The sequence below is a fragment of the Marmota monax genome, unplaced genomic scaffold (assembly GCF_021218885.2).
Source record: "Marmota monax isolate L192 unplaced genomic scaffold, Marmota_monax_Labrador192_F-V1.1 WCK01_AAM20220418_F8-fsc00251, whole genome shotgun sequence".
NCBI classification, from domain to species: Eukaryota; Metazoa; Chordata; class Mammalia; order Rodentia; family Sciuridae; genus Marmota; species Marmota monax.
In genome coordinates, this window is record NW_026694546.1 from 511,866 (window position 1) to 800,223 (window position 288,358).

At 39.5% G+C, this 288,358-nt stretch overlaps 3 protein-coding genes and 1 long non-coding RNA gene across 4 annotated transcripts; 2 read left to right on the forward strand and 2 right to left on the reverse strand.

The window, feature by feature from the left end:
• Nucleotides 1–13,798: 13,798 nt before the first annotated feature.
• On the reverse strand, nt 13,799–15,047 carry LOC124076642 (uncharacterized protein C12orf71 homolog). The gene is made up of 2 exons (XM_046420698.1): nt 14,397–15,047; nt 13,799–14,005 (listed from the first exon to the last, which is right to left on the reverse strand). Exons 1-2 carry the CDS (start codon nt 15,045–15,047, stop codon nt 13,799–13,801), a joined length of 858 nt encoding a protein of 285 aa, XP_046276654.1.
• A 32,232-nt stretch (nt 15,048–47,279) lies between these two features.
• LOC124076661 (uncharacterized) lies at nt 47,280–52,049 on the reverse strand. Its single transcript, XR_009224584.1, has 4 exons — nt 51,821–52,049; nt 50,858–51,202; nt 49,646–49,803; nt 47,280–47,762 (listed from the first exon to the last, which is right to left on the reverse strand). It is a non-coding gene; the product is annotated as an uncharacterized LOC124076661 (long non-coding RNA).
• On the forward strand, nt 52,043–173,939 carry LOC124076660 (protoheme IX farnesyltransferase, mitochondrial). The gene is made up of 7 exons (XM_046420708.2): nt 52,043–52,197; nt 56,229–56,362; nt 57,289–57,601; nt 82,786–82,910; nt 138,065–138,135; nt 156,983–157,215; nt 172,041–173,939. Exons 1-7 carry the CDS (start codon nt 52,155–52,157, stop codon nt 172,445–172,447), a joined length of 1,326 nt encoding a protein of 441 aa, XP_046276664.1. The 5' UTR covers nt 52,043–52,154; the 3' UTR covers nt 172,448–173,939.
• A 42,051-nt stretch (nt 173,940–215,990) lies between these two features.
• Hs3st3b1 (heparan sulfate-glucosamine 3-sulfotransferase 3B1) lies at nt 215,991–257,592 on the forward strand. The gene is made up of 2 exons (XM_046420707.2): nt 215,991–217,025; nt 253,751–257,592. The coding sequence occupies exons 1-2, from the start codon at nt 216,472–216,474 to the stop codon at nt 254,367–254,369; spliced, it is 1,173 nt and encodes a 390-aa protein (XP_046276663.1). The 5' UTR covers nt 215,991–216,471; the 3' UTR covers nt 254,370–257,592.
• The last annotated feature ends 30,766 nt before the right edge of the window (nt 257,593–288,358 follow it).

Consider the following 288,358-nt stretch of genomic DNA (forward strand, 5'->3'; position numbering starts at 1 on the left):
TCACAAGTTCAAAGCCAGCCACAACAAAAGCGAGTTACTAAGCAATTCAGTGAGACCTAGTCTCTAAATAAAAAATAGGGCTGGGGAACTGGTTTAGTGGTCGAGTGCCCCTGAGTTCAATCCTTAGTACTCCCTATGCACAAAAAAAGAGTATATTACAGATAAAACTTGGGCCCTTGATCTCCTCCTTTGCTGTTCTATTTGTTTCCCACTTTCTCCATGAGCACCATTCTTATTTTGATGTTTCCATTATACGTGTTTTAATGCTATTTCATATTAATATATTGCTTTACTCTGAGGATAAAACATATGGAGGTAGGAATATACTCAAGACTTACAAATTGTATGCATAACAATGCTTAAACTGGTAAACTTTATATGTATTTTAATAAAAAAACGGAAAAACATGAATTTTAATGGACTTCATGTGATACTTTTTATGAAAATGTTCCCATTCAACCCCCTCAGGCATAATTATTCTTTCTTTAGCGCCCTTTGTATACCTGTACAGACTACTCTCATCCACAGCCCTATATGTGCATTTGTCTTTAACTCTTGAATGAGGAAATGCGGGACCCCAAAAATCCAAACATCTGTTTTTGGTATATTAAACAATGTGCTCACTGTCTATGGAAGAGAGGAGGGAGATAAGGAGGTTGAAATTGAGGAAAGGAAGATTCTAAAACTTAACACTCATAGACTTCTCAAAATGTAAACAATGAAGACCACACAGGGTGGTATTAAAAGCTAGAGGAGAAGGACCTTTGAGGGAATCTGTGGATGAGTGAGGAGGATGAGGGGGACCCTGGAGGTGATTTGGCAACATAGGAACACACACTAGCAGGAGGATGAGTCCAGTCAGCCTCAAAGAAGTTGACCTGTAGGGACAATTTTAATGGCACTTGCAAAGGAAATTTAGAGAGCACGGTGCATGGGTTGAGAAGACTTGGTTAAATCAACATCTACTGAAAACTGTAAGTCTGGGTAAAATGTCTTAAGTGCAGGAATAGCTCCATGAGAGTTGACTCCAAGTGGCTCCCCCCTTAGATATCACTTAAATGACTTGTGATGGGAAGATCCTCAGGAACATGGCCACCCCACCAGCCACAGTACTTATCAAGGGCTTGCTTTATGTCATTCATTCTAGAACAACCCTGTGAGTTCTGTAATGGAGCATTTCCCTCAAATTATGAATAAAGACAGCCAGGCTTAGTGTGGTTAAGTGACATGCCCAGCCTTCACCTCCCCACCCTCCATGTTGCCCCTTACGCCAGCCGACTTCCTAGAACCAGCCACCATGCCAGACATTTTATACTAATATGCAAGAACCACCTGGTCCCCAGGGTCATGAGAACAGCTTTCTGACTGTCTAACACTACTGACTGACATGGCCTTCCCAGTGACTCAGTACCCTCTGCCACTCACTCCAGACCCACAAGTTCCCCCCAAAACCATCCTGCTAAGTGGGAGTCACAGGGATCCTGCAGCCTCTGACACTGCAGATAGGAGTTAATGATAACAGAGGTTAAAATGTGTGAAATAATAGAGAAAATAGGGGGAAATACCGTAAGAAGGGGCCTAGGGAGAGAGAAATGAAGGCCTTCTGTTTAGGAGGCAGGATACTCCCTGTGATGTCCTCAGAGTCAACCTCAGTCTTCTGGTCAACAAACCTACTTTCAACCTGGGCACAGATGTTATGATGGAAGAGGAGGAAGACATGGAAGATGAGGACTTTATTAGGAAAACACAAAACCATGCTAACTCTACAACATGGGCTGGGGAATCAATTAAAATTCTGGGTGCGTACGGTTCTTCACTAGAGGGATTCTTGAGGTTGGAGCCTGTGGTCTCCAACCAAATGCCTTCTCTTTAGTGGGAGCAGAATGGCACCTTGCTGGCCCTCTCACCGCGCTTTCTCCCTGGCAGAGAGGACACCACTCTCTTCCTGAGCCAGTGAAAGAAGCCCCGGAAATTCATACGGGAAGTGCCTTCCTTGTCTGAAGGCATGTCCCCCTCCTCTGACTGCAATGCTGAGACTGGAGAGCTCTTTGCAGTGCCAGGCTCCTGGCTTTCCAACTGCCAAGACAAAGAGGAGGAGTTAGAGACATTCAGGGTCAGCAGCAATGGGGCCAATATTACTCATTTATGGATTACCAATTTATGTTTTTAACCTAAATGAGCCAACTGTCAATGCAAAGTTTCAGGACTCACTTACATTAAAGCCACACACAGGCACACACACTGGTCTGTACAGTGCTTCTCTCTGTCCTCCCCTATCTCTCTCTCTCAGTGCTCCCTGGCATTTCCCCAACACCTCTTCCCTGACCCCTTTCCTGGCTGTGGACCTTCTCCCATTGCTCATCTGCTCAGACACTGGGGTCCTCCTCTGCTTCACAGCAGGTACAAGGACTCCATGCTGTCCCACCTGGCACCCCTACTGGGCCTGTCCCTTCCTCTGCAGGGGGGCAGCTCTGTGCTCACCTCAACAATTTCATCCTCCTCAAGCCCAGGACACTGCTTGGTGTCTCCATTTTCTGCTCGTTGACACTTGGGCAAGTCCTGACAAGCCTCGAGTTCTTCAGGACTGACCTACCTGATCCATATGGGAAGAGACACTGCTCGATGGCTGGACATCCTCCTCCTCCCGAGGAGGATCAGTGAACAGAGAGTCATCACCTTCGACCTTCTTGGACTTGTCTAGACCTAAGGCAACAATTTTCAACAAAGAAATCAGTTCCCAGACGCCCAAACATCCTGTCTCCTCTTCCCAATTGTACATACTCTCGTCATCATCTTCGTCCCATTCAGCCCATTTCATTTGTGAGTAGTCGAAGAGGCTGCACACATCGCCATTCATGGGGTCATCCATGTCTTCTTCGCCAAGCTCCTCTGGCTTCTCCTGAATTTCATTTCTTCTTCCCATGGGTCCCGTTACACTGTTGGTTCCCCATGGCCCTTGGACAGGAGGGAGGGAGGAAGGACCCTCAGAGGTCAAGTCTTCACAGGCTATGAAACCTCACAGTCAGGCCTGTCCTCTGAGGGGAAAGGGACTACAGAGAGGCTCTGGTTAGATTTGGATTGCAAAATACAGTGCTCCATGGTGGAGCAGCTGATGCCAGAGGATGAGTCGCCCATAGGGGCCAAGGGCTCAAAAACCCAGGCTCCTTGGACACTGGACATTTCAAAAGAAAAACATTAATTCATGATAGGGGGAAGGGACTCATGTACTTTTCCAAATGATGCCCATTCCTTTATCCATTCCAAGCTATCCCACTCAGGCAGAAGTGCATCCTGTATTTGCACTCTCCAGTCAAGGGCCCAAGAGCAGTTCTTTCTCTTGGAAAACTCATTTTATTGAATAATGACCCTCTGCCCTGAGCATCTCCACCTGATACCTCTCATGCTTTGTCTTATCACTACAGTTGGAAGAACTGCCTGCCATAAAAGATAGTTGTATAAATTTGAAAGCTACAGGAAAGTCAAAGATGTAAAGAAATACCCATATCCCACCATCCAAGGGGAATGACAATCCTCAGAGAAAGAGTTTGGTGCATTCCTTTATAGTCTTATTTCCCTCTTATCTACATACATGTATGGATTGTACTCCTGTGCACATATGTGGATGTCACATCAAAGAAATTGAGATTATTAAATTTTGTGGCATAACCTACAGGAAACACATTATATTATAAAATTATGACAATTGATATTAAATTAATTTCTAGAAAGAATACATCTAATTAAATGCCCATCCTGACATCATCGGATGGTATCTTTAGTCCAGCATTTCCCGTGATGCTTCAGCAAGTCATGGGGGAAGAGAAAACAAACATTGGCTTTCCCTTGAGATATCTCTCTCTCTATCTATCTATCTATCTATCTGTCTCTCTGTCTATCTCTATTTCTATCTTCTGTTCTCGCACACACACATTCATGTACCTGTAGACTCTGTCAAAACTGGCTCTAGTGACTTCCTGCAGAAAAACGATGCTACCAACTCCTGAAGCAGACCCAGGCTACCTGAAGTCCTTCAGGTACTGAATCCAGTAACTGAGAAGTTCAAAGGTCAGAATCCTTTGTTCTGAGAACCTTGGCTGCCATGGCAACAGAGGAACACAGGAGAGTCACAAGTGTGGAAGAACAAATGGGGATAGAATACCACAGGACACATCCCCTTGCTTTAGTCATTTGTTTCTTTCATTGTGACCAAAGTATATGACAAGAACAATTGACAGCCAGGAAAGTATTTTGTAACCTCACATTGCAGAAGTCATAGATCACTGGCTCCCTTGCTCTGGGTCCTTAGTGCACCAGCCCATCATGGGGGGAGGGCCCAGTGGAGGAAATGTATCAACAGATGGGGGTCAGAAAACTGAGACAGGAAAGGGCCACAGGAAGAACACCTCCAGGACCAACTCACTATGGCTCACCTCCTCCAAGCATGTCCTACCACCTACCATTTCTAACCACAAAGTTCATTCAAACTAGGATAAATTCATTAGGTTTCAGTTGTCACTAACTGCTCATCTGGGGTCTCCATCACAGCTTCACTTTACCTACAACTTCATGCATTGGTCTCTCAGGGGCGACTACAGGGACTTTGATCCAGCAACATTTTGCCTGGCTTCCAGGTCTTTCTTTGAAATCTTGGTGGAAATTTCATGGCCCCTTATGTATTTGTCAAAAAAAAAAAAAAGAGAGACATGGGTTTAAGAACACCTGAGGAAAATACACATGTGTGGCACACACACACACACACACACACACACACACATACACACACTTTACGGAATAGTAATCAAAGCTAAGAAATAGCTATTGGACCTAAAAGAACGTCAACTCATTGGGCTCTGTCAATTTCATAAGAGCTTTCCCAAATATTTGTCTCTATTTCCATTCAATAAGATAGTATTTACAGTGTGCCATAACTGTCTTCCATTTTTTACTATTGACTGGACTTAAATATCTAGGTTCTCTTCTTGAAGTTTGTAGTAGTTCTCTCTTCCAGAGTTTTGATGGCATGATGCAATGAATAGGCAGAGCTGGGGTTGGCGAGAAACACCTACTATTCAATAGATGCAGCCTGGAAAATGTCCCAGGCTGCCCCAGCTGCCATGAGTGACCATGGCCTCCCTGAGTATATGCAGGGTCTTGTGCTCATGTACACATGCCCCCTTTCTGGGTGTTAGCTCCTTTTAGGCTCAAAGAAGCCTATGAGCTAAGTCTCATTGGTTGCCTGCTTCACAGAAGAACATGTAACATGCACAGTCAGGTAACTGGCTCACATTCCCAAGTCATAAGTACAAGCACCAGGATTCAGAGGCAATCTGCCTTCAGAGCCCCCACCCCTTAATCTCCACACGCCCTCATCTCTAGGGACCTGAGCACCCACTTCCTCCTGGAAGACTGCGGGGAGAGCTGACCCAGTCCACAGGCAAACCCATAGGCTGTTCCTCTGTAGAAACTCCCCTGTGCAGAACGTGATGCTCCATGGGACAAGCAATAGGAATAGGCGTTCCATACAGCTGGCCCTGAACAATGGGGTCCACATGTGGAGCAGGGGGGAAGGGAAGTCGTGAAATAAGTATTAAGCTTCCTCTTTGACATAAGGAGATCTAAAATGCTCTGCTTTGGCTTTTGATGAAAACTTTAAGCCTGCCTTCCAGAGCACTGTGTCCTTGAAGAGAATTCACCTGGATCTCTCCTTCTGTGCAGGGGAAGTGGAGCTGTACATTGAGGTTCCAAAATACTTTCCTGAAATGGAGCTTTTTGACCAGAATATAAACCCTTGAGAAGGAAAGAAGGATTTCCACCCTAGACCACTGAAGTACAGAGTGATCCTGAAGCCAAGGGACCTTCAAAAGGAGACAACCAAGGGAAGGGAGAGGAGAGGGGAACAGGAAAGGAGGTAGAATGAGTCAGACATAAGGTTTTACATTCATATAGGAATACACCCCAGTGAAGCTCACATCATGTACAACCACTCGAATGAGACCCTAAGTTATCCTCCAGGTATGAATAATATGTCAAAATACACTCTCCTAACATGTGTATCTAAAAAGAGCAAATTAAAAAATAACAACAACAACAACAACAATAGTCCTTTTAACAACTGTTGCCTGGGCAGCCGGACAGCCTCATGCCAAACGATGAAGGTGAAGTGCTTCACACACGTGAGCAAGATTGAACTCTGTGACCCACAGACCAAATAAGGACAGCCCCAGGACACTCGGAAGGAAACATCAGAGTAAATCTTTGCAATCTCACGTTACGGAAAGCCTTCTGAGATATAGCATCAGAATCACAAGCAAAACAACTAGGTAAATGAGATTTCATCAAAATTAAAACTTTTGCTGCAAAAACCAGCATCAGTAATATTTAAACTCAATAATAAAAAGACAACCCCATTGAAAATGGGCTAAGATTTAGAAGAGAAAATTCTGCAAAGAAGACACCCAAAGGGCCATCAAATCCATGAAACGATGGTCCACATCATTAGCCATCAAAGGCAAATCAAGGATGGAATGAAGGGGCTGGGGCTCTAGGTCAGTTGTAGAACGTGTGGTTCGCCCATGTGAGGCACTGACTGGATTTGATCCTCAGCACCACATAAAAATAAATAAAAAAAGATATTGTGTCCATCTATAACTAAAAATAATTTTAAGAAAAGGATGTAATGAGATCCCACCTTATAACCACTAGGATTGCCTCATCAAATGGATAAATAATAGCAAGTATTAACCACTAGCCCTAACATTAGTTGCTAAATGAACTCTTATATTTTTATTTGTGCATTTTAGATATACATGACAGTACAGTGTATGCTGACATATTATATACCCATGGAATATACCTCAGGTTCTCATTCTTGTGGTTGTACATGATGTGACTTCACTGGGGGTGGATTCTTTTTTTATATATATATATATATATATATATATATAATTTTATTATTATTAGTTGTTCAAAACATTACAAATCTCTTGACATATCATATTTCATACATTTGATTCAAAAGGATTATGAACTCCCATTTTTACCCCATATACATATTGCAGATTCACATCGGTTACACATCCACTTTTTTACATACTGCTCTACTAGTGTCTGTTGTATTCTGCTTCCTTTCCTATTTTCTACTATCCCCCCTCCCATCCCTTCCCCTCCACTCCCATCTTCTCTCTCCATGGGGGTTGATTCTGATATGAACATAGGAAACTTATGTCCGATTTGTTCCACCCACATTCCTGATCCCATCTCCACTCCCTTCGCATGGTTGTCTCCTTTTAAAACTCCCTTCTTGAGAGCTTGTTTGGAGGTTCTAGCAGGGGAGCGCAGCTACTCGTATACCCTTGACTGAAGAAGGGTCCTCCCCTATTGGGGAAGGTTGTCCTCTTCGACCGAGCGCGCAGCTTCGGGAGGGACGCACATGGAGCGGTGAGGGAGGAAGGGGACACCCGCCTAGCCAGCCAGATCAGCAGAATCAACCCTGGCGATCAATGGGGTGACAGATGTCGCAGCCAGATCGCCCTCATAACCCCTTGAAGCAAAGTGTGAAAGATGATATATCAAGAACTATGTAATGTTTTGAACAATCAACAATAAAAAAAAGTTAAAAAAAAAAAGACTGTTGGTGAAAAAAAATAATTATAAGGCCACTATCAAAAGAATACTAAAAAATCAGGTAAAGGAAATATTTCTGATATGTTTAGTACTTTCAACATGTAAAATTTCCAATAATATGGAATACTCCACAAGTTTTGTTAGAGGTATTTACTTTTATAAAAAAAAAATGAATTTTATACATCTGAGCTTCATTCATTTAACAAAAGAATAAAATACACTGTGGCATATGATTCATCTGGTTGATTACAAAGAAAAAAAAACATATGAAAAGTTAAAATTTTAGCAAAGATATGTTTTTTCTTAATAAGCAAAATTTTTGATGACTTTTTGTCTTCTAGGAAGTTTTATTTTAATTTCTAAGCTTTGAAATGGCCTTGGCATTATTATGATATTGCTTAATCTAGCATGAAATGTCACAATAAATAATATAATATCCACTGCTCCCCCCACAAAAAAAAATAAAAATAAATAAAATAAATAAAATAAAACTCCCTTCTCTTCAGGATCACTCTGCATTTTAGTGGTCTAGGATGGAAAACTTCTTTCCTTCTCAAGTGTTCATATTCTGATCAAAGTGCTCCATTTTATGGGTGATAATACAACACACAGCTCCACTTCAGCTGCACAGAAGGAGAGATACTGACGAATTCTCTTCAAACCCCAAGGATGTGTAGAACCCAAATCCTTGTTGCATGCCAGTGGGGACAGAGAATGGTGCACCCACATGCAAAGACATTGGCAGTCCCTCAGACAGCATGACCCAACTACGTCCCTCCTAAGCCTGCACTCTAGAGAATTGCAGAGTTATGTCTCCACAGAAACCTGGACATGAATGTTAAATGAAATGTTACTCATAATTTTCCCAAAGTGGAGTCAACCCAAATGTCCATCAGTAGAGGAGATCTACACAGTGAAACATTACTCAGTTATGAAAAGGAATGGAGTACTGATTTATGCCACAACGTCTGTGAACCTGGAAAACAGGATCTCAGTGAAAGAAGCCAGTCACAAGACTCACATATCATCTGCTTCCTCTAATAACAAACATTCAGAATATGCAAATATAGAGAGAAAAAAGTGGATGAGGAGCTGTTGGGGAAATGCAGATCCCTTCCTAATCTGTCCAAAGGTTCTTTCTATGTTGATGAAAATATTCTAGAGTTACACAGGGGTGATGGTTTCAAAACCATGTGAATATATAAGAAACCACTTAACTGTAATGTATAGACCTTGGTATGTGAAGTGCATGTCAGTAATGCTGCTTAAGAGGGGAAAATAAAACCCAGCTCTTGGAAATAAAAAAACGACACAGAGAGAACCTAAAAAAAAATTGCACTTTTATTTATTTTTACAATTTCTCTCAAATGCATTTTTGTGTTACTCTCTGCTGACAAAGAAAACACACACACACACACACACACACACACACTTTTGTCCCCATTGGAAATGTGCAACTCAGCTAATGAATGTCCCAGACACTCATACCCTTTCCTGCCCCAGGAAGAAAACAATACTTACTATTTGTAGTTTAATATGTTTTTTTTTTAATTTATTTATTTAGAAACTTTTCCTAAAGCATCATAGAAATAGCAATGACACACATCCCCCTTGGTGGCCATGCTGAGGAGTGCAGTAACTTCCAAATGAAAACTGATCTTTACATCTCCTAACAGATTAGGGGACTTGGGGTCCTTCTTCACAATACCTCCAATGTTCCTCTCCTTCTAGGGCCTTAATCAGACTTGCTGGCCTTGCTCTTTTGGCATTAACTGCCTTCTCATGAAGCAAGATCACAATAAATCTTCTTCAGGTATCAAAAATGATACTAAGTTGTGGATCTATGCTTTAGATGTAAAGTCAGTACCCAGAGTGACATTAAGAGATGGGACACTTCCTGAAATCCATTTGACTCAATGAGACTTCGAACCTAAATACCTACAGGAAGTTTCTTGTTTATCAGTTAAGCTAATATAATGGTTAATTTTATGTGTCAACTCGATGGACTATAGGGTTTCCAGATACTTTTTGGTTAAGCATCATTCTGGGTGTGTCTGTGAGGATGTGTCTGGATGAGATTAATATTTGCTCCACTAAGCCAGGTAGGGTGGTGCAAGCCTGGAATCCTAGTAGCTTGGGAGACTGAGGCAGGAGGATTGTGATTTCAAAGCCAGCCTTGGCATCTTAGCAAGGCCCTAAGCAACTCAGTGAGACGGTCTCTAAATAAAACAGGAAAAAGGCTGGAGGTGTTGCTCACTGGAGAAGTGCCTCTGGGTTCATCATCCAGTACCTAAACAAACAAACGAAGAAACAAAGAACATTGACCCAGTGAAGCAGACTAGCTGCCCCAGTGTGTGTGGGCCACTTTCAAATTCATTCCAGGTCTGCATAAAACAAAAGACTGCTCTGCCCAACTGTCTTGGAGCTTAGACATCAGTCCTTCCTGCCTCTGGACTTGGACTGGACTTGTCCCATCAGCCCTCCTGCTTCTCCAGCCTTCAGACTCAGACTAGACCATTACCACTGGCACTCCTGGGTCTCCAGCTGGCAGATGGCAGGTCCTGGACTTCTCACCCACCATAAGTCCATGGGTCCACACCTTGGAAAATATTCTCTCTTTATGGGTACAACCTTCTATGTGTTTCATTTTTGTTATTATTTTTCTTTGTACAAGGAATTGAACCCAGCAGTGATTAACCTCTCAACCAAATCCTCAGACCTTTTTTAAAAAATATATATTTTATTTAGAGACAGTCGTCTTGCTGAGTTACTTAGGAGGGCCTTGCTAAGTAGCTGAGCTGGCCCTGCCTCAGCCTCCTGAGCCACTGGGATCACAGGCAGGCACCAAAACACACAGGCTACAATCTCCTACTCATTCTTTTTCTAGAGATTCCAGATCACATACTAGACTCCTCCTTCCCTCCCTCCCTCCCTCCCTTCCTTCCTTATTTCCTTCCTTCTTTCCATCCTTCTTTCCTTCCTACCTTATTTCCTTCCTTCTTACTTTTCTGTCTTTCTTCCTTCCTTTCCAGTGCCAGGGATCAAACCCTGAGCCTTGTACACACTTAACAGCTCTCTACCACTGAATGACACTCACAACCCTTTTTATTATTTTATTTTGTGACAGGGTCTTTACACATTGCCCAGGATGACCTTGAATGTATGATCCTTCTTCTTCAGTCACCAGAGTAGCTGGGGTGACAGGATGCACCACTTCACCTGGCTTCCATTTTTTAAATTATGATGTAATTTAAAAGTATAAAAAGAGGCATTCTGAACCTGTGATAGGACACACGGAACCCTCAACAAAGCCTCTGTGGATTCTTGCCCACATGCATCACCTTACTACAGTTATGATAAAGTGATAGAAAACTCCAGCTGTGGGACATGTGAGAAAATATCTGATCATTGTCAGGTCATGAAAGGTAAAGGAAGAATGAGGACCTGTCACACACTGCAGCCGAATCATGGGTATGTACATTTAAATACAACTTGTGTTTCTAAAGATCTCATAGAGTAGGAAAAGGACCTTAGTGGAAGAACTGGGGCAGCTCCAGGGCTGTCTCTGTGCTAGTCAATGGTATTGCACCAAAGTTCCCACCGTGGTCTGCTCACTGTGGTACCCGTGTAAGATGTCACCCTTGGAGCAGTGGGCTGAGGGACATATGGATGCCCTTCAGTATGCTTGCACCTTCTCTGGAAGTGCACACTGAGGCCAAGATGAAAAGGTCAAAGACAAATACATTAAAGTAGGAAAACTTATTAAGAAAACAACCAACTATTTGTTACAACGAAGTTTGTCAGGCCTTGACAGTTTGCCATATTCGATTCATTACTTACTAGTAAAAATATATGATAGCTGGGCTGAGGGTCCACGCCTGTATTCCTAGGAGCTCCAGAGGTTGAGGCAGGAGGATCACAAGTTCAAAGACAGCCTCAGCAAAAGCAAGGCGCTAATCAACTCAATGAGAATCTGTGTCTAAATAAAACACAAAATAGGGCAGGGGATATGGCTCAGTGGTCAAAGGTCCCTGAGTTCAATTCCTGAATCCCCTCCCCCCAAAAGAATATATTATAGATAAGACTTAGGTCCCTCATCTCCCCCTCGGCTGTTCTGTTTGCTCCCACTTCCCTCATGAACAATATTCTCATCTTGATGTTTACTTTGTGCATGTTTTAATGCTATTTCATATTAATATATTGCTTTATTTGGGGGATAAAACATATGGAGGTAGAATATACTCAAAACATCTGAGTTGTATGCATAAGAGCAGTTAAACTAGTATACTTTATATGTATTTTACCAATTAAAAAACAGGGGGAAATACCATGTAAATGGACATTCTGTGATACTTTATGAAAACTTCCACATTCAACTGTCTCTTTGTATCACTGCTACAGACTACTCTCACCCACAGACCTTTATGTTCGCATGTTTCCTGGCTTTAACTCCTCAACAAATAGCCCCTTGACCCCAAAGATCCAGACACCTTTTTTGGTATGTTAAGCTAGTGAGTTTTCCATGTGCCCAATGTCTGTGTAAGGGAGGAGGGAGATAAGGAGGTTGAAACAGAGGAAAGGAAGACTCTAAGACTAAATCTCATAGGCTTCTCAAAATATGAACTGCCGCAGTCTGGCTGGGCACAATTCAGGAGCCACTTGTCAAAAGAAACGAACTTCATTTTTAGAACCACACAAACCAAACCACACAGCTCCTCAGGAAAAACCTTCAGAGCCCAACTGCCACCACCGGCTTCCCACAAGCCTCTCCACCTCCCCATCTCCTCCTGCTCTTGAGGCCGATTGGCTGGGCCCTCTGGGCGGAGCCAAAAAAAGTCGCCCAATGAGCAGCTCCATGGTCTGAAAGGGCGGGAAAACAGCCCAATGAGCATCACAGAAGAGGAGCCAATCAGTTGGCAGCTAGAAATTTGCTGGGGCCACTGTGAGCCAATCATCAGCTGGCAGCTGGAAGTTTGCTGGCAACTAGAAGTTTGCTGGGGCCCCTTCGGCTGTGGCTCTCAACAGTGAACAATGAAAGTCACACAGGGTGGTAGTTAAAGGAGGAGAAACGCCTTTGAGAGAACCTATGGATGAGTGAGGAGGATAATAATAGTCCTGGGAGGTGAATTGGCAACATAGGAACTATCAACAAGAAGTATGGATAAGCCCAGCCATCCCCAAAGAAGTTGAGCTGGAGGAATAATTTTAATGACACTTGCAAAGGAATTTCAGAGAGTACAGTATACTGGCTTGAGAGGACTTCTTAAATCAAGAGCTGGAGAGCACTTTAAGATTTGGTAAAATAGCTTCAGTGCTGGAAATAGCTCCATGAGAGTTGACTCCAAGTGGCTCTCTTAGATATACCTTTAATGAAGTGTGTTGGGAAGATCCTCAGGAACATGGCCACCACCAGAAGCCACAGTACTTATCAGGGCTTGCTTTATCTCATTTATTCTGGAACAACCCTGTGAGGTCTGTAAGAACATCTGCCTCAACTTATGAATGAAGACACCAGGCTTAGTGTGGTTAAGTGGCATTCCCAGCCCCCACCTTCCCCCCCTCCATGTTGCCCCTTATGCCAATAGACTTGCTAGAACCAGCCACCATGCCAGGATGTTTTAGAATAACATGCTAGAACCACCTGGTCCCCAGGGTCATCAGAACAGCTTTCTGACTGTCTAACACTACTGACTGACATGGCCTTCCCAGTGACTCACTGCCCTCTGCCACTCACTCCAGACCCAGAAGTTCCCCCAAAACCATCCTGCCACGTGGGAGTCACAGGGGTCCTTCTGCCTCTGACACTGCAGATAGGAGTTAATGATAAAAGATGTTGAAATACATTAAATAAGAAATAAATAGGGGAAATACAGTAAGAAGGGGCCTAGGGAGAGAGAAACGAAGGACTTCTGTTTAGGAGGCAGAATACTCCCTGTGGTGTCCTCAGGGTCAACCTCAGTCTTCTGGTCAGCATACCTACTTTCAACCTGGCCCAGATGTTATGATGGAAGAGGAGGAAGACATGGAAAAAAAGAACATTTATTAGGAAAACACAAAACCATGCTAACTCTACAACACGGGCTGGGGAATCAATTAAAATTCTGGGTGCACAGGGTTCCTAACTGGAGGGATTCTTGAGGTTGGAACCTGTGGTCTCCAACCAAATGTCTTCTCTTTAGCGCCAGCAGGATGAGACCTTCTTGGCCTTCTCACGGCGCTTTCTCCCTGGCAGGGAGGACACCACTCTCTTCCTGAGCCAGTGAAAGAAGCGCCGGAAATTCATACAGGAAGTGCCTTCCTTGTCTGAAGGCAGGTCCCCCTCCTCTGACTGCTCTGATGACCCTAGGGAGCTCTTTGCTGTGCCAGGCTCCTGGCTTTCCATCTGCCAAGACAAAGAGGAGGAGTTAGAGACATTCAGGGTCAGCAGCAATGAGGCCAATATTACTCATTTATGGATTTCCAATTTACTTTTTTACCAAAATGTGCCAACTGTCAATGCAAAGTTTCAGGACTCACATTAAAGCCACACACAGGCACACACACTGGTCTGTACAGTGCTTCTCTCTGTCCTCCCCTATCTCTCTCTCTCAGTGCTCCCTGGCATTTCCCCAACACCTCTTCCCTGACCCCTTTCCTGGCTGAGGACCTTCTCATCTGCTCAGACACTGGGGTCCTCCTCTGCTTCACAGCAGGTACAAGGACTCCATGCTGTCCCACCTGGCACCCCCACTGGGCCTGTCCCTTCCTCTGCAGGGGGGCAGCTCTGTGCTCACCTCAACAATTTCATCCTTCTCAAGGCCAGAACACTGCTTGGTGTCTCCATTTTCTGCTCGTTGACACTTGGGCAAGTCCTGACAAGCCTCGAGTTCTTCAGGACTGACCTGATCCATATGGGAAGAGACACTGCTCGATGGCTGGACATCTTCCTCCTTTTGAGGAGGATCACTGAACAGAGAGTCGTCACCTTTGACCTTCTTGAACTTGCCTATACCTCCCGAAACAATTTTCACTAAAAAAAGAAGTTCCCAGACGCCCCGGCATCTTGTCTCCTCATCCGAATCGTACATACTCTCGTCATCATCTTCCTCCCATTCAGCCCATTTCATTTTTGAGTAGTCGAAGAGGCTGCACACCTCGCCATTTATGGGCTCATCCATGTTTTCTTCGCCAAGCTCCTCTGGCTTCTCCTGAATTTCATTTCTTCTGCCCATGGGTCCCCTTACATCATTGGTTCCCCATGCCCCTTGGACAGGAGGGAGGGAGGAAGGACCCTCAGAGGTCAGTTCTTCACAGGCTACGACAGCCTCACAGTCAGGCCTCTCCTCTGAGGGGAAAGGGACTACAGAGAGGCTCTGGTTCGATTTGGATTGCGAAATACAGTGCTCCATGTCAGGGCAGCTGATGCCAGAGGATGAGTCACTCATAGGGTCCAAGGGCCCAAAAGCCCAGGATCCTTGGACAATGGAAATTTCAAAAGAAAAGCATTAATTCATTTACTTTTCCAAATGATGCCCATTCCTTTATCCATTCCCAGCTATCCCACTCAGGCAGAAGTGCATCCTGTATTTGCACTCTCCAGTCAAGGGCCCAAGAGCAGTTCTTTCTCTTGGAAAACTCATTTTTATTGAATAATGACCCTCTGCCCTGAGCATCTCCACCTGATACCTCTCATGCTTTGTCTTATCACTACAGTTGGAAGAACTGCCAGCCATAAAAGATAGTTGTATAAATTTGAAAGCTACAGGAAAGTCAAAGATGTAAAGAAATACCCATATCCCACCATCCAAGGGGAATGACAATCCTCAGGGAAAGAGTTTGGTGCATTCCTTTATAGTCTTATTTCCCTCTTATCTACATACATGTATGGATTGTACTCGTGTGCACATATGTGGATGTCACATCAAAGAAATTGAGATTATTAAATTTTGTGGCACAACCTACAGGAAACACATTATATTATAAAATTATGATAATTGATATTAAATTAATTTCTAGAAAGAATACATCTAATTAAATGCCCATCCTGACATCATCGGATGGTATCTTTAGTCCAGCATTTCCCGTGATGCTTCAGCAAGTCATGGGGGAAGAGAAAACAAACATTGGCTTTCCCTTGAGATATCTCTCTCTCTACCTATCTATCTATCTATCTGTCTCTCTGTCTATCTCTATTTCTATCTTCTGTTCTTGCACACACACATTCATGTACCTGTAGACTCTGTCAAAACTGGCTCTAGTGACTTCCTGCAGAAAAACGATGCTACCAACTCCTGAAGCAGACCCAGGCTACCTGAAGTCCTTCAGGTACTGAATCCAGTAACTGAGAAGTTCAAAGGTCAGAATCCTTTGTTCTGAGAACCTTGGCTGCCATGGCAACAGAGGAACACAGGAGAGTCACAAGTGTGGAAGAACAAATGGGGATAGAATACCACAGGACACATCCCCTTGCTTTAGTCATTTGTTTCTTTCATTGTGACCAAAGTATATGACAAGAACAATTGACAGCCAGGAAAGTATTTTGTAACCTCACATTGCAGAAGTCATAGATCACTGGCTCCCTTGCTCTGGGTCCTTAGTGCACCAGCCCATCATGGGGGGAGGGCCCAGTGGAGGAAATGTATCAACAGATGGGGGTCAGAAAACTGAGACAGGAAAGGGCCACAGGAAGAACACCTCCAGGACCAACTCACTATGGCTCACCTCCTCCAAGCATGTCCTACCACCTACCATTTCTAACCACAAAGTTCATTCAAACTAGGATAAATTCATTAGGTTTCAGTTGTCACTAACTGCTCATCTGGGGTCTCCATCACAGCTTCACTTTACCTACAACTTCATGCATTGGTCTCTCAGGGGCGCCTACAGGGACTTTGATCCAGCAACATTTTGCCTGGCTTCCAGGTCTTTCTTTGAAATCTTGGTGGAAATTTCATGGCCCCTTATGTATTTGTCAAAAAAAAAAAAAAAGAGACATGGGTTTAAGAACACCTGAGGAAAATACACATGTGTGGCACACACACACACACACACACACACACACATACACACACTTTACGGAATAGTAATCAAAGCTAAGAAATAGCTATTGGACCTAAAAGAACGTCAACTCATTGGGCTCTGTCAATTTCATAAGAGCTTTCCCAAATATTTGTCTCTATTTCCATTCAATAAGATAGTATTTACAGTGTGCCATAACTGTCTTCCATTTTTTACTATTGACTGGACTTAAATATCTAGGTTCTCTTCTTGAAGTTTGTAGTAGTTCTCTCTTCCAGAGTTTTGATGGCATGATGCAATGAATAGGCAGAGCTGGGGTTGGCGAGAAACACCTACTATTCAATAGATGCAGCCTGGAAAATGTCCCAGGCTGCCCCAGCTGCCATGAGTGACCATGGCCTCCCTGAGTATATGCAGGGTCTTGTGCTCATGTACACATGCCCCCTTTCTGGGTGTTAGCTCCTTTTAGGCTCAAAGAAGCCTATGAGCTAAGTCTCATTGGTTGCCTGCTTCACAGAAGAACATGTAACATGCACAGTCAGGTAACTGGCTCACATTCCCAAGTCATAAGTACAAGCACCAGGATTCAGAGGCAATCTGCCTTCAGAGCCCCCACCCCTTAATCTCCACACGCCCTCATCTCTAGGGACCTGAGCACCCACTTCCTCCTGGAAGACTGCGGGGAGAGCTGACCCAGTCCACAGGCAAACCCATAGGCTGTTCCTCTGTAGAAACTCCCCTGTGCAGAACGTGATGCTCCATGGGACAAGCAATAGGAATAGGCGTTCCATACAGCTGGCCCTGAACAATGGGGTCCACATGTGGAGCAGGGGGGAAGGGAAGTCGTGAAATAAGTATTAAGCTTCCTCTTTGACATAAGGAGATCTAAAATGCTCTGCTTTGGCTTTTGATGAAAACTTTAAGCCTGCCTTCCAGAGCACTGTGTCCTTGAAGAGAATTCACCTGGATCTCTCCTTCTGTGCAGGGGAAGTGGAGCTGTACATTGAGGTTCCAAAATACTTTCCTGAAATGGAGCTTTTTGACCAGAATATAAACCCTTGAGAAGGAAAGAAGGATTTCCACCCTAGACCACTGAAGTACAGAGTGATCTTGAAGCCAAGGGACCTTCAAAAGGAGACAACCAAGGGAAGGGAGAGGAGAGGGGAACAGGAAAGGAGGTAGAATGAGTCAGACATAAGGTTTTACATTCATATAGGAATACACCCCAGTGAAGCTCACATCATGTACAACCACTCGAATGAGACCCTAAGTTATCCTCCAGGTATGAATAATATGTCAAAATACACTCTCCTAACATGTGTATCTAAAAAGAGCAAATTAAAAAATAACAACAACAACAACAACAATAGTCCTTTTAACAACTGTTGCCTGGGCAGCCGGACAGCCTCATGCCAAACGATGAAGGTGAAGTGCTTCACACACGTGAGCAAGATTGAACTCTGTGACCCACAGACCAAATAAGGACAGCCCCAGGACACTCGGAAGGAAACATCAGAGTAAATCTTTGCAATCTCACGTTACGGAAAGCCTTCTGAGATATAGCATCAGAATCACAAGCAAAACAACTAGGTAAATGAGATTTCATCAAAATTAAAACTTTTGCTGCAAAAACCAGCATCAGTAATATTTAAACTCAATAATAAAAAGACAACCCCATTGAAAATGGGCTAAGATTTAGAAGAGAAAATTCTGCAAAGAAGACACCCAAAGGGCCATCAAATCCATGAAACGATGGTCCACATCATTAGCCATCAAAGGCAAATCAAGGATGGAATGAAGGGGCTGGGGCTCTAGGTCAGTTGTAGAACGTGTGGTTCGCCCATGTGAGGCACTGACTGGATTTGATCCTCAGCACCACATAAAAATAAATAAAAAAAGATATTGTGTCCATCTATAACTAAAAATAATTTTAAGAAAAGGATGTAATGAGATCCCACCTTATAACCACTAGGATTGCCTCATCAAATGGATAAATAATAGCAAGTATTAACCACTAGCCCTAACATTAGTTGCTAAATGAACTCTTATATTTTTATTTGTGCATTTTAGATATACATGACAGTACAGTGTATGCTGACATATTATATACCCATGGAATATACCTCAGGTTCTCATTCTTGTGGTTGTACATGATGTGACTTCACTGGGGGTGGATTCTTTTTATATATATATATATATATATATATATATATATATATATAATTTTATTATTTTTTTATTATTAGTTGTTCGAAACATTACAAATCTCTTGACATATCATATTTCATACATTTGATTCAAAAGGATTATGAACTCCCATTTTTACCCCATATACATATTGCAGATTCACATCGGTTACACATCCACTTTTTTACATACTGCTCTACTAGTGTCTGTTGTATTCTGCTTCCTTTCCTATCTTCTACTATCCCCCCTCCCGTCCCTTCCCCTCCACTCCTATCTTCTCTCTCTATGGGGGTTGATTCTGATATGAACATAGGAAAATTATGTCCGATTTGTTCCACCCACATTCCTGATCAAAAGCCCCGGCTCCCTGGGCTCTGGAAATTTCAAAAGAAAAACATTACTTCATGATGGGGGAAGGGACTCATGTACTTTTCCAAATGATGCCCATTCCTTTATCCATTCCCATCTATCCCACTCAGGCAGAAGTGCATCCTGTATTTGCACTCTCCAGTCAAGGGCACAAGAGGCAGTTCTTTCTCTTGGAAAACTCATTTTTATTGAATAATGACCCTCTGCCCTGAGCATCTCCACCTGATACCTCTCATGCTTTGTCTTATCACTACAGTTGGAAGAACTGCCAGCCATAAAAGATAGTTGTATAAATTTGAAAGCTACAGAAAAGTCAAAGATGTAAAGAAATACCCATATCCCACCATCCAAGGGGAATGACAATCCTCAGGGAAAGAGTTTGGTGCATTCCTTTATAGTCTTATTTCCCTCTTATCTACATACATGTATGGATTGTACTCGTGTGCACATATGTGGATGTCACATCAAAGAAATTGAGATTATTAAATTTTGTGGCACAACCTACAGGAAACACATTATATTATAAAATTATGATAATTGATATTAAATTAATTTCTAGAAAGAATACATCTAATTAAATGCCCATCCTGACATCATCGGATGGTATCTTTAGTCCAGCATTTCCCGTGATGCTTCAGCAAGTCATGGGGGAAGAGAAAACAAACATTGGCTTTCCCTTGAGATATCTCTCTCTCTATCTATCTATCTATCTATCTGTCTCTCTGTCTATCTCTATTTCTATCTTCTGTTCTCGCACACACACATTCATGTACCTGTAGACTCTGTCAAAACTGGCTCTAGTGACTTCCTGCAGAAAAACGATGCTACCAACTCCTGAAGCAGACCCAGGCTACCTGAAGTCCTTCAGGTACTGAATCCAGTAACTGAGAAGTTCAAAGGTCAGAATCCTTTGTTCTGAGAACCTTGGCTGCCATGGCAACAGAGGAACACAGGAGAGTCACAAGTGTGGAAGAACAAATGGGGATAGAATACCACAGGACACATCCCCTTGCTTTAGTCATTTGTTTCTTTCATTGTGACCAAAGTATATGACAAGAACAATTGACAGCCAGGAAAGTATTTTGTAACCTCACATTGCAGAAGTCATAGATCACTGGCTCCCTTGCTCTGGGTCCTTAGTGCACCAGCCCATCATGGGGGGAGGGCCCAGTGGAGGAAATGTATCAACAGATGGGGGTCAGAAAACTGAGACAGGAAAGGGCCACAGGAAGAACACCTCCAGGACCAACTCACTATGGCTCACCTCCTCCAAGCATGTCCTACCACCTACCATTTCTAACCACAAAGTTCATTCAAACTAGGATAAATTCATTAGGTTTCAGTTGTCACTAACTGCTCATCTGGGGTCTCCATCACAGCTTCACTTTACCTACAACTTCATGCATTGGTCTCTCAGGGGCGCCTACAGGGACTTTGATCCAGCAACATTTTGCCTGGCTTCCAGGTCTTTCTTTGAAATCTTGGTGGAAATTTCATGGCCCCTTATGTATTTGTCAAAAAAAAAAAAAAGAGACATGGGTTTAAGAACACCTGAGGAAAATACACATGTGTGGCACACACACACACACACACACACACACATACACACACTTTACGGAATAGTAATCAAAGCTAAGAAATAGCTATTGGACCTAAAAGAACGTCAACTCATTGGGCTCTGTCAATTTCATAAGAGCTTTCCCAAATATTTGTCTCTATTTCCATTCAATAAGATAGTATTTACAGTGTGCCATAACTGTCTTCCATTTTTTACTATTGACTGGACTTAAATATCTAGGTTCTCTTCTTGAAGTTTGTAGTAGTTCTCTCTTCCAGAGTTTTGATGGCATGATGCAATGAATAGGCAGAGCTGGGGTTGGCGAGAAACACCTACTATTCAATAGATGCAGCCTGGAAAATGTCCCAGGCTGCCCCAGCTGCCATGAGTGACCATGGCCTCCCTGAGTATATGCAGGGTCTTGTGCTCATGTACACATGCCCCCTTTCTGGGTGTTAGCTCCTTTTAGGCTCAAAGAAGCCTATGAGCTAAGTCTCATTGGTTGCCTGCTTCACAGAAGAACATGTAACATGCACAGTCAGGTAACTGGCTCACATTCCCAAGTCATAAGTACAAGCACCAGGATTCAGAGGCAATCTGCCTTCAGAGCCCCCACCCCTTAATCTCCACACGCCCTCATCTCTAGGGACCTGAGCACCCACTTCCTCCTGGAAGACTGCGGGGAGAGCTGACCCAGTCCACAGGCAAACCCATAGGCTGTTCCTCTGTAGAAACTCCCCTGTGCAGAACGTGATGCTCCATGGGACAAGCAATAGGAATAGGCGTTCCATACAGCTGGCCCTGAACAATGGGGTCCACATGTGGAGCAGGGGGGAAGGGAAGTCGTGAAATAAGTATTAAGCTTCCTCTTTGACATAAGGAGATCTAAAATGCTCTGCTTTGGCTTTTGATGAAAACTTTAAGCCTGCCTTCCAGAGCACTGTGTCCTTGAAGAGAATTCACCTGGATCTCTCCTTCTGTGCAGGGGAAGTGGAGCTGTACATTGAGGTTCCAAAATACTTTCCTGAAATGGAGCTTTTTGACCAGAATATAAACCCTTGAGAAGGAAAGAAGGATTTCCACCCTAGACCACTGAAGTACAGAGTGATCCTGAAGCCAAGGGACCTTCAAAAGGAGACAACCAAGGGAAGGGAGAGGAGAGGGGAACAGGAAAGGAGGTAGAATGAGTCAGACATAAGGTTTTACATTCATATAGGAATACACCCCAGTGAAGCTCACATCATGTACAACCACTCGAATGAGACCCTAAGTTATCCTCCAGGTATGAATAATATGTCAAAATACACTCTCCTAACATGTGTATCTAAAAAGAGCAAATTAAAAAATAACAACAACAACAACAACAATAGTCCTTTTAACAACTGTTGCCTGGGCAGCCGGACAGCCTCATGCCAAACGATGAAGGTGAAGTGCTTCACACACGTGAGCAAGATTGAACTCTGTGACCCACAGACCAAATAAGGACAGCCCCAGGACACTCGGAAGGAAACATCAGAGTAAATCTTTGCAATCTCACGTTACGGAAAGCCTTCTGAGATATAGCATCAGAATCACAAGCAAAACAACTAGGTAAATGAGATTTCATCAAAATTAAAACTTTTGCTGCAAAAACCAGCATCAGTAATATTTAAACTCAATAATAAAAAGACAACCCCATTGAAAATGGGCTAAGATTTAGAAGAGAAAATTCTGCAAAGAAGACACCCAAAGGGCCATCAAATCCATGAAACGATGGTCCACATCATTAGCCATCAAAGGCAAATCAAGGATGGAATGAAGGGGCTGGGGCTCTAGGTCAGTTGTAGAACGTGTGGTTCGCCCATGTGAGGCACTGACTGGATTTGATCCTCAGCACCACATAAAAATAAATAAAAAAAGATATTGTGTCCATCTATAACTAAAAATAATTTTAAGAAAAGGATGTAATGAGATCCCACCTTATAACCACTAGGATTGCCTCATCAAATGGATAAATAATAGCAAGTATTAACCACTAGCCCTAACATTAGTTGCTAAATGAACTCTTATATTTTTATTTGTGCATTTTAGATATACATGACAGTACAGTGTATGCTGACATATTATATACCCATGGAATATACCTCAGGTTCTCATTCTTGTGGTTGTACATGATGTGACTTCACTGGGGGTGGATTCTTTTATATATATATATATATATATATATATATATATATATATATAATTTTATTATTTTTTTATTATTAGTTGTTCGAAACATTACAAATCTCTTGACATATCATATTTCATACATTTGATTCAAAAGGATTATGAACTCCCATTTTTACCCCATATACATATTGCAGATTCACATCGGTTACACATCCACTTTTTTACATACTGCTCTACTAGTGTCTGTTGTATTCTGCTTCCTTTCCTATCTTCTACTATCCCCCCTCCCGTCCCTTCCCCTCCACTCCTATCTTCTCTCTCTATGGGGGTTGATTCTGATATGAACATAGGAAAATTATGTCCGATTTGTTCCACCCACATTCCTGATCAAAAGCCCCGGCTCCCTGGGCTCTGGAAATTTCAAAAGAAAAACATTACTTCATGATGGGGGAAGGGACTCATGTACTTTTCCAAATGATGCCCATTCCTTTATCCATTCCCATCTATCCCACTCAGGCAGAAGTGCATCCTGTATTTGCACTCTCCAGTCAAGGGCACAAGAGGCAGTTCTTTCTCCTGGAAAACTCATTTTTATTGAATAATGACCCTCTGCCCTGAGCATCTCCACCTGATACCTCTCATGCTTTGTCTTATCACTACAGTTGGAAGAACTGCCAGCCATAAAAGATAGTTGTATAAATTTGAAAGCTACAGAAAAGTCAAAGATGTAAAGAAATACCCATATCCCACCATCCAAGGGGAATGACAATCCTCAGGGAAAGAGTTTGGTGCATTCCTTTATAGTCTTATTTCCCTCTTATCTACATACATGTATGGATTGTACTCGTGTGCACATATGTGGATGTCACATCAAAGAAATTGAGATTATTAAATTTTGTGGCACAACCTACAGGAAACACATTATATTATAAAATTATGATAATTGATATTAAATTAATTTCTAGAAAGAATACATCTAATTAAATGCCCATCCTGACATCATCGGATGGTATCTTTAGTCCAGCATTTCCCGTGATGCTTCAGCAAGTCATGGGGGAAGAGAAAACAAACATTGGCTTTCCCTTGAGATATCTCTCTATCTATCTACCTATCTATCTATCTGTCTCTCTGTCTATCTCTATTTCTATCTTCTGTTCTCGCACACACACATTCATGTACCTGTAGACTCTGTCAAAACTGGCTCTAGTGACTTCCTGCAGAAAAACGATGCTACCAACTCCTGAAGCAGACCCAGGCTACCTGAAGTCCTTCAGGTACTGAATCCAGTAACTGAGAAGTTCAAAGGTCAGAATCCTTTGTTCTGAGAACCTTGGCTGCCATGGCAACAGAGGAACACAGGAGAGTCACAAGTGTGGAAGAACAAATGGGGATAGAATACCACAGGACACATCCCCTTGCTTTAGTCATTTGTTTCTTTCATTGTGACCAAAGTATATGACAAGAACAATTGACAGCCAGGAAAGTATTTTGTAACCTCACATTGCAGAAGTCATAGATCACTGGCTCCCTTGCTCTGGGTCCTTAGTGCACCAGCCCATCATGGGGGGAGGGCCCAGTGGAGGAAATGTATCAACAGATGGGGGTCAGAAAACTGAGACAGGAAAGGGCCACAGGAAGAACACCTCCAGGACCAACTCACTATGGCTCACCTCCTCCAAGCATGTCCTACCACCTACCATTTCTAACCACAAAGTTCATTCAAACTAGGATAAATTCATTAGGTTTCAGTTGTCACTAACTGCTCATCTGGGGTCTCCATCACAGCTTCACTTTACCTACAACTTCATGCATTGGTCTCTCAGGGGCGCCTACAGGGACTTTGATCCAGCAACATTTTGCCTGGCTTCCAGGTCTTTCTTTGAAATCTTGGTGGAAATTTCATGGCCTGCTTCACAGAAGAACATGTAACATGCACAGTCAGGTAACTGGCTCACATTCCCAAGTCATAACTACAAGCACCAGGATTCAGAGGCAATCTGCATTCAGAGCCCCAACCCCTTAATCTCCACATGCCCTCATCTCTAGGGACCTGAGCACCCACTTCCTCCTGGAAGACTGTGGGAGAGCTGACCCAGTCCACAGGCGAACCCATATGCTGTTCCTTGGAAAAATTTCCCCCTTTGGGGAACTTCATACTCCATGGGACAAGCAAGAGAAGTAGGTGGTCCATGGGACTGGCCCTGAAAAATGGGTTCCACATTAGGAGCTGGGGGAAAGGAAGTTTTAAAGTAAGTATTTTGCTTCCTCTTGTTCATCATGATATATGAAAACCTCTTCTTTGGCTTCTCATGAAACTTTTGAACTTGCCTTTCCGAACCCTGTGGCCTTGAAGAGACTTCATCAGTGTCTCTCCTTCTATGTAGTTGGAGTGGCCCTCTTACCTGCTTAAACCCTACTTGTGTTTGAATTTCCCCCCTACATTCCTCCAGTGCCCTTCACTGTACCCCTGAAGAACTGTGTCACTTAATTCTTCTGTATGGTCTCTTTGCACCTGGATTTAGCCCTGTCATCATGCTGCTTGCATCTCACAACATGGTGTTCTCCTTAAGAGCAGGAAGGATATTATATGCCTTTCACACACTGGGTATCTCACAAAGATCCAAGACATAAGAAACATTTAATTAATCAATTGGCTAAATTGATAATGGAGTGTGATGGTTAATTTTATATGTCAGCTAGGTCATAGGACACCCAAGTAACTGGTAAATCATTATTTCTGGGTCTATTAGAGTGTCTCTGAAAGAAATTAATATTTGAGTCAGTAGACTGAATGAAGAAGATCTGCCAATTCAATTCAAACCACTGTGGGCCTGGATATAACAAATTGGCTGGGGAAGAGCAAATCCATTCAGATTTACATCTTTCTTGCTATTGGACATCAGAGCTCTAGATTCTTGGGCCTTCAGACTCTGGAACTTAAACTAGCAACTCCCCACTCACAGCTCAGTTCTTTGGCCTTGGACTAAGAGTTTTAGTATTGGTTTCCCTTGTTCTCAGGCCTTCAAACTCACATTAAATTACTCCACTGGCTTTCATGGTCCTTCAGCTTGTAAATGACGTGTGTGTGTGTGTGTGTGTGTGTGTGTGTGTGTTTGTTGTTATTTGTCTTAAAAATTTGGAATAATACTAAGAGTAAGAAAATGAATATATGAAATACTGACTTAATCAGTGAGTGCAAATGTTCATAGAAAGTCAACCTAGGTCTTCACAGACCAAAGGTAAGGTAGATCATTTTGATTGTAAAACCATCTATCCGCAGAGGTTTTCTATCTTTTAATAGAAATTACTTAGGATCCTCAAATAGTCAATCTATTATTTACTTATTCTTGCTTGACAAGGCTCCCTTTAATGTTTCCAAGGAAAATGATGTTCAAAACATTTCCCAGACAACTGATGAAGTTGTAACATAGTACATAAAATTTTATGATAAAGTTATTGGTTAACATGTTTCTAATATTTGATAACTCTTTTGCAAATAAAGGAGATTAAAGATTATTTTAGACTTTCTAGAAATAGTTTCTGTTTAAAAAAAAGACAGATACAATGTATTTTTTCTTTCAAAAACACTGAAAGTGTGTAATGGTCTTCATTTTTTGTAGGATATCCTTATTAATACAAAGTTTCCATGGCTATTTATAATGTATTTCTTTGATAAAAGGAAAATCTGATATGACTATTTTTTGAAAGCAGTAGTTAGTACAATTTTTTAAATATTTCCATTACAAAAAAAAAAAAAAAAGAGTCCATATTGCTAATGCCTATAGATGGGCTTTGATCTATGTTTGACTCAGTAGTAAGGTAACTAACGTTCTGGCTGCTTTTGTTGATTTTCTGGAAATGATAATTCTCCCACCACCCTCAGTGTGATCTCTCTGGGCTTGCTATAATATAGACACCAGCCTGATCTGCAGAACTAAAAAATTAATACTGACAACATTGTCATTATAGATGATGGTGAGATAATGATGTGAATTTTTGAACCCAGCTCTAAGGAATGAACATCAAAGGTTTATGTGGGTTAGTTAGTCTCAACAAAAAGAAACAGGCCCTACTGACCCCATCCAACTTGTTCCCCTTTCCTTAACTGAATCATATGTTCATAAGAACACTACCAAGGGAACTAAGAGAAGCAAGCCTGCTATGGGTTAAGCATGGCGTGCTCCCACCAAGATTCATGTGGAGGCTTAATTCCTCAATGTGCCAATGTCAGAGACTTTAAAAGATAATTAGGTCATGAAGGATCCATGTTCCTGAATGGATTAATGCTGTCTTTAAGGAGTTGTGGCTCTCCTGGGATGTGATCAGTATCCCCAAGAGTTGGTTGATAAATGCTAGCCTACTATCTCCCCTGAATATCTCTTCTTCACTAGCCTGTTCATGGTATTCCACCATGTGATACTATCCTAAATGTTGTGACACAGCTTGGTACCATGCTGTTTGGACTTTCTAGCCACAGAATCATTAGCTGAATAAAACTCTTTTCTTTGTTTATAACCCAACATCCGGTATTCTATTATAGCAACAACAACAAAAAAAATGGACTAAAGCAACACGAACCAGGCAAATTTCTTCCAGTAATTTCTTCTTAGTAATAATGAAAATAGTCATAAACATTCTAGTAAAGTTTAATATCAGTGAGGAAAAACTATTCAGCAATGACTCGTTCTCATTAGACATTGTTAAATAGACAATAAGTTATCCTAAAATGAGTTGAATCAAAAATTTAGTTATTATTATCATTGTACTTAAGGTACTTAATTTATCTTTAAGAGCAGTTTAATCTATATCCTATTAATTGTAATATATAATTTTTCAAGTTTTATTGAATTTTGTGCCTGTTCTAATAATTCATATCTAATAATTCATAACAAGTTTGGAGACTTATTGAAATATTTGTAGCCACTAATGATGACTATGTGTAAATGTTTCATGACATGAAGTCTCTTTCAAGAATTAGTTTTCTTGCCAGATACAGTGATGCACATCTGTAATTCCAGTGCCTTGGGAGGCTGAGGCAGGAGGATCATAAGTTCAAAGCCAGCCTCAGCAAGTTAGTGAGGCCCTAAGCAACTTAGCAAGATCTTGTCTCAAACTAAAAAATGAAAATAAATAAATAAATAAAAATAAAAAAAGAAAGGCTGGGGAATGTAACTCATTGGCTAAGCCCCTGGGTTTAATCCCTGTTTAAAAAACAAAAATTACTTTTCTTTTTTACATCGCTTCTTGACCACAGTAATAATGATTACGTTTTACCTTTACTTACTTTTTTTTTAGCTTTCCTAAGACATCACCATTTATTTTATGGAATATTTTTTCTATTTTTGAATTCTTTTTGTTATAATTTATTTTTAGTGAGCAGGAAATTTTCAGATAAATATTCGGGATTGGCATGTGTGTAACAATTCATCACCAAACTCAAGGTCTTCTGAATCTTTTCCTGTGTTATCTTCTAGGAGTTTTGAAGTTTTGCATTTTATGCTTAGGCCTATGATGTGTTTTGAGCTAATTTTCATGAAAGGTGTAAAGTCTGTGTCTAGAGCCATTTTTTCCTCTTTTCTCCTTCCTTTTTTAACATGTGGATGACCAGTTATTGTGTTTTCTAGTAATTTCCATCAAGTTCCAGTCTCTCAGTTCTAGAAGAACTTACTCAATTTTTCCCTGTAAGTTGCTGATTTGCTTTCCTGTACTATCCAGACTTCTGTTCTACTAAACTTTTTATTGTTTTTAATTCACTAATTGCTGTATACCCAATTCCCTGTGCCCCCCAGGTTGTTTTTGATGAATAAACAATGACCTCTTCAATTTTTTTGAAAATATGAACCAAAGATTTTTAGCTGAAATATGTAAAAATAAATTATGGGAATATACATTCTATTCAGAGCATCTATTTATACTTGTTATCCCATCAGATTTATTGATAGCTAAATACAGAATATTTAATGCTCAAAAGCGTTCTGATCTGGACAATAAATTAAATGGTCATTCTTCGTAAGCTTATTTTTATAAGATTCACTTAGGCCTGGTTTTCCTTTGAGATTTGTCTTTCTTTTTCCCTCCCTCCATCCCTCCCTCCCTCCCTCCCTCCCTTCCTTCCTTCCTTCCTTCCATCCATCCTTTCTGTCTTTCTTTTCTATTCAGCATTAGGGATTGAACTCAGGGTATTCTAACACTGCACTATAGCCCCAGCCTTTTTATGTTTTTTGTTTTGTTTTGTTTTGTTTTAGTTTGGGGCAGGGTCCTGCTATATTTCCCAGGCTGGCCTCAAACTTGTGATTCTCCTGCCTCAGTCTCCCAAGTAGCTGGGATTACTGTCATGTATCATTGCGCTCAGCCTCTTCAGAGTCTAAAATAGCTAAAAATACACTGTTACCTTTTTTTCTTCTTCATTCCGTGTCCTGCACACCAGCTCATCTCATTTCGCACATGATGTCACTCAACACTCCTGACATTACAACTCCACAAGTTAGAATTATCATTATCTCTACTTTGCTAATGAGAAAATTGATTCCCAGAGTTTGGGCATAGGCACAGGGAAGCATTCTGTGCTTTTCTTACCTTTCATTCCTTGGAGGTAGGAGAAGACAGATGTTTTGTTTCTTTGCTGATTTGTTTTATTGTGGGTGGAGAGGGGAACCCTTTGACCCAGCTGGTACTTTCTTGAAGCTCCCTGCTTCCTGTATCTCTATATAGATTATCCAGCATGGAGCTTCCCAACTGTGGATACAGAGGGTGAGAGTGGGGGTAATGAATGTGAGCAGAGGCAGAATCTGCATTTGAAGCTGAGGATGACTCCTTTTATAGACTGATTAGTAATCAGGCTACAAAACTACCAGCCTCACCAAACTCTTCCAAAGCATGCTCCTAGGTTATAGTTCTGACTTTCGGTGTTGCCTGAAGGGCCTTTTTCAGACCTATGACATGGTGCAGGAAAAATACAAAGGCCAAAATCTTGACCACTGTGGATAGACTGACCACTCTGTGCATGCTGTTGGTCCAGACTTGTTGAACTTGCAATAGAGTGAGAGGCTGGACACGATGACCAACCCACACACATGGACTTAACCACAGGGTGGTCCAGCCCAGGCATATTTTAGATATGATAACCCAAACTGAGGACTTTAGGAAATAATTGCCCTGAACACACCAAGTTCCCCAATTTACATCATGCCTGACACGAAAGCTACTTCGTAATTCACCAGATGGTGTTGATATACCATCCCAGGCCCACTACTCAACCATTCCATAATGACAACCTGAGACCCACAGGTTCCCTCCTGGCAGCAGGGGAGGCCTACTCCCTGGGTCTGAGGGGTTGGGGGAAGATGGAGAAGAAGGCCCACCCCAAGTGACCTGCAGTCCCTAGCACAGCACCTTTGATTCTCAACTAGACCCATAGAACCCTGCCATTCAGTGTGGCCCATGGATAAGGGCCTTGGCATTTCCTAGAAGTCTTTTAGAGATGCAAACACTTGGCCTCGCCCCAGACCTACTAAATCAGAATTTTTGCATTTAATGGGTTCTCCAGGCAATTTATGTGTACTTTAAAGAATGAGAAACACCGATCCAGACACTTAAATATTCTTGTGGAAGTTTAAAATGGGCATAGTTTTTATAGGACCACCCTAGCCAAAGAAGACATAAGCATCCATCCCTCATGGGAAAACTTGCCTGTTAACTTCTAAATGTTGTTATGGACAGATAACATAACAAGTGGGTAGTATTGATTTATAGGTACAGTAATATATATTTATTTTCTTAATCTTTTTTAAAAAATTTTAGGATACCTACACACTCGTTTGAACCTAATCCAGTGCCAAAAATGTATTTATAAAATCCATGTGTGCTTTTGAGTCTATTATAAGGACCCACACTTGGCAGAAACTGCCTACTCTCCTTGAATTCTGGTATATCACAGTCAGGTACTCCCTCTCACTGGACTCATTAATTGTAATTTCTGAGAAGGGCAACATTGTTTATCTTGTTTATAACAAAAGATATAAAAACATAATGAAATGTGCTATAATTTTGTGAACCACTCCCATAAGCTGTTAGAATGGCTTAGGTTTCCAGGTCTATCTCATTTCTCACAGTTACCCCTTTCCAAGAGGAAATGTCTGTGCTGACAGTTTAATTTGGTTCCCTAAATTTGAACTATTGAGTGTATATGTGCAGCCTTTTCTCTGTTTGCACTTCTGGTCACAGGGAGAATCTGTGTTTGTCTTGTATTGAAAGTTGAGCTGGGTTCTGCTTGGATTGTTTGCATTGCCTCTCAAACTTTTCAATCCCAGATGAAAGGAGAAGGGTAAAGTTTATATTTGTGTCGTTTTCCTTTGTCTGATTAGAATTCCAACCCCCTCTCAGGACTAGGACATAAGCAGTAATCCCCTTCTACCCTCCCCTTCCTCCTGTGATAACATGTATATTAAGGCAGTAACCGACTGGCAACGTCAGGGTGTTTGCTTCAGAGAGGTGAAGAATTAGCAAGAAAGGAAAGAAAAAGGAATCCCTTTCTAGGTATTGAGTCTCTAATGCCTGTATTCCCAAAAATATGTGTTTGGGAGAAATGTTTCCTCCCTGGGATTAAAGAAAAAATGTGATTTGAGGTGAGGGATGCCAATTCTAACCCCCAACCTCAGCACCACTGTCGTAACCAAGAAAAGGGGGCCTTTTCCTTGGCACTGAGGTATTTCTGCTCATCAGCCTGCCAGCCTGGATGACTATATCCTTTCACAGGGACAGAGGATTCCAGATGGATCATCCTGATCTAGAGCACAAAAGCACCATGAGTGCTTACAGAGACCTGTGCAAGAATTCCAAAGAAAAGGACCAATTAGGCCCCAGGGAAGTAAGGGGATATGGCAGATTTGTGTGATAGGGACCTCATTTCCCACATAGATTCCCGAGAAGACCTGAAGACCCCAGAGAAGCAGTTACAGGACATGGTTAGGCAGAGGGGACCTCAACCTCAAGCAGGTTTTTATGCTCAAACAAAGAATAGACAGCAGAGAAACGGCAGCAACAGAGTCTTACCAAAGGGACAAAGGACAAATGAGCTATGATCTTCAAGGACAATAAAATGGAGGGAGGAGGAGTGAATAAAGGAGAATAGCTGAGGAAAATAAATGATAACCCAAATCAAGCACCAATACAAATTACTCCCTGACCGGCCCCGCCCACTGACAAATGAACATGTTACTACAGAAGCCCACCAGAATTGGGGGAATGGACTAGACCATGCAAAGAGGTTGACCAAGTTAAATTTCCTCCAACACTATAGAAAAGAAGCTTGAAATACATATGTGTTGTCATAAGGTGGGAGGGAAAAATACATTTCTTGCTTCTTGACCTTGCTGGCCTGAGAATCATGCCTATAACACTGTCTTCTTCTGTCCAAGTTATACCACTGTTTATTTTTGAGACATGGATCTCTGATCTCATTTAGCATGATTTTTTTTTTCTTTTTCTCTTTTGTGTGCTGGGGATTGAACTCAGCACCTCACATATGCTAAGCAGGCCCTTTGTTTCTGAGTTACATCCCCAACTTTAACATCATGTTTTTCACCAGGTAGCAGCTCTTATGTTGTATTTAACTTTGCTAACAATGTAGTTCATTAGGAAAAAAAAAGAAAGAAAGAAAAAGAAAAAAAGAGTGTTTTTATCCTTTTATTTTATTTTATTTACTCTTTGTAGTGCTGGGAATTGAACCAGGGCCTCACACATGCCAGGCAAATGTTCTACCACGGACCCAGATCCCCAGCCCTTAATTTTTTTTTAATGTTATAGTTCTCAAAACTCAACCTTTAAGGAATTCTTTAAAAAATTCTAGCTTTTCTGATACTAAAAAATGGAAACATTCTGTATTTTCACATGCTGAACAGATAAAACTTTCTAATAGGAAATCCTTTCATAAATTTATTGGTAAAATAATGGTGAGTATTAAATTACTAAATTTTGTTGTTGTTAGTGTTTTAAATTCATTATCTAAAGCTCAGTGGGTTTGTTTTCCCATCTTTAATGACAAATTTGTTTGTGATCCAAATAAAAAGGTATGTTAAAGTTGTATAAAAAAAAAGTTAAAACAAAACAGGACATTTTGAGCCATTTCAAAAACAGCTTTCTGGTAAATAAACACAGTCTTGGTAAATAAAGGACTCTGACTATCTTCTCTATGAAGCAATGGTTGGAAGAGATGAATGAAAATAAATTTTGGGGGGACAGTTATTTTCCTGTTTGGCTCTTTCTAAGCTTTTTTTTTCTCCCTCTGTAGTATTTTTATCATATTTTTCCTAGTTATTATTTGAAAAAGATGGACTTGAAGCATAAAGACAGGTTATAAAGGTGTTTCCAAATTAGAATATACTTTACTTTTTCTAATAAAGATTAGTTCTCTGTGCTTAGAAGACTCTGACTATATTTATGACATTTATACCAAAAGAAAGAAAGAAGACATCTTTCTTGTTTATAAGTAAAAACCAAAGAAAATGCACATTAATTTTTTTCACAAAAATACACATCTTGAACACACATGGATTCAGACATCTCCCCTGAAATACAAAGCACTCAAGTGAAACAAGTCACTGATCATTGTCATTAGCTGTAGTAATTAGCACCAATTTATAACTTCAAGTCTGAATCATTTTATTTTTTTTTTTCTTAGTGTACCTGCCACCCACCATTCCCCATATTCTTATAATTCCCTACATCTTTTTTACTCTACTGCACCCTTCCCTTGAAATCAGAGTTGTAAAGTGAATGCTTTTCTCGGTGCATAGAAAACTTTCCTCCGTATGAAGTGTAGTCGTCCACCCTTCTCCATAGTTTTGCTTTCTGCTGCCTCATTTATCCTCAGTCAACCAGGGTGTAGAAATATTAAATGGAAAATTCCAGAAATAAACAATTCTTAAGTTTTAAATTACAGACTCTTTTGGCAGATGTGATCTCAGGCCACCCTGCCCTATCCCTCCTGGGATGTGAATCATTCCTTTGACACAGTATCTACACTGTATACGCCACCCGACTGTTAGTTACTTAGTAATTGTCTTGGCTATCAGATCAACTGTCACAGTATCTCAGTGCTTTTGTTCAAGTAACTCTTATATTTTACTTAATAATGCCCAAAGCACAGAAGTAGTGATACAAAGGAGGCACCAGGGCATTCAACATGAAAGGACAGAATAACTCTTGATACTTTGTGGCATATAGGAAAACACATAGTATATATAGGGTTTGGTATTATCTGTGGTTTGAAGGCATCCACTGGAGAATCATAGCATGATCATATTTCTAGTCATCCATACCATCATAAGACATTTAATTTCAATTGCCCCCTTATATGGAATCCAGGGGGGGACCTGCTATTCCACCACATTCGAGTGCAGGCTCCTTAAGGGTACAGACACAGTTTGGACCTCAGGACTTCTTTTTGTTTCCTGAGTCTAGGGCTACACACCCTTCTCTGCTCTAGTAGAGTTGAATATTTATCTTCCCAACATTAATTTCTCCTTTTCTTTATAAGAGAACCCTGAGAACGAACCGACTAAAATAATTCACTTCTCAGCTTCTTTTGAGAATAAGGGAGGAAAAGAGGGTTGTAAACAAGTGCTGTGAGGGGCTTTGGGGAAAGTTCCTTTTTGACCTTTCCCCTCCCGTCTTCTTTTCTCCCTGAACTTGAAGTGATGAGGCAAGTGTGAAGGCTTTACCTCATGACCTTGTGGAAGCAAACCCATGCAGTAAAGAAGGCTGAACAGAGATGGGGTGGGGGGAGGGAATAAGTCCTTTATGCTATCGAGGACCCTCATTCTAATGTTGGACTGTCTGCATGGACGTATTCGTTAAGGATCCATCAGAGAAGCAGAATCCCGCCCCCAACCCCCCAACCCCATGTGGTGTGTGTGTGTGTGTGTGTGTGTGTGTGTATTTTCTCTGTTACAGGAACTGGACCTGAAGCAATTGTGGGAACTGATTAAGCAGTACCTGTAGAGCTGCCACCTTTGTGTCTGATGCCAGAGGCTGCAAACGTCTGGATGGATACAAGGTACCGGAGAAGAACAAGCCAGCACCACAAGCACAATCCAGAGTCCATGAGTTCAGACTGAAATCTGTGTCGGGTCCTGTTGACTCTGACCTTGCAGCTGTGAAAATCCTGTAGAAGCCTTCATCACAGAGCAGATCACACACACCTGGCTCAGGAGTCAGAGAGGCTGATGAAGGATCCTAGAAAAGGAGCTAAAGTGGATAATGAATATGTTATGTTCTGTGGATCCAGATAAATGTAACACAGAGACAGTTCTTGTCTTGTTGATAGAACTTTTTAAGAACATTTTTTTTTAAACTTTCAAGAAAAGCATACTTTGATAAAAGTTAAAAGATCAAGGAATTAGTAGGAAATTATAGAATGAAAGAACGCTACTTTTTATTCCAGAAAGAAGAGAAGGAAAGGGTACAATATTAGGGATTGCCTCACACCAAAGAGGTGAGGCAGCACCTAAGTGGTAACATATGTGAGCCATACAATGGCGGCTGTACTTATGCCTTCCAAACCTCCCCATGAATCTCTTTGTGACCTACTAACTAGAAACACATAAGAAAGGGCATTCTGGGGTATGTAGTTTAACAGTACATTAAATGAATGTTGATTAATACCTGAACTGGATAATGAATATGCTCTCCATATCCAGATAATTTAAACAGAGACTTTTCTTGTCTTGTTGGTAGGGAAAATATGACTTTTTAAAAATCTTTTTTTGTTGAGAGCTTTCAAGAAAAGCACACTTTAAGAAAGAAAAGTTAAAAGATAAGAAATCAATAGTGAATTATAAAATAAAGGGACTGTATTCATTATTCCAGAATGAAGACTGGGAAAGGATATATATTAATTGTCTGTTAGATCACGAAAGGCCTGGCTAAGGGAAATACGACTTTGTAGATACAATTCTGAAAATTCAGGATAAAAGAATAGTATTTGCAATACGAAGTCAATTTTAAAATGTGGTTGATTTGTGAATTGGATAAACTTTTGCACTTTAAGCAGCCATGCTTTAGGTACTGATCCTTGCAATTTTTGAAATGCTATCATAAGCAGGTGTTGCTACCACAAGTGTCAACTGGGCCCTCTGGGACAGAGTTAGGATAGCAAACAGGTTATTGGAAGTGGGTGGGATGCTTGTGAACAATGAAACAGTGAGAGAGCTTTCAGACTATAATTGTGATGTTAATCTGACACTCATGAAGGAAAGGGAAGGAAGGAAGAAAACAGGGTTTGGCAAGGAGAGCCTCATATTGTGATGGGGGTCTGACAAGGTTTAAGCTAATCCACAGGGAACCCAAGAGCAAATATGACCCATTAGAGGAACTACAGAATGGGAAGATATGGCCAGGTCTCTAGGATCCGAGTTATGCTCAATTATTGTGTGACCTTAGCTCAGAAACTGAATTGCATTCAGAGGCTGGAGCTGGGGGCTGTCTGCTAACTACACTCCTTACAGTGAAACAATCGGTTCTCTCCTGGCAGAAAGCTGAACAGCACTTCTGTGACTGCTGCGAGCACAGTTAATAAGAGATGTGCTTTTTTCCACATGATAGGTAAACCCACTTCCCAAAGCCAAGTTCATAAGAAGAATCCTTATTAGGGAAAAGTGATTTGTCCCAGGTCAGAAATTAACTAGGAAGCTTGATTAAAAAATTGAGGGAGGGATGAGACAGATGTTGGTTAAAGAGCACAGAATTCTAGTTGGGAGGAATAAATTCAAGAGATCTATTGCACAACATGGTGGGTGTAATTAACATATATTGTATACTTAAAAATTGCTAACAGTAGATTTAAGTGTCCTTGCCATAAATAAATGATAAGTTGGGGCAGTTCAAATGTTAATTTGCTTGATCTAGCCATTCTACATTGTATGCAACATGATGTTGTAGACCATAAGTATATACCATTTTTATCTATCAATTTAAAAAAAAATAACAAAAGGGAAATCAATTGACTCCTTCAAAACTATATTACTCTTCTGTTTTTGAGCTGGAAAGCATCACTGAGTCTACACAGACCCCAATCCAGATGAGAACACATGTTGACATTTATTCAGTGTTCCTTGATCTCAGGCTCAGCAACTGCTTCCTATTCAGTACACACTATCCCAAAGAATCATGCTCTCAGATGGTCCCAGGGCTACTCGACAATCCACCATCCTACACCCCGACCCACCTCATTTCCTTTTGTAGGTCAAACCACCCCAAGAAGCAGCTCTTCAAGCTTTCTCTCTTCCTGAATATCTTTGCTTCCCATCTGTTTTCTATTTCCTTCTTTGTAAATGGATGACAAGTTGGGCTGAACAGCTAATTGGCATGGATTGAGAAGAGCTAAAGGATCACCTGATTTGCATCTACAGAATTTAACCTAAATAAGGGACTGGCCAATGGGGGAGTTTGTAAACAATCAGTATTGACCAAAGCTGACAGAATTTTGGGCAGAAGGATATGTATTTATCCTTTATGCTGGTAAGGCAACAACCTCACCCTGTAGATAATGTAAATACAGTTGCTGAATTCACTCAAAATAGGCACTTACTCCTGAGCAATGACCTCAGCAAATGGGCAACACATACTTATCAGTTTATATGGAGATGTTCTGGAGAACTTGGTCTTTCTATACTTTAGATTTTCTGCTCTGGACAAAGGAGCAGTAATAGTAGAAAAATAACAATAATTAAGTTCCTGCTGGATAGAAAGAATGACACTTGGTACTTTAAGAGTACCAGGGTTTAATTGAGTTGTTCTATGAGTTACCTCCTGTAATTCCATTTTACAGATGAGGCTCAGAAATGTTACATAGCCTAAAATTAATCAACTTGCAAACAGTGATAGTCAAGCATGATTTAAGGCAGAACTATCTCTCTAATCTTTTGCTCTATTCTTTCCATCTCACAAGTCACCATTAAATGTCAAGGTTTAAGACTTTCAACTTGAACTCCACATCTGCTGGCATTCGTAGTATCTAATAGTGGCATGGGAAAGTGTTTGGAATTATAAAGAAAATAAAATTGGCCATGAGTTGATAATTGTGCAGTAATTATACCTCCACATATGGGAAAGGAGTCATACTAATTTCTCTACTTTTTATATGTTTGAAATTTTCCATAATAAACAGAGGTTTATAGAAATTTTCGTATTCCATAAAAGTATTGAATGGTTACAAATGCACCTAGCCGGGACATTAGGGAAGTCCTGCCTCAACCCAGCTGACCTCACACACACAAACACACATACATGCACACACACACACACACACACACACACTACACACAGAATCATATAGTTTAAAACATCTTTTAGCATAACCAATGCAGATACAGTATCAATTAACCACGAAGATGTAAAACAGAAATCTAGAAATCTTAGGGTTTCTGACACATATTAGCATAAACAAATGTTCGCCTTCTGTGTATGAATCACAGCATTCAGTTCCATTCACTGTCTTACGTTCCTTTTCATTTGCTCAAGTCCAGCCAAATGAAACCAGGGATCAACAGTGGAGAAAACTGGAAATGTTTGCAAATGGTGAGCAAATTAGGAGAGAGTCCTAGACTCAGGGAGACATGAATTATTGTGTGCAGATATAAATAAACATTGTTCTTAGCTCAGGTTCTGTCAACACCTTAGCACTCCACACAAATTCATCCAAAGATGAATGAGTTAGTGTTACTCAGACCTGATGAGCTCCCAAAACCACCTGAGGGGGCACACGCTGTACTTTGCTAACCTTGTTTGCAAGACTCAGCCCTTGGAATACAAAGATACCACAAAGTTCGCAGCCAGCTCTGAAATATGTGTGTGTGTGTTTAGGCAGCCATCAGGGCAGAACCTGCATTCCCTTCTATTGATCCATGCCTCAACTCCTAGGCAGTGGATATCCCAGGATTCCCATACTTTCCTTCATTTCTCTCTCTTCATTTTTTTTTAAATCAGGTGAGATGTGATTATTTTATGATGTTTCTAAAAATACAACCAAGATTTACAGCAGTCTTAATTCTACAAAACGCTGTTAATTTTGAAGATGTGCCTCTAGAATTTTTGATGTACATATAGACTCTTCAAAATTTAAATAGGACCATACAACCGGGGGTGGTGGCGCATGCCTCTCATCCCAGCAGCTCTGGAGGCTGAGGCAGGAGGATGGTGAGTTCAAAGCCATCCTCAGCAAATTAGCTAGGCCCTAAGCAACTCAGTGAGGCCCTGTCTCTATAAATAAAATACAAAAAAAAAAAAAAGGTGGAGGTGCTGGGGATGCGGCTCAGCCCCTGAGTTCAATCCCTGATACCAAAAAAAAAAAAAGAAATAAAAATAGGGCCATACTATAGGTAAATTGTTTTGTTCATTCAAATATAACCTATGCACTTTTTAATGCCTATGAACAATCTTCACAACAATATTTACAATGTTTGCATGTCCTTATGTATAAAGGATATAAAGGCTATCAAACAATTTATTCAGTCAGGACATGTTATTTTGGCATTTGCCAAAAATTATTATTGGACTTTTAGATTATTTTCCAAATTTTTGCTCCTAAATCCGAGGTTGTGTGAACATTTTTATATAACCATCTCTGTAAATACATTATTATTTTCTTAGGATAAAGTTTTAGAAATAGAATGCTCAAATATGAGTCTTTGGATACTTTTAGTAAAAATTGCCTCCTAGAGTATATAGTTTTACACTCATAATCATTCCTCACCAGAAGAGCACTGAGTGATTATCATTTCTTTTTATGTTTGCCAATTCAATAAAAAGACTACATCATTTTATTAGAATTTGTATTTCTTTTATTATAAATATTGACAATATTTATGTTAATTTTCTGTGTTAGATTTCTGTCACTATAACAAATACCAGAGATGATAAACTTATAAAGAAAAAGATTTATATTTTGGTTTATGGCTTCAGAGGTTTCCAGTTCATGATTAGTCGGCCACATGGCCTTGGGCAGTTTATCATAGCTGGAACTTGTGGTGGAGAAAAATTGTTCACATCATGACAACCTACAGAGAGGAAGGTCTGGTATTTCACTATCTCCTTCAAGGACATGCCTCCAGTGACCTAAAAGTTCTCAGTGGGCCCCACCTCTTGAAGGTTCCACCATTTCTCACCCAATAGCACTTACCTGAGGATTAATTCTTTAATCCACAGGCATTGAGGAGTCATTCCAGATCCAAATGATGGCAATATTGAAGTTTTTATTGTGCTTATTGAAACAACACATACCTTTCTGTTTATGTAACATTATATATTTATTATTTATCTGTAAGACTGCTGACATTATTAACAGTGGTAGCCCTCTGTTATGTAAAATGCAATTTCCTTTCAAGTTTTGATTGCCTTTTAACTTGATTTGCTGTTTGGGACTCATAAAAGTTTTAAACTTTTAGTTTAAAAAACGTATGCAGTTTTATCTTCATGGATTCCCATGTCATATTTAGCCTGTCCTTCCTCAACTGGTATTTTCTTCTGTTAACTAATGAGAAAATTTTAATCCATCTGAAATAAGTGTTGGAATATGACACAAAACTCAGACATGACATTTTCCCTCCTAAATAATCATGCTGTGTTTACTATGTTGTTTTTAATATAAGCACTTTTTCGTCATAGATTTAACAGGCCACCAATATCATATGCTAAATATTTATATATCTCTTCTTGGGTGTTTGTGGGGATCTGGCTCCCGGACACCCTACAGATACCCTAATGTGAAGGTGCTCAAGTTCCTTATATGAAATGGCATAGTCTTTGTGTATATATGCATATCCTCTTGTATACTTTAAATAATTACTAGATGACTTATCGTATCTAATACAATGTAAATGTTATGTAAAGTTGTTATACTATGTTGTTTATGGAACGAGGATAAAAAAAAAAAAGGTCTGTTCAGTATAATTTTTTTTTTCCAAAAGTTTTTCAGTCTCTGATTGGTTGAATTTGCAGATACTGATAGGTGACTGTATATTCTTTGGCCTGTTCTTAAGACTTTTCATTCTGTTTTAAGGATCTACTCTTTGATAGGTACCACCAAGTTATTTTAATGTTTATACCACACTTTAATACATTAGTGGATTCTTGTCTTATCCCACTTTATCTTTTAACTTTTCTTGGCTATTCTTGCTCATTTGTTCTTCCCCCAAAACTTTGGAATCAGGCTGGGGATTTTACTTAGTGATAGAGTACTTACAGAGCACAGATAAAGTCCTGGGTTCAGTCCCCAGCACTGCAAAATTCAGGGTCATTTTATTGGTACTATGTATATCTGGGATAATGCTACAGCCACAGATTATATTGGAGAGAATTAACATAATAAAAGCTTTACTCCCACTAATAAAGGCATACACAGTATGCCTTGTCTTTCACTCAGATTTTTTTTTTGTCCCTGTAGCAGAGAAGTACTCAATGCTTAGTACTCTACTGCTCACCTACATTTTCCCAGATGCCCTTGCTTTGCAGTTATATTGGGGTCATGTGGTTGGTTATGACCAATGGGCTGTGAATATAAAGGCTGTCTCATCAGAGAGAATCAATAAAACGTGAATTCTTCACACTCTCTATTCCCTGAAGGTGGTGACCATAAAGGCCACATTTGGAGGATGGTGGAATCACAAGATGGAAATAGACTAGATCTTTGTTACTGCTTGTAAGGTGAAAGTCTTGAGGGCTCAGTCTACATAGTGCTTTAGAATTTTAATTGTGTTAAGACATTGAAATTTGTGGACTTATTTGTTATCATAGTATAGTTCTTTGATATAGGATGCAAATTGCTTATTTTTGGATTATTTCTAAATATTGATATTTTGGTTGTTATTGTGACCGTGAAGCTTCTCACTAGTTTCAAATTAATTATTACTGGTAAAAGAAAAGGATATTTGAATTTAGAAATTTTACATAAACACACATGTATCTACAAGTGTATACACAGATGTTTGTTTTTTTCCTATTTATGATTGAACTTCTGTGACAAAGATATTTATTGTGATTCCTCAGATTGGTCCTCTTTTTCAAAAGTACTTAATCATTTTAGTTTGACTTTTCATACCAGCATTAAAGAATAAGAGAGGATGTATGTTTATCAAGCTGAGGTTGTTGAGATTAAGTCTGTGTGACTTGACTTTCTGTTACTGTAACAAAATACCTGAGATAGTCAACTGAAAATGAGAAAAGTTTTATTTTGGCTCATGGATTTGGAAGTTTCAGCCCAGGGTAAGTTGCCTCTAGTTTGGGGGCCTGGGGTAAGGCAGCACATCATGGTGGGAGCATATGGCAGAGGAAAGTGTGCATCTCATGGTAGCAGGAAAGCAAAGATTGAGACTGAGGGTATCTGGGATTCCAATATTGCCTGAAAGGGCATGTTTCTAGTGACTGGAAAACCTCCCACTTGGCCCATTTCTTAAAGATAGCATCACCTCTTGATAGCACTATAGGTTGGGAACTAAACTTTTAAGATGTGGGCCTTTGGAGGATTCTTGTCCAAACCATAGCAAATGCTTTCTCAGATTTAAGTCTGTACTGGAATCTTTCTCAGATTTAGGGATAAAGGGCTTTAAACAATATAGTGATGTATATGTAGGCTCTGTGACAGACAAGTTAATGGTCCCTGAAAGAGGTTCATGTCCTATTTCCAGGAACAAGTGAATGTGATTGGTTAAATAACAAAGGGGAATTAAGGTTGCTGATCGTCTGACTTTAAAATAGGGAGATTAACCTAGATCATCCAAGTGGGACCAGTATAATCCTTAAAAGTAAGAAAGGAAGGCAGAGCAGTCAGTTTCAGAGGGATGTATCTGTAAGAGCAACTTGCTCAAGCCATTGCTGGGTTTGAATATGGACAAAGGGGGCCACAAGCCAAGGAATGTGTGTGGCAGCCTCTAAAAACTGGAAAAGACAGAGACACAAATTCTCCCTTAGAGCTTCCAGAAGGAACACAGCCAACATCCTGAGTTTAGTCCAATGAGATCTATTTATTACTTCTGACCCCCAGGAACTATAAATAAATAAATAAATAAATAAATAAATAAATAAATAAATAAATAAATTCTGTTGTTTTAAGCACCAACTTCCAGGAAAAATGACTAATTTTAAATCGGATTTGGCTTCAAAACTCTAATCTACCACTTAATTTTTGAAATTAAACATCCTTTTAAAAACATTCTGAACTTTGGTTTCATTGTCTATAAAATGGGCATAATAAAATCTACTTCAGAGTAGATGTTGGCAATAATATTGGTAATAACAATATTACCAATTATTGTGTTGCATGGACAGTACCTTCTGATTACGGTATTAAGTACATGATTTGCTTGATTTACTTAACTCATCAATTTTTCATTAACTCACCAACCCTCAGAACTTGAAACAAACAAGCCAACCCTTTGTTATGGTTTAGATGAAGTGTATATGAGAAAATTCAAGGCTTTTCAGAGTTGAAAATATTAGATTAAGAGTGGTATAACTTAACCTGTGGATTAATCCACTGATATGTTTTAACTGGTAACTATAGACAGGTAGGGGGAGGTAGGGGAGACAGCACGTCACTGGGGTCATGCCTTTGGGTTTATATTTTGTCCACAGTGCGCAGACTTCTCTCTCTCTTTCTCTCTCTCTCTCTCTCTCTCTCTCTCTCTCTCTCTCTCTCTCTCTCCCCACTCCCTGGTTGCTATATCCTGAGCTGCTGTCCTCCACCATGCCCTTCCACCTTAATTTTCTGTTTTACCTAAGGCTCAGAGCAAGGAGTCTGCCATTTATAGACTGAGACCTCTGAAACTGTGAGCCCCAGATAAATTTTCCCTCCTCTATATCCCTTGATGTAATACTGTTGTGGTCTCTGCTAAAAGATGAGTTAGTTGAAGTAGTTAGTTGAAGCACCAAAGGGATTGCCAATATTAGTTACAGAGCTAGTCAATAGAGGAGCTTGGGTTTAAATCTAGGCGAAGTTCAGAGACCTTGCTCTTAAATGGAGACTATCACGTTTTGATTTATCATATTATTACATCATAACAGATAGGAAGTCCATTAACTTAGGAGGTGAGAGTGAGAAGGTTTGGGGTAAGAAATTTATTGCTGTCCCTGACTGCGGCTATTCCTGTTTATAATTATAGCTCTTGATTGGTTAGGTTCCAGGGCAATGCTTCAGGGAAGATCTCTCCAATTGCCACTGGGTTCCTTAGTTTTAAGCCAGTTTTGCAAAGTACCCTGTTTTTCTCAGCTAGAGAATTCATTCACCCCATAGTCTCTGTGCATTCATCTCCAGATTCTGGTTGTCTTAACTCCCAGTCCCTTTTGCACTAAGATCCTGGAGGAAGGTATTGATTGAATTTTGCTTAATGATCTTTCATCTTTTTTTATAGATAGATCTCACCCATTATACATGTCATGAATCACAGACGGATGGAACTTTTCTTGATTTAATCTCACCCATACTCTAATTTATAGAAATTCCTAGAAATTGCAGACAAATAGAGAGTGCCCAGTTTCAAATGCAGATGTGCTCTTTTCATAAAGAACTTGGGAAAATTAATTAAATATGTGAGTCCACATCATCACTTTAAACATGGGTTCCTTTCATAGAAAATTTCATAAGCATTTGGAAAACACTAACTAGAAACCCAGATGTGGGTTGAGGGAACAAGTTATCTTCTCTTGACTCTCCACCATCCTCTGTATGTGGGAGTAGCACTGCAAAGATTTATTTCCCCACTGAAACTTTTCTTAGAAAATGGAAATGATTACAGTCAGTTTCAAATAATATTTTTCCTTCAGTTGCATAAATCACGGAGTGCTAGCCAAAGCTCATTTTCAATTCGTGTCCTTCTTTGTGCTCCTGTCAGTTCTGGGATTTCAAAACACCCATTCATGGATAAGATCTTATCTATGGAAGAAGTTCTTTAATACTCTGGGGCAAACTGATATTAAATAATGGTATCTTTTTATAAAGCTAAATTATTCAATTAAATAGCTATCAGATTATATTCTTTTAATAATTTTTGGCATTAAAGTGATATTTTACAAAATGATTACAACATTAGATGGTACTTTCATTTGCTTTAAACACTCTTATAATGCTCAAAGTTGGCAACCCTATGCTGGTTACCAAATTATTTTTGAGATTTTTTCTGGTCTATATAATCCCAAACCCCATAAACCACCGGAATGTATCTTCAAATAGTTTTTCAATTAGTGGAATATTTTCTGAGCCCTTGCATTTCTGGGAATGCCTGCCCATCCCACTGAAAGACAAATTGCTGGTTGTAATGGTCTTAGCTCATAACCCCCTACCCAAGCAGGGAGAAATGGGGAAGAAAAACAACCTGGGGGATCGTTTAGCACCTAATGGTTGCAGAGCAAATGTCTGAGACCAACCCAAAGGTTTTTTTTTTTCTCTCCTAAATTTTTGCTAAATAATTGAGTTTTTTCCCCACTTACTACACTTTCACTTTTCTCAAGACATTATGTCTCCTCCAAGCACATGCCACTGACAGAACATGTGGTGGCTTATGCCCAATAGGCCCAACTCTAACATCTAGTTTCTAGTTTTCTCAGCCACTGTTTCTTTAGGCAGATGCAAGTTGAACCATTTCCCCAAAAGATATGTTAAGTTCTAACACTAAGTAACCCGTGAATGTGATCTTGCTTGGAAGTAGGGTGTTCGTGGATGTAATCAAATAAAGGTAAGGTTGTAAGGAGTGAATAACACAATGTGACTGGCATTTGTTTTTATTTTTATTTTTTCAGTGTTGGGGCTAGAACCAAGGGCCTTGTGCATGCTAGGCAAGCACACCACCACTGAGCTACATCCCAAATTCCAAACTTCTTGAAGAATAAATGAGCAAGGAATGCCTGGGGACTTTCAGAAGATGGGAGGGGAAAGTAAGGATCCTTCTGTAGAGGCTGCTAAGACAGCAGACCATTTCTAGCTTCCTTAATAGTAAGATAATATACATGCTGTTTTAAGTCACTGTTTGCCATACTTCATTATAGCAGACCTAGGGAACCAAGATAAAAAAGTTCTCAAGCACTTGGAACTTTGATTACTTTACCTATAAAATTACTTTAAAAAACTATTTGTAATTTTTTAAAAAAATGTTGTCTAAGATTCTTGTGAAGATTAAATATGAGTAAACAGAAGAAGATATGTAGATTTGCACATTCTAATAAAGAAGGGGTTATCATCCTTACCATCACTGCTACTACTTCTATCACCTTCCTTGGATAGCTCTCTCCTGGAAATACTTCCTTTTTTGGAATTTTTGAATAAAGTTTGATGTGAATAAAGCAATGAAGTTATTTCTCTTAACTTTGGATTATCAGGCCCACCACTAAAGATTTTCAATTTAGTAGGTCTTGGGTAGGCCTCTGAAGTGGTATTGTTTGAAGGTGTCCAGTTATGGACTCTCATGATTAAGTACTGAAAGTACAATGTAATTTAGGTGGTAGACCTGGTATTAGTATCCCTGTTTTATACCTATGGAAACTGGATCAAAGGGAAGTGAACAAAGTGAGGGGAAAAAAAAAAAAGTTGTTTTTTTTTTTTTGAGGCTGAACTTCAACAACTTCACTGATTTGATGAAATGGGAAATTCTATACTAGCATGAAAAAAATTGATAATGAGGAATTTGTAATACATAAAACAAGAGAAATTTTAGATGTGGAACTTTTTATCTATGTGAACTTGGGGAAATTATTCAATCTTTTAAGGCCTCCAGCTAATCTGAAAATAGTAGATATTGGGGTTCTTCCACAGTGAATGAGTTGTCATGATAAAGTACTATTGTTAGTACAGTACCAGAGAAATGGTGCATTTTTGCAATTATACATTAACAATTAAAAAAAATCATCTTCTGTTGCTAATTTGTGTTAAAGGTACAGATGTAGACAGAATGTCCATAGATAAGAACCGATTTCAGAAGTGATGTTCATGCTTTCCTAGTAGCTTAATGATTGTTGCTGAAAATATAATGTACCTGAGATTATTAATTTGCCTTTAGCAAAACTTGTAGTTTGAAATTCTCTTTTTTCATAATATTCAAAGGTCACTTACCAGAATACATAAGAACCATTTTGTAAGAGGTCCTCACAAACAACAACAAAAAAACCATAACAAATATGCACCCGAACTTTAAAAAAAAAGAGTTCCTTACAGCTAATAGAAAATTTATCTCTAAGTGTGGTTTATAACTTTTTTCAATCAGTAGTATTTAAAAATTTTCCATATTCTACTCTAGGCCTCAAGATGCTGAGAGAGAACAAAAGATACCTTCCTGATGTGGGAAACTGGGCATTCTGACATCACCAAGGAAATTGTGCACACAGTAAATAGGAAGAAACAAGACAGGAACAAATATGCACAGAATGGCTTTTATTTTTGAGTTAAGCAATTATGGATTCATGCCATATTAGTATTCCAAAATACAGCCTAAATCCATGACAACAACTAGCCACCATGTTCAAATTCACTTTATTTTTGTTAAACATGATATCCTTTTTTGGATAGCTGACTGAATTATAGTTGTTTTTCCGTGTTATCTGCTGAATAAGATTTGATGCCTTGTTGCTCAACTCCTTGTGCCATTCATGGAACTATCATATCATCCAAGATGCAACGATCGGAACATCAAATAGTAGCTTATCCATCACAATATGCTATAGCAATACACCTAAAGATATATGTTCTTGACTTGGTGCAATGGCTCAGCAATTTCCTCAAGAAACTAGGCTGTTTTTTCCACTCTGCCTTCCTCAGCATATTTTCTGTCTTCATGATCGTTACCGAATAGTTGGAAGAAGGCTGTCTCAGCTCCAGGAATTGCATTCTCAGCTTTTCTTCCTGAGAAAAGAAGAGGAAAGTCAGAGAAAGTACCTCCCTTCATAGTCCAGTTCTTTCAGTGATAAACAAAACCATTGCCTAAAACTTCTCCAGCAGGCTTTTCTCTCTCAAGACAGAATGGAGTAATATAACCAGCCCTACTATAAGAACTCTGGGAAAGTGTGTAGGCAGGTAAATTAGAATGAGATTGTGCTGATTGACCTAAAGCAGCATGATTCATCTCCCAGGATCGGGTATTTTGTTTCCCTTAACAAGGTCTGTTTATTGAAAAGGCAGAAAACTATGGTAGTGAATAGAACTTGCTAGAGTGCATTTTCTTTTTTTTTTTATATTTTATCTTTTATTTCTTATTACATTTATTTTGTTTAAGCACTAGTATGTAATTACAAACTTTCAAGCCTTCATAATATATTATATACATTTCAAATTTTATGTTTGATTTATTTCCAATAAATAGTTGTAGTTTCATGGATAATTTAAGGTATAAAACTGTAGAAATTTATTCAAATTTGCTTTAGAAGTTAGAGATTTTAAGTCTCATAAGATAAAAATACATTTTTTTATTACCTCTATGGTGATTTTTAAAAATAATCTTGGTCAAGATTTCTGCAAAACACCAAATCAAGCACATAGCAATTTTTTTAGTAGGCAAAGAAAGTTGAAATATTAGCATTTGCCAGTCTTACTTTCAATGATGTTTCTTATGATCATGAATTATAAATAAATAACAATGAAAGTATATTTAGTCATTGTGTGTGTGTAGCTAGAGTGCATTTTCTTGTTGCCATTTCTTTTTCTGTATTCTGAACTGTACTTCTCACTTTTGGCATCTCAAGACTCATGTATGGAATTGAGCTCTGGAGAGTAACAATGGAAAATGGCAGCTGGAGGAGACAGCAGAGGTATAATAATGCCTGAAGTGACCTTGGACTAGGATTCTATCCTGATGTTATCAGTCACTTCCAAGGAACTATTAGGAGATCTGAGGAACTGACTTACATTACTCAAATTCACAGAACACTGACTGCAAAATCTAATCTGTACACTTAAGGTGGAACATCTATTCAAGAAGAATTCACATTAGTTATCTCCCCGGCCTTCAAGTCTGCCCTCTGATGCTGTACTTGGACTTGGGAGTGTACAAGCCATTGTGCTGCAGCCTTACTGGCTGGCAATGCCAATCAGGGTTGTGATACTGCAATATGAGGACAGGGGCAAGGGACTTTTCCACCTGTTTCCCATCTGCCTGTAAATTCTGTGAGAACTATTCCAATACTTCTTTGCTCTCTACCAGCAGAAAGCCCTGCTTATAGCAGTCATAGAATCAACATGATTAGTTCTCATTAATATCTTTGTTCCTAACTTTTTACTATTATATTTCTCTTTGGGAAAGAGGGACATCCTTATCCTAGAGAAACTTAAGTAGAGTATGATGAACAATTGTAGTGAATAATGAGGATAAGGGGAGTTAGGTGATCTTTAAAAATTATTTCTATGAAATACAATGATTGCTGTTTTCCACATCAGATTTTGTGTGATCCCCTCATCCCTAAATAGCATAGGAGGGACCTACAAAGCCATTTAAAAAAAATATTTTTTTTGTTGCACATGGACACAATGCCTTTATTTTGTTTAATTATTTTTATGTGGTGCTGAGGTTTGAACCCAGTGCCTCACACATGCCAGGCAAGTGCTCTACCACTGAGCCAAAACCCCAGCCCACAAAGCCATTTTTAAAAGCTATGAGTTAACCACATTAACTCATTTAACTTTGCTGTTCATCTATATTTACATTAATAGTATACTGGTGTAGATTAAATAGTACTGCAAGTGACAAAAAACCCCAATTACTCTGTATTAGTTAGAAATTATTTCTCCTTCACCTAACCAACCCAAGGCTCATATGGCAGCTTCATAAGTTGTTGTTCTCCAGGCTCTGCACATCTTCTTGCTTTGCTGAACCTCCTCATGGTACAAGATGTTGTTCAAAATCGAGCCACTTCATCTGCATGCCAGCCAGCATGGAAGGACTTGCACTTTCCTATCAAGAACAAACAGAAGTCAAAACACATCTCTTCTAATTGTATCCCATTGTTCAGAATTAGTCACAACGTCAAATCAGGCTGCAAGGTAGGCTGAGGAGTCTTTATTCAGGACAATCCAGTCATGTCTTCTAATCTGCATAAGGGATGAATAGTTATTGGTAGAGGATAAACAGGTTGTTCAACAGAATTGTCACCTCGTTTTTCCTTACTTCTTTCTTAGATTTGTTTTTGTTTTTAAAATAATAGCATTAATGAGAAAGTTCACACTCTACACAATTTACCTATTAAAAGTGCATAACTCAACGTTTTTAGTACATTCAGTTATATAACCATCATACCATCAATTTAGGAACATTTTCATCCTCTTCCTTAGCAATTATTCCTCTTTTCCCTCTACTATTTCTTTTGGCCCTAGACAATCATTAATCTGTCTTTATGAATTTGAGTATTATGGACATTTCGTATAAATTGACCCCTCCAATATATGGTCTTTTGTGACTGTCTTTTTTCACTTAGTATAGTTTTCACAGTTCACTAATTTTGTAGCAAGTATTAGTATTTTATCTTCACTTTAATAGCAGGCCATCATATGGATATACCACATTTTATAAATGAAGGAGGAATTAGCTGATGGACACTTGCATTGTGTGCACTTTGAGGATATTATGAATAACAATGCTATGAAATCTATACCCAAATTTTTGCGTGGATACATGTATTCATTCTTCTTGGGCACATTCCTGGGACAGGAATTGCTGGGTCACATGGTTACCCTATGACTAACCTATTGAGGATCAGCAAAATTGTTTTCTAAAATGGCTACATCATTTTATATTCCCATCAGCAATATGTGAGGGTTCCAATTTCTTCACATCCTTACCAACAATTGTTATTTTTTCACTTTTTTGGTTCTAGTCATCCTAGTGGTGTAAAGTGGTATCACTAGGTTCTTATGTTTTATAACACAAAATCTAAGAAAATATGAGATGGGGAAAACATTGACCTATATGTTTAGAGTCCCAATTCCCTTGCTTAGAGTGAATCACTTACCCTTTCTCAACCTCAGTTTCTTCTATGAAAACGTCAAGCTGCATGGATATCTGAGATCTATCTGCAAAAATTTTATTCATCTAGGATGACTGAAGGACAGACTTAACTACAGCATTTTCTAAGAAAACTTTCCAGGAAATGTAGGTTTAATTAAGCAAAAAAAAAAAAAAAAAAACTGGTTCATTTTAGAATAAGAAAAAATTATCAATATGAACATATTTCAATCCTCAAGATTATTTGTACACAGTTGGGCATGGTGGCACATGCCTGTAATCCTGACTGCCTGGGAGGCTGAGGCAGAAGGACTGGAAGTTCAAGGACAATCTCAGCAACTCAGTGGAGACCCTGTGTCAAGATAAAAAAGAAAAAGGGTTGGGGATGTAGCTCAGTGGTAGAAAACTTCCAGGTTCAATTCCAAGTCAAAAGAAAAAGTATATATACTTTTATAAAGCTCAGTTATCTATTTCTCTCTTGCTTTACAAGAACTGACTTAGGTACTTTTACTTATGAAACCCCAACATGATAAACCTATGGGGGGCTGCTGCAAAATTTGATTGAGCAAATCACAATACTTAAGATAATAACAATTTATGAGTGTCTGTGAGCAATAGGAGCCTGGGTACCCGTATGAAAGACACTGTGTAATTCTCTGGAACACCTGACAAGTGTGTATATAATATATATATATATATATATATATATATATATATATATATATATATATATATATATTATATATATATATATATAGTGATGATTCAGTTCCCTTAATGTGAACCTCGAGTGCATCCGGCCTCACATCTGACAGCGAACGTGGTACAGCTGTCTGAAACCCAGCAGACAGGAAGGCGGAGGCGTCGCCGCACGAACTTGTATTCGCGGCGCCCGGGTCCACAGGAAGTGTCCTAACCATACATTTAAACTGCCTTCGAGGAGGCCGCGGACAAGCCCTGCCCATCGCACCTGGTCACCGAGGGTAACCTCAGGTCGCGGGATGCCTGCTAGATTCCGGCATGGAGCCGCTGTCCGCTGCTTTTACTGGATAAGCGATGCAGGCTGCTTCTCGCATTTCCCGAATGCATCTCGGGCACTCGACCCTTCATCCCTGCCGGGGTCCAGATCACCAGCCCAGATCACCCCCGCAGCTACCAAGCTTTACCCGCAGAGCCCGCCCGCCGGAAGTGACGAGCCGGAAGTCCCTGCTCCCACAGGGGGCGGGCAAACAAGATGGCGGCGCCCAGCAGCCGGTGAGGAGAGAGGACACGGGGATCCCGGGGAGCGGCCAGAATCGTGCGTTATGGCCGCATCCCCGCACGCTTTCTCCTCATGCCTCCTGACAGGTAGTATACCCCACCTTGGGAAAATTCTCTCTTTTCTTTTTAATTTTGCCCACGTGCGAGGCTGTAGCTCTGGCCGGCTGCAACCTTGGGAGCCCTTGGCTAAGTCGGCTGGTTCACTGTGAGGAGGAAGTGACCTTGGGAATAGCCTAGCATGAAGAGGTCACAGACCTGTGAACCAGCCTGGCGCTGTGGCCCCAGTGGTCCACACCGTGTGCTCCATCCTCCTCTCCTGGATGTGAGGGCAGAGTTAAATCTTAGGGTTCCACAAACCTCTTAGCATGCCAGAGCCTCAGGTCCCAGCTATAGGCTTGAAATGAGAAGGAAAGCACTTTGCTCCCACTCAGAAGCCCTGTTGTAACTTAAAGGGTCATGGTGATATCTGCAGACAGCAGGCCATAATCCCCTGGGACTTTTGGCTTTCTGCCCTCAGCGTGTCCCTCGTGTGATCAACCACTTTGAAAGACGTGTGACGAATGATGAAGTTTCAGTGCACTTTCCTCACTCTTTGCTAAGTTCTCTTCTCAAATGTCACCTTTTCAGAGAAGCCTGCCCTGACCATCCTATCTAAAATAGGGAATTCTGCCCTTCCTTTCTCATAACATCCTATTTATTTCATTATGGTTAACACAGTCCATAATTGCTTATATATAAGCTTATTTGCTGTTTCTCTCAACTAGATTATGAACTTCATTAAGATAGGAGGATGGGGACAGTGTATATCTGGTTCACTATGTGCTCAGAATAGTAGCTTGTGCTTTCAGAATCATTTGTGAATGAATGACATTTGCCCAGATGGAGAGTATAAAGAAAAGATTGGGGATTGTTTTGCCCACAGTGTTTTAGGATGATAACTATTGACTGTGTGGAGTGTGTGACCTGTGGTTCATATTAGAGACCAGATACTAGAAGCCAGGAATGGCCTGTTTGGGTTTTTTTGTTTTGTTTTGGTTTGGTTTTTTTGTAGTTATAGAGACTGGATGCCTTTATTTTATTTGTTTATTTTTATGTGGTGCTAAGGATCGAACCCAGTGCCTCACATGTGCTAGAGAAGCACTTTGCCACTGAGCTACAGCCCCAGCCCCAGGAATGGCCTTTTGGTCACTCTTCAGAAACTTTTCAGGTCTCACCTAGCACACACAAACTGTCTGAGTTGTTTTGTGACTCAGTGAAATTCCTTTCTTCTTTTTTATAATGTAATTTTATGGGTCTCTTCTAATTTGTGTGATCTCTGAGCAAGTCATTGGACTTTTCTGGAATTGAGTTTGCTCAGTTTATAAAATGAAATAATTGAACTAGATGATCTCAAAAGTTGCTTCTGGCTCATAAAGAGAGGACAGAGTAGAAAGGTGTGTAGATGAAAGAAAGTTGTCCAGAGTTTAATTGTTGAAAGCTGGGGTATAAGTAATGGATGGAGGTGTGGGGGTGTGGTCATTGAACTCTTCTACTTATGACTACCGTTTTCCATAATGAAAAGTTTTGTGTTTTTAAAGCACTATATTTCTTTTTAAAATCATGTATTTATTACTTCTACCACCTCTGATTGTGAGTGTTCTTTAATTCTAACCTGGGTAGTCATTCTTGGAAATCTCATCCCTAGTTAGTACTTGAGTTATCCCCTGTGTGGAGGATTCTCCAATGTCATACCTCAGACTAGCTGTTTTTCTGCCTTTCCTGTAGAGCAGTTCCACTTAATTGCCTACAACTTCCCACCCCTGTCCCAGTCCAGTGAATGGACTGCATGTGGCCCACATAGTTTGTTGCCAGATCAGTCTTTCGATGGTGTTGGTGTAGAAGGAATTAATAGCTTACTTTCTGAAACTGAATGTGTGACCAATAAATCTAATAGTAAGTGGTCTCCATGACTTACTGTGATCCACTTGGAAGAGACCTTGATGGGAAGAGGTGGCAGAGAAAGTAAACTAGGACTGTTTTAGATACCTAGTAATCCAATAGTTGTGTCTGATTTTGCTTATAAATTTCAAAGTATTTTATAACTATTAAAAATATTTTAGGGTCTTTTAGCTGTTGTCTTATCTAGTTTTAAAAGCTCTACAAATATGATTCAGTGTTGATGGTAAATAGTGGTTATGGTCACATATTTCCAGTCCTGTGTATTTTAAAACCTACTTTAGCTTACCCAAAGGCTGAAATATTTATTTTCTAGGTACTGATTCAGAGAAATTAACATATTTTGCCTAAAGAAATTGTTTTCATTATTTATAAGTATAGTTTCCTAGCTGTTTTTTCTTCTTATTCTGTAAAATCTCAGCTTGGCCCACTTACTCTTGAAAGATATTTTTCAAAGGTGGTTCCAAACATATTTCTGTGTGTAGAAAATATGCATGTCATAATTAACTACAGTTTGAGAATATGATTTTAGTGAATAAGTGACTAACCTCTAGTCTAAGATAATTGCCATGTATTTCAAGGGTAGTGTTAGTTCTCCTTCCCACAATATAGGAAGGTCATGTGGGCTATCAAGTCATCTGCAGAGAGCAATTGCAAGCAAGGAAACAATATAAAGTTGAACAAATGCTAAAGTGTGTGTGTTTAGTGAAAGGTCATGAGACAACAACATTACTTTGGTGAGTTGTCTATACAGATTTGGGTGAGTAATATGTATTATCGGCTTCAGGAAGAAAACTTCAGTTTTATGGAACATGGAGGCAGGATGACTGGCTTGACTCCTATTACCATTACTATGGTTCATATGTGAGATTATAGTGATCTATATCAGTAGGAGTGAAAAGGAGTGGATAGATTTTACCTATATTTCAGAGCTGAATGTACTTGATGATTACTAGATGATAAAGGAAGAGTTAAGGAGATCCTAAAATCTTAAATAGCTAATGGTTTTCTCTGCAGTACAGAATAGAGTTAAAAAGGGTGAGAATAAAGTATTCTCAAAGATATATTGTTATCCATCCATATGGAGATACCAAGAGCAGTTGAATATAGACCTAATGACTCTAGAAATGGGTTGAAAGTGAACAATTACCCATTTGCTTAGGGATCATATTTATTGTTCAGAACAATGGGAACACAACTCCTTTAAAGCGTTAGACCCAAAAAGAGGAGACACCTAAGAAACTATGAAGCAGAAAGCAGAAGACCAAGAACCTTTGGTGTCATGGAAGTCATTGAAGGAGAGACTGAAAAAGAAAGAGAAAAACTGTGGTGTTGTACAGATTGTTAAGATTGTACAGATTGAATGGAATGAGGCCTAAGCCAGAAGTATCACATTTGTTGATTTGAGAGGAGATGGAGTAGAATGATTAAAAGCCAAGTTCAGATATAACCAGAATAGTTTATTCCTAACTCCATAGATAGAGTCCTATTTTATTGAGAACTATTTCTTCTTCCTAGAGGAAGAAATAGAAGAAGAAATAGTTCACTTACCTTAAGTGAACAAAATATTAACCTGAAATATGTATGTTCCAACTTATTGTCATTTATTGAGAAAAATAGTGTTATTCATTTTCTACTTTTTTTTTTAAATGGTTGTATTGGTTGTTTTATTTTTTTATTTTTGGGGGTACTGGGGGTTGAACTCAGGGCCACTCAACCACTGAGCCACATCTCCAACCCTTTTTTGCATTAATTAGAGACAGGGTCTTGTTGAGTTGCTAAGTGCCTCACTAAGTTGCTGAGACTGGCTTTGAACTCGAGATCCTCCTGTCTCAGCCTCCTGAGCCATTGGGATTACACGCATGCATCACCATGCCTGGATGGTTGTTCTATATTCTTCAAAAGATCTATAGTGGCCATTTTAGCATTTACTATAATAAAAGCATAATGATTCGAATATGAAAAATTTCCCAGGTTCTCCTGATGAATTATGTTGACTTAAACCACTAGAAGGCTAATAAATTACATTCATTCACAACTCCGGATTAGAAAATTTCAGAGCTCTGACCTGTCATATAGTAAGCACTTACTTTGACTTGCTTTGCTATTGGGCAGGTGTAGTTATCATTTGGTGAGAAATATTAATCATGCTACCATTTCTTCTTCCTCTTTCTCTATTTTAGGTTGGGTAGGAGGATGTGTCTGGTATCTAGAAAGAAAAGCTGTGCAAGAATCCCCTCACAAGTTTATGCGCCTTTTCAGGAATGTCAATAAGCAGTGGATTACATTTCAGCACTTTAACTTCCTCAGACGCATGGTATGTTTCTCAGTCTAGTGCTTTCTGCCTATATACTTTTTTCTGTATGAGGGAATTTCAGAAATTCCTATTATAAGAAAAGTTTTAGAAGTACTGTTTGAAAAAGACTTTTATTTAGTGTCCTCTTAAGTTTATCCAAAACTTTAATCTCTTGTTTTGATTATTCTTAACTGAAACCAGAATAACTCTGGCATTTGAGGTTAAAAGTATGATCTTGAACTTATTGATTAAGTTTGGAGAAAGATTGAAAACTTCTGGCATATTTCGACTGGGCTAAAATTAGGAAAAGCTGAACTTTTATGATCTATCTTTTTAAATTCTTTGAAGTTCTGTAAGTACATAAGTAATACAGAAATGATTATTTTAACAACATGGTCTTCTTATTTTCTTAAATCAGCAGTGCATTTGAAAGTCTTTTTAACACATAGATTTCTGAATAGACTCAAATAAATTTTGTAATTTGTGGGGCATTTTATAATGGGCAATGATAACTTATCTCAATCCTCTTGTATTCAAATATATATAATGCCTAAAAAAACAACTCTGAATTCACTCATCAGTTGTAGGTCATATCTAAGGCTGACATTTGTAATTTCAAGTCATTCTGACATAATGAAAAAGACATTTAACTAGTTACCCTCTGAGGTAGTTCCTCATCCCAGAGCTACTTATATCTGGTTATTAGCTCTTGGTTTTGTCAATTTCAGAACCTTAGTGTCCTCATATGTAAATTAAAAAGAGAGATTAATATAATTAATCTTCTTTAGCAACTTTTAAGAAGATTAAATGAGATATGTGAACTATGGAGCACCTCACAAATTTAGTTTTAAACTACTGATGGAAGATGCTAGTAAACAACCATTTAAAAGTATTATAAGGCTTAGTTTTAGAGTAACATATGAGTTTGTTTGTTTCTTTTGGTTTAGTATGTGACGCAGCTGAATAGAAGCCTCAACCAGCAAGTAAAACCTAAGCCAGAACCAGTAGCATCTCCTTTCCTTGAAAAAATATCGTCAGGTCAAGCCAAAGCAGAAATATATGAGATGAGATCTCTTTCAACCCCCAGCCTGCCTTTGTCTAGAAACCCAAGTGAAAAGCAACTAATAGAACTAGAGTCTGCCTCCATCGTTGAAAGCCCAACAGATGTGGGAAAAGAGGAAAAGCAGTGGAAAGAGATGAAACTGCATGTGGATGATTTGCCAGGGATTTTGGCTCGCCTCTCCAAGATCAAACTCACAGGTACTTGGTTTTTCTGATGTGAACACCTACTTGCAGCTTTATTTTAATTAAAGAGCTAATTTATTTATTGTTCCCAAGTAGCTTGAAACTGTAAATCCTTTATTAGTATTTTTCTTCTCTTCAACTTTATTAGGATTCAGAATCATTGTTTTTTGCATTCTGTTTACACAGAATTGTAAATAGTATCACACTAGAATTGTTGTATTAAAACTAATCTTTCATTTATAATTAGAATGTTTACCTGCTTTTTCTTTGCCTTTAATGTTTGTATACCTACCACATTTTTAAAATGCAGTATTTGAGTTCTAGAATAAAAAAAAAAAAATTGAGTTGCTGGGCTTCGTGTGAATCCACAATGGCTACCTGGACTCCCAGATCACTTCTATGTTTTGCTCCTTGGAGTGCCCCTGAGACTGTCCCATGGGCACAGGGGTAGGGACTGCTTTGCTGAAAGGAGGTTGGGAACCACTGGTTTGTTTATTTGTTTGGCTCATGCTAACACATTGAACCAATTTTTTTTTTTTGTCTATAGTTGGATATTAACCCATAATTATGTCCTTTGGATGTGACAACAACCTTGTGAATCAGGACAAGCATTATTATTCTCATTTTATAGCTCACCTTTTACATTACCTATTTGTGCTAACCCTGTTTGGGTAGTATGTCCTGAATCACTCTCAGATGATGAGGTTAAACCAAGTACTATTGAAGGACAGAAAGTGCTAAGTGATGTTATGGAGTCAGATGAACCGATGAGACAGGGAAGCTTTTGAAAGTAGAGAAGTATCAGGGAAAGATTGATGTTGTTCACTTGTCTTTGAAAATTCAGAGTGAAAAGAGGTAAGCCAGACAATTTCCTCCAAGAGTACCCAACTTCGCTTAATGAAAATATTTTTGGAGCGATGATAAATAGACATAGGGGGAGTTTGATGAAGGAGCTGAAGAATTTAGTAACTCTAAAGAGACTTGCATAGTGTAACTCTAGAGAGACTGATTCTACAGGTATCCTTGAAAACATATCTTTGTGCTTTATGCTAACTAGGCAAGAAATCACATTTCTAAAGAAGTTAATTTTTTGTTATTACACAAGTGGTCGGGGTGTCATGTTGTTAACATATTAAGAATGACCAGAGATATGGTCATATGGATGTCACTCAAGAAATGAGGCCTCTCAGTCTAATCCTTTGCTCTAGTCAAACATCTGTTACCAAGAGAATCTTTTGTAATACGTATAAGATTTGCTTTCTTATCTTCATTTCCTAAGCCATCATTCCTAGTTCAAGTCCCAAAGAAATGGAGACATTGTTTTTTTGCAGTAGCTCCTAACTGTCCTCTCTACTTTTATTCCCTGCTTCCCTCTCCCCAATGTGGCAGTTCATGCTACTCAGAGCTGCCAGACTAGCTTTGCCAAAATATTGCTTTCAGTTTTCCTGACTTCCACTCATCTACTCTTTTTCCATATTGCCTCCTGCCTCAGCTGCCTGGTTTTAAAGGAACATTGTAATCTGGAATGGTTAAACTCTTCCCCACAATCATACCTTTCCCTTTCTCCATCTTCTACCCTGTGACTAGGGTCAATCCTTTCACCTATACTTGTTCTCCCTGTCTGTGGAAGACTGGCTTGCCTGTCTTATATCCAGTCAGATCCTCTCAACCTCTTCAGTAAACTGGTTTTGGGCCTCAGTCTTGAGTTCTGATCCTGGCTGTGATATTTACTAGTCAGTGAGACTTTGGGCAGTTCCTTAACTTTATTGATACTATTTCCACATCTGTATATTAGGAATGATAACAGTGGTTTAGGAATGAAATCACATAATGCATCTAAACTCCCAACAGCATGCCTGAAGCGAGGGAGCCACTGAAAGGTTAATTGGCAGATGATTACAGATGTCTGTTTGATTGTTTAAGATACATCGTTTCTACCTGTACAGGGGCTTGAGGGAAATGAGCATTACCTAGGAAGGGAAATTAAGGAGGGGAATTTTAAGCAGTGACTGAAGCCTTTATAAAGGCAAAGAAGCCAGTTCATCCTGGCATGTTTAGGGAATAGCAGTATGACTTTGAGTAACATAGTATGGCTTAAGTGTCACACAGGAGAGGTACTTACTGAGATTGAAGAGTTAGGCAGAGGTCATGTTGAGAGTTGGGCTATTATACCACAGCAGTGGAAAGTTCTGGAAGGTTTTTTTTTTTTTTTTTTTTTTTTTTGAGGAATATGATCACTTTATGGTTTTCCTTATTTATATTTTAAGTGTCTTAATTACTGTTAAATTAATATAGGTATGTTATTTTAAAAAAAGTTTAAATATACATCTTAAACTGAAAAAGTGCCTTTTCTGAAAAACTACTTGAAATATAGCCTTTTCTTTATATATACAGATATAGATATAATTGTTTTCTTTAACAGAAATAGTAGGATCATTTGCTTTCTCTCCCTTTTTCCATATATTTACATATAGTTGTGTAACTTGCAATTATCTTGTAAACATAGCTTTCACTGACAGTATTCACCTCACAGCATACTGTTCCTTTAATGGATCTGCCACTCTTTAAGTATTCCTTTACAGGTAAGTATTTAGGTTATTGCTAACTTTTTGCAATTAAAAACAATTATTTGATTAACTGTGTTCCCATAAGTCTCTGCATGAGTACATGACATTATCTGTAAGATAAGTGTGTAAGAATACAGTGGCTAACTTTAAACATTTTAATTTTTGATGTCAACCAATTTGTTTCTGTCTCACTCTACTCCTACATGTAGTCTTTACCATTTTTGCCAGTTTGTTCATTGAAAGATTTTTGTAAATTTTCATTGAGTAGGTTTTTGTGGGATTTATCATCTTTTTCTCTTATTTTGATCAGGTATATTTTTTTCTTCTGTTGTTTGCCTCTTGTATCTTTGATATCCCTTATATTCTTAATTATTTCTAATAATTAAATCAATAATAAATTTAAAACACCCAACACCATGCCTAACAGCATGGGAGGCACTGATAGGTTCATTTCCAACTAATTGCAAGTAAATAAAGAAAATTAACATTTTATCCATCACATTCATTAAAAATATTCCTTTTATACCATTTTCTTTTTCTTTAGTTGTGGTATTTTGTTGTTTTATTTTACTTCCCCACTGATTTTTTAACTTTTATGTATTCAAATTCATTGAGTCTTTTCATGCTGAGAAAATTTTACTATTGTGTAGTTACAAAAGCCTTCATTCATGTCTTCTTGTGCAATATTTGTATTTGTATATTCTCTAAGGTTTTGGGGCCATCTGGAATTTATTTCAGTAGAAGAAAGATGAAAACTTTTATATTAGTGCTATTGACCAAAGATCACCTATTTTATAAGTAAAGTTTTATTGGAACACAGGTATACCCACTCATACTATGCTGATACATGCTACTTTGACAGAATTGAGTGCTTGGGATAGAAACCTTATTACCTAGGAAGCCTGATGGATGGAGCAGTAAATTGTCCTAGGAGCCAGAGTTCCTGTGCTAGCTGAGTGACATTGAACAAGTTCTATGATCTCTTTGTGTCTTAGTTTACCTCTGTATAAAATAGGCATAATAGTAGTACTTACTTTGAAGTGTTGCTCTGAATATTAATTGAGTTCACATTTGCAAATTACATGCTTGGTGTATTAAGAGCTATACATACATTTCTTAAAAAATAAATGTGGTATTTGGTTGCCCCCATAAACATGTGAGTTTGCTTCCCCTCCTCTAGGAAAAAAAGTCTAGGCTTCTGGTATGGAAAACTTGGTGAATGGTGGTGTTGAGACTTAAGAATGTGACTATAGAAAGAAGAAACAGGTTTGAGGAAAAGATGATGGTTTCAATTGTGCGCAAGTGGAATTTGAGTTGCCACTGGCATATCTAGTGGGCAGGTTACTATGATGAACAGGAACTTGGGTAGAGCACTGGCCTGGGGGAACCAGGGATCATCAAATGGGGTTGGCAGTGAAGCCATGGGAGTGAATAAGGTTACTGAAGTGTGTACAGTATAGGTCAACATGTAGAGTTGAGGAGAGCAATGTATCAAAGGGCTTGTGTGTGTTCCTCTCTTAAGGTTTGGGTAAGGCTTATAAGGGAATCTGCAAAGAAATGAGTGGTCAGAGGAAAGAAAACAGGAAAGAGTCCTGCCACAGAAGCCATAAGAGTAGAACCTGAACTTAATAAAGGAAGTAATCTGCACTGTCAAATGCTAGAGGTCTGTTGAGAAGCCCAACTAGAAAATTACCACAGCTGACAATTAGGAAGTCAGTGTTGACTGATTGCCAAGTTAGGAAATAATTGTCACTCTTCTTTGAGTCATATGTGAGCTGCTTTAAATAGTTCACTTAATAATTAAAGTCTATTCCCATTTTGTTTATTTCATTAAGAACAGAAGAAAGTGTGAACTGATTTAAGATCAATGTTTCTTTTGGCCACATCTTGCTTTATACTTTTTGTTTTAGTCAGTTTTTTTGTTGCTGTGACCAAAACACTGGACAAGAGCAATGTAGAGGAGGAAAAGTTTAGTTTAGTTTACAGTTTCAGAGGTTCAGTGCAACTTCATAGCTCTGGGTCCAAGATGAGGCAGAAAATGATGGTGGAAGGGTATTGGAGAGGAAGGCAGCTCAGGACATGGCAACCAGAGAGCTCCTGCTCACCAAGGACAAAATATATACTCTAGATACACGCCCTGTGAACTACGTACTCTAGCCACCGTACCGGACCATATCCTTGGATTAATCCACTATTAAAGTTGTCATAATCTAATCATTTACCTCTGAACTTTCTTGCATTGTCTCACATGTAAGCTTTAGGAGGAATACCTCATATCTAAACTGTAACACTGGCTTTGGTTGTATGGTTGTTGTTTTTTTTTTTTTTTAAGTTTTCTTTTTTAAAATATTTTTTAGTTGTAGATGGACAATACCTTTATTTATTTATCTTTATGTGGTGCTGAGGATCAAACCAAGTGCCTCACCTGTGCTATGCGAGTGCTTTTTCCACTGAGCCACAACTCCAGCCCCTATTGTTTTTCCTTTTATGTGGTTTATATGGTTGAATATCTGAATTGGCATTTCAGTTTTTGATTTGTAAAATATGGTTTCAGAGGTTGGTGGAATGAGATATACCCTATATATGTATGATTATACTACCTGTATGATTCTGTACCACGTACAGCCAGAGAAAGGAAAAGTTTCCATTTGTGTACAGATTGTTAAAATGCATTCTACTGTCAGTATAACTAGAACAAATTTTAAAAACATGGTGTCAGAAATCTCAAGCAGTTATGAAGTTAATCATTTAATAATCTTACTGTTGCTGGGTGCAGTGGCTCATGCCTGTAATCCCAGTGGCTCAGGAGGCTGAGGCAGGAGGATCATGAGCTCAGAGCCAGCCTCAGTAACGACAAGGTGCTAAGCAAATCAGGGAGACCCTGTCTCTAAATAAAAACAAAATAGGGGTGGTGTTGTGGCTCAGTGGTTGAGTTCAATCCCTTGTAACCTCCTCCCCACCCAAATAGTAATCATACTGTTTTGTATAGTGTGTATTAACTCATTGGTTCCCAAATGTTAGTGCAGAAAGGAGCACTTGTGGTGTGCTTGTTAAAATGGTGATTCTGGCCACTATCCCCAAAATTCACCTAGGGCAGGCTAGGACCCAGAGATCTGCATGTTTGACAGAATACAAAATGATTCTGATGTTTGTGGTCCCAGACACTTCCAAAAACTGAAGGAGGCATGATAGGCAGTCAATAGCAGTCCCAGACCCAGTCATCTGTCTGGATTGGAGAAAACTCACCTAGTGAGAGCAGCAGTAGTTGGTTAGTCCAGCTGGAAGTAGGAAAAGGCAGCTGGGCAGAATATGAACCACATAACAGGCATACAAAAGCAAGATACAGCCAGAGAAAAAGGGAACCACAGCTTTACCTGCATCCACAGATGGAACAGTCCCAAGGCAGTAAATTTACCCTTGTATGATTTTATATATTCCATGCCCCAGGTTTCTAAATGTACTAATTGAATTAAAGTCATTTCCTTCTGCTTATTCCATTTGAAGAAGCAGCACCCTTTGGGTGACCCCTACCCACTTCTCTGACCTTTTTCCTCCCTATTAATTTATTACTTGAATTCACATGTCTTGGTGTCAGCAGGATTTTTTCTTTAAGAAAATCCCTGATATCCATGAATTGATTTCTTTTGGACTCTTAACATCTTGGGCAATTCATTTAGAGCTAATGATAGCCAGGACAGAAATATCTGAGAGTCAGTGATCACTTTTATAGAACTAGTCTCTCCTTGCTCCTTTTGTTTATAGCAGTAATATACCAAGGATAATTAAATGTAGAATAAGGAAGGGCCATATAGTGATCATCCTTACATTTCCTTTGTAAGATAGCTGGGGAGCAGCTGCCTGAAGCCTTGGCACTTAGGCCAGGATACCAGCCAAACATTTGCTGGTGTGAATGTCATTTAAAGATTTTTTTTTCTATGAAAGGAAGTAAGACTGAGTTTATAAAGAAGGAATAATATGTCTCCCTTGAGTTTCTCTTGCCAATTGAGTTATTTACAATCTGCTTTTGGAGTTTGTTGCATGGACCACACTAGGGTAAGGAAATTTTATTTGGATTAGGATCATAAGAGGCTTTGGTGACTCAACAGAGTTCATACTTAATATAGGTCAATAAAAAGCAGAACATTTTTCCTGACTAACATCTGTGCTGAAAAGTTACAACACATTTCCTGAGACCAGAACACTAAAATAGATGTTTATTGGAACCAATAGATTATACTGTTGATGGAACTGGTATAAACTGTAGTGTATGCATGTATAGATCTTTTTTTTCTCCTAGAATCTAGAATACTGTCCTTTATTAAAAGAAAAAGATCAAGAAGAAAGGGTGCAAGATTTATTTTAGGTTGCTGGCTTAATTTTTAAAAGCCATGTCACTGTAATATTCATTTATTATGTAGTTGTATCAAGGGCTTTTGCACATTTTATAAAAGTATTAATTGAATAGAATTATGATGATTTCTTGAAGTTTATATTTGGAAATAATTACCTTAATGATATCTTACAAAATATTATAGTATAATTATATATCTATTAGTCTTTTTATTTTATTTTATTTTTAGTTATTTTTAATTGGTGCTTAATAGATACGCATAATGGTGCAATTCACTGTGGTATATTTATACATGCACTCAGTGTAATTTTGTCAGATTCATTCTGCATTTCCTCCCCTTCCCTGTCTGTCCTCTCAATCTCCTTCTGCTCCATTGATCTTGCCTCTCTTTATATTTGACCCCCTTTTTTTCTTTATTTTGCTCTAGCTTCTGCATATGAGAGAAAATACTTGACATTTTCTATTGTCTGAAACTTTAAAATCATGTCTATTATTTATTTTTGTGAATAAAATGAAAAATAGAAACAAAGAGAAGATTAAGAGCCCCGCTTAATTTCACCATGTCAAAATAATAACCATTTTTGAAAATTTGAATACATTTATTTAGTTTGTGGATTTTCTTCTATGCATATCATATTTTGTTTTTTAAATATGTGTAAGATAGTATAAATATTTTCTGTAACTTTTAAAAAGTAATGCTCTTTAATATGTTTTTGTAACTGTTAATTTTTTTAGTCAATGAGTCTATCCTATCTTGGGTGATTTTTTTTTTTTTTTTAATTTAAAGCAATATTTTTCTGAGGACAAAACCATAAAATAATGTACAAGAAGTCCCCAGTAGTTCATATAGTAACTAGACATTTTGCGTACAGTATTTCAGCTGTGCAGTCTGTGTTTTAATGTTAGTAGCACAGCCTTTGGGGTTAGACTGGCCGGGTTGGAATCTCTAGTATACAGTTTATTGACTTTATGATCACAGGCACATTTTTTCCCATGTCTCAAAGCCTCAGTGTCTTCATCAGTAAAGTGGGGATAATCCTACCTGAAAGAATTATTTTGAGAATTATAAGGAATAATTCAAGTAAATAATTTAGTACCATATCTAGTAAATTTTCAAGAAAGGTTAATCGTAATTATTATTAGATTATATTGTGCTATGTAACTGCAAATATAGTATCTTTTGTTTGATTTATAAAAAGGGGGTCATATTACAATCTGTTCACTTATTTGCCTTATTCCCTAAATAGTATACCAGAGACATATTTTATCAGTACAATTAAATATACTTTCTTTTTTTAAGGCAATAGTATTCCTTGTGTTAATTGTATTGAATTTATTGAACTGTTTCCCTTTGAATGGATATTCAAATAGTCTCTAATTTCTTGTTATTAAAAATAATATTTGTTAATATCATTATGCATGTATCTTTGTAAGTATTTCAAAGGCATAGAAGTGTGCCTTTGTTTATAATGATATATGGCATACATCTGCATAGTTATACCATAATTTATTTACTTCTATTGAGGTAGTTTTCATTTTATTATTACTTTTATAAATGGTGCTGTAATGAATATCTTTGAAGCAAATTTATGATGATTTTCCTAGGATAAGGACATACAAGTACCTTGCTGGGTCAGAGGATATCCCATGCTTTTTAAAGCTTTTCACTTTCATTGAGAGATTTCCCTCAATAAAGGTTTACCAGTTGTTGCTGCTACCAAAGCTTACCCACCATACCTATATCAGTGGATGCTAGATAATAGTGTATTTTTCTAAGTAACTACCAATTTGATATGTAAAAGTGATATTTTTCACATATCAACTTATTATTATTAATTTTATGTTTAAAAATATCTGTGAGGTTTTATATTATTTATCTGTTAATTATTTGTATTTCTTTTATGAATAGACTCTTTGCCTTCCAGACTTCTTCTCTGTTTGTCTTTCTGTCTTTATTGTTTATAAGGGTTTTTTGTTTTGTTTTGTTTTTCAGTCCTAGGGATTGAACTCAGGGCCCTATACATGCTTGACAAGTGCTCTACCACTGAGCTACATCCCAGCCCTTTTTATTTTTTATTTTGAAAGGGTCTTCCTAAATGGCCTGGAACTCCTACCCCAGCCTCCTGAGTAACTGGGATAATAGGCATGTGATACCACATGTAGCTGAGGGTTCTTTATATATTAAAGACTTGATTTTATTTATTTAATTTGTTGCATATGTCCTGTGTCTGATTTTTTGTTTGGTTCTTTTCATTTATCAGTGTTTTGAGGTGCAAAAGTTAATTTTACGTAACCAAATTTTGTTAATGTTTTTCCTTGGGTTTCTGATTTTTGTTGCATGCTTAGACTTTTCTACATGTGTATTTTATAATTAAATATCTATCTGTTTGTTAATCTGACATTTCTATGATTTCAAATTTGATGTTAAAATTATTTATAGAACGTATATTTTGGTTAGTAGTATAAAGTAGACATTGAACCACTTTTTACTAAGTTCTTAACTAGTGTTTGAGTATCCTGTTCACAAGTTTAAGAATTTATGAAGCTTTATCCCTGTAATTACCTCCTTTCCTAGCCAACCCCAAAGTATTCTGCTAGTATATTAATAGGAATTTCAGTGTTTACATACTGATGTGGGAATGATCTGAGCCTTTACCATATTATATCATGTTCATTTATTCAGATCATCTTTTATGCCCCTGAAGTTTTATAGTTTTCTTTAAATAGAAAAGTACATTTGCAAATAAATTGATTTGGGGAAAATTCAAAAAAAAAAATTTGTTTATTATTTGTTGAATTTTTCCTTTTTTTCCCCCCCTGAAATAATGATAAGGTTATCGCCCCCTGCCTTTTTTTTTTTGTTTTTTTTTTTGTATTAACACTAATTATTTCATTTTCTGGTAATTGCCTCTTTGTTACACTCTCTCTGCTTGCTTTCCTCTGTATAATTTTCCACTTCATTTGGAAAGGTCCTCTGAGATGTGTTATGTACAGCACTGATTTGATTTTTTGCTGTCTCCTTTTTATTACATCTCATGACTTTTAACATTCTACTAAGGCAGTTTTTCTTTCTTTACATTTTTCTTAAACAGATAAAGATCTGTTTTATATGGTTTGTTTTTTCTAGAGTGTAAAAATTTACTTTTTCTTATTCACCTGATACTCCCCGAGTGCCTGCTGTGTTTCAGTTATATTTCTAAGGTTGTGAACAGAATGAAGGGTGTATGGCTGATGTAAGCCACCTGCATGGATCTTTCTCTTCTGAGGAGATCTAGCAGTTTTATGGTGTATCATTTTCAAAAATACATTGAAACTTTTGCTTCCATACTCCTTTTTTTATTAATATTGTAAAATCTTGTATGTGAGTTTGCATTGATCCATTTTGCCTCTCATCTTTATCCATTCTTGAATGAAGGCAAGACTATTCCAGAAGGTAGTTAGACCCCCAGATGAATATAAGCCCCATGGAAATGGGGTATTTGGTGTGCTTGCATTGTTATGTTCTTCCTGCCTGTACCAGCTCCTGCACATAGTAGGAGTTCATTATACATAAATTGTGTGAATGCCTAGCAGTTTCACTTGGTGTCATTGGACTTTTCTCACATTTTAAGCTAAAAGAACAACCAGCAATGGAACTTTTTCTCAAAAAGATTTTTTCATCACATTTCTGAAACCACAGTGCCAGTATTCTTCTTCATTTGTTTTGTTGCCACTGTTTTTTGGTGGTTTGTTGCCACTGTTTTTTGGTGGGGCAGTGGTGGGATAGAACCCAAGCCCTCACACATTCTAGGTAGGTACTCTAGGCAAGTGCTGGGCTACACCCCAGACCCCAAGCCTCTGCCTCTACTCTGGGCATATGGAGTATCTGTGTCAACCTCTTCTCTGATGCCACTGCTTGCTGAGTTGGAAGAGTACCCCCACATGCCAAAGCCTGGTGCTAGTGTGTGTCCTGCTACATTGGATGAAGTACTCAGAAAAATGTTCTTCATTGTCTCAGTAAGAATTATGGCAAGGGGGGCCCTGTTTTCTTTTTAGTGTGACCACAGTAGCCCTTTCTAGTTGTGATGCAGATGTCTTTGAGTATTCCTGTACTGTGATGGCGGAAGGTCTTCTAATGGAGTCTCCCCCGCCCAGCCCATGGTCCATCCTCCCTCTGGCCTTGCTCCTCATCAGGAAGGAGAAAGGGGTATCATCAGGATAGCCTTTATTTACCATATTTATTCATTTCTTTATCAGTGGGTATTTAGTTAGTCTAATTTTTTGCTTTTCAAATAATGAAAGTAATGAGTCAGCTGTCTTATTTAAATCTCAATTGTACTAAATTTAACAACTGTTTCTTGAGGTTTTGAGTATACTCTCTTTATTCAGTTTATTGCTGATGCAGGTTTTTTCTCTTTACTTAATTTATTACTAATATAGGTTTTTCTCTGATTTTTGTTTTTATTCCACTATTTCAGTTAGTTTCTGGAAGGACTGAGGTTGTGGAGATGAATTAGCCAATGTTCCAACTTGATGAAAGATATATTTAGTTAGGCTGGTCTGTTTTCTGATCATTTAATTATTAATCATTTTCTTAAATTAATTGAACTAATGGTAAGTAGGGTAGTGTGATAGATGCTAGGGAAAGGTAACTATAAACTTCTCCTGAGAATGAGAAGTGTTTCGAACAAATTTTTGCATCATTAAAAAAGAGAGAGAGAAAAACTGGCTCAGTTTCATATGTAAGTGAAAACTTGAAAAACAGTAAACAGTAAATAGAGTTAATTTTTCTCACTGATTAAGTATTCTGAAGTTAAGAGTCTAGAGCTAGTACTTAAGGATGTCACCAGTGTACCTGGTACTTTCTTTCTCTCTGTCATCATGAGCTTGTGGTTTTTGTCCTTTAGACCACAAGATGGATTACCTACCTGCCCCCTGCCCCGCCCCACCATCCTAATGTTCTGTTACAGGCAGAAAGAAGGAAAGAGAAAAGAATGTGGAAAGGCAGGGACTTCCTTACACAAAAGAGAAGGGAAGCTTTTAATAGAAACTTCTCCAGAACTCTGCAGCTTGGCAACGTCCAGCTGCAAGCAAAGTTGTAAAGTATAGCATAATTCCTATATCCATCATTTGAAAAGCCAAAACATCTAAAACCCAGCCTAGTCAACTCTGACAGTAGCCAACTTCTGTTTCCTCATAACCATCCCTGGGCTGCCTCATTATGCAACAACATATCTTCTTCCTGGAAAGGGGCCTGAAGCTGCCTGTTTCTCCCCTTCATGGTTTTTTCCAGAGGAAAATGAAACACCACCCTTTAGTCTGTAACTACCACTAACATGTGCATTTCATATGTGATATATTTAAATGAAGACTGATTTGCCAACTCAACTTCTCTAGTAGCGTGTATAAATGTGTCCTGATCTGTCAGCATTTTTCCCCCATCATCTTAATAATCAGATACACATTTTGAGACTTATCATTTGTGTTGAGGTTCAGTCTGTATGACACTGTGCAAGAGAGGAAGGCCAACTAGCCCAAGTGTGCATTGTCTTTGAAAAGGTCCAGGTCAGTGTTGGAACTTCAGCTATAGATGGAAATGAGCCACATGAGAGAGCTGTTGGCGAACATTTATCTGAACCATGAAAGCCTCTCACTTTTTTGTTGCATTGAGTGCATTGGCTTCTTGCTCAGTTTTCTTTTCACCCAAAAGTCTACTGTCAACCTAAAGGACTTCACTGTCCAGTGGTTCTCTAGCTTCATTTGCCTCCTGAGACACTTGGGATGCTTATTTTGATACATTTAGTGCTCTAAATTTTTCCCCTAAATTCCTTTTCTCTGGGTCTGGGTTGAGAATTAGGAATCCGTATTTTATCTGATGACCCTAATACTTATGGTTTCCATAACACTGAGGAAACACTTTTCGGATCTGGAAAGCCCATCCAGCAACCTCTCCTCTAGTCTCTCTTCACTCTCCACAAACTACTTTGCTTCCAAATTTCACATGAGAAAATACAGGTCTAGTTTCCATCTAGTGGGAATTCTCCAATAGCATACTAACCCAGTTTAATAGAATTCTCACCTGTTGTGGCCTTTCCTCCTCTCTGCCTGTTCTTCCCTCTTGTGAGTAGCATCATCAACTTGAATCTTCACCAGGGTAGAAGCCCCAGGAGAATAGGGACCTTCTCTATCTTATTTATTGTCACATTCCCTTTGTTGAGCCCAGTGCTTTGCACATAATAAGTGCTAAAAAAAAAAAAACCCAGTAGCTTACTGGGAGAAGAAAAAAATGTATAGTAAACTCTGTGGACATCATTTGCAGAATTTTGAACAGCTTAGCCTTTTAATTACAGGTAATCTATTGTAGTCACACATCACTTAATGGCAAAACCATGTTCAGAGAAATGCACTGTCAGGAGCTTTCATTGTGTGAACATCATAGACAGTTAATTACACAAACTAAAATGTGCTAGTGTCACTAGGCAATATATATCTTCCAGGACTGCTGTTGTTTATGTGATGCCTTGTTGGCTAGAATGTCATGTGCAGCACATGACTATATTTTACTGTACTGTAGTAGTTCATCACTTAGCTATAGCTGAAAAGCATTCTATCTAAACCAGTGACTTTGGGCTACTGTGTTTTTGTAGATCTCAGTCTGTTTTTTATTACATGTCTTTCACCAGCTGTCATTATGTCCTGAAGTTTATAATTTGCTGCCATATTTTGTGTAGAGCATAACGAGGGGATTGAAGATAGCCCCGCACCATGTTGCTCTTAAAGTTCATCAAACTGTGAAAACTGTACTCCTTTGGAGTTTAGAGGGATCCTCAAATACTTCACTTTGCTTATTTCTAAATGATGCAGACTACAGCTTAGAGTTTTATTTCTTTTCTTTTCCCTCTAGATAAGTAGTAAACATGAATGTAGTCTATGAATTACTTTTAGACTTGGGAAATGACTATTGATTTTCACATTCACTTAAAGGAATAATAGAACCAATAGCAGAATTCTTTTATTTGTTTGAAATATAAAACTTATTTCTAAAAGATCCTTCTTGCTAGAAAGTTCTCTTGAATACTTTACCTATGTACTCAACACTGTTACATAATGATTTCCTTACTGGAAGTAAATAAAAATTCTCAGTGAAAAAGACAATAATGAAACTTTGTGTATGCATTTGTGTACAGATGAACAAGTGAGTAGGTCCATTTTATTGACCTGTTACACGTTTTGTGAAAAATAATCAAATGTAGTTGATTCTTAATTATTTTAAATGTTTTTCTTATATAATATCTACTCTCTGGACAATCAAGCTTATAATTTTGATAAGAGACTGAGATAAAGCTTTACCATTTGAGTGAAAAGCTGCTCCAGTATCAATTCCTTCTTATCAACTTCATTTACATAGACACGTTTCCACTTTTTAAACCTTTCAATTTTAGGCATCAGTTTTATGGAAAAGTATTTCAAAAAAAGTAGAAGAGCTCTTTGTTTCAAGGAAAAACTGTAATTGAAAGAACAGTCTTAGAATCTCAGTGTTGTATAACTTGCTTAATATTGAACAACTCTTATTTAAGTATTTATCAGACTTGAGGGATACTTCATTTTCCTTTTTCTGACTGCTAAATGCAAACCAAATGCATCCTGGTGAATTGCCCTGGTGACCATACTTAAATGTTTCATTTTGGTAATAGTGTTTTTCAGTAAGTTTGAAGTTGAGAGATTCAGTTTTATTCTGAGACTTTCCACTAGCCTTGATCATTAAGTATATGGGGGTGGCGGGGGACAGGAAGCCCTACCTAATAAGTTCTTAGTTTTGCAGCTGTGTTACTTTAAATCTCTATAAAAAGTCTTGTCTTTCATCCAGAAGTGGTTATGGTTTGTAATCAGTTACCTCTGATTGATATCCTTTAATGTGTCTGAGAATAAAATACTCTGCCTCTCATCATCATCTGAACTTAACAATAAGAATTACTACCTCCTTTGATATGTGTGTTGGTAAGATGACTGTATTAGGAAGTTCACAGAATGCTGCCAACCTGTGATGCTTACAGCATTCACTTAAATTAGAAATTCAACCATTTGAAGCTTAAGGTGTTAATAGAAATGGAAATCATAGGAACAGCTCTTCAATCAAAAATATGTTCTCATTCGAAAATCAGAAGAGACTTTAACTCCTGCCTTTGAATTAAGTTATATTATTTTGTACTTTGAGATCTGCTAATAAAAACTTATTCCATGCTTGGACCCATGCATGAACAAAACCACATGGAAATTCATTAACTTCCTTCTCTTGGTCAACTTTCTAATTAAAGACAATACATCTTAGGTTTGTGGAATTTGGATTACAATATTACGAGGTATCTGCTATGGAGGATAATGAGATATAATAGATCATAAGGATAATTTGAAATCTATAGAGAACCTCAAAATCTCATTTAGCCAGTGGTTTTAATCTTTCTACCAATCTTTTATCAGAATTGATAATTATCAAGATTGATTTATTGGAATGTTGTTTTTTTACTTAATTCTTTTGGGGTGAGTGCTTTAAAAATGGGGCAATAAGAGACAGAGATAATAAAGCAGGATGTAGATCACCAGTTTTTAAATATAATCCTTATGATTACTTTTAATTGATGATCTTAGAAAGGAAATGAAGTGCATCCATTATGCTTATGTTCAGAGACCAATAATTCTCAAACTAGTGAACTTTAAAAAAAAATCTTGATAAAATTGCTTCTTTAAGAAAACCTTTTGCAAAACCTTCCAAGTGCTTAATTGATGCTCTGAGAAGTATTCTGTGAGGCTAGGACTAGGGAGGCTGGCTAAATTTGCACTGCAGGCCCTATAAAGCTGCCGCAGTCTGGCTGGGCACAAATCAGGAACCACTCAAGGAGGAACAAACTTTATTTCCGAACTCCCCCCCCCCCAAGTCCACCCACGCGGCCCTCTCAGGGACACCACCACACACACACACACACACACACACACACACACCGGAACTCTCTCCACGGGAACTTCACCAACCAACCTAACCCTAACCCTAACTCTCCAGGAATTCCCGGGAGAACTCCTAAGTAGAGGGTGCCGAGGCAGCAGGAGCGGCCTATTGTCGGACAGCAGGGGTCTATATACAATTGAATACACAGCCTGTTTCAATCCAGCATCATCCAGTCACAGCAGCTTAACTTAATTATCATCATCTTAATGGCTCACCTCTCAACCATTACTTCTGGCAAAATGCCAGGGGTCATTGGCCGTGGCTCTCAAGGTAAAGCCTTGGTTTACAGGTGATAAATAAAGCCCCCTCTTTTTGCGGAAGTAACTATGTACAGTAGGGCTCCTCTTATCCACCCCCAATAGGAGATCCCTCCTCTCTGACTCTTTGAAGTTCCCCTTAAAACTTGAATGTAAGAGTTTATCATGGATCCTCTCCCAGGGATACAGTGTTAAAGCTTGACTTGCTGGTTTGAGGTTTTGTACTCCACTAGGCAGTTGCGTGAGTGTGCATTTTCACCTAATTTAGTGGGATTTTCTTGTGTAGATTAATCTTTGGAGTATTTATTAAAGAAGATCCCATAAAGCAGAGAGCCAAATATTATACATAAACTGATTTACAGTTCTCCATGTGTAAAAAAATCAGACATTAGTAACTAGCATTGCTTGCGTTGTTGTTTGTTTTAGAATAGGGTTCTCCAAAGTTTGTTAGTGATGTGTTTCGGTGGTTAAAAAAAATAAAGTAAAAAACAAGTGTACTTAAATATTTATGAAATTTATGCTATTATATATAAATATATAAATGTATAGTTACTTAAAAGTAAAATACATGAACCCATACACAGTATATTCATTTTAATACACACCAAATACAGGTTTTAAAAGAATTAGAACTGAGTATCTAGTTTGGTAGTAGAGCACTTGCTATCCCTAACACACTACACACACACACACACAATTAAAAAATTAAATAAAAGTGAGGCTTCTCTTATTTTCTTACCATGTCCCTAAGGTATTCACTCCCTACTTTTGAAATGCATTGCTTTTGAGAATTAAGAAACAGGGCTAGGGTTGTGGCTCAGTGGTAGAGTGCTTGCCTAGCATGTGTGGAGCACTGGGTTTGATCCTCAGCACACATTAAAAAAAAAAAAAAGTGAACTAATAAAGTTTTTAAAAAAAGGTAAAAACACTTTGCATTATAAAGTTCTTCAGAAACAAAAGTTTTGTTTTTATCGTTGTCATTTATAGACTACATTTCTTAAAGGATTGCTATCTGGTCACTCACCTAGAAGAAGAGAGATGAGGTTTAATGTCCGAGCATGTGGAGCTTGATGTGTGTAAATTCCTTTAAGCACAACTTTTACATGTAATGTCCAAGTTTAGTGGCCAGAAAAGTATTTAATCTAGAATTCTAGGAATTACATTTTAATAATTACTAAGAATGTACTTTTTAAACCCTTGTTATTACCAGGTTCTGTGCTAAGTACTTTTGAAATAGTGAAAAACAACAGTGTTTCTAGAAAGTATGAACAGAAAGTCAGGTGAGATTGGTTTCCGGGATATTTCACTTGCAGAAGCAGAGACTGTGGGGTTAGTTGCGTTTGGGTAATTTAAGCGTTGTGTCAAAAAAGTAAAAATTAATTCATTATTGCTCAAAAAGACATAAATTGCATCCATTGGTAGGTATTTCAAGGAAGTTGGTTTTGACTTGATTGGCAAGATAATGTTGGAGTAGCTAGATCTCTTCTGAGCAGGAAACATTGCTCAGGGAGCAATAACTTCCTGGCACCAAATTTGGAGATAGCATACACTGGAATATTGTAGAAGGGATGATTATACTAGGAGAAAGGTTAGGCTAGTTGACTCTCTTTTATCTTTTAACATTTCATTTATTCTTTGAGTTACTGAATTATTTAGCTCTTATTATAACTGTTCATATTTATTCAGTAATGAAGCCCTGGTTACCACCTTAAATACTTATTGAACCCTGTTTACACTGAGGCCATCCAGTTCATGCCTTATTGCTTTTCACCTAACACTGCAATGGCCTGTAAGTCGTTTTGTGGGTAAATTTTCTCCCCTTCATCCAGTCTTTTGTGTTGCTGTTAGAGTCATCTTTTAATGCCACCCTCCTTACAGTACACTAGTTTTCTATGACTGCAAAACAAATTACCACAAACTTAACAGCTTAAAACAAAAGAGTCATTGTTTTACCATTTCTATAAGTCAGAAATCTTGTGGGCCTGGTCCAGTCTCTATTCAGGGTCTCACTGGACTAGAAGCAAGGTGTCAGTTGAGCTTATTGTTTTCAGCTGTAGTTCAAGGTCCCCTTCCAACTTCACTGTTGGTTGGCAGAATTAATTTCTTTGCAATCCCAGGACTGAGGGCCCTATTTTCCTTTTAGCACTTAGCTCCAAGAGACCACATATAATTCTTTGACTTGTTCTCATAGTCAGTTCTCAACAGGATGTTTACTTTCTTGTAGGCCAGTCAGGTCGGTTTGTAATTGTTTCAAAATGTGGTGTTTGTGTTTGTGTATGTTTGTGTGTGTGTGTGTGTGTGTTGTGTGTGTGTGTGTTGTGTGTGTGTGTATTTCTATTTCTTTAGTTACAGGGAATATATTTAGTAATTCTTACTGGAGGAGGCAGACAGGTAAGACCATGGAGAAGGAGGCCATATCAGTTTTAGGTCAGGCCATTGGTTCAGAATTGATTAATAGCTGTAGTTACGCTAAGATGGAGCCTAGTAGTAAGGCTTGCCTTTAATGAAGATTCCTACTGAATCTTTTTTATGAGAAAGCTTGGAGTTCTTTGGCTGACCAACCACCCAGAAGAGGAGATGGGTCAAGGTCTGTGCAGTGTGAGAATATTATTCATCCTAGATTCTCAGAGTTACCCTGGGCCATAGTGCCATGTCTCAGAGTCTGTATTGGATGAGTCATGCTTCTTTGATAGTATTGATTTTATGTTTATTTGTGAAGGGCCAAAATATGAGATTACCAAATAAAATATAATTTTAAGAGTTATTAATGAAAGAATATATTACATTCATTTTTAATGAGATCCTGGTGTTGCAAAATGATTTTATGTAATGAATCCCAGGAAATCAATGAAAAGTTTAATTACAGTTGTGGCAGTGTTGTATGAGAATATTGCTTTGGTCAATTTTACTTGTACAGTTTATCAATCCTCTCTGCCTTTCTCTTTTAAATTAATTGCATGGTGATGTAAGTAAATAACATTCTTTGTTAGCCTTGATCCTCTTTAGAAATGTTACAAAATTTAAATTTTCTCCCTTATAATAAATAGTCGCTATCACTTTTGTATGTGTTACCATTTACTATTTGTACATTTTAAAATTAGACAGTAATTTCATTTTGTAATTTTAGTCATTGTTACTTCTTCCTAAAACTTTGATCATTTTCCTTTGTTGTTTTTTTGTAAACTACTTTCCATCTCTTTTCAACGTATCACAGACCCATTGATCAAAAATCTAATGTTTTCCATATTGTTTATCACCCAAACTGTAGGATGAATTAAAAGTAAAATAATAAGATACTTCTTAAGTTTTCCTTTCATGTAACCATTATCTTCTTAAACTTTAACTAAAGTGAATTTTCTTTTGAAAGCATTATTATTTTTGACAGTTCATTGGTTATGGCATTTTCTTGTTTATTTTGAGGGCAACTGACTTTAAAAAATATTTAAAAGGATACTACTAAATGTTGATCTGCATATTTAGAGATATTTAAAGTGGTTCTTTATTTTACTGATTCTACATTATACTGAGTATATATCAAGAGGTTCTATTGGATTTTCTTATACCTACTGCAGTTTATGAGTAGTCTTTCTGGTTTTAGATACAAGCCTTAAAATGTAGCTAATAATTATTTCGACTGATTTATTCTGTAGATAGAAGCAGTTTATTTAGTCTGATTTTACGATGGAAAACTCTGCAGTCTCTTTTGCCTCAAATTCTCCTGCTGATATTATCAGCCTCCTTCCTAGTAGAATTCTTTTGGTACAACTGAGAAGTAGGCTGGGTGTTATGGATCGTTCTTACATCCTGCTTGTCACTGAGACACTGCAGTATGTGAGGAGCTGTGTAACTCATCTGGAAAGCCATTGACTTGTGCAAAACGAGATGTCTCTCATTCTTTAATAATGACCTATTCATGTGGCTTTGCTGTTTATGGTGTGACAGCTGTAAAGAACCAGAACATCCTCAAAGAGGGGTGCTGTGATTGAGTATCCCCAAAGAAATGTTGTTTTTATTCTAAAAGTGGTGCCTTTCTTGATGGTCATTAAATATGTTCAGGCTGAGGTTGTGGCTCAGTGGTAGAGCACTTGCCTAATATGTTTGAGGCACTGGGTTTAATCCTCAGCACCACATTTAAAAAAAAAAATGTAAAGAAAATGCAAGTATTGTGTCCATCTGGAACTAAAAAATATTAAAAAAAAAAAAAAAAAAAAAGAGGAGGAAGAAGCTTTTCTATCTCTTTGAAAACAGTAACCACTGTTTTTCAAAGCCTGGAATCATCATGGCAGTTTCTTTGGGGCATATGTCATTTCAGAATTAAGAGTCAAAATTTTCTTCTGGAATGTTTCTTTTGAAATAAATACTGTATCTTTGATTGCTGTCCCTGCCCCATGTGGTTGTTAGCTGGTCTTAGGTACCTTTTGTACACTGTGTTATGACTTACAGTACTGTATCTGGGCCAGACTGTCCCCCAAACAGGGAAGGGGCAGTGCCATGTTTTCTGGCCCAGAAGACTCACTTCCTCAGCCATCTTGCTTTTCTTCTGGATGTGTTTGTCTTGATGATTTCTGGTCAGCCTTTTCTTTGTCTTCCACTCCTAATCTTCTCTTTCTTTTCTTGTCTTCATCCAAACCTGCACCCTCACTCCTGAGATTTGTTCTGCTTAAATCTGTGACTGTCTCCTCTTTTCTGGAGGGAAATCTTCCCCAGAGAGATTCTGATGGATACCACATTTGAAACTATCAAGTCAAAGGAATAACCTCTTCCCCAAAATACGTTCTCTTAGAGACTTTTGGTTCAGATGGTGCTATAGTTTGGATCTTCAGTGCTCCCCTCAAAAGTGAGCATATTAAAGGCTTGTTCTCCAGGGTGACACTATTGAGAGGTAGTAAAATTTTTAAAGAGATGGAGCTAAGTGGGAGGTCTTTTGGCCATTGAGGGTGTACCCTTGAAGAGAATGTGGGACTTTGGTCCCTTCTGTTTCTTTGTCTCATTCATGTCCTAGCCATGGTGTGAGTGGTTTTGCTACACCACACAATTTTGTTATGATGTGCTGCCTGGGCACAGACTAGAAAGCAGTCGGAGTAAAACTTTCCAAACTCTGAGCCAAAATAAACCTTTTCTCTTTATAAATTGATTATTTCAGGTATATATTATAGCAGTAGAAAGCTAGGTCTATATATAGATGGTAATCTCAGCACATAAACTTAAGTCACCTTGCAAACTACCATTGAGCACAACCAAAGAAATAATGGAAAATCAAGAAAGAGATGTGATCTAGAAATTAGGAAGAGCCTTGTGCCTATGGTAGAGCCATAAAGGACTTCTGCATGTTGCAGAGAAGACTGAATTAAAGGACATGCTAACCAACTTGTGATCATGAGGAATTATCAGCTTCTTTAACATGTACCTGTTCATAGCTACAGTGGCACCTTCCTGTCCTGCTTCCTTTGTCACCTCACATGTTTATTGGATATTCCTGCCACCTCGTCATCATGGTCCTTCAAGTATTCTCTGTTTTGTATATTCTTTCCTTTGTCCTATCTGTAAAGTACTGACATTTTCACATACTCTTGACACGGTACATGCTGCCCATTTATCTCTTCTTTCCTTTCAGGTTCAGCTGTGGCCTCTAGGCAGGTGCCTACAGAGCTTTTTGACTCTCCTGTTTCCTAATCTCTCTCCTGAGCTCTCCTTTTTGTACATTCTGCCTTGATGTCCCATGTTCCTCAGAAGCAGCACATTTTCTAAAGACTAGCCAACTCCACCACCTTTTTCCTTAATTTCCTTCTTTCCATTAATGTTGTAATTCCTCTCAATGTCATCTAAGTGCAACACTTTACCTTTCATTCCTTTTCACTGTTGCTGTCTCTCACAGGTACCAGGTCCTAGTGGTTCCTCATTCAAAATATTCCTTATAACTCTTCAGTTCCCCTCTAACTATCTTTTTTCATTGTGAATTAATGGTACAGGCTTATAGATTGGTTCTCTATGAAACTTTCTGCTTCTGTAAGTCACTGTGCACATTGCTGCCAGGTACTTACTGTTCACTGTCTTGCAGTAGACTGTCAGGGACTTCTCTACTGGCTACCAATGGGGTACAAACTCCTCCGCTGGGTATTCTGCAGTCTGGCAGCCACCAATCTCCTCATCTCTCCGCCAGTAAATACTACACTATGGCTTGCACACTGGTAGCCCTAAAAATGTAGCAGAGAACTACACAGACAGGGCACCTGCCTTCATGGAGTTTGTATTCCCATGAAGAGCCAGAGTGTGATTAGTACTGTAAAAGAAATAACAGAGTGGTACGAGTAAGGGTATAACAGGTCATGTCTGTTTTAGATGAGATGATCCAGGAAGTTCTCCCTAAAAAAGAAATGCAGTTGATCAACAAATACATGAAAAAGTGTTCAACATCTCTAGCAATTAGAGAAATGCAAATCAAAACTACTCTAAGATTTCATTTCATTCCTGTCAGAATGACAATCATTAAGAATACAGGCAATAATAAATGTTGGTGAGGAGTGGTGAAAAAAGATACACTCTTACATTGCTGGTGGGACTGCAAATAGGTACAACCACTGTGGAAAGCAGTATGGAGATTCTTCAGAAAACTGGGAATGGAACCACCATTTGACCCAGCTATCCCACTCCTTAGTTTATACCCAAGGTACTTAAAATCAGCATACTATAGTGATGCAGCCACATCAATGTTTGTAGTAGCTCAATTCACCATGGCTATGGAACCAACCTAGGTGTCCCTCAATAGATGAATGGATAAAGAAAATGTGGTATATATATTCAGTGGAATATTACTCAGCTTTAAAGAAGAGTGTAATTGTGGCATTTTCCAGTAAATGGTTGGAGTTGGAGAATATCATGCTAAGTGAAATAAGCCAGTCCCACAAAACCAAAGGCTGAATATTTTCTCTAATATGCAGATGCTAATTCACAATAAGGCAGGGGGCACTAGGGAAGAATAGGGTTACCTTAGATTAGGTAGAGGGAAGTGATGGAAGGGGTGGGGAGGGGATGTGGGGATAGGAAAGGTAGTAGAATGAAATATACATTATTACTGTATGTATGTATGTGACTGCATGACCAATATGATTCTGCAACATGTACACTCAGAAAAATGAGAAATTATATCCTATCTATGTATATCAAAGTACATGAATGCATTCTACTGTCATGTATACCTAAAATTTTTAAAAATATTTTTTTAAAAAGAAGTAATGTCTTAGATGAGATCTGAAGGTTAGGAAGGAGCCAGCCATAGAAAGAGAGGGAAAAAATTATAAGGATCCTGAGGCCAAAAAGGGATTTACATGCCAAGAACAGAAGGTGGCCCTCAAGATTGGAGAAGAGTGAGTGAGCTAAAGAGAGAGATGTGAAAGAGTTTGACAGGGGAAAGAGTTTGCATTTTATTCCAGGTACTGTATTGAGAGATTTTCGAAGCAGTGAAATGATATGAAAACAGTACTCTGGAACCCAGGGGCACTTAACCACTAAGCCACATCTCCAGCCCGTTTGTTTTATTTTGAGACAGGGACTCAGTAACTTGCTCAGAGCCTCATTAAGTTGTTGAGGCTGGCTTTGAACTCATGATCTTCCTGCCTCAGTCTCCTGAGCTGCTGGGATTACAGGTGTGCACCACCATGCCCTGTGGGAAGAGGCTCTTATAGTAATAGTTTGGACTTCATCAGAGTTCCTCAGTCTCAGCTTTACTAACAGGAAATTCTGTTTGGATACTTGCCCTGTGCTCTGCAGGATGTTTTCTTGCATCTCCAGCTTCTACCCATAAGAAGACAGTAGCACCTGCCCCTCCCATTTGTGACAATCAAAAATGTTTCCAGATATTGTCACATGTCCCCTGGGGAGCACAGCCACCCTGGTTGAGAACCACTGGACTCTAGATGGTGGCAGCAGTGATGGATTTGAAATGTTTTATAGACGCAGAACTGACAGTATCTTTAAATGAATGGAATATGGAGAGTGAGAAAGGAAAAAATAAAAAATTCTGACTAGATTTTTGATTTGCACATCTAGGCAGATAGTGTCACACATACTTTAGGCTCTTGACATTAGTCTTCCTTGCTTTTGTGCTTGTTCTTAATATTATTCATCCACTTGTTAAATAGCTCACCCTACCACTCTCTCCTTTCTCTGAAGGAAGGTCCAACTTCAGTGCCATCTTGACGTGTTTCCAGGTTAGCTCATCAGTGGTGAGCCAAGTTCCAGTGAATTCCTACTGCCCCATTTTAGTACCCCTCTTAGATACTTCCTGGCCCAAGAAAGAAGCACCAGGGTCTACCAAAAGGAGTAGCCTTGATGGATGATTGAATTATGTAGCTTTGCTTTTATACCCTGCTCTTCTTTAGATTCCTGTTAGTGGCTTATAGGATTAACTTTTCTTTTTCTTCATCGTATGATCACAGGACCATCATCTGTTATAGGCAAGTCCTTGCTAGGTTTATCTGAAGTTGGTCACAGAATTAGGATTCTTACTATTTGTTACCATGTGTCATAGTTATTATGTATGTCATGGTTGTTAATGTCTGTCTGTCATCTCCCAAGAACAAGAGGGAAAGGGAAACTATATCCTGGATGGCACTTCTGTCTAGTAGCATAGTTATACTGATCATGAATTTGGTATTCAGTGAACGTTTTTTGAATAAATAAGTGAATGATTAAATCTGGTTTATTTTTTACTCTGGAGTATAATGGGATTAAAAAGAAGTAATATTTTTCTATAATGTGCTTTTTTTTTTTTTTTAGTTATATGGACACAATGCCTTTATTTATTTTTATGTGGTGCTGAGGATCAAACCCAGTACCTCACACGTGCTAGACAAGCGCTCTACCACTGAGCTATAGCCCCAGCCCCTCTATTATGTGTTTGTAATCAGAAAAATGTGGATTTTTTTTTTAAATGAAAGATTAGCCTGCAGGTAGCATTATTAGTGTAATCGGTTGGTTGATATGGAAGATGGCTTGTTGTCTGACTTTTCTTCTAATGCTACATCTTCTCTGTTTCTGCCTTGCAGCTCTAGTTGTAAGCACCACTTCAGCTGGTTTTGCATTGGCTCCAGGACCTTTTGACTGGCCCTGCTTCCTTCTCACTTCTCTTGGAACAGGTCTTTCATCCTGTGCTGCCAACTCCATTAATCAGGTCAGTTTCTTACCTTTCATCTAGATTATGGTATTCTCCCTTTTTCCTGGATAGTAGTAGTATCACATTTTTAAAAATCTTCCCAAATCCTATACATCAGTGGAAATGCCCTGTGAACTTGTAATACTGGATATGTATTATGAAATCTCTATGTTACATAACTATTTAGTGTTTTCTTTTGAGGTAAAGATTTTCAAATAGGTTCAGGTTAGAGAGCGGTAGAGTACATGCTTGAAATTACCAGAATTTAGAACTTATAACTTTCTATTCTTAGTGGTGTCTTTATCTAGTTCAGCTACATTTCTCCTGAGCTCATCATTATGTGCTGTTCTTTCTTAGTTTGATTTTATTGCATTTTAAACTGCCACCATACAAAATAGAATGTCTTCCCTATCTTGTGTGTGTGTGTATGCACACACACACGCATGTGTTTGTAGGTAGGTAGGTACTGGGGATTTAACTCAGAGGCTTTCTACATTGTGCTGCATTCCCAGCCCTTTTTATTTTTTATTTTGAGACAGGGTCTTGCTAAATTACCCAGGCTGTCCTCAAACTTGCAATCCTGCCTCAGCCTCCCAAGTTGTTGGGATTACAGGTGTGCATCACCATTGCGGGGCTCAGAATTTATTTTAAAGGAAAATATCCAGCTTAAAAAAAATAGTAATTCAGTACTATTAACTTGGTATAAGGAATCAAATTATATAAAAAGCTAATTAGTATATTATTTTTAATGGATTCTCCTCTCCCATTATTTTAAACATTTAGATACTTCCAAAATAGTTTTCCCCCACTTGTCACTGTGATGTGCCCTAACACTGTGGGTTTTTCAAAGATACTGGAGTGAAAAAGCTTTGGCTAAAACATAAGGAAAATTGTCTTCATCACCAGAACACCCAAGTGAAGTTGGCATAGTTTTTAAAATAGGAATTAAAGTTACCAGAAGGGAAATAGCTTAGTTGAATGGATATGTGAGTAGCTAGTTTGCAAAATAAGGGAATTTAATTTGATAGTGCCCAAAATGATTGTGTTTCTATAGTGTATTATCAGTTACTTGGAGAAGAATCAATTTATTTTAAATAAGAGTTTCTTGTTATTTTTATTGTCAAACAGTCTTCTATTCTTCTAGTGAGGTTCAAATGGACCTACCACTTATGATTCTTTCAATAAACTGGATTTATTTTGGATCTAGTCTTCAATTTTTATTTTTATTATTGCCTGTATTTGGGTATAGATCTAAGTTAGGAGAATAAGCTAGGGGCACATTTCTAGTTTCCAGCCTCCTTTTTATAAATTTAGGAGCTGCATTCATCCTTGAGATACTAATTCCTATCTCTTGTTTATATTGTACAGATTCAAACAAGATTTTTAAAATAAAAGTATGGGGACTCAGGGATAATCAAAAATATTCAAACGCTTCAACTGGTTGATAAAACCAAAATATTATAAAAAATAAGAATAAGTTTGAGCTACTCTTCCCTACCATACCCCTTACTGTCTCCAAAAAAAGGCAGCTCAATAATTTTTCATGAAAAAAACAAACAAACTGTCAGTTATAAACAGAAATTTCCAATCTGGAAAGGAAAAATGAAATGATTTACATTTAGGCAGAAATTCACAAGAACTGAGTATAAGCCAAGGTTTTATACATTTTAAAAGGATTATGTGCTTCAATGGCTGCTTGATTTCATAGTTTATAGAAGCATATTTGTGATGGGGGTGAGTTGGGTTCTGTAAATTTTAAAACTGCTAAGGAAAGCCGCAGACTACATGATGGGATTCTTTCTGGTACCAACAAATTGCAGTGTCTGCCTCTGCTATTAATATTTCCTTAGTTAGGTTTTCCAAGCTCTGCATCCCACTTACACAGCTCTCCTGGTCTCCCTTTGGAACACTTTATCCCATTCTTCCACGTGTCACTCATCCCTCACAGGCCTTGTCAATGTCATGAGCAATGCTGGATCTTAATCAGTATTCATTTCACAAATGAATTTCTTCGTCTTATGGCCTCCATATTGCTTCTTCCCACTTGTCTTAGGCTCTAATTTTGGAAGCACAATACTTAAAAATTTTTAATTATCCGTAGCATAGTAGAATTCATTGTTATTATTAAGGTATTAATCAGCTTTCCAAATTATTATATACTCTTCAGTAATGCGTTGGAAATATTTTAATTCCAGTGTTATTAGGCAGTCTCATAAATATGAAATAAAGGAACATAAGGCCATTTTCATTAGCACTTTTAAATAGCATTCGTAGAACAAAGAGCACAGGCAACATGGAATTAACAGTGCTTTTGAATAGCAGTTAGGTAAAGACATAGTTTTTAGCATAAAAGAAGAGTTAGTGTTTTTTCTTAGCTGTGTTTACATTAAAGAATGCATATATATGGTTGATCTTTTGTAAAAGTCCTTCAGCTTCTAAAAGAATTCTATGGGTAAAAAAAATTTCTTTCTGTCCATGTTTATAAAATGTTTCAAAGAACATTTTTTTATATATATTCATTTTTTATGTGCTTCATTTGAGCTGTTATTCATTTAATACTGTTTCTTCTTTATATCCAACTTCTGTGATCTCTCTGTGAAAGTAGAAAAAAATAAAGCTTTGAAAAGCAATTCTTACATTTGTTTTTAAGGAGAGAAAAATGAGATTCAGCTTCTGATTTATGAAGTAGTGACTAGTGCATAAAGAGATATGTATAAGAAACCACTAACACTGAAATGTAAAAATAAATTACATACATGTTTTGTAATATATATACATGCTTCGTTCAAAGCCAAAGTGTGGCTTTAAAGGGGGTATGCCTTCAAAGGATGAAAGCAATCCATAAAATGTTTTTAATTTAGCAACTGAAAGATAAAATGTTATGGGTAGCTTTGACTGTTCAAATCTTGAGAAACAAGTACAAAGTAAATAGAATACATTCAAGTAGAATTAAGACTTCTAAAAATTATCAGACTATTAAAGAATTATGTTGAGTATTTGGCATAGTAGTGTAATAAGCTGTGTAATTGAGATTATCTTACCTATGCTACTTGTACTAGTGAAACACAAGTAAAATGATGTATTTATCTGAAGTTTTGCCTTTCACACATAACAGCCCATTTACTACAGTTCGAAAATAGTAAATGGAAAATTCCAGAAATATATAATTAAATTAAGAAACTTTGATTGTAGCATATTGTTACGACTGTTTTATTATTGCTTATTGTTGTTAATCTTCTGTTGTGCCTAATTTATAAATTAGGCTTTATCACAGATGTATATTTATAGGAAAAACTATAGTATATGGATAGTATACGTAAGATTGGGTACTGAGTTTTTAGGTATCCATTGGGGGTCTTGGAACATATCCCTTGTAGATACGGGCAGACAACTGTACATGTTTTTTAAGCAGGGATTATGTCAACAAATGTATACGTCAGTAAATATGTTTCTGCAGTATGAATTTTAATGGGCATGTGAAATTCTGTTTTATGGTTATGCTTCAGATTTCTCAACTAATTTTCTATTGTTGTTATCTCTTTTATTCTGTAAATAACACTGCACATTTCTAATTAGTTTTAAAGGACAAATTACTGGAAGTGAAATTCCTGGGAGGAAGGCTACCAGCCCAAGAACATATGAAACTGGTTTAACTTTGGAATGTATGATCTTAACAAGATAATTAATTTCTTACATTCACACAGTGCTGTAGAATTTATAGACTATGTTTATATAAATCATTCTTTAAACATGACAACCCTGTGAAGTAGGTGACATTATTTCCATTTCCCTTTTTAAAACAATGTCTTTTTGGCCATTGAATTATTTTTTTAACAGGCAACATTTTAAACATTTATTATACAAATGATGTTTTCATTGCAAATCAGTAAGAATATATAGATAAGCAAAAAATAACAGTTACATTTTTATTTTACTTTTCCCCTATGCCAGGTAGTGTTTTGTTGTAGGGTAACAGAGAACAAGCAAAATAGATGCTATCCAAATAGATGTGTTTTCCAACCTTAACACTCTGAGTAGTTTAGATTGGATGGCTCTTTGTGGTGGGAGACTGTCCTGTGCATTGTGGGGTGTTTCCCAGCATCCCCAGCTTCTGTCTATTGGTAGTAGTAACATCCCTTCCCCAGTTGTGACACTGCAAATGTCTTTAGAAATTGTCAGATATCCCATGGGGACACAAGTCACCCCCAGTTAAGAACCACTGCTTTAATAATTTCTACTTTTTATTTCATTCTGAGATCTTTACCCAGGATCCTGGCTATAGTTTCTCCTTGTGTAACTACTCATTGATAGCTGGGGTGGTCATGTGTCATACTTTATACCTTTGTTCTTGGTATAATTATTAAGAATGCCCCTTTTACTCAGGTGCCTTAGTGTGGGCGAGGAATTATGGTCTTACTGTTCATAGCTTATTTATGACTTCATTCTATCAGTATAAATGAGATGTGGTAGAAATATCTTCATATCAAAAGGTGTTTCCTTGAGTTCTGCCTTTTCGGTTCAGTGTGCCCATTGGAGGAGCAGAGATTTCCTGACTATAGCCAAGGTCACTTGGCTTGCCTAATCTTTACCTTCTTTGTAGTTACACCTATACTCTGTTGTCATGCCTAATTGTAGTGTTTTTACACACGTACACACGCACACACACACACAAATGACCTTAAAGAATATTTTACATCAATAATTACTCTGCTTTAGCACATTGTTGTAGAATTTTGATGGCTTTTGATTTTTTTTTTTTTCTCTATCTTGTATAATATTCCTGGCAGTTTGTCTTCTCACAAGGATGGTTGTCACTAATTCCTAAGGCAGCTGATTGGTGGGCAGCCTGATGATTAGAACTTTATTCTTCATATTAAGCCACAATACCTTTGTTTTGTTTATTTATTTTTATGTGGTGCTGAGGATCAAACCCAGGGCCTCACACATGTGAGGCAAGCACTCTACCACTGAGCCACAACCCCAGCCCCTTCCAATGCATTATTTTCTAGCTATGATTAATAGATGCTTGTGGTCTCACAATATAATTATTCATTTGTATCTTTTCTCTAGAGAACTCGTAATTTCCTTGAAACCAGTGATTATGACTGTAACATATGTATGTATCCATCATCTCTGCTCACAGTGTAGCACTTGTAGATTGACATTCTAAAGGAATATGTATAAAGGAGAGGGAAGGGGAAGTAAAAAGAAATGTTAATAACAACAATAATCTCAGCTAATACTTATTTAGCACTTGCTATACACCAATTAATGTTTTAAGAATTTTATATACATTAGATCATTTGTTTGAGCCTAGGCTCATGGGATTTCAAAAAATGGCTCTTTTGAAAGATCAAATAAATGATGAACGAATTCATAATTTAGTCTTAGCTCTAAGAAGAGCCATTGATGTTCTCTGAGACTTTTAGAGAAAATTACAAGAAAGGCATACAATGTAGTAGAGTTTCAGATCTGAGAGGCAGGTTATAATTAGAAAGCTAAACTTTTGATAAGAGTATGTTATCTTTGGGATCTAGTGTATCCATAAATGTTGAAGAATTTTTATGAAAGGAAATGAAAGAGATCAAGAGGTGTGAATAAAATGGGGTCAAGAAGAGACATGTTTTTTTGTTTGATACTGACAATACTTGAGAAACTTTCATGGTTGAAATAAGGTAAAAAGGAAGGGCTTTGGATAAAGAGCTCTGAATTATAGGGTAGTTAGGGCAAAAGAAAATCCACAGCCTTTTAAACCCTGACAGGAGAAACAGGTAAAGATTTTTCTGTTTTCCTGGTGAATATGAGATTAATATCTAATGCCTCTTTCCTCATTTTCCCTTTCTCTGATGTTTCTTTTGTTTTGACTATTCAATCTGCCTAGAGCAATAGGAATTGACTTTCATCTTCCATGTTGAACAAACGTAGTTATTAAATTTGGTGTTGTATTCTAGAAGAATAAGACTTACATTAGAGAATACCAGTCATGTGATTTATTGAACACCAGACATGTAAGAAAAATCAATATGTGAAATATATTTTTCTTTTGAATGTTGCGATTTGTTTGACTTTGATGTTTTAACTGATAGGCAACTTGCATTCATTCACCAGCTTCTGAAGTTCTTAACTCGTGGCTCATTCAGATGATTCAAATTAGCTACTACACTATACCAGGTTTGTCTAGAGTCTTTTAGTATCATTTGGGAAAGAGTCTCCAACTAAATGTGGTTTTTATATAAAAGAAAAATGATGACATTACTGAACAATGTAAAAAATGTATTTTAAATGTAGATTCTTTTTTCCTGAATTTATATAACTCCAAATAGTTTCCAAATTACATTTGATTCCACTCTCCTAAATGATCTATCTAAATGGAGTGAGTTAGGCATTTACTGATAAGCAAAATAACTCCAGGTAAAGTTTTGCCAACAAAGGCAGAGATGATGATAATTTGAACATAATGTTTGTAAACAGTTTTTCTTAATAATTTTTATGTCATGGTTAAGGGGCCACTGTTTGTTTTATAATGATTCTTTTTTAATATTTATTTTTTAGTTATAGGTAGACACAATATCTTTATTTTAATTTTTATGTGGTACTGAGGATCAAACAGTACCTGAGCCACAACCCCAGCCTATATGATTCTTTATAATGATTGGCATTATTCCAGTGTTTAGAAGAGTAAAATGAAGCTCAGTGATGTCATTGATCACACATATGAAAATCTTCAAACTGAGACTAGAATCTGTGAACCCAGTTTTTTTGCCCTCTTAATTGAAATGTCCTAGTTCAATCATCACCTTGGAATCAAACTGTTCCCCATAATGAGTCCCTTCCACTAAATGAACTGCTTCTATATCCTTGCTACTGTGCAGACATGGTCATATCTCTGTCTCTAATGAGTTCAGGAAGATTTAAATGTCCTAATCGAACTAAATGTTCTGTTAATGTCATTTCATATTTTGGAATATGGATTTCCAATTTGGGCTTGATACTACAAAATGTGCATGCATGTAATAATGTCTATTGTATTTTTAATAGAAAAGTTTGCTCTGTTTTTGGCCCATGTCTTCCACACTTACAGAATTTGATTATCTCCCATTTAACCCAAGTTAGGGTCTTAATAGAAGAGAAAAATGTGTTTATTTTTTTCAGTGTATTTTCCTCAGTTTTAGGTTATACAGGTTTGAATATTTCTTATCTGAAGTACTTGGAACTGGAATTTTTTTGAGATTTTAGAATATTTGCATGTACATAATAACATCTTGGGGATGGGACCCAAATCTAAAAAAGAAATTTCAGTTATATTTTATATGCATCTTATACACATAGCTTGAAAGTAACTTTATACAATTTTTTAGTGCATCTGTGTTCTGACTGTGACCTATCCCATGCGGTCAGGTGTGGAATTTTCCACTTGTGGCAACATGTTGCAACTTAAAAAATTCTGGATTTTGGAGCATTTTAAATTTTGGATTACAGATTTCCAATTTGGGCTTACAAACAACAATATGTGCATGTATAAATATATGTATGTGTTTATTCAAAGTAGATAACATATTTATGTGAATTCTTCATATTTCAGTATGTGGTGATAACTTGTGACCAGCAGCCATTATTGATTTTTGCAGTGTTTATAAGCATTATGGAATTGTATGTCTAACTGGGGTAAATCAGAAGACATTGCTGGTTCAAGTTGATAAATCAAAAAGGAAGATATTTAGTTGATACACAATGGAAATAATACCAATATGGATTTGGGAAGCTAGGATTCCTGGCTTGTGTCTCTGGGGTAATGTGTTGTGATAAAATCTGATTTGGGTGGCTTGGAAATTTGCTTCCTTTCTAGATTTCTCTCCTTTGCCTCCATCTAGTAGAAGTCAAGCTGAGTTTCTTTCCAAATTATCTTCCCCCCCACCCCCAGTCTTCAGTTGTGATTTGTCTTTCCTGATTTCTGAATCCCATTAGCTTGTTGTTTCTCTGCTCTGAACCACATACTCCCTTTTCTTTTTTCTGGGTTAGATTGACTCTTGGTTGACTGATTATACTGATGGAGAAAAGGACTGCATGGCTAATCCCTGGGAGGCTGCATAGTTCCTTTCCTTATCCCATACTCACTATCCTTGCCTTAGTGACAGTCTGTTTTTAAGATTTCATCATGAACATTCTTGAGGCTTCCATCTATATTTATACTTTAAAATTGGAGCTATTGGATGATTCTGAATTCCGTGCAGGATCCCAGATATTGAAAGGAATTGGGGTGTGAGAGATTGGAGGGGACAGACAGTGTGGCAGATGTCATTTGTGCATCTTTAACCCTCATTAACTTTTGAGAATTCTTTGTCTGTTGCTCTAACTAGTAATGAAGCTCAGACTGGCTTTAGGCAAGCTTTTAGACATTTAAAATTTGTGTGTGATTAAGTAAATCCTAAAATTCACATTTTCATGACTACTCAGTCCTGTCTTATTGATTTGCTAAGAAGTTTTAGAAAATATTGTTTGTCAAGAAGGGGAGATTACTTACCTGTGTGATTAATCTTAAGGAAAATTTCACTCTGGCATTTCCTTCAGATCCTATGCCAGATTTCTCCCGGAAGCAGTGATCACAGGGGGAACAAAGAAATTCTAAAGGATTTGAATGATGGAATGTAGAGATAGGATGGAACAAAAAAGAAATTTTGGTAGTTAATAAGATTTATGTATCCTTATACCTTAAAATATACTGTGTATATTTTATACACAGTATAAATATGTATCCTTATACCTTAAAATATACCTTAAAATACTAATAGACAGATTTAGCTTTTATTCAACTGGAGTTTCTTAAATGCTAAAAGAATATGTATCTACTAGCTTATAAGAAAGAAAGCTACCACTGAAATAAAAATCTAATGGACTATCCTAACATTTTTATTATTGTAAATCTGAATAAAATTATGGTTCTTCTGTTATTGCTTTGGACAAAAATATAGATGATAATTTAGAAAATGCCATTGTGTACATTATTGTCCACTAGGTGAAATAAATAAGGATTAAACAGTGCTGTACATAATTTCCTTAAATAGCTAGCTGAAGATAGTTCGGATAAAGATCCTTCCCCTAGTGTTATTGATGTCTTCTATTAATTTAAATAATAAAGATTGAACATAACTTCTGACTTTAAGAATATAAATGTATCTCAAGATTAGAGTCTCAGTATAAAAGTTTTCAGGAATTTGTAAATAAGAACATCAGTAAAGGACTTCACTGGATTCCCTCCATGATTTTTACTTATTTTTAAGTGAATGACTGACCAAATGGCTAAATAGATCAAATACACAGAAAGATGATATCTGTGTTAGTCTTAAACACAGAGTTGTGGACAGTCCCCTAATCCCAAGCCTAATATGTTTTCCCAAAGGAGGAAAAATAGAAATTTCTTTTTATAACAGATAGATGGTCAACTATCTCAAGTACCTCTGGCATAAGTCAAGTCAGATTACATTAGAAATGACCCCTTTTATAAGTATTTAGTGAACATTCAGCCATTAGGACTGTATTTTAATGCCTTTGAAAGGCAGGTGAATGTTACTGAACTAGTTTCTACTTGCACAGAATTTTGTTTATTCTGCTTAGCTTAAGTTAAAACCATTGAGGTGGGGAAAGGCTGTTAACCCTCCTGGCATTCACCTGCCTATTGGAAAGCAATTCTGATTTGCCGAGGACCAGAACGCAGAATGTCCTTAAATAGTAGAAAGTATAAATGTGCTTTGTGGCTGTTTTCTTGAAAACTATTTTCTAAGAGAATTCTTGTACATTTATTTGTTCCTTTGCTACGGATAAAGATACGTGCTCCTTTCTAATCAGTTCCTATGCCAATAGAGGAAGACCAAGCAAAGTGTAGGGAGTTGTCATTTCCACCTGTCGGAGGTCAAGAGAAGTGACCAGACTATCAAAAGGTTGGATGGGGGTTTACTAGGAAGGTGAATTTGGCCTGAAACTTTCCAGGCAGAGGGAATATTGTAAGTGAAGACCCAGAAATGTGAACTTGTATTTGTACACAGGAAGACCTGTTGGAGTTGCAGACATTGCAATGCAGCAGAAGCAGAGGTACAAGGTGGGCAGGGTACCAGGAGAGACTTGGATAAGGAAGTAGCAAGGGCAGGTCACGAAGGGCTTCCTCGGCTTCATTAAGCAGCTAGACTCACACTGTAGATGTGAAACAACCATTGGTAGATTTTTTGTAAGGTTGTAACGCAGATACTGACTTTCTCTTACTCTTAAGATTAAGAGCCTTACTTAAAACCTACCAGTGGTTGCTTAATATGTACAAGAGAAGTCTGGTTGCTTTAAAAAAAAAAAAAAAAAAAAAATATATATATATATATATATATCCCTTTATGATCTACCCCTCCTTCTTCCTTAACCAAATCACTTGTGGTATCCTCCTTATTATAGTAAAATATTCTGACTTTGACCTACAAATTCAGCATGGCCTGTTTCTTCTCAAGCCTCATCTCTTTCCAATGCCTGTGTCTGAACTAAAGGGACTATCTTAATTGCAGCTAAAGTTTGTCCATTTAAAAGACATTTCCTAAGCTCCCACTATGTTCCAGGCATGGTGTTGGGTGTGGAGATACAGACAGGCAGACAGGTCACTGCAGTCTTTGTAGCTCATAGCAGAAGAGTGATACGTGGACCGAGAATATATTAACAAAGAAATATCAAGCAGGGACTGGCATGGTGATGAAAATTAAGTCGGATAATGTAATAGCATCAGGTCCTTGGAGAAGGCATCCCTGACACCCTGCCCCCAAACCATTCAGCTCGTCCTCTTATGTCATGATAATACAGCATTTCTTCATAATGCTTTTCTAAATCTATAGATGTAACTTTCATTGTTTCACTTTGTAAGTGTTTGGAGGTTGTCTTCTCTATGTGATTATAAGCTCAGCAAGGGTAGGGACCAAATGTGTTTACCTATGCCAAGAGAGGTGTGCACATATGAGGGCTTGGAGAACAGGAGATGCTTACCCACCCTCACCGATTTCATCCGAGCCAGACTAGCTGCAAATCTCTACTTGCCATTTATCTATGGCTTTGGACAGTTGACTTAACCTCAATGAACCTGAGATTTCTCATCTATAAACAGATGAGGTGGTTGAAGGAATGAAATTATATACATTTAGTGTTGAAGAGGATCGGGATATGCTACTTTGGCACAAGAATTATTTTGATCTGAGGGCATTTTGTGTTCCTCCAATTCCTTATCAGCCTAAAAGCAGAGCCTCCCAAAAGAACTTAGTTGTCTGAAATTCCTTTCCTTGGAGCAAGTGTAATCTTCTTAGAGAAAGGTGGGTACCACATCCAGATAGACATTAGTAACAAAGGATCATATATCCCATCTATTTTTCTAAGGACTCATTTATCTTTCCTAAACTTTATTTGCTCTTTCTTAAGTGGTTCCCTGTCTTTTCCTATTAAGATGCATATGAGCTTTTAAAGTTCACCACTCTTCTGGGTATTCATTTCTTTCTGCGGTGTACAAAAAAAAAAACTTAAATAAGTGTATATGTTTTTTCTCCTGTTAATGTATTGATTATCATTTTAATTCACAATCATTTTAATTCATAAGACCCCCAGTCACTGAACCTGATAGTTTAAAGATTCCTACAGCTAAGAAAAGCATGCAGTTATGTTGTCATTACTATTTATTAATAAAAAGTTATTGAATCAGGACAGGAAGTGGGGAACTTTCAACAACAAAGTAGTAAGGTCTTAAGAGCTTGAAGAAGAATTATTAGCAGAAAATTTGAGTAGAAAGGACTTGGCTATTAGTTAATTCTCCTAGTGGGAAAAAAGAAAGAAATATGAAATCATTTTATATCTCCGATGTGTTAAATAGATGGATAGAGTTGAAGGAGGAAATAATAAAAAAGAGCAAGTCTTGGTGAAGAAATAATAACTTGGTTTGGGCTTTTCGTTTTTTGAGGGTTTTATAAGTTTGCTGATTTTGATACATACAGGTGGTGAAGATGAATACAGGCAATTATTGGGTTTTATAGGAGATTTGTTACCAGAGTCATAAAAACTGATACCACACAGGAGGTGGTTGCCATGCCAAGCACATGGGTATGCTTGGGGGATGGAAGAAGGGACAGGGAGTAGAATAGACTTGAAGACCAAAGACAGAACTAAGAGACTCGAATCTGAGGACTGGGTGTGTTCTTGACACTTTTGGTAATTTCTTTGATGAGCAAAACTAAAAAAAAAAATAATTGCACAAATAAAATGCAAGTCAGGGTGGAGAAGCTTGAATGAGTCAACTCAGAATAAAATCCAAAGACCCTGCCTCCAGCGCTCTCCATGGTCTTTCAGCCATAGCTACTGCAGTTCTTCTGACACCTTTACCTTCTTTACTCCAGCCATACTGGCTACCTTGCCATACTGGCTACCCCAACCCAATAAAAACTCTCCTGCTCGAGGACCTGCCTTCTCACACAGACATTCATGCAGTCGTCATTCAAATCTCTGCTGAGATGTCATCTCTGAGATGCAGGGCACATTGACATTCTTTGGACTGCTATCCCTCTCTTCTGATATTTGTTGTTGTTCATTGTCTGTTTCCTCCACTAGAATTGCAGCTCTGTGAGATCAGAGACTTGGTTTTATGCATTATTCTTTCCTTATTGCCTCAAACCCTGTCTGGTTCACAGTAGGAGCTCAACAGATGAATGAGTAGGTAAATAATCAGTGCTGTTTAATGGGAAAAACAAGCTTCAATCACGAAATTGCACAGATAAGTGTAAAACTGCAACTGAGATAAGTAATAAGACATTTCGGGCACGCAGAAGGGGAACCTAACTTCCCCATGAGGAAGAAGTCTGAGATCATTGATGCAGGGTGGAAGCCCAAAGTGGAAACCTCTGCTTGGCCTTCGTTTCTCATTGTGCTCTTCCTGTCTATGGCTTCCTGGGGTGAGGAAGAAATTCTTTGGGTTCTGCGGACCTCCCATTTATATTATTTGGTTTGTAGAAGTGCTCTTGCTTTTGTAGGGAATGGTTATAGACAAGTTTTAGAAATTAGATTTTTTTTTTTTTTTTTTTTTAAATAAGGGCCCTCTGATCAATGGGAGCAGCTGCTCTGACTGGCCTTGGTAAATACAGGCTCAGTGTTGCTGGAACCTCTGGTTTTTCAATACAAATGACATTTGGATTTTCATATGGAATGTCATGATTTAAAATTTGGAGCAGTTTTTCCAAACACTGCGTACTAAATAAAATCTGTCAGTGAGTTGAATTTGCCATGAGATCCCTGTCCCCCAATTCTAGCCTTTGAAATAAGACATACAATTTTTACATTATCATTTACAAGAAAAAAAAAAAAAGGAAAACAAGGGGCTGGGGATGTAGCATGTAGCTAGCTCTGGGGTAGAGTACTTGTCTAGCAAGTGGGAAGCCATTGTTTCAATTCACAACAACACAAGAGAAAGGAAGGAAAAGAAAGGTCTTTCTTCTGAGAAGAGAATTCTTCACAACAAAATTGTGGATTATAGTTTTTTAAATTTATGTTTATGTTGAAAAAAGTGATGCCCCAAAATCTCAGCTTAGATAGAATCAAGCTATGTACACTGAACGTTAGCTCATTAAGCTGTTAGCTTTCTTGAACGTGTAGGTCTTCTTAAGCTATATACCATAGAAGAGCTCATTATTTTTAAATTTAAAAAGAGGGTGAAGGGGGGGATATTACTGCTTTAACATTCAAAAGGTGAAGTCAAGGAGGGTCAACTCAAAATTGCTTCAAGGAACACCTGGAAATTGCAAATGTGTTCACAATTATTTCTGTACTTGATGGCGTTATGTTTCAGAAAGTGCCATTAATTGTGATAGAGTAACACAGAGCTCTTTGTGAAATTTAAGTCCATTGAATATCAGCACCTTCAAAGACAATAAAAATTCTAGCCTGCATTTATCTATTCCCATGTGAGAAGTTACTACAATGTATTTTGTATCATTCCGCATGAAATTCTTTGGCTTAATCGTCTCTCATTTATAGTGCGTTGTCTGAGGTCTGTATTCCATTTTGCAGTTGTCAAACAGCTATCAAATTAAAACACCAGATCCTAAAGTTAATTTACATTTTGTGTCATTCCATATCAGTATATTTCTTGACTTGAGTATCTAAAAAGTTATTTCTTAATTATTCTTTCTCTTAGTTATTATATTTTTTCCACAATGACCGCAAGTGCATTAAATATGATGTTCTGAATATCTTCATTATTTTCTAACTAGAGTTTTAAAAAATTCACATGAACTTTTAAAAACACCTGAATTAGACGTTTAGCCTGTTATTTCCACTGTACCTTTTTCAAGAAGCAAAAATCAAATAACTTAATGTCATCCTTATTTTCATTATCATTCTTATTTTCCTCTTTAGTTTAACATTGTTTATACAAGCTGAAGTCTCCATAGCAATTGAATATAGAATTCTTAATTGCTTCTAAATGTCAGTATTTGTTAGTATAATAGTAAAAAATTCAGCATTCATTTTTAATAATTCATTGATCAAAGAACTATTCTGGTTATGCTATTGATGTTTTACTACAAAGCATCTCAAGTTGCCAGTGGGTGACATTAACGTTGTAATCCTGTGTAAAAGAAGTCCGTCCCTGAGGTATTTGATGAATACTTTAGATTTAAGTAATTTGGTGAAAGAATGACAGTTGTATGCTTATATAATTCTTAGTTATTAGATAGAAAGTACCTAAAATTGATATCCTTAAATTATGATAATTAGGAATTTCTGTGTAATAGTACAAAAACATTTCCATATTAGTCTATTTACCCTTTTACACTAAGATCGTTTTAATCAATATTTGTTTAGTACTTGCTTTTCATAAACTTATAAGTTAGACTTTGATTTAACCTTTTCTTGTTTTTGACACATTGTCCTTTGTGATTTCTTAGCTCCTTGTATATTTTTTCTGTGACATCATTTATTAAATTGCACTTTCATTAGGTTTTTACATATCTGAATATTCCATTAGCCTATGAGCCCCTCTTTGATTAGAAAGGCATATTTTATTTTAATCCCTAGTACCTGACAAATAGGTTCTTAGTGAATGGTTCTTGAATAAGTGAATGAGAAAGTAGCCAGGAATAAGAACATAAATCAAACAGTTAAAAGAGCCTGAACTTTGTGTAACTTTGTCCCTTTGTTGTTCTAACTTCATCAAAGCTGTCATTTCAAAACATAATTACATTTTATGGTGTACAGAGAACAATCCTATTGTTTGTACACATTTTCCTGGAAATTTTAATAGTCAACTTTGAAAGGATTAGCACTGAGTTTATAATAAAACAAGTTGAATTAAATTTGGGCAATATCAAGGGATCAGATAAAATCAAGCAAAGGTTAATGGCAATGTGAAAGTTATTTATAACAGCAAATTAGGTTTTTCATACAATAATAAAATTGTGCATTAATCTTTGTCATTCAAAGGTTTTTAAAAATTATTCTTCATTAATTGGAATTCAAGCGATTTGATGGTAGAGTTTTAAGTTATGTGTTCTGTGTGCTTACAGCAAATAGCTTTTAGTGCAAATGTGTTCCAGTGATATGTTTCCTCTTCAGAAACTTCACTACCAGAAGAAAAAAAATACAAGATCCAGAAACCCAGACTTTCTGTATATCCCACTGCCTATCAGCAGCTGCACCTGGATTTCACCAAGATACCAGAAGGGTTACATGTTTAAAACTGAACTTCTAATCTTTCCCTAAAATCTGCTCAGACTTCCATTACAATCGCTGCTCATTTGCTCAGGCCAGAAACTAAGCTGATTGTGTCCACGCACATATTCTAGTTGTGGAAGATGGGAGAAATTGCTAGAGGATGGTTACATTCTCCAGCCAATTCTTGCAGCCCACCACCTTTGTCTCTGGCTGGGTTGTTGTAATAACCTCCTTAGTGGTGTTGCTACTTCTGCCTTGCATTCTACAGTGTTCCCAGCACAACATCTAAAACAGCAACAACTACAAATGTGAGATCACCTCTTCTAGTTAAAATCACGCAGGGACTTCCCAGGCCCTGTGTGAACATTCTGCCACCCACTCTCAACTCCTGCTTCTGCACAGCCTGGCAGAAAATTGGTTTACATTAAGTTTTGAGAAAAGGAATATGGTCCTGTGCTTTTATATGTATAAATTACAAATACGTATTAAAATTTAATTTTTAATTGCTATGATTGTTCTGTCATGCCTTTTATCTACTTAAATAAAATATTTTATTTTAATGCAAATTAAAACTACACTGAGATTTCACCTCACTCCAATCAGAATGGCAGTTATCAAGAATATCAGTAACAGTAAATGTTTGAGGATGTGAGGAAAAGTGTGCATTCATTCATTGCTGGTGGAACTGCAGATTTGTACAACCACTATGGAGATTCCTCAAAAAACTAGGAATAGTTTGACCCAGTTATACCACTCTTCAGTATAAATCCAAAGGATTTTAAATCAGCATACTGCAATGACACATCCACATCAATGTTTATAGCAGCTCAATTTATAATATCTAAGCTATGAGAACCAATCTAGGTGTCCTTCAACAGATGAATGGATAAGAAAATGTATACACACACACACACACACACACACACAATGGGATATTATTCAGCCATAAAGAGGAATGAAATGATGGCATTTTCCAGTAAATGGATGGAACTGAAGACTATCGTGCTAAGTGAAATAAGCCAGTCCCAAAAAAACGAAAGCCAGATGTTCTCTCTTATATGTGCATGCTAACAACAAACAAGGGGTCGGGATGGCAAGGAGAAGAAGGTGGCTGTTTTAGATGTTGTGCTGGGAACACAAAAGGAAAGGAAGGGAAGGGAAGGGGGATAGGAATAGGAAAGACAGTGAAATGAACCTGACGTAACTTTCCTATGTTCATGTATGAATATACTACAGTGAATCTTGACATCATGTACATCCACAGGGGGATCCTAATTAGAATAATACATACTCCATGTTTGTATAAATTCTTCAAAATAGACTCTACTGTCATGTATAACTACAAAGAACAAGATATTTTCTTTTAAAATTATATGCAAGAGTTTTTTTTTTTTTTCCTGTATTAAAGACATTACTGCTTTGTTACAAATACTTTTCTGAGCCTGTCCTTTACTGTAATCTGTGTTTATGTTTGTGTTGTTTTAGGATGTATGGGAGCCCTACATTTGTAAATATAAAAGCTGTTTTTTGTAATTGTTTTTCTTGGTAAAGATCACTAGAAAAATCATCTTAAGGGCTGGGGATATAGCTCAGTTGGTAAAGTGTTTGCCTCACATGCACAAGGCCCTGGGTTCAATACCTGGCACCACACACACACACCACACACACACACACACACACACACACACACAATCATCTTAATTTGTGGACTTAAAATATGAGGTGGTGATATAATTTAATTCAATACTAAATTGTAATTTTTTTATCCGATGATCATTTCTAAAGGCCACACTTATAATAGGCTATATTCTATTTTGGTTTTATTGCTGCTTCACTAGCTTATTCTGTTTGAAGAACTACATCTTTGTAATAGTATATATCTATTGTGTATTTTAATATCTGAGGACTTCAGTCTTTGCGCATTTCTTTTCAAGACTTTTTGTTCTGTTTACTGTTTCAAATAAACTTAAGAATCATTTCTTTTGAAGGTCTTTTAAAGAATAGGATTTTAATGAAAACCCCATTGTATTTTTAAGTTTATTTGGGTGACATATACATCTTTATTCTCTTTGGTCTTCCTAACAAAAAGTATATCTTAGGTTATAAAGCCTTTTACTAACACTTGAGACCTGGAAGATAGCCATATAACACTGGACACTACTAAATAATCAAGTCAGTCTGAGAATGAATTTCTAGTTAAGAAATATTAAAATGCAGGGGAAAAAGCATTGTGTAAGAATCAAAGAAATATGCCTTTTTCCTGTTTGTTCATATTTTATGTTTCTGCATGTAATGTTTTCAAAATTTAGATTTGTACTTTTTTTCAAATGTTTATTGCTAGGTTTTCTTTGTCAACCCTTAGATTGTTAGTTTCTTTAACATAGTTTCAAAGACTGGAGATACAGCTCAATGATAGAGCACTTAACCTGGCTGGTGCAAAGTTCCGAGTTTGATCCCCAGCACTGGGAGAAAAAAATTCCATTTCTTACCCTTTTTAAATTTCTGCCTTTATTCAGCTATTTTTTTTTTGTTTTGTTTTGTTTTGTTTTTGTTCTCCAAGAAAGGTTGTTGTCATATCTTCTTTGATGGTATTGAGAGTAAAAAGCCATTGATTTCCAAATTTTATTTTGTTTTTCCCTAGTAGGGACTTTTTTCAGACACTCCACTGCATTGTTTTCCTTTTTTTAATGTTGAGTTTTGACAGTGCCACTGTTGTAATTTCCCTGTTTATTCATCACTGAATTGAAAGAGGTATGGTCAGTCATAATATTTCCTTATATGATGTATCATGTATGTAAGGTCTACTTGGATCTGTAGTGTCTGCAGTTTGGAAGCTACCGCCCTTTTCTCTGTCTCTGATTTCCAACAATTGATATGTATATTTTTCCTGCTGAAGGCTGATGTAGGGTTCCAGTGTTCATTTATTTTGAGGTGACATTTTCTGGATCTACTTCCAATAATTTGTGAAAATTGGTATTTTATGCCTTTGTTGAAGCAGTTCATCCACATATTCAATTCATGTTCAGCTATTGTGTCTTCAACTTAGCTTCTATTATATGTACCAGTCCCTAGACACTGGGGGCCTAGGGGCAGACAAATAATCCTCGTTGTCAGTGGACCTAGTGGGGACTTAGGAGGCAGATAATAATTAATCACACATTTTATTTAAACATTATAAAACTGCTTTACATGCTGCAATTAAGAGGTACTTGGTACCATTTGAAGTGTACCAAGGTATAGAACCGATGCTGGAGCTGAAATCCTAAAGATGAGTGAGGGTTTTCTAGGCAAATAGGACAGGAAGAGTGTTCTGGGGAAAGTAATATGTGCACAGCTCTGTGGTGGGAGGAAGCATGGTATAGAAAAACTGAGAACATTGTAACTGGACAGAGACAGAGAGGATGGTATTGAAATGTTGAGACTGGAGAGGAGGATAGAGGTTAGAACTTTTATAGTTCTATAAGCTACTTTAATATTTATTTTACTTTCAGGGCAATAGACTTGTGCTATAGTAGAGAGAGATATTTTATCAGATTTGTTAGCGAGCCAGAATGATACAGAAAAAGACAAGAAATTTTTGCCATACTTTAGGCAAAAAGTAACTATGGCTTATTCTATTGAGAAGAGTGGTTGAGAACAATTTTGAGACAGATTTCAGAGATAAAATGAACAGTACTTAAAAATTGATTCGTAGTAGAGGGAAGAGAGAAAGAAGTTATCAGGAATGATTCATAGGGGTATAAGTCAAATGAAGTAGATGATGATACCATTGACTACTCAAAGATGATCTAGGTTTGGTGGGATGATCATGAATTCAGTTTTGGATTTGTTAATTTTGAGATCACTTCAGTTGAACTGAGAGGAAATGTCAAGTAGATCAAAGGATACATGGGTCTAGAAATTAGAATAGGGAAATGTTTTATAGATAGATTTTTAAGAGTCATCTATATAGAGATAGTAATTGTAGCTGGGGACACTAACGAGATTAAATGGCCTAGGACTTGCCTTGAGGAGCTGAACTGTTAAACAAAAGGTGGAGGAAGATGACCTTGCAAAGGAGGGGAAGAAGAAAATCATGGTATCATGGAAGTAGGACACATTTTAAGGAGTGCTTAACTAGTGTAGAATGCTGCCAAAGATTATATGAGTTGAAGACTGTGTAGTCCATTCCATTGGATATAGAGGTGAAGACTTTGAAAAAGCTATTTTGTTATTCTGTTGGGTGAGGAAATCACAGACTAGCAGTGAGGCACCATAACAGAAGGTGACATTAACATGGGACAAAAATGAGTGGTTCTTGCAGTGTCCTGATAGGCTCTATACCATGATGACTGAGGACACAGATTTGAGTCCTGACTATCATTAATTGTGTGATATGGGGTAAATTACTTGACTTTCCTTCACCTGTAAAATGGAAACAGTAATAGTGTCTACCTATCATGTACTATCAGTGGAGACAGGTAAATAAGACATTATTCTACTCTCACAACCCAATGAGAAATGTATGTATTTTCTACATATACAGATAACTGCAGTTCAGCAAAGAAGAAAAAGTGATATGTCACAGAAGAAAGATCATCTCTGGCTTCCATGATAAAGAGTGAATGCTTCTCGATGAGGCAGCATATTTTAGCTGGAGTATGTAGGATGAGCATAATTTAAAAATGAGGAGAGAAAGATTACTGTCAGAAGAAATAACCTAAGCCAAAGCAGAAAATCTGGAAGCCATACATACACAAGTACATTTGTGTGGTGGGAAGAGGCCTAGAATGTCAGAGTGCAGGCTGAGGCCATATTATTGAGTATCATAATTGCCAAGCCAAGAATTCAAATTTGATTGAGAAGGAAATAGGGAGCCATTGAAGTGGGGAAAGCCTGAAGGCATGTTGACCAGTTAGCGTGTTATTACCATAGTCATAGGAACTATAGGAAACATGAACTCAGAAATGAGAGATAATATGTAAAAGGAAATGGATTTGAGTTAAAAGGGCCTACATTCTGAGAAAGTTAATCTGAGCTATAGTTTTATCAGTATGCAAATGTACACATCAGCCTAGGTGGTGTATACATCACTTTGTGACCAGGATCCCCTTCCCTGTAAAACTCATGGGGCTGCAAAATCTTCCATGTGTCTTGGCAGTCACTGCCAACCAAGTAAATGAATTGATATCCATCATCTGTGACCTTGTCAAATCCTTGCTTGCCTATTTCTTGTGGTTATCGTCTTTTGGTTAAATTTCTTTTAAAAATAGTGAAAAATCTAGAGACATTTAGCCCAATTACAAGATTCTGATGAGGAAAAATATGTTTCTGTATTTTTAATTGCAAGTAAATGATTGGCAGTGGTGTTTCATGAAATTGACAAACTTTTTTTTTAAAGAAATGCTGAACTCTCAATTTTAATCTTTAGTTCTTTCTTTATATAGATAATTTCCTTATTTTTTAAACTTGGAATTTTCAAGAATGTTAAAATTTGGTTAATTTAAAAGCAAAACAGATTTGACTAAAGATCTTTTCTAAATTCTTAGTCTTGTTCAGACTTACGGTGTGGTTGTTCTAGGGCCATGAATTTTCTAGTTACTAATCCAAGAATAGTGAGCCATACCAAGAGAATAAAATATAGCCTGCTGCTCTTCTGATTTGGGGTGTATTTCTTTCTGTGCACACTTCTTATTGTCACTTTTCAATTTGGTAAGGGTGGGATGAGGTGAGATGGTAAGCTATGTGCTTTTTTACCAAGAGGAACTTTGTGTCTTATGGGTATCTTTGAACCATCACGAAAACTGATCTCTGAGTAGAAATCTTGCTATTTTCAGACTTGTGGATGTCTAGCTAAAATTTGCCTGCCAGAGACTGCTGCCTTTTCTCAGTCCATACATGATTCTCTTCAATAAAATGTGTTTCCAATAATCTGTCTCCATCTTCTAGTTAATCTGTCACTTGATTGATTCTGTTGCCATTGATTCCTAACTCTGCTGGAACTGTGTCAATACTGCCGGCCTTAGGCAAGGAGTCACCCTAATTCTACCTCTGCTACTGGCCCTAAACTCTTCTGCCCCTAATTTCTGTATCTCCTGATTCTTTATCAAGTGGGTTATACTTTGAACTTATTTTGTTCTTCTTGCATCATGCAAATGCTTCTGACCCATGCCTTGGTAATAACAATTCCTCTGACTCTAGCTTGGCTAATTTACAAATAATTGTAATAATGATAATGAAAATAGTAATAATGATATCACTATCATCTGATTTTATTTCTATAGCAACCCTGTGAACTAGGTATTGTTACCTCTGTCTGACAGATAAGAAAATGGATGCTCAGAGAAGGAACAAGAATTGTCTAAGGCCATTTATCCAAGTGGTAAAGCTAGAAGTCATCCTAGTTTATCTAGTTCTGAGACCCTCCTCTCTGTGTTTTGACTCTGACTTCCCAACCTTATTCCTAATCTTGCTTTGACCAAATATCAACACAGTGTACCTATGCCTAGACTCTTTTACCTTCATTTCTGTTTCTATGATGTTCTTTGTTGATGATTTAAGCCTGCCATACCTTTGGCGCCTCACCCTGTGGTCTAAGATTTCAAGTGTAAATCTGACTGAAGTCTTGGTTATTTGCAGTGACTGTTGGAAATCTCTGAGCAAGAAAAATGCTCTTGGTCCTGCCAGTTGGAGAATGGTGCTGTGATCTCTGAGACTTGGCCTGCCCACTGCCACAAAATACACCACAGGGTCTCAGTCATCACAGATGCCAAATTACCAGCCAATCCAGGGGCTGGCATTCCATGACTTCAGTAAACCACATTAAATTAATATCTTTCATAATTGCACATATGCCAGAAACCAACTAAATCCCACCTGTACTAAAAGAAACCAAGATAATATTTCACTAATGCTTTCCTTCAGGGGAGTTGCTTTTACATGGAGTTTGCCTGCTTTAAAAAGTGCTTGAGAGCAGAAGCCAAGCTCTGTTGACACCAAAGAAATGGATAAAACAGCGCCTAAGTTGATGTGGCAGTTGGATACAGAGAGAGGGCCAAGAGTGAAAATGACAATATATTATCTTAAGTTGTTCGACACTTTACAGAGCTGTTTCATGTACTGGGTCTTTGCTCTTCCCACAGTTCTATAAAGTACCTAGGATAGGTGTTGTCATATGAGTACAGATGAGCAAACTGAGGCTCAGAGACATAATACCTTACATCAGTGTGAGAGTTCAAACTCAGAATTCCAGTTTCTTTTGTCATTAAAACTAGCTTGTTTTTCTGTCAGCCCATATGTCAACTATTGATTTTGAGAAGGAATTGCTTCAGAATCTTTTAAGCTATACATTCACAATTCATAGTGAATGTGGATTCCCTCAATCATACTTCTCTTCCTTGAACCGTTAACTTGCTTAAGACCATTTGAATAGAATCTACTCACGTAGGCAATATTATTAATGCATGAGCTGTGAAAATTTAAGCTTTTTTAAAGAATTCAGGATGTTTTCCCTGTGTGGATAAAGTAGCCTAAAGCATGATGAAAACACATGAAACTAATTTGTCTGATTAAAAAGAAAAATTTATACAAATCATAAAATTAGGAAGGTAGTTTGTAATGAAAGGCACTAAGTAGAGAATATAAATATTATTTTTGTGGTCTATTTGGTATTACATTTTAATGTAAATAACATATCCCAAAGAAACTGTGAAATTGATTAATAAATCCAGTCTCCTCCAGTGTTAGGCAATGTGAGCTCGAGTCAGCCAGGGCTCTCTGTCCATGTCAAAGTATTCTCATGCTCACAGGGGCGTGGAAGGGCTACTAATAAGAGAACAACAGGTGCATGCAATTTATGTTCAAGAGTAGTTTAAGTATCTTTAATCAGTCCATTTTTAAGTCAAACCATATGATGTTCTTACCTAGACATTTTTCCTTTCAGTATCAAGTACTTTCCGCTCTTTTCGTGCTCCATATTAACAGTACCCAGCTGTGAAACTAGACTTGCCTTTTGTTACTTAAAAGCAGATAAAATGTTTACAGCAGTTACAGTTGATTGCATGGTGGTTAGTTTCACATTTCTCCCTCCTGTCAAGGTGACAGTGGGTCTCTAAAGAATAAATCAGGCTACCTGACTTGTTTTCTGCTCAGTTCAGCTATAAATAGGTTAGTTGTTGCATCAAATATTGCAGGGCGACCACTCAGCTAGGCTTGACAGCTCTCTCTTATTGATAGGAAGAACTGCTTTATCCTCTTCCATTTGACACAAAATTTGTGAATTGTAAATAAGTACTCAAGATTTGTATTTACACTTGATTGCCATTTCATTAAAAGTAGAGCAGTGGAATAATTTTAGTGAAAGAGCTATATCCTGAGAATATTTTTGCAGTGTTTTGTTTTTTTCTAATTTCCACTAACATAAAATTCAGAGGCTAAAGGCAGATTCCTAGGACAACACTAGGTAGATTATTTTTTATTTTTTCTGTTCATGAGAGTGCTGTTGCCAGTCCTGCTGTCCTTTGTTGACATGTGTTTGTCTTCACAGTTCATGTTGCACATGTAATTTGTTAATGGGCCTCTTGATAATTAAGATGGTGTATTCATTTCATAACACCCGGTTGTTAGGCGATTACCTGTGGGAATTATACAAGGAGGGGGAAGAATGACCTGCCATGTTTTTGCCCTTAGTGGTCCAGTGCAGATTACTGTGATAGAGAACCCCACCCCCATCCCCCAGGCTTCTGGGCACAGCTCAGCTGCCCCTGCTTCCTCTCATCAGTTTCTTCATCTGTCAAAATGTAAAATCTTCTTTCCTGCTATAAGAAGGGCTTGTGAAGGTTGGGGGTTTAATGCCATATGAATATGGCAAACGTTGAGTCTTATTTGTTTAATGTTGAGTCATAACCATATTTGAAACAAATGTTCTCCAATGTTAAAAATGTTCCCTGTTGTATAGTATGACTTCAGTCTATTCTTTTTCTATCACTTTCCCAGTTTTCACTTTGGTTTGCAATCCTGTAGAAAATGGCCAGTAAAAGCAGGTGACAAATTGATTTATGAGATGCTGGTCGCCACCCCTGCCCCCAGAAAGGCAAACAGTGAAATGTGAACTTCATCTTTAAATGTATTTACACAGGTTGTCACTGATGAATGCACATTGGTAAAATAACTTTAGAAAAGTTTTTATCCTGCCACGTGGAGTCCGAACGTTTCATGAAGGCTGTAGTTTTCAACATTCCCTGAAAACAGAAGGCTCTAGTCCTACAGCTGATAGGAAGTGACAGATGCCTATCTCACACAACATTGCCAGCTTATTAATAAAAATGTAATAAAGCCCCATAACTGTCTAGAATGGAGTTTTAGGTGTTATTTGTAATGTTTACAGCATTAAATCCATTCTTCGCTTCTGAGTTAACCTTTTACTAAGAGGGTTCATTTGCAATAGAGAGGAAAAAATTTTGGCAACTGAAAAATAATTTTTTTGCTTTAATTCTGAAAACCACATTGTAAAATTTAAAACATATTCAGAGGCCAGTATTCAGAGCCAGGCGATGAAATGCAGCTCTTTGGGGAGGAAAGAAAATTTGAGAGAGGATTACAGAGGGAAATGCCTATGAGTTTAAAGAACTTAGCCAGAACTCCTACTAGTATTAGTAGTTGAGGCATGTGTGTATCCATCTAAATTGTGTGTTCTCTGAGAAGACTTCACAGCTCTTGTTCTGGATAGAAGAAGGCATCCAATTTACTTTCGGTTTTTAAAATACATGTCAGTACTTAAGTAGGGTAGACAGCAGCACTAATCATATTAAGCACAGTGTCTGAACTCACAGTGAATGCATAATTAATGTATTGTTTTAGAGGGCCTAATATATTAGTCAAGGGCAAGAGCTTCATGCATAACTTGTTCTGTGGGTGAGGAGAGCTACTCCACAGCACCGTTCATACAACCACAGCTAACTGTGCTTACTAAATCTATTTTGTTACACCTCTAATACAAAGCCAAAGCCATCAGACAACCTCCATTAAAGTGTTTGCCACGGAGAACTCTCTCTGGGATAGTAAATGCTAATTCAGTGTCAATTAGAAAAATGCTTCTAACAAAACACTACGATTAATAAGGGGTACTTGTGTTGATTCATTGGTAGAAGTCTTTTTTTCTGAATCCCATATAAGGATGCATCTTTCATTACTTTCTATTTATTATTTTAAATATGTTTAGCTTGAAGGCACTTTACCATTTCATCTTTAATTTAAAATGGACCCAAATGTTTACTTCTCCATCAATATCCATTTAAACTTAAGCCATTTGGGTCTCACTAATTTAAATTCCTTTAGTCAAACCATTGAATAAAAGGTTTAGTATAAACTCTTGAGTAACTGCATTCAAACATACTTTTAAAAGTTTCTGATTTCTGTAATCCTCTTCTAGTTTTGAAGAGGTATAGTATATATTTGTAAAACAAATCCAGGTTTAGTAAACATCCTGTTACACAACTAATTAACAACTGAAAATGAAACTTTTCTCTTTGCAACTTTCAGACTTTATGGAGTGGATGTGTTCAGATTTTAATGCCGTATTCTGTATTTTTATGTGTACATTTTTTAAACTGCCTAATTGATTTACAACATGTTCTTAGTGACACTGGTCACTGTTCTGTTTTTCTTATTACTTTTATGAAGATCATCTTTTGTTCATCTCATTGATATGAGGGTGGGAGCATGGGAGATGTTGATGAGTGGGGGATGCCGAGTGGGGATGCAAGAGGGAGAGCTTGGTAACATTCCTTTAGTACTGTGGTGTTTTATTTAATTCTCCTCAGCCCTTGAAGTATTGCTGTCTGTATTTTCTTGGTTTATGTAATGTTTTAGTAGTATTTAAAAATTATGGGGAAATATTTACTTTAAATATTAATCAGCATGCACATTATGAAAATATGCTAAATCATTGATTTGATCTTTGACGTATTTTTAGCTTTAGAAAAAATGGTTTGTTAATAATTCTAATTTGTGCTTCCTAGAATAATAGAATCATGAATTTGGAGCAAAGGACTTAATATCCTGGGCTTCATATTTAATCTTTGAACTAAAATCTTCAAAGAAATTAGTCTAATTTAACAAAACTGTGGTTTAACTTTTAAATTGGCTTTGGTTCTTTTAAAGAGAGTTAATTTTAAAGTAGATTATAAAGCAACTTGTAAATTTAAGCTAGTTGCTCTCTTTCTAAGCCAGCCTCTCTCCTGTAGGTGTATATTTTCTTAAATGGAATGTTCTAAATAGATTATTTTTGAAGACTACTTTTCCTGATGCTACCACCAAGTAAAGTTACAGTATTGGGACATACTAATGGCCTCAGTGACAGCTCCGCCCTAAGCATATTTCAGCTGCTTATTTTTCTTAACTCAAGTTTTCTCATATATTTATGTACTGGGGGCAGGAAAGGAGTTAAGGTATATTCTGATGTAAGGTCTCCTTAATGTTTATAAGTAAAAGTAAGCTGTAGTTTACATATTCTGTACTCTTCAGATTTTTTTAAGATCATTTAGAAAAATTCAAGTGCAGTAAATGCTTTCCTCTTGTATTTGTGTAAATCAAAGCTAAGAAGCAATATTACACTAATAATATCTATTAAATAATTACATAATGTGTATGTAAATGCACTGCTTTAAGAATTTATGCATTTGCCTAGTATTTGAATTTATATTAATATCTAATAGTTACTCTGTATTTCTGTATTTTGCACACTTAGATGTGTTTCTGTTAACTATATGTTTCTGAAAAGCTGTTATTTTGCCCTCAAGTATCAAACAGACTGGTAACATGGCCACATCAAAGTTAGCACCACCTTTAGAAGTATTTTTAATTTTTTTTTCAAAAGTTGCATTTTTAATAGTAATTTGAATCTTTCTAAGAGTATGTATGTGTGTGTGTGGTTTTTAAATTATAGCATGAAACCTTGAAGGCCTAGCCAGTACCTCAAATTTGTTGCAGATGCCGTATATAAATTTGATTTATCTTTTTTTTTTTTTCAACAGTGCAAAAATTTTGTTTAATTTACTTATTTTTTTGGTACTTTTAAATTAAACAAACTACCTTATGCTCATAGATGTTTTTGAAACATGAAAAGATTATAGAATTATGTCATTTTATCTATACTTAATGATGTAATTTTGAACATTGGCATTTTCATCTGTAATCTATTGTTTTGATTTGTCTGGTACTTATGAAATTAAAACGTTAGCTTTGCTATTAGAAACAATGCTTATATGACAATAAGTTATCCCTGTAGTCATTAATAAAAAATATTAAATATTAGATATGTATTTTATTCTATTATCACTTGATTAAATTACCTGTGTTCATTTTATTGTGTGTTTCTTAACAGAAACTGTTATGTTCTTATGTATTCATTTGGTCATACATAGTAAGCCATCAAAATTTTATAGCTTAGAATGCAAATCATCCATAATTCTCCTAATTGATTGTGCAGATTGTAAGAATGCTTTTGGGGGGGGGGCACACATGAATACTTGTAAAAATGTTTTCACTTCAAATATTTAGATAATTGATTAAAAAGAATATTGGAGGAAGGGAATAGAGTGCTCTGAGAGGGAGAAGTTAAATACATCATGGATGGATTTATGGTTGTACAGCTGTACTGATTTATAGCAGGACCATAGAACCTAAACAAAAGCAGTTAACTTTAAAATGAGCATATCTCAAGGTACATGTCTAAAAATTTGTGTTTCTACGTTTATTTTTTTTTTAAACACCCATTTTGCATTAGTTAAAAAGAAATCTTCCTCTTTGGGTTTCAGATGCCATTAGGTACATTGCCTTTAAATGTTAATTCACAGAAATGAAATTTTTCTCTTTCAGTAAACAGCATTTAAGTGTATAAATATATCAGTACATAAGTAATATAGCTTTTCCTCCACAGATGAGCCCCTTGCCACTAAGAACTGTTTACTGAAGTCCTTACTTTTTTCCTACCTGAATTCAGTTGTGTTTGAGTTCCAGTTAAGCACTAACTGTCTGAATCAGCTTACCACTTACTATGTGATATTAGCATCATTTATAATTTTCACTATATTCTTAATGCTCATAGAATAGAGTTATTTTATTTAAACTTTTGTGGATAAACCAGCTCTTTGAACCTTTTCCATTTTTGTTTGCTTTTGCTCTGTTTCTCTAAGACCCGGGAGAACTCCCCACAGTCATTGTCATTATTGCACTGTAAGCATTGTAAGCCTTGTGTTCCTTGAGATAAAAATACGAAGATCAGGCTATCTGTACTCACCTACCTTGAAAAGCCTAGCAGGCCTGTACGAAAGTCAACTCCAGCAGAGCTGCGAAGGCAAAGGATGGAGAATTCTTTGGGTGACACAGGGTCATATTGATTGCTGGGTTTGTTTCTATTTATTGAGGACTCAGATTGCAAGCCTATTTTTGCCTCTTTAGCCTGTGCATCCACCCGCCTAGGATAGACTGCACTCACATATTGAGAAACCTACATAAATTAACTTGTGATGCTCTTTAATCCCAGGTGTATATCCTTGTGAGCCCTCAGCATCTTCTTTCCTCTTTTCTTCTCCTGGGAGAATATAATGAAGGTGCTAAAGCCAGCCAGTGCCAGCCATGGTTCCAACAAAAGTCAAGGAAGTAAAATTCTTTGGACATAAATAGGGAGTTTTCAGTCTCCAATTAAATTACACTGGAGAAATAAGTATACTATAAGGGATTGTTTTCTGTCTTCTTCAAAATAATTTCTCCCCTCCTAGGAAGACATTGCTCTCATATTTATTAAATATTTTTATAACTAAAGGCACTAGATACATTATTGTTTAGGGTAATTTTGTTCTGTAAGAGAAAATCTAAGCAATCTCAACTACTTAGGAGGCTGAAGCAGACGAATTGCCAGTTCAGGCCAGCTCTGTTTGCCAGGGGTATTGCTTATGAGATTACTTAATCTCATTTAACCTCAGCTTTTGCATTTACAAACTGGAATCTGAGGCATCCATTGCTGTAGGATTGTTTTGCAAGAATTACACTAGATCCATTAATTTTCACACTTTTCTCCTTGGTTGTCATCTTCGTCATTGTCTTTGTTTTCTGGGGTCTTGTGTTTGTCATCATCATTGTTTTAGCCATATAGGCACCTTCATAGTCGTCTTCCTTGTTGCCCTCTGCCTCTTTATTGTCCCCCTTTGTTGTCTTATTTCTTCATCATTTTTCTGTCTGCCCCCTTTCCCTTTTCCTTTACTCCTCTCCAACTAACAGTCCCATCATCTCCTATGAAGACCTTTCAGAAACCATCCTATACCTTATGAACCTTTAAACACTAATTGAAACCCCCTGACATAATCTCTATGTGGAAAAACCTCACACAATAACTGGACTGTGGTGTGCCTTCATTAAATATTAGCTCTCCAGGTTCAGGAACCTAGTTTTCTACTGGACTCTTAGTAGCACATAATAAAGCTTAATAAAATTCTTCTCAAAAAAAATTAATGATTAGATTTTCATTGTGGGGTATAATTTGTGTATATTCAAGTCATTTAAATGAATGGCCAACTGGTCATTGATTTGTAGACATCCTGAAGGACAGTTCATTGAAAAGGAAGTCAAAGGGCATTCTAATTGGGTACTACAACTTAGAAGAATAACCACAAAGTAAGTTTAAGAGAAACCAGAAGGAGATTATTTAAATATATTTTGATGAATCTTTTGAAGGAAAAACTCTGCAGCCTTTATAGATGCTTAGGTAGATCAATCATCTGTCTGTCTACCTCTCTACAAATCTGTTATTTTACACAAATGATGTTCACTATAAAGTGAAAGAATGTGTTCAAAGGCAATATATATGAAGGTAGATTAAAATACTTTCTGTATGAATTTCAATACTAGGGCATTATTTTCAACATTTCCTTAATTTGTTACCAGAAGACAGAATGAAACTTTTTTAAAACTTAATAAAACTGTTTTATGTATTAAATAACATGTAAGTAAATCAGCTTACCTATAGTAAAGGAGCTGAGTAAACCCACCAAACTTAAAATTATCATCAAAATCTTAATTACAGTTTCAGATTAAACACAGTCTTCAGTGATATATTTCTGGAGTTTTCTGTTTAGAGTTTTGAATATTTCCTTCACAATCAAATATACCATCTCTCCCTTTACAATCCTGTAAAATAAAAGCTAAAGAGTTCATGCTTTTGTTACAGGTTTCCTTTTTAGTTTTTCTGGAAACTAGCACCTGTGCTTTCATTTTTATACTTTTCTTCTGCTTTTCTTGTAAATTTGAGAGAGGACTCAATAAAATCCTATTTTATTAATACCATTGTTGAGGGGAAAGAGCAGTGCTACTAAACTCAAATGTAAGGACAGAGAGAAACCACTTTGTGTTTGCTCAGATTTTTTGTCCGCCAATGGACAGCGGTTAGAACTTTTATCACAGAAGACCATTTAGGGGTATTTAAAACATAATGTATAAGAAGGAACCTAGAAAAGTTGAAGATTATGACATTAGAAGAATGAGTTCTCAGGACCCATTCTGATGTCCCTTCACTGAGTGCGATAGTTCACTTTAAACACAAGGAAAAAAAATCTTTGTACAAGGTGGAGAATCAGCAGTCAAGGTTGTGAAAGTAGGTATTGGGAAATAGCTGCTACCCCTAGTCATCCCACTTGCTGAGGCTTCCAGAGAAGTGCAGAGAAAAGAAAAAATTCCTTCTGATTGGTCTCATGCCTGTACTATTTAGGTTTTTAAAATTTTGTTTTGTTTCTAGTTTGTTGTGTTTTTTGGGTGGTGGTGGTGCTAAGTATTTTGAATCGTCCCTGGTTTTATGTTATAGTTAAAAAGTTTGCACTAGCAATTTTTTATGCACTTAAATCTTAGTTCAGGAGAAAATCTAAAAGCAGCCACGCAAGATGAAATATACAAAGTGACGCAAAGTGTCTCATTTTACTGAAGGTAGTACAAAAATATACCTATGGAAAAGAGTCACTATCAAGTGAATTAATATATGTGGAAACATTGTAAAATTCTATTTAAGGGCAACTCATTAATATGTCTGTGAGGCTAAAAGATTTTAAATGTTCTATAAAAATAGTTTAATTGCAACTAAAAAAAAACTTGCTGACTAATGATTACAAGATGGTAGTTTGAGACTAATACTCCTTCATTAAGCACTTAGGTTATACCAGTTTACCTATGTGACTTTTTAATTCTTTTTTTTCCCCTTTTTCTACCGGATTATACCCAGGGGCACTTAACCACTGATCCATATATATCCCGAGCTCTTTTTTTTTTTTTTTTTTTTGAGACAGCGTTTTGCCAAAGTTACTTAGGGCCTCACTAAATTACTGAGGCTGGCTTTGAATTTGCTGTTCTCCTGCCTCAGCTTCCTGAGCTGCTGCGTATGTGACTCCTTAATCTTTGCAACAAATTTAGGAGGCAAATATTTTATTTATATAGATACAGGTTTATCGTTTTATAGATCTGATGAAACAAATTAGTGAAATGCAGAAAGTCCTCACATTAGGTTGTGTTTCCTGTTTCCAGGCTGAATTCATATACACATAGGATCCTTAGTCTTTTTTTACTTTTTCTCCTCTCTTAGGAAACTAGGGATATGTTGAAAGCACCCCCATGTCTGCCAGAACCCCTTAGCAAAAATCAAGGGAATAGGGAATAGCAGGTTCAAGTTCCCAACTTACTTACACCAGAGAAGGTAAGTCCCTGATGAGATGATTTGTTCTGGCCCTGTCTCTGCATGATGAAATAGTTTTAGATAACTAAATGTGATTGAATGATCACACTGTACCATAAAATGTCCTCAGAGCAAATAAACCAGGTCAAAAAAACAAACAAAACATGCCATTTGGCATGTTCTAATAATTTAGAAAGTAGTATTAGAAAATGTTATAAAACAGATATTTCCCGTTGAAAGTGTTACACTTCATTCTTTTTACATGTGATAATAGCACACATGTACTGTGACATGAAACTGACGATCAACTGCAATAAAGAACATTGAAGCATCTGTTGTAATGCTGACCTGTGTCGTGCTTGGAAAATCATTATGTGGGAGATTGTGAGACCTGTATCAGTAGCTTTTTGACAAGAGTCGTTTCATTTAGAGGATCTTTTGACAACAACAACAACATGAAAAAACAGGAAGTTCAGTTATAAAGTGATGAAAAAAAATATGGTGGTTTATACATCATTTCTTACTAACAAAATGTTTTCTTAAATAATATCTGAATTTTCATCATTTATGTCTGGGTTAAAAATACTTAAATTTGCTTTTATTTGGGTTTGACTTTCCCTAGTATTCTTTATCTTATATTAGAACTTAATCACAAACCAAATGCCACATCATTCTTCATCCAAACATCATGAAATCATTGCCGATGAGGTGAGGAGATAAAGTAATTGGATTAGAAATGGGTGGTTTAAGTTTACACCATTTTATTATATCAGGAATTTTTGATATTTGAGATGTAGCCTTCCACAGCTGTGCGATCACTTGTGCCTAGGATACATATAAAATCGGGTTCTGTAATTTTGTTATTTTAAGTTCTAGAAGAGGATAAGTGTAGATGGTCACATCTATTGCCTAAAAAATTTTATCTGAAATAAAACAACTGATATCTCAATTTATACAACATGGAGGTATGATCCTTGTATTACTAAATATTCCCTTTTCTAGAGTCTCTGCTTTCTATCACTTTGAGTTTATAAGCAATTTAAAGAATGGTGGTGGCAGTACAGGCATATGAGTTTTTCTAGTCTTAAATTTTATATTATTAATATTTCTCTAATCATAAAAGTATAATATTTTGTGATTTTTAGTCTTACAAATGTATTGCCTTATCCTAAAATATTTTTACAAAATATTTTACAAAGTGTTAAATCTTCCATCATATTTATTTATAGTTTAAACCATTAAATTACTTGTAAAGGAGAAAAAGAGAAATCTTTTTGTAGCATTAAGAAACCTCTATATCAAAGAATATTCCTAGTTATTTTTTACTCTTATGTTTGTTTTGTAGCTATATTATAGTTTTAAAAATATTTTTAATTAAAGAAAAGTACTAAAGAAAAAGTATGTATTGTTCCTGTAGAAATTAAAAGTCTAATAATTTTGAAAAGTTTGTTTCATTAGAACTTTAACCATTTTTATTTTAAGTTTGATTCATTTTACACTTACATGATTTCTAAAACAAATGGTTTAAATCGGTCAGTTTTAAAATTTTTAACTTGAAAACTTATAATTTGGTAACACATGAAACTCATGTTTAGAGGTGATGTGTGATATTTTTGAAATTCTTACAAAGGATCCATGTAACCCTTGGGTTAATGCTGATTGGATAAAATTCCTTAGAACTCTCAAATTTATTAAAATTTTAATTTTTTATTAGAAATTATAGAGTAAAATTTAAACACTTTGCACTTTAGAAATTAGATTTCATATTTGTTTAGTCAGATTGGGCTCATTTTTATACTTTCTATGAAAGCACAAATTGTAATAACTGATTGTTGTTTAATATCTGAAAGTATTTTAAAAGTGCATGATTAAATTTAAACAAGGGAACTGTTAATACAATATTTTCATGAGTCATTCGTTAAAGGAAGCTTTGAGAAGACCTCTGGCTATCTATTAATCTGTATTATTGTGGCTATAATTAAGTTACTTTAATTGGAACTAATTGGATTTGTGAAAAGTTCAAATTATGGAATATTTCTGAAGAAATTCAATATTGTTATTTTAAAAATGAAATTAGAATAATAAGTCCTTGAAGAATTTCTTATTCTGAAGAGCACTTTTTGAGTGTGGGTATTCTATCTATATTTCTGTTTCATAGTAACGAATAGTATAGTTGATAGAATTAATAAACATGGTTTGTAATTGCATTCAATGTAAGCTATAAGGCACATGGTAAAATATACTTGAAGATACTTAAACAATTTGTTGTCAAACATTTGAAATGCCTGCCATCACTACTAATACCAAATATTATTAAAACTATAAAATGGCATATATCAAATATGAAAAAAAAATTGTTAAATGGAGGTCGCTTACATTGCAATTTCAGTATGGATGATGAAAAAAATCACTATTCCTTAAACTAAATTCATTAGACTCTTATCATGATTAAAATTAAGGAAGCATCCTTTGTTTAAAAAGTCTTTAAATACAGTTTTTCAAGTTTTATCTAGTTTCATTCTCGTGACCTTTAGGAATATTATTAATGATGTACTTACATGCATGTTAAAGTGTTCTTAAAGAAAGTGAAGAGATAAAAATACAAGGTTATCTTCTGTATTGACTTTTATTTAAACTTACCACCAAAAAATCCAGTAAACAATGTATATGTTAGGGTTAGGGTTAGGGAAAGTTTGTTTTCTGGAAAAAATTAACTGGGTCTTGAAGTATTTTAATGGTTGTTCACATCGGAAGATGAAAAGCATCTACCTTTGTCAGATAGTATTTCAGAGCACAGAATAACTCTGTAAGATGACTAATTTTGCTTTGTATGTGTGACACAGATGTTTTCACCTCAAAATAGGGATAGCAAGCACATAAAAGGAGATTAAGCCTGTTCCCAAAGAATATGTGTAGTGTAATATACTGCTGGAGAGGATTTTGAAATCAACTAGCGTTAATAAGCTAAAATACAGCAGTGCCATTTAACTGCACTGCGGAACATATGTTGGTAGATGAAATGTCCTTACTTCTTTTTAATAATTAAACTATTTATAGTATCATAGGCTTCCATATAATTGTAATAAAAAATAGATGTCCCATATACCCTTTACCCAGTTTTCCCCAGCAGTAATACCTTAGGGAGCTGACTACAGTATCACAGGCAGGAACTTGGCTCTTATACTTTAAAAATGCTCTTTGAGTCTATCCAATGGCATTATTTTTTTCATTAATTGTGTTTATTTTATTCTGAATTTAGGACAACAGTATATAACTTATACATATAAAATTCTCTTTAAAACTAACCTAGTGTGTTCTTTGCTTTCTTTTGTAGTTTATCTTTTCTGTTGATGGATCTTATTTGAATTTTTTCTTGGTCAGAGTAGTATGCAGATTTAAGTTGAAATCTTTGAATAATTTTGGTCACAATATTTTAATGATAAATTTCTTTGGAACTGATGCAGCTATTTTGTTGGGAAAGAAAATGTGTTTACTATTTAGCAGCACATCAGTTATTTTATATATTAGATTTGTTGTTCTCAAATTTTATTATATATAAGGAATCACGAAGGGAACTGATTGAAAATGCAGGCTCTTGTCCACTTCTAGTTGTTTACTTTCAGAAGGTCAGGAATGGGACCCATTGATCTGCATTTTTAACTAAGTACTGCAAAGAATCCTGACGCAGCTAGACCTTTAACTAAACTTTGAGAAACACATTTATTAAATATTGAGGCTTTCTAATATTATCTTGTTAAAGCAATAGAATGTTGATATTATTCTCCAATTATATTTTTGTTTTTCAGATTTTTTGTTCAAATATGAAATTACTGCTTTTCATAATCTTATTACTTAGGCTATTAGAATTTTTAGACTTGAACATTGCAGCTGAGTAACACCTGTGCTCTGCAGTTGAGATCTTTTTTAAACTCATGGTTAGGAACTCAGGAGGCATAAAGACATCTGAACAGTAAAGAAAAGAGACATTTAGAGCCACCTCAAAAGCAGCCCTGTTGATAATTCCATTTAATCAAATAGAATTTGGGTTGTTTGGATTTGTCTTTTTAGCAAGCTTTTTTTTTTTAAGTAATAAAAAGAAAATAAAAGTAATGAGTTAGGATTAGAGATGAAGATAGGAAGAAAACATCGGTATAGAACAACAACAACAAAAAAATGTAAAATGATTTGCTTTACGAGCAAACCTGAAAGAAGGCCAGCATCCTAAGTCATGGAAAATGAGGTGAGATGATATTCAATAAGCTGTTTTTGAAAGTTCAGAAATAGAAATTAAAAATATTTTCATCAAAACTTTTAATTTTATAAATACTTGGGTATTTAAAGCAGAAAATTAGGCTAGATAATTTATTTCTATGCAACACCTTATTTCTCAGAGATGACCAAAAAAAAGAGTCGAGATAATTCATTTCAGTAAAAGCCATCTAAGGAAAAGTTTGATACTTACAAGTATTTTTATTTAGACTGTCTTCTTGCTGCCATGAAAAAAGTCTAGATTTGCTTTCATTCATTTTTACTTTGTTTAATACTTTACATTTGGCAAATCTTGGCTTCAACATATTGATGTTTCAGGAAATTTCTTGCTATAAAACACAGTTGTTCATTCTGCACTTGTTTTCTTTATGTATCTATATCAAAAGTTATAGTGAATGTATTATCTCAAAAAACATTCTTATGCTGGAGTGTTGTTTTTTTTAATTATCCATGTAATGAGGTTATTAGAACAACAATTCCAGTTTATCTCCCAATTTTAGAAATTCATTCATAATGAACAGAGACATTGAAAGATGGAGATGATTTTTACTTTAAAGATATCTGCATATGCTGATTACTTAATTTTAAAAAATCAATACTCTATCGACCTAAAGATTATTTGTTAAGTTGTAAGGTTTAATTTATATCTTATTGTGAAATCTTTTCAGTTATTTTTTTTGCCTGAATTTTTTATTTAAAATTGTGTGAACTTCAAGTTTACTTAGATGTCCTGAGAATTTGTTTTTGTTTTTATTTTTTAAAATCAATGGGATAGCTGGCTGGGGCTGTGTAAAATAGTGGACAACTGAATGTATAATTACATTTTTGGGTATTTTTGTTTACTTGTTTGTTTAACTGCTGAATCCAGAGTTGGTAAGGATTCTGGAAGCAGGCTTTCTCACTGCTACTGAGATTACAAATTGAAGCTTTCTGGAGAAAAATTTTGGAAGTATAATTTAAAATTCTTCAAAAGATACATTTTCTTCAACTCAGCAATTCCATTTCCAGGAATTGTTTTATAAATAAATTGTCAAAATATATGCAGTTACTTTGGTTTAAAAATGATCTCAGTTAAATTATTTTAATCCATATTGTAAAATATTATAAAACATTATAAAATTCACATTTTCAAGTAATGTTTAATGACATGGGAAGGTCATGATTGCTGAATGGAAAAATGTTAGGATAAGTCCACATTGTCAGACATTAAAATTATTCCTACTACTTTATTAAGTATTTTCACTGAAGGTAAGCATAGCAGTTGTCCTGTTTGAAAGAAATAAATATGCATACATATATGTCTGAGTGAGAGGATCTAAAACTATTTATACCTTTTAACTCAGTAATTCTTTTGAAGAGTGAAAGTAAATAAATATTTCTCTTTTTAAAACTCTGTAGGGAGAACAGAGTAATTCTGTAAGAGTTATATATTTAATGTTTTAATATAGAAAATTTTAAGGATAGTGTTAAGTGAGTGATTAAGATTTCTGATTGATGTTTACATACAGGCTTTCAGAACTTGTTCCAAATCATAAGCAAGTAAAGGGAGGAAAAGTAAATTGAATTAAGGTAGACTAAAAAAGCTACTCAAAATAATAGATGATAAGGGGATTTAAGTCCTGATATTCTAGGGAAGGGGAAGTCTCTTCAGTTCCCTATTGCTATTTTTCATTTATCAAATGCAATTTACATGTCTGCACTCATCTTGCATGTCCTTCAAGAAACTGCCAATATTCAAGATTATTCTATGCAGATTTAGATCAGATTCTATCAGAGCTCTTAATTCCAGATGTTCTTGAATGGCAGAGGCAATTCAGTTTGTTTGTTTGTTTGTTTCTTTCTTTCTTTCTTCTTTCTTTCTTTCTTTCATGAATTTCTAAAACCATATAATCTTCTTATGCTAATGTAAACTAAATTGTAATACTCTGATTCTGATTCTTTCAAATATTTCATAAAGTAGTGATCATTACAGAGATAAAATTCATTAATGAAGGGAATAGTATCGCTCAGCCGTAATGTACTGGCTTGTAGCTCTTGATCTTTTTCAGTATACCCACAAGTAGATATTATACAGTATATAACATAGTAAATCTGTCTTTTTTTTTTTTTCTCTTAATATCAAATGAAGAACTTCCAGGTCATTAAACACTTACTTTCTAAAGGTTTTTTAAATGTTACATGTTGTGCCATTTTATACATAAAACCAGATTTACATCAAACAATCTGTATTGTCAGACATTGAAATTATGTCTTAGTTATCTTGTGAGTGATTCCACTGAAGTCAAGCACAACAGTTCTTTTTGAAAAGAATAAAATTGTTTGGAACTTTTTCTCCACAGTGTCTTCCCAGTGGTGACCACTGTATTGATGCTTGTTAAATTCACATTTCTCTCTTGTGAAGGGCTTGCCCTACCAATTTTGAGAGCTTCTCAGGTGTTCTATGCCTAAGTGCCCTGTAGGCCAAATTTTGGATGTACCAGCATCAAGAATCATGATCTGCCCTTCCCCTAAACATGTTATTGGCAATTGTTATTTTCATTTTTGTGGATTTTATTGCACTTTCTTTTATTTTTCATAAATAAATGTCTTATCTCCTGAGTTAGCCTATGTAAGCTGAAGCCAGGGTTCTTTGTCTTATGGCAGTTGTCTCTTGCTCAAGTATACGATGCTATGTGGGGTGCAGAGTAGTGATTGGTACAGAGACTTAATCAGACTGCCTGTGGTCAAATCTAACCTGTTTGACTTCAGTCAGTTTCTTTATTTGTCTACGCCTTATTTCATCTTTAAAATTATGATAATGACAACACCAAATGGGACTGTAGGAAGAATTACATGAGATAATGCACCAAAGAACTTATTAGCCCATACCTGGTAGTAGTAAATGCTTGCTTAGTAATAACTAATAGTAGTAAATTATTCCTGATTTAAAATAAGTGAATCAGCGCATTGCTGTAGCCTTATTAGTTTAAAAAAAGGCACTGCCTCATTGGCACTTTTTATGTCGCTTACTGTTACATTCACTCACTTACTAAACTAACTAAATTTTCACCAGCCTTGGTAAAGTTGTGAATGATTACCATAGGAAACCTACATTTTAATTAACCCTCAGTGTTTGTATCTAATAAATTGTTTACTCATAACAAATTTGCTCCTCTATTCAAAGAATTAACATTTTCTTAATCACCAAATCCACAGCTGAGAATATACATGATGTTTCAAGTGGACAGTTGATAAAAATAAGAGTTTTAAATTTTTATTATTGAAATTTGCTTAAGAAAGTTTCAAGTGAAATATCCTAAGCTGTACTTTTTTTAAATGCCTAAATTAGCAAATGGGATGTCCTGGCAATAAAATTAAGTAAATGAAGGTATAAAAATTGCATGGTGATTATAAACCTGGACATTTCATTCATAAGCATTACAGCGTTAGATAGGGAAGAATCTGTATTTACAGATTGCACATTTTGAAGCCTTGTTCTTTGGAGAATCTCCACATAGCCTCTAATACTGAAAATCACAAACTGTTTCAGTGTGCACTATTTATTGGATTGCCTCCTATCTTCCTATATTAAATGACTATAATTTCTTGAACAAATTAGAGTGTAGTATAATAATGTTCTGAGCAGCATAGACATGGATAGCTACAGTTATGCATAAACAAAGCCTTAGAAAATGACATTTGAGAAGAGCTCTGAAAAGTTAAGGCACCTTTTCTGACAGGATCTTCTGTAAGTATATTTAAGTCACCATCTTTATAAGGAACTTCCTTCCTTAAATAAACCTTCAAAAGAGTTTGTGAGAAAAATGTTACACTTCTAATGTGTTTTGGAAAACTTAAAATATTTAATGTGGTTTGGAAAATGTAACATAACATTGAATGTTTTAAAAAATTTCCAAACCAAACCATGTACAAATCTTTTTTAAAAACACGTAGCCACATCTATCTGTATTATTTCCTCTTTTCATAGTTTATCTCCCTTTTATTATAATAGAAGAAAAATTTAGAAAGGAGCAACAACCAAAAAAAGTCCATAGACCCACCACTTTGATCCAAATATTAAAATATAAATTGCAATAGTAGTTTGAAGCAATTTTCCAGATTATTAGTCTCTTATCATTTTTAATATCTGCCTAAGATGCCATCATGTCACTTTACCACATTTTAACCATTCTTCTGGTGTTCCTTCCTATTTCATCTGTTAAAAGCAGCATTATAGGGCTGAGATATACAGCACTTGCCTAGCATGCATGAGGCCCTAGGTTCAATTCCAAATATCACAAAAACAAACAAAAGCAATATTATACTAGACACTTTTCAAATTTAGCATATTATTTTCTATTCTACTTCTCTATTATGTCCTTAATGTATACATTCTGAGGTAGAAGTGCTTAGAAATGAACTTATCATTAACTTTAGAGTTCTTTTTTGTCCTTTATATGCTGCATTTTCCCTTTTCATTCATAAATGATATTGACACAGTATACACTTACTTTCCTATTCCTATTAATTTTTCACTTGTAAACATTTTATATTTTTAATAGTAATCTCATTGACCTGTTAGGAAGCAATATAAATTTGAAATTATAAAATATCATGTAATATGTTCATCAGTAACCTTAAGCAATAACCTTCAGTGAGCCTGTTCTTCATTTAATTGCTATGTTGCATCTGATTTCTTGGTTGCATAGCTTTCAGAATGTTGACTTGTGGTATTAATTTTCTCCTTTTTTTAAAGTTTTATTTTATTTTTAACTGATAAATAATATTTGTCGATGGGATATAATTGGTATTTTAATAGATGTGTACATTGTGGAATGATTGGATCAGAGTAGTTAACACACTCATGTCAAATACGTATCATTTCTTTGTGGTTAGACCACTTAAAATCCACTCTTAGCTTTTTTGCAGTATATCATCCATTATTAATTATAGTCATCATACTGTATAATATATGATGTGGTGGAAATTTTCTTTAAAAAAAAAACTCTTAACAGAATTAATGTTATCACATTATGATAAATGATAAAGGAATGATGCCTCAAACCTATTAATTATTAGAGGTATGGTTTTGAAATATCACATTAATGTAAACTAGATTTTATCGCTATTACTCATATAGTCTTTCCAAAACTTATACATGAATCTGTACGATTTTTTTAGCCTAATTATAAGATTTAGAATTAATATTGCTGCACTAGATCACACTTTGTATCTGAAACAGTTTCAAAATAATTACTATTAACCATCAGTTGATATTTTTATTTACCTATAAAGATTGCCTTTTATAAGAATGGGGACTATTTTAGTTTATTCTCATTATGAAATACAAGTCAGTGTAATTTGGATAAATGTGGTAATTGTTAGATAATTCAGCATCACCAACTATTCACTTAGAAAGACATTATCTAGCATTGTTTTATAGCATTACAGATCTAATTTATTTAAAGGACCTTTTTACCTTTTCATTTTCTGTAGATTTTGTGGTTGTTACAATGTTTACTGTTATTTAATGTTTTATCCTGGCACATTATAAATTAGTATGTCACTGCCTCACAGAAGAGAAGCAACACATGACTTTTTAAATACAGGATTTTGTTAAAATGATAATTGTAGTTCATGTGACATAATCTAAAGTAAAATATCTGATTATAGATATATCTGCCTAAGGTTTAAAATGACTAATCCGCAAAATTTGACATTCAGTATTTTTCAGAAGTTATCCTGGGATCAGTTCTTTATCTTCTATTGTTTCAACATACTCATTAATATGAAGCCTTTCTTCTTGTGCTTTCAGTGTCTCCCCTCACACAAGTGAAGAAAGGGAGTAAGGCATCTCTCTAAGAAAACCTGTCTACCCATCTGCCTGAACCTAGGATTCTACACTCAAAACAAATCTAGATAGTGAAGTTAAAACCTTTTATTTTTTTGGAAGGGTTTCATTAAAACATTAATGCTCTTCCTTTAACTTATATTTGTCAGAAAATTAGATTATTACTTTGTACAGATAGTTGTGCGGATAGAGAAAATCATATATATTTCCTACATTCATTCTAAGAATTATATCTGAGACAGAAGACTATGACACAGGCAATATGTATATACACAATCTATTGTAACTCTTTTAATATTGGAATTTGATGACCAAATGCCATTTATTTAAGCTGCATAATCATACTGATAAAAGTTGTAGTCACACATCAATTACTGTAATTTATGTGCTTTTAAAAATGTTTGCTTAGTATTTAGCAGAAGAGTTAGAAATAAATTTCTTTTATGTCATTTTTATTTAGTTAAATTAAAATTTTCCTTATTTAAAAATAAACAGCCATTGAAAAACTCAGAATGAACCTTTGGAGTCCTTTTCTTTTCTAAAAATATCTAATCTTTTAAAATTTTTATCTCCATATCTGAGAATAGCAAGTATTTCTTCCCAGTTTACTGTTAACAAAAGGGCTAAAAATATTTTGTGTGTGTTGAAATGTTTCTTCCACGGATTGACCCCTTTGTTATTTGGGGGTTATTCTCAAAGTGGTAAGTGCAAATGTTGCCCTCTTGGAACATAGTAAATGTTTGGCTTCTCAGGAACAAAGCTATATACCTAAAGATTCGAGGGCTCTGGGAAATAATGTAGATCCTATCAAACATGCATGACAAGTGTCTTTCCCTACTATAAGAATTTTCAGCCTTTTCACATATTTCAGTAAAAAAACTGTAGGCCCCCTCTATCATATTCATGGTCCAACTCTACACTTAGATATGTACTCGGAGCACATCAAATACAGTAAGGCATTTCTAGTCATCAGCTTGAAAGAAAGGCAGTGAGATTTTAAGAACAGAAACAGTTGTGAAAAGCTGTCAGGAGTATTCCAATTAATGACTTCTGTTTATTGCCTGTGTTGCCTTTTCAAAACCGTTGAAAATGCCCTACTATATTTCATGCATTGTTTTTATCCTTTGGTGAAAAAATCATTTTTACTACAATTTATCATTATTTCATTGGAATTAGTCATTGCTTTTATTCACCATTCACATTTTCTCCATTTAGCTTTGCAATCAAGGACATTTTGTAGTAAACTCTTGAAAATATATATTCTTTAAACATGAGAGTTTTTAAAGATTATTTTTAAACATTTTTTAGGAAATTGGTAAGAAAATAATTATATTAGTATTGTGGAAAAGTCGGAAGCAGAGAAATTTGTAATTGTAACATCTCTGAAATGGAAGGAACAGGTTCATAAAGAGAAGTTTCAAGTCTCTTTGCTTAAGGAATATAGTAGAAAGTTGGTGTCTCCTAATAATCACGTCACTTCCCTTTTCAGCTATGTAAGCTCTGTAGTTCAAAGGTACACTGTGATATTATGAGAAATGTGTTAACCTGTCAATGTGTTATTGAAAATTTACAGAAAGCATATGTACCTGTTTTAAAAGATGTTTGTTATATTCTCTGATAAGGAAAATGAATGAGACATATATTTTTCTCTACTCCCTTTGGCCTCCTGGTCTCTGGTTCCCCTCTCCCTTTCTCTCTGTTGTATAGAGTAATCCTTTTGCTGATGATTAGACCAACAGGTGCCAGGAGTGCTGAAGCAAGCTGGCTTTGTGCCCACATGTGTACAGTGGAGATATTGTGTCACTCCAGGTTTTGGTGTATTGCCATGTCCTTCCGAGGGAAGGGATAACCCAGTTGAAATACATACTGCAACTCCTGAGGGATTAAGTGTGTTTCCTCTGCTTTATAGTTCAGAATTTTATAGTTTCTTTGTTTGGGAGTTCTCAGATTGCTTAATGATTTCTCTAGCCTCCACCCCACCCCCCACCATTGTGACCAGATGTATATTATAGCAGCATTTGAAGCTTTGTAGATTTGCCAGTTTTATTGCTCAACATATGGTATAACCTTTTTGTTTTTTAATGATGGCATTTAAACTCTTTTTAGTATTTTAGGGAACTGGTTCAGAGGTCAAACTATTGTTAGCATTGTTAGTATTTTAAGAAAGATCACCTATTTTGTATTAGGGTGGTGGAGAGATCCGTGCAGATTTATTAATTATGATAGTCTTGTGTCCATATTAAATTATGATGCAGTAGCACTAGTGGCAGATATTTTAAATCCTTTAAGCCCTAGTTTCAAAGGTGTTTTTAAAATTTTTACAATCTAGTCTGTTCTTATTAGTAACCTTTAGTAGACTTTAATGCATTTGTCTGTCCTTCTTCAAAACTGGCCTTCAGAATTAACTATTTTTAAAATACTTTTTGCAAAGAGAGAATTACAGCCCTTGACAGCTGTTAGGGTAGAAATTCCTTTGAGCTTATTTGGAGATTTTAGAAGGCTCTTTACCCCACCCTGGATACCCCCTGTTAATAGACACGCTGACTGAGATGTGAGCCCCAGTCTTCATGCGTATTGGGAAAGGAGACCACTTTTCCCCCTTTCTCAAATGCTAGCATTGGCCAAAGTCAGATAGTGCTGTTGGGTCATGTGTGGGGTTTGGGGAGGGATTGGAGTGGGGGAAACCAAGCGCATTTAGGTGAGGATAAGAGCAGACTAGCTAAAAGATACAGGAATAACTGATAGAATTCTTTGCCTTAAAAGTGGAGGGGACAGCATTGCCAGCTCAGGCGAAGGGACTCATCCTAGGTTAGTAGCATTAGGAGAGAAGAGGTTGCACAACCCTATGTAGGGGTGATAGTAGGAAAAGGAGGGAGTGTCCTATTAAGGAGGCTTTAGTGTTCAACAAAATAGAAGAGTGTATTGTGTATTGAAGGTGGAAGTGGTAGAAAAAATCAGGGCTTGAGAGTGGGCTGGATTTGAAATCCCCCATGTTGACAGAAGCAGATGGAGTTTACTGGAGAGGTGTATGGTAAGATTGCCAGAGTGGTAAGAACCCACGAGAAGTTGGTGATTATGTTCTTAGTGTAGTGAATCCCCTGCTCCTGTAAGGTGGTTTATCCAGTAGCTCTGGATATGTTTATCTAGCATGCTCAGCCACAGGCTTAGAGAAAAAGAGCCTAGAACAACCCAGTATACCTGAGACAATTGCAGAAGTGGCTAAATCCTGTGCTGGGTCTCTGTTCAGGGGATAACTACTAAGACCTGAAGGCATGCTGTTCTTGAGGAACTGAAAGGTTGCTCAGGAAGCCTAGAATATAGCATGAAAGAGATAACATGCGAGAGGAGAGCCCACAGAGATTTAAAAAAAAAAAAAAATGGGGTGTGGGAGGGGCAAGAGCTTTATGTTAGAGCATTTAACTTTATTCCTTGGACAGCAAGTAGCCATGGAAGAATTTTGTGCCTGAAACTAACATGACCAGGTTTGCATCGGAAAGTATCACTTGGACCTATGACTTAAAAAATTGAAAAGAGAAGATCAATGCTTGAAATAGGGGAAGTAGTTAGAAAGCTGTGTTATCTGCAAAATAAAGTAGCCTGAATTTAGCAAGTAGCACTGAGGGTGGGGGAAATGTATTAGAGAAATACTTGAGAACAGTATTTTGTCTTCCTGTCACTGTTTCTAGGATAAAAAGTTATAATTGACTAAGACCTCACTATTGCTGATATTTGTACTAGATCATTTAACAAGTCATTTATTGGTTATCAGAAAAGGGGCTGTCCAGATTTTGTATCAGAATTTATTACCTTTTTTTCCCCTAAGCAAAGAACACGTGGTCTTTATAGACAATTGAAAAATTCAAAAAAGGAAAAAGAATAATAAATCACTGTACCTCTTACAACCCTGAAACAAGTATTATAAATATTTTGAATTTTTTAATCTTTTTTCAGAAAGCAGTGTTTACATATTGAGATCTGTGGCAGGAGAAAAGTGTCAATTCCATAGTAGTGATTTTTGAAGTTAGGCAAAATCAGTTGTTTTCTGACTTTTTTTTAAGTGATAAGAAGTGGTGTTTTGCCACTAACAAGTGCTAGGTGACCTTTAAGACTTTTGTAAGTATGAAGCCCTAAAATACAGCTTAATGAGAGATAGCTTGAGTAACCTATTTAGAGAAGAACATTGTATAAGTCATCAAGTTGGGTGAAAAGCCACTTCTGATGAATGCCAGAGTGCATACACAGACTGCCTCATGGGAGCAAAAATCAATGAGAAGGAGTTTTAATTTGTTTATTCTAGGTAAGGCAGTAGGACATTGGTAACAATGAAAGAGTGATGGCTGACTGGGGAGCTTAGCTGATTTGAAAGCAGAAAGTAATGGTATGTGCAATCCTGCCGGATAAAGTACCTCACCCTGCTTTATTTTATTTTTTTAACGTCCCTTTTAACTTGGTGAGATTGATTGAGATATTATCTTAGACCTTGGAAGCTGTGAGTCAAATTGGAATGACAAATACTTGTTGATATCTTAGAGAAGATGGATGGAGAAGCAATCTCTGACAAGGTTCATGTATTTGTTTTTCTATTGAGTCTTTAGAAGGATGTTGCTTTCATTATTTAGTATAGGGGAAAACTACATTGCACATCGTTATCAAATTCTGTATTTTCTGATCCTAACTTACAAACATCTCTAGAATAAATACATCTCCTTTTTGCCTAAGGTATAGTTTGCTCCCTGTAGAGATACGAAACTTATCACTTGAGCTCACTTATATTTCTGTCTTCATTTTGTATCTATGTCATTTCAGCATACAGAGTTTAGTAGCATCATAAACATATATTGTATTTTTGAAACATTAAGAAGTACATTTTATCTTTGAGTATCAAACTATTTGAATTAATAATATTTACTAGTACAAAATCATGGCATAAGAGAAAAGTACAAACCTCATAATAGTCATTTACATACTTAAGCATTCATAGAATAATAATACTTTATATCTCCATCATGTAACTGAGGGAAAAAACTAATCCATTTGCTACTCTATTAAGTTGAACTGCTAAATTGATTCCTAAAGTGATTATGAGACAAGGATTAACATAAATATTTATTCTGTTTATATTGACTAGTATTCCTTAGTTATTTAAACTAGGAATGCCCTACGGTATGCAGGAACAGTGAACCTACTGTATGCAGGGTTTTTTTGTAGGTATAAGGTATGTGAAATGAAATAATTTGAGGTTGTTAGCTTTATAGTGTGTTGTGAATAATTTCACAGCATCTGTCTGCCTAACAGCTTACCACTTTCCTCTGGTAATAGAATTTTTCTTTAGAGAAAAATGATGCGTGTGGCTGGAGTGGACACTTGTCTTCATTTCTCTTCCCCAGCATCCAACCAGTGCTCAGGGAATAGTTGCTTCATTCCCTGGTCATGAGGATTCATGATCATGATGATTCAGGATTTTTTTGTCTTAAAACTATCAAGAAATAAACATTCTATTTGAGTGGAGAGTTGGGTGGAAGGCAGGCACTAGTAGTGCCATTTGTCTACTTCATAAAAGAATATGCCTATAGAAATAAACCAATCAGATCCTAGAGATGGAAAGAGCCAGATTTTTTTGTTATCATTTGAAACTTGAATCTAATCATTTCTAAAAGCAGGTGCAACCTGGGAGTGAGAGAGAGCAAAGTCCCATTTTCCTTTGGGCTACTCGAAGTTTTGTTTCTACCATTTGTAACCCCAAGAGCCTGAGTAATGTTACAGGTCACAGGATTGCTGGAGGGCAAGAATTGCAAAGAAGGATATGACTGATTCAAAAGCAAAATGATGAGGCAGTGAACCTGAATAAGAAAGCAAAAATTTAAAATGAAAAGAGTTTAAAGGATTGGTGGATTCTTGGGAAGAAAAGAGACTGAGAAAAATTTTCTTGAAAACTTAAACTAGAAAATAAGTTGTTTGCTGAGAGAAAAAGCAAATTATTATTCATTTCCTTATAATAAATTTATTGCCTGTAATGTTTGAAATTTTTAGTTTTCATGTATTAGGACATTAGAGGTAAAAGTTATAGACTCATGAGTTTGACTTACTCTGGAAAGTGCAGAGGTGAGGGCCTTGGAGATAAACTGATCCATGGAATGTTGGGAATGTTGGGTCTTACCTCTGTTTCCTTTGTATCCCATTCCATGGAACAGGCAACCAGGAGAAAGGAGGGCATATTTTCTTGGTCATTAGTTTGTAATAGTCCAGGAAAAGACACTTAGTTGACCCAGTTTGGATCAGATACCCACTCACTGAACCAATCTCTGTCCAGGAGATGGGTAAATTACTGGGTTATATGGCCATTTGAAACCATAAACAAAGCCCTCTACTAGAAGAAGGGCAAGCTTCAGCACAAGACTGGCCTCCAAGAGAATCCATTTGACCTGGGCAACTGTCCAGAGTGTGTTCACTGCAGCTTATTACTTTCAGCATTCTTTGAAGTAATGAAGGTACAGTTGGCCCTCTTTATCCTTTGGCTCTTCTCACATAAATTGAACCATACAAATTGAAAATATTTGATAACAAGAACTGTTTCTATACTGAAATGTACATTTTTTTCCTTGTTATTGTTCCTAAACCCCTCACAACAACCATTTACATAGCGTTTGCATTGCACTAGATATTACCTAAAGTAACCTAAAGATGATTTAAAGTATTTGGGAGGATGTGTATTCATTATATGCAAATACTTCACCATTTTATATAAGGGGCTTGAGCATCTGCAGATCTTGGTAGCCACAGGGAACCTGGAACCAATCCCCCTCAGATACCAAGCAAAGACTTGGTATATATGAAGAAGGGGCAAAACATTCTAAGAGTTGGTATTACAACATTTGTCTTTTATTTTCAACACAAGTTGCAAGAATTTTACTTGACTGCTTTAGAAGTTGTTAGAGCCAACTGAGATGATAACATTATGGAAAAAATTATTATAAAGAACAGGGAAAAATATGAGTAGACTAAAAACCAGTTATATATAAATTCTAAAATAACTGTTAAAGTGTTTAAATTTCTCATCTAAATAGACTGTGTTTTATGCTTTGGAAATGTGGTTTAAATGTTTAAACCAAAGCAGTAAACCTAACTGAAAGACATTATATAAAATACATAAAACTCAGAATCGAATAGTATAATGAGCTCAGATCCCTTAGTGCTAGAATGAATTGTCTGGCCCTCACTGAAATGAACCATAAGTCTTGGTTTGCATGGTATTTCTGCCCAGATGTTGCTTGTCCTGATAAATTTAAGCATTCATAGGAGTCCAAAGCTGCTGCCAATTTATGGCACCCTGGAGTTCAACTGCTACATTCTGGACCTCAGTTGCCATTTTTGGATATCTGTTTTGCCAGAAACATAGAAAAGATAATATCTCTTTTTATCCAGATGAAATGAGTCATTAAAATGCCTGAATTATGAACGTGTGTGCATGTGCGTGCTATTTCTCATCGACTTTATAACCACATCTTCTCATCCTGCATACATTGAACATGTATTTATATTTGTGTGTGTTTGTTTTATCTAAACACAGGCCTTGTCATTTATTTCTTATAAATTTCGTCTTATTCTTTTCAACCTAATGTTTCCTTGATCATGGAATTTATGAAATTTCATGTTATTTTCCAATACATTTCTTGAATCTAACAGGTTGAATAAGCATGCATTTTCTTTTTTCATCCAAAATACTTAAAGAAGCAGACCAGGCCTTATATAGTTACTTTGTCAAGCTACAACCTGTGTCATTTAGGTAAGCACTGATGGATTTATGAATCACCTGTGTATAATTCAGCCATGTTTCCTTCTTGATCTGTCTTTCATACCACCTCTATGGTCATCTTTTTTTAGACATACTTTAGTTCACCAATATACTTCCACAAAATCAGAGCCTAAAATTCAAAACAATACCCAAGTAGTAATTCAGCAGCACAATACATCATTCTCACAATCCAGAAAGCAAATTTCTTAATGAAGCTTATTAACTGTACCAATCAAAGTGTAGCAATACATATGTATCAACGTTCAAAGCAGCATAATTCACAATAGCCAAGTTAGGAAACCAGCCTAAATGTCCATCAGCAGACAAATGGGTAAAGAAAATGTGGTATATACACACAGTGGAGTTTTACTCATCCATGAAGAAGAATAAAATTATGTTATCTGCTGATAAATGGAAAACGTCAGACTAAGTGACAGAAAGTCATGGGTCAGATGTTTTCTTTCACATGTGAAAGCTAGCCGGGTGAGGAAAGATTTAAAAAAAAAGGAATGTCCATGAAAATAGAAATGAAGGAGATTTAGAAAAAGGAAGGAAAGGAAGACATGGGAAAGTACTAAGAAAATTTACTAAATTATCTTATGTCATGAAAGAATATACTACAATGAATCCTGCTTTTATATTATTATAATGTACTAATTAAGTAATAATTATAGTAACAATAATAATAAATGAGAAATGAGTAGAATCAAGCAGGTAGATTGGGGGAAGGAGGAGGGGAGTGAAAGAAAAAGTACTGGGGGAAGAGATTGTTCAAATTATGTGTATATATGAGTGTGGCATAATAAATCTTACTATTATATATAATTATAATGCACCAATAAACCATAAATTAATTAAGTGCAATTTTAAAAAGAGCAAGTCAAGTTTACACACATAGTGGTTTTATTTAAAGGTAGATTGGATACCAGGGCTTGGGATGTACACATTAGGCAGTGTTTGTTGTTTTAGGGACAAAGGAAAATCCTGGTTCCTGTTCCTCTCCACTGTCACACCATTGTTCAGGTCCTCATCCTGATAGTCTTTCCTGTCTAAACCATCCTCCAAGTGGCAGTCACAAGGGTCCTCCTACTCAGTAGTCTTGGTACGTTAGCATGGTGTAAGGCTCTCCCTGATCTGGTTCCTTGCCCATCTCCAGAGCTTCATCACTAGCCATCCAGCAACACTGATAGGAGTGGCAGTTAACTTACTCATTATCAAGCACCTCCTATTTGCCAGGCATTATGCTCTATATACATTATCTTAATCATTACATCAACCTTGCAAGTTATGCATTATTATTTTACAGATAAGGAAACTGAATTAATACACAGATGATAGTAAGTGGCAAAGCTGAAAATTAACCCTGATCTCTGTGATTACAGAAGCCTAGGGTCTTAACCTCTCCACTGTCCTAACCTCTCAGCTCATCAGCAGATTTCTGCCTCCTGCACCTTTGTTGGTGCTTCCCCTTGTGTCTAGAATGCACTTACTTCTTACCTTATTATCGTGAAGCGTCAGTTTAAGAGCATTTGAAGGAAATTTCCCCTTTCCATTCCTGCCTCCCCAGCTAGCCTCAAAGCTCATCCTCTAGGCTCCCATAATCCTTTGCACATATCTCTCATTGTTTCATATTCATTATTATAATTAACCAGGTTCTAGTATCTCATTATTTCTATTAGGCTAAGGCTTTGCAAACTTTTTTTGTAAAGAGACAGTAAATGTTTTAGGCTTTGTGGGCCATACAGTCTCCTGCAACTACCCAACTCTGCTGTTATGATGTAAAAGCAACAGCTGTACTGATTCAAAGACAAATCAGGGTAGCTGAATTACAATAAAACCCTCTTTGGGGACCCTGAAATTTGACTTTTCATGTAATTTTCTATGGCAGAAATTCTTTTGTTTTTCCAAAAATCGTTTGGAAAAAATGTAAAAACTGTTATTGGCTGTGGGACTTACAAAAACAGGTGTGGTATGGATCTGGCCCATGAGCTGTAGTTTGCAGACCCCCATAATAGTCTATGAATTTTTTGAAAGAAGCACTGGCTCTAGTTGGTCTTTATATTCCTGTTATATGGCATGTAGTTGGTGCTGAGGAAAGTACATTGACTGAATGATAAGCCTAAAGAAGAGCACTGAGGGAATGTAGTCTCAGGAGAATCCCTACTAAGTAGTGTAACCAGTCAAGGGAGGACTATGATTTGAAAAGGAGGGGAACATTTTAGGTATATATCCTGTTGGAATAATTGTTTAAAAACCCTAAATTTTCATCCGTATGACATTGGTTTATGATACATCCATCACATGTAATACTCAGTGCTTGATTAAAAACAGCAACTACCACAGTTGCTCGCAGCAGAAGCCAGTTCAAGGAAACTACCAAGATAATGAGCGCTGTCATCTCTTTCTGTGGTCTTCTGCATCTGTGGCTGTGGTAGAACAGGTAAGACCATGCAGAAACCCCAGCATTTGGTTTCTTTTTTCAATTTAATTTTTATTAATGTATATTAATGGTACCTACTAATAGGGTTCAGTGTAGCCTATGGCATGCACTGATCAAATTAGGGTAATTAGTATTTCTTTCTCTGTATCATTTCTTTATGTTAGGAGCCTTCTATCTTCTCTCTTCCAGATCTTCATTAAAAAAAAAAAAAATCAATCAGTTTTTGTGAATTGCACTCATCCCACTGTGCTGTAGAAAAACAGAATTTAGTATTTCTATCTGTTTTTGTACCCATTGTCCAACCACCCTTTAACCACCCTCACCCCCTGCCTATTTCAGCCTCTTGTAATACCTATTCCAAATTCAGGTTAACTCTCTTAGCTTCCACACATGAGAGAGAACACATTGTATTAGTCTTTCTGTGTCTCGCTTATTCACTTAACATTTAATTTCTTGTTCTGGCTACAGCTACACTGTTGTGTTGCAGTGATACCCAGAAAGCTCTGAAAACAGGCCCAGCTTGCACTTTTTTTTACAGTGCATGTACAATGCTTAACATGCATGACCCATCCATCATAAAGGTTAGACACCAGGAAAAGAGTATTTGTTAGTCTTGGGCTGGGGTTGTAGCTCAGTAGTGGAGCGCTTGCCTTATATGCGTGAAGCACTGGGTTCGATCCTCAGCACCACATAAAAATAAATAAATAAAAATAAAGGTATTGTGTCCATCTACAGCTAAAAAAAAATATTTTAAAAAAAGAGTATCCATTATTCTTATAATTATATATAATAACTGCTATCTTAAGGTTGTTGGTGGAATAGTGGTAGTTATTATTGGTATGCGGTGGTTTTATGATAAAGGTCTCAGAATCCCAGATACCTGACCATTGGCTAAGTGAGCTGTGACTAGGTAGTCATAAAGTGTCAAGGACTAGGGCTACTAGAAATTAAGTAACAGGGAATCTTCACCATGGATAACTATACAGAGTTTCGTGAGTAAAATAAGTATAGTAACCTGAAAGAAATGAAAGAAGTCAAAAGTAATTATGTTGGAAGATGTCGTTGTAAAAGAAATTGAAAATAAAGATATATGTATACCATAGCATAAGGGGGAAAGAAATGTCAATTTTTTAAGAAAATTAGAGGGAACACAAATGACAAGTTATCTTAATCTATGAAGATAAATCCTAAATTTCGTAAGTAATTCAGAATAAAATTTTATTTCATTTTTACATTTACCTGTTAGTAGTTAATAATAAATGAAATAAAATTTTACTTATTTCTAGACTGACTTTATAGCAGTAGTATTTTTTTCTGATACTTACAGAATTCATACTGAGTACAGTGCACTATAAAAAGAGCTATGATTTGATAGACGTTGAGTAAGTATGATTCCTATCACTTGAATATACTCAGAACAAACATTTCTGATATCTGTCAAACATGTTTTTCTTGAAAAAAGATTTCATAGTCAAATAAGTTTGGAAAACACTGGCTAATCAATGTTAATTAGATTTCTTCACTCTGGGATTTCTCAGAGCCCTTAACATACTATGATTTGACCAACAAGTCATTTTTTTCTGGGAACAACTCTAGGGACTGTTAGGGAACATAGTTGGGGAAATATTGACTTAAACCTTCCATTGAATTTTTATTTCTTCTATTGATTTGCCTCAAGACCCTTTTTTTGAAGATATTCTCAAATAACCTGGTTAGATTTTTGAGCATTCTGTTATACCAAAAGAAGTAAAAAGTAGAAGACATAGATAACAAACTTAAGGTTATATTGTGTAGTTTTTTTAGGGCTTTGGAAAATAAGTTTTGATAATTCCCTGGAATTTTTGTTTCAATAGATACACAACAAAAACTGTTACCTGTAATTGTTAGACTGCTCAGGCCAATCTGTTGTCCAAGCTGGGAAAGATAGTTCTAATAATGATGCTGGCATTATAACATAAACTAGAATTATCCCAGGCAGAGAGGATGATTACCTTAATCACAATCTCACCTTGTGTGTAGTTTCATTGGGAACCTTAATTGCTTTAAGGATGGTTACCTTATCACAGTCTCACCTCAACAGTTGTATATAGTTTCATTGGGAACCTTAATTTCTTAATTGGCTCTTGACGAAAATAACCTAGTGGATCCTGGTTTATTCACAGCCTTTGAAATGTTTGAAGCATTCTGAAATCATTTAAAAACTAATGCTTTAAACCTGAAAGCTTTGAAGAATCTAGCAATTTTTAAATAATATTCCTCGTCATTGATGCACATTGGTTTCTAAAATGTGTCTCTTCCTGGGAATTTTTCTTCAAGGAGTGCCAAGATATTAATTCATGCTATCAAAATGAAGATTACTGTAAAACTTTTTTCAGTTCTAAAGTAGAACTGAAGGATTGTTTTATATTATATTTAATCTTTTCTTTTTTCATTCTTTTTACAGTTTTTTGAGGTGCCCTTTGACTCAAACATGAATAGAACAAAAAACAGACCTCTGGTTCGTGGACAGATCAGGTAAAATCATGAACATAATTCTCTTTCCCATTGTAGAATATTCCTTTGCTTTTTTCATTGTGAAGCATTTCCCAGACTTTTGCCTTTGAGCTTGAAGTGAAGATAACACACTTGCAAAGGGACAAATTGGTATGGATATGTAGTACTTTTCACTTCTACCCATAAGGTACAGAAAGCACTGAAGATAAATCTGATATGAAGGGGGTTTTGTGAGAATAACTTACACTGTAGGTTTTTGTTTTTCAGTTTTGAGACATGGTCTTTGTCTTACTTGTATAGCTGAAGATAAAAAAACACTGCATTACACAAGTGATTTTCAGACAGATCCATATACCATATAGGATCTCCAAAGAAGAATGTGTCTAAAACCTTTTTCTTCTAGATAAACTGATAATGTTATTATATGCCAAGTAAAGTACTGCCTCCATTACTCTCCTTTCCACCAAATTCAATTAAGTAGAACTAAAAGGTATATAAATATTTTAATATCACTAATGGTTAATAATTAAACGTTTTACTTCCTGGAGACCTCTAAACCAACATTTTAAAATATTTTTTGAATCTAATTATGTGTGTGTGTGTGTGTGTGTGTGTGTGTGTCTGTGTGAGAGAGAGAGAGAGAGAGGAGAGAGAGAGGTGTGTATGTGAGTCCTAGAAGAATAAAAAGGGCCAAGTAGTTTATACTGACTTATAAATAAGTGAATCCTCTCTTCATATGTCTAGGCAATACCCTCTTGGAACTTAAAAATTTATTAGGATAATACTTGTGGATCAAATAACCACATGTTAAATAAAACAATGAAGGAAACACATATAGATAAAGTCTGTGTAAAATGATTTTAAATATTAGCTGGTTCTTAGTCAATTCTTAATGAATTTACAATATCATTTTATTAAAAAGGACAAAAATGCCCAGTGAAAAATATATAAGCACAAAACCCTTAGGTCTACTGATATTTTACTTCCTTTTGTTGAGTTATAAACACAGCTGTGTGTTATTTATAGATTTAGAAATCATCAGAAGTGCTTTTATTTCGGGAAAGTTGTTTTAGAGGGGAGAGTGCAATCTTTATAACCCATACCAAGAGCTAAAAGCTGCTCTTGCCTGTGGGCAAATCACAGTTCTTAATGATTTGGAATTTCTGTCTACTCATTTTTCCTCAGTGAAATTGTGCCCTCCTTTAGAACCAGGAGAAGTATAGGAAGAGGCCTAGCAAATAGTCTGTAGGCATAGAATGGTCATCAGAAAAAGGCCCATCCTATGAACTAGTAGCCCATCTTACTTTCTCCTGTGTGATGGACACAGAGTCTATCAGTAGATCAAAGACCTTAGGGGCTATAATTAATGGTGCCCTTCTTTTAAAGGAGTGAGGCCAGAGTATAATTAATTAATCTACTAAGCAGATATATAAGTGGGTGGCCATGAGGATATAGTGATAATAGACTATCCATTAACTTTGGTGGGTCTCCTGCTCATCACTATTGACCATTTTAAGTTACAAAGCTTAGTTTATTTTTGAAATTTTCTTCTTAGTACTTATTACCTTATTTGATTTGAGATAATATGTCTTGATAAATCTATACAGATTCATAGACTTAATTTACAATTTGGCATGTAAGGTGTGGATCCCTGTCATTATTGAGGGCAGCAGCAAATCTGTGGGGGAAAATCCTTGAACTGCTTCTACTGCTGACAGCTGTTTCAGCCTTTGTGCATAGACAGTTTCCTATCTATTCCAGAGACATACCATAAGCATTTATGGAAAAAAATATGTATTAACCTTTCAACAGATTGGTTCATGTTTTGAAGAATTTTTATTTAGGTGAACAAAATTCACTGCTAAAGATCAAAAGTTATTTAGTCATACCCAAGACAGGACACATATGCTTAAACTAGTTCTGTGATTTTTTTTTTTTTTTTGAGAATCTGGGGAAATCCTCCAAGGGAACCCTTTGCTATGTGACTCTATAACTGCAGTTATGCATGTGCATGGCTGCCATCCTCATGCTTTAGTCTTGTCCAGAAAAACATGGCAGGGAGGGATTGGCATTGAACACTTTATGGAACCCATGTGAAAGAAAGTGGGTTATTTTTCTTTTGTAAATTGTTTTATTCCAGAAAGATCAGAGACATCATAAGAATATTTGGAATAATTAAAATCAGGGTTATAGAAAGTAGATATGAGATAAATGGCAAGGTAATAAGAAAAACTTAACCAAATTTATATAATCAATAAGATGGGACTATAAATTTCATTCTGTGTTTTCTGAAATCACAGTTACAAATAACATCTAGATTTCTCACAATAGCACCTTCAAGTATATACTGTTAAATCAGATGAGAATTGAGTACTGAGTTCTGAGCTCCAGGTGATAAGTGGCAGAACCAGAATTTCCCTGAATTCCTGCCGATTGCCTGTAACTGTCTCTAGGCAAACCAAACTTCTTAGTTCTTAGTAAGTATGAAAAATTGGGCTGTGAATGGATAATTATGAATGTAATGCATTCCACTGTTGTCATGTATGAAAGAAATAAATTAAAAATTTAAAAAAAGAAAGAGAGAGAGAGCAGACCTTTAGTGATAATGTTAGAAGAATGTCCTCAACAACTTCTGTAGAGGAAGGCAAATAACAGGTTTCCAAGGCATCCCTCAGTGCAAGCCAGAGACAGAATACCAAAGAACAGCTCCCAGTGAGAACCATTTAAACTATATGGCCTTGAAGTAAGTGAGAAGGGGGAAGCTCTTTGGCACATATTGTAGCCCAAGGACCCCTTTCTAACAGTTCAACTAAATTGAGGGATTACACTGAAACAGTGAAAGGAGGAGAGCAGGTATCAGTGTTCTGTGTGTGTAAGGTGTTAACTGGGAGTACAGAGAGAACAGGCTCTGCCACATGATTTCATTGAACAGTGGCTGCAGGTGGAGTAGGCTTACCCAGGACAGTCCAAGCTTACACCTGTTGTTGCAGAAGAATCCTTGATAATGGTCTCTCTCACTTTCAACATACTACACTTTGTATGACTACATGCCACCCTGTATAAAGGGAATCATGGCGATGATTTTGATGTTCACAGAATCTTTTTATTTTTAAGGCTATTTTGTGCAAATTCCCAATGCTTATCTTACCTAGAACACACACACACACAAAAAAAAAAAAAAAAAAAAAAAAACACATAAATTCATAGTGTAATATTTCTAAATTACTTTTTGGGTATACATTGTAGTGTAGACTCCTTTAATTAGCTTTTCCTTAATGGCATTTTATATCTTATTTTTATTATAATTTGGAAAAGATAAGCTTGTTTGGTCATTTCTTGTAAAAATGGTAAGGCTAGAAATGATTGCTATGTGCTGGGAGTTGAACTTAGAGCTTCCTTTTGTTACATATCATAAATTTACATTGAAGGGTGAGCAAACCCATGTTACAAGTTGAATCTGCAAACTCGCTGTCTCATAATGAAGGTAAGTGTCGGAGAGCTTTGCCATATTAAAAGCCAGATTCAATATCATCCAGTTTTAACTTGGTAACTGGAAAAAAGTTAATTATCAAATTTTTTAAAGTTTAAAAATCATCTTAGCCTTTCGATAGTCTCCACATGGTAATCATGGACAGTGAAAAATGTTCTCTGACTCTGAGCTTGACAAGTCATTTAATTAATCTTTCCATACTACTGCTTCCTCGTGTATAAAATGAGATCATGTTTCCTAACCTGTTCATCTCATAACATTGCTATGGAGATAATAATTATAAGATCAGTATAATCATGCAAGTAAAGGTACATGATAGGGAAGGGGTTTGAAACTCTAGAGAAATGTAGAGTTTACTAAACTTTCATCTGTTTTCATATTAGCTTTAAAATATAAATATCTCAATACTTACCAGACAAAAAAAAATAAATAAAATGAAATCTGTGTTACTTTCAAAGGATAGGGGGAAGAAAGCAATAATACTTGGTGACAAAAAGAACTCAGAAAGTGAAAATTGTGTTTCTTTTATCACCATGAAGTCAGTGGGCAGAAACTAATCAGTGGAAAGTAGACAGTGGCATGTTGTTGAAGTCTGTGCTGTCACCATCAGGGCGCTTTTGGAGAATGTCTATGTAGAGAAGTGCACTAGGGTTACTAAAAGGTTCCTAACAGATGGCAGCACACATGCATAAAAAGGACATTAAGTGATATCAGAGGTACAGTTAACTCAACAAATGTATCGTTTTAATGCCCCTACCAGCCAGACACTTTTGTAGACTCTGGAGATGCAGAGGTGACCAGGACATACTTCTGTCTCCCACATGCTACTGACCAGTTAAGCATTTTATGTACAATGTGGTAGAGACCATCGTGGGGACAGGCCATAGATGATACAGGGGAACAAAGATGAGTACTTGATCTAAACTGAGGAAGTCAAGGCCGACTTATCCAAAGGAATGTATCTTGAAGCTAAGAACCAAAGAGATAAGCCATTCAGGCTGATTCTTACTAAGCCCTTCTCTCTGTTGCTTCCTTGTCTACCTTAGCTCCTTGGTTGGTAGTCATGAGCCTCCTTCCCATCTTCCTCTTCCCCTGCATATGCATATCACTTTCTCTCCCAAATCTATCCTTTTCCTTACATATTTTTATTAGTATTCCACAGCCAGACACTTGTAAGCCATTCTAGACTTTCTTCTTATCCTCTTCATGTGATGGACAAATCCTTTCAGCTTCCCAAAGTATCTTGGAATCTGTGCCAAAGAGCAGGCCAGGCAAGGTGAACATTGTAGCCAGAATCCAGTGAACAAGGAGGAAAGTGATGTGAGATGCAGGCAGAAGTAGACTGTGATAAGAAGTCTGGCATGAGTTCTGTGTGCAGTGGGATGCCAGAAATGAATTACAGAGATGGGACAGCTGTGACCAAATTTAGGCTAAAAGGATCCCTCCATTGCCCTGCGGAAAATACATTATAGGGTTATAGGAGGGAAATGAGAAGACCTGCTACAGGTCCTGGTGAAATCTCATGAAGCGTGGACCAGGAGATCCAGGGGAGTTGAGTTCTGCTGTTGCTCAACTCAGAACCAAAGGTGGTTCCATTTGCCAACAAAGCCAATTAGACTGTCTGCTCTTCAAGACTCCCCCTGTTTTCCTGTGCACCACTGGTCTCCCACAAGATAACCGCACATCTGCCTCCACCTTCTGCCTTTCAACCTGCTTCCCCCTTTATTCCTCTATTCTACAACTTTGGTTGTTCTTTAAGGACTATCAGTCTTCTCACTGATAGTTCCACTGTCTCCATGTATATCCACCTTTATTAAATTCCACAGTGCCTTGTGTAGGTGTCAGGTGATTCGTTTTAAGGTAGGGCAGCAAAGGAAAGAGTATAACATAATCCCAGAGAGATTGCACCTTCATGGTTGGGTTGAATCCTGACACTCACCACCAGTAAAAAGACATTACTGTTCATGCATGCTGCCCATGCTGCCCATGCACATGCAATTAAGGTAGAAAAGAATAAACCTCTCAGGGAAACAGCCCTTAGAACGCGCACCTCTCCTCCACTGGAAATATCCTTATGGCACAGTGGTTTGAATGCCCAGCCATCTAAAAACAACCTTTTCTTTTGTTACCTCTTTTAATTTAATTCTGAAATTCTCAAACTTTAATGAACACAGTCATTATTTTCCATACTTGCATGTACATAACCTTGCACAGCGTACTTTATGGATGACTTCAGCGGATTTTAAGGATAATTTTGAGTATAATACATTTTCACCTTAGGGCTGACCTACATAAAATGAATAAACTGCAGCTCCACTGTGTTTCAAGGAAATGAAAATGCATCTGGTCCTATTATGGTCTTGATTACTAGCCTTGGTGCTGCTCGACTACCTGTTCTTCTGGGCCACGTTTTGTCTGTGTCATTACAGATGATGAAGAAAGTGACTTTGAATGTATTGAATAAATAAGATGATTATTTTGGGAAGAGTCAATCACATTAAAAATATATAATACTTTTCATTTTAAACAATGTAGAAATCTTTATAACTTTTCTTTAGAATCAAAGGGGAAAGCCTTTACAGCTAAAAGATAATTTAATGAAAATAAGATCTATGTTGTTATAGTATTATTTGTTTCATTTTCCAAAGGAGAATTAAGAGGACTGTAGTTAGGTTTTAATTCCCTGTCAATTGCCTATGTAGAATGCCAGTTCCAAGGCTGGGGGAGTGTAACTCTGGTAGAGCATGCGCTTAGCATTTGGGAGGCCTGGGTTCAATCTCTAGCAGGAAGGAAGGAAGGGAAGGAGGGAGGCAGGATGGAAGGAAGAAAGGGAGGGAGGGAGGGAGCAGGAAGCAAAAAAGGACTGAGAGTATAGCTCAGTGATAGAGCATTTCCAAACACATGCAAGGCCCTGGGTTCAGCCCCTAGTAGTGAGCATGCATGTGCCCACACACATAAGCCCCTTGCATATGTCTGAAGTATCAGTTATCATTAAAAATTTTTTGAAATGTTGTTTCTTTTATCATGTTTGGGAAAATACTGCTCTTCCCATTTTCCTCATTTATAGAAAGACAGTCTTTAAAGTGACATGTCAAATTCATCCTGAAATTTTGGGGGACACAAGTTATTATCTGTTTCAGTTGTCTTTTGCAGCTTGTTTACCAAATATAATTCTTGTGGAAACCCTTGACCCCATAGCTTTCTGCTTTTTTGCTTCAGCTCTGAGGCTGTTATGGTAGAATTATTTATCAGAGTCTTTAATGGCTCAGGGCCCACTTGATGAATTTGAGTACCCTGTTCATCACATCACTCAGGAAGTATCCCAGATGCACATGGATAAACCTGGAGCCATGGTGCATTTGGCTAAAGAGCCCTTCTTGCATTTGCATCAGAGGAAGTCTGGAGAGCATGCTCCAGAGGGGTCATAATGGAGCTATCTTAACCTTTGCTATCACATCCTCACCACAGAGTTTATTAACTTGGAGCCCAACCACCACATCTGTGCCCCTAGAGCATAGCCACACCCCAGACAGAGGGGTCTGCAGCTTCTCCTAGTCTGGCCACATATGTTAGTAAGTGGGACTTGTCATAGGCAAAATCAAGAAGTGGTTTAGTTCTGAGGTCCCTGAGCCTCCTATTTCTCTTCTGTTTTGTATCCTCACTAGTAACTCCTTTCCCTCTAGCCCTTATATATTATGGGTGTCCAGTGTTCTTGAGCTCCTTTTACCTAAAGAGACTCCATGTCTCCTTGTAATACTGATTCTAATTTCTATTAAATGGATATAGTGGTTTTAGCATGACCAAGAGGGAGAGTCAGAAGGAGAGCAGTAGTGAATATCCCCTACTCTTTGTATGTATGATATGTAAAAATACATTCTATTGTCATGCATAACTAAAAAGAACAAAATTTTTAAAAAGAAACCAAAAAAAAAAGTGAATATACCCAATGTTTCTCCCTAAGATGATATATCTGAGTTCTTAGGAGGCTAAAACCCAGCAGTTTAAAGTGATTCTTTTCTAAGATCTATTTGGCAGTTGTCAGGTCCCTGGAGACTCCTTTTCCATCTATGTTCTCCTGGCTCCCCTGAGACCAACTTGCCTAGGAGGAGATCGTGCAGCTCAGACTCTTGCTGAGGACTCTGTCAGAACTGCCTTTAACCATGCTACCCTGTTGGGTCCTTTTCTTCTGACTTAATATGTGGACAGGTGAGTCTTCCTTCTCGGATGTGAGTCTGTTAAATAAACTCTGCCATTCAGTTTTTCTGGTTTTTCGCTTCTGGAAAGAGTGGCCCACTTACCACTTCTTAGTCGTAGTTTAGCTTCCAACTTCACTCTTCCTGCCTTTTTCTACTTTTCTTTTCTTTCTCTGAACATTGGTTCTTCTCATCCTTCTTCACTTAAATTGACTCATCACCAAAATGGCAACTTCAGCCTTTGTCCCCAAGGTCTTCCAGGTGGGTTCTCTGTTCAGTTCCAAAGGTTTGGGAGAGAAAGTTTGATTGCCCAGACGTGGGCCTGATGTTTCATACCTGGTCCAAGACTCCAAGGCCAGGAAAAAGTGCAGGGAGCAATTAAGCACGAGAGGTAGAAATGGGGATACCTAAGGCTACTCCTTCTAGGGCAGCTTTCTCATAACTTTAGCTTATTTTAGGCCCGCTCTCCATCCCAAACCCTGACTCCACTTCGTAACTTTCTACCTGTAATTCATGCCTCCTTCCCTCAACACATACAGTTATGTTATCTTCTTTCTGCATTTTGCAGTCACAGTTAAAGAAGAGATTGTTAAGTGTAATATTGACCATATCTTCTCTTTTACCCCAGGTGTAGAGGTCTGCACCCTCTTTCACTCCCCTCTGTTTTCACTGCATTTGACAATTCTTCTGTAAGGTTGGTTCCTGGTCCTGTCACAGTGGAAGGTTTCTGTTTTCTGTTCTCCTTATTGCTTTCAGAGAGGACAGAGGGATGCAGACACCTTTAATTAGCCATCTTTATCAAACTTGAAATCCTTCTGAATTAAATTTCAAACATACCTTACACATGTATGTTTTAAGTAGTACCCTTTTTTCTGGTATTCTTAATTAAAATTCATCTTTCTTTAAAATGTGAAGGTTTAATGTTTCTTCTAAATCTTTTAGAATTCAGTAAATCTCTCTTTTATTCAACTCATTGAGAATTTATTTATCACCTGTAATGTTACCAGCACTGTCAATTTTTTTTTATAATGGTCAAAGCTTTATAATCTGGGTGGAAAAAAAAAAGCCATATGCACAGAATGCTTAGCAGACAGAACAAGGCAATCCATAAAGATGTGTTGAATGAAATGAATAAATTGGTAGAAACAAGAAGGGCTCTGAGAGGTCAGACAAAGAAGATACAATGAGGACTGAGTGGAAAGTGAATACCTCCTGCAGGAGAGAGGGCTGGTCTGGACCTTTCTTTTTTTATTTTGAAAGACATCTATATTTTGATTATGTCTCCTTTGAATTATCCATTTTCCAGCTTAGCGATGTTGACAGGGAAATAATCCATGTCAGCATAGGTTTTTCCATCTTAATGGATCAGATGAGAGTGATCCATAACTTGCAAGCTGTAGGTGTGGGCTGTAAGCAGGACGGATTGCATGATAAGAGCAGAGCAAAAGGTTATTTAGAGAGGATAAATTAAAACACTTGGAATCGGGGTCAACCAATACCTTGTTTTAAAATGAATGATGAAGATTGAGTTTTCGAAATGAAATGAATGGATTGTTTAGTTGGCATTATTAACTTAAAGAACAGGGTTTAGCTTAAGTATTATAGGGATTTACAGGAGACATTTTTCAGATTTACTGAAGGTTTTACCAGTAAGCACTTAAGCAAATGTAAACATTTTGTGGGCTGCAGGGGAGCTGTGAATATTATTCATCACCCAGTCACACGAGTCTAGTAGATGTGTGCCTGGACCAGGCTAAAGCTCTGCACAGTTTCTAAAGATTGTTATGATTAGTCTCTTGGTGTGTGTATATTGCTAATGTAATAAGAACATAAACATTTTATAAGTATAGGAATTTTTCTCTCTCTCTTTTTTCCTTTGGTATTAAACAGTGATTTCAAGTGGCAGGTCTCAACTTAGTAATAGAGATATTAATATATAGAAGTTCTTAAAATAAAATCATTTAATATAATGAGCCATGGTATGAAAAGTCAAGAAAAAGTGTTTGTACATATCATCAAGTTTGGTCATTAGTCTGGACAAAGGAATGAAACACGGGGATTCTCTGAAAGTTGGACTCTTTTATTGTCATGAGAAAAAAGAAACCATTTATGAATTTGAATAAATTTGTTGACAGCAACCCTGCCAATGGGGGATTCTTCAGTCCTGTGTACCTTTTTTTTTTTTTTTTTTGTAGCAGTTTTTGAACCCAGGGGTATTTAACCAGTGAGCCACTTGTATTTTATGTAGAGACAGGTTCTCATTGAGTTGCTTAGGGCTTATCTAAGTTGTTGAGGCTGGCTTTGAACTCATGATCCTCCTGCCTCAACCTCCCAAACCACTGGGATTACAGGTGTGTGCCACCGCACCCGGCCCATGTACCTTCTTATATGCAGATATTCTGATAAATATGCATATGAAGAGTTAACTATCATAGTAACTTACATTTTTGTCTGTTACATTTTTATAACCACTTGGAAAATATGTCACAGGGTATTAGTAATCTAGGTTCATATAGTCTTAATGTCCCTTCACTTTATTCTTCTCTCTTCAAACAAGATGATGTGAAAATAAAAGACATGATCAAATGTTCCCATTGGATGATGGTGTTATAAGTGGTAGTTTTAGGAGAATGTTTTTCACACAGTTTGTGAGGGCTCATTTGGGCATCATTTTCAGGTATAGAGAATATAAAGAGGAGTAGCACAGAGTCATCACACACAAAAATAAATATATAGAGAATGGGCAAGCAAGGCAGCTTGTTATAGAATAAGGAGTAAGAAGTGCTGTGGGACCCAGCACAGACACGGAGGCCAAGTGAGAAGGGTGCAGTAAAATGTTCTTGGTGTAGTTCTCTCATTTGGCAGGTGTTGGAGTCTAATCTAGGGCCTCATGTATGCTAGGTAAGCTCTCTTACACTGAGCTGCAGCCCCAGTCCCTGGTGTTTTCCAGTGTCCAGACTGAATCTTAGAGGATAAGTAAGAATTGGCCATATATGAGATAGAAGTATTAGGAAGAGGCAGGTGAGTGAATTTGAGAGCAAGGAGCAGCATGCACAAATTCAGGTAGACACATCCTTCCTGGAGAATGTCTTTCACATAGACCCAAGAGAGCAGAGCAGCAGCCTGGAAAGGTAATTCTTTGTTTGGCCTGCTGTGCTCTCCTACAATTTTCAGTAGTTGCTAACACATAAACAGAAAATGTTAACATCAAGCCCCAGATTTCTGGGCTGCTTTTGTGCATTCCCACAAGGTTATCTGCCACCCAAACCTGTGTAGCACTTCCCACTGCCCCCTCACCACTTCGTTTTTAAGTAGTCCCACTTCACTGTTTTATTGCCAGCCTGGTCCCTGTAGATGTCAGCATTTGCAAATACTGTCCATTGACTAAAGGCTCAGTCCCAAAGGGAAGAGGAGGCAATGCAGTCAGAGGTAAGGGCCTAAGGGCCCACCTCCCCCAACAGCTGCACACACACAACTCCTAGGTAGACTCCAAAATTACAGGGATAATTTTATTCTCAACCTCGTTTTTTTATAAGTTAGGTTTTATTAAACATTTCAAAGACTCTTGAAAATTCATTGACTCTATTTTGTGTAGGTGAAACAAAGTTGCTTTTTTTTTATAGGACCCTATAAATTAAAAAGTGGGAGGAGGGTCAGAAAACTAAACCATATGGTTCAACTGGGAAAAGGAAAAGTATGTGTCTCCCGTGTGGCAGGCACTGGGTGTTTTAGGAGGGAGGACGCATGGAGGGATTCAGTAGGTGGTCCCTGCTTTCAAGTGGTTTGAGAAATAGATTAAGAGATTGGACGACTCCTCTGGAAACTCTGATTTTCATGGATGGGATCAAAGGATGGGAATCACCTCTCTGAAAATTCCAGAGTCTTTGTTCAAATATCTTTCCCTTAATTTAAACTTAACTGATGTAACATAATTCAAGGGTCACCATTTGCTTCTCCCTGGATGAGAATGCTGTATTTCAGAGGTCAACAATAGAGTAACGTTCATTTTGGCATTTTGTTTTATATTCTATAAATGGTTTTTTGCAGCCAATCTTTCTTATCTTCTTCCTAAATTAGTAAGAGTCTTTCAGTTTTCAAAAATTCCTTTAGCTCTTATCTTTTATTTTCTTTCTTGAAAAAAAAGGTTTTTAATATAATACCATAATCTTCATGCCCTGAATATGATCACTAACAAAAAATTTTTATTTTCACATTTCTTGCCTTTTAAAAAAATGTTTTTGGTTTTGTGTCTTTGTTTTCCTTAAGTTCTTAGCTTGCATCAGCCCTCTGCTGCCTGACAGCATCTATAACTTGAAACTTGTTTAGAAATAGAAAATTCCTAACAAGATTCTAGGGAGACATCTTCAGAACAGTTATCTGTAGAGACTTCCTCCAAAAACTCATTTCAAAGCTCAAATGTGGAATTTATGCAGGAAATAGAAGTTAAATTGGCTTGGTTTGATTAAGATTTTGGGCTTTCTTTTGTTTTTGAAAAAAACGAAATTTTATTTTGTAACATTAAGATCATTTATTCTGGAAGAATAATCAAGAGGATGAGATTAATTTTTGTATGAACCAATTTGTCTTCAGAACTGCTCAAAATATAGTTTTCTTGATGCAGTACAACATTTCATAGCTCTCCTGACACATTACTTAAGCTTTAGAAAAGCTGCATTTTCTCCAGGAAGTTATTTAAAAGTCAGGTAATTTAAATTAAGTTTATTAAGTGCAATAACTAGACATAAAATTAAAGTTTGTTTCTCTTTTTTGTTCCTAATGTCTAAAGAGAATTCTTTGTCACAACTGCATAAGAACTGGTGCTTAGTAAACAAAGCAATGTTATGTTTTAAAAGAGGAAAAAATAATTTATAGAAATGTATTGACAGAATCCCCCACTGTTAAGTCTAATAGTTTCTATTTTACAATAGCCTTGGGCAGGAAGGGCCCAAGTAGAAAGATTCCATGTAATGACACTCAGTGGAAAGATATCTCCATTTAAAATGTAATTTAGTTTTGCATACAAGTTTTGAAATAAATCATCATTCAGTTCTTACCATGAACCTGTTTACATGAGTAATGCATGAATATGAAAGAATTTTTTTACTTCAAGAAAATTACTGGGTCTTTTCTTGCCCAGCCCCAGTGAAATAGTGTTATTTTCCTTATTCATATGTTTATTTGTGTTATTGAAAATTTTAATTCCTCACAAAATCATCACAACACTTAAAGGGTGCATTTCTGATCTTTCACTCTAGTGAGAACTCCTCACAGAGATGTTAATTTCCTTTTATCTTTTTTTTTTCTTTTTTTTTTTAGTACCCACGATTGAACCCAGGGTCTCTTCATCACTGAGCCAGATCCCCAGAGCTTTTTATTTTTTATTTTGAGACAGGGTCTGCCTAAGTTACTTAGGGTTTTACTAGGTTGCTGAGACTGGCTTTGAACTTGCAGTCCTCCTGCCTCAGCCTCCTGAACTGCTGGGATTATAGGTGTGTGCCACCACACTCAGCTAGTTTCTCTGATCTTGATAAAAGCTATGACAGCTACTGTTGTAGGGGGCAGAAACATCAATATTTTAAAAAGAGATTTTACATGTGAACAATCTAGTTTGTCCGTTTGTTTGTTTGTTTGTTTGTTTGTTTGTAATTTGATAAAGTGAAATTCCTAATCAAGTTATAATTATATTAAAGACAGTTTTATATCCACAAGTCTTAATATATACCTATATTATTTTAAGTCTGAAAAAATAAATTAGGAAAAACGATTTGTGATGATTATCAGGCCTTACCTCCAGTCCTCCCTGTTTAGATTCTGTCTTATTCTGTCTCCTTTCATGTGTTCTTTTTCTTTTGGCTATTTTTACACTTGGAGAGTTCATGGTGCTTCTGTTAATGTGTTTAAAGTCTATCACCCTTTCTAAACTGTACGTTTTCATTTTGTTCACTGTTATATTGCCACATTTGGCAAGGTGGTTGACATAGGCAATGAGAATTTGGATGGATAAGTAAGTGAATTAATGAACAAGTAAACACTGTGCTCATTTATGAACACTCTGCTAAGTGCATTATTTGCATCATCACTACATTTAATTCTTAAGACACTCTGTTAAGTATCTCCCATTTTACAAGTAAAGAAACAAATGCTACAGGTTACTTTGCTCATCAAGATCAAACAGCTAAATATCTATAATCTCTGCCTTTTCTATGGTCTTGTTATTGAGTCTTTTTTACCTAAAGCAAGTTTGACTTGAGTTCCAGTCTTGGTCACTGAAAACGCCTCTTACTTTTATAGTTGAAAACTAAAGACCAGAGAGGTTAAATATGTTGCCCCTTTTTACCTAGCTAGTCAACATCATAGTCAGAAATAGAACTCAGACCACCTGACTGATAATAATAATAAAGCATTTTTAAAACACTTTCCTATGAAAATATTCCAATAGATTCAATAGTAGAAGAAGTACAACGAGCTTCAGTCTATCTGTGGCCTAGAATCAAGTCATCAGCACTTGCACCACACTTGCTTCAGCTCACCATTAAAGTACTGCTTATGGTCTAAACCCTTGTGGCTGTATGACTAAGTTAAATCCAGATGGTACAGAGGAGTTGAGGGATATTGCCACAGTACCTCTGCAATTTGAAAACAAAATTGATTGGCAGCCCTGGGTTCTTTCCACTGGCACATGTCAAGATATATACCGAAAGACAACTGAAAGTGTGTGACTTACCTTACACAGTCAGTACTGGAGTAGAGTGGCTTCTGTAGGCTTAGCACATGTGGCTTGGCCAGATGGTGACAAGCATCACATTATAATGGTGTAGCTTCTCAGACTTCAACAAGCCTCTGGATCACCTGAATTCCTAACAAATTCCCAGGTAATGCTGATACTGCTGGTCCAGAAACCATACTTCGGGGCTGAGGATATAGCTTAGTTGGTAGAGTGCTTGCCTTCCATGCACAAGGCCCTGGGTTCAATCCCCAGCACCACACACACATACCCCCCCAAAAAAAAAAAACAGAAACTATACTTAGGTAGAACCACTGTGTGGAGGTGTGAAGGAGTGAAGGAGTGGAGCATCTACCCAGAAGTTCCACTGAGGCCTCTCCCTTAGAGTGACTCTGAGCCCTTAGACTTTCTCCTCCCCTTTTTCCCTTTGAAAGCCAGATAACAATGTAGCCCTCAAAATGAAAGCAAGCTGCTAAGGAATTCAAAGGATAGAAGGTTCAAAAAGACTAATGAAAAAAAAAAAATGAAGAATAAATGATAAAAGGAGAAATAGCTGTATGTGTCTCTAGGTTTGGGATACTTCCAAAGCACATCTAAGAGTGGAAAAGGCAGATGGGATTTCTGATTAAGCATTGAACAATATGATTAGGAGAATGAGTATATGGAATAATTGGCCTGAAATAATAACAAACCAGTCATTCACAGATTTGCTCCTTAGGTCTTTGAGATTTAGTTCTGATCACATTTTAATAGTAAAACATCATAGTTAGTGTTTAAGGGATGAGGATTGGACTCTTTTCTAATCTTCTATCTCAAAATAGATCTCTTTACTAAAATTGGTGGACTTCAACAACTTCAGTATTACCATATTTAAAGATTTCATGACGAACCAAACTTCAAAATATAATCCAGATACTGCTAGGTCTGTTTTCTGTCTCTAGCCTTTACTTTTGTTTGTCCTCTTCCTACCTACGGTTTCCTAGAGCTCTCTTTTCTTTCACTAGTATATTTTCATGGTATACAAAGATTCTAATCAAAATCCTATAGATACATCTTCGTTTTCTTAACTTTTTACTCTGCCTTATTTTATACAAGACTTCAGGTAACTTGAAAAAATATACAAAACTTAACAAAATAGTTAAAAAGACCCCGAAAAGATAAAGTAGAGCCAAGAATAATAGAGCTGCAAATGCAAACTATGATCACCCTGGTGTCATTAGACCGAAGAGCCACTGAGTGAGAGGAGGATCTGCTGTCTGTGCCAACTTGCTCCATTGGTGTATTTTGGGAAATCTGCAAGATAGATTAAACATAAAAGCTATCTGAAGGCTGTTCATTCCAACTAAGCATTTGATAAAAATTATGTCAGTGTGTTCACGATTCTGCTTCCTCCAAAATGCCTAATGTGAGCCTCTTTCATAAAGAGAATAAACATCTGCTTGTCTATGTTTGTTGACCTCATGTGGCAGCAGAGTGATCCTAGTTCTAAAAAGCAGATCTTAATCATTCTTTTCTACCTCTTTAAAACACAGAAATCCTCCTTGACTCTTTATCTGCCAAGAAGCTATGTGTAGACACCTCACTGTGATCTTCAACCTCTCTGTCCTCTTGATAACTTCCCACCTGCTGTCCGCAATCCAGATACCTGGAACTTCCTTCTGTCTTTCAAACTTGCCATGTTTCTTACTTTCGCCTTCAAACATGCCATCCCCTACCTGGAACACTCCTCTTAGCCCTTTTTGCCCATGTACCACCTGTTCATCCTTCATGTCTCAGTTTAAATGTCACTTCTTCCTAGCAGCGTTCCCCTTCCATGCCCCCAGTACACACACTAGGTTGGGTATTCCCCCTTTTCCACACATTTGTTGTATTGAACCACACTTGATAGCTATTGCTTATCTAACATTTGCTCATCCATAAAATGAAGGTAATACTATCTCAAGAAACTTGTTTTACTCTGTTAAAGATCATTTTAGAGCCAGGCATGGTGGCACACACCTGTAATCTCAGCAGCTCAAAAGGCTGAGGCAGGAGGATCACAAGTTTGAGGTCAGCCTCAGGAACTTAGCAAGGCCCTAAGCAGCTTAGTGAGAACCTTCCTCAAAATAAAATTTAAAAGGGCTGGGGATGACCCAGTGATTAAGCACCTTTAGGTTCAATCTCTGGCCCCCCTTTAAAAAGATTATTTTAGAGACCCATAATACGTTTCTCCACTGTGTTATTGGCGAATTTTGGTTTTGTTTTGTTTTGCTTTTAATACCATACCCACTGTTGATACTGGTTCTAGAAGTATATTCATTACTTTCAACATAAAATTTTAGAAAAAGTAAAACATCACAAGAAAGTAAATTTCACAGTTTTCAAGTTGGAATATCTTTGCCCTTTAACTACAAGAAAGCTCTGACGCCCCCTGATTCAGGGCTTTTTTCCTCCCCCAGATGCTGAAAATGGCCATGCTGTCCTGGGTAAATATCTTCATTTTTGTTTATGTGGCTTATCAACTTACTCAATTTTCATTCATGCCCCTGAGCACATTGATTTAAATTCCAAAATTGAGTCTCAAGATTTTCTGTGATTTCAACACAGGTCAAAAATTAAACTTCCACATAAAATTGCCTATCTCAATAAATTAAATTCATGTGTGCTTTTCTAAAAGGGCTTTTCATAACACTAATACCTTTGAATCCAACTGGTTTCCACAGACCTTGGAGAAAGATTGTACAACCTTTTTTTTTAAACACAAGGGCTGATTCAGGAAAAATAAAAATGTTTATGAGCCACAGTTTTCCCCCACCTAGAATAAAGCTAGCTTTTTAGAGTCCCACGGGGCAAAGAAGGGATCTGTTCTTATAAGCTATAAACTACCTTATTGAACAAACAGCAGTTAAAATATTTGCCCTGCTTTTTAGCCATCTAAATTCTCCTTTCTGGGCATATGTGAGATAACAACACAGAGGCATCTTCTTAATCTTTCATCTGGAAAATTACATTGTGTACAAGTTAGGAAGCCAGGCGTTCCCAGGTCACATGATACATATCATTACCTTAGATAAATCTATTTCCAGAATAGAGGTAAGGGACAAATAAGAGGTTGCAGGATAGAGGAAACAGATAATGTGTGTATCCCAATCCAGGACACTTGGCTTTGAAGATTGTGAGGTCTAGAGGCTCTTACCTTGGGGGAAATATGAACAAAGTAATTTATTTGAGGATGCATGAGGCCAGTAGTCCATAGATCAAAGATAAAAAACAGATTAGGGAAGAAATTAAATAAGAGCAAAGGTGGAGAGTGTATCTTTAAAAACAAAGAAGACAACCTCTGCTTAAATGGGAGAAAGTGGAAACTAGAGTGAAGCTAGAGCCCTGTAAATAGCAGGAACTGTCTCATGCATTTGCACGTGGAGTAAAGATTGCCTCCCGCTGGGAACTGGCCATTGTTAAAACCGGAGTACACTGTGGAATCTAATTGAGTGGGACACAGTGGAGCGCACAGTGGAATCTGTAATCCACTGGACCACTGAACACCATAAACTTCTCTTACTCAGAAGTGGAATAGTGGTTTCTGCAGGGAGAAAGTAATCTTGAGGCACCTCCTTAATTTCTTAAGAAAGAATAAATCCCTGTGCATGTAAACAGGAACTAGTAGATTCAGTTTATCTAGATTCAAGTCTTTCACAAGAGTCCATACAAAGTCTGCTATGAAAACTGTGCCTATTGAGAAGCAGGCCTTAATCATTGTCATTGTAGAATTTTAGCTGGTTTTCTTCTATGTACATAACATTGTGTGACCTCGTCCTGAAAAATCCCTTATCCATAAACCCAGTTATGGCATTGGCACTATGCAACAGTCACCTGGCATTCACTGTTGTTCTGGAACTGGCACCATACTAAGGCCCCTGATTAATTATAAAAAGTATAATCATGGTCCTCATCGAGGTCAGCCATTGTTATTCCGTATCACTAATTGGGTGATGTGGTATAAAGGAGTAGAACTGTTTCCAGAATTGATAATATTTTTTGTCCAAATCATGCAGTATTGTGTTCTACCTGACCTGTTGCCAGCTGTCCCTTATTTATATCTAGCACTGACATTAGACCGGAACACCAGGCAAAGTAGGCATGTCTTGTAGTTCTTACTTTAACCATGTCAGGAGGACATGATGACTCCTATAGAGACAAATCGAGCGACTCCAGGAAGGTACAAAACTATCCTCAAACCCAGAGTGCTCTCCCCTGGACTTTTGACTATTTTGCTCCCAGCTGGCAAACCAAGAGAGGCAATCACGTCTCCCACAAAAACTGTCCTCCCTTACTTTAATGTTCCTTAAAGAGGATTCCCTAAACCAGTTCTACCTCCTGGAATACTTCATTGGATACATAGATTATTTGTTCTTAGCTTGGATTCTACAAAATGTGATAGAGTTAACTGAAAATGATCCCTTGGTATCCTCTCTCTTCCAGCCCATTGCTAGCTGTGTCCTTTGCCACTTGTTGTGCTGTTCCAGGAGTTGCTCTTCTGACCTGGGGGGTGAATCCACTCACAGGAGCCCTGGCCGTCTTCAACATTTTCCTGTATACCTGCTGTTATACACCCCTGAAGAGGATCAGCATTGCCAACACATGGGTCGGAGCTGTTGTTGGGGCTATCCCACCTGTCATGGGCTGGACAGCAGCAACTGGCAGCCTCGATGCTGGTAAGTGCCTCTCAGTGCAAAGTCTCAGCTGCTTTCTACAGACCTGGGGTACGGGTACCAGAAGCAAGAGCTCATAGGTGTTCTGAGCAAGCATGAGCACTCACCCTCAGAGATTCTCCTTCTCTAGGCCACAGAACTTGGTTAGATTCCATTTTAATCATAACTGATTCTGCTGGCATATTAGCTGGTATGGGCATTCTAAAATATTAAGAATGTAAAGCTAAAGGGAGACTGTCATCCTGGCTTGTGCATAAATATGACATATGCTTTCCCTTGAAAGGAAGGTCTAAGAGAAACAGAGTAGGGGATGTTGCCTCTAACTACAGGTGAAGTGAAAAGAAAATCTCTGAAAATTATGATAAAAAATCTCAAACCAACTCAGAACTAGCTGATCTGTTCAGAATGGCCCAGTCTACAGAGAAGGTGTATATGGGACTGGCTTCTGGTTCCCTGTCAGGGGTGTCAAGCCTCCTTCATTTCTGTAGAACAGGGTTATTTATTATCCCCTCTTTTGAAAGAACAAATTATTTTTATATGATTTGCCTAAATTGTTCATGCTGTGTACAATAAAACCATTGAAACATTTTTACATTTTTTTTTTGGTAGTATGTCACAGCGAAATTTGTGGGGTGAAAATAGCTCATTTTTACCATCTGTAAGGGAAGTTTCGCAGTCTAATTAGTCAAGTAATTAGTGTTTTTGACCAACACTTAGGAAGGAAGTGGTGAGGTTTCCTGCCGTATATGTAAGTACATATTTTTCACATGAGAGATCAAAAGGCGGCTGACCATAAACCGTTACCCTTGTAAGCCACATTTCTGAAACTTTTCATAAAAGTTCGTACACTCCGATTTGGCAAGCTTACAAATGTGATTACACCTTTACCGTGATTGTTTCTTAGAACAGTTTTAATATCCTGTAAATGGTGGGTTTTAATGAATCTAAAGATGTAATATTCTAAAACATAGGTGCTTGTTTGCCCTGTGATAAACCCTAACCCAGAGTCTCCTCCATGAGGGAAGCAATAACAACAGGGTGCTTAAGAGCAGGGGTGCTACCATTGGGCCACCTGAGGGTGGAACCTGACTCTCTCCTCATTAGCCGGGTGACCTTTGGAACTGAGCTTGGCTGCTTCTGCGACAGTCTCCTCTTCTCCCACATGGGGCTAATGATGATCTCTCCTCAGAGTTGTTGAGGATGAAATGAGGACATCCATGCAAGCCTTCTGTGGTGGAAGAGCAGGACAGAGATAGAAAGAGCACTCACTGACAGGAGATCAGACCCACAGGCCCAAGGCTTTCTATAATCGGCATTGATCCATTTGTAAGTGTGAGTGTGGAGCCCTCCAGGCCAAAACCCCTGATGGCCCATCTTTCAGTCAGGTGGCACTGGGGATTGAGTTCCCAGCACATGCTGTCCAGAGGACACAAGCAGTCCTTAGTGATTATTCAATGTAAAGGCCAGGAAGGGCATAATCATGGTAGCCACTGCTGCTGTTATTATTCAGTTGTCCTCCTTCATACAGCAGGTGAGTTAACACAGAGAAAAGGTCATGAGATCTTATTTGGTTTCAAACTGAGCAATTCAACATTGTTTCTTCACTGTGGTTTTAAATACTGTGAGATGCCTCCAGGCTGGTGGGGAAGAGCACTGGGTCCCTCAGGGCATCTTTCTTGGGTGAGGGGAAAGCATGGGTCTGGTTTTCCTGGACTAGACAGTATATGAATTTTCACCTTGGGTCAGCATTTACATTCAAAGAGCACTCCCACTTACTACCAGCCCTCCTACTCCTGCTCAGAGTCCTCTCCTCATTTCTACTTGGAGCACCAACCATGACTTGAACCAAATTCCCTATCCCCGCTAACTCCACCATCCTCACCCTCTGATCCCTCTCTAAGACTTTGTAGTGGAGACCATAGAAAGTGAATAACTCCCTGGAGTCTGCATCCTCTGGTTTCTCCCCTTCCCGTGGGAGGAGTAGCCACATATCAGTATTTGTGACCCTACTGGGAGGTACCCCTGTGCCCTGCCAGGAGCACCTGGAAACTGTTCAGTTTCTTCAAAACAGGCACCAAAAACTACCTTTCTGTATGGAAAGTCCCAGACAAGGCTAGAGCCAGAGCCAGCCTTGAAGGGTCACAGCCTAGGAAGGGGTATCGTGGGAGACTGAGGAAGGCAGTCAAATTCAGAACCATGGAAAACTTGATCACCACTGTTGTACAGGGTCCTCGTGAAGAGTCCTCACTGAAGGATAAGGGACCCTTTTCACACCTTCCACAATTTCCTCAAGAAGAGTTTGAGTCTCAGCAAATAAAGGCTTTTAGTTGCCTCCCCAAAGGCCAGAAAGGTAAAATCAAAATTCATAGCTTAGGAGTCCACATTGCAGGTAGGAACCTTTTTTATTGAGAGTCTGGTTTTGACTAAACTGCTAATAGTCATATTTAAAATGATTTCTCAAACAACAGCCCTTCTATAACCCAATCAATCGTTTTTATGCAAACTTGGTGATGATGGATAGCTAAGAGCCAGGCCATACCTTTTTAGGTATCAGATTGAAAAATACATGATTGTCTTGAAAAATGAAATCTTTTATTATAGCTTGGACCTAAACTGTCCCCTCAAAACCTCATATGTTAGGCAACACAGTAGTGTTCAAAGGTAAAGTGATTAACTCATGAAGGCCCTGACTTCATTAGTGGATTAATCCATTTGATGGATTAATAATTTGAAAGTACTACTGGAGATAGGTCATGGCTGGAGAAAATAGATTACTAGGAGTGTGATCTTCTAGAACTATCCTATCTAGATAGTGGCCATGAGCTCTGGTGGCTTTTTAAATTTAATCCGAATTGACTTAAAAATTCAGTTCTTCAGTCCCATATTTCAAATGCTCATAGCCACATGTGGTGGTCAGTACCATATGGGCAACTCAGCAGAACACTTCTATCATTGCAGAAATTTCCCTCAGACAGTACTACCTAAAAAGGAAGATTGATATCCTTCTGAATCTGTGTTCCATCTGCCTTGCATGAGTATGCACTTTAAATAATGGGGTCTTATATAAGATTGTACCTGTGGTCTTGCTAAATCAGAAACAAATTTCCCAAACTTCAGTGCACTGGAGTGCTACTACAAACACAGATTCCTGGGCCCTGCTCCTGGGGTTTCTGATTCAGTATGTCTTGGGTGGGGTTCTGAGAATTTTTATTTCCAACAGGTTCCCAGGTGAAAATGATGTCTCTGGTCTAGGGATCACACTAAGAATCAACAGTCCACAAAAACAGAACCAGACAGTACATCAGCCATTAGAAGAGTTCCATGGGAATGTCTAGGATTGGGGACAGAGGGCATAGACAGATAATTATTCAAGATAAAATGGTATAATTTGTCTTTTCTACAGAAGTTATATCTCATGGATTTGTTTTGTTTTGTTTTTTCATATGGGGGATTGAACTCAGGGCCTCACACATGCTAGGCAGGTGCTGTACCACTGAGCTACACCCCCAGGCCTTTCTAAATTTTATTTTGAGACCAGACTTGATAAATTGCTCATGCTGATTTCAAACTTGTAATCCTCCTGCCTTAGCCTCCCAAGGAGCTGGAATTACAATCATCTGGGTTTTTATCTTTGGGGATAGTATGGTTAGAAAGAACTTTTCTGAAAAACAGATGGCAAAAGAAGCTTCCTTTCTTCTATGTTATCTCCAAACCATTTAATCTTTGAACTGCCACACATTGATTGCTTTGGAGAAGCCAGTGAAGAGAAAATTCTTTGCAACAGCCTATTGAACTATACTGACAATAAGGAAGAGAAGAGTTGGAAGCTGGGGTACAGATGAAAGGAAGCAAGAGCAGCTGGGAGATCTCCCTATTCCCTGGACTGGCAACTGCCGTGCTCACCACCGTAACAAGCTACTCCCCCTCTATAGCTTCATTGTATAGGTATTGGTTGAGGACCTCTTGTGTGCTAGACATTGACAAATATGAAAATGACTACTCATTACCTGTCCTCATGAAAATACTGTCTCTACGTCTTCTGAGAGAGGCAGGCCGGCAGTGACATTGAGTGATCTAAGAGCTTTATCCTTCTGAAGAAGGCTATAGACTCTCTTAACCTTCCCAGATTGATCCAGGAAGACTGAATCAAGTCATGAACAGTTTACTTGAGGAGGGAGTGTACTTTCCAGAAACAGGGAAGAGCATGCACAATTCCTGCTTATTGGCCTGAGAGCGAGAGCCCTAGAGTGGGAGCAGGGACGTGACCTAAGATGAGCTGCCTACTGAGGAATTGGTACTGTATTCAAAACATAAATGCAGCAGGGTTGCACTTTGGGGATGATTTAACTAGGGATGTACAGCAGGATCTCCTGTAGAACTGGAATATCAGTAAGTTTTGAAGCCTGCCATTAAGTCTCCTCCCAGGCCTGTGTGCCTTCTCTTGCCTGCCAGCCTCCCTCCTCCACAATCTGCCCCTCTTACTAGGATTCTACCTCTCCCTAAACCTGCTGCCTGCCTCCCACACCCTCTTTGCCCTCCTTAGTCGAAATTTCATCTTTTAAGTATTTGATGAAAATGTCAGTCTGATCGTCCTGTTAGCAAACTTCCAAGTGGGCAAATGGATGAAGGCTGTATGTTTGAAGGACAGCAGATTAGACTGTACACATTGCATTCCTTTGCCACCCAAGCAATCAGTACGTAAAATATCCACCAGCACCAACATTTTAGAGATCCTTACCTTTGCACAAGCCCTCACTGGGGCTAAGTGGATGATGGTTAGGATTGGAGAGGATGCATCTCTGGCCAGTATTGAAATGGAAATCCTGCAGCCTCATATATTAAAGGCCCTAACTTTATGGAACTGTCTAGTTGCAAGGGGAGATGTATAAAGAAGATAAATAGGTATAGAAAATGATGTGCCTTCAGGGTGCCTTATAGGTCAGAGTGATCCTCAAAAAAAGAAAATGTTATTGTGATCAGAAGTATCTTTTCTCCTTTCTTGGTATCTGGATCTTTTTGTGGTTTTTGTGGTGGCTACAGGGCAGATAAGACCTCCAAAGAACTTTGAGCACTAAGAGATTTTACTGCCCTCTTTTCTCCTGTAAAGACATAAAAGATATCACATAGGAGTTGATTTTTTTTCCCATAACTATTTTGATTTTTTTTAATTAGATGGTGAAAAAGAACTTCAGTTATTTTAGATGCCCCAGTGGGGTGGGTCCAGTGAGGGCATCTGATCTTCCCCTTCAGTTATCCAGCACCAGGTGAATGAGGTAAGGTAGGGAGGTGGGGGGGGGGGTGGGTGGAGAGAATTCAACAGGCACACTAAAATTATGAAAGCTAACAAACATAAATTGTTCTAGATATTTGCTAATTTATCACTGCACAGAGATCTGTAAACAGCTCAGCTTTTCTCCCAGCCTACAGTGCCAACAACTTCATCTGTAGCTGTCACATTAAGGCACCAGGGGCTCTGCAGCCAGCTGCTTTATGCATGGGAAGCAGTTGCTTCATTTTACAAAGCTTGTCTGTTTATAAAGGTAGCCATTATAATGGATTTTACCTGTGCATTTTCCTCTGAGCCTCAGAAGTAAGCCTTTTCCTCCTGCTTACCTGCTTACCTTGCCTTTTATTTTATTATTATTTAAGTGTAAGTGTTAGCAGGAAACATTATAAATGGTTTCCAGCTCAAACTCAGGAAGGCAGAGTGAGAGGGCTGCTTTCTGGCCCCCAATGTAACCAGCCTGTTGTCTTGGGAACCAAAGCACTTAGTTTGATTCCGTGCACAGGAAGGCAGTGACAGAAGTGACCTGCTGGAGCCCCAGTGAAGGAGTCCAATTTAAGGCCAGGGGCCAGGGGTGGGGGTTGGGGGGGGCAACATCCCAGATAAGTGCCTGGCAGCTGACATTCCAGCCCCAACCAGGCCTGGAGCCACACGCATTAGGCCTCTCAACAGTGTTTATCTCCAGAGGCTGTTTTGTTTATGTCAGAGGCTTCAGGCTAAACCTCCTTCCTTTTCTTTGCCACAGCTACCTCTCTTTCCATCACTCCCACTTCTAAGAAAAGCTCATATACTTTTTTTGTCATTTTCCTAAATTTGAATAAATCCCATGTCTTAGGAATTTATGGAATAATCCTCTGTGATGACCATTATATAGAGCTGATTTGTCAGTTGTCTTTGGCTTATAATTCAGATGTTGTATGGTAAACATTAATTATGTCAGCCAACATTCAGTTACAAATGAGGGCTTAGAAATGGGCTCTTATCAGGAAGTGGCATTTGGCAGATGGATGGTTTTGGTAACAAAAAGAGAATGAGTTTTTTTAACCTCAGCTGTAAACTACAAAATGTTAAATACCTTTTGACTTTATTTACCTCCTTTAGACCCAAATGAGAGAATAGAGGGAATTTATTCACCTCATTCATTCAACAAATATTTATGGAGGGTGTAACTAAGTACCAGGTACTGTTTAACTCAAGCACTTTTTAAAGATTTCCTTTAAAATATTGTCTCCGTTTGAAGTCAAACTCAAAGATGAATATGTTCATGTATGAATTTTACCACAACTACCTTAGAGCTCAAGCTTGAGATAAATGACATTTTTAAAGACAAAAAACAAGGAATACTTTTGTGAAAAATAATAGCAAACAACCAGTATTCAGATTCCTAATATTTTATTCCAAAGACAAAAAGAATAGCTGTGAAAGAACATGCTAGAAATATGTTAATAGACCCAAGAGGCAAACTTTGGTACTATGCTCACTCACATATGTCATTCATGCTGTGTTGACTGTGATTGCTCACAAGCTTTTCGGGTGCTGGCCCAGTGCCCCCTGAAGGAAGTGATAGATGGTGCCCTGGAAAGGTGGACCCAGGGCCTGGGGAGTTAAAAGAGTAGGGAACGTTTGAATTTTTGAGAAAATGCACAGGTGCTAGAAATTTCTTTCCAGGAAAATGGTAAGATAAAAAAAGAAAAGAAAAGAAAAAGAACTCTTCTACCAGAATCAGAGCTTTGTACTTCTCTTTTCCCATCTTTCCCTTCAAATAAAACAACCCCCGTGACACTGGTGGAGTGGACAAGGTGAGGGGAGCATCCAGCTCTGCCACTGGGCCTCTTCATTCTTCCCAAGTCATGTTTCCAAAGACTCCTTCAAGGGCAGGCAGCTGTTGCCCACTCTGCTTCCTATTTTCAGAGAACTTTTAATCTTATCTTTTGTCTCCTGTGGGATTGATAAACTGGCCCCACGTCCTCTTCCCTTTATCTGCGCCACCATAGAAGTCTATTGCACTGTTGAGGCTGATCTGTTTCACAAGCTCCTTTGTGTTTACCCTCAAAAGAAAGGCTTTGAAATCTGTGACCATGAAGCTCTGAGCTTGGCTTTGCTTCCCCAGCTAGCCTTCAGTTTATATAACCATATAACCCTGAAGGCACAAATATAAGCAGTCATGGAACAAATGAGCTTCACACGCCACATTTAGAGAGGAGCCTATTGTACTGGGAAGGGAAGACCTCCTCAACCCAACACTGAGGTTCATTGGAGCTGGCTTCCTTTATCCTCTGCAAGGCCATGCGTGGATGGTGAATGACAATGATGGGCTTGGGTGGGGGCGGACAGAGAAAGCACGCTGAGACCATTGAACTCTGTTCCAAAAGGATTTTCTTTTGGAAGAGCACGTAGAGTCAGAGCTACAACTGGAAGAAGATTTTTGTCTCCCTCCTATTAGGGTACCATTTAGCTAGAATTGCCTTGGTTTTGTTTGTAAGCAGAGAGATGAAAGTACTACAGACAAGAGCATTTTGCATTTGGACAGTGGTAGAAATTAGTGAGATTCTCCCTCAGTCTTTATGTTGAAGAAGTGATTCATAGATGATTTGAAAAGAGTTGAGAAATGACCAGGGATATAGTTCAGTGGTACATGCTTGCCTAGCATGCACAAGGCCATGAGTTCAATTCCCATGACTGGGGGTAGGGAGAAGAATTGAAAAATACGTGTATCTTTAAAGTGTTACCAGGAATAATCTTGGTCAGCTTTGCCCTACTTACTATGCTCCACCTCTGATCAGAGTAAAGTGCTCTGGGGTGAGGGTTCTTTCTAGCTCTTCATAGATGTGCTCTTCATTTTCTATATAAAAAGAGAAATCAGGGCTGGAGATGTGGCTCAAGCGGTAACGCGCTTGCCTGGCATGTGCGGGGTGCTGGGTTCAATCCTCAGCACCACATAAAATAAAATAAAGATATTGTGTCCACCGAAAACTGAAAAATAAATATTAAAAATTTTTTTTAAAAATGCAACTCTGAAAAAAAAGAAGAGAAATCAATAATACCTGGGGGGGGCTGAGGTCGTGGCTTAGCGGTAGAGCACTCACCTAGCATGCGTGAGGCCCTGGGTTTGATCATCAGCACCACATAAAAATAAATAAAAATAATAATAATGATAATAACACCTGGGACACCTGGATATTCCCTGGAATTAGACTTGAGCTGGGATTGGAGCATGATGATGTTAGCAGGTTGCTGTGCTCTGAAAGAACCACACTGACGACATGCCACCTGTTGAATGTCCATATTTATGTGTGTTCACTCACTAACAATGATTTGATAAAGAAAAGGAAGCAGACATTTCTTCCAGATAGGACTGAACTAAAGATATACAAAGATTCTACTGCATTACGAGGAAGATTAGAAGATACATTTAAAAGAAGCAGAAAAGGCATGATGTTTGTAAATGGATTGAAATTCAGAGATCAGTTTACAAAACGATTCCAGGATGTCTTCCTTGATCCCTTCAAGGCTAAATGTGGTGTTTCTACTGCATACCACCAAGCCCTGTACCTAAGGAAACATTCACCACCCACCTGTAATTCCACTGGTGTTGTCTTCCTGCTGTCCAGACCCCAGCAGAAAGCAGGCGTGCCTGTCATGCAGTAGGCAGGCAGTCAGTATTGCTATCATTGAAGATGGGCCCAATAAAAATGGACCGCTCAGAGGGAGTGCCACAGAGGGGACGATTGGAGCACAGAATCTTGAGGGAAGGCAAGGCCTTTGAATTCACGGACTGAGTACTTTGTTTACCCCATAAGGAAGGTGGTTCCCACCACAGCCCCGGACTAAATCAAGCCTTCCTGTTCTAGTTCACCTTATCTGATGAAGAGAGTAATTTGTTTTACATCTTTTATATGAGCAGAGGCAGTTGAAGCATACCAAGTAGAACTGTGTGTGGGTGGTGGTTTTCTGATTACAATCCATTAAGGCTAAGCTGTGATTTCTAAAGCGCTTTCATTTGTGACACGAGCCAAACCCATACCCAATTTCCTCTCACAGAGACAGCAGCATGCCACTCTTCAAAAATGATTTTTTTTCCAAATTATGTTATTTTAAGCAGAAGCATAACTGAAAATGCATATTGAGCAACACAGAATACTTGAGTTGGCACACAAAAAGGAGAGCTTTTGAGAAAGACAAGAAAAGTTCCACACGTGAGCCTGCTCTTTTAACCATTTCATGTTTTGGCTTCCCAACCGAGATTGCTCTTTCTCGGCTGTTTCTAGAGACAAACACGCAGAGCTCTGAGTCATCCTTGCCCCATGTCTAAGTCATCATGGATGCTTTGCTTGACAAGATACTCCTTGGCCCTGTCACCTTCCCCGTGTGCTTGTGGCTGTTATAACTCAAACTGTAATTAGTTCAAACCCTGTGAATATGAGGCAGCTCATGGGCCGCTCCATATGTCATGCTCAGGAGCCTCAGTGTCACCCTGTACCTTGAGAATATCTACCAACACGCCTCTTGACTCACCACCTTACAACCAGAGATTGATTTATTTTTCCATCCAAATATGAAGAAGTCTAATTCCATCACCCTGTTTGTCCCTCCAGTTGTACCTGGGTGGCCCAACCCTCCTCTGTCCTTTCCAGTTCCTCCAAGAGGACTTACTGTCAAGTTAAATGTCACTTGTCATTGAAACAGTATCAAACTCTTCTCTCAGTTAACTGGAAAAGCTCCTCTTCAGCTCCTCCTTCAACAAGCACCCTCTGTGCAGCTCCACTGGCGTTTGCATCACCACCAGCCCACTGGTGTGGGGACCTATATGGCCTGTCTTTCCAAAAGAAGGTGCTAGTGTACTGTGCGAGTACTGCAAAATACCCATGGACAATACTCATCACAGTGGTCCTCCCTGATTCTCAGGAAATATGGTCCAAGATCCCCCCAGTAGATGCCTAAAGCCACTGCTGGTACCAGACCCCCTATATATGCAATATACAAGCACTCTAGTACCATGACAAGTGACCCCATAACAAGACTAAGTGACTACCAAGTGGTTAACTGGAGCCTAGCACAGACAGTGTGGATGCATGGAACAAAGAGTTGATTGACATCCTGGGTGGGGAACTGTAAGATTTCATCATACTGCCCCAAACAGTATGCAATTTAAAACTTAAGAATTATTTATTTCTGGAATTTTCCCTTTAATATTTGGGGTTGCAGATGACTGGAAGAACTGAATTGGTGGGGAGGGTGGGTCCTGGGGATTGAACCCAGAGGTGATTAACTACTGAACCACATCCTTGGCCCTATTTATTTATTTATTCATTCATTTATATTTTGAGGCAAGGTCTCACTAAGTTGCTTAGGGCCTCACTAAGTTCCTGAAGCTGGCTTTGAACATTCAGTCCTCCTGCCACAGCTCCCAAGTTGCTGGGATTACTGGTATGCACCATCACACCCAGCAAAACTGAAGTCTTGGATAAGGAGGACTATTTAATCTTTTTCAATTGTAAGATAATAATAATTACAGTAGGTGAGTTGTTGTAAGAATTAGAAAGCACATGTCCAGTTCCTCCACACAGTGTCTGGGGTATGACAGCCAAAAGACATTTGAACTGGGATGTTTATTAGGCACCTCAAATTTAAAATGGCCAAGAATAAAACTCTTCATGCCTCCATTATGAACACCATCCCTAGTGTCTGGCACCCTGCTCTCTCTCTGATACCCTGCCTCCTTCCCATCTCCCCAGTCTGTCATCCCCACTGTGCTCCAAATCCCGGTTTCCAGATTCCTCATCAACCCACTCCTGCAACTCTTCCTTCCTTGCTATGGACCTTATGCCGCCTCAGAAACATACTGGAACTGCTCCCAGGACTTGATGGGGTTCTACTTCCAGTTAGTTGGGTCATGGCCTAAAAGGCACTTATGGAAAGGCCTTCCCTGAGCAGTCTCAGATCACCAGTGTTAATTGCTCTGTTTTGAATCTAAGTAGCACCCATCAGTGCTGTTTTGTGTGTCTGTCTCTCCTGCTAGACTTTACTGATTTTGTCTTATTTGCCACCACCTTTCTGTAACTCAGAATTGTACCTGGCATGTGAAACACAATGGTGTGTCTCAGATAATACCTGTTTACAAAGTGAATGCATTGAATGAAAAATTGTAGCTTTCGTTCTTACTCAAATTGGAGAGTGTTTGCTTGAATTAACATATCATTTATAATATACTTACATGTATGTATCTTATGGGTTGAATAAGGATTGAAAGTTAAAAATTAATTTAGGAAATTTGACAGTAACTCCTGATATATGGACCCTAAAATCTGGTGATTGTTATATTCCTTCCCCACTGGAAGACTGATAAGGAGGTACCTGACTTGTGGAAGCTGAAGGAAGCCACTGATGGATATCAAAGTAGGACCTCATCCCTCTCAAGTCTTGTGTACCTTCACAAGTTCTACTTGATGTATCACAACTGTCCTGTCTGATGAACTTAATTAAGAAATGAGTTGAGTTCCTGCCCAGAACAATATGAATGAAAAGTTCTGTTCCTTTTTGGATGACTTGTGAAGCCCACCCCTGGTCTCACTCCACAGTCTATACATTGAGGAATGCAGATGATAGTTCATGGGCTTGTGCATAAACAGGCTCCTGGGGCCTTAGAGACCCCAGACTTATTTTCTAAATTATTGTAATTTCTTTCTCTCAGCCAGGCCTGGTGGCTCCTGCCTGTAATCCCAGCAGGAAGATAGCAAGTTCCAGGCCAGCCTCAGCAATTTAGTGAGACCCTGTTGCAAAGTAAAATAAAAAAGGGCTGGGGTTGTACCACAGTAGAGTGCTCATATGCACAAAGCTCTGGGTTCAGTCCCCAGTAACACACACACACACACACACACACATTAAAAAAAAAAAAAACTGCTTTCTCCGGTGCTGGGCTCTGCCTTTGTGTATCACAGTCTCTTTTTTTTTGAATAGTCCCCACAGACCTAGAAGTCTAAAAGATCCTCCCTACCAAATTACAACTGTGGTCACAAATCCTCAACCTCCTCTCCCACTGTGCAGGAACAGAGCTTCTCAGGGTGTATTACACAGTAGGTTAGGAAATGCTCAGTTCCATGCTCAGGACTCCAAGCAGGAAGCAGTGATATTTAAAAGACTCCACAACAGTACCAGAGGAGGCCGAAGGGACAGAGAACAAGTTCTAACTTTTTGCCTCCCTAGCTCATAAGCCTGTACTGAGAAACAGGGATCTTGGGGATTCTTTTTGGCAAATCAGTTCTTTTCTACATTGGCTCCCATTGATGAGTCCATGGACCCTTTACTGTATGTTGTCATGCAGTTTGTCCTCTGGTCTCTCAAGAAACAAAGGAAAATGAACATATCCTTAGGGAATTCACATTTAAGTAGGAACCAGACAGGACACTGTGGCACTCAGGAATAGTGTGTGTGTCTCCCAGTTGCATTTCCCAGCTCATTTCCACACTCTGGTTGCCAGACCCTGCTTTAGGACTTGGCACACCAAGGCCTCACTACCTTTGCTCCCCACCTGGCCCTCTACATCATCGTAGTAAGTGACACCTCTGCAGAGCCATGAGCCCCGGAGTTGCTCTCGACACCGCCCTCTCCTGTCCCCACTGGAATTCTCAAGTCCATCTTGCTTCCATCTTCACTCTCACCACCCCATCCTAACCACTGTCTCTTTCATTTCTTTGTTGACCTCTCAGTCCTGCTTTGGCTCCTTCAGTGTGTTCTTCACAAATGGTATCGCTTGATACTGATGCCGCTTACACACACACACACACAGTAAGCTCTTTCTTTGGCTTTCTGTTGCCTTCAGTTGGAACCCATCCTTGGTGCAGCCTACAGAGTCCGGTAGGTGTGGCCTCACCTCTTCCTGCCTCCAGCCCTGTCCAGAACAGTGCTCCCATTGTTGGCAGTCCAGCACACTAGGCTTTTTTATTTTAATTTTATTTTTTAAATGATTATCCATAAAATTGACCCTTTTTTGGATACACTCTTCTGTGACTCCTACCACTTGTGCTAATCTTCTTTTAATACCCTGACTGCATCTTGCTCTCACCTCCAGAGTCTGTGTGAACACTTTCCCCTCCACTGGCCCTCACTTCTTAAGCTCCCTTCTCCCTGGAGCTCAGCTCAGTCACCCCTTCCTGAGAGGAAGGTCCTCACTGTACTGTATACTTTCCCTTTACAGCTCTTGGAGAAGTGGTTTAGATTCACTAGTGAGACTCTGATTCTTGTCCACCTTCTTGACTTGACTTAAGGGAAAACTCAATGCTAACAGAGTCACGTGGATTTTTGCTCACTGATTTGTGCCCAAGGCCTAGCTCAGTGCTTGCCATTTCATGGGTGCCCAGTATATGAGTAAGAAATCACCCACAGTTAAGACTATCCCCACCCCCACTCTGTTGCCTGGCTTCAGGGGAGAACTTAGTGTAGTGGGAGGGGCCTAGATTGAAAATCAGGCCTACTTGCTTTGAATTCTTCCTTTGCCTCTTTTGGAAGAACTTATCGTTGATCTACATTTTTTTTACAGGATGATTATAAAATCTGCCTACAGTCTATAAAATTCTACAGTTCAGATTAAATGGTGCAGTCTCTGTGAAAGTATGCTCAGGAAATGATAGCCTGCATTCCACCATCCACCCATGTGGGGGGCGGGAAGACCCTGTGCTAAATAGTGCTATTAGGTTCTTCACAAATGGGATCGCTTAATAGGTATTAGGTCCTTGTTATTAGGTATTAGGTCCTTGTTAAAATCACAAAGTCATAGACAAGTTATAATTCTACTTTGGGACCATGTTCCTATAAACCAAAGCAGAGTCACTCCATTTCTCCAGCACCTCCTGCTTGCTCTCCCGCCTCAGGTTCTGGGGAATCATGTGAGGAGCGGACAGGCCCCGCCCTGGAAGCCCTGGCAGTCCATTGGTGAAACAGGTGAACCAAGAGGCTGAGTGTCTGGCGCTAGCTCAGAGATGCGCTCAGTTCTGTTTCAGTGCCCAGCAGGAGCTGCTGACTGCCCTATGGGGAGCAGTGCTCCCAGAAGTCAGGTGGATCAGAGTGGCCTCCAGATTGCAGCACTGCTTCCAGATCCCTGAAGCCCCTCCCGCCCCAAGCCCCAGCTGTGGAAATGGAGCCAGGAGGTTTTAGGCCAAAGGCTCCCACCGGAGGCAGTAGAGCTCAGTGCCAAATTTCCTTAAAGTGATAGCAAGTTCATAGGGGCCTGTGTCCTCACAGTGTTGGGCAGCATGAGGAGTGTGGAACCGCCAGGACCCACAGATGCTAAGCATCCAGCAGCTGGGGGCAGCCCTCCCCTTGAGGAGGGTCTCACCAAGAAGACCTCTCTAGGTGAAGAGGCAGAACATCCAGCCCCCAACCCCGCCTGCCTCACCAGCAAGGCTGATCTGTAGAAGCAGAGGTGAGAGCAGAGACTAGCAGAGAATCTAAGATGCTGGTCCCATCTGCAAATACAGCCCTGTTCCTCTGGAAGTCTCTGATGATGACCTGACCTTGTTTCCCTCTTTTCCCTTGAACCTTCCTACAGGAGCCTTTCTTCTGGGAGGAATCCTCTACTCCTGGCAGTTTCCTCATTTCAACGCCCTGAGCTGGGGCCTCCGTGAAGACTACTCCCGAGGAGGGTACTGCATGATGTCCGTCACTCACCCAGGCCTGTGCAGGCGCGTGGCGCTGCGCCACTGCCTGGCCTTGACTGGACTGTCGGTGGCCGCCCCGGTCCTGGACATCACTACGTGGACCTTCCCCTTCATCTCCCTCCCCATCAACCTGTACATTGCCTACCTCGGCTTCCGGTTCTACGTGGACGCAGACCGAAAGAGCTCCCGGAAGCTGTTCTTCTGCAGCCTGTGGCACCTGCCCCTCCTCCTGCTGCTCATGCTCACCTGTAAGCGGCGGCCAGGCAGGACAGGGGACAAGGGAGATGCTCAGAGTTGATAACGAGTGGGCATTTGTGGAAGAAACAAAAGTACACAGAGAGACGCACAATTCTCCTCTTGCTGTTAGGCAAGAGTAAGTCTGGAGCGAAGCAGGAGAAGAGAAGTCACTGGTTTTAGTACCAGCTTGTAAAGTGATCTGGTGCTCAGTGATCACTTAACAGTTTTTTAATTATAACATCCAAAAATGCCCTCCACATAAGAAATGGGTTGGCTCAATTAATATAGAGAAAGATTATTTTTCTTTTTGAGGGTCTTTGTACCTCTTTTCCCCCAGCCTCACCACGGTTTCTTCTTCTCCCTCAGAGATGGGGGCATTTTCCTTTTCTAGCTCCTCCCACACACGCACAGACACTCCCCACCTGCTGGCCAGAGTGGCAGTTGGTGGCCAGAGGAGGTGGGCATTCCTAACCTGACCTCTATAATAACGCATCCTCAGGGCCCTGCAGGGGCACCTCAAAGGAAATACCACTGTGGTCATGGCGCTCCCTTCCCCGCGTATGAGCCAAGGCCCCATTCTATTTTCTTTACCTCACGCATACTTTCACCTGCATATGCCATCAAAAAACCCACGGGATAGGCTGCTGTACATCATCAGGAGGAAACTGCCCCTCCTCCCCACCACCACTACCATCCTTACTTATCAGAAACTTCAGGGAATCAAAGGCATCTTTATAGTTTGCCATCGGAAGCACTCCCTTTAGAAGGGTAGTGCTCCATTTAATTCCAGAAATCCCTCTGGCTCTCACCCCATGGCTGTACCTCCTTAGTCCCTGCTGGGGATCACCAGCTCCTCTTTGCTGCACTGCGTTCTGAACGCTGTGTGAGAAAGTAAGGTGGGAAAAGGGTAAGCTGGGCTAATGGCCCACATAGCTCACATTCTTTCCCTTTTTGTGGAACCACATTTCCGTCCTGTACCTGTACCCGTACTGCAGAAATTAGCCTTCACATGTACAATGGCTTTGAGAGCTGACGGGCTCCCAGAGGAGATGGTTCCAATCCTGGGAGTTTTGTGAGTTAACCTGTAGCCAGGTGTGGCCTCAGGTACTAACCACAGTCACCTGTAAATCTTCTGTCCTTCATTTGCTCCCCTGGTTCTCATAGATCCCCAGTTGCTCAAGGTCATGGCCATGGTGGGAAGTTTTAATTACTCAGTCTCCCAGCACACTGTTGCCCTGTAGAAATTCATTCAAGGGGCTAAAGCAGAATTTTAAAAGTCATTACAATATGACTGTTCTCTTGGAAATCACTAGGGCTGGGAATGTAGCTCAGTGGTAGAGCACTTGCTTAGCATCCACCAAGTTCAGGGTTCAAACCCTAACACTGCAAAAACAAAAGAGAAAATGTCTAAAGTGATTGCAAATAGCATCCAATCCCTGTTTCTACTTATCTGAAATATTACCTCTTGACTATATTCAGGTTATTTGAGTATGGGGAAGATGGCATAGGAATGTGTGGAAAGAGCATCTACAATAAAACAGTACGCAAGAGCAGGAGCGGTGTGCTGTGGTGGTATTTAACCGTCTCGTACCAGGTTTGCAGTTCCTAGTAGACTGCTGAATTCATGCCCTTGGAACTAGTGGAAGCTTACACAACATATAGATCTTTCTTTCTTTCTTTTTAATTGTAAATGGGCAAATTATAGTTGTATATATTTTAAGGAGTACAAAGAATGACATCATGGTTTACAAATACCATAAACATATCATCTGTATGTTAAACATCTCAAATACTTGTTTTTTGTGATGAGAACAATGAAATTCACTCAGTGATTTTGAATTCTACGTTATACTGTATTTACCACACTACCATATGTTACAAAGAAAAAAATATTCCCCTTGTCTAAATGAAGCTCTATATACTGGCCACTGTCTCCCTATGCCCCTCATCCCTTAACCTCATTCTACTCTCTGCTTCTGTGAGTTTGATTGTTAGAATTCCACAAATAAGTGAGAACATGTGGTATTTGCCTTTTCTTGTCTGGCATATTTTACTTAGCATTGTATTCTCTAATTCTAAAATCCATATTGTTGAAGATGACACAAGATTTCAATTTTCATGGTTGTATATATACATGTATTTTCTATATCTCTTCATCCTTTGATGGATACTACTATAGTCTGAATCTATAATGGCCCCCAAAGGCCCACATGTTAAAGGCTTGGTAACTAGGATGATGCTTTTGAGAAATGGTGGAAACCTTTAAGAGATGGAGTCACCTGGGCATCTTCTAGTCACTGAAGGTACGTTCTCAAAGGGGAAAGTGAGACTCCAGCCCTTTCCTGTCTTCTCTGTATTGCTTTCCTGGCCATGAGGTGAGTAGGTGTGTTCTTGCCTCACTCTCTTTTCATGATGTGCTGTCTCACCACAGACCCAGATGCAGCAGAGTCAAGCACATGGGCTGACACCTCCAAAACTGAACCAAAATAAGCCCTTTTTCTGAAATAAGATTTATTATTCCTGAATAAGGTTGATTATTTCAGTATTTGTTACAGTAACAGAATGCTGACAAACCCCCCCACACACACACCCACACACCCACACACCCTACTGTTCTGCTTAAAAACCATTCATTTTCTCCTGCTCCTCTTTTTAAACCATCACCAAGAAATTCTCTCTGAAACTTTTTTGATTGCTCAAAAAGTCCCAGCAGCATGCCGTCAACATTGAGATCTGAACCTCACTTTCAGTTTTCTCCCTTGATATCTTCCATGTGAATCTATGCTACGGCCACTCTTCACACTCCCCACCAGCTCCGATGCCCTCCTGTATGTGTCCTCATGTGGAATTGGCACCCCAGAGACAGACACAGTCCCAGTGTGAGTCAGCAGCTCTTCATCACCATGACCAAAATACTTAAGAGGAGGAAAAGGTAACTTTGTCTCATGGTTTCAGAGATTTAGTCCATGATCAGCCAACTTCATTGGCCAAAGGTGAGCCAAGACATCATGGCAGAAGGGCATGATGAAGAGAAGCTGCTCTGCTCATGGAGTTTAGGAGGCAGAAGGAGCCAGGGGAATAATTCCCAAGGGCATGCGCCCAGTGGCCTTCCTCCTCCAATCATGCCCCACCTGCCTACAGTTACCACTCAAATGAGAATGGACTGGTTAGGTTGCAGCTCTCCTAATCAAATTTCACTCTGACCATCACTGACTTCATCCAGGAATTTGGGGGGAAGCCTCATATTCCAAACCATAACAGTCCATTCAAAGGCAGTTGCCCACTCAACTTCTGTGGCTTTTTTCCATGCCCACCATAAGGCTCTTAACTCCACGACCTTCATCAACATGCCCCCATTGGGTGAAGCATCTGTCTTCCAAGTGTTCTTCAACCAAATATCCTTAAGATGTTTGAGCCACGGAGCTATTTTAAGAGTCCCAAAAGCACATGCACAGACTAATGAGGGCTCAAACATAAAAAATGTAACACCTCCTGCCCCTGAATAGCATTAGTGATCAGGTCACAGGCTGCCTAGATGAATAGGGTTTTCATTTGGGTCCCTCAGGCCAGCCCCTGGGGTCGTAAATGGAGGGCTAGGGCTAGGCCAGCTATGTAGGTGCTACATAGAGTGAGAGAAGTGACTTGAGATTTGAAACAGGATTGCACTTGTCATTCTGTTACTGCAAACTAATGGAAAGAAAAAGGCCTTACAGCAAGCTTTCTAAAGACACGATTAAAACAAAAAAGGTATAAGTCAGGGGCAGTGGTGCATGCCTATAATCTCAGCAACTCAGGAGGCTGAGGCAGGAAGATCACAAGTCCAAGGCCAGTCTGGTCAACTTAGGAAGACCCTGTCTCAAAATCAATAATTAAAAAATACAGAAGTCTGAGGATGTAGCTCAGTGGAGGAGTGCCCCTGAGTTTCAATCCCCAGCACCGCAAAAATAAACAAAAACAGTGCAAAACTTTACTATGGTGTGAAAGTAATACACATCCAGTAGAAACCATGCTTTGAAGTTTGAATTTTGATCTTTTCCAGAACTAGCAGTATGTGGTCTGATCCTCTCATGATGCTGGACAGTGGTTTGGGCTACAGCTCCCAGTCAGCCATGCAGTTACGAGGGGAACCCCTGGCACTCCACAGTGTGCCCTGCTGCTGAGATTGGATATTTGGTAGTTGATAATGCAGCCTCGATGTGTAATATTTCTAAGTTATGATGAGTTTGATCAGGACAGACTCCCATTTTAAATTGAGGAGCATCCGTATTCCTTTAGACTCTGGGAAAAATGTAATAACTTCCTTTTATTTTAATGAACCCAGTCTTTGTCAGTTAAGTATAAAATCAAATTCCACCTGAGTGTCCTTTGCAAGTCTTCAGCTATGAGGAAAATGCCACTCTCTGTGCCTATGGTCAAAGATAGAACTGGAACCTATCGCACCCAGTACCTTCTTTATGACACTTTAAATATGTTTTGAGAACCCCATACCCTCATAGTGGAGGAGAAAAGCAAAATTGTCAGAAGTTATGCTGTGCTTTGCACTGGATCTCTATAGGGTTGAACATCCTTTCTTCAGCTCATCTGCCTGTTCATCCTCCCCTCTTATTAGCTTTGTTGAAAAATAGCTGAGATTCTGCACTTCTTTGCCCATTGGAAATGCTCAGAGCAGAACAGAGTTTACTCTTGCTGGCTTTGTTGTGATGAAACATTGAGTTTAACTGAAATTAGGACCTCAGTCTTCTGCTCTGCTCCCCTTCTACTCCCCAATATACTCCAAGTGACAGGACAGCCATGAGAATGAGACTCCCATGTAATTCTGACTATAGAAAGAACTCAGGGGAGAAAGATTTCTGGAAAATACCCACTTGTCCCTTCTAGTGACATGCACCCAAAGAGAACAAACTTCTCATTTGGCTTGCATTGGGGACGTTGGCTCAGTTCTTTCTCAGGACTTTCAGGCAGCTAGTGGTCACCTATAAATGTTTCTCTGTCAGTGGGATATTACCTTGTCTATCTGCTAGAATCAGTGGTGTCAACCAGCCAGGTAACTAAATAAAAAGCGAGTATAAAGCAAACAGGGTCTAGCAATCCACTTGGACTTTGGCATGCGACTTTGAGTCTTTTCCCATCAGTCATCAAGCCTTTTAAATAAGTTTATATCTACTCATTTAAATAAGTTTATATCTACTCTTCTCTCCTAGAAGAGATGGTAAGGGAGAGCATTATCCCTGCCACTACTTGGAAACCCAAATATAATTGACCTCATGTTGGATATATTACACTTTCCAGCCTCTTTGCCTACAGTATCCTAACCACCTGTAAGATGTGAAGATGCATTCTGGATCAGAACCTCCAGGGTTCATCTCCTCATTCTGCTTCCATCAACCAGTGCCTAGACCCTACCATGTACCTGACAGAATACCTGACAGGCAAGGCTTGTGACAACCTGAGCTTGTATTCCAGTTGGCCCAGCCTGGGTCAGAACTCACTCTGGAGCCCATCACTGAGGCCACCAAGTTGAGGTGGCCATTCATCATTGGGGCTTCTGAAAATGAACCCCCAATCTGACTACCACCCACCTCTACTATCTCCCCCATGGTTTAGCCATTCCTCTCCTGAGACACATGCCTGAAAGCCTCCAATTTTATCTTCCTTTCCTCTTTTGCCCCTACCCTGTCTCTTTCTCAGTTAGCAGCCAGCATGGTCTTTCTGCACCAGAAGATCACACTACACTGTTGCCCCATGCTTCACCCTGCAAGGGTTTGCCTTCGTATCAGGAATGAAATTCAAAGAACTTGTAGAGGTCTACCAGGCCTGATCTGGCCTTACTCCCCTCTTTAATCTCAGAACTGCTTTCCTGCCCCACTTACTGTCCTTCCTCCTGTTTCCTCTCCATCTCTTCTCATGGTCCCTCTCCTAATTTCACTGAAATGACATCTCCTAATCACATGGATTCAGGGCTCTCTCCAAAGTGCCTGTACCTGACATGAACTGGGACATGAACTCCTCCTCATCTTTCTCCCAGTCCACCTGAGTCTCTACAACCTGAATTACCCTATTCAATGAGAGGACCTGAATTCATTTTCCAAACAAACAAATTAAAAAAAAAAAAAAAACAGACTGTTCACTTTAAACCTGATCCAACAAATGATCTGAATAGACACTTGTCAAAGGACAAAATACAGATGGCTAATAAATACATGAAAATATGTTCGATATCATTAGCCATCAAGGAAATGCAAATCAAAACCACAGTTATATATCATCTCACTTCAGTTAGAAAGGCTGTAATCAAACAAAATAAAAGTGCTGGCAAGGATGTGGAGGAAAAGGAACCCTGATATGCTATTGGTGGAACCGTAAATTAGAAAAGCCAGTATGGAAACCAGTATAGAGGTTCCTCAAAAAAACTAAAAAAGAGATCTGTCATATGGTCCAGCTATACCACTCCTGAAAACAAAGTCAGCATACAAAAGAGACCTGCAAAGCCATGTTTATTACAGCACTATTCACCACAGCTAAGATGTAAAATCAGCCTAGGTGCTCATCAACAAATGAACAGATAAAGAAAATATGGCATATAATAGAGTAAAAAGAAAGGTGAAATGCTGCCCTTTGCAGCAAAATGACCGGAAGTGAAGGACATGTTAAGTGGAATAAGCCAGACACCAAAAGACCATTTGTCACGTGTCCTTTCTCGTATGTAGAAACAAAAACAACAAAAAGTCGATCTAGAAATAAAAACTAATTAAAAGGGACTGGGAAAGACACAAAGGGGGTGAGCAAAAGGTAGAAGAGTAGGTGGATATGATTGATGCCTTCTGTATGCATGTATGGAAATATCACAGCAAATCCTATTGATTTGTACAATTAATATATATTAACAATAATAATAATAAAAACCCTGAGCCAAATCATTTCTGAGGTCCAGATGCCTCATGCTGCCGTTTGGCATTTGTTTACCTTTAAAATATAGATGCTCTACCTAGAACCAGACTAGGAGAAAAATTCCTCTCTATTAAGCTCGCTATCCAATTAGTGTATACAGATAATTCAATAGCAGAGTGTGTCCTCGTGAGCTAACCATTAACCAACCTCCCTGTTTCATTTGAACTCACAATTGCATGATAGGAGATTGAACTAAACTGACCTGATCAAGAAAAGGTATGCTTTAGTTCACATAGTGGAAAAGTAAGGAAGCACACTGACTTTAGGCATGGCTTGATCCAGGAAGAGGGTTTCTCCATCTCTTGTCAGCACCACTTTTGGCAAAGCCTCTTCCTTTAAGATGTCAAGACTCCTTAAACAATTATTTATTACTTGATTTTTGTACATTTACCTACCTTGAACCAGGTTCTGATCCAGATACTGGGGATGCAGTAGGGAACAAAACAGTCTGCATTTTGCCCCTGTGATAAAGTATCTCCAGAAGAAAACACAAAGAACCCAGTAACTATGGTTGCCTCTGGGTGGAGGATGGATTGGCTGAAAGACAACTTATTCAAATCTAGTGAGAAAGAACTCTTGGCATTGAGACACAGGTGTGGATCAGCCTAATTTAGGGTTTATGCCCCTTTTGGCTCATTAAGCCTATCAGCCCATTTGCAGTCATCTTTTTTCATGATCAAAAGTTTGGAACATGCTGTAGGAAGAGGGTAGAGACAGGGAAATACTTTTTAGTTTGGTCCTCAGAGAGACTTTGGGGTCTGGATCTCTGAAGAAGTGATCCAGTGCGGGAGCCCCAGAGAAAGCCCCCAAGGCCTTGGGAAAGAATGTCAACCAAGGTGGGCCCAGCTGCTCTGAAACCCCCCAGACTCTCCCACCCAAAGCCACAACAGGAAGATGAAGGTTTGGACCCTGTAGTCCAAGCTCATTGTAAAGAAAGACCATATATATATATGATCTCTCATATATATATATATATATATATATATATATATATATATATATATACACACACACACACACATACATACACACACCCAGATTAAGGGCAGCCTATTGCAAGGCTACTAACATGATGACAACCCTGCGACCTCCTGGGAGTTCCCAAGCCAGCATCCTGTTCAGGAAAAACAGACACAGTCAAGGCTAAGCCAAATCCCATCAAGAGCCCTTGAATTGGCACATTTAAACTTCATGAGCTTTCTTCTGTAAATATAATGTTACTCCAAAGTCACGTCCACTTTCTTAGGAATTGTTTAAGGAAAACTCGTCTGAATAGAAGAACCAGAAATGAACTGTGCAGTGTCCATTTGCACAATTGCCCCACACCCTGATTCCTGTGATGGGCAGCAGGCAAGGTGACTGTGCTCCCCCAGCCACTAGCCTGCAGGGACCCCTCTCATGCCCAGACACTCCAGCAAAGTGGAAAAACATCTGTAGCAAGCAAGGCTCCCCCACCCCAGGAAGTGGTCCTCTCCCTCAGAATTGTCCCTGCTCCCTCATCTAGAAAGGGACACTTGGCATTCTCCATGAGGTATTTTAATGCTAATATGTTTAGTCCAAAAGAGGAGTCCAAACAGATGTGGGCCATTTGGCAGGGATGTAGCTCATTTGTTAGCAAGTGCAAAAGGCTCGTTGGCAGGATATTAAATATTACCTTGGCTATTCACAAACACTTCATATTTCAAGAAAGGCAGGGAGGCAAGGGCTGCGTCCAATAAATCAGCCTTTGTCAAAGAGGCAGAAAGAGGCAAACATTTGATAAATTTATGTCATTATGCTCAGAGATCAAAGGCCCTAACACATGTATTTGTGCAAATGGCATTCCAGCAGACAGTTAGAACAAACCGAGGTCTGGGACAGCTGGAGAAAGAAAGAATTAGCCAATTCTAATCTGTAATTAGCTGGGTCTCCAAACAGTAGTCAGTAGTCCGCAGTGACTGAGTCCTAGAGCTGGCTGTACCCGCAGGAGGGAGGGGTAGAGGGTGAAGAGCAGGGCGGGAAGGAGTTCTTTCCAGGCCCTCCGTTGAGTGGATGATACCATCTGGTCCCTGAACCTGCTCCAAGAGGAAGGCCACTTTCAAAAAAGCATGATTAGTGATAGGCACACAGCCCCCAACGTCAAAAGGCAAAATGCATCCACTGTTGAGCACAGCTGGAGGCCGAGGTGACCTGCTGATTTTGTAGAAGGTACCAGGCCAGCCCAGGACTCTGTGTCACATGCTACCCCCCACCACTACCTTCTCTTCCTGTTTTTTTTTTCCCCCTCCTCTCTCCAATAGCCCTATTCTTTTCCTTACTCTTGCATTTGCTTTGTATTCTTCCCCTTCTGTGTTGTAGATGATGCTAGAAAGGCCTGGACAACCCTATCCAATGGCTCCTGTCACTGTGTCTAAAGCATCCACCATTGCAGAATCAGGATTTCACCACAGATCTGCCCCCTTCAGGCAGCCTCAGGAAAAGATCTCGCAGAGGGGTCCCTGAAGGTTTCAAAGATGAGTTGAGGATGGAGAGTCAGGTGGCACCTAGAGCTGAGAAGTTGAGGAAGACTCACCTCAAATGCAATGGTGGGGCCCTGACCTGACAGCATTAGTATCTTTATAAGATGAGACACCAGGGGATGGGGTTGTGGCTCAGTGGTAGAGCGCTTGCCTAGCACATGTGAGGCACTGGGTTTGATCCTCAGCACCACATAAAAATAAATAAATAAAATAAAGGTATTGTGTCCATATACAACTAAAGTAAATAGAGAGAGAGAGAGAGAGAGAGAGAGAGAGAGAGAGAGAGAGAGGACAAGTGGGTATTAGGGGTGAGCTGGGAGTGCATTATGCTCCCTCTTTACCTGGCTTACACGCCAGCATAACCCACTCCACCATCATTCACACTTGTCAATCATCTCAACCCTGGGGAAAGCTGACTTTCTGTTTACTCACTTCTACCCTGACCAGCTGAAGGTGCTGGAGAAAGTACCCAGCCACACAAACCAGCTTTTCCGTAATTCATGGTCACAGACTTGAACCCAGACTTGGGCTCCTGGACCACATTCCAGGGCCCCTCCGTCCTTCCTCAGCTGTACATTCCACACATCCTCCTTTCTCCTTAGCCCTCACCTCCTCCCCCTCCCCCTCTCTCATTACCTCCACGAGCTGTCCCTGTGCCTTATCTAAAGCCAGCTCTGTCTTTGGAAAAGACCTTGCTCCAGAAATCCTCCTCCTCTCTCTCTTACAGCACTAATTCCCTGTTATCTATTTTATCTTTCCCACAAACATACAAAAATGTTATTTTTTTTTCCTATTTTAAGAGCAAACAAAACAAAACAGAAATCCTGTTAATTCCACTTGCTCTGCTGACTATTACCCTATTTCTGGGCTTTTTTTTTTGCAGAAGAATTCACAAGAGATTGTCTATATTTGCTATTTTTAGTCACCCTCTGTGTTAGTCAGCTTGTGCTACCATAACAAAATACCATCAACCAGGTGGCTTAAGAAGAAATTTATTTTCTTGCTGGGTGTGGTGGTGCTCACCTGTCATTCTGGCTATTTGGGAGGCTGAGGCAGGAGGACTGCAAGTCTGAGACCAGCCTGGGCAATTTAGCAAGACCCTGCCTCAAAATAAAAAGAACTGGCAGTGTAGCTTCTGGGTAGCATGCTCTTAGATTTAACCCCCAGTATTGCTGTAATTTGCATTTTTTCACAACTCTGAGGGTTGGAAGTCTAAGATCAAGTCTCCAGCCAGTATTGTTTGTGATGAGGGCTACTTCCTAGCTCAGAAAAAGACATCTCACTAAGTCCTCACATTGCCCTTCCTCAGTGAATACTCTGGAGAGAGAGAGAGAGAGCTATTCTGCCTTTCTGGTGTCTTTTTTTTTTTTTTTTTTTAGTTGTATATGGATACAATACCTTTATTTTATTTATTTATTTTTATGTGGTGCTGAGGATCAAACCCAATGCCTCACTTGTGCTAGGCAAGTGCTTTACCACTGAGCCACAACCCCAGCCCCTGATATTCTTCAATGTTCTGGTCATGCCCACTGTTGAGGAACTCTTTCAGACATCACCATCAAGAGAAATGCTTGGTTACCTTATTACATTATCCTTGTGAATTGCTCTGAGTTTTTTAATAACAACCCAATGTTGCTCCAATCCCATTGTGACTTAGACATAATTGTTGAATATACATTCGACAATAACAACAGACATGATTATGATATTAGATAGAACCTTCATTCTGCAATTGACATGCCAGGAAAGGCAACTTTGGTTAGCCAAAGATCAGCATCCACCTTCTACTAGGGTACAGTAATCCTTAGGTGACACCCTGTATCCATTCTGTTCCAAGTGATTAGGCTCCTAAACCAACCCCTGAGAGCCCATTTCATTTTTAAGGAATTTGTTTGGGGACAGGTATATATGTCTTGGCCATTACCACCTGAATAGAGGGTGCCAGATGGCTTCTGGGAATTCTATTTTGTAAGAAATGGTGCCCCTTCTCTTGGCCTGGGTCTGTGGCACCTAGACAGGATGCCTATAACTACTACAGGGGAGAAGACAGCAGGGAGACCTGCCACAAAACAAAACTAGAATCTCTGGGCTTAGATTCTTTGAGAGAATACATCAGTGCCCTTACTGTTTGAAACAGTTTGAGTAGAGAGCTTTCAGTCCTTGGCAGCCAAAGCATCCTAACTGACACCAGGAAGGAAAGGTTCAGGGTCCTTTACCAATCTTCCCACAATACACATTGTTTGTACAGGAGAACCATTGGAAGCCCCAAGGAATGTCATTAAGAAGCTCTGATCCAGGTGCCACTTTTATGGCCAATACAGACAGAAGGACAATGAGTACAGATGGGTAGGCAGCTTCTCCCAAGCATTGCGTAGTGGAATAGGCCGAGCCATTTGGCTCATCTTCACTGAGACGATCATAGACCCATGCTCACCATCTGTTGTATTAACTATTGCCCATAACCTTGATTTATACAAAGTCCACTAGGATTTTCCCACCTAATTACATTGGATCTGAAATGGTCACTTCGATGTTCATAATTCCTGATATCCAGATGGATAGGGCTGTAAGTTTCGCTCAAGAGTAAAAACAAGTAGGACTAGATCTAGGGTCTCTGCCTCAATTTGAAGTGCCAACAGGTCTTTGCAAACTAAGGACATGAATATGCTCAGTACAACTGGACAGAATTCTCTTTCTCCTTTCTGATGACATGAGTCACAGCTTCCTTGGAATAGAGTTTCTCTTCCTCAGCATTATTGACATTTTGGGCCAAATAATTCTTTGCTGGGGGCAGGGTAGGTGCTGTCCTGTGTCTTGGAGAATTTTAGAAGCATTCCTGTCCTCCACCCATGGCACCACTCAGTCTTGAGAACAACAACAACAAAAAAAAATGTTTCCACACAATGCCAAGTGTACCCTGGGAACAAAATTATCTCCCAATGAGAACCATTGTCTTAGAACTGCTCATAAATATCTACAGATTATATATATATATATATATAGTGAGCACCCTGTTATTTGACCATCAGGAATCTATTTATTCTGTTAAGGGCAACCGGACTTCCTTGTGCAGAACTACTCCTCTCCTACCCTCAATTCACAGGATTTAGAGCCGACACTAACTGGTACCCCAGCCAACAAGTTACCTAGGACTGATCAAGAGGCATATACAGCATCCTATGAGCCAGAGCAGTGTGTTCTGGACTGGTTACATGCTCCAGGTTATGATACCTCAAGAGTCACAGACTTTCACTTAAACTGTTAGACTTGCATCCGTGAGAACATAAGCCAAGAATTGTTGACTACATGTTGCCACCCCAAAAGAGAGATCCTCTCTGGGAAAGTAGCCATTGCAGAAGAAAGTACAGCCAAGAGAAGGGGAGAAGCCAGATCCTCATAACATTCTCTGAGCTTCTGAGTCTAACAATGTCTAATGCGAGGACTCATCCCGGACTTCTCATTCATATGAGCCCATCAACTTATTTAGAGCTTAGGTGATTTGAGGTGGAAAAACCACTTTTTCTCTAATTGGCAAATATCTCTGAATTTGAAATATTCACTTAGGTTTGATCTTCTTGCAAACTAGAATATCCACAGCCTTTTCTGCATGAGAGTTTTAGATGACCTGGAAGATGGCACGTTTTGTCTCTGCTGATTTCCCTATTGCCATGGTTTGTATCTTAAATGTTCCCTAAAATCCCGTGTATTGAAGGGTTTTTTTCACCGTGGCTATTGGGAGGTGGTGGAGATTTTAAGTGGTGGACCTAGTGGGAAGTCTTCCAGTCACTGGGGGTGTGTACCCCCGAAGGGCAGGGTAGGACTGCAGCTTCTTCCTCTTCCTCCCTTTCTTTTACATCCTGGTTAAGAAGTAAGCAGCTTTGCTTTGCCACATTCTGCCAGCCATGACGTGCCATCTCACAACAGGCCCAAAGCAATGGGGCAGTGACCAATGGACTGAAACCTCCCAAACTGGGAGCCCAGAAAAATCTTTCCTCTTTATAACTCAGTGAGCTCAAAAACTAAATAAGTTGATTTTGTTACAGTGATGGACAAGTGATGAACATTCCTCCTACCTTTAAGCAGCTCTCTGTAATGCCTAGGGGTTGAAGGATGAGGCTGGGGACAGGTGGAGGAGCACGTGGAAACGTCTTCCTGTGGGCCTGCAGAGGGAACACATTTTATGTGTCAACCTGACCGAGTCCTGACTCAGTTGTGAGGACGCCCAGAGTTTTGGTTCGACATTATTCTAAGTCTGCATGTAAGAGTGTCTCTGGGTGAGATTAATATCTGAATCAGAAGCCAAGCAGAGGCTGGATGTGGTGGTGCCTGTCTGCTGGGACAGGAGGATCACAAGTTTGAGGCCAGCTTGGGGAACTTAATGAGACCCTGTCTCAAAATAAGAAATAAAAAGGGCTGGGGATGTAGCTCAGTGGTGGCACGCTTGCCTAGCATGTGTAAGGCCCTTAAGTGTGTTTGTGTGTGTGTGTGAGAGAGAGAGAGAGGGAGAGAGAGAGAGAGAGAGAGAGAGAGAAAGGAAGAAGAAGAGGAGGAGGAGGAGGAGGAGAAATAGGAGGGAGGGAGGGAGGGAAGGGAGGAGGAAGAAAAAAGGAAAGCATTTGCTCTCTCCAGTGTGCGTGTCCTTGTCCAATCCATTGAAGGCCTGAGTAGAACAAAAATATAAAGTGAAAGAGAACCTTGCCTGTCCCAGGGCTTGGGTTGGATATCAATCTTCTCCTGCTATGGAACTTAGATTCAGACTGGAATTTATACTATCAGCTCACCTGCTTCTGTCATCTTCAGACTCAGATGAGAATTACACCATCAGCTGCGTCTCCAGCTTTCAAACTGCAGATCTTAGGACTTTTCAGCCTCAATAACCACAAGGGCGAATTCCTTATAATGAGTCCCACGCGCGTGTGTGTGTGTGTGTGTGTTTCCTATTGGTAAGGTTACTCTGGAGAACTCAGGTGCATTTTGGCAGAACAAGTACGTAAGGAGGAAAACCATCCATTCCCTGATCCAGGCATTCTCCCCACTATCTACACCTACTTCTCTGGTATAGATAAGGTGCCTGCTAATTAACTTTTGCCACTTCACTGAGAAGGGATCACATGGTTTGGAAAGTTTCAGTGAAATGAGTTAGGGTGTGTGGACAAAAAACTTTAAAGAATTTTTGATCAGTGGACACAATGGCAAACACCTGCTGTTTCAGCTACTTAGGAGGCTGAGGCAGGAGGATCACAAGTTCAAGGCTAATAAGAGTAACTTGGCAAGACTGTGTGTCAAAATGCAAAAAAGGGCTAGGGATGTATCTCAGTCGTAGAGTGCCCTTGAGTTCAATCTCCAGTATCTCATGCACACACACAGAATTTTAATAAAGTCTTCATGTCATTGGGAATGACTTGGTAAGTACTGGAGGCACCTTTTATATGTTTATATTATATTTATTTGTGACCAGAACTGCCTGGACAGAAGTTGTGGAAACTCAATAATAAAACAAGCATAATATGTGTAAATATTGAGGGTTCCTCCCAAAGCACAATCTTTATCTGTGGGCTCTGGACAGCTGGCATTATATTTAGAAAGATTGATGGTTACACATAAACCCTGGCATGGTTTCCTGTGTCTAGAGAGGTAAGATGAACATATTTTGAGACTCTGATAAGAGGTAAAGCCCTTGCCATCCAGAAAATGAACATATTCCTTTGCAAACAACGTCAGAGAGTTAATGGCTCCCCTAAAGCCTGTCCACGGATTTCGTAAAGAAATCAGGCTTCAGGGAGAAGTCAGGAGTCTCTGATATGGTGCTGGATTTCCTAGCAGATTTCTGCTATCTTTTCAAATATCTTCGCTCCTTCATCTCAGCCAGCTGCTTGGGAAAATTTAAAGAACATCTAGATTTATTCTGTCTGCAGAGTGATGAAATTATGCCTTTGAGAGACAAAAGTATTCAGATTCAAATTCTGGTCTGTCACTCGGTCACATGACTGTTGACAGGCATTGCCACTCCTTGGAATACCCATCTTTCTCCTTTTCTGCAATAGGGTGCAATTCCTAGCCATATCCAAAATTAGGAAGAGCTCGTAATTCATATTTTTTCCTCTAACAGGAAAAAGCACAAAACAATCTTTTACTCTACTACTCAAAGACAGAACTTCTGGACCCTAAATACCTAGGTGTTTTTCTCCTGCTAAACAATACTCAGTAGATACCACCTGGATATCCTTCAGTTCAATTCAATTCTGACCCTAACTACCTGGAGCTAGTTACAGACCCCACAGGTACAGAGCTCAGTCCTGCAAGACTGCCCCCAAGTTGTCACCTGTATTTCTCACTAAGAAATTATAAAATCAGAAGTTCCCACAACCCCCTCCAGGAGTCTGATAATTTGCTAAAATAGCACACAAAGCTGAGGAAAACAGTTTATATACCAGATTACTGGTTTATTATAGAGAGATACAATCTGGGAACCACCAGATGCAACAGATCCTTAGGGCAAGGTATGGGAAAGGGGTACAGAGCTCCCATGCCCCTTCTGGGCGTGCCACCTCTGTCACCTCCTGTGTTTGACAATCTGGGTTGCTCTCTGAAACTTGTTCCACTGTCCCTTGGGGGTTTTATGGAGGTCCTACTACATAGACATGACTGATAACATCAGGGGCCACAGGTGTTTAAGTTGATCTCTAGCCCCTCCCTCATCCCTCGAGGGGTGTGTGTGAGGAGGTGGCTGAAAAGTTCCAACCTTCTGACCTTGAGGCTGGTTCCCCTGGTAACCAGGCCTCTATACTGAGGGACTTTCCAAAAGTCACTTTGAGGCTTGTCACAAAAGAGGAGAGATCCCTCTTTCCCCTTTAGGTCTCTATCACTTAGGAAATTCTGAGGGTTTGAGGAATTCTGTCCCAGGAACAGGGACAAAGGCCAAATATCCAAATATATATTTCTTCCTATAAATCTCAATACGACACCTCTGTAGTAAGTTGTCTCCATGAACTTTTAGTTTGACTAATGATTCTGCTGAATTGCCCAATTGTTTTGGCTTCACGTAGACACAGCCAGAGGCTATAATGTAGACAAGATTTAAAAAAAAAAAATTATGCCCTAAGTGTAGGGTGTAGGCGTTATGTGTATGTTTGCGTGTCAAAGCGTCTGGCTGGGTTTTCTGGTTTGCATTACCTATGCACGCTAGGCATCTGGTCCTTTCTATTTCTGTTGAGGTGCTAAGTTCACAGTTACCCTATTGTTACCTTTATAGAACAATGCTTCCTTCCTAAAGGACCCAAATCTTCTACTCAAACTATCTCCTCTTAAAACCTTTATTGTGGCATTTAGTACACCATATCTCTGTCCTTTTCCAAGGGAAAGTGTTTGCATTTCAGGGCATCAAACAGTGCCTGCTTTGGAACATGCTTATTGAATTGAATCCTTAGTCTGTGCAACCTTCATTCCTCCATGTGTACCCCTCAATTATCTTGGCTCTCTCTTCTTGCAAGGGCCATGGGTTGGATTACCTGAATAGCCCTTCCTTTCTTCTCAAATGGACAGATAGTCCCTGACTTAGGATGTGTTGACCTAAGATTTGCCTATTTTATGTTGATAGAAAAGCAACAGGCACTCAGTGGAAACTGTACTTAGAAATTGAATTTTGACCTTTTTGGGGGGATAGTAATATATGGTACGATCCTCTCTGGACAGTAGCAATGAGCTGTGACTCCAAGATAGCTATGAGAGCATAAGAGGAAATAACCGACACTCTCCAGTGTACTGTGTTGCTACGCTATGATGTTTTGTAAGTTAAATGTATGTTATGGTTTGGGTCTGAAATATCCCCAAAAGCTCATGTGTGAAGGCTTACTTCCTAATGCAGCAGTGTTTGGAGGTAGGACTTTAGGAGGTGATTGGTTCATGAGGGCTGTGACCTCATCAGTGGATTAATCTCTCTGTGCTTCCCAGTCTCTATGAGGTGAGCAACCTTGCTGCATCACATTCTCTCTGCCACGATTTTCTGCCTCACCACAGGCTCAGAAACAATGGATTCCAACCAAGTGACTGAAACTACTAAAACCATGAGCCGAAATAAATCTTTCCTCCTTTAAGTTGATTTTGTCAGGTATTTTGTTATAGTAATGAAAACCTGACTAACACTGTATACTAAATGCATTTTTGACCTATGATATTTTCAGCGTATGACAGGTTTATTGGGATGTAACTCCCCATAAGCTGAGAAACATTTGTATTAGTTTCCTAAAACTGCTGTAACAAATTGTCAAAACTGTGAGGCTTAAGACAACATACATTTGTTCTCTTAGGACTGAAACTCATAAGTCCAAAATCAGTATCACTGAGACAGAATCGAGATAAAGGTGAGCTCCCTCCAGAGGCTCTAGGGGAGAATTCTTCCATGCTTCTTCCAGCTTCTGGTGGCCCCAGCATTCCTTGGTTTGTGACCACATCACTACAATCTCTGCCTCCTTTGTCATATTGCCTTCTCTCTGTGTGTGTGTGTGTACATTCCCTCTACCTCCCCATGTAAAGAGACATCTCCTCAATTAGAACCCATTCAGATTACCCAAGGTAATCTAACCCATCTCAAGGTCCTTTACCCAATCACATTTGGGGCATAAAATGTAGCATTCACAGTGCTTGGGGGTGCAAGCCTTAGATCTTTGGGGGACATTTTTCAGCCTGCTACACCATAGCACAACTGGAGGAGCATGTCCAGGGTTGTTTGTTCCAGGGGACGTTACCTACTGGCCACAGTTGATAGGATCAGCTGTAGACAGTTGCAGGAGAAGTATCTTCAAACTGGATGGAGCCTGTCACATAGTGGATCAGGGGCCCAGTTTCAAGTTGCTAAAACAGGAAGTCCATTAGCTGTTAGGAGCTGGGTAGTAGCTCCTAACTGGTTGGAGGAAGCATGGCACCACGTGGGTACAACATAAGGGTAAGGGACAGCCCTGGAGCTGGCAGGGGCTGGTCTGTGAGAGAATGGAGGAAATGAGATAGGCTCCCATTGGGAGAGGAAAGGTTTCTCTTTGGTCCTGGGTTTTCAGTCTCTAGTTCCCTCTTTGAACTTTATCCTGGCTATTCATGATAATAGCTCTGGATCTTAAAAAAAAAAAATCTGCAATATTTTAAGTACTTTAAGCTAGCTGCTATTTTTTTTCTATGTGAAGACTAACCTAAACACTCCTCTCCCTCTTTCACATAGCACTGATAGAAGCCCCCATTCCATTGAAGGCCTTTTACCTTAAAGTTCTTTCTATCTCTTCAGCTTCTTACTCTAACTAAAACATCCCCAGGATGTACCGACACAGGCATGCCTGCAGTTTACAGCACCCTCACAGAAGACAGAAGAATGGAGAGAAAGATCCAGTCCTCCACACCCACATCAGTCCCTCCCACAAGTATCCCATTATTGTCCACTGAAATTCAAGCCATTTGCCCATTTGTATCTTGCCAGTAACCACTGGTACCATTCCCTTCCTACCAGAACACACCTCTACCTCTTAGATAACTCCAACTGTGTATTTATCCTTCCTTTTCTCCTTACATCCCCTGCCATAATCCTCATTGACAACGGCATCCATTTTTAATGAACCAGTGACTCCCTTTGATCTCAGAGCGCTCAGCCTCCTGGCCTGATGTGATTTCCAGCTCCCCTTCCCGGCTGCCTCCCACAAGGAGGGTATCATCCTTAGATCTGGCTTTTGCCTTCACCCAGGGCTGGAGGAGGAGTTCTATTGAAAACAAGTATTGCCAACTTCAAATTTTCTCTACTGCTTTCTTCCTTCTTTACATTTTGGACATCTGTCCCTTGTCACCCCCTTTTATTAGTGTTCTTATGACCTCTGTAACAAATTACCACAAACTTGGTGGCTTAAACATTGACATATCATTCTCTCATCGCTCTGGAGGATGGAAGTTTGAAAGCAAAATGTGGACAGAGTCATGCTCGTTCCGGAGGCTCTAGGAGAGAATCCATTCCTAGTGTCCTGCCGTTTCCAGTGGCTCCAGATGTTGCTTGGTTTGTGGGAATATCACTTTAGTCTCTGCCTCTACTTTCCCATGACTTCTCCTGTTTCTCCTCTCTTGCTCTTATAAGGACATGTGACATTAAGTTTAGAGCTCATCTGAATCCATGATGTCACCTCAAGATCCTTCACTTCTTATATCTGCGGAGACCTTTTTTTTTTCCACAAAATATCACACAGTTTCTGGGTGGCCACATGTTTGGGGAGCCACCATTCAAATCACTGTATATATTTCATATTTGAATGACCCTCCACATGTAGGGCAGGGGATTGGCTTCCTGTCTTTGGCACTTCCGTTAGTGCCACCGTTTGCTGGTGATGGAGCCCACAGCCTTGCATGGTGCTCTGGGTACATGCTCTACCACTGAGCTGCATCCCCAGCCCACGCATTGACCCCCTGAATAGCCAACAAGAAGGAAGATGGCGCCGCCTAGAGATGTGAGGAAGTAACTCTAGTCTGATGTTCAGTGGCCAATGAGAAACAAGAGAAGGAAACCGCATAGATAAATCCCTCCCATCCTCTTCCATGAGCCCCCTTCAAAACTTCTGGAGAAGGCTAGCATGCTGTATGAACTGGCCTGCTAGACAACCCGCCAGGTCCCTTCCAACCTCTTCATGAAGAGAATGCCTACAGAGTAACACCTCTCTCTCCTTCACCTCTGTGGGCTTGTGCTTCTCAAATAAATGCTTAGGCCTCCGTCCTTGCCTAAGCTTTGTTTATCAGAGGGGTCAGGATGACATAGAGCCCTTGTATCCCTTGACTTGCTGTACAGACCACAATTGATTGAATGGAATAAGCTACCTAGTACCATGTTGGTGTCTGGGATGAAAGATCTGACCAGCACAGGACTTGCTGAACCCAAGAATGAATAACTACAGCAGTTGGATTTACTGTCTGGAGCTGCAGGGAAAGACAACACCCCTGAGAGGTCACACAGCATGTAGAGAAGCTGAAAGGTAGAAAAGGGAAAGAGATACAGAAACAGGAAGCAGTGGACACAGAATAATGGGGTACGCCAGAGGAAAAAGCAGCAGATACTCACTACTGGAGGTGGGAGAGAAGTAGGGCAATGGTTGTTTATGAGGTCTGATTGGGCAACTTGGTTAGGTCTTCAGAGGTACTAGGGTAGCTGAAGACTGCTTCCTGTGCCTCCTCTGCCCTCAACTCAAGAGTCTTCACAATAATCTCCTTTCACCTGAGGTAATGAGGTCAGTTCTGATTGTTTGCAACTCAGGGGAACTTCATTAACACAACCTCCTTAGTCCTCAGCCAACCATGGCATTACCAGACAACTAATCATTGGTCCATGGTATCCTTGCACAAAAGAGCCACTTTCATTTTACATGACGACTACTTCATGCCACCAACATTGCCGCCCTCAGCTTTTACACCCTCTCCAAATTTTACTGTGTCATTCCCCAGTATCAGACTCAGATATCTTCTTTGTTGTACTTTTTTTATAACAATAAAACATACATAAGATTCATCATTGTAACCATTTTTAAAAATTTTTTTATATTTATTTTTTTGTAGTTGTACCTTTACTTTATTTAATTATTTTTATGTGGTGCAGAGGATCGAACCCAGGGCCTTGCACTTACTTGCACTTACTTTATTTTGAGATAGGGTCTTACTAGGCTACTTAAGTCCTCACTAAGTTGCTGAAGCTGACAGCTGGTTTTGAACTTGTGATCCTCCTGGGTCAGCTTCCTGAGCTGCAGGGATTATAGTTGTGTGTCACTGTGCCTGCCTAAGACTCGATAATTCTTAAATGTTTAAGTGACAGAGTCTAAGATAACTCTCATAACCCCAGCCCCCATTGTAATAATTTTTAAGTATATGATTCAGTGGCATTGAGTATATTTACAGTTTACATTCCTGATGTTGTAGAATTATCACTACTATTTCCAAAACCCTTCTCTCATGTCAAATAAGAGATCTGTATCCATTAAGCAATAACTCCCCATTCCTCCCTATCCCCAAACCCTATAACTTCCATTCTACTTTCTATAGATTTGATGTACTTCTAGAAGGAGATTCATAGATTATTTGTCTTTTTGTCTTGGCTTATTATCCTTAGCATGATGTTTGCAAGAGATAGATAGATAGATAGATAGGTAGAGATAGATAGATAAATAGAGATACATAATTTTATTTACTATTCATCTGTTAGCAGACACTTGGGTTCCTTTCACCCTCAGGTATTGTGAATAATGCTGCTGTGAAAATTGGAGTATGCATATACAAGTATCTCTTTGAGACCCTAATTTCAATGCTTTGGGATATATAACCAGCAGTGGACTTGCTGAATCATATGGTAACCCCATGTTTAACTCTGTGAGGAATTACCAACCCTTCATATTTCCCAGCAGCTCTTTTCCCACCAGCAATGCATGAGGACTCCAATTTTCCACACCTTTGCCACCACTTCATGTTTTCCAATTTGGTGAGATTCTTGGATTTGTAGGTCCTTGTATCTCACCAATAACTGGCCACTTTTAGTCCTTATTTTTTACAATCGTAAGGTCCCTTTCTCTCTCCTCGTTCTTGGAGTCGCATTTGTGATATCTGTCCACTGCATGGTGTCCTGCAGGTCCCTTTGGCTCATGTTCTTTCATTCTTTTTTTTATTTCTGCTTCATACTTGGTAATTTCAATTGTCCTATCTTTAAGTTAGATGATTTTTATGCCTATTCAAATCTGCTGTTTTTAACTGTTATTTTTATTATTGTGTTGTAGTTATATATAATATTGGGGTTCATTTTGATATATACAAGCTTGGAATATAATTTGTTACAATTCAGTCCCCAGTATTTCCTCTTTCCCTCTCTTCCTCCCTCCCCTATTCTCTTTCCTCTACTCTGCTGGTTTTCCTTCTATTTATTTATGGTTTTTAAAATTAGTTCTATGTAAAAGTAAGATTCGCTGTGGTATATTCACATATATGTACATAGAATAGTTTGGGCAATTTCATTCCAACATTTCTCCCTTTTCTCATCCCCCCCCCAATAATATCCTTCCTCTACCTCACTGGTCTCTCTTTTATTTTCATGGGATTCCCACCTGGATTTCCCCCCTCCCCCGATTATAGTCTAGCTTCCATATATTAAATAAAACATTCAACTCTTATCAAATGGGCAAAAGAACTAGACAGACTCTTCTCAAAAGAAGACATACAAATGATCCACAAATATATGAAAAAGCATTGAACATCTCTAGCAATCAAGGAAATGCAAATCAAAACTCTACTAATGTTTCATCTCATGGCAATTACTATGAGTACAAATAATAATAAAAGCTGACAAGGATGTGGGGGGAAAGGAACAATCATACATTGTCAGTAGGACTGCAAATTAGTAAAACCACTCTGGAAAGCAGTATGGAGATTCCTCAAGAAACTAGGAATAGACCCATCATATGACCCAACTGTCCCACACTACTGTACAAATCCAACAGATCAAAACTCAGCATGCTGTAGGGATGCAACCACATCAATGTGTATAGCAGCATAATTCACAATAGCCAGCTTATGGAACCTGCCAGAAGATGTCAATCAACAGATGAATATGTAGAGAAAATGTGGTAGACATGTAATGAGTTTCACTGAGCCATAAAAAAGGATGAAAATATGGCATTTGCTAGTAAATAGCTGGAACTGGGGAACATCATGCTGAGTCAAATCTGCTTTTGAACCCTTTTTCATTTTAGTTCATATACTTTTCTGCTCCAAAATTTTTCAAAATTATATTTTCTGTCTTGTTAATTGCTCATCTTGTTCACACATTGTTTTCCTGATTTCCTTTAGTTCTTTGCTCTTTGAACATATTTAAGATAGTTGTTTTAAAGTCCTTGTCAAGCTGGCTTGTTGACACATGCCTGTAATCCCTGCAGCTGAGGAGTCTGAGGTAGGAGGATCTCAAGTTCAAACCCACCTCAGCAACTCAGGGAGGCCCTGCACAACTTAGACCTTGTCTCAAAATAAAAAAATAGCTGGGGATGTGGCTCAGTGGTTAATTGCCTCTGGGTTCAATCCTTGATACTGAAAAATAAATAAATGAAGTCCTTGTCAAATAAGTCTAATTTCTGTGATTACTCAGAGACAAGTTTCTGTTAGTTTAGTTTGTTCCTTTGAGTGAACCATATTTTCCTGTTCCTTTGTATGCCTTGTGATTTTGTTGTTGTTAAAAAGTAGATGATGGTGATGATGATGATGATGATTGAATTGTAGCTCTCTTCTTTCCCGGGGTTTTCTGAAGGGTTGGTTTGCTTGTATGATTTGGCTTTTGTTTGTTTGTATTGATTGATGAAGGCTGTAATTGTCCCTTTTTATTTCTGTAACTCTTCAAAACCAATATTTTCAAAGACTGTTATTTTTCATGTGTGATTATTGAAATCTGCATTCCTTTATTCTTTTTGCTGTGTTCAGCTAATGCTTAACAAAGATTTCCTTGAATTCCAGAAGGTAAAATAAACAAATAAACCCACAAGAAACACACAAACACAAAGAGAAGGTGGAGAAAACAACTCAGCCATTGCATATTGGCTTTGTTCTGGGTGCTCTGTCAACACTCAGCAAGGCTTGCCCCACAAGCCTAGGGATTGGCCTAAAGCAAAATCTTAAGGTCTTTTTTTATTCTTTTCCAAGCATGCAATTTACTCTGTGCACATGCAAAACTCTCTAACTTTACACACACACACACACACAACACACACACAACACGTGAGCAGTGCCTCATATGTGTGCTAGGTGAGACAGAGATGAGGGTCTTGCACCAGCTCTTCACGTCTCCCCTACACAGATTAGTACAGACATACATAGTAATTTGCAAATGAGATCTACTCTGCTCCCCCTGTTCAAAGGACTAGGGTTCCAAAACAGAAACACAGGGCTGCTGCTACTTCAAGGTTAAGAGTGACACTGTGCCAGGGAGGGTTCAGGTGGGAGCAAGTGAAATACCAAAATACTTCCCTACCATTTTAAAGATGACTTGATGATGAGGAGGAGGAGGATGATTTTATTATTATTTGACATTCTCTTGATTAATGTAAACCTTTGATCGTTTTTCTAAATTAGCAACAAGTTGATTCTGTCCATTTCTTACTTGTTTTTCAATGTTTCTGTGAAGAAATGAGAGCTCAGAGCATCTTAGTCTGCCATTTTATTTTGCCCTTCCCTCTATTTTTGCCATTTCTCCCTGTGAAGAAGACAAGTGTCACTTCATGAGGACCTCCTAGATGACTCTAAGAATGAGGGATATTAGCATGACCAAGAGAGACACAATCCCTGACCTCATGCAGCTTCTCTCCTAGTAGAAGAGACTGCAAACATATGGCTGTCTGCAAGTTCTAACAGATGCCATGAAGGGAGGAAAGGCTAATGTGGGAATGCCTGAATCGTGGGGCTGAGCCCTGGTGGCTAAAGGGACGGGGGACAAAGGATGTCAGGGAAATGGAAAGCACTGGGAAAGGCTGTGATGTCCAAACATGCTTGCTGTACTGAAAGGCAACCATCAAAACTGCAGGGCTGTGATTAAGGAGAAGAGAGCAGGAGATGAAGGAGGATATCTGTACAGTGATTGAAAGCCACTTGAACTTCAATGGTTAGGCTGTATGTTAAGTGGAGGAGTGACCCTGTATAATTTCTCCTTTAACATTAGTTTACTGAGTGGAAAACTGCAGGGTGGTGCTGTGGAAGCAGGGAGGATATTGGAGAATGTGTTTTAATAATCCAGGAGAGAAGATGTTGTAGCTTGGATTGAGATGTGGCAGTAAATATGCAGATTTCTCTAGGACTACCTATAAAACCTCCAAGTAAAAGATGTTGGGACAGAGGAGTAGAGATGATACCGCTGGGCTGGAGATGTACAATGGGAAGCCATCAAAAGAGAGATAGTATTTACATCCACAGGATTTGAGGAGACCACCTAGGGAGAGTGTGTAAAAAGAGGGGGCCCTCAGATGCAATTTTTAGAGACCAAGCAGAGGAGGAAAAGCCACAAAAGAACTGCCAAGTATTAGTTAGGCCTAAAAGGTATCCAGATCAGACCCAGATCAGAACCCCTGAGGCTGGATGCACTAAAACAAACTTTCTCAGGAATTGCCCAGTGAGATCTAATTGCTGGAATCATTACTTAGATAGAATCTGTGTTTATCCTCAGGAGTCATTGAAGCCAAGGGCAGATGGAAGGTCATGAAATGCTGCTTTAAAAGGTTGCTAAATCCTTTCTGGTTGGGCAAGGAGATCCCCAAGGCCTCTTCCAGATCTGTGCTCTTACACTAATAACTCACTGTGCAGGAATTATTCAGACCCCTCACTTGCCTTAGGAAATACCTATTTGTTTCTGAGTCTCCAAAAAAGAAAAGGAGGACAGGTGGAGGGAGTCAGATTCCTTATATATGGCTGCCTTGATTTCTACCTGCATTCTTTTTACATTCATATATTAAATTAGCATGTTGTTTCCCCTTTTATAAGAAGATGTACCTTTATAATATCCACACTAAATGTTATCAAGATTATTCTGAAGATTGGGAACTATAAGAAATCATGGAGTTTGTCTCTTTCGTTTCCAGTTATGTCTCTGTTAGTACAATGTCCAACCCAGGAATAGTTCAATAAAGGTCAAATGAATGAATGAATGAATGAATGAATGAATATGTGAAGGCTTTGAGCTAGTAGGTCGAGAAATTCATGTACTTTAGAATCTCCTGGTCTGGAGCAGACTGTCAACTGACATTAGCCATGTAGGTATTTCAATAAGCATTAAATTATTACTCTAGTGCAATAATCTAACGTGCATAATTGCTTTAATGACTTTGAGTAACAGCAATTTGTTGGCCACTTACTGTATGTCTAGGACTCTACCAGGCAGTAGGGGTATGAGTGGAGGAGGGTTTGACAAAGAAATGGAAGAATCAGTCACTGGGTGGTGAGCTGAGACACACATGAAAAGAAGGAAGAAAATCAATCATGCAGAGAAGGAGTGGTTGCTGAGGGTGGTTTGTCCCTATCCCTTAGGGGAGATTCCCAGATCCAGAGGCTCTTTTGGCGTGGAACAGAGACCCTGCTGCAGTTAAGATTACCTTTAGCAGGTTACTTCCCTGCTTTCAAAATTAGTGTTCCCATCTATTTAAAAAAAAAAATTAAGACATGTTTAGGGGCTGGGATTGTGGCTCAGCGGTAGCACGGGCGGGACCCGGGTTCGATTCTCAGCACCACATAAAAATAAAGGCATTGTGTTGTGTCCAACTACACCTAAAAAATAAATATTAAAAGACATGTTTAGCTTCTGCACACTCCTTCCTACTCTTCCTGGTCATTCTTCTCTTTCGCCTTTAGGGTCTTTATGGGTCTGTGCAGGGCAGAGGTTGGAGGCTGGGTCACACAGGCCTCTTCTATCATTCAGACTCGTTTGGCTCAAGCATTAACCACCCCCCCCCCCAGGCTCTTTGCAATTTTTATTTCAAGTTTATAACATTTTAAAACAGCTGATGATGAAAATTCAGGTGATTCTATGTACAAATCAAGTTTTCTAGCTTTGCTTGGAAAATGAGAAGGTCTAACACCAGGCAACACCTGCCTGTAGGTGGGAAGCAGTACCTTCCCCTTTACATCAGGCCTCTCTCATGTGTCTTACCTGGCCTGTCTAAGTCTGTAGATAAGCTTTCAAAACAGGAATAGGGAGCAGGAGTTGTGCAACATTTATCCTGCAGGTAAGTGATTCTCATGCGGTAGGACTGCCGGGGCTTGGGGGCTGGAAAGTGCTCTGCTGTAGGGTAGAATTAGTGGGCTTGTTCAAACCCAGACATTCTTTTTTTAAAAATATTTTTATTTGTTGATTGACACAATTCCTTCACCTTATTTATTTATTTATTTATTTATATGTAGTGCAGAGGATTAAACCCAGTGCCTCACTCTTGCTAGGCAAGTGCTCCACCACTGAGCTACAACCCCAGCCCTAAAACTCCAACATTCTGATGGCACCTTCTCCCTACTTCCCTGGCTGAGAATTACTCAACACATAAGTGACAGTACAGAGTATCCCATTAGGGCTGGTGAGAGATGTGCAGAGGTCATGTAAATAATGATACGAAGATCCGAGTCCACTAAACACCTGCATGGGCCTAGCCCTGCTCCAAGCCCTGTATAAACATCACGAACCCCATTTTATTGATAGAAACTGAGGCACAGAGAGATTAATAACTTTCTAAAGAGCTTAAGGAGGACGAGTGACAGAGCTAGGTAGTCTCACTCTAGGTGAAATCAAGGACCAGAGTCACAGGTGTGCACCACCAAGAAACCCTGATGGCCTTTGAGTGGGAAAGTGATAAGCAAAGATAAGTGTTGGTGAGCAAGAGTAATCTGGATGGACAGAGAGGGTCCTGGGGGCTTTGTACCAGTTGAATGAATGGTAATGGCCAAACAATTTCCAGAAAGGCACTTGACTGTTAACCTCTTTATGACAAAATTTTAAGGAAATCAAATAAAAGGCAGTTCTGGGTTTTAAAAGCCAATCACATTTTTTGGTAGATTCATATTTGTAATTTTGTGCCTATTAAGATAGAGTTAAATGTCTGATCACAGCCTGCAAAAGTTTAAAAGCTGGGCTGAGCACCGTGAGACAAAGCCTGCCATTCAATCAGGTCACCGATTTTCATGGGCGGCTTATGAAAGTCCATATTATTTTTTTTTTTCATACTCACACACTTACCTCACAAAAGGTACCAGGCAACCCTGTGTCAAATGGGTTTCCCAAAAGCTCAGAGTTAAGGAATTCAGCAAGTGCTAATGGAAGGCAACAGGAGAGTCATATTCCTAGTGTGGCCAACATTTCCACAATGCACTTAGCAAAGTGAAGGAGACGGGTCTAGCATTTATGACGACAGGAAACTCACTTATCTATGACTCCAGCCTGTTTGGTGACTGCTGGGAATTGGAAATGAGGAATAGGTTACAAAGGTGATTTCCAGAAGGAGAAAGAGTCGAAAATGGAAAAGAATAGTCAGAAATGAAAGAGGAGAACACATCAGCAGTGAGTGACTTTAGCAGAGGAAATAAAGAGACAATGACATATAGCATGGTGAACTCCAGATTCAGCGACTCTCTGGAGGAGAAAAGGAACAAGGGATGGTGGGCATTTGCACTTACTGACATTGGGTTATAGAAGCTGGTGACTATTAGCAAATAGCACATACCTGGCTTCAGGGGATTTTCCAGGGTTCACATGTCTCAAGATTCAGAAGGGATCACAAGTTCTATTTCAATGGTTAGGTTTGAGAAAAATCTCTATGTGGCTTAAGTAAGGCCCTGGCTATTAGTGAGCAGAATACATTGGCCAATGACTTCTTACCACTTGACAAAGAATCAGATTGAAATATCTGATGCATATCTGCAGACCTGGGGGAGATGTGCTGTGCGAATCACTGATGCCCCAGATACCTCTGAGAATTTTCTCTTCGATTAAAACACCAAGATTCCTTTTTAGCCAATAAGTAAATAGAATCTGGTTCAAAGACTATCAAACTGCCACCTGCTACTTCAAAAGCTCTTTCAATTCCCTGAGCAATTTGCTGGAGGGCATTTGAATTCCTGGGTGTGGCTCTACTATTTTCTAACCAAATGCTCTCTTTGTGTAAAGGAAGAATCTGTCTCTGAAGTCAAGTTTTCAGTACAGATCTGCCAGCCTTTATGGCTGGATGGTGTAAGGGGGAGTGGGGGGGAGTCCTGTGTATTTATTTATTTATCTTATGGTACCCAGGACTGAACCTGGGGGTACTTAACCACTGAGCCATATCCCCAGCCCTTTTTCTTTCTTTTCTTTTTTTTTTTTTTTTTATCTTGAGACAGGATCTAAGTTGTTTAGGGCCTCCCCAAATTGCTGAGCTGCTTTGAACTTGCAATCCTTCTGCCTCAGCCTCCCAAATTGCTGGGATTTTAGGGGTGTGTCACCACACCTTTAAAGTCCAGTTTTGATGGCTGACAAGTACAGAGGACAGTGAGTATTTTTCAATGTTTAATATTTAATGTTAAAGTGATTGAAAATTACTTACCAAGGGTATTGCCGATGAGTCTGCTGGTTTGTGGACTAGGCCCAGGTATGCCAGGTGCACTGATGCACACCTGTGATCCCAGTGACTTGGGAGATCACAAGTTTAAGGCCAGAAAGAGCATCTTAACAATACCCTGTCTTAAAATAAAAAATTAAAAGGATTGGGGAGGTGGCTCACTGGTACAGTGCCCCCCTGGGTTTAATTCCTGTACCAAAAAACAAACAATCTAGGCCCTGGTAGAGTAGAAAATCCCATAATGCACAGTAATTATTAGGGAAATGCAAATCAAAGCCACCACAAGTGAGGTATCTTTATACTGTTAACATGCTGCTATCAAAGAAATGAAGAACAACTATTAATGTGGATGTGCAGAAATTGGAACATTTTCATACTGCAACTGGGCTTGTAAAATCATATATCCACTGTGGAAAAGAGTAGGCAGTTCCCCCAATAAATTTAGAATAGAATTACTATCTAATTCAGCAATTCTACTCCTAGGTATATAACCCTAAACACTGAAATTAAAATTTCAATGAGACGTTTGTACACATGTTCATAGCAATTTCTTTGTAGTTGGTAAAATGTGGAAGCAATCCAAGTGTCCATCAGTGAACAACGGATAAATAATATGTGAGCCAGGTGAGATGGCACATGTCTGTAATGCCAGTGACTCAGGTGGCTGAGGCAAGAGGATTGCAAGTTCAAGACCAGCTAGGGCAACTTAGCAAAACTCTTTCTTGAAATAAAAAATAAAAAGGCTCAGGATAAAGCTCAGTGGTAGAACACCCCTGGGTTCAATGCCCAGTACTTGCATCCCCCCCACCCCCCAAAAAAAGTAAATAAGTGTGATATAGGGCTGGGGCATAGCTCAGTTGTAGAATACATTCTTAGCATGTATGAGGTCCCGGTTCAATCCCCAGCTCCAAAATAAATAAATAAGCTTGTCACAAAAAGACAAAAACTGTACAATAGTACTTGTAGGAGGTACCTAGAGGAGTCAAATTCATAGTGACAGGAAGTAAAATGGTAATTTCCAGGGACTGGGGGAGGGGAATGGAAAATTACTATTTAATGGAAATTGAGTTTTAGTTTGTCAAGATGAGCAAAATTCTGGAGATTACTCAACAATGTGAATGTTCTTACTATTACTGAACTGTACATTTTAAAATGATAAGATGGTAAATTTTAGAGCTGGGGATGGAGTTCAGTGGTAGAATGCTTGCCTGGCATGAGCAAGGTCCTTGGTTCAATCCCCAGCACTACAAAAAAAAGAGGGGGAGGGAGTAAATTTTATGTTATGTGCTTTTTTATAACAATTAATACTAAAAACGAAAATTAAAAAAAAAAATCGCAAGCCAGTGTCTCTCACACTCTAGCTATCTGGAAATCTCATTATAACAGACTACTGGGCTCTGTACAGAGTTTCTGGCTGTTTTTACAACAGGCTTCTGAGTGATTCTAATGCTTCTGGTTCTAGGACCCCACTTTGAGAACCACTGTTCCAAGGCTTCCATAAAGTCTATCTATTTTTCTTTTATAAGCAATGGGGATTTTTCAGAAGCAATCCATCATACCTTTATGGACATAGCCAATCTCAATGAAATGGAATTTAATTCTTCCTGAACTTGTACAAAGTGTTGAGCATATTATTAGGCATTTTATCTACATTTTAATTTAATCCTTCCAAATGAATTTATTCAAGTCATATACATTGAAATCATGTGCTTTTCAGGGAATTCTGCCAGGTGTCCAATGACAGACAAAGCAGGTATGTTCTTTGTGGGGTAGAAAGACGATAAAATGAGGGAACAAAACAAAATAAGATCATCAGAAATTGCCAAAAGGAGTACTGGGGAGAAAAAAAATAGATTTTCTGGACCACTTTGGGCCAGGAAAAGGACCCCAAAGAAGTGACATTTAAAACTGAAGAGCAAAGAGGAACTTTAACCACACCAGATTAAGGGGGAAAGAATTACAAAGAAATGAATCAACTGTGCAAAATTGTAGTGATTGTAAGGAAAAAAAAAAAAAACTTGGAACATATACAGAGTTGAAAAAAGCCAGTGTAGCCGGACTGTAGTGATCAACTGGAGTTAGGAGAAGCTGAGCTGGAAGGTTGGTAGGATGTGCAGAGGTTTATAAACCCAGACACAATCCTAGGATAGCATTTTATGTGGGAAGATACCTGTGGTTTGTGTGGAGCACAGGGAAAATGGTAGAGATTTGGGGAGTTCCTGCAAGGGCAGAAGTTGGGAGAGCCATTGGGAGGGCGGTTCACATAGCAGGGAAGGGAAAAGGAGGTGTGGGTTAGGGCTCTATGTCCTGGTAACAAGTGACAAGACTTGCCAGTAGATTGACTATGGAAAGTGAAGGGAAAGAAGAGATCAATGATTGTTTTCCCCAGGCTTCTAGTTTGAACTAGGTGAGATAGGAAGAAAGGGAGCAAAACTGGAGTGAAATCAAGATTCCTATGCTGAATATGTAAGGCTTGATATATCTATGAGCTATCAAAGTAGAACTGGTAATAATTCAGAGGGATAGCTGAGTCTAAACCTCAGAAATCGGGTCAGGATGCCAAGTGAGGTGGTGCACACCTGAATTCCCCACTACTGGGGAGGCCTAGGCAGGAAGATCACAAGTTCAAGGACAGCCTCAGCAATTTAAGGAGCCCTATCTGAAAATTAAATAAAAAGGGCTGGGGATGTAGTTCAGTGGTAAATTGTGCTCCCCCTTCCCCCCAGAAAAGGAAAAAAATCAGGTCAGGGATGGAAATGCACATTTGGGGTTCATCAGAATGTGGAAAGTATTTCAAGCCATTAGACTAGGCAAGATCATCTAAGTTCTCAACCTTGGCACTATTGACATTTGGGGACAGGTAATCCTTTGTTGTGGGGAACGTATGCATTTTACATGTTTAGCAGCATCCCTGAACTCCACCCAGTAGATGCCACCTGCCCTAGTTTTTTTTTTTTTTTAATATTTTTTAGTTGTAGTTGGACACAATATCTTTATTTATTTTTATGTGGTGCTGAGGATCGAACCCAGTGCCTCACACGAGCGAGGCGGACGCTCTAACAATGAGCTACAGTCCCAGCCCAGCTGCCCTAGTTTTAACAACCAAAATTGTCTCTGGACATCATCAAATGTCCTCTGTGGAGGATAAAGTCACCCCTGGTTGAAAAGCACTGAGGTACATAAAGTGTGGAGAAGGAATACAAGAAAGACCAAGATGAGCTCTGAACAGCACTAACATATAGATACTTAGCAAAAGAGGAGGAGCAAGAAAAGAAGATGAGGAATAGTGAATAGTGAGATAGGAAGGGGAAAAAGAGAATTGTGTAATGTTCTAAGGCAAAAGTGGCAAGGAAGACAGGCCAGCTGAATCTGATGCTGCTTGGGGCTTATGTGAGATAAGGACAAGAAAGTGTCCACTGGCTTCCTAGAGGGATATCCAGCCTCCATTACTCTTCTAACTTGAACCCCAAACTCCTTCCTTCCAAGAGACAACAGCAGGGCTGGGAGGTAGCTCAGTGGTGGAGCACTTGCCTAGCATTCCCAAAGCCCTGGGTTTGAGCCCCCAAACAAAACAAAACAAAAATTTAACTAAAAGAAAATTTAAGAGAGACAAGCATCAGCCAAAGGCTGATTGTGCTAGTAGAAATTCATAGACCATTTGGAGGAAAGTACCAAATGGTCTTATGAGTTCCTGATCTTTATGGCCCCAGAGAATATAAGCAGGTGGCCCAATCCCTCTTTATCCATGTCAACGGGAGTCAGAAGACAGATTCTTCCTTTGGTGCTTCTGTAAGGGATTGAGAACACTGCCTCCCTGTAAGCTGACAGGGACATAGTTTGCTGTCCCTGCCACCAGCCAGAACTGTCTATTTCTAGTACTACTGCTATAGCCGTAGACACTGCTCCCTCCCCTGAGTGGAGAAAGGGGTAATACACCAAGGGGACCCAGCAGCCAGAGAGATGGGGGACAAGCAAGACCCTCACAAGAAACTCTGAGTATAAGAAAACCACTGGGAAGACAAGCAGACTTAATCCAAAAAGAAGAGCAGTTGGGGACATTTGAGTACAGAACAGATGAATGTAGCCACCTAAATGGGACCCGGTAAAAAGAACTATCCAGCTAACCAATAGAATCCCAAGAAGTAGGGATCCCAATGGGAGTAGAACAAATGGAAGAAGAAGTAGTAATCTAACCAATAAAATAAGATTTTACACCCTCTACTGAAGGGTTTTATATCTCGGTACTTTTTTTTGGGGGGGGGGGGGCTGGGGATTGAACCCAGGGCCTTGTGCATGCAAGGCAAGCACTCTACCAACTGAGCCATATCCCCAGTCTCTAGATAAAGTAGTTTTTAGAAAAGAAAAAAAAGGAATTAGAGTGACTTATAAGATGGTGAAAATACATCTATATACAACCAACTTTTTGAAAAATTATGACTGACTTGCATATTTCTAAAACAAATTTAAGGATATGCACTATTCCTATTATCAATTGCTTTATAAGAAGCCACCTCAAAACTTAGTGACTTCAAATGAAAATTTACTATTTCTTTCATTATTAAGAAGGTGATGGGGACATTCCAAGGCCCAGACGCTGGCAGGTGTCTGGGAGAGCTGCTCCTCACCTGGTGGAAGGGATGGAAGGGGTGAAAAAGGATGAGACCCTATGTCAAGCCCTTTCCTAAGGGCACTGAATCTTCTCATAGGCCAGAGCCCTTATGGCTCAATCATCTCCTAAAGGCTCCATCACCCAACACATCACATTGGCCTCTACATTTTAACACGTAAATTTGGGGAAAACCTTCAAGTCATAGCAGTGACATTCTGGAAAAGGCAGAAATATGGAGATATCTTAAAAGATCAGTGGTTGCCAGGGGTTAGTGGGAAGGGGGATGAACAGTCAGAGTACATAGAGTTTTTTAGGGCATAAATCATTCTGAAGGTTAAAATGGTGGGCATATCATTATGCATTTGTCAAAAAACATAAAATGTCCAATACCAAGACCGAACCCTAGTGTGAACTATGGATTTTAGTTAATAAACTATGAGCTCATTAATTGTAGCTGATGTACCCATTAATGCAATCAGTTAAAATTTGGAGAAACTATATTTGGGTGTGTGTGTTTGTGTGTGTTAGAAAAATATATGAGAACTCTATACTTTCCACTCCATTTTTTCTATAAACTGCTCTAAAAAGTGAAACTTACTAATTGAAAACAGGAGTAAGAATAATTTCTGAAACTCTTAGTGAATTACAAATAACATGATCCTTCTGAAAAGCAAATGAAATCACAGAATAGATTCAATGTTTCAAATAAAATGTGATAAAACAACAGATGACACAAAATAGCAAGCTGTGAGAGAGGTCAGAAAAGAATGAAAGAGAAGAAAAAGATGAAATTTAAAAAGAAGGAAAAAAATGAATTTTTCAGTGATCAACTAGATAGGCTAAAGAAACCAAACACACATTAAAAACAATGAAACACTTAAGGTTTAAAGTTATTATAGAGGGAGGTGTAGGTATAAAGGACAAAGGAGATATAATGTGTACATAATTGGAATTCTGAAAGATAGAACAAGATAGAATATCAATATGTAGTCAATATCAGTATGTAAACTAGTGAAGTTGTTCAACCTTAAAAGCGCAAATAATTTGAGTTAAAGTTTCAGACAAGTACATATTGTAAGCTCCTTCACTTGAATTTAAATCTGAAGATTCTGCAGAAATACAAAATCTCAGACTTTAGGGAGGAAGAAACATAGAAAACGCCTTAGGAACATAGGTTTTTTTTATGATTCATTGTGGAGAGTATCTTAGTCCATTTTGGTACTATAGAAGAATACCTGAAACTAGGTAACTTATAAAAACAGAGATTGAGTTTTTACAGTTCTGGAGACTGGGATCCAAGCAAAATCAAAGGGTCACACCTGGTAGGGGCCGATTTGCCACATCATCCCATATTGGAAGGCAGAAGGGCAAGAGATCACATGCACACAAAATAGGGAAAGGACTCAAACTCATCCTTCTATTAAGAACCTACTCCTACAATAAAGTTATCAGTCAATTCATGAGCCTCATGACCATATCACCTCTTCATGTTTCCACCTCTCAATCCTACTGCATTAGAGGTTTAGTTTTTCCAACACACGAACTATGTGGGGGCAGGGGATATTCACACCATAGCAAGGAGGAAAATGGTAGCCTAGAGAAGAAGAGGGACAGTTGCTATAATAGGAAATGGGTCAGGAGGAGCTCCTTTCTTTCTATCTGTCCACCACCCCTTCCCCTGATGTGCAATTACAATGTAAGCAAGCAGGACCTAAAAATCATAGCACCCTAAGCTCAGGTACTTGGAGTTTCCCTGAGAAGTGGCATTATCTGAAGATGAGAGGCCAAGAAGCTATATAGGTAGTAGTTGGGCCTTCTCTATAACCCCAGAGTTTTCTTCCACACTAGAAAACCCATGGAGGGCACAGGCTTGGGCCTAGGGTTTTGTTCTTCCCCAGCTATATATTATCAGGTAAGAACAGATAGAACAGATAGCCCCCAGGAACATGAGATTATTGAGAAAAATTAAACAATCGAGGCATGCAAATAAACATAAAAAATTAGTGATGTTGGATATAATATCTGCATTGGTTATATGCCATAATAGGATAATTGGTGGACATGTTAGGATGCAGAATAGATATAATCAAAGAATGTACTTGCAACATTCTATGACATCTGCATATGAATACAGATAGAACATATACAGTGGTTGTATACCAAATATAGTAATCAATAGATGTGTTGAATTGCAGAATGGATACAAAGAATGAACTAGCAACATTCTGTGCCAATAGAGAATGGAACAAGTTTCATAAAATTCTGTGTGGAAAAAAAAATACATGAATTTTCTACTGGTCCAGAACTTTCATCATGTATAAAAAGGCAGAAACACTCAAGCAGATAAGACTTTAAGAAGTACAGCATCTATGAATACTTCTCAAAACAACTATGGTGAGCAACAATAACCTCTTATTCTGTGAATTCCAGTCAACTCTAATGTATGCAAAAGGAAGCTCTCAGATTTCTTATCTCCTTTGAATCACATAAAAATAAAACTAAGGTAGAGAGAGACCATGGGGTTATAATTGAGTGCAAATATTATCAATCTTGATAAAATAAAGCATACATTAGTGTCTTCAAACTTGGAGGAATGAAAGCAGGTATAAATGTACTCCTTTACCCATTTTTCAAAACAAGAAGTGAATAAGTACTAATGTACTGTATAATATCTAATTTTTGGAAACGATTCAAGACACTTGTATTTTTTTCTTTTATTTTTAACTTTAGAAGTACTTTTAGAAAAGCATATTCCTAGGATAAAGAGATGATTATAACTTGAATCATTAATTTATTTTTAATTAAAGTTATCTATATTAGCATTTTAAATATATACACACTGATAGGGAATAGTTACTTATGGCATGGTAGAACATTGCTATTTAATGTTCCCATTTGAAAAAAAAATGAGGGGTAATGTACACATTTTTGCTTTTATTTGCATAACATACTTAGCAATATGTTAGACAACAACAGTTGCCTCTGGAGAGAGAGAGATTTAGGATTCGGGTCCTAGAAAGGCATACTCCGTATTTCTTACAAATTTTTTTCAGTGCCTTATTTTTTTTTCTAGTATTAAAGAATGAAAGTACACTGGGTGCAGTGGCACATGCCTGTAATCCTAATGGCTTGGGAGGCTGAGATATGAGGATTGCAAATTAGAGATTAGCCTCAGCAAATTGTGAGACCCTGTCTCAAATTTTTTTTTAAAAAAAAGGGTGGGGGTGGGCTGAGAATATAGCTCAGTGGTAGAGCATTCCTGGGTGCCGCAGTCCGGCTGGCTGCAGCAAAATAACGGGGGGGGGGGGGGGGGGGGGGGGTTGACGAATAACTTGTGTACGTTGATACAGCAGGAGTAGGAGCCCTTTATTGCAGGACAGGAGCAGTATTTATACATTCCACAGAGCTTATCTAATTAGCATAAACTAGATACAGCAGTCAACCAATCAGGAATCTCCACACTTAATGGCTCGCTTTTGTTACTTCTCAAACCACTCCCTCTGGCATTTTGCCAGGCACCATCCAGACTTGTTTACCAACTTTAACATTCCCCTGGCAAAATGCCAGGTGTTATTTTGACTTGTTTACAGACTCTAACACCTGGGTTTAATCCCCTGTACCAAAACAAACAAAAACAGGAAGAATAAAAGTAGCTTAATATGTGTATGTACAACAATATCACAATGAATCCCAATTTATATATAATTACAATGCACCAATTTAAAAGCATTTCAAAAATATAGAAGGAAGATCAATAGATGAAGGGAATCACAGAGAGGGAGGAGAGGGAAAGGGGAAGTACTAATAAAATTCATGAACTTTATTAAGTTTGTGTATATACAAATATGTCAATGAATTCCACTATTATGTATAATTATAATAAATAAATCAAAATGTAAAAAGAATAAACGTAGCTTAATAAAGAGGAAATAACAGGTTGAAAAGACCAACTATACATAGAATTTGCTATGAAGAACAAACAAAATGGGAGTGTGTTTGGATGCTAATGGGAGTCACACCACAGAGGGAGAAGGACACAGGTTGGAGTTTTAGGAAAGTGTACAGGGTACATATTAAGGAATGCCCTTGGGACCAACACTTATAGAAGGGACAAGGAGGAAACAGGTGTGGGCTTCAGGAGAAGCCCAGGTATGATACAGCCCCAGCATCCTTTGCTAAGCCCACAAGAAGCTCTGGAGCTTAGACAGCCCTTTACAGATGTCTGGAGTTGGGCTGAGATGACCAGGCCATGAGACATTGTCTAGGGCCACCCTGGGAAGGGACATGCCCTTCAGCCCATGGATACAGATAGAACATATACAGTGGTTGCAACTCTCTGCAATCATGTAGGGACAGACAGTTGCAGGCTAAGTGCTGATAGTATGTATTGCCAGCATCTGAGACAGCAAGTCCTTTACCGACAGGGTCAGTGTCACCACAGGGGAAGACTGATGACTCAGAGGCAAAGAGTGGGGAAGAGACATCCTTGAGGTGATAAAGGCTGAGACCCAGAGCCCTAGAAGGTGTCATTCTCTGTCTAGGCTAGACTTCTGTTTCCTCTACCATGATCAGGGGGAAGTGGGAGTTGGGGCAGGTGCCTGCTAGTGTGGAGAGTTGTTGGTAGAAAGAATACACAATATTCCAGCAGCATCCATGTTCTTAAATGCTACCTCTTGTAGGAGAGCATGTTAAGAAATGTTTGTTTCAAGCAAGGCTCAGTGGAACATGCCTATAATCCCAGCTCCTCAGGAGGATCCAAAGTCCAAGGCCAGCCTGGGTAACTTAGCAAGACCCTGTCTCAAAATAAAAAGGGCTGGGAATGTACTTCAGTTGTACACACTCCTGAGTTCAATGCCCCAGTATGGGGATGAGGGTGGGGGAAGGAAAGAAAGAAAAAAAAAAAGAAATCAAAAAAATGCTTGTCCCAGACTCTGAGCAAGAGAGCATCCTAGAGACAATAGAGTTGCAGCACATTTTTATATGTCCATAGGAAGTTTGTCATGGGAAGATTAAAGTAGGATCAGTTATCTCCTGAACATATTTTCCTCCATCATCTCAGCAGGTCAGGCCAGGGATCCTGAAGACAGAATTGCCCTGGAGGATTTCTGTTGCTAGGAAAATAGAATCGAGGAAGAGTGGGTCTGAGGGTATTTATAGGAGAGAAAGGTGAATGGAGGACCACTGCTGGAAAGTAATACTGAGGCTCAGAAGGGTTGTGAAACTTATCCAAAGTCACACAGCCAATGTTTGAGAGTCAGATTAGGAAAAATCAATGCAGCTCTGTTGTAGCATATGTTAGGGTCCTGTCAGAAAAGAGAGAGCACCTTCCAGGTGGGTAATTTGAGGAGAATATAATAAAAAGGGTACTTACTTACAAAAGTGAAGGAGGATGAGAGAACACAGGAAGAACAGAGCCACAGCACTCTGGCTCTGGCAAGGGGAAGCTGTCTTTCCACCCCAGGCCTGAACCTTCTGTCAGAACCTGATAACAACTAGGCATGGGGAATAAATACTTTTGTCAGAGCTCCACCTTCCCAATCCCTGCCCTGTTCTCCAGGGTAAAGGAACCTCCTGGGACAACATGGAGGAAGGATTTGGAATCTGTGTAAATCTTTACTCCTCTTAACACAAGTCACCAAGCCAATCTGGGCATCAAACTTGTTTTACTTACAAGGGCAAGCATCTCTGTGGTGTGGTTGGCAGGTAATTTCTCATTAACAGCAATCCTTTCTGTGACCATGTGCTACATTCATGCCCAGAATCAGGGCTGAGGGTCCCACTGGGTGCAGTGGGAGTTTACTGCTAGGAAGAGATTCTTTACTTTCCGTGAAGCCCTTCTGCCACTCGTAGAATTCTTATCCCTGAGGTCTGGCTAATTGCAGCCCCAGAGCCAGGCAAATGCCCGCCTCTGGTCAGTGATCCCTTAAACGCCAAATGATGCCTTTGGCCTGGAGAAAAGGGGGTACCGTGGCTCCCACGAAATCCTGGAGGCTATGGATGTCGCAGGGACAGGAGTCCAAACCGAGGGGAAAGTTCCCTTCCCTGTGCGCTGGTAAGACGCTGGTCACAGGCTTCCCCACCTCCTGTCCCTGCCACCCAGCAGCAAGGAGGCGCGAACAGAGCGCTCTCTTGCGGGCGGGTATTGGAGCGGCGGCCGCGCGGTGGAGACCAGGACGCAATGAGCTCCAAACTGGTATCCCCAAGGGGGCCGCCTGGCTGGCTGCAGGAACCGCAAGAGGGTACGGATTCCGGTGGCAGGAACTGAGGCAGAGGCCACGGGAGCAGGCAGCCCAGGAAATGCCTGCTTTGCGATTCCGCAGGGATCAGGAAGACCGCTAGTCGCCAGGTGGGGCTGGCGGGAAGGCTCCAGCAGCTGCTTGGTCCAACTATCCTCAGCCTAGAATGGAAGAAACTTCACGCAGAAAGTATTGCGGGAATGTTTGGGCTCAAATTCGACATTTTACACACGAGAAATTTTAGGACCAGAGAGTGATACTTTTTTTTTTTTTTTTTTTTTTTGGGGGGGGGGTGTCACACAACAGGTTGTTAGCACCAGAACCTGGGGGGAAAGGGAAAGAAGATCGGCTGCTACCCGGATTAGAACCCTCAGAGACCATATGTGTGCACCCACTTTAGGTAATTCCGAATGAACAAACCCAAAATAAAACGATCCAGACAAGTATGCGAGAAATTGAATTCTCTCCGTATTTTCTGAATGCAAAAAAATTTAATAAGTTTATCAAAGATAAAGTTTTCTTTCGGTTTTGGCGGTGGCGCTTTGCTGATGCCCAGGCTCCAAGGCTGGGGAAAACGCCACACTGCTGAGCAACAGTTAACAGTAGAGGCGCAAACTGGGATCACAGCCAGCTTGTGTTACCAGCTCTACCCAGGTAAAGCCTCAGGTTCCCCATCTGGCAGATGGCACCGTGGGTGAAATGGCGTTTGCCAAGGGTAGACGCAGAGCGGCCGCCGCACGTGAGGACTTAGGGGCACAGCCTGGAACTTCGGAGCGCTGTAGGAGGACCTGCGGGTGGGCAAAAGGACCGAAGTGTCGGGTCGGGAGCCAGATCCTGCTCCGACACCGCTGTCCAGGGCCTGGCTCAAAGCGTGGCGCTCACCACCAACCACCTCGTTGTTGGAGGCAGTGAGGATTGAAGGGGCGCCGGATGGGCCCAGGCAGAGACTTAGCTCTGGGGCGCGGAGCTCCGCTTAGCACTCGGCTCAATTTCCGACGCCCACGTCTTTGCTTCCACTCCCTGCCTTCCTCCCTCCACCTCCGGAAAAAAAGAAACCCCAAATATATCCGGCAGCCTCGATTTGTAATCACTCAAAGGGCTTGGCTTAACCCACAGGACAGAGACCATTTTTATTCACACCCAATTAGGCCTGAAGCTAGCCACATGGGAGCTACAACTCCCTGAATACATACAAATGAGTAACTTTATTTCCCGCCTAAATAATGTTAATCTGAAGATACACCCTTCGGGACAGGAACATCTCCCTCACCCCATTTCAAAATATTCGGAGTAGTTCTAAGAAATATTTGCGTTAATGTTTAGAAGTTTAAAATAAACTAATAATAAATTAATTAAGTCAAAAATTAAGGGCGATTAGATCACTTCCAAATTAAAAAAAAAAAAAATTCCAGGGAGAGGGGAAAAAATTGTGCAGTTCTAGCTGCGGATATAAAGGGTGGAGGAGAAACCTATCCTCTAAATTATTTCCCCTTCAACAATTTTGCAGGAAAAAATGTCTTGGACTTAACTTAGTTACAAAGAGATCACGCGGAGCCCAACGGGGGCTCATGGGTCGCGTGGTCCGAATCCTCCTCTGGTCACAGTTGTCGCTCGTGCACATTTTCAAGCCCGAGATGCTAAAGCCAAACTGGCCTTCTCGGCTTGCTCCTGACCGTGGGGAACCGACCAGGGATGGGCTGCAGCTACTTGGGATGCTTGGAGACATTTACTCCAGGAGGGAGAGTGTCCGTGACATTTACTCCAGCGGCTGGTCCGTTATAGAGCGGTAGAGAAACCAGGGTTAGGTCAGATCAGTTGTGCCCGCCTGCGCTGACAGTGAATTCCAGCGTGGGCTGCGGCTCTCGGTAGGTCACCTAGTGGGCAACACTCAGCCACTGGGCCAAGCTGGGGTTGGAGTCAGAAGGAGCGTTCTGTCCCGGAACTGCGGGCAGCCGGGCGTTGGAGGCCAGCTGGTCCCGCAGAGGCACGGTTGCAGGCATCAAAAACTTCCTGAACACCACCGCGATGAACTTGAGAATCTCGAACTTCCTAATTCCAAATGCCTGTGCAAGAATTTAGCAAGAGTGAGGCACCTCTCGCCCGCGCTTCCCTCCAGGGAGCTGGTAGGTTGCCATGAAGACCCGCTTCCCAGTCGGGGAAGAGAACGCGGGGTAGGGCGGCTTGGAGTAGACTTTGGCTGTTTAATAACTGCGTCTCATTTAATGGTCAACTGATTTGCTCCAAGTTGGCGCTTGAATTTAACAAAAAAGTTGGTGGCGAAAAATGACACCTAACAAGCAGTGCCATATGTCAGCCATTGTTTCCTAATTGGAGGGGGGGTGGTGGTGAATGTTGGCTCTAATATTTATTCAGGAAAAAGGGAAGAGAATATTTTCTCAAACCTAAAGTTTTCAACAAAGTCATATACAGATAAAGTCTCCCATGCGTAACTCACATGTTTCAACCAGGAAACTTTAAAAATCAGACTCTATCTCCCTGTTATTTTTTCCTTCTCTCCTTTCCCCCTCCCCAACCAGCTTGGGAGGTTGGAGATTTGTCTTGAGGACAGTTTACGCCGATCCCAGTTCACGGGCAGGCCAGGGGAGATCACGCCTGGCCAAGAATGAAGGGGAAAGACCTGGGGGAGGGAGTTGTCAGCGATTTCCAAACAAACTTCTCCCTCAAACTTCTTAAACCTGTCCCTCTCCCGGAAGGGCCCCGTCTCTGCGTCTCTGGTGTGAGATGGGCGGTTTGGGTAGCTGGTGCCTCTCTCTCCCAGTTTTCCCTCCTTCAACCCTGACTGCAACACATACACATCCCGAACCTGCCTAAGAAACATCTGGATGGGGACTTACGTCCCGACATCTAGGCAACTACAGCCACGGTTGGCTCCGGGGAGCGAGTGCGGAAAGGCGCGCGGGTGCGGGAGCGCACCACTCAGTGGGATAGGACTTCTCTCAGCGTCTGGTCACTCCAGCATCCTTCCCACCATCTGCTCCTGTCACCAGTCCCTGGCCCCGCCTCTCTAAGACCGCCCCTTGAGCCCTGCAGCCAATAACAATCCCCAACCACTCTCCACCTCCCCGAACCCTTTCCACACCCCCACGTTCCGAGAGAAGATTGGCTGTTTAGCCCTCCGCAAAGCGCCTGCATTTGCATGGTCTTCCGGGTTTCTGGTAGGTAGAACGGCCTGTCACTCCCGAAGGCCGGTCCCGCCCACTCCACCTCAGTCCCCAGCTCCCTTCCTGCGCAGTTCTCCTCAGCAGCCTCTGCGGGCAAGTGCCGGGGCTGCTTTCAAGGATTAGTTCTCAGGACTGCTAAGAGGCAGCCCCGGCGAGCGGCTGTGCGCACCGTCCAGAGTGACCAGGGCACGGGAGTGCAGCGTTCTTCTGGCCCAGCGCGGGTCATGGCACCGCAATAACAGCCCTTCTACCAGCAATTACCGCTGCTCTGACTTTCCGTTCCAGTTGCTGCTTCTCCCGGGCAACATGTCAAGAGCCGCCGCCGCTACAGCTGCCGCCGCCACCTGGGGAAGAGCAGCAGCAGCAGCAGCAGCAGGAGTGGCAACCGCGGGTACACGGGGGCAATAAACCGAGCCGCCCGGCTTCCAGAGGGTCAAGGGACCCTCACCGTGCTCACTGCTCCTGCCAGACCTGCGCCATGTGCTGAGCCATGTCCCTGGCCGCGCCCGCGGGCATCGCATGGGGCAGCGCCTGAGCGGCGGCCGATCCTGCCTCGATGTCCCCGGGCGGTTCCTGCCGCAGCCTCCAACGCCCCCGCCACCGGTGAGGAGGAAGCTCGCGCTGCTCTTCGCCATGCTCTGCGTCTGGCTCTACATGTTCCTGTACTCGTGCGCCGGCTCTTGCGCCGCCGCTCCCGGGCTACTGCTGTTGGGTTCGGGGTCTCGCACTGCACACGCCCCGCCAGCCCTGGCCACAGCTCCAAATGGGACGCCCCCCAGGTTGCCTTTCCGGGCACCGCCGGCCACGGCATTGGCTGCTGGCAAGGAGATGGCGGAGGGCGCCGCGAGCCTAGAAGAGCAGAGTCGCGAAACGCCTGACTCCCCCAGCTCCATCTCCAGCTTCTTTAGTGGGTCAGGGACCAAGCAGCTGCCGCAGGCCATTATCATCGGCGTGAAGAAGGGCGGCACCAGGGCCCTGTTGGAGTTCTTGCGCGTGCACCCCGACGTGCGCGCCGTGGGCGCGGAGCCCCACTTCTTCGACCGCAGCTATGACAAGGGTCTAGCCTGGTACCGGTGAGTTATTTGACGGGGCCAGGGTCACCGGCCGCGACTCAGACCATGAGGAAGGGAAACATGGCACATGTTGGGAAGGTGGTTGGGGGACAACATGGGACCACCATGGCTGGAGGGACAGAGGATGACCGCGTAGTGCAGGCTAGTAGCGTCGAGAATCCCGCCCCCGCGCGGTCCAGGTTACTCCTTGCTCTGGTCTGGCTACTACCTACAGAAACTTCTCACGGAGAACTCAGTGGTCTGTGGTGCCCTGAAAAATTAACTAGGCGACTTCGTCGCAAGGAAGCGTGGCAGCGATTGGAAAGCGCTTAGGGAAGCGGGCTATCGTCTAACCCTGGCAGTGTCACCCATGAATCAATCCAGTGTTGGTAGTGTTTTTTTTCTTTTTCCTCTCCGAGACCAGGACACTGGGAGGAGTGTTCTACGCCTCTTGGGTAGCAGTCCCTCCCTAGACCAACTTCTAGAGCCGCTTCTGCTCCCCAGATGGGGAGGTGGGGGAGACCACGGCATCCTGCCAAGGCTGCTGAGAGTCTGTTAACTTTTTTGTTACAGTCCTCCTTGTTACCGGAACCCTAAGGGGGTCAGACCCGCCGCGCTCGCGAGCTGCTAGGGCTGGGGAGGGTGAGCTGGGCTGGTGGCTCTGCGCCTCTGTTGGCTGTGGCACGCGGAGCGTGGAGCGGTGCTGGTCCCTGTCGGGCAAAGGCGCGCACTGCAGCCTGCCCGACCTAGCGGCGCGCAGCTTTGAAGGAACAGGAGCGCCCCAGGCACAGCCCGTAGGTTTCCGCCTCCCAGGCCTTGGTGCAGGGACAGGAACTCTGGTCTCCGCCGCCCCCGTACAAGTCAGGGCGCAAAGAATATTCGGGCCCATTGATCAAGAAATGAGGGTTGCTTAGAAGTCGCGGCTTCCGGAAATTGTGCTCTCAAATAGAGTTGTGAGTCCAGTTCCAGAGGGAAAGCGGCCCCAAGGTCATAATTACGACCTCTGCCTTTTGCTTCCCTCCAGCTACTGGTCTTTTGGGGTGAGTGGTTGGGGTGGGAGACAGGCTCCAGGCTCCGGAAACCCGGTTTTCTGACTAATGGGCCCAGGCACTGGTCCTCATTCCATCTCTCTGGTCACCATCCCTCAGCCTACACTACTCCCTCGAGTCTCCGGCATTTTTCCAATACCGGTTAGCTTCAAAGAGGCTGGAGACTTAAGAAAACAAAAGGGGAGAACCTAACCGAACCCCACTTCCTGTCTCTACTGCATTTCTCTGGATCCGGATAGGATGGGGGGGGGGAAACAGTGACTGACCTTACCGATTAAAACCGCTCCTTTCCCAGTCGCGTCCTCCCCCCTACTCATTGTCTTTAATGTTTTTTATTATTGTCAGGAGTTGCCTAAGTCTAGAGGTTTAGCCAGCCGTGACAGCCGCTCTTCTCACTATTTCCAAGACACTGCCTGAATTCACGTCCTGACTAGAGAACTCTGAGCCTCGGTGCTCTCATCCGTGCAGTGGGGATGATACTGGTTCTCCGCAAAGCCGGGAAGTGAATGCATTGGTGCAGTCAGGTGCTTGGCTGGCACTTGGGGACCTCTTTAATTGTTAGCTATTGTCATTGATTGGATGTTATTTCTTCACCACAGCCACCCCTCCTCCTCCCGGGATGGTGGTTCCGGGAGTGGAGCGGGATGGCAGGCTATAACTAGAGAGCCCTTCTAAGGTGGAGCCCAACAAAGCCGGAGGCAGCCCGGGATTTTCTGAGATCAGACACTCTTGCAGGCCGGGTTGGGAGGAACGGAAAGGAAAATAACCGAACCCTTGATGTCAGTTCTAGAAGCACCTGGAGCAGGCTGTGGAAATCCCCCACAGGGAGATTCACGAAATCTCCTAGGCGGCAGCCCTCCACCTGCCACGTTCCTTTTGATCGATTCAAAAACTCTGAATAAAGTCGCGCTGGAAACCCTGGTCGCGCTCCTGCAGCCGGGAGCGCAGCCTGGGAGCTGCGGGCCGGGTCCTCGCCTGGGAGCTGCCCTGGGAGTGGCTGCATTTGGCCGAGCGAGCTAGGTCAAGTCGCCAGAGGCGCTAGGTTAATCATCCTTCCCAGCTATCTAACTAAAAAAACTGACTAGCAGGACTGTCGCAACGCGGAGGTACCAGAGGAGGTACAGAGCCCGCGGCCGCGACCTGGGAGATGCAAACTGCAAACTCGCAGCGTTCCCTGATTGTCCCACCAGGCGTGTCTGGCTTGGCCGCAGGGTTGGTCGTTTTTTTTTTTTTTTTTTTTTTTTTTTTTTTTGTTTGTTTGTTTGTTTGTTTTTAAAGAAATTAAATATTTTAAATACTATCTGCTTAATTACAAATTCTAAACTAATTTAAAATATTCTGAGCAAATATGTGGACTTAACAGTTATTTTGAAGGTGACCGTTTTAACTTTAAACCCAACACCGTTAGGACGCCTGACCCAGGGTGCTATACGTAAGAGCCAATGTTTGGGGTTCACCCTTCGCCCTCGCTGGAGTTCCCTCTCCTCGAAAAATCCCTGCTCCACCTAAAAATCCCTGCCCCATTGTGCCTTAGCTGTCGGTAAACTCAGGCGGCCAATTGGGGAAGAGTATAAATAATAATTAACCAGAAAGAAAGATGCAATTCCGAAAATGTTTTAAACAAGTCCTCAACATGAGAATCTATGAGAAAGGGAGACATTTTAAAGGCATTTAAGATAAAAATCTATGAGCCTGGATGGTTGAGCCCAAGGGTCAGCCTCCTAATCTGTTGCAGAACCAGGTCATGGCTGTCTGAGCCGTTGTTAATGGGTTTAATGGGGGTGATCCACAGCCCCGCCAGTGGCCTAACCCAGTAGCCCAGGGCCTGGACGGATTTGCATGAAGTCTCGGAATTTGATTGTAGCTCCTTCCACTTGTCCTAATGAGACACTATCAGCCACATGAAGAAGGTTCATGGTTGGATGGAGACCACCGAGGTGGTAGCGCGGAGCTGACCCCGCCACTGGGCAGAGAGTGGGAGTCTTTGCACTCACTGCCTAACCCCTGCAAAAATCACACGCGCTAATTCGTGCTGTCTGAGCCAGTTTGTTTTAGTCTGCGATTCAGATTCTTCTGGGCTTACTTTTCCAGTTCATCATTCAGCTCTTTCGAATTAAACTCCCAAACTTAGCAAGTGCTGATGAGGCCCTCACGGAATGATAGACATATGGGTGCTATGTAGTGACCCTGGCCTTTACCTTCAGGTCCGTGGATGTGATGGTGTCTGAAAATAGCAGGGTGTGGTTCAGGGGAACTAACAAATGCAAAAGTGGAGAAACCACTCACCCTTGATTGATTTAAACTTCGGATGGCCAAGCACATATAATTTTTAAGATTTCCCTTTTCCTCTTAAGTTTTGGTAGATTTTTATGAATATTAATGACCTTAGTTTGGGGATTAACTTAGCCAAATATTCAGTGATTATTATTTATTTTACAGATACGAGCCTCATCTTGACTCCCCTTTCCATTTTTGGTTGCACAAAATAAACTGACATTTCTATGATTTGGCCAACATTAAACAAATCTGTGTGTGTGTGTGTGTGTGTGCGCGCGTGTGTATCATTAAATGTTTTTTCCCACTGTGCCAGGCACTTGTTTCCCAGTGTGTCAGGCACTGTTTCAAGTTTTACAGGATTAGCAATTTAATCCTCATTACAGTCCTGTGAAGTAGGCATTTTTACAGATGAGGAAACACAGGCACAGAGAGGTTAAGCAACTTGCCCAAGCTCTCACAGCTGGAAAGTGGCAAAGCTAATATACGACCCAGGCAGTCCTGCTCCAAATATTGTCCTGTGTCATGCTCACTCACTAAGTTGACTAAAACACGGTGTTAGTTGTATATGTTGAATTCAAAACTGCATTTGCTTTAAGAGTTTGACAGACTGCCTCCAGTGATCTCAGTGGGGATTGCTCACTTTGTCATTAACTTTATTTATTTATTTTTTTGGTACCAGAGACTGAACCCAGAGTCCCTTAACAACTGATCCACATCCCCAGCCCCCTTTTATAATTTTTTTTTTTTTTAAGTTTTGAGACAGGGTCTCACTAACTGGATTAGGGGGCCTTGCTAAGTTGCTAAGGCTGGCTTTGATCCTCCTGCCTCAGCCTCTGGAGCCACTGAGGCATGCGCCACCACACTGGCTGTCATTCACTTTAAAAGAATTTCAACTCCAAAACAAACTAGTTGGTAATATCCCAAGTTGGTATACACTAGATTGAGGATAATCACACTACTGTGACACTTTTACTTTTCTGCACAGGACATCTAGAATCAAAGGAGTCATTAAAATGACAAAAATATCCCTCAAGTACAGAGGCTAAGAAAATATAGTACCCTTCCTGAAGAGTAGATTTATGCTCTGCCACTTGCCCTTTTTCAGGCTGGGAAGTCTAAGAGGACATAGGTTAAGTGATGTGTTCCCAAACTCCTTGGAATCAATTTAAAAAATATATAGTGTGTCCAAATCAAGTAATTAAATTGGACTTGTTAACCAAGAGACAATTATAACTAATACTTTGAGCAGATTTCTTTAGAATGAGATTCCAAAACCCAGAAACTGCAGAAAACTCTCCCAAAGGGTAATAACTAAATAAATAAATTTAAAAAAATTAAAAAAATTCCCCTATATTTTTAATTTAATGAATATTGAGAAAATGAATTTCCCCAGTCTTTTTTCTAAAAACCTGGTGGCCAAGCCTGTTCCTGTCTTCACTGAGGGAAATGTAAGATAAGATCTTATTGGAGATAATTCCATTTTGAAATAATTGCACTTATTCATTCCTGGAGTTTAAACCAAGAATGAAACTCACTTCCAAACTGCTGGGTGAAGACCAAAGATCTACATTTATATGCAACAATTTGAAATACAAACCATTATGTTACAAAGCTGTCAAGATTTATTAGCAAGACAGTGTAGCATGTGCTGAACTCTGTTTTTAATTAGGCACCTAAATTAGACCATAAAATGGTTGATTAATCTTTTACAAGTTGAGGGGAAAATATAACATAAATTAACCTAATCATAAGTGTTTTCCCAGATGCTCTGAGTTAATAAAATAGTCAATATTTAATAGCAATCTATTTGTTTTAGATAAATAAAATGCTGAAATGCATGAGTTAAATTACACTTATTATCTTCCAAATGATACATTTATTATTGAATAAGGCTCTAAGAATTAGGTTGCAGCACATACCTTAAAAAACATTCTTAAAAAGATAGACTGTTACAATTAGGAATTAAATGATGACTAAACCAGATTTTGCTTTTTTGATGGGACCTGGTTATTAAAAAGTTATAATTTAATATAGATCAATATTTATGAAAGATATTTTCCCAGATAAAGTTGTATTGTTTGACATTTCAAGGTGACTTGTCACAGCTTCTGTTTTTCTAGGTTGGTGTTTCAATTTTGTTTGAAATTTTTTTAATATTTGGAAAGATCAACACATCACAAAATCTTTTTCCAATAATGGATGCTAATTTGCCCTTTGGTTTAAAACATGTCATAGCACATAACATTTTATATAAAAATAACTCTTTTAGTTACTAAAATTATTTATAATTAAAAAGTGCACCAGGAATTTTTAAAACAACAAACCTACGAGTCAGCTATTCTTACGAAATTAAGGAGGTGCCATTTATTTAATACTTCAGAATTAAAAATATAAGACTTAGATTGTTTTCTATGTCAGTAGTTTTTTTAAAAAAATACTTTGTGTTCTCACTGTATGAACATGGAAATTAAGTTGATTGATAGAAATACAAAATGTCCACCCTAAACTCAGAACCTAATAAACATTTCTTTTGCTGTGAATAGTTTCCAAATAGGGCCCTACCTCTCATTTAACAGTGGATGATTTCAGACCATCAGAGAAATTTCAGCCCTTGGCTGCTGAGATAGTCAGGAATCCCAGCAAAATGAATTCCCCAAGTATGTGGCATATTTTCAAGGGTAATGAAAACAATATGCTGCCTACCTCAAATGAAAACATTTACCATGACCAAAAAGAAATGAGATACTGATATCTTTGAAAACTAATTGTACATAGACCATGAAACGTTTTTTTTTTTTTATATTTAAAACAGTACCTTGTGAAAACTCTCATATTCCTCTCAAACTATGCCAAAATAAAACTAACCTCAAGTAAAACTGATGTTAGTGCATGATGGGGTTTTCGTTCTGATTTTTCTTTTCAAGATATTTGAAGAAAAGTTTAGGATTTAAGGAGCAATTACCATCTTAGTAACATGATAATAAATAATTTTCATTGCAACCAAGGGCTATGTGTTAGAATTTTCCTAATGCTAATAACATCCATCTTTAAATTTTTTGGAACATAAATAAGGGTAGTATTAATTTCCTCTCTGTGTGTGTGTGTGTGTGAAATATATATATATATATATATATATATATATATATATATATATATTTATCTTAAATTCTTCTTTTAAATACAGATTCCTGAGACTTGATTAGTATTAAAACTAATACTAATAAATACTGTGTCCTTTAAAAATTTACTTCATTTTGTCACAGATGGAACATGTTTAAATAACAAAGTTGTACAGCACATCCTTTGCCTCTCAAAGTTCTAGTGTAGTTCTAGTGTAGCACAGCAGTGTGAGTATTATTAATAATGCATAATATATTCAAAAGAGTTAGAAAAGAGGAATCAAATGTACCCACAAATAGAGAACAATTTAAAGTGATGGATGTGCTAACTGTCATGAATTGATCACTGCCCAATGTATACATAAATCGAAATATCATTGACTATCATAATTATTTACAAATACTACATCAATAAATATAAAACGAGTTCAGAGCTATAGAAATAGATATGGTTAAAGAGGACTGTCGGGGAGCTTGTATTTTATTGATATTAAAATAATCACCATATGTTGTGGGAATAAAATATTTTTCTTCTAAATATGATAAATGTGAAAAAAAAAAGAAGAAGAAGAAGAAGACTGGTTTAACCTGAGGCTGATGGTGTTTTCGTCCAGGGTGGACTATTTCTCATCAAGGGGTCAGACTCTGAAGCCCCTCTGACTAGAAGGTGAACGATTCCATGTGTGTCCGTGAGGAACTTGGAGCACAGGACTCCGAATCCCCGTTTTCTCCCGAGTCTCTGCCCCCCACTACTTAGCACGGTTACACTGGCTTAGAAAGCCATAAAATGCTGAAAGATGGTTCTGGGCAATATGAGATGGGGCGGAGGTGGGGTGGGGGGAGCAAATGCAGAGTGAAAACACACTGGGAAGAGAAGTGACAAGAAACAGATTTTTTCACGCACGCTTTTGATTTAATGAATGGAGAGTGGGGGTTAGGAGGAAAGAGCTGCCTCCCCCAACCCTTTTATTCAGATCTGGTGACAGAAGTGTCCAACATGGCCCCAGACCGGTCCCCGAGGTTGCCACGTGTCCGTTTCTTTCTGGCAGTTTAGAGCGTTCCCGTAGACGTCCCATTCTGGAAGGGTGGCCCAGGGCGCTGCCGGGGACAGAAAATGGCTCCGCGGCTGGCGGGCCTCGGGGATCAGTCAGCATGGCACTTGTGTCGCGTGGGATCAATGCATCTGGTCCGAGGACCGCTGAGCCCCGGAGACAGATGGCCTGCCGGGCCCGTGTTGGGGGCGGGGCCGGCGGACGGGTGGGGGCTGCCCCTTCGCCCCTAGGGTCGCCGCCGATGGCCACGTGACCTGCCCGAGGGAAGCGCTCTGGCCTCACCTGTTGGGCTGAGCCAGCTCCGGTGGCCGGCGCTGGAGGTGGGCGGAGCCGGCGGGACTGGTCCCGGCGCTGACTGGTCGGAGTGGCTGCTCGGGGGACAAATGCAGTCCCAGCGAGGGGGCGGGCTGAGCGCGCGCGTCCCGCCCCCGCCGGGGTGGGCCTGGCTGTTCCAGCTGCTTCGCGTCTCATCGAGCAGAAATGGGTTCTGAAGCGCTTTCGCTTTTTGAGCCTGGGTTATCAGCTGATCTATCTGTGCTCTCATCCTTTCTTCACTTTGCCCTTTTTACACCTTCTGCAAAAACTTCCCAGCCTTTTAGAGCGGAAGTGTCTGTAAGCAGTGGGACAGAGGCAGGCAAATCTCCCTTGCTTTTGTGGTAGTTTTAGGGTAGTGGCCTGAGTGGGTTCTGTAAGAGCAGAGCACACTGACTTTTTAGGGCCTTAATTTTTGGAGTAGACAAAGGGGAGGTGAATACTTTGAGTTTCCACCTATCACGTCCCTCCCTTTTTCTTTGGAGGAAAGATAGGTCTTCAGTGCACCAACTTACTGCAATGAGTGCCTGGAAGGTGATTCAGCAAACTCGGTGGATAACTAATTGAAAATAGCTTCATTCCCACAGTATAGCCTGTCAAATGACAGTATGAAGCCCCTTTCTAATGATTCCTCAATCTCACCTGCACTAAGACCAAGTGGCCTATGTACACCCTCCCCAGATCTGCAATGCTCCCCGAGTCTCCCTCATACACACTCTGAGATCAACCTCCTTTAGGGGCCCTGTGCTGGTCCTCCAACTCCCCCTTCCCCTTGGGCAACCTCTGAGCTTCTCTGCACCCTCTACCTGAAGGATGGTCAGGAAGGGATCTCATTCCTGGCTACAGACAGGCTCACCACCTTCTAGTGCTGCCCCAGGGCCTCAACCCTCAAAAGCCTTTTTCTTTCAGGATGGACTTATTCTGTGGCACTGAGAATTTTGTTGTGGATTTGAATGAAGCAAATCCTTTCTCTGGATTTTTTCTTGGGGGCATAGGTACATGTTGGGTATGAACAAGGCGACAAACACACATAAGGGATTGCTTGTTGAAGAGATGCAAGAGATTCAACATCATTGCAAGATATGTTGAAGAAATGCAAGGTTTATTCCATACTTCCATTAAAGTGCAGTCTCCCTGGGGAGACGTCACACAGCACACAATTAGAGAATAGCAATTCCCGGATAGATAGCTCCTGGTGCCTTCCCCCAGATGAGCGGCTTCTCTCCCCTACCCTCCCCAGCCCCCAATCCTTCCTCTTGAAGTGCTCTTTGGCTGGTCCCTGGTGCCCTCCTGTCTGATTGTTCCAGTCTCTAGGCACTTAGCATATGCTAGTGCTGCCAGTTAACACAGATACACAAAGAAGTAAACATCCTGTTCCCACCTAAGAGCTTTGGAGGAAGCCCCAAGTGGGTGAGTGGGTGTGTGGGAAGAGGTGGAGCAAAGTGACAGAGAGGTAGGAAGGTGCTCATTGCTTTATCATTGACCCGAAATAATGAGGAAGCAATTGATGACTATTTTAAGCCTTTTATATAATCAATGAATAATACATTCCTTTTAATTTTTTTTTAAAATTTTATTTTGAGACAGAGTCTCTAAGTTGCTTAGGGTCTAAATTGCTGAGGCTGGCCTTGAACTTGGGATTTTTCTGCCTCAGCTTCCAGAGTCACTGGGTTTACAGGCATGTGCCACCATGCCCAGCCATAATACAGTTTTATAAATGATGTTTACCTATTTTTATTTCAGTGACCAACAAGGATTTATTAGTACTTGCTTTTTAAAAACTAGGCTTTACTTTTTGGAGCAGTTTTAGGCTCAAAGCAAAACTGAAGTACAAAGATTCCTCGTCTGTCCCGTACCCCTTCACATGCCCAGCCTCCCCCTACTTCCAACATTTACCACCAGAGTGGTCCATTTGTTAGAAAGTTGACTTTGGGGTTCCCTGCTGGTGTTTTATGCTATGGATTTGGACAAATGCATAAAAAGACATGTATCCTTTAGTAAAGTATCACATAGAGTAATTTCACCTCCCTAAAAATCCCATTTGAGCATTTGCTTTTATCAGGTGGTATACAAAACAGCATTTGAAGTGCTAAAGAAGTAAAAGAGTCAAGAAGTTGATTAAAATTTACAGGCTCAAAGAGGTCTCAAAGTATTTTAAGCACTGAGTGTTAAAAACAAAACAAACAAAAAAACCAGATCATTAGTCCTGCCAGATTACTGATATCTAAAAACGTTTTAGGAAAAGGAGGAAGCATGAGATAATATAATACAAAATTTTAAATATGATTTTTAAAATTTTACTTTTCCAGGAGCTTTCCAGGTAAGGAGGTAAGAATAAGTTATTAGTTACTTTGAGGTGCAACAGGGGTAAAAAGCCTCAGGTTCAGTTAATGGGGCGTGCCATATGCAAGCAAGTGGGCCAGGCACTTATTTAATCTTAACATTGATCCTTTCTTGTGATTTCCCTTATTTTGCAAAGAAGGAAGTTCGCATAGCCTGCCTGAGTTCATCCAGCTGTAGCTATTGGTGACTCTGCCTCTTGAATACAAAGAAAAGAAGGCTTCTCTGGGGACCTTTAGAACTCCACAACCTAGAGATTTTGTGGGTTGCTGAAATTTGACATGATGTTCCTCCTGGGCCAGTTCAAGCCATCTCTTCTATTGTCTCCCCACCCAAAGACAAAGACTTTTCCATATAAACTTCTCCTCTAGATTACATTTTCCTTCTCTTTTTCTGTCTCTGTACTAACATTTTCTTCTAATCCCCATGCTCACTTCTCAGCCCGTCTTTGTGGCTTCCATACCCACGTCGTTGGTGGCAGTCTTCATCCATGTCATCCATGCACCAGCCTGTCATTTGGCATCATCCTGTAGACCTTGCTTCTGTTATAGCATCTGTGCACTTGACCCCTCTCTACTGCAGCCTCCTTCCGTCCCCATCCCTTCCCTCTTACCTGTTCTTTTTTATTGCTGGCCACTTCCACACTGTTTGGATTCTTAGGAATCAAGCTTGGCATTGGCTTTTATCTAAGCTTGGATCCTTGTATCAGGATCACATTGAAATTCTCCCCACTTTACACTTTGTGGCCTGTTGCTTCCCTACGGTGTTGTTCAAAACCCTAAGCATCCTCATCTGCATCTGTTGGAGACACCTTGTATTATACTGTCCCCAGCAGCTGTGTACAAGTAGGTAGCATAGATAGCTCTTGTGCTATTCTTGCTCACATCGAGACCCTCTGTGTGTGCTGTTCCTTCCACAAAGCATTTCTCTTCTTCAAGTACCACTCAGTTGAACTCTTTCTCCACAGGGTGGGGGTGGGGGGGGACCTTCTGAGACAGTGTGGTATTTATATGAATTTTACTCCAGTAACCACTTTTTCTCAACATGGTAATATTTGATAGCTTTCTCAAGGATTCCCTCCATCATTTCTAAGGAAATGTGTTCTCTCTTTTAGATATAATTTGAAGAAAATCTCAGACTTCATACCATTTCATCTCTAAACCTAGTTTGTAGGTTTCTTTTAGACAAACTTTTATTCACATGCCTAGAGAAAAGTATACAAATGAGAAGTATGCAGTCTGATGTATTTTCCCAAAGTGAACATATTGGTATTTGGTAATAAGCAACAAAATCAAGAACCCCCAAAGCTACCCTGGTACCCCATCTGGTTACTGTCCCCATTCTAAGGACAGCCACTATCCTGCCTCTTCCCACTGCAGATTCGTTTTATAATTGTCCCATTTAATGTAATGAAATCCTGTAAAAGCACGGAAATTTATCAGGATTATTGACAAACTAGGAGATTCCACATATAGCTCCAGATGTGTTGCTTCTTTTATAAAGGGAGTAACCTTGTCTTTCTCATGGTAGCAGCTAGCTGGGGGACACTGCTGCACCTGAGGATGGGGACACATTCTTGTTTGCCATAGCTCCCATCACTGCAGGGGACCTGTAGTGAAGCAGGTCTCCAAGCTTTCTTAGTGCCCTTCATTTATTTGTTACCAGGCAAATAAGAGGAGCTACAAACTCTAGGTATGCACATTTCAGGATCGAATGTCCTCAATCCAGTTCATCATGGACATTCTTGTTAGATTTTTGGCATTAGCTTTTAAAATCTAACTTCATTTTATACCTTCATAGGGATCTCAGGAGAGGCTTTGTGGAGGTCTGCTGAGCTGGATGCTATTTATAATTAGAATCATTATCATAAATTCATTTTCAGTAACAAGCTTCTATTTTCACCGTGCTAAGGAGGGAACCTGGGACCTTGTGCATGCTAGGCAAGCACTCCACCCCTGAACTGTATCCCTAGCTCCCCCCAGATTTTTAATTCTTTTATTTCCCTAATTGGCTCTTCTTCCATCTGCATCCCCCTCCAATTGCCAATTCTTAGGTCAGCCCTTTGCTACAAACACTTGATGACCTTGAGCAAGTCAGGTTTTATATTTCTATCCTGAGGACACTTTGTGGATAGTCTATGGGTCCCCTTTCTTTTTATAGAACAGAAAGTTCTGGAAAGATTACTATGTGATGTAAAGGAAAAAAAAATGATTCCATGTTAGCTCTCTTAAAGGTTCTGAAAAGTACTGTAACTAAAAAGAAAAAACAATGTATTTAATTTTTTTTCAACTAACATTTCCTGTTGTGTACAAAATCCTCTTTTCATTCATACCTTTCATTATCCAGTGGAGAGGTGTTTGAATGCGGATTTGGGGAGCAGGGGACCTACAGTGGAGCAGGTCTCCAGGGTTTCTTGCAGTTCTAAGAATTTGATCCCTGAGCTTGTGCTTGTGTACCTTTGTGTACATTTGTACCCCCTTCCCCCACCCCTCTCCACTTTCACTCTTGGAACGGGTTGCCCCCTCTTGTTGCTTGTGTTAGAATCCACACATCTCCCTCATGGGATGTCATCTCAAACCTAGTGGGTCCACACCTCCCTTCCTTCTTCCCCCAAGATAATTGCTGCAAAGTGAATGAAACAAGAATGAGAGGTGGAATTGTAGTAAATCAAAGACCCTGGTTAGAAAGTTGCTGAGGCCCAGGCCAGAGAAACAGGCTTGCTGATTAGGATTTCAAGTCCAAGCTTGCTGAGTGCTTCTTTCGTAGCCTTCCCCATGCTGTTATTCTGTAAGCAGGCTAATTGCAGGTTCTGCTTTCCTCCAAACAGCTGTGTCTGTTTTCATGGGTAAGTAAGTGCTCTGTGTTGGTGGTATTGACAGAGCAAGATGTTTGATAGTGTTAGAAAAGGTGAAGGTCTTCTCCACCCTGCCTGGCAGGGAGTTCTCTTGTGGTCTGTATATGTTTTATCCTTGCACTGAGATGATTGCTCACTCTGGATGTAATGTTGAAGTCTTCCTTAAATAAGGTGAGTGCTAGATGTAAACATTGGTAGCAATTTTTTTAACAGTAAGTTAGAAAAAAAAAATGCACATTCTCTTTCTGTGTCTGGAGCCAAGGGGGGACACTTAAAAGTGTTCTATAGTCACAGAGCACCGGAATCAAAGGAAACTTTCAGATTAGGTGTCACTGGGAAAGGAGGTAAGTGGAACCTTTTAACAGAGGGAGATGGGGATTGATTTACCTGTTTGTGTAAAACCCCAAGTTGCAGTAGTATCTGGATTCCCCTGGAGCACTCTAAGCCTGCTACAATGATCCTATTATCTCCCGATGCACTATCACAGACTCCTCCTATTTGGGGAAATTCTAACACCTGCTTGGGTCACCTCCTCACCTCTACCTCTGCCCTGGCTCAGGGGGGAGACTTTGCCAAGGTCATTGCACATGGTCTAGGTGAACAGTCTCACACCGAGGTAGGATCCCCTATTGCATGTACCCACTAGTTTTCCGTTCTTATCACACTTCCCTTCCTATAAAGTTACCGTACCTTTTAAAGGGATATTTGATCCCTACCTTCTCTTTCTGCAGGGCCTTGTGAAAATCAGGCAATAACAAGGCAGCCTTATTGCCAGTCATGATCAGAGCATCTAGGTGGTACTCCTGATGAAATAATGTGTCTGCCTTTCATTCACTTATCCATCCATTCATGATTTTCCTCACTAGACAATTCTTGAACATTTAGAATGGGTTGAACAGTAAGCAGAAAACAAGCTGCTAAGCCATTGTCTGAATCCTAGGGGGGCTCAGATGCTTGGTAGAGGGGCCATGGTGAGCAGTATATAGAAGAAAGTGAGAAATGCTACGGAGTAGGGGGAGTAGGGGAACCCAAAGTAGAGGCTACTAGGGAGTTGGGCTCTGAAGGATGGATAGGAGTTTCTGGATAGGATCATCCAGAAAGTTCGTAAAAGCATTAAGGTCAGGGAAGCTTCATGTGAAAAAGGATCAGAGAAGCCTGGAGAGCAACAGAAATTCATTGCATGGAGTAGAGAGGACATCAGAGATTAGGGAGGAGAGGGGTCAGAGGTGGAGAGGCTGATATGCCACATTAAGAGAGAGGCCCTTCATCCCACAGGCCAGAGGAAGTTTTTCAGACCAGCAGAGCCTCCCTTACTAAATGCATTGACAAGCTCTACCCAAGTTGTGCATATGCACACATCTTTGAATTTTTTTTCTCATGCATTTTTGAGGAAAATTAAATAATTTGAATTGCAAGACAGAGAAGGCAAGAAAACACATAGGTGGCTTCCTAAGAGGAACTGCCCTCAGCCCTGCTGGAGTTACTGGGACAAGCATTTGGTCCTGATGCTGCTCATGAAAATGGACATGTGTCCTCAGACCCACTCCTTCTCACTGCAAAATCAGCACATCCCTCTCCCCAAGCACCTGGAGGACTGTCCCAGAGGGATTTTGTTCTGTGGTTGGAAGTTTCCAGGGGGAAGAGAGCTGTTCTTCTCTAATCCCCTGCTTTGCTTCACAGGCCAGTTTCTCCAGCCTGGTGCAGAGCAGCAGATGGTTCACAAGCTGCTGCAAGCTAGGCCCTGCCAACCTCTTACTTTCCCTAACCAATTCTGCAGAGGGAGGATCCCTGTCATTCCTTGGGAGGGGCTTCTAATCCAGGAGAGTGAACAGGCGACCAGGGAACATCCCATGGCCAGCTCTCACTGATTCTGCAGGGGGGTGAACATTCTTTCTTAGGTCACAGAATCCTGAGTGGGTCTCAGAATCCTCAGATCAGCAGAAGCCACATTGGTGCCCCCAATGGTCAGCATTCCCAGAACTTTTGAGTCCTATTCCTATCCCTCATTGTGGAGGAATTCAATTAAGTTTGGGGAGCTTCCACCTTAGCATACAAAAGTGGTTGAAATAATTGATCAGATCTTGTTTAAAATTGTATTCCCCTGACCAGAGTCTTTCTGTTTGTAGGAGATGAAGAGGAGAGACCAAGCAGGGTTCTCAGAAGTGCCAACCTGGGATTCCTGGGTGGGGGGCTGTTGATGAGCTGGCCCATCTGTCTCCTCCGAGAGAATGTTCAATCATTCACAGTTATTTTTAGGGTTTTTTTTTTTTTTTTCCATTTGCAGCTGGAATCAGAAGTACAGAACAGGCTCTTGACTATTTTGTGTTCTGTGAGAAGAACATTTGCCAGGGAACAGATGTGCCAGCTTCCTCGAGACTTAAGCTTTCATTCATTTTTGAGGACTTTGAGCAAAGTCACCTCATCTTACCCAGATGGTGTCTTTTTTGGATGGTGTGGGCAAGAACATGTCACCAGCATGATCTTTGTAGTTGATCATGAACTTCATCAGCTTCCCGATGTGGCAGGTGGATGGTGGGTCCCAGAAACACAGGGTGTATGTGTTGTGTGTATATGGGGGGCTCCTAGCAGACAGCAGTGGGGTCCGGCTGTAGGTAGAGTGGATTCCTGTGATCACATGCTTCAAAATCAACTGGGTTAGGAGCTTACATTGACCTCACGCAACTCATCATTAACACGTGACCTTCATAAAGAATTTTCTAGCTGCTGCTTACCAGTTACATTCTGATTTGGATTTAGTGCTTGTTTGTCTCTCAATTATAAAATCCTTTGGCTTTTCTTCACCCAGGGAAGTCTATTGACAGGTGTCATGTGTGGCATTAGAGGAAGGAATGATTAAATATGTCGAGGTGGCAGAGGACCTAAACTGGGAGGGCTTCAGAGGAGGTGACTCCAGAGTGTGGTTTTAATGGATGAATAGGAGTTCATGAGCAGACCAAGTGAGGAAGCTCTCCTTTGGCAGAAGGTCTTAATGCAAGTGAAAATACAAGGAGGTTTCCATGAGAAAAGTGTGGTAGATGCAGGGAAGGACCCCAGAGAGAAGTGAAAATGTGTGGGGCTAAGGGAGCATGAAGGTGACTGAGGTCTGTTGTGAGGAAGCCTTAATTAACATCATGACTTCAAAGAGTAACTAGTACCAGTTATCCTGCACTTTCTTAGTCCTTCCAATATTTTCACTTGGAAATGGGAATTACAAGATGCTGTTGAATCATATTCAGTGGGAATTGCTTTTGCTGGTAATCAGAAAAGATGCCACTTAGAATAAAAAGCCAACACTGGAGATCCTTTTTGCATGGGTTGTAGGATCCAGGTCCTCATAGCCAGTTGCTGTTTGCTTGTCTGGATGTAGCCTTTCATTAAGAGAAAGCCAGTAATTAGAAATTCCATTTCTCTGGTGCTTTGGACCTACAACAAGAAACAGCTCCCATGGACACTCAGTTCTCTGAGGCGCTAAAGAGGGCTCTGCTTGCTAGAGCCAAAATGCCCAAGCTGGTAATTACTAGGTGGCTTTGCAGGCACACACCTGTTCTGAATGTGCAATTAGTGTCTGCTGCCCTTCTTACTGAGCTTGTGGCTCTGCATCTGCATGCACGGGGTGGAAGGGGATGGAGGCACATTTATTCTTCCCCCACCTCTCCTTCTTATTCTCTCTCTATATCCTGCAACTCCTTTTCTAAAACATGAACATTTCTTATTCTATGTATATTTTTATCAATGCCAGATTTCTGATCACTGCACCTCCTTAAGAAGCCACCTCTTGATTTTAACAGGAATAACTTCAGTTTACTGAGCTCTTATCTCACCACTAAAGTAAGAAAGTGTCACCCCTGACATTGTTGGTTGTTCAGAAGAGAGATTGCAAAGGAGGGAGGGAGGGAGGGCTCAGGGCAAACGGGAGGATGGAGTTGGGAGAGCTTTTGGGGACAGAGTTTTTTCCCCAGAATGGCTGGCTCATCAGACACTTTCCACTCCACATTCCTGGTTTATAGCTAGGCTAATTTAATTTCCAGCTGAGAGGCCACTCCCCATATGATGGTAATCTCAGATAGTTAATGAGCTAGAAGAGAAGACAGCCTATTGGATTGATTCTTGCTCCTCGGCTCAGTGGTTTAGCAGGCTAATTTATTAGCCTGTTTGTTCCATGGTCTGAGAGGCTTGGTCAGCCTGGCACAGCGTCCTGGGTCTCCCTTTTCTAAAGATGGATTGAGCTGTGACTCCTGGCCTCTGAGAGCATTTAGAACGGGCTCTTTTCCTTCCACCCTGGTTTATTTAAAGGGAAGGAGGAGAGTAGAGTGGATAAGGCTAGGCCCACTTATCTGCAGGATACCTGGAAAGCCCATTGTGAAATTCCAGTTCTTGCCTTTATTCCAGCTGCATCTGTACGACCAGCAGAACCTTCTGAGTGAGCTGCATTGAACAATTCTGGCTTGCAAGACTGTGACCAGGATTGGGGGCAAGAGTGGTTTTCCTTCTGTAGAACACTGACAACACTTGAAGAATCCAAAAGCCGAACCCCGTACTACAGAGTAGGAATTGGGCCAGAGGAGTGAGGGCTAGGTCTGGGGAAGGCTGATCATTGCACCTCCTTAAGAAGGTCTCAAAATAAAAATTAAAAAAGACTGGGGTGTATTCCATGGTATATCACCCCTGGGTTAAGTCCACAGTACTAAACATAAATATATAAATGAATGAAATATGTGTGCGTGTGTGTATGTACATATGTATGTATATATATATATATATATATATATCACTTTATGTTTTAGGTATAGATATTACAGTATTATATATATCTACAAAGTGCTGCTTATTTTACTATAGTTTATGGCCCCACATAATTAATAAAAAAAACATTAATTTAAAACCAAACCATTTCATTTCTGATTGTCAGTCAGGGAAGAAGGAAAGCTCTTTAGAAAGCAGGGGGTTGATTATGGGTGGGTCGAAGGTGGGATGATCAGTCTCCTTGAACATTTTGATCATATAGAACTGTATAGATTTTTAATAAACATGAGATTCAAAGTGTAACATTATGGAGCCTGGTTTCCTGCTTTGCCATTTGAGTTGGGGCCACTCAGACTCATCATTCCCACCTGTAAAACAGAGGACAGCACCCCGTGAGAAGCCCCCCATCCAGCCCCTTGTCACAGATGAAGTGCTCAACAGGTCTTAGAGGCAATATAGCCATGGCCCAGGCAGAAAAGGAGCTCAGGAACCATCTTCTAATAAAAACGGAAGCCTATTTATTCTTTATCAAAAACAGACATATTTTTAACTCGGCATGAACTTCAAATATTATGACATTGAACTTCAAGTGTCTGTTACTTTATACAACCATGTGGACCCATTTTTTCACCAGGTCATCATTTCAATTTTAATAAAGTATAAAGGCAGAGCCCAAATGTAGGTGGTTCAGGCAAAGCATTGGATGGTGAGCAAATCTTAGGGAGTCCACATGAATATACCCCACATGAATACACTCTAGATATCCCAGAAGAATCCCTGTCCACCCTACCCATTTATTGACCCCTGGCACACACCATGTCAAGGAGGCTTTTGACCAGTGGCATAGCTGACCAGTGAGTGGCCAGTAGCCAGTGGCTAACTGATAGACTGCATCAGGAGATCTTAACCTGGGCTCATGGGGTGGGCCTGGGGTCTGTCAATACCTGACATTGAGAACTGAGCTCCATGTATATGCTGCATACAGAAATTTTGCTGCAAAGGATCCATTTCTTTTCTCGGATTCTCTTTAGCTCAAAAGAGCTAAAGGTTCTTCTCCAAAGGTCACTGATCCTTGGGATGTGCATACCCTTTTTGCAGCCAGCCAGGAGAACATTTCTGTTGCTATACATAACAAGCCCCATTTCTGAACAATGGGATGAACCATCTATCTTCACAGAAAGGACTAGCCTAGGAAAAGCTCTTCGAATTCCAGCTTCCTGGAGATTTTACATGGGTACACAAAGGTGTAGACCAGAGTCAGGGCGTCTTTGCATAGTTGACTCCAGGCTTCAGTCTGTGATGGTGGAGTCCTGACTGCCTCCAAGTGACAAGTGACTGTGTGTGCATCTAGCAAACTCAGGAAAACATCGCCCTTGGAGAGGTTTGAGCTTGATTAGTTTCCAACGCGTGCTAATGGGGCCATAGAGAGCACATCTCTTATTGGCTCCTTTAGTTTGTTTGCTTATGGGCTTAGTGCCCTGCGCTCCCAGCCCAGGGATGTGGAAGTGGATTTATCTGGGAAAGTAGCAGCTTAAAGGTCTTTATTTGGCTTTGTCAGCGAATAGAGAACACCACTGAGCATTTCAGAGAGAGACAGCCATTGATCTCAGAGCCCTGGCTCTGGCTGACCTCCAGAGACTAACTCACCCCAAGCCAAACTGATCCATCTGCACAGAGCTGGCCTTCCAGGGAATGTGTTCTAGCCCAGAATCTGGGGTGATCCTGCCTTTCCCTCATTTTCTATCTATGTCAATAAATGAAGCCAAGAACCCAAATCTTCCATCGTTTATAGCATATCTTGAGAGGACATATAAATTCTGCCAATGTCCCCCCATGCCAAAAACTTCTTGGAAAGTTGCTGCTTACGTGGATGAATTCGGAATACCTGGGTGTCACACCCTGCATTAGCCTTGCCAATAAGAGATGTGCTGTCTATGACCCCATTAGCACATGTTGCTTACTTAAAAAGGCAGAGTGCTACTTGTCCCCACTGATTTCCCCATTATCTAGCTGTTACTAGTTTTTGTTTTTTTCTTTCAAAGAAAAAAATTTTTAATGAGCTATCCTTTTCTTTGTTACCTCCACCCCCCATTTAGAGCTACATAATTTCATTTATTTTTATCTACCTTACTGGAAAAGTGCTTAAGGTGTGTGTGTGTGTGTTTTTTTTTTTTTAAATAAAGGAAAACAACCACATAAAGTATGAGAATAAAAGAAGAAATTCAGTAGTAGGGATATACAATGGAGACAGAAAGTAGCTCAAAGAATGGTGCTTACCATCTGCAGCTTCCTAGAAGTCTTTACAAAGGTAGACCTCCATGAGAGGAATCATAATAATAAGGTGTTTGCTCAAATCAAGTGTGACTTTTCTTTTTCTTTTTTTTTTTTTTTTAACTAGGGATTGAATCCAAGGGTGCTTTGCCACTGAGCTACATCCCTAGCCCTTTTTACTTTTTATTTTGAGACAAGGTCTTGCTAAGGTTTTCACTAAATTGCAGAGACTGGCCTCAAACTTGTGATCCTACTGCCTCAGCCTTCTGAGTAGCTGGAATTACAAGTGTGTGCCATGGCACCCACTCAGCAGTGTGTCTGTTCTTGATATTAAAATGGGAGAATGGATACTGGCCCAGAAAGAGCCCCTACAAGAAGCACACAGTTAATTTAGTTTTTTTTTTTTTTAAGAGGCAATTTTTCTAAAAAACAAAAAAAGTTGAAATTATATTTCTTATCCACATATACAGTGATGGTGTTAAGAATTTTATTTCACTTATTACTTAATGAAGGATCTAGGCAAATGTTACCAGTGATTCAAAGAAAAAGTCCAAGGAATTTATAAGTTTACTTGGAATAAGGGATGTTGACATATATTTGCAAGTAAATGAGAAAGGGACTTTTTCAAGGAGTGAGAAATGGAAAGGGAAGTCTATAGAACCTGGGCCAGAAATAATTTATTCATAAGTTTATGGTTATGACTTATATATACCCTGGGGTATAGCTCAGAGGTAGAGTCCTTGACTACCCAAGCACATTCTAAGTCCTGGGTTCAATCCCCAAAACCCCCCCCAAAAGGGAAAAGAGTTATATTACATTGCTACATTATTATCTATAACTTATAGGTTTGCAAAATATCTCAAAGGTAATAAAGGGCAGGAGTCAGACAACCTGAAGGTCATGCTCTTAACAACGTACAGCTTTTCTTTCCACCACAGACACCCATTAATCTATTTTATTTTATTAGTCCAAATTTCTGTTTTCTTCTATCAGTCTTCAGCAGGCTCATGGAATTTATAATCAGCTAAAAGCCCAAATCTATTTAAGACATGCTGCTGTTAAGCACTGCCCCCCACCCCCATCCCAAGCCAACATTTTCATGCTGCTCACCTCTTATGTTTTATGTGGCTTCCTGTCACCTCTCAGGTCAAATGCAGACTCTGCCTGCATGTGTTTATTCATTCCTTGAGCAATCATTTATTTTTGCCATAGTGCAATTAAGGCACAGTCCAGTCGTCAGACCCCTTGAGAACAGGGGATAGATAGATGATTCAGGTAGGGGTGTGTGTGTGTGTGTGTGTGTGTGTTTTCAGGGAGGATGTCGGGAGGGTGCTGGTTATAAGAAGGGGACAAGGACTTCAGAGAAATTCATTAGAAATAATATTCCAAAAGAAAAAATTTCCATTGGGGACAAGAAATATCATATAACCCATTGGAAAAATAGTAGGTACGTGCCCCCAACTAGGATGAGGCAGAGATGCGAGGGACAGTTGAAAATGAAGCCATGGAGAACTTAGAATTCTCTTGGAGAAAGGCCATGTACCTGGTGAGAGTTTGAAGGTCATTTTCAACATCAAGATACTTTGATGGTCTCTAGATTTGTGGGAAAGATGTGTGGGTCAGTGGGTGGAGGGATGGACAGGGTGGATGAAGTCTTTATAACCTTATTTCCCAACATTTCTCAGATAAGTAAATATTCTTCAGTCCAGGCTAAGTGGCTCAATTGCTATCTCACTGATTATTTTTTGTTCATGCTCCTGAATTGATTCCTCCAGCACCCACGAGGAGCATTAGGTTTAAATCCCAGGCTGCTTTCCTCTCCCTGCTACCTAGGAGACACATGGTGTATCTCCACCTGACGTCATTTGCTGGAATGCAAATTAATTTGAATCATAACCAATTTTAATAATAATTGAAGCAAGAGAATAATTAATAGACACCTGCTCATTAGAGCCACTTTCTCATTGTTAATCACAAGAAGGTGTGGTTTATTACTGACCACCAGAGGTGGGGGGCATCCAAAGTTCCGTGGTAAGATTTACACACAGTTTGATTTGCACACGGTTTGCTTATATCTCACATGTAAAATAAGGAATTCTGATTTTTAAAATTTTTTTCTTTTGATACAGGGTCTCATTAAATTGCCAAGGCTGGCCTCAAACTTGTGATTCTCCTACTTGAGTCTTCTGAGGTTCCAGGATTACAGGCCTGAGCCTGGCTAGGAACTCTGATCTTATAGCTCGCTTGTTCTTTGATTCTACTTATTAGCATTCAAGTTCCAGACCTTTTTATGTTGATGGCCTCTTAATATAATTGTGTCACTTAATGTAATGAGGAGGGTGATATATAAATGTATCATCACTGAGACCATCACCAGTTTCAAACCTGGACTACATGGTGATTTATAATTCCAGGTTGCTCCCAATTCCCTTTGCACATGCGCCTCGTGACTGCCTGTCCTTAGCTTTAAGCGTAGCTAGTTGATTCCTTTTCATTCATTTTTCATTTGTCTATTCAACAAATATTTTCAAGTGCTTCGTCTGCCTGGAGTCTTGGTATTTTCTTGTATTTTTATTTTGAAGGTAGAAGTCTTCAAAATTCACAGACAAGCTGGGCCCAGTGGCACATACCTGTAATCCCAGCAACTCAGGAAGCTGAGGCTGGAGGATGGCAAATTTGAGGCGAGCCTGGGCAACTTAGTGACTCCGTCTCAATATTCAACATAAAAAGGGCTGGGGATGTAGCTCAGTGGTACACCCCTGGGTTTAACCCCCAGTACGAAAAAATAAAATGAAATTCACAAAATAATATTAAGCAAAACATGGAGGGCAATAAAATTCAATCAAACATTTTGTTCTTAGAAAGAGTCGTTAGTCTTGAAGATAGTTACTGGGTTAGTTTTTCACTGAGGCTAATGCAGGATAAAAGGCTAATCTCACTTGTAATTCTTAGCAGCTCACTCAGTAACCATTTAGTTATTTGATCTCCTTGGTGCTTACAGTTTTGTTCCCTTGGAGTTGGGGGTAGGGGACCAGGTCGGGAGTGCTTTGTCTAAGACACAGAAATGTTGCTAGAAATTGTATTTGAAGACTCACCAGTCAGGCAACATCACCTACCAAAAAGAATGTCACAAATAATGAGGAGACCCATTCGAATCATACAGAATATTTGTGAAAATATTCTGCCTCCAACACTTCCTCTCCGTTGTATCTTTGGATATGAAATAAACAGGCAAGTTGGCCTGTCTGTAGTAATCCATTGAAAATTTATGGAGCTTTTGGAATAAATGGTTAACCATGACAATGGAAAGATAAGAATTCGAGAGTGTAGGACATTTTCTCCCACTGAAGGTTGACTCTGGGAAGCTTCCAAACTTTGCAAGCTGAGACTTTCAAAAATAGCAGAATTTCATTGATGGGTATCCAGTTAGGGTGTCATCGCCATGCCACTTAACGTTCCTGAGGACACTCTTAACCAGCTTCAAGCAGGGACCTACCAACTGGCAAGAAGTAAGTACTAATGAAGAATGCAAGATAAGAAACCGAAGTGTTTTATCAACAGTGTCTCCAAGTTTTACACCCTCTTGATTGTTCTCTCTGGTTAGAAAGTACTTCTTCTCTAAGATGTTCTTGAGCTATTGAAAGCCTGTGATAAGGAGAGTTTATTTGTATTCATTTACCTTCATTTTAGTTTAACTCAAGCTTACAGTCTTTAAGTTTTTTTTTTTTATTGACCTAATTTACCTTATACTGTTTTCAGTTGATAACCATAAAATGGGGTTCTGTTTGTTGAGCAGAAGGGAAGCAGAGAGTGAATGCAGCCATTATCTTCGCCTTAAGTCCAGTGCTAACTGGGATTCCACACCCCCCCTGCCCTGCCCCCAGGAGGTAGAGAGGGTAACTGAGGGTATTTGTCCTGTGAGTCTCCTGCAAGGAGCCTCAGATGTGAAACTGAGGTTGTTTCAGCCAACCACATCTCCACCATGTTAAAAGAAAAGTAGATTGTGTGTGTGTATGTGTTTTACATATATATATATATATATATATATATATATATATATGTATGTATGTATTTGGTTATAGTTGGACATTTATTTATTTATTTATTTTTATGTGGTGCAGAGGATCGAACCCAGGGCCTCACAGCCCAGCCCTCTACCGCTGAGCCCCAGCCCCAGCCCCAGCCCCAGCCCCAGTCCCAGATCACATGTGTTTTAAACACAGTGTCATTTCTCAGTTTTCTTTGGCTTGAATCGTCTTCAGTAATGCCAACCTAAGAAGGGAAGTTCAGTTTTCTTTAGTTTCCAAAATTCTTGGGGGGACTAAATAGGAGGGGCGGGCAGGGGAGACACAAAATGAGATTCTTCATAGCACAAAGGAAGACTTGCGGGAAATGAGAACCCTTTCAAATATGTGTTTTTATAGGAGCCTTTGAATTTACAAACCCATTTGGTTTCTCTTTTTCTTTACCAGTATTTCCTTCACCTAGGGCCATGTGCTAAGGGAGAAATCAAGAGGGGATGTTAGTGAGATTTATTGCACCTTACCTTTGGGCAGAGTTTTGCTGGTTTTTTGAGCTCATTAACCTACAAACTGCATTAAATCCTAAAAGACAAACAAAAAACAAAAAATCAAGGCATGGGTAGGGAGTAGCAATGTAAAATGTTTCAATTTTACAGATGAGGAAAAATGGCACAGAGACATTAGACAACTTGCTGAAAGCCTCACAGCCCTTTTCTTTTCTTTTTTCTTATTACTGACCAGGCTGTTTTAACAAGTAGGTGCTTCATTTGGGGGTACACTTGACACTGACCTCCACTTGAATTGCACCTCTTGGAGATCTATGCCTATGCACCTGAAGTACATTTTGTACCAAGTATGTGTGGATGTTCTAATTACTCCCTGCCAACTTGTGCCAATTTACTTACTGTTTGCATAGGAGGAGGTGGAATGAGGGTAGGGTAGGGAGATGCTGACTCTAATGATCACCTCACAAAATTTTAGGCCTTTTAAAACCAATCCATTAGCTTTTTTTTTTTTTTTTTGGGGGGGGGGGGAGGGATGCTAGAGATTGAACCTAAAGGTGCTTTTCCATTAAGCTACATCCTCAGTGCTTTTTATTTTTTTATTTTATGGCAAAGTATCACTAAGTTGCTTAGAGCCTTGCTAAATTACTGAGGCTATCCTTGAACTTGGCAATCCTTCTGCCTCAGCCTCCTGAATCATTGGGATTATAGGTCTGTGCCACCATGCAGGGCCTCAATCCATTAATTTTTTTTATGCAGAGGAACTGAGCCCAAAGCTTGGAGTGCCTTGTCCAAGGTCCCAGCTTCCTTCTCAGCAGCAGGGCAGGAAGGAACCCAGAGGTTTCAGTCCCCCAGAGCTCAGTCCCCTGGTCCAGTTCTACATGGAGCTGGGGTGCAGATGGGTAGTGATTCTCATCCGTGGACTGAGATGGCATGTCTCTAAAGCTCTGGGGTGAGGGCCTGTTTACAAACATCTACTCCCATTCCCAAGAGCAGGCAGCTCTGCCTGGGGATGAAGCTGGAGCCGGGAGAGGGTACATCCAGGGGCATGTGAAAAACAGGAGCAAGAGGAGCGCATTTCAGACCCAAACTCATCAGAGACAGGTGTGTGCGGTGCCTGGGACCAGGCACCTTCCCACCCGCCTTCTCTCTGTGCACTCACTTCTGCCCCCTGCCCCCACACCATTGGCAAGGCTGATATTACTTTCTAAAAAGTCTGCTTCCCAGATTTTTTTTTTTTTCTTTCTTTGCAATGATTTTTTTTTTAAGTTTCTTGTTCTTTTTTTTTTTTTTTTTTCCAGGAAATAGGACGCAGATCCCTCAGATTTCACAGGACTTGTCCCTCCCGGCCCACAGTGAGGCCCAATAAACACCAGCAATACCCGAGAGGGCTCCTACACAAAAGGCTATTAGCTTTTAATTGAAACCCGCCCCCCTGTCCCCCCAGCCCGCCCCAACCCCTTCCCGGAACAGGAACTCGGGGGCCTTTGTGAAGCAGGGCCTTATAACCGCGGATTCTGCCCAAATGAAAGGGGTCTCGAGCTGACCCAGGGCCCTGAGATGCTCTTTTGCGCCCCACCCCCTTCATGGCATACAAAGGCTTTTCATTTTCTGAGCAGTATTGAAATTGGAGGACAATGGAGGCCAAATCCTTGCGGTGAGGGTTGGGAGCTGGGGGTGGACAAAGGAGAGCCGATTTGGGAGAGGAGGAGGGCTTGGGGAGTCCATCCTTTGTTGTGTTTCTCTTTCCAACCCATTACCTTAAAAAAAAAAAAAAAAAAGGGGGGGGGGGGAAGGATAGCAAAAATTGGCCCATAAACTTTTGTAGGCATCTTGACATCACTTCCGGGCAGCTCCCAGGATCCAGGCAGCTTGAGAACTGAAAATTGAGAACCACTATTTACAGTTTTAGTTGAAATTATTTTAAACCCTCCCAAAGGAGTGCTTTGATATGCAAACATCTCTCCCAAATGGAGATAATTATTTATGGAGATGTGGCCCTTTGAAGGGGGAAGCTTGGAGCTGGAGCTGGTGGACTTTGAGGCTTCCAAGGAAAGGAAGCAGGGCCCAGATAAAGAGAGGCTGGATTGATAGCATCTTCCTCCCCACCAAACTGAGCCCCCTGGGAAGAAAAGCTGCTTTAAAGAAGAAACCTCCCCGAGTTAAGGCTAACAGTTCAGGTTACACCTCTCTGCTGTCATTGTCCCCACAACTGTATTAAGTTTCCACGAAAATCTCCTTTTCTCATCCCTGGCTGGGTGTCTTATCTTTCTGTAGGAGAAGAAAAGAAAAAGGGGAGACTTAAATAGAATTAATTTCCTCCTTCTGACTTCTGAGGTCCCCTGTGATGTATGTGTATTGTCATGAGGCAGAAAGGTACCTGGGAGTTTGGGGTGGTGAATACTTTTAGTGTTGGTTGGTAGATTGATCTTCAGAGATCACAATAAATGTTAGCACATGCATATTGATATAGAAGATCCTGTGATTAGGACTGTAATGACTTAGGATCCTACTCTTTCTCTTCTCCTTGATTTTAGCACTTTGGCCTAGAGAACTAAATGCCCTTCCCCCCAACCTGCCAGCGGCTTTCACCTCTAAGACTTGTCTGACAGCTTTCAAGCTTGCTTCTGGGAAGCAGTGTCCCCTCCCTTCCTCTTACCCCAAATTGATCTCAACTATATAGCAGCCTTCTCTGTTCTTTCAAGTTGACCAAGTGAGTGAGATTCTTGGGCCTCTCTGTGATGGGGAGATGGAGGTCACTGGTCCAGAGAATGCTAAGCTTAATAAAGCCTCCAGCTTCTGTTGCATCAGTTTCTGGGTCTTTAGTTTCCCTTACTGGGTGCATTTCTTTCACCAGGGAACAGACAGAGCAGTAGCTGAGACCTCTTGCCGTGGAGAAGAAGCTAGGTGAGGGGCCTAGGCAGCTTAAATTCAGCACAAGGTCTCTGGCAACCTAGTTGGAAAATTCAAGGGCCTGATTAGAATTTGATCAGGGAGAGAAACTTTGCCAGATGTCAGTGTTTTCTTCTTCTTGTTAATTGAATTTACTTTTAAAAGCAATTTTAGGTTCATGGCAAAACTGAGCAGAAGGTATAGGGATCTGTATATATCTCCAGCCCCACCCCAGGCAGAACCTCTCCGTCATCAACACCCCACCCAACCCCACCCCCAGTGGGATGTTTGTGACAACCTGTGAATGTACATGGCACATTATCATGACCCAGAATCTGCAGTTTACATTCAGGTTCACTGTTGGTATTGTATATCCTTGGGTTTGGACAAAGGTGTGATGACAGATGTCCATCATTATAGTATTCTAAGGAGAAGTTCACGGCCCTTAATTATCTGTTCCACCTATTCACCCCCCTCCCCGCCCCCAGTGTTTTTGAATTTGGCTGCTGATGTGGGTTTATCAGGCACTCAGAAACAACACTATTTGTTTTACCTTTTTAAAGGCAGCACCCTCATTTACTAGATTGACTTGGGACTGCAGATACTAGGAACCAGTTTTTTTTGTAGGAAGGGGCTTGGAACACAACTTTCCTAGAACCTCAATTCTATTTATGAGAATTTCTCTTAGTCACGTTTTGGTTTTATGAATTGACAGTGGCTGGGTGTGGACTTCTTGGAAAAACTAAAGTTGATGGGATATCATCATTTCTTGGCCTGAGCCCTTGGCATTCTTATCAGAACAGTTTATCTGAATGGGGAGAACCACTTCAGCCTCCAAGCAAGGCTAACTTTACAGATGAAAAAGCTGAGACTGAGAAATTTGGAACCGTGGTCGAGGGGACGTGCCAATAAGAAGCTAAGATCCTCACACACAAAAAAATAACTAGTCTCTTAAAAAAATCAACAGTAAATATATCTGTTATATCAAAATTTTTAAGTCCCTGTTGACCATTTTCTCATTTCAATAATATTTTCCCCAGAATAGTATCAAAACAAGGATTTGGATAGCCTCAGCCCTTTATTAGTTAGATTTTTGTTGGAAGGGGAAGCACAAGGGAATTTTAGGGTCTGGCTGAACTGTGGTATATTGCAGTGATTGTCACATAATTATATGCATTTGTCAAAATTCTTAGACACCAAGAATAACTTTTACTATATGTAAGTTAAAATGTTAAAGTTTTAAAAAGAGGGGGGGGGACTTTGTTGCAATTCCAAAATTAGGGGATATTTCTGCAACTAAGTAGGGAAATCTTTCTCCTAATTTTTTAAATTTCATTTTGCTACATATGGATTTCCAAGAATCATCTGTTATCTCAATAGATGCTGAAAAAGTATTCAATAAAATACAAGCCCCTCTTCAGGTTCATAACACTAGAAAAAACTAGGAATCATATAGGATCATATCTCCCAATGGAAGAGCCAAAAGGAGGGGGCTGAACAGTCCCCTTTCCTTTCTCAATTCCTCTCACTTGGGTTGGAAGACTGGACCAACCCCATTTCAAAGTGGGTGTGCATGCTCTTCTCCCTGAAGTTCATTAACTTACATCATCTGTTTTGCGTAAATGTCTGGGCATCTGTTTGACTGTAGTGAGTTAGGTTACGCCCATTTCAATAATCTCCCCTTTTATTGTTGTGTAATTGACCAGTTCAAACAATAAGTTCAATTGCTGGACTCTAGGAGTGGGGGTGTCACCCAAGGAAAGGAAGAAGCAAAGAAAGAAAATCAGGGCAGCATTTGGAACTAGAAAATATCAGAATTAGAGGACTCTTTGGAACGTCTCTGGTTCATTCTTATTCCCTCCTCCTTAAGGCTTAAGATTGGTTTTTAACAGTCTGCTTTTAGCTGCAGCACGGAGGAACCCAACCAAGACCTGGTGAACTCTGTGTTTCTAAAAGCCTTAGACAAGCATTCCCAGGAAAACAGACCTAGCTTCTGGGCTGATTTCTCCAGTCCTGAGAGAGAGAGGGCCCAGACCAGTTTCTCTCTGACTGGAGGCTGGAATTTTAATCCTCAAATATGATTAGACCACTCTCCTTACCCTCCCTGCCTCAAGATTATAACCATTTTTTTTTTTACATTAAATCTTAGTTTCATCATTTTTAAAAAATATTTTTTTTAGTTGTAGATGGACATAACTTTATTTATTTGTTTATATGTGGTGCTGAGGATGGAATCCAATGCCTCACATGTGCTAGGCAAGCGCTCTACCACTGAGCCACACCCCAGCCCAATCATGAGATTTTTTTTTTTCTTCTTCCCCTTTCTGGGTGTTGGGGATTGAACTCAGAGCCTTATATGAACTAGGCAGGCAAGCACTGTACCACTGAGCTACACCCCCCCAGCCCTTAAGGGATTTTTTTTTAATTGTTTTAAGTTGTAAATGGACACAATACCTTTCTTTCATTTATTCTTATGTGGTGCTGAAGATGGAACCCAGTGGCTTGCATGGCTAGGCAAGCACTCTACCACTGAGCTACAACCCCAGCCCCTGGAATTTTTTTAAAAGAATTTAATTTTAATCCACAAGCTTTGACAAAGGCATAAATGAGATAATCTAATACTAGCATTACTCTTCACCTGTTTTTCTTTGTTCTGCTTCAGGTGATGTAGTCTAACTTTTGGTGATGAAAGGATAAGATGCAATTGTTAGGATTTCTTTATCGCACAAGTAGACGTGGGCTTATCCTGTTTCTAATTCCTCTGTCTTTTTTTTTTCTTTTTGGCAGTACTAGGGCTTAAACACAGGGACACTTTGCCATGGAGCTACATCCCCCACCCTTTTTTATTTTATCTTGAGACGATTGCTCAATTGCCCACGCTGGCCTTGAATGTATGATCCTCCTGCCTCAGCCTCCCAAATATAGATGTGCACCACTGTGCACCCAATCATTCTGTTTTTCTGGTACCCTGATTGTGCTTGATAACCAACTGAGGTAAGCTTGTGTGCTTGTGCATCTGTATGTGTGTTTTAGAGGCAAGAAACATCTTTTAATTCTCTTTGTGTTAAACCTGATTGTGTATTATGTTCTTGTGTCTGCAGTTTATAGACCATAGGATTTATGCTCTCATGTCTTTGTGATCTACTATTAGATGAGAGTGGGATCCTTCTCCAGCTTTAGTTCTGAGCCTTTGACTCAAAAAAGAATTCCTACATTAACTAAACAAGTTTTAGTTGTGTTCACAGTTTGGCCTCCATAATGCCCTCTGTGACCCACACAGTGTCTCCACTGACATGGGTACAAATATCAGTGGAATAAATGCCCAACCAGCAGATTCCAGGCCCGCAGACTAATGGTTTCCAGTCTTGGATGCACATTAGAATCATAAAAGATTCTGTGTTGGGCCCCACTCACTGAGGGCCTGATTCATTGTGCCTAGGGTGGGGCCCAGGCCTCTACTTGTTGAAAGCACCTTAGGTGGTTCTAATACGCAACCAGAGTTGAGACCTTCTGACCTAGACTGTGCACATGGCTTTCTTATAAGCATCATCAAACCGGTTGAAAGCCTGAAGGGCTCCCTCCAGACTCACCTGGCTGAGGATCCTGCCGTAGGTTTTCCTGGAAGTTCACTGTGCTTATCTTTCCTAGGCCTTGACGGTCTGCCTCACCCTTTAGGTATAATGGAAGAAGGGCATCTTTTCTGCTTTCTGTCCCCCCTACATTCAGTGGTGGGCATGCATCTGCGTAGTGTCTCCTAGGCTGTCCTAGGGGACTCTTCTTATAGTTTGTGAGCAATGTGTCCTTCTTAGCCTTGGACTGGAGATGCTGTCGTTCCCCATGAGCCAGTGGTATGTGACAGGTTTCTGTCCTTGCAAAGAGGCATCCCTTCTTGCCCCCTGTGGCAAAGAGGTAATTTTCCGGGCCCCATAAAATGCAGTTAACAGTGGGACTATGTGAACCTAAGAGGTTTATTGTTTTGAAATATGATTCATATTTGAACAATTGAGATCAGCAGTGATCTGGTTAGCACTGAAATAGCTACTATTAAGATCCTAATCTATGAATCAGAGAAAAAAAAAGATACTGGTGTCTATTTAAAGAAAGAATAGGTGTGTAGGTCTACGTGCTCTTGGTCATACTGGGAAGTAAATAAAGAGGGCTGAGAGGGAGACTGTCCTGATGGATGGATGGAGCTGCATTGGAGAGCTGACTCTTAAGTCCCAGCTCTTTGACTTGTAGGCTCCAAAACAGTCACCCACTAACTATGCTCTAGCCTTAGTTCCCTCATTAGCCAATTGAGGATTAGTACCTACCTCAAAGGTTTTTTTTTTTGGCAAAGGATTAAATCAGATAATGCATGTGAAAGTTTCTTTGCAAGCTCCAAAGTACTCTATAATTATTAGCTGTGACTATTCATTTGAAAAACTGGCTTTTTAAAAATGAGCAGCTCAATTAACCTTCATGGTGTGCTCTTCCCACAGGCCAGCCTGGGGCTGAAGCAACTGCTGGGGTTGTGGGATGGGCATACAGGCCTGCCTGGGAGCCTTCACCACATCCTTCACCACATCTCATCTGTCAGCCACATCCTCATCCTTTCCCCTCTGAGCCACCGTTGAACTTGGTGAGGTCACTAAGCAGGAGGACAAGGAAGTATGACCAGAGAAGGGGAAGAGGAGACAGTGGGCTCAGGAAGCAATGGAAAGGACTTTGCCCTGGGGTTTGCTGGTGGCCGTGGGGTGGGGGATGGGGAGAGAAGAGCAGTTCAAGAGGAAAATAGGTAACTGCTTATAACTTCTTGAAGGCTCTGTGCCAGGAGCTTCTCAGGCCATGCCGTGTTCCCGACTTGGTGTGACACAGATTCTCTCCTTGACCAAACTTTCATCAGACTACTGAACCTTCTTTTAGGCCCATCTGTGCATTTCCTTGTAAAATCCAGTTTTAGCAAAGAACCCTGCTAAATCCCTTTATCAAGAACGACACCCCCCCCCCCCATCGGATCACCCTCGATATCTGATTGGCTCTTTATCCTCCACTGTCCCCAGGTGATGTCTGGTTACCCAGTCTACAACAAGAATCTCCTTACCCTGGATGTTTCCACCTAGTTATTTGCAGTATACTGATCCCCAACCCTGCTCCTTGATTCTGCATTCCTACTCAGTGCCCATGCTGCATTTGAAATTGAGACCCATTTCTCTCCTTGCACGACCAGGTTCTGTTGTAGGACTCCATTGCTGGGCTCTGTTGCTGTGGTATTTATTCTTATCATGATGGACCTGAATAAAATCTTCCTTGTCAGTGATTTAAGTAGTGCCATCAAGTAATTTTTTTCTTTAACAGAAGGATCCCTAGGGATGTGCTGGAGAGATGTTGGGCTCCATCTGATACCAGTACCCACTACAGATGAGCCCTTGGAAGCCTGTGGAGAGGGCACAGGAGTCATTTGGTGATGGAGAAACCAGTTGTGTATCTTATTTCTCAACTGCTGCTTGTTGGTCTCCAGGCACACTGAGGGGAGAGCAGCCCCAGAGCCCCCAAGTCCTGAGGCTGCCTGAGTATTTTCTGACACATGTCGACACATTCCAGACCACTGTGGAGAGAGGGGTCCTCTAGAGGTGATACTCCCAAATAGTCTGGGGACCAGCCGGCACGCTAGCCCAGTAGATCTGCCCACAGCTCAGGGAGTCTTATTTATGGCTAATCTCCTATTTCCTTTTTACTAGTCCTATACTGGTCTCTTGTTCACAAAAGTTGCACCATTTTGTTTGGTTACACCAGATCCTTCTGTAGGAATGTTACGGCAATGCAGGCAGAGAGGTTCAGAGATGATCGTGGACTCAAGGCAGGCTGAGAACAGGCTCTAATATTCCTGTACCTAGCTTCTTTGAGGAACCAAACCTCCCTGTTGGCTCCTCTGTGGGGCAGAACCAATGAGGGACTGGTCCCCTCTGGGCAGTTCTTGCTTCCTTACAGCCTTGCCAGAATGCTGTTAGCGGGACACATTGACCACAGTTTCCTAGCACTGTCAATCTACCAGGCTGGGTACCGAGGTTAACTTCTCTAGTCCTCTCCAAAACCCTAGAAGAGGGACGCCATCCTTGGTCTCATTGTCCAGATGAGAAAACTGTGGTATGAACCAGCTAAGTAACCCATCCAAGGATCACAGGCCTCAGTAAATGGTGGTACCAAGAGCCGCACCTGCAGGCCAGACTGCAGAATCCATAAGGTCTGACAGATCTATCCTTCCACAATCGCCCTGGGGAATTTGGAGGGCTGGATTTCTTTCAAAGCAAGGGGATAACATTTTAATTCTGAATATTAACCTCTCATAGACCCTCCAATTGAAGACGGCTTAGTACAGGGAAGAAACCTGGCCTTTATCTGGGTTGACCTGCTTTATAGACACATTCAAAAGAAGTTGAGAGAAGGGACTCTTTAATCCTTGATCACATTAGCCTGATGACACTGCTTCATTAATCTAAGTGGCTAATAGGCAAAGTGGGTCAATCCAGCTTTAATATCCACCAGACATGGCCACAGAGCTGCGGCGACAGTCTCCCTTAAGGACAAAGTGCTCTTCCTCTGAACTCTCTCTTGGCAGTGTTCTGGAAGAAGGGACTCACCCTCTCCAGGGAACTTCCCTTTCTGGCCCATGTGATAAATAGTTTATATCATCATTTTTATAAATGTGCTCAAACTATATCTCAGTGGGTTAGGATGGCTTAAAGCTAGAAGTTTAGAATGTTCTACTGATAGGTAAATATTTGGTAAAGATGATGTGGAAATTGTGTGGGTTCTTTTTTCTTTTTCCACTCCAGGGCCCAGGTGTGACAATCAATCAGAAGTCTCTGTCCCATAGCTAAAAGGTGATTTTAAGTCTGATCAAAAAAAAAAAAAAATTTTTTTTTTTTTGGTACCAGGGATTGAACCCAGGGCGTTTAACACTGAGCCACATCTCCAGTTCTTTTTAATATTTTATTTAGATATAAGGTCTCGCTGAGTTACTTAGCGCCCTGCTAAGTTGCTGAGGCTGGCTTTGAACTCACAATCCTCCTGCCTCAGCCATCCTGAGTCACTGGGATTGCAGGTGTGCACCACTGTGCCCAGCTTGTGACCCATATTTAATGCCCAGTTAATTGTTGCACTTAATTTTTTTGGTACACTTATTTTTTATATTGACACATCAGCACACACACATTGATGTTTAATTTTGGCTCTATCACCTCCATAAACAGGGTATTGAGCAACTTAATGATAATAACAGTACTGGCATCTGATATTTACCAAGCAGATACCAGACATGGTAATGTATGTCAGATATATTTTAAGCATATTATGATTATTATTTAAATTTTATTGAACTTCCATGCAATAGGTGTTGTTATCTCCATCTTTACCAGTGAGGAAAAGAGGCCCAGAAAAGTTTAATCATTCAAGGTTACACAGCTTTAAGTGGCAGAGCCAAGATTTGAACCTGGACAGTCTGACTTCCAAGCCCACATTCTTTAACTGTAAAGCTAAACCACTCCAGCTCTGCAATCCTCATTTACTTTTCTTAACAACTGGATGAGGTAGACAGAATTATTCCCATTTTGCATAATAGGATACCAGTGCTTAGAGAGATTAAATAACTTGTCTCCTGATCACACAGCTAATAAGTGTTGGAGACAGAGGGATTCAAACCCCAGCCCATTTATAAGGATGTACTCTTTTTTTTTTTAAGAATTTAACCTTTATTTATTTGTTGTTTATTCGTTTTTACGTGATGCTGAGGATCGAACCCAGGGCGCCACCTGACCACGGCAGGCACTCTACCACTGAGCCACAACCCTAGCCCTGACATACTCTTAATCATTTATATTTCCAAATAGGACTTTCCAATAACCCAGATCACTTAACTATTCATTTTTCAGCGTATATTTAGAAGACAACTGTTGTCATTCTAAGAACCATGTTAGATGGTAGGGAAATAACAGAGAATGGGCCAGGTATGCATACAGCCCCCACCTTCATGGAGCTTTTGAAGGCAAACATCTGGATGTCTCTTGTCAGAGGAGGACATCTCACCCAGTGTTCTTTCTCTCTCTCTATCCTCCTGTGGGTAAGAATATGTCTTTTGATAGAGACACACTGGCACATACACACATACATATCCCACCTTCTGAGGTGTAGCAGAAACTTATGACATAGGATATGTGTCATCCTTCTCCCCATCCCAGGGTTTCCTGGTTCCTTTCTCCAATTCTCCCACCATATCCTTGCTCACCTTGAGCCTCTTCCTCCAGATTTACTTGAAAACATTCTACAAAAAGAATAACAGCATCCACAGACTCCTAAATTCTACATTCAGGACTCAGTCTATCCACGGTTTCACAGAAACCATTGCATAGTCACGTAACAGCATTTCTGTAACAACAAAAATGTTGCAAACCATTATTTTATAAGATCAGCTAAATTCATGTACCTTTTGACTTGCTGTCTTATAACCAGGGCCTGACACCAGTGATTTGTGCAATCAGTGTAATTGTGACTTGGTGCCACAAAACTGCTTTATGACCCAAATCCCATGGCCTATGTCTCTGTACTGTTCCTTACAGGTTGTATCAGTATTGTTTCCTGCTTGAGTTTGCTGTGATCGATATCTTCCAAGTTTTTTTTTTTTTTTCCTTAAAGTGTTTTTGGAAGTTTCTAGAATTGTGCCTAGGGGATTTTCTCATAGGTATTTGTATCAGTTTATACTTTCCTGATTTCACCTGATTTTTTTGTTATTGTTGTTGCTTTGCTGTTTTTCAGAGCAAAGATAATTGTCCCCAGGCCATGGGTACAAACTGGCCTGATCCAGGGAACTTTGCTTTCTAAAAACCTAATGGAACATTTGCCTGGGCTTGGTGAATGTGTTTTGTTGGGAACTCAAGGCTAAGGAAATTTCTGAGTCCCAGGTGCTACTTTTTAGGAAAGGCACATCCAGAGGCCAAGGCTTTTTTGTTTTGACATCAACTCTTTGGGGGCAATCTGTAACTGGGTACCCTGAAAAATAAGGCACAGGTGACACCCTTAGAGGGATCTTAGAGAAAAACATACTTTGCATGAGAATGTCTTCCCATTTCAGGCAGAGAGTATGTGGCTTCCAAACTTCCCACGGGGCGTTGATGGACCTTTAGCTCTAAATGTTGCTTGCAGTTTGCATTTTTATGTCTCTGCCATCACCCCCTTTAATAAGAGATGGCCAGGATTGGAAGCATTGATCTTGAGAGGTGGGGCTCAAGAGGGGTGCGCCACCTTCTGACCCTAGATTGCTCTGTTTGCTTTCCACAGGGACCTGATGCCCAGGACCCTGGACGGGCAGATCACCATGGAGAAGACGCCCAGCTACTTTGTCACGCGGGAGGCGCCCGCGCGCATCTCGGCCATGTCCAAGGACACCAAGCTCATCGTGGTGGTGCGCGACCCGGTGACCAGGGCCATCTCGGACTACACGCAGACGCTCTCCAAGCGGCCCGACATCCCCACCTTCGAGAGCTTGACGTTCAAAAACAGGAGCACGGGCCTCATCGACACGTCGTGGAGCGCCATCCAGATCGGCATCTACGCCAAGCACCTGGAGCACTGGCTGCGCCACTTCCCCATCGGCCAGATGCTCTTCGTGAGCGGCGAGCGGCTCATCAGCGACCCGGCCGGCGAGCTGGGCCGCGTGCAGGACTTCCTGGGCCTCAAGCGCATCATCACCGACAAACACTTCTACTTCAACAAGACCAAGGGCTTCCCCTGCCTGAAGAAGGCCGAGGGCAGCAGCAAACCCCACTGCCTGGGCAAGACCAAGGGCAGGACCCACCCCGAGATCGCCCAGGAGGTGGTGCAGAGGCTGCGCGAGTTCTACCGGCCCTTCAACTTGAAGTTCTACCAGATGACCGGCCACGACTTCGGCTGGGATTGAACGGACCCGGGCGGTGTCATTTAACCATGTGGCTTATATATTGAGAGAGAGATTATATGTATGTAAAATGTACAGAAATCTATTTTATAATAATTTATTTTTAATTCATAAGCAATTAATTCACTAAGCTGCCTAGCCACACTCTTTTTAGAGAGTTAGCTTCATGATCTGTTAACATTCCAAAGTGTTTAACTCTGAGATTTTGTTCGAGTCCTCACAATTGATGGTGCTTCCATTTTGTTTCTCCCCCACCTCTCCCCATTATATTTAAAAAGAAGAAAAGCACAACTTGAGATTTTTGTTGTTACGGGTATCCAGCCTTCAATGGCTGTCCCCTCGTGTCTTGGGTTTCACGGTCCAGCTTCTGCGACTCATCCTGCCCAGTGTACCTCCTAGGAGCGCTGAGTTGCCTCCATTCTGAAGGTCAGACCTCACCTAGCGGCTTCCCTCGTTGATGTGGTTTTATTCCCAAGGATTCCAAAACACCGCACTAAGGTGCCTCCCCACCTCCACTCAGCACACGGGGGAATCGCCACGCTGTAAAGGGACATCACATCCTTTTAGAGTCTGAATGACAGGGACCATTTACTTTAACTTTCGATGTTGAAGGCCGGCCCTGTGTCCCCTTCTGCCCCATTCCTTGGTCCATTAACCACCTTGAAGTGTATGCACATGCTAGCCCTTCTTTCCCAGGTCACATGTAGTGACATGCTTGGGTGCTGCTTTAAAAATAAAGATGATCTCTTCTAATCTGCATGAGAGTGCCCATGCTCCTTTCTCCAGGCAGATAGTTCTGGTGCGACACACCAAAGAATCCCATAGGCTTTTGAAGCTACTGGCACAAACCCAGGGCCTGGGTGTCAAGACCCATGAAGGTCAAGTGTATCCCTCACTGTCAGCCAAGGTGTGGCAAGGTACAGAACTGTCCAGTGTTGGATCATAGGTCAAAGCCTCAATAGGGCAAAAAGATTCCAAAATGATAGGCAACCTGGCAGAGGAAAGAAATCCCTAGCACTGGAGCTTGATATCTCTTTGGAATTCTTAGCTCATCCCAGTATGACAACATGGTCTGAAGACAATGACCAAACTGCAGGAATCCAGAGTGTCTTTTGTAAGGACATGTTGGGAAAGCTGGCTCCAAGTTGCCTGTGGATTCTTGAGCCTGACACTTGTTCAGCCATCCCTTGTTTTAGCCAGGTCTTGGCAGAAGGGTTGGGGCATTGTTACTATGGTGTAAAAGGCTTTCTCTATAACTCTGTGTTGGCACAGTAGTTGGGGGATCCTTTGTTATGACTAGCCAGTGGGTAACCATATAGCAATATCACATAACAACATATGTAGTTCCTCCTCAATTTCCTAAATCCAGAGTCCTTCTACCACAAAGGAACGGTTGTTATATTTACATCAAGGAATATGTAAGAAGACACTCACATTGTCAAAATGGCTTGATATTTACAAAGGATTTCTTTGTATATTTTATGGGATAACCTGCCAGATCCAAGTCAGAAAAGCTGTATGAAAAGACAAGCTGTATGGAAACCAACCAGAGATGTCCCTGGGCTTTAAGTGACATCTTGATCATCTGGCTTTGTATTTGTCCATGAATTTTAGCCCAACTATAGCCTGCATTTAGGGCGACCCCAGAATCATAGCATAATTCTCCACTCTTGCTGTTTGAGCGTGAAAAACACCTGCGTCAGGGTGTTAATTGGTTGTGCATTTTTCTGTTTGGAAGGCTCATTTGACATCAAAGTGAGAACACTTCTTTTCAGTTACAGCATAACCTCTCTTGACCTTAAAGGCAGTATGCAAGTCCTTCACCTAGTCCTGCCCCATCGGCCTTCCGGACACTCTTATGGTCTGACATGACTCACCATGGAGATTGCAGAAAAGTTCAGAGAAAGGTATGCCACAAAACTGTACCAAAATATGTATGAACTTTTCCTTTCCCTTCGGGTCCCTGCCCTCTTTCCAAACAGGACGATTTTTAATTAAGTTGTTTATCCCCTGCTTTCAAATAAGAATGCAACAGGAAGTTTTTAGATAGGAGGGTCATTTAGTCATGAACACTGAAGTGGGTCAAAATTCTATTCTGGGTCAAGTCCTTGAATCCAAACAGATGTCGATAATCAGTACTGATGGAGTAGGGTAAGTTTTTTCTATGTGAGACAAATAAATCAAATGTCATATGCATCTCTTCATAGGACTCTGATAGCTTGTAGTTCCTGGCTGATCCGGATGCAGCTTCTGCCCCCAGGTTACACCACATCATGTGATAGTTACTATAGGACCCGCATGTCTTCTTCTTAGGGAAGTTAGGCAACATGGAAAATTAAGCCTTGGGTTTCTTCCTGTTCTAGCCATCTGCAAGGCCACCAAGCTTAACTTTTTAGCTGCTAGAAGAAAAAAATACCATTTCATGTTTAGGCAATTTGTCCCAGCATATGTTTGGTTTTCTTCCAATTTATAGAAAAAGCTCTGGTATTCATCCAAGTATTTTATTTCTCTCAGTTTTGTTTTGTTTTTTTTTTCTCACTAAAAAAATAAATAAAAAGGTTAACAAGAAATTGGAAATTTTTAAAAATTATTTCTACCTTTCCAATGTTTTCTTTGAGGCGTTTGTGTATAGTAGTCTATTAACTTAAAAGGTGGTACCTGGAAAAATATTTTAGGTATAAGGATTATGGAATAAAATTTTAATTGGATGACAGAAGAGCAGAAATTATATTTTTCATGGGATTCTTTGGGGGAGTCATTTTGAGTGACTTAAATTTTAGACCTTTGGAGAACACAGTTGCAGGTCCTAGCAGGATATTCTCATAAGAAAGGAAAATGGAAGGTTCTAATAAACTAGAATGATTTTAGTAAGTATCTGAAATGTTGATTCAGAAGTCCATGTCATTTCCCTTCTGTTTTTCAGGAAGAATGGTTAATAAAACTTAAAGGTGTGGTTAGATTTTTTTTTTCAGTTTTGTAACATTAATTTATGACTGAGTTACATTCAGCCCAGTAATCTAAAAAAATACTGAACAAATTCTAGCAGTATGTCTTCTATAACCTGGATGTTAGAATAGCCAATATGTACAAAAAAAAATTAAATCAAGTATTTTGTCCTATGTATAACACAAATTAATTTTACACAGAGAAAGATGTTTCTAGGAAAATGAAATTCTGGTAATTCATACTATTTCTTTGTATGAACAAATAAAATATATTTTACCAACTTGTGGGTACTTTTATGTTTTATAATGGGTTGAAGATGAAAAAGGTACAATATTTTATTCAATAACTGATCACACATGTGCATGCATACACATACACACACACAAAGTAATTCTCAGGCAGGTTGATTTTTTTTCAGATTATAAAGGACTCAATTCAATAACCAATAAATCCACAAGTACTTGGGATGAAATTTTTTTTCTTTCCATTTTTTTTTTATGCAAATGGCTCTGGACATAAGATAGGGTAAGAGGAGCCCTGAACCCTGGAGGAGCTTAAACCTAGCCCCCCACCCGCGAAGTGGTATCTGTTACATGGGATTCCAAGAAGACTAAAGCGACTATGTGTCAAGTTTTTCAGAGCCACATATTCAGGCCAAGATGGATGCATGTAGGCAGCCGAATGTCACACAACAGGTGTGATATGAGCAAGCACCTAAGGCTGGATGGCACTGTATAACAGCATCTGCAGTGTTCTCCTGTTGTATGGAGATCCTCTGTGAGGTCGAGACAGAGAGGGATCTGAACAAGACAATCTGTATCTTGAGTTGATCTCTTAACAACCTTCTGTTTTCTTTTGATACATCACCTGTACACATGTATGATTATTATTGACTACTTTAGATGTTTGTTTCACTTTTTTTTTTTTTTTTTTTTGGTACCAGGGATTGAAGCCAGGGGCGCTTAACCACTGAGTCACATCCCCAGACCTTTATATTTTTTGAGACAAGAGTCTCACTGAGTTGCTTAGAGCCTCACTAATTTGCTGAGGCTGGCTTTGAACTCACAATCCTTCTGCCTCAGCCTCTTGAGCCACTGGGATTGTAGGTGTGTGCCATCATGCCCAGCTCTGCTTCATTTTATTTGACTGAATTTCAAAAGGATGTGTTACAATTTTAGTGAATAAAAAAAACATGATCTCTTGCTATAAAAGTAGGTCTTCATAAAAGAAAAAATAAGTGCAACAAAAACAAAGCAATGCTATACATTTCTAGCTGGAGAGAATAACTAAAGCCACATTAGTCTTTGCCTTGGGCTCAATGCTGCTGGCAAAAGTTGTGCTGAGAATTGCATCTTGCAAGAATGAAAGAATTGAAGAAGTCCGACCTGCTCAGTGTTGCTTAGGGTTGAGCCCATGCATGCATTAAATCTGAGCACCCTCTTCCCCCAAATCATTTCCAGTAGCATTTAGAGCTCTTGCACTTTGGGAAACTGTGTTTTGTGTGACCTGCAGCAGCCTCAAACATCTTGTGTTGATGGCATCTCTTATTTGCATCAAAAGGACACATCTAGAGATTGACAACCACCACCTAGGTTTGTGCAAGTAACCCTAGGATACTTACATAACAATAAAATCATATAACCAGTCATGGCTCAAAAACTTTTCCTGTCACTAATTGACACAAGTATGATAGTTAATTGGAGCATTGCTCTTTTTTTTTTTTTTTTTGGTGTGGGGGCGGTACTGGGGATTGAACCCAGAAGTTCTCTACCACTGTGTTACATCCTCAGTTCATTTAAAAAAAAAATGGTTTTGAAGGGGCTGAGGATGTGGCTTGGTGATAAAGTGCTTGCCTAGCATGTGCAAGGCCCTGGGTTCAATCCCTAACATCATCCCAAAAACCCCCAGTTAATTATAAAAAATGAAAAAAATGAGTCTGTGAGACAGGGCTTATTAAATTGCTGGAGTTGACCTTGAACTTGTGATCCTCCTCCCTCAGCTTCTCAAGTGGCTGGGATTACAGGCATGCAATCTAAATTAGGTTCTCCTCTTATATCAGTCCAGAATATTCAATCCCCTTCCTTGAGAGCACTTGCCACGTTTTGTAGTTACATATGTATTTGTGTGTTTGATATACTTTTTGCAGCCATCATCTACAATCTGCACGATAAAAATGATCATAGTTCCTTTTAATGAACACAGTATTTTTGCTGGAACCTAAGAATTACATAATTATCTGTTGAATGAAGAATAAGGGGTTTGGATTTTATCCTGAGGGCAAAAGGATAAAGAGTTTTAAACAGATGAGTGACAAGATAGTTTCAAATGGAAGGAAATAAAGTGATATTTTAAAAGCTATTTTTTAAATGGGGTATAGTATGTCTTAAGAGTTTTTCTTACGGTTTTGAAACAGTAAGGATCTTGGATTTTGAAAAGAGAAGGCTTTGGGCTTAAGTCTGGATGAGAAAGGAAAGTTAAAAGTGTACGTACTGGGGACTGGGTATGTAGCTCAGTGAGAGACATCAGCCTAGCTTGCATGAGGGCCTGTGTTTCATCCCCAGAACTGCAAAGAACAGGGAAGAAGTATATGTACTAAAAAATAGGTAAAACATGACTTCCTTGGGGAGAGGAAAAGTAAATGAAGGGATTTAAATGTTCTTGAAGTGATAGTGGTAGGCCTTCAGGAAGACCTAGAGAAAAAGACAAGGAGACAAAGTTGTTTCGAGAATGTTCTCTGGGGATGGCCAGGTCTCAATGGGAAAACAGGAACATTCCCTATGGAGGAACGGGGAGTGCTCAGGATATGTATCAGTTTCTGCCAGCTGCTTTAACAAAATATCTCAAATTGAGCAGCATACAACAACATAAATTTACTGTCTCATAGTTTTGGAAGCCAGACATCTGAAATCAAGGTGTTGGTAGGGACACGTTACCCCCAAAGCTCCTAGAGTCCCTCCTTACCTTTTCTAGCTTCTAGGACCCTCAGGCATTCATTGACTTATGGCATAATTTTTTTTTTTTTAAAAGAGAGAGTGAGAGAGAGAGAGAATTTTTTTTAACATTTATTCTTTAGATTTTGGCAGACACAACATCTTTGTTTGTATGTGGTGCTGAGGATCGAACCCAGACCGCCCACATGCCGGGCGAGCGCGCTACCGCTTGAGCCACATCCCCAGCCCATAAAAATTTCATTCTTGGCCTTTGCCTTCCTATGACTTCTTCCATCCATTCTGGTCACATGACATTCTCTTCCCTATATGGGCCTGGATCCAAATTTTCAATTTTTTTTATAAGGACATCAAAAGGACACATCCTTTTGAAATTCAGTCAAATAAGAATAAAGCAGAGCTGGGCATGATGGCATACACCTGCAATCCCAGCAGCTCAAGAGGCTGAGGCAGGAGGATTGTGAGTTCAAAGCCAACATCAAGACAGATTGGATGTGGGTTCCTCTTAACAACCTCATCTTAATTTAATCACAACTGCAAAGACTCCACTTCCAAATAAGGTCACAAACTTAGGTGTTGGGGGTGCTGGTGCTTCAACATATTTTGGGGTGGGGGGCATAATTCAACCTACACAGCAAGGCTGACACTCAACATAAGCAGTTATTTGGAGGTGCCCTAAATGCCTTCCCATGTTCAACCCCAAAGCATTTCTGAACTGCTGCAGGCATTGTGACCCTTTAGAAAGGGCCTATCAGAGACCTCAAGCTCTGCCCATGGGAACGAAGGGAGGTCTTGGAGAATTGTGTGAGAGGAAAGTGAAACATCACAACGGACCCTGAGGAGACGCTAACCTCCAAAGGGAAAGACAAGCATGGAGATCCTGCGGTTATGTCCTAGTTGTTTTATTTGGCTATGAAAGACAAGCAGGAACTGGAAAGGCTGTGGAACTTGGGAGAAGCTCAAGTTAGAAGCAGATTAGCACTTGAGGCAGATGATGGTAGCTGGTGTGAGGAATGGACCAAAGAGTTGGGAGGAGAGGCAAAGGGGTCCCTCAGAGTCTGAACCAGATGAGGGGTGATGGCAAGCAGGATACCGAAGTGGGTTGGAGATGGAGGAAAAGTCCATGGATTTGGGAACCACAGAGAGCACACACTGAAGGAACTAAGGGACAGAGGCACCAAAGACAAACAGGTTTATGACTTAAACCCTTGGGTGGATATTGAGGCTAAAGGTTAGGAAAGGAACAAGGAGGAACCTGTTGTGGCAGAAACTCAGACATTAAGAGTAAGAGCCTAGATGGGGTGGTGGCCAGGGTAGGGTTTCGATCTGATGACTATCCCCGGCTTTTCCAGTTGTCTTGCTTTTCCAAATGTCCCAATGTGGGTACCATCCGAATAGTATGAGCTTCTTAGGTGTCTGGGAACCTGGAGGGTCCGGTGTACTGTTGGGAGCTAGAAAAAATCAGCCTAGTGGGATTTTTTTTTTTTTTTTTTTTGGTTTTAAAAATAATTGGAGGTCATATTTCCTCTCTAATTAAAGACTACCCTGGACTTTAATCATCTAGGAATCTGTGTTAGGCAGCTTTCCATTCCTGTAACAAAATACCTGAAATGATCAACTTATAAAGATGAAACGTTCGTTTTGCGTTCACAGTTTCAGTTCATGATCAATCGATCCCATTTGCTCTTGGACCTGTGGTGAGGCAGCACAGCATGGTGGCACTGCCCAGTGCTCCTCTGCAGGGTGGGTGTTTACTCCATGAGGGCTGGTGAGGCCCTGTCCCATGGCACTGGGGGACTGGCTTCCAGCCAGGGAGCTTCCCCAGTCCCTGCCCATGAGCCCCTCCACATCTTTCACTCTTGCTTTTCACCTCCCACCACTAAGGGAGCTGTGGGGAGTGCTGTGAACAGGAAGGTCACAGCTGCCCAGGTGTGATGATAGGATGCAAATGTGAAGCAACCTATGCTTCAAAGGTGGAAAGTGCTAAGCCAGGATCTCAGTCCCTATTTGGAAGCATTTCAATCTTTCCCAAGTGGGCTCTTTTGATGGACTCTCCCTTTACCCTTTATCAATTACAGCCCAGCTCAAATTCTACTTCTTTTTAGATTCATTTTGGAACATTGTTTTTTAACATCTGCTGCAGGTTTTCCCTGTACTGTACTTTTTAGCCTTTTGTGATTGTATTACTCAAAGTTCACCAGCAAATACAAGAATCAGTGGTGCGTTATATAAATATATTTATCTGTATGCAGATCTATATATACACATATCTGCATATATAGAAATGCACCTCTTTTATAGATCCACAAACATCCATCCCTCAGTATCCATGAGGGTTTGGTTCCAGTTCAGTTCACTTTGTGGATTCCAAAATCTGTGCATGTACAAGTCCCTTCTATAAAATGGTATATTATTTGTATTTAACCTAGGCATATCCTCCCATATGCTTTAAATCATCTCGAGGTTAATTAGAATACTTAATACACTGTAAATGCTATTTTAACAGTGGGACTGTATTGTTTGGGGAATAATGACAAGAAAAACATCTGTCCATGTTCAGTACAGATTTAATTTTCTAAAAATACTTTAAATCCGCAGTTGTTTGAATCCTGTGAAATCTGTGGGTAGGAAGGGCTGACTATATATAGAAAGAGATTTATTATAAAGTATTGACTCACGTGAGTCTGGAGGCTGAGAAATCCTACCATCCGCCATCTGTAAGCTGCAAGCCCAGGAAAGCTACTGTGTTTACTTACAGCTTAAACTTGAAGGTCCAAGAATTCGCAGTTTGAGTTACACCCAATTGGATGTAAATCACGTGAGAGCAAGGACCTTATTTTGCTCAGTGTTGGTTACTTAGAACCTACACAGTACCTGGAACGTAGTAGGCCCTTAAGGTTTGTGCTATGTGTTTGAATGTTTACCGGACTATTCAGGGTCATTTGAGGTGTTCCCTTCTCTGCTAGGAGATTATCAGCTTCTCCATGCAGACATTCAACACCAACAATGACAGTGACTATAGTTACAGAGGGCTTCCTCTGAATTAGGCAGTGTGCTGAATACACATGTCATCTTATTTAATGGTCCAAAATTCTCACCAGGGAAGCAGTCTTATCGTCCCCATTTATGGAGACAGATGCCATCGCTCAGAAAAGCTAAGTCACTCGCCCATGGTCACACAGTAAGAAGGTATGATTCAGAGCTGTGATGGAGAGCCCTGGCCAGATTCTTACTCCCAAAACCACAGATTCCCACATGTCTGTTCATAGATGTGTTCAGCGGATCAACCATGGTTCTGGCATTTAAAAAAAAAATCATTTGCCAATCTTAAAGAAATCAGAGATTTTTTACAGGACTGTGTAGAGTCCTTATTACCATATTATAGGCAAACTGAAGTCTGAGATCGGCGAAGTAGATACCTAAAGGGGTTATCCTGTTTCCAGGGAGCTGAGTGAGGATGTAGATGTCAGACGAATTCTGAAGTCTATATTCTTTCGAGTAGGATCCTTTGCCTCAACTTTAAAAAATATATATTTTTAATAGAGGTCTTTTACTGCATAATTATAATGCCACAAATTGCTTTTATAATCTGTAGATCCAGTTTCTGTAGACGGATCACTTTAAGATCTTACTATCAGCCTGCTAAGCTGTCTTTTTCAGAGACATAGAGACACCCCAAAATGTTCTGACATGCTTGCTTTTAACTGTTGTGACTTGCTGAATCAAAGCAGCTGGAGTTAAAAACAAGGTCACTGTCATTTCCTTAAAGGTTAACTCATCTTTTTTTCCCTCCTTCCCCTCAAATATACTGAGGATTTAACCCAGGGCTTGTGTTTGCTCAACAAGCACTCTGCCACTGAGCTACCTTCTCAGCCTTTTTAATTTTCATTCTGAGACAGAGGTCTTGCTAAGTGGCAGAGGCTGATCTCTAATTTGTGATCCTTCTCTCTCGGCTTTTTTGAGTAAGTGGGATTACAGGCCTGCACCACCATGCCTTTCAGATTAACGATCTTTCCGGGTTGGAGATACCAAACAAGCAACACCTGACTCATCCAAACCCTGTGGCTGTATTTTGTTACCAAAGAAATTTGAGATTCCAACAAGAGACCCGTTCTCCCGAATAACAAAGTGGATGGGGAAATGTGTGCATACAGATTTCATCTTGTAACCCAAGCCCAGAGCGGCACCCAGATTTGCCTTCTGTACATGATTCCAGGTAGTGCAAACATAAGGCAGTTCTTTTCTATTTACCCACCATTTGTCAACCCTCAGAGCCTCTTTTTTTCTTTTCAAGTTGTCCATGGATGTGATTGAAGTCCCTCCGCAGGGTTCCCTGCTGGACCTTGGCAATGGCTGATCCCTTCAGAGTGATGTCAACATTCTCTGGAATGCCAACGGGCCTGAGATTGGTTTGCTGAGATTGCCGAGATTAGTCTTCAGGCCTGCAGCCGATGCTGCAGAGCATGTCTCTGCCTCAACTTTTAAAGCAAATGTGGACCATGTATTCCTGGGGCCAGGTGTCCAGTCCTCAGGTGACCTGCTCCTTTGTGGGCGGTTCACCTGTTCCTGTGCCCCACTCCGTTCTCCCTGGGTCTTGTGGGCTGTGCTGCTACTCTGTGGAGCAATACTGTGATTATGAAACCCGTTCCAACTCTTTACAAGCCTCGTAGACATCTTTTCATGTTGCCTGGTGTTCTGTGAATGGACTAGAAGGTATTATGTAGAGGATGAAAATAAACAAGTCTCTGAAAAAATAAATTGTGATCGGAAGAGTTTGTAAAAATTCCCATTTTTCGTCATCTCGATCATCCCCAGTTCCAAAGTTGGTGAAATAACATTTCAAGATGTCATCAGAAACTTGGCCTGGCTACACAGTGATTGAGCTGGAAGGCCTGACAGATGGAGTACTTAGCTTGGAATTTATGAATCCAAAGCTTTAAAAGTTAACCCAAGAAAGTTTTTTTTTTAAGTACTACTATTTCCACCTAATTAAGGACTGTCATACAATCATGATTTATTTACAGCTATCCTTCATGTATAAAGTAGAATGATCCAAGTTTAAAAAAAAAAAAGCCTAATGATTTTTGTGCATTAACTCAATCAAGGGCATTTCTAAAAATAATATCTTTTCCTTCTGGATAAAAAAAATTAATATCTACTCATGATATGAAGTTTAGGAATTACAGAAAAATATAATGAAAACATAAAACCACTTGATTCCTACTACCTGGAAATAATCATGCTGAACACAGTAATATTTTCTTCTTTTTTTTTTTTTTTGCATGTATAGTTGTGTGTGTGTGTGTGTATATATATATATATATATATATATATATATATATATTTACATGTGAACATTATTAAACTGGAAAAATATAGTTTTGGATTCTGTTTCATTTATCATTTAACCTTACATTGTGAATCATTATCCTTTATTGATACACATTCTTAGAAAACTTAATTTTTGTTTTGACTTTGAGATAGTTCATGTTATGGATGTCTCATAACTTGTTTCATCTTTTCCATGTTATTGGAAATTCTAGATGTTCCCATATTAAAACCAAGTTTTAAAGAAAACCTTGTAGTTCTATTTCGGGTTATTTTCTTAGTCTAAATGTAAATAAAATCAGTAGCATGAATACAGATTCTAAGTTTGTCACCTCCATGGAGAATTCGAGTAATGGTGTTCTGTTCTGTAGCAATAATTATAGGGGGGAGAAATGGTATTCTATAATATCAAGTTAAAAAAGTAGAATGCAAAATTGTATTTTCATGGCTATTTCAATTATTTAAACACATAGGAAATTTTGGATGGTTATGTCGGTGATTGCCTCTGAGTGGTAAATTGTCTTTCTTACTACATTAGATTTAAACTTTTAAATAATAAGGATTCCTGTGGTCAGTCTTTCTGACCCAGTCCCTACATGATACTTTATATGCCACCATAATACACAAGTCTCACCTCTATCGGTGCATCCCACCAGCTTCTTTTATTTTTAATTTTAATTTTTACATTTTTATTTTTAATTTACTCTTTTGTTTGCTCTTTTGAGTTTTTTTAAATCAAACTAATACATGCCAATTAATGCTTTGAGACTTATAACCCAAATGGCTACCTTCTCCCTTCCTTCTCAGAAACATTTAGTTTCAGCACATTTTTTTGTGTGTGAATTGTTTTACATTTCAAATCCTTTAAGTTCTTTCGATGACAAATGACCCTGAGATCCCATTTTATCAGAGTGAACACAAATTACTGCTGAAGTCTCAACGGATTCTTAACATTATTCATGTCAAAAAAAATTTTTTCAAGGTAAGTTAAAATGAGCTTTTCTCAAGCTGAGTGGATGGCCAAGATCAGGTCAATCCATGATTAAGCACCATTTAACTTTAAAGAGAAAAAAGCACAGCGTTGTGTGTGATTCCGTCAAAGACTTGAAGCAATGCTACCTTTTAAAATGTCTTACCGAATACATTTATTCGGGAGATATGTTTGACCAACCGTATTCTGGACAATGGTTGTAGAACAATGGAGAAACTCTGTATGCAAAGGAGAGAGATTGCACAGTGAGGTCAGAAGCAAGACGGATTCAGGGACCATGCTCAGCCTTCTGTGCAAGCCCACTTCTCATGAGAACTAACTGGGGTTCCATGAGAACTACATTAATCCTTTCTGATGGCACTCCCTAATGACCTAACACCCTTCACTCTGAAAGACCCCACTGCCTCAACATCACCACGTTGGGGACCAAGCTTCCCGCATGGGAAACTTTCAGGGACACACTCAAAACCTATCTACCCCATAGCAGCGACAATGGAATATCCTTCGGCCTTAAAAAGGAAGGAAATTTTAAATCATGCTGTAACATGGAGGAACTTGATGACATTATGAAAACATTCCCAGTGTTTCCCCAACACTTTGATCATAGAATCCTTTTCCTCTCTGTGTGGAGTATTTTGAAGTTTTAGGATCCTATTCAGGTAAGACTCAGTATGGTATAGTACAGATAATTTCTCAAAGTTTTTTTTTAATGCTACAAAGTTTTGGGGGGATCTAAACTGAAAATTTGAACACTCTCCAGGTGGTTGCAACAAGAAGAAAAACAATAACACCTAATATTGAGTCCATACTTTATATCACTTGTTAAAGAGATAATTTTATTCATCTTCATTTTTCAGATGAGTGAATGGGGGCTGTAAACATGTATTAATTTCTCCAAATCATTTAGCTGGTAATTAGTAGCATCAGGATTTTTAGCTGTCATATAATAAATACATTCCTAATTCTTGCCACACGTACTTGCTTCCTGTTTCAATATGAGATATCTCTTCTGCACATGGTAGTTTCCTTCCTTGCTTCTCTGAATGTTGCTACACAGCCAGAAAGTCCCTCACCAGAGGTCAAACAGATCGGTGCAGCCCGATGTTGAACTTTCAGCTTCTAAAACTGCAAACTACATAAACTACTTTTTCCTTATAAAGAAGTTTCCAGTCTCATGTATTTTGTTATAGCTACAGAAAATGAACTGAGACATATACATATACCACATTTTGTTTCTTCACTCATTTGTTGGTGGACCCTTAGGTGGCTTCCACCTTTTAGCTGGGGTGAATAATGCTGCTCTGGATGTGGGTGTATAAATGTCTAAGTCTTAGCTTTCAATGAGTTTGCCTATCTACACTTAAATGTTCATTTGCATGGTTGACACAGGGAAATTTTCCCCTGAAGTTGAGAAGCTCAGAGGCATATGGTTCTCCCCTGATTCACAAACTACGGTTGGAAGTGGATTACTTTGGGGTAGAAACTCTCTAGAGTTTACATGGGGCTAAGGGTCTTTGCTTCTCCCTTATAAGTACAGGCATCATGAGGACCTTTTCTCCTAATGACTCCCCAGAGTGCCTGATGTTACAGGCAATGGTGCAGTAATGGGGGTTCTGGTCGGAATGTTATGGCTGACCTCTGCCACCTCCCTCCTAAATGGTTATAAAAATGGGAGTGTGTGTGTGGGTGAAGGATTATTGTTACCTTAATTATTTTCCAGTCTTGAGAAATTAATCAGTGTCCTATTGATTGTTTACGTTAGGGCCATGCAAGAACCCAGCACAGCCAGCTTGTCCAGCTGTTCACAGATGTTGAAAAGGGCCATCCAGCAAATCAAAGAGCCTTGTGAAGAGTGAAGCTGAGGATATTTTCCTAATGATGTGGAACTATTCAAAAGTGAACTATTTTTTTTTTACTTCCAATTGAGTCTAATCCATGACCTTTATTTGCTTAGAAACAAGAGAGTTAAAAAGAAAAAAAATGCTTTGCCTACCGGACCCTTTTGAAAATGGTGGCTTTCTTCTTGGATGAAGTGAATGGTTCTGTTCCCTGAAGAATACAGCCAACATGGCAAGACCTAGATTTTTGGAGACTGCTTTATTTGGTTCTGTGAATAAACAGCATCAAATTCTTTTGTAAAAATCGGGAGATACGATGCATGCTCAAATTTCTTTCTTTTTTTCTTTTTTAAATTCCTCTTACAGGCTTGCTCATGCCCATGATTTCACACCATCCATGAGAAAATGATTTGCTGCACACCATTCCCAGATGAGTCATGGTGAGAAAGTATTCACTTGTCCATCCATCCAACAAATACCTGTCAAAAATCTAGCAGTACCTCCTTTGGGCTCACCCTTAAGCTGGGCATGGGCTGAGGAATGTGCATGCAGGTGGTTAATTGTGAGGTAACTCCAGAAAGCAAGGGTGAGAAGGGAAAAGTGAGACAAAGAAGGAAGGAAATCACTTTAATGAGTGGGACTCTGCCCTGCTGTGGATATTCTGAAAAACCATGTGGATCATGTAGCATTGCCCAAGTAGGGAAGGTTAGCATTTATCTTCACCCTTCTAACTTGAGACTTGGTGCTGGAGGCATGAACCTGCTTGCATCTCTCTAGTAAATGCCTACTAAAACTAAGCAACCCACGGCAGGAGTGCTTCTGTTGCAGGTGAACTCAGAGGTGGTTCAAGGTGACATGGGGCTGGATATTGTCAGCATCCTAATGGTGCTTGTGTCTGGGATGAGATAGCGAAGCACAAAGTAGATACTGTTGTAGCAGAGAGATATCTGCTCTCCTGTGTTCACGGCAGCATCCTTCACAATAGCCAGGGCAGAATCAGCCAAGGCGAGCACCCGGAATGAACAGCTGAGGAGGAGATGGTACATATGTACAATGGAATATTATTCAGCCACAAAAGAATGAGATCCTGTCATCTGCAGCAACAAGGATGGAACCGGAGGACATCACGTTAAGTGAAAGAAGCCAGGCACAGAAAGACCAATGCCGCGTGTTCTCATTCACTTGGGGAAGCTACAGAAGCTGATCCCACAGGAGTAGAGAGTGGAATAGTGATCACTAGCGGCAAGGAAAGGTAGAGAGGAAAGGGACAGATAGAAATAATGGGTAGCATAATATAGATGGAGAGGAGAAATTAGTTCTAGTGCTCCAGGCTACAGTGTGACGCTCTGTTCTGTGCTATGTAGACTATAACCTGTGACAATTCATGGTATTTTTCAAAATAGCTAGAAGAGACTGAAGGCTCCTAATACATAGAAATGATAAATATTTGAGGAGACAAAAAGATACTATGCTGATTTGATCATGATCACTGTATACATGTATCAAAATATTGTACCACATCCCATAGATATGTACAGATATTATGTAACAACTAAAACTAAAATTAAAACTGAATACCAACTCTGTTCTCATCTATGAAAGGAGACAGACTTTAAACAAAGAAACAGACAGTTGTTAAAATATTGACAAATGTTACATAAGAGAAGGTCAGGGTAAGTGCATAATGGGGGAGACTGAACACTTCCAGGGATTAAGGTTATTTCAATTTCCAAATAGTGGAATATTAGTATGATTTATTGAGCATTTATTTATGTGTTGGAAGAGAAGTTTTAAATTTGGTATTGTGGCTAATGCATGTGAATTTTTGTGGTCACCTGTAAAGGACAGGATCATGCATACGTGTGTATGTAAAGGCACAAAGGTAAACATATTTCTCATGGTTGAAATTATGCCAAATACACAGTTTTGCATCTGATTTTTATTTAATATTACTTTCTCATATCTTGAGTACAATTCTGGGTATGAATTTTTAAACATTCTTTGGTAGAAACTTATAAAATTGCAACATCTGGGTTAAAAGGATTGCATATTTTTGGGCTTTTCATTAATGCCATCAGATTACTTAAAAAAATTAAATTATAGATACAAATTTCTTTAAAAGCTGTTCAAACTCTTGGGCTTATATTGATCCATCTGTTTCATTAAAATTAAATTTTGCTATATATTCATATTTTATATTTTCATTATTGGGAAAAGAGAATGAAAAATATCAGCGAATATCTGCTAGATACTTCACCAACACTTTTTTTTTTTGAACATAGATTTAACTGAAAGAGTAGAATATTAAAGCATTTTCTCTCATCTTTTTGGCAAGTCCCTAGTTTTTTTTGTTTTGTTTTGTTTTGTTTTGAGGTCACTGAAGTTGAGCCTTGTCTGAGTCTACGTGGGAAAACACATATACCTGTGTCTACGTGGCCTCTGTCACACCGGACAGGCACATTCTCCAAATTTTGCCTTCTACTCTTGGTATAGGTAGATTTTTCTTCTTTGATTTTTTTTTTAAACTAGGAATTTGGTGTGGGGGGGGCTTCACCTCCTTCAGAATGGCCCATTTATATTTGAGAGGAGATAATTTCTGAAGACATAATAATATACTCCAAGTGCAGATCCCTTAGGGAGGCATTTTTTGTTTTGTTTTGTTTTGTTTTCTAAACAAAAATTAGAAAGTATTTGTTTTTGAAACAGAATGTGCTTCAACTCCAAAGATGGTAAGTATGGCATGAGGGGCTGCTTCCTCAAATGTGACTAATTTTTTTTTTTTTTTATGAACTAAAAACCGCCATTGACCCTTCCTGGTACAAGCTGGGACTGTACTCTCAGATCAGAAGCAGAAATGGAAGGACAGGAGGCCTTGAACCCCCCCTCTGCTGGTCCTCATTTATTTACCTATTCGGGTCAGGTTGACCGTTGGAACCTGTGAGTCAATGAGGTCGAAAGGTGAATCAATGCAAGTTAAACAAGTCACTTGCTTTAAGAAGAAAAAAATAAATAAATAAAAGCAACCTTTTTTTTTCCCCCTTTAACTGCTCAATTGACTCAATGAAATCCTCCCCTCTTCCTCTCCTTCTGTGTTTGTGCCCTGCTGATGGTCAGTGGAGGAGGCTGAGAGACAGAGTGGTGACACAGACAAAAGAGCAAGATAACACTTGAAGTTTGGGTTGACAGTGGGGGTCAGAGGCCAGAAAAGCAAATCAAGATCAAGGGACACAGATAACTGGGGACAAAGCCCATGCAAACATTTGGTTCCCAGGAGAGTGGCTGAGAGCTAAGGAGCTGCCTAGGCAGGCTGGGCACATGACCACCCGTCCCTCCGTCCCTCCCTCCGTGGGCTGCTCAGGGGGAGGCATCTGCTTGCCCAGCCCAGCTGTGCTCTCTCCTCTTTCACCCTGGTGAGAAGCAGTCCCTCTTGGGCTCTGCCTGGGAACTCTGAAGGTGCTGATAATGGAATGCAGCTGGCAGGTGGGAGCAAGTCAGCAGAAAATCAGACCTTTGGCAAAAGGCAGTACCCTGCTATTGCTTTGGGGAAAGAATGAGTTTTATTGCTTCTTGCCCAGCCCACGTTGTTTAAGGAACAGCTGGATTCTCCTGAAGGGGGTGCGGGTTCCTGGGGAGCACCTTTCTCCACTTGTCAGAACTCATAGTTGGCCATACCTAAGTGGAACCTGCAAGAGAGAGACCTCGTAGAACAAATTGAAGATTCCGCTTTGTTCATGTGCTTCTCCATACCAAGTGCTGAACTTGAGTGTCCTAGAATCAGTCCCCAAGAAAGTCAAAAAAGTTTGCCTTTCGGAACCGATGACCACCCTGGGTAACTAGGCTCAAAATCCTTGGGGGAACTCTGAGGGACAGTACAGAGCAAATTCCAGACTTACCCCACCCAAGGGGAAGGAAACTGAGCCATTTGTCCATCAGCTGTTGTGAGTCATTGGTAGAGGGATTTTTTTTTCCCAGAAGGAAATCTCCCTGGTCTGTCCTTACTTTGGACAAGGGAACTTTGGTGACCAGGCAGAGCCCAAAGGCAAAGAGCCAGAGTGCAGGTGCAGGTGGTGGGAACCCTTCATGTGTTCTGAGTCATGAAGAAAATCTGACATCCGGCTCCCAGAGATATTTGAAATTCATCCATGGGAGCCCTCCCCTCTGATGATCATCTCATGGATTTCATTAATCAGAAGAGACAAGAGACAAGAACATTCTTCCTCTGGCATCCTGATCTCCAGCCCTTCCATCCAATTTTCTTGTAAATGTCAGGAAGGTGTCTCTAATAATGAGGGTTTTTTTTTCCCTCTCCTTTTTCTGTGTTAACCACTCCTTAGTACAAATTGCAGAGCAATGTGTATCATAACTTCTGCGGCAGCAAAAAAAATCTGGAGAAATCGGGACAGGGCTCAGTGGGCATCAGTGCAACCACATCTATCCATTTGCCAAGTGCATCAGTTTTTGAGATTGCAGTCTTCTGACAATTTTGATGTATGCTTCACATAATCATCTCTTATCTTAATTTGTAACATTTCTTTGAAACTCACCCGAGGGCATGTTCTTTCAGAAGCCCAATTACGTGCAGTTAGTTGTTTGACAACATTTTTGGCAAATGGTTATTGAAAGAGTAGGAGCTGAGGTTTTTGACAGGCAGCAGGACATAGCAGATTTCCAACAGGTATCAAGGGGAGGGGACTCTGGATAAGGAAAAAGCCTTTGGCAGATTCCTTAAGAAAAGAAATGTATTGATTATCGTGGAGACTGAGAAGCCCTGACTTTTTTTTTTTTAAGTACATTTTTAATGGACACGTAGTAATTGTACATATTTATGAAGTACATGTGATATTTCAATACATGTATGAAATGTGAAATGATCAAGTAGTTGACTTATCTATCATCTTAGACACCTATCATTTGTTTGTGTTGGGGACACTCAAAATCCTCTCTACTGGCTATTTTGAAATGGTCAATTACATTTTGTGAAGTGAACATTAGAAGGTATTTCCCCTATCCACCTGTGCCCCATACCTGTTAACCATCCTTCTGTCTTCCATGCACTTCCTATACTCTGGTAGGGACTATTCTGTTGGCTAAAAGTCCTGACTTGTCCAGTGGGGAGAAGAAGAGGACCATTCATCCAATGTTTATTAAGCATATGTTAATGTACCAAACCAGTGGTTGTTTTGGTCTCAGGCACCCTTGCACTCTTGAAAATTGTTGAAGATCACACAGTGCTTTTGTTTAAGTGGGCTCTCTGTATTGGTATTAATCATTTTAGAAATTAGAACTGAGAAGGATGTTAAAATTTATTATGAATCCATTCAAAAATAATCATAGTAAGACCATTACATGTTAAACATCAAAACACATTTTTAGGAAAAATTATTGTATTTTCCCCTCCAAAAAAGGATACAGAGCAGGAAGAGTGGCATTGCTTTACCTTTTCACAGATGTCTTATGTCTGACAGCTGGATTTTCATCTCCACTTCTGCATTTAATTTGTTGTAGTATGTTGATGTGGTTGAAGTATATGAAGAAAATCTGGTCTCGCACAGATAAATGGTTGGGCAAAGGAAGAGTATTTTAGCAAGCTTCCTGATAATTATGGATCTTCTCCTTTGATGTGGTACCCATCTTGACAAGGACTCCCTGCCTCCTTCCCTCCCTCCCTCCCTCCCATTTTAACCATTTTAAAGCGTACATTCACATTGTTATACAACCATCACCCCATCCATCTCCAGAGCTTCACCATCTTGTAAAACGAAAACTGTATTCATTAAACACTAGCTCTCTGCTCCACCCCACAGAGCCCCTGGCAACCATCACTCCACTTTCTGTGTCTCTGAATTTGACAGCTCTCCGCACTTGGAGTAAGTGACTTCCTGCAGTGTTTGTCATTGTGACTAGCTGACTTCACTTAGCATAATGCAGTCAGGGTTCATCATGTTAGAGCATATACCAGGATTTTCTCCTCCTCACCCCCTACCTTTCCTACTACTGGAGATTTAAGTCTGGGAAACTCTACCAGTGAGCAACAGCCCAGCACTTTTTTTTTTTTTTTTTTTTTTTTTGAGACAGGGTCTCTGTGTGTTGTTGAGGCTGGCCTTGAAATTGAGACACTTCTGCTTCAGCCTCCTGAATCCACTGGGATTACAGGCATGAGCCACTACACCAGGTGTTCTCCTTGCTTTTTAAAGTTGAGTGATAGCCCATTATTTGGATATACCATGTTTTGTTTATCTATTCATTAGTTGATGGATACTTGGGTTGCTTCCATTTTTTGGCTATTGTAAATTTTGCTGCTATGAACTTGGCTGGACAATTGAGTCTCTGCTTCCAGTTCTTTTGGATATATATACCCAGAAGCAGAATTGCTAGATTATTCTATTTTATTTTTTCTTTGAGTAAATGTCACACGGTTAAGTAGTAATTTTTAAAGAAAATTTACTAACAATACGAAATCAGAAATCATATCAATTGATTCTTGTGATCTGCTGCTGCATTATTATTTATTGGTCTGTCTTGGACTCTGAATAGTCTTTAACCCATGCACAATTCTTAAAACAGTATGCATGGGTCATTTGGAAAATATTGGTTACCGGGTTATGCAGCTATTTCAAATAAAGATTCATTTTTTAATACAGTATAAAACAATCACACTCATTAATATCACTGCTGATATATTCAGCAGAGAAGTCTTTAAAGCATTGTGAAACTGTCAAGTTCATGGGGACTGATACATTTTTAAAATTCTAATTTTCACTTGAAAGCTGGTGTTTTATCGTTGGCAACAAACACTGTCAATTGTTTCCCTTGAAGTGACAAGATTCCTTTGTTTGTTTCCAAGGACATGTCTACCAAATACCCAAGTCCAAAGCATGGATTTTTTTTTTTTTTTTGGAGTTTTCCAGGTAATAAGAATATTGCATGGGGGAGGGGAGCTACTAGTTCCACGTGAGATTCAAGTAGCTGCCTTTAATATTTTTCCTGAAGACAGCCACTGTTTTTTAGTAAGCAGCAGAAGTGTCTTGTGTGTGCTCCCAATTCATTACACACATTACTCAAAACAAAGGTGTTCCAGCATCAGTCAGGATTTAATAAAATTAATAATTGCTATTATTTTATCGAGTACACTCATAAATCTGGAAATGAAAAATGTAATGTCTACCTGTTAAGTTTGGCTACTGTCTCTACCTGTGATGAGACACCAGCAGTTTTATCCACGATCTGTGGAGGTATTGCCACAGCAAAAAAAGCCAAGAACAATTTAGTACTTTTTTTTTTTTTTTAAAGAGAGAGGAGAGAGAGGAGAGAGAGAGAGAGATGAGAGAGAGAGAGAGAGAGAGAGAGAATTTTAATATTTATTTTTTAGTTTTCAGAGGACACAACATCTTTGTTTGTATGTGGTGCTGAGGATCGAAACGGGGCCTCATGCATGCCAGGCGAGCGCGCTACCACTTGAGCCACATCCCCAGCCCCCAACTTAGTACTTTTGAGAATAGTTTGGATTTCACAAACTTCTGGAAAGTCATCTTGGGGATGCTGAGGGTGTGTGGGCTATCATTTTAGAAGCAAACACAATAATGCTTGGCTAAAAATTCATGTACTACTTGTTTAAGAAAAATTGATTGAGCCGGGCACGGTGCTGCATGCTTGTAATCCCAGAAGCTTGGGAGGCTGAAGCAGGAGGATCACAACTTCAGAGCCAGTCTCAGCAACTTAGTGAGACTGCAAGCAACTTAGCAAGATCCTCCAGAATATAGAAAAATAAAAAGGGCCAGGACGTTGCTCAGTGGTAAAATGCTCCTGAGTTCATTCCTTGGTACTAAAAAAAAAAAAAAAAAGAAAGAAAGAAAAGAAAAGAAAAAAAGATTGATTGATTAATTAACAGAATCTTGCCATGTTGCCCAGGCTGGCCTCGAACTCCTGAGTCATTATCTTGCCTTGGCCTCCCTAGCAGCTGGGATTACATCATGCCCAGCTAAAAAGATTTATTTTTGCTGCTCAAAAATAACATAGACCTATAAAGAAACGTAACTAAAGCAAATAAATGACAATAAATCATCAATAACTTTATTGTCCTATAAAATAACTACTAGTAATATTTTACTATCTATGCTTTCAGCTAAATACCTATATCTGCATCTAACTATTTACTTCCCCCCCCCCCACTGGAGAGATAACCCAGTGCCTGGTACATGCTAAGCACATTTTCTCCCATGAGCTACAACCCAGGCTTTATATTTATCTTATAAAAAATAGAATCATATTAAACAAATTATTGTATAACATGCTTTTTTAATACAATATGGGATAAATGATTATTTTCTATATTAGTAAGCATTTTATACAAATGTAAATAGTTTTTAAGCAAGCACTTTGTGTTGCATCGATTGGTCATATCCAAACTTATTTTAATCAAGCCTAATTGTTGCCCATACTAGTTTTCCATCATATAATGAAATACTCAGCACAGGCTACTTAGGAAGTAAAAAGACAGATTTATTTTGTCATGATTCTGGAGGTTCCCACCCAAGATCAGATGACTCCATTGGTTTAGGCTTCTGGTGGTGGTAGCTGGTCAGAGTCCACAGTGGAGCAAACCGTTCACATCTGGAACTGGAGGAGAAAGAGACTAAGAGATTGGGCTCCAATTGTCCCCTTGGAGGGCACACCTCTTCCCACGAGGCCCCACCTCTGACAGATCCACAACATCTTCCAATGGCACCACCTGGGGATTAAGTCTACATATGGACCTTTCGGGGACACTATTCATATTCACATCAGAGCACAACCTATTATAAGATTCTGTACCCACTTTTACTATACATTAGTTATTAGATACATATTTGTATTTTCTTACTGTAATTCTTAGAAGTAGATTTGGTAGATCATGAAATGTTTGTGTTTAAAAATAAAAGTGTATGTGTCTAATTGTCCCCTAAATGTCGTATCTATCTACTCCCCCATCGAAGTGTATGAGAACGCCCAGTTGCCAAATGCCGTTCTTTGACCTCTGCTTTGGAGAAGTATTGGGGTCCGTGTGTTGAGGTGTTTGTCTTAGCCTGTCTTCTGAGAAGGAGGATCTGTTCTGACTGTGTTTGCCCTTGACCCATTCTCCGTCCAATTGTGTAATACCTCTTTAGTACACTTGTGTACACATGTACGCATGGTGCTCGCCAGGTGACAGCCAAGTCAAAGAGCACATCCTCCAGATAAGCTCCAGAAGTTCAAGTGTTCATTCTGTGTTGCTGAAATGCCTTCTTCTCCTTCCAAAGTCTGAGTTTCTGGCACTGTAAACTGATGAGAGGCACAGAAGACTAAAATTCCCCAGCAGGTATGACTTTAGATTCTCTTCCTCTCTCCACTCTGAGTACAATCCACAGGCCAGAGCCTTGCTTTTCAGCTCTCCATAGTCCTTGGGTTTTTCTGAGTAATAACTGGGTGCTCAGGACAAATACCTGCATTCTACTTGAAGATAGAAAAATTCTGGCTAACTTTCTCTCACTTCTTTGGGCTTGAACATTTATTTGTATTCCAAATTTGAAGAGAGGAAAATGCAGTACACTATAGTTTTATGTTTTTGTTTTGCTTTTTTAAATTACAGGTTGAACATCCCCCATGGGAAAATCCACAATCTAAAGTGCCCCCAATGGCTGCACCTTTGATCCAGCTATCCCACTCCTTGGTCTATAAACAAAGGACTTAAAAACAGTATACTACAGGGACACAGCCACATCAATGTTTATAGCAGCATAATTGACAATAGCTAAATTGTGGAACCAACCTAGATACACTTCAACAGATGAATGGATAAAGAAAATGTGGTATATATACACAATGGAATATTACTCGGCATTAAAAGGGAATAAAATCATGGCATTTGTCGGTAAATGGATGGAGTTGGAGAATATAATGCTAAGTGAAGTAAGCCAATCCAAAAAAAAAAAAATGCCAATTGTTTTCTCTGATATAAGGAGGCTGATTCATAATGGGAATGGGTGGGGGGCAGCATGGAAGGATAGACGAACTTTAGATAGGGTTAAGGGGTGGGAGGGGGCAGGGAGGGGGCATGGAAAGTAGAAAAGACAGTGGAATGAGACGGACATCATTACCCTAAGTACTTGTATGAAAACATGCATGGTGTGACTCTACTTTGTATACAACTAGAGACATGCAAAATTGTGCTCTATTTGTGTAATATGAATTGAATTGCATTCTGCTGTCATATATAACAAATTAGAATAAATAAAATAAAAACATTTTAGTTGTAGATGAACACACACACACACAAAATAAAAATAAAGTGCCCCCAAATCTAAACTTTTTGAATGCTCAAATGACACAAGTAAAAAATGCCCTACCAGGAAACTTTTTTACATGTGTGAAATTATTAAAGATATTCTATAAAATCACCTTCCGGTTATATGTATAAGGTTTACATAAAACATAAATGAATGTCGTGTTTAGAATGGGGCCCCATCCCCAAGATATCTCATTATGGGTATGCACACACTCCCCAATCCGAAAAGAATCTGAAATCTGAAATTCTTCTCTTCCCATGAATGTCAGATAAGGGATGCTTAACCAGTATTATCAAATTTTTTTTTTTCAATTTTGGTGAAAGATACTTAGTATAAAATTGACTAACTCAACCATTTTTCAGCATAGAGTTCTACAGTGTTAAGTAATCACAGTGCTAGGCAGCTGCCACCACCACCATCTGTAGGAGTTCTTCACCTGCAAAACAAACTACACCCCATTAAACAATAACTCCAATTGCTTCCTCCCCCAGCCCCTGGTAATCTCTAGTTGGCTTCCTCTCTTTACTCCAGGTACCTCACGTAAGTGGAATCATACATTGTTTGTCTATTTGTGACTGATGTACTTCACCAGCACAGAATGCTCACTGATTTCGAGAACCTACTCCCAGGGGCCTCTGACGGACAGCACCAGAATGGGTTGATTGGACTGTGTTTACAAATGGATCACATCAGGATTTCCACGTTCCTGAGTAAATCTGGTCAGAACAAAGGGATGTGTAAATAGTGTTCTTACTCTCAAAAGGGATACTTTTTCTTAATAGGTTTTCAGAAGAAATAGTACAGCATAACTGTTCATGAGGTGTTCAACGAATGTCCATTTAAACAATGACAAAACCCGGATTTTAGGCTGGTGCTTTCTTGCCATTTCTGTGACGAGGAGCACATCATCCTGGACCGGAAGGATTTTGAGTCCCTCGATGTCATGGTTTTTTACATTCCTTCTAAAGCTGAGGGACTCCTCGTTTTCTTTGGCTGGACAACCATTCTTGTTTGGGTAGAATGTTGGCAGGATGGAGTTTGGAGAAATTCAAATATAGAACAAGTACTCATGCCCCTAAGCACTCGGTCAATGGCATCCCTCTTCCTTATTAAAATTAATTAAAGCTATGAAGAGAGTCTAAAGACTCTGAATGCTCAGAGTTTGCTGAGTAGAAGCTGAAATTGTCTGTTTAAGGGAGTCTGCCTTCATAGCAGGAGTAGCTGACATTTCTTGAAAGAATAAACAAAAATGGACAACAAATGTATGAAAAGATGTTCAACATCTCTAGCAATCAAGGAAATTAAAACTACACTAAGATTTCATCTCACTGCAGTCAGAATGGCAGTTATCATGAACACAAATAATAACAAATGTTGGTGAGAATATGGGGAAATTGGCACACCAATACATTGTTGGGGGGACAACAAATCAGTACAACCACTTTGGAAAGCAGTATGAAGAATCCTCAAAACATTTCAAACGGAACCACCATATGACCCAACCATCCAACTCCTTGATATTTATCCAAAAGAAAAAAAAAATCAGCATACTATAGTGATACAGCCACCTCAGTGTTTATAGCAACACAATTCACAATAGCCAAATTATGGAACCAGCCCAGATGCCTCTCAATAGATGAATGAATCAAGAAATATTATAAATACACACACACACACACACATACACACACACAATGGAATGTAACTCAGCTATAAAAAAGAATGAAATGATGGAATTTGCAGGTAAATGGATGGGAATAGAGAGTATCATACTAAGTGAAATAAGCCAGATTCAGAAAATCAAGAGTGGAATGTTTTCTTTCATTTGTGGAAGCTAGAGCAAAATGAGGGAAAGAAATGTGCTAGGGGCAGAGGTTTGGGATATCAAATATACAGGGAAGAGCAGTAGAATAGAAGGAGATCAAGAGGGAGGGAAGAAGGATGTAAAAAGGGAGGAAATATGGAACAAATTTTTAAAAATCATGTTACATGTATATTTATGTACCACATGGAATTTCACTTTTATGTATATGTATAAAGTACCAATCAAAAATAAACAAATAAAGGAGCAAAGGAAGATCAGTAGAGTAGGGGAAGGGAGGGAAAAAGTGGAAAACAGGAATTGAAATCAAATTCTATGCATGTATGATTTTGTCAAATGAGCCCAGCTACTATATATAACTATAATGCTCTAATAAAATGAAAAACTGCTGTAACAGTTTTATTTTAATATGCATAAAATACAAAGCTCTGGAAGTGATATTCATTGCTATTGTATAAACATAGGATGAAAGTTTTTTAATAAATGTTTTATGAAAGTACTGTTTGGGGCTATGCAAATAAAACTGTTTGAAAACCCTATTATTGTTTATGATAATTTTGGAAGAAAATGATTCTAACAATCTAATTTGAGCTCTAAATGAGAAATGATAAAAATCATTTCAATTTTTTTTTACTCTTATTTATTCACTTAGAACATGTCTTGGAAATTGGATTTTCATTGCTCTTTTTTACAAGTTGTGTTGGTATTCCATGATGGTTATATTAATTGTCTTTAAATTTTTATTAGATTTTGAATCATTTTCGAAGCAGCTTTAGCACACAAAATTAGAGGACTTGCAAGATGATTTAAAACATTTTGTTCTCTGTAATTCCCCATTTCCAATGACAAAAAAAAGTTATTTAAATCTGATAGGTGAAAAATACTATCTCAAAAATCACTTTAATTACTTGAGATCAATGCAATGTTAATCAAAGACAGAATAAGAGACTGTTTTCAATAATATTAAATAAAACATACTCGTTTTATGGAACAGAATCAGGAACAACTATATTGTGAGAAAAATGCTAAACAGTGAATATATAAATTAGGCAAGGGGACATGAATGACCATATACCCAGCAAGTGTGAGTAGAAGAAATCAAAGGCCCTTCCTCCTGATATGTGAAGCAACAAACTACTTTTTAAACTAAACAATGAAATTTAGCAGAATAAATGCTAAATGCATTTCATCCAGGATTGTGGCAGTGAATTAGGCCAGGCCTGCAGGAGGGGACAACTAGTGACCTGGTCCCCAGATACCCACTGCAAATTTAAAGGCACTTTCTGCTTTTAGACTCCCATATCACTTTCTCTACTTCACTGCAAGAGGAGGATTATTACAATCTCGTGGGAGCCAATCAGAGGGGCCTCAGGGCAAAGAGGTTACCTGATTCAATTGTAAGAATAGTTGGTGAATATAAGTCTACAAGGAACTCAGAGCTGTGGTGTGTGGGGACAGTGTAGGGAAATATAAATGGTGGATAGGGTAATGTGCCAGTTTTTCAAGAGGTTCTGGTGATTTTAGGGAGAGGAGACCGAAAAAAACATGTTATCAAGAGAAAGCAGAGAGAGAGAGAGAGAGAGAGAGAGAGAGAGAGAGAGAGAGAGAAACTGAGGAAATTGAGAAGTAAGGACTGTATTCAGTAGGAGCTACATAAGTGAGATATGAGAGAGGTGGACACAAGACAGAGGTGTCGTATGGGTGCGTCTAACATCAGCATACCTGAGAGCCTCACATTCCTCCATTTGACAGGTATGTGTTGAGTGAGGGGCACCCAACATTTCCTCCTTTCTGATACAGAAAGCACAAAAAAGGAGAGAAGGGCACAAGCCACTTGGACATTCAATGACACTCAGATAAACCATCTGAGCCCACAAAAGTAATGCAGTGGAATGGAACTCAGAACTACAACTCAAAACAAGTCTCCCGACATCAGGAAAAATATATTGAAAACTACGTGTTGAGAGTCATCACATTCCTGAGAATTTCAGCTCTGAATGACCAACACTGAGATAATTCCAGCACGATTTTTGAACTTAGAAATCCTCTGGGCAGAAACAGCCAAGGACCCAGAAAATGGGTTCGATTATCAGATGTTTTAATAACAAGTTTTTTGCCAGAAGAAAATGGCATCAGAAGACAGCTCCTTCCTGAGGACTATTGTAGAAAAAAAAAAAAAAGAAGAAGGGGGTCAGACATGGTGGCATGAGGGGTACACTTCCAGCATATTGTTCCTCCAGAGCTAGGAGCTGGTGAGGGACAAGACAATGTCTGTGGTGGTCACGTGATCAGATCATGCAGACACCAAACAACCACAAACAGGGGGAAGCGGGGAAAGTATATCACATTTAAACAACACCCAGAAATTACATTTGTTGTTCGAGTGTGATATTTCATATTTTTGGCTTAACTTAGATATCAATCTTTTATTTATTGCTACCAGTTTTTCCCCCCTCTTCTCTCTTCTTTTTTGAAGCACCATTACTTCTTTGTGCATTTTTCTGGAGCTGCGGCATATACAGAAAAGCAAATGCATAGATATATTTTACCTTTAGAAATAAATAAATAGAATCTCTATAAATATTGTTTTCACTTTGATTTTTTAAAATTTCATTTTATATCTAGAAGATTGTTCTATGTCAGCTCAGAGTTTCCTCCTTTTTCATGACCACATGTTATTCCGTTGAATACATTTTCAATAATATATGCAAACAGCCACCTGTGGATGGACATTCAAATAGTTTTCAATTTTCTGTTATTAGAGCCAAAGCTGCCATGACTGTATTTAGGTTGTTCTATCATTCTGAGAGAGGTCTATCTGTAGGACAAAGTATGAGAAATGAACTTTCCAAATAGAAGGTATATGTGTTTGTGAGTTTGATAGTTTTTTTAGCCACATTGCCCATATTCTATTGTAGAAGTTATATCAATTTATACACACTCTAATTTTATGAGAAAGCCCCATAACCACTTTTTTAATGGACATTGGTGGTCAAGTCAGGTTTGCTAAGGGGACTGAGCAGTTAGATCCTTTCTATATTGAGGTGACCATAGTTTTGGAACGAAAAGATGAGGACCAGGACTGGGCACGGTGGCACACACCTATAACTCCAGCTACTTGAGAGGCTGAGGTAAGAGCATTGCAAGTTTGAAGCTAGCCTCAGCAACTTACTGAGACCTTGTCTCAAACTAAAAAAAGGTTGGAGATGTAGCTCAATGGCCAAGTGCCCTTGGGTCCAATCCTCAGTACCAATAAATAAGCTAAATAAATAAATAAAATAAAAATAAAAACAAAAACATGAGGGCCCAGGCAACTATACTTGAGGGGAAACAGGACAGATGTTTTATACCTGTGAGCTCTGGGAATTTTCTGGAATGCACGGTCACATTGCCAGGTTGAGATAAGCATGTAAATGCTCAGTAGGGAACTACAATCTAGTGAGTTGTCTAACATCCATTTTGGCTAGGTTTTGTAAGATGTTTTAGAGGCTGGGATCTGTTATACTCAGCCTCAGGCCAGTGAGCCTCAGGTACTCTCTGGCCAGTGTATGGGTGAATTCTGACCTGATTTTAGTTTTTGAATGAAGGTGGGGGAAACCACCTATTAGGGAGCGATTTCCGCACCACCGATGAGCTCAGCAGCGGCACGGGTCCAATTTCGTCATTAAGGTGGTGTGTGCATGATGTGAAAACAACCTGTGAATTCCATACGTTCAAATAGTGGGACTGTCGGGGGTGGGGGCGGGGAGGGGAGCTCGGTTGAAAGGATTGTTAGATTTAATTGACTGGCTGCTTGAATTGATGAGACAGTTCCATTAAAATGGTCGATCCAATTAGACCTCATAGGATGATTGAAAATACAGGATCAATGGCTTCTGGTTGCATGTTTTTCTTCCATGTCAGCTTAGCTGTGGGAATGTGTTCCATAGTCCTCCCGCCTGTCCCTCATTTTAGCACCTGGGTGGCCTCTGGGTGACTGGGGCTTCCAAAGTGTGTCATTTAATCCTGAGCAAAACCAGGCAAGGCAAACAATATGTCCTCAATAATAATAGCAATAAGGCAGGTTTACTATTGCTTTTATTGTATTTTGAATTGCAAAGGGATGGGGGTAGCATAATCTTTTAAAAAGTTTAGATTCTCTAAAAACTAAAACTACAAAAACTCTCTCTCTCCTTCACACACACACACACACACACACACACACACACATATTTGTTCTCATTTTTTTATAGGCACTTTCTCCCCAGATCATTGTCCAAGAAACTCTTGCCTAGTTATCTTAACATTTAGTCACAAACAGATACCAGGTGGAAGACAGAGTCTTGTCATTTGTCAGTGGTTAAATAACAGGCACCACAGGATGATCTGAACTATATCATGGTTTTAACACAGAAAGATTCCAATGGGAAATATTGCCCTTTATCTAAACAGCCAATTTTAGCCATGTTAAACAACATATTATATATCACGGTCATGCTTTTTCATTGTGGAAGAAAATAACCATGCCAAAATTGAAAAAATAAAGAAGAGAAAAAATAATATATACCCCTGCAGCCAAATTATGTTCTTATCCACTTTGAATTTTCTTTGGGGAAGGGGTGGGTAAAAATAAATCAAACTAAACCTTGATTTTGGGATTATGTTTTCCCTGTCAAATAAGAAATTTGAAAGTAAGTTATTCCTACAGCATCTAGGTAGAAGTAATTTGGAGGCTTTGTGATCGTACTTGTGCAGACAAATTTTACTAGGAGCTTCTTTAATTCAGGGAAAAAGCTTTTCCCCAACATTGTATCTTCAAATCCAAATCCTCTAAGTACCTGGGTCTGTACTGTCTCTCCTAGGAGGGGGATGACACTTTGTGCAGACCTGAGGGAAAAAATCCTAGTTTTCCTTGATAGTGATTCACATTAACTCCCCACAGCCAAGAAATTCTGAAATCTTTCTCCAGGTGACAGAGAAAGGCCCACATCCAATTTCAGTCCCAGGGCCTCTGTAGTGTCAATTGCCAGTAAGCTTGACCTATCTTAGGGGGTTGGGATGATATATATTGATCTTTTGGTGCTATATTTTTTTTTCTATTTTCTTTTTCATTTCTATCTTTTTTTTCTTTTTCTTTTTCGCAGTGCTAAGGATTGAACTGAGGGCCTAACTAGTAGGCAAGGAGTGTACCCCTGAGTTCCATCCCCAGCCCTTGGTGTAATTTTTTATAAACTGAAATCTCCATGAACTCCTTCTCCTATATAAGTGGCTACTTAAAAACCTGCCCCCACGGCTGAATTTGGAATTAAAATATCTCCATATAGGACAAAAAGTGTTTTCCGAAACAACCAGATCCTCTTTGGGTAAATTTTTAAATGTCCTTTTTTAAAAGAAAAAAAACCCCAAAATCATCAAGTCAAAAGAAGGGAGACACTGAATTTGTACCACCAGACTCACATAGGGGAGGAGAGAATCATTTTACTGAGCACTTCCTATGAAATAGGCCCTTCAAACTTACTTCACCTAATTTAATCAGGGCATTGAAAATTGAGTTACATATGAAAGAAGGAGAAAAAAAAAAGAGAGAAATTCCTAAAGTTTGAGTTCCCCCTTTTAGTTGTGGTAAAATTTATAGCACAATGTGTAAGATTTCATTTTAACCATTTTTTTTTGGGGGGGGGATGGTACAGGATTGAATTCAGGAGCACTCCACCACTGAGCCACTTCCCCAGCCTTTTTTTTTTTTTTGTATTATATTTAAAGACAGGGTCTCTCTGAGTTGCTGAGTGCCTTGCTAAATTGCTGAGGCTGGCTGGCTTTGAACTCGCAATCCTCCTGCCTCAGCCTCCGGAGTTGCTGGGATTACAGGTGTGGGCCACTGAGCCCAGCTTTTAACCATTTTTAAACTTATAACTTAGTGGCATTAGTTGCATTCACAGTATTTCCCAATTATCATCAGTATTTATTTCCAAAATCTACACCTGCAACAGAAACTGTAACTAATCAACCTAAATCCCTAATCTCCCTCTACTCCTGGTATCCTCTTTCTACTTCCTGTTTCTAGGAAGTGGATGGCTCTAAATCCCTCAGGTAGGTGGAATCATATGACTTGTCTTTTTGTGATTGGCTGTTTACTTAGTGCAATGTCTTCATGTTGTAGCTCAGATCAGAACTTCGTTTCTTTGCGAGGCTGAGCAACATTCCATGTACCTATAGACAGCTCATCCATTCGTGGGTTGATGGGCGTTTGGGTTGTTTTTACCTTTTGGTCATTGCAAATAAGGCCTTTATGAACAGGAGCTTGAAAGCATCCGTTGGCATCTGTTAAGAGTCCTGGCTTTCCACTCCTCTGGAAAGATATCAGGGTGTGGCAATTTTGCTTTTACACCTTAATTTCTTGGGCTATTTGTACAAGGCCTGGCTCTATATCACAGAGATGTGGGCAGCAGAGTCCACATAAGAAAAGTCAACCAGTTGTGAGCAAGGAAGGGTTTTTATTTTCCATTTTATATTGGAGACATGCTCTATGGGGGAAAAATGCAAATAAAAGCAAAGACCATTTCTTCCTTTCTCTCCCCACCCCCTTCTCGTTCCTCTGTGTGTGTGTATGTCTGTCTCCTCCCCTCTCCCAGTGCACCGCAGCCGGTTCCCCTCTCCTCCCAAGTATGTGAAGAGTGACTGGCCTCCCGTGTTTATGAGGCTGCTCTGCAATGCAATTGCTCCTCCAGGACTTTATTAATGCCATTTACGATTCCCATAATAACCAAACCATGCTGTTCTCCAAACACCAGGACTTGGAGAAGTCATTACCCTGGTGATCACAACAAAACTTAATTCTAACGGGTTGCCTGCTGGTGCAATCCACTGTGAGTAACTCCCTGTGTTCTGGCAGTAAAAACAAATTAAATTAAAGATCCCTGTTCACCAAAGGCCTAATTCTAATTTTTGCAAAGTTTCCATTAAACAATATTGTCTACAGAAAAGTGCGCACGAACATTCTCCCCCTGGGAACTACATGGAAAGTCGATTCCAATAGGAGAATTATTGAATTTACTCATTAATTTTTGTGTTACGCCTTCTTAGCGTTTATTAATAATATTAGGAAGATTCAAAGATGGGTCCTCTTTGAATTCTGTGAAGCATTTATGGAAATGAGACTTTGTTGGGGGAACATGAGTTGCTGGAGATCAGAAATGAACAAAAGAGGAGGTTAAATGGGAGGAGGCTTTGGTAATAAATATGGTAATGGAGAGTTTCTTCCTTTTGAATGGTGTGGAAACATTTCAGGGAATATTTTAATATCTTTTTCCTTTGGAAAAAAACCCTGCAGTTCAAATATATATTTTTTCTTCTTCTGCCATTTAATGACAATGATTTTCACCTTGCCTTTGATTTAGCAGCACTTGAAAGCCATAGATGGTGTCTGGGAAAAGCAGCTGTGGTTTCTGTACAGGTGGGGATTCGGAGAAAATGGCACCTCTGGGAAGAGGTGTGTGGGTGGGCGTCCTACTCTGATTGTTGGGTTGGTTTATTGTTACTGCATGACTATGATGAACTGTTCAATTTCTTCCATGTCACTGTATTGGGAATGGATTCTAGGGTTCTCAGGCAGTATTTCCCAAGGGCACACGCGCTGCTCTGTGCTTCAAACACGTCGGTGGAGAAATGGACAGAAGAAGAGACCCACACGTATTGAGCAACTATCAAGTAGTAGAGACTCTCAAATGGATGCTTTCAGAAATTTTTTAAAAGTTTCATCTTCACAGCAGGTCTTGAGAGCAGGTACTTTGATTATGGACAAGAAAACTTGCCCAAGGTATCTGGTATAAGCTGACAAGT

Coding starts and splice junctions, on each gene's coding strand:
- LOC124076642 (XM_046420698.1), bottom strand. CDS start 15,047: ATGAGTGACTCATCCTCTGGCATCAGCTGCCCTGACATGGAGCACTGT. Junction 14,006..14,396: donor AGAAGGATGAAATTGTTGAG/GTGAGCACAGAG, acceptor TTGTCTTGGCAG/ATGGAAAGCCAGGAGCCTGG.
- LOC124076660 (XM_046420708.2), top strand. CDS start 52,155: ATGGCCGCATCCCCGCACGCTTTCTCCTCATGCCTCCTGACAG. Junction 138,136..156,982: donor CTGGTTCGTGGACAGATCAG/GTAAAATCATGA, acceptor TCTCTCTTCCAG/CCCATTGCTAGCTGTGTCCT. Junction 157,216..172,040: donor AACTGGCAGCCTCGATGCTG/GTAAGTGCCTCT, acceptor ACCTTCCTACAG/GAGCCTTTCTTCTGGGAGGA.
- Hs3st3b1 (XM_046420707.2), top strand. CDS start 216,472: ATGGGGCAGCGCCTGAGCGGCGGCCGATCCTGCCTCGATGTCCCCGGG. Junction 217,026..253,750: donor AAGGGTCTAGCCTGGTACCG/GTGAGTTATTTG, acceptor TGCTTTCCACAG/GGACCTGATGCCCAGGACCC.